The following is a 279,814-nucleotide window of genomic DNA, read 5'->3' as shown; positions in this document are numbered from 1 at the left end:
CACGCATGTCTTCTTTCCTCTGAGATAGAGGACACCCCTGGAGTGGATAGCCTTAAACAAGCGTAGTCCTACCAGTACTGATTTCCCAGAACCTACGGGAGCAGGCCATCTTAGGGTGCATTCATGCACACGTGTATACAACCTGTGAGCAGGGGAGATAAGGGGTAGGCAGAGTCAGGGACATGGTGACAGAGCTGGGCAGGCAGGATGAGCAAGGGTGTCTGGGATGCTGGAGTCCTTTACAATGTAGCAGATCCTGTCTCCTGACTAAGAGACAGGTGAGAAGGGCAGTGGAGGGGGATGGGCTGTTCAAATAGCTCATCTGCTGACTCGGAGGAGTCACAGCCACAGTGTAGATGAGACACCGGCATTTCTAGACCCTGGGACACAAAGGGGGACAAAAAATGGGAACACTGGTGAGATTCCAGTAGGTGGTGGCTTCCTAGATGGGATTATTTGGTTCTAGCTGTGATGCTAAGGTTCCACAGTGATGAAAAGACTATGTTTGAATATGGTTATTCCCACTGGGGGCACGAGGTCAAGGGTAACTGAAAGCTGTATGTGCTAACATTTGTTTTGTTTTTGTTTGTTTTTTAGAGACAGGCTCTCACTATGTAACCGTCTGGCCTTGGCCTCTACCTCTGAGGCTAAGATTAAAGGTATGTGCCCAGCACACCACGGTCTGTGCTATATTTGTAACTTGAATGTAAATCTACAATTATTTTAAGAGAAAAATGTAGGAGAGTTTTATAAGGAAAAGGAAAAAAAAAAAAAAAAAGCAGCCAACGCAGGAAGATACACCCCAGAGCTCACTTCCAGCTCTGTAGCTGGTGACATGGTGAGTCAGAGAGAAGAGAGGGAGCCACTGACTCTCCAGGGCCTCTGCAGGGAAAGGTGCCAGCCAAGGGCCCTGGCCCGAGCCACAGGGTCAGACACTGCTTGGACTGGCTCTATTCTTGGTCCAATCCTAGAACAAGTGAACACTGGTCCGGCTGCTGTTTTTAGGGGCCAGACAAATCTACCCCCGAGGGAGCTGTGACGGTAGAAAAGGGGGGGGTGTCCAGGGAACACCGAGGCCCTGAGCACCCCTGCCATCTGCCCCAAATAAACAAAAATGTTCAGTGTCCCATCTTTCCTGGGAAGCATTCTATATTGGTTCAGGGTGACGTGAGGACAAGGCTATAGAAGGCCAAGTGTTAAGAACATGTCATTCGGTGCTGGAGTCATCTCCCAGAAGAGGACGGAGATGTAGACAAGCCTGTCTTTAAACACCACAAAGCAGGAAAGTGAGAATGTCAATGCGGTGTCTTGAGTCAGGAAACTTGGTTCAAATCCCATTCTGTCATTAAAATGGCCGCGTAACCTCGGGTGACTTACTCAGCACCAAACGGCCCGTTTCTTCTATAAAAATGGAAATAGATCATCTGTCTGTGCTCCAAAATTTTGTCAGGGATTAAATGTGACAGTTTAAGTGACAAGAAAAACGCACAGTAAGGCATGGCTCTTCTCTAGAGCCCCCCCCAATCCTAAATAAATAAATACATAAATAAAAGTGAAAATGACTAAACTCTTCAATAAAAAGCCTAGCCCTTTCTTTTTCTTTTCTTTTCTTTTCTTTCTTTCTTTTTTTTTTTTTTTTAATGATTTTTGGTTTTTTGAGACAGGGTTTCTCTGTATAGCCCTGGCTGTCCTGGAACTCACTCTGTAGACCAGGCTGGCCTCGAATTCAGAAATCCACCTGCCTCTGCCTCCCAAGTGCTGGGATTAAAGGCGTGCACCACCACTGCCAGGCTAACCCTTTCTTTTAAGATGGGATTTCTTGAAGCCCAAGCTGATGTCAAAAAAAAAAAAAAAAAAAAAAAAAAAAAAAAAAAAAACAAACCAAAAAACAAAAATCACAATGTAGCCAAGGCTGGCCTTGAACTTGTCACCCTCTTGCTTCTTCATCTCCCTTGGTACTGGGGTTACAGGTGTGTTCCATCACACCCAGCTATAACACACCCTTGAAAGAAAGCAATCATGATCCCCAGAAGAGACTGCTAGAAGGGAAAACAACCTGACCTAGCCATGCTCGCGTTGGGCGAGAGACGATCTCAGGAGTCTTTGTTGTTGTTTTTAAATGCTCGGAACAGATGTTCTATTTATAATAAAAACTTTTATTTAATTAAAAAAAATCCCCAAACCACAGCAGGAACTGTTAAGTATAACAAGAGCTGGCGCACGTGTGCAGTTGAGATACACAGAGGAAGAGGTAGGAAGGCAAAAGCAGTACCAGAAGGGCCATGGGGGGAGGGGTCAGCTGTTGGCACCAGAAGGACCATGAGGGGAGGGGTCAGCTGTTGGCACCAGAAGGGCCATGGGGGAGGGGTCAGCTGTCGGAGGCAGTGAGGCTCTGTCCTGGGGGCTTGGACACTAAGAGGAGTTGGGATGAGCCAGGGCTATCCTGGACGTCTCTCCAGGTCAGAGCACACAGGATAGGTGGGACAGAGGCAGGGGGTTCCGTAATCTCCACAGGTTGATGCCACCCAGGGAGGCCATCTGAGTGCTGCACCTTAGAACTCCACTTTCCGCTGTCAGTCAAGAATATCTTCAGTCCCAGGAAGCTCCAGGGGTCCAGGCCTCCCAAAGATCTGGCAGTGGTATTTGAGGTCTCTGCCACTAGGTCCCCAGTCCCTGCTCACCCTGTCCACTGGCTTCTGCTCCAGATCAGATTTCTGCATTCGCCTTCTTTCCCTAGCCCACGTGGCTGGCAGAGTAAGGCCAACTACTGCTGGCAGCAGTCACCAGACAACCGATTTTAATAGAGACCGGGAAGGAGAGAGAGGAGAGAGGCAGAAGCAGGGCCCAGTGGTTCTGCCCATGTTCTTCCCTCCAGCCAGTCTGGCCCATTAACTGAGGCCCTCCCTTCCCCAACTCCACAGCTCTTCTATAAGGGAAGAATTCTGTGGCTCCCGGTCCAGTAGACCTACAGAGTCAGAAGGGCTTTGTGTGGATGTTGGTGTGAGCTGGGGTGAGGGTGGGGTGCCAGGGGCAACACAGGATAAAGCAGCAAGGGGAAGTGTTGCTTAAACCAAAACAATCCCAAGCTTCCCCAAGGAAGGATGTTCATCCCCTGGGGTGGAGTGCAGGGGTTAGAAGGGATCATATACCCCTAGCATGAACCTGATACCATGGAGAGGGGGGCAGCTGTAAGCATTACAGTTGTTCCCTTTAGAGCCAGGGCCAGGACGAGGAACAAGGTTCCCTGCTTGTGCCCAAAGAGATATTTGTAGAACGGACCACACCGTCTAAGTTCCCCAGTACCATTCATTCCCTGTTGATATTATGCAGACTGGACACTCGGTTACCTACCCACCACCCCTCCAGGCACCAGGATCCCCTATTTAGCTTCCTGTAACGCCCCCACAGCCGCCTTTACTGCTTGGAACACAGCCCGGTCCATCTGGGAAAAAGAAAAATGACACAGAATTTTCAATCGCGTTCCAGCACCAACCCTCACTCCCTACCCTTCTCAAGAACACCTTTATCTAGCACTGACAGGCTAGCAGCCCATTCCACTCAGACAGATCTGTCCTGCCTACTGCGGCTGTGCCCCAAGGAGACTAGGGCAGCAGCACACTCTGCCTTCAAGCCAGTACCACACTCACCTGGGCATAAAGCATACGGTGGTCAGGGGGTAGGCTGGCTCCCTGGTGGTAGAGCTGAGCAGAGAGGGCAGAGGTCTCAGGAGACAGAAAGTGCTGAGTGACACTGATTGTGCTCACCAGGCCCTGCACCTGTGCCGTGGGGTGGGCAGGGAGGGGGGCGGAACAAGGGCAAGAGAGGGTGAGTTGAGGCTCAAACCACATTCCCCCTCCATGCCTCTGATCACTAAGTCTACTTCCTTATCCAACTTTCAGAAAACAGTAACCAACCCTAGTTACAGAACCAGACATTCAAAAGGCCATGGCCAGAACAAGACCTGAGGGATGCTGGAGAGAGTCCCACATAGCTTTGAAGACTTCAAGACCCTTGGCTTTCTATCTCCATGGCTTCCTGCCCTGCCTAGCTTTCTATCAGGTAGAGAATGCTGTATGATCAGGACTCCTTGCTACTTCTGATACTCTGATCTTTTGTTAACCCCCACCCACCAGGTAAGCACCTGATGGGGCGCCCCAGCCGGGACCAGCACCGCTTCCCCAGGAGCCTGCAGCAGGGTCCAGCAGCTCACACCCCACTCTTCTCTTAGCCGTCGGCGCAACCCTGCATCCAAGTAGCAGCTGCCTGGGGCACCAGGCTCCAAGGTTCCTGCTCCAGCTGGGCACACCTTCAAGAAGAGAAAGGAAGATGAATGTCAGTGGGGATGAAGGCAAGCATTCAGAGAGGAAGGGGAGTGGACTCTTTGGAAGATCAGGTTCAATAGGGTGCTGAAGCTGTCTTGAAGGGCAGGCAAAAGAAGGAAGAGGTAGGAGAGAGGAGGGTTGGTGGTAAGGGATAGGACAGGATGGGGGTAGGTCCAGGTTGGATTGGAAGGAGCTTAGAGTAAGGGACACTCAAGCTGGGGGTGGGAGGAGGGATCTAAATCCCTGCCTTCCCTGGGATGTGCTTTTCATAGCTTCTGTGACCCTGGCCTGACCCCTTGTTCTCTCCGTGTCCCTTTCTCCAAAACCCAGGAAGATGTCCTGCACAAGCCCCATTCAGAACTGTCTTCACAAGGCGTTCTTAAGTTTTTGTAAACAGCCTGCATTGTAAGCCAAACTGGGGAGAAAACAGGAGCTTCTCCTTTGGAGGGTTAAAGGGGGGCAAGAGGGGGAGACGATCCTGGATCCAGGAAAAGCAGGGCCACACAGAAGTTCTGACTTGCAGTGGGTGGACAGGCTGAAGCCCCTGCAGCAGGCTCAGCTATGGTGACGGTCAACCAGCCCAGGCAGAGTCAGAGCTCTGTGACAGGCAGGGACAAGTGAAGTCCAGAAGAGCTGCCCAGGGAACACCTGCAGAAGTGAGTGCCAGCTCCATGTTCCAACTGGCCACCAGCTAAACCCACTCCCTTCAGCTAGGACCTCAGCCATTGTCCCTGGATTGAGAGGGTGCTGGCAGGGTTTGGGTGGGTTGAGAGGCGTGTGAACCACATCCCCGAGAGGAGTCCCAGGACGATGCCAAGGTTCCTTGGTTCCAAAGATTCAAATCTATCCTGGGACTACAGCAGTAACAGGCCACCCAGTGAGAAAGTACCCCTCAGACCTCCCCATGAGTCACCCCACTGGGTCATATGGGACTGCCAACAGCCAACCACACCCAGAGCAGACAAGGCCATCTGTTGATGATGGTGTTCTTGTAGGCTCCTCTCTGCGAGTCACAGCATTTGGGTGTGTATCTGCAGACGTGTGTGTCTGTGAGCAGCACATGGAGGACAGAGTCATATGGACACTTGCATGTCTGTGTCTATCTTAGCAGGGGTGACAGTCTTTTCTCTAGGACAACTGGGACTCAGCTGGACTTTGAAATCACCAGACCCACCTTTCCATTATTATTATTATTATCATTATCATCATCATCATCATCATCATCATCATCATCATTATTATTATTATTATTATTATTATTATTATTATTATTATTATTGTATTTTGAGGGGGAGACAGGGTTTCTCTGTATAGCCCTGGCTGTCCTGGAACTCACTTTGTAGACCAGGCTGGCCTCGAACTCAGAAATCCACCTGCCTCTGCCTCCTAAGTGCTGGGATTCAAGGCGCGTGCTACCATCACCTGGCTTAGTTTGTTGTTGTTGTTGTTGTTGTTTTGTTTTGTTTTGTTTTTGGTGGTGGTGGTAGTCAGGGGAAGTTTCAGACAGGGGTCTTATGTAGCCCAGGCTTGCCTCAAACTAACCTTGTAGGCTGAGGATGGCCTGAACTTCTGATCTTCCTGTTTCTACATCTCAAGTGCTGGAATTATAGGTATAAACCACCATGCCTGGCTCATTTATTTCTGAGACAGGATCTCATTATATAGCTTCGGCTGACTTTAAGCTCCTGATCCTTCAGTCTCAGTACTACTATACCCTGTCTGCTATAATCCTTATTAGCCTAGGCCTTCCATCTCCCCTGTCCTTCCGGAGTTTTCTGCCTTTTTCTCTCCCTATCTCTACCACTAGGTACCTACCCTGGTAGGTATATGCCCCCACCTTCCTCCATCAGCCCTCTTCATGGCTAGTGCCTCCCTTAGAGGTCTCTCCTCACAGTATGAACTATTAAAAAAGGGAGCAGCTATTTCTTTTAGCCCTGGAGCCCAGGAAGGGGAAACTTCCTGTTCCCAGGAGGAACCTAGAGTTGACATAATTGTAAGCTCAGATCCCAGGGTTAACATTAAGCCCCAGTTTTCTCATCTGTAACATGGGAAAGTAACTGCCCCTAGCCCTTGCCAGCTCAGAAGTGAGGAAGAGAAGGGTACTCACTCATTAACTGAGACAATGCACCAAGACCCTTAACACTATGCCCATCCTACAGATATTGCCTCACCTCATCACTGGACTCTGACTCCCCTGCTAGACTCTCCTTCTCTGAGCCCCACCAGAGAATCAGACTTCTAATCTGCTCCCTCTGCACCTGGATCTAGCTAATTTACTTCAGGATTAGGGTAAGCAGCGGGACCACAGGAGATGGGAGCACACACAGGGACATCACAGGAGGTGGGAGCACACACTGCAACATCACAGGAGGTGGGAGCACACACAGGGACATCACAGGAGGTGGGAGCACACACAGGGACATCACAGGAGGTGGAAGCACACACAGGGACATCACAGGAAGTGGGAGCACACAGGGACATCACAGGAGGTGGGAGCACACACTGCAACATCACAGGAGGTGGGAGCACACACAGGGACATCACAGGAAGTGGGAGCACACAGGGACATCACAGGAGGTGGGAGCACACACTGCAACATCACAGGAGGTGGGAGCACACACAGGGACATCACAGGAGGTGGGAGCACACACAGGGACATCACAGGAGGTGGGAGCACACACAGGGACATCACAGGAGGTGGGAGCACACACAGGGACATCACAGGAGGTGGGAGCACACACAGGGACATCACAGGAGGTGGGAGCACACACAGGGACATCACAGGAGGTGGGAGCACACACAGGGACATCACAGGAGGTGGGAGCACACACTGCAACATCACAGGAGGTGGGAGCACACACAGGGACATCACAGGAGGTGGGAGCACACACAGGGACATCACAGGAGGTGGGAGCACACACAGGGACATCACAGGAGGTGGGAGCACACACAGGGACATCACAGGAGGTGGGAGCACACACAGGGACATCACAGGAGGTGGGAGCACACACAGGGACATCACAGGAGGTGGGAGCACACACTGCAACATCACAGGAGGTGGGAGCACACACTGCAACATCACAGGAGGTGGGAGCACACACTTCAACATCACAGGAGGTGGGAGCACGCACAGGGACATCACAGGAGGTGGGAGCATGCACAGCGACATCACAGGAGGTGGGAGCACATACAGGGACATCACAGGAGGCGGGAGCACACACAGCAATGGGCAGGGACAAGAATAGGCTCTGGGTTCCCTCCCTCCTCACCATCTGGAGAAAGCGACGGATGCGCTGGGCATCCTGGGCCCGGAACACATGCCACACAGTGCTGGTCTGGCTCCCTGGAGACCAGAGTCCTTCCCCATCCAGGCCTGAGAGGAAATCTGCAGGAGAAAAATGGCTCAGGTGAGCCCAGGGTAGGCAGAGGCAGACATCAGCGACTGCTTGACTGGCCAAGGACCCACCTTTCTGTGCTCGATACCAGGGAGGCAGCTGGGCCTCGGCGTGCACCAGGATACTGATTAGGTCAGACACCTCCACGCATAGATTCTTGGTCCCCAGGTGTCCACGGTGTGAGTTCACACCTATGTGTAGGTAAAGGAAGAACATTTGGAAGTTAAATAAGAAATGTATTCTCGGCTCCCAAACCTAGGCACAGAGGCGCATGTGTCCTAAGATGGTAGGTGAGGCAGAGGTGTGGGGTGGACAGGAGTGGAAAGGCACTCACCATAGGCCGCCCAGAGCTGGGGCTCCAGTGGATGCAGTGTGAGGCCCAGGGGGAGGTAGGACGCTAGGTTGAGTTTCCCTTGGTGGGCACAGTATTCTGGGAGTGGAAGGCTGGAGGCAAGGTTCTGCACCCTGGGGACAGGGGTTGGCAGGGGGGGATCATGCATGACAAGTCCAACTCGGGCCCCTGAGACCCATCAGAGCTTCCCACGGCTGGGGTACCGTCCAGAGGGCCAAATCCACTCCCTAGGAATTTCTACCACTCACTCTAAGACAGACAGACCCTCCATCCCCTGATCTAGCTAGACTTCCATTCCTAGTTCCTTTAGAGGGCCTGGACATCAAGGGTGAGGGCTGGGGAGGAGAGGACTGTTGGTGACTGAGAGATAGGGCTGGTCTTTGGTACTGTACATACCTGCTAGCGTCCTTATCCCCCAGGGTTCGGTGTAGCAGGAGGACAGAGCCCTCATCTAACTTTGGACGTGCTAAGGGGAAAAGACAGATGTCATTGACCCAAGGTAGAGCCTCTTGGCCCAGAGCCTCTTTCTTGTCCCTGTGGCACCCCATCCCTAAGTTTAGTTTCTCCCCTGAACCCATCTGCCTCCAGGGCTATTCTAGGGGCCCCTTGATACATGAAGCCTCGGGGTTAGGCTCCCAGCTCCCTCTATCCTATGTCAGGAATACTTACTCTCAGGATGAGAGAATCCCTCCCAGAATGCTGTGCTGTCCAGGTTTGTGGGCTGGGGAGGCCCAAGGGCAGTCAGTGTCTGCACCTGGCCACCAAGTGTCCCAAGGGCTTCCATTCCCCACAGGCTAAGTCTCAATGTCTTCTGGATGCCTGACACTAACACGGGCTGCAGAGAAGGAAGAAAAAGAAAAGAAGAGAAAAGAATTGTTGGGGAGCCCATAGTGGCCAGGCTGGGGCATGTTGTAACATCTCCAGAACATGTGGGGGGAAGGGATTGAGGAAAGACCAGCCTTTGCTTGCTCCCTCTGAACACCAGGAGGACCCTCTAAGCTTGGGGACTAGGACCCTGTGAAGCAGGGGAAGCCATAGTGTTGGGAAGGGAGAGGTAGGCCAGCTTACCTGGCCCTGCCGCCAGTGTTCCTGGAAGAGATGGAAGCCATGCTTAGGCCTGGGCTCCTGCAGCCACAGCAAAGCTCCAGGAGGAGACAGCCGGGTTCGCACTGGTGACAATGGAAGGCTCAGGCCCTTGCGTAAGCCTGACCCTGCTCGCAGGCCTGGCCCCAGGGCTTTCTCTTGGATCTTCCGTTCTACTACCTGCGCAATAATGCTGTCCAGGATGTTGGTAATGCGGTCATCCTGTGGGGAGGCAGGGATGGAGGAGCAAGAAAGGTCAGGACCAATTCAGCCAATTAAGGATGGCCACCCAGCCTCTGGTCCTCAGGTTCTTGGCCCTCCCTCTGAGCCCTTGCTCACACTGGGCAGAGCTGGGGTGACCGGAGCAAAGGCCATGTGAATCCGGTCATGCCCCAGGCAGAGTTTGACAGCAGTAGAGGCTAGCAGCTCACAGAGAGAGGGACAAGGAAGGGGTGACCGGCCAGCACCATCCTCTGCTGGGCTCTCAGTGGAGTCTGGGGTCTCTGTTGAAGAAGAAAATAGTGAGTGAGTGGCTTTCTGCTTGGCCTTTAGTCTTTACTTCAATAGCACCTCAACTTTACTGTACTATGTCTGGGTGTCGCCCCATCTCTGCTTTCCTAAAGGAAGTTGCAGCGTCTCTGAGAAGAGTGGCTCCAAATGGGAGTCTTGAACTGTGAGACAGCTCAGCAGGCAAGCACACAGAATTTCTGTGTAAGTAAGAAATGTCAGGATCTAAGTTCAAATCCCCAACACTCACAAAAAAAACAAAAACAAAAAAAACCCAAACAACAAACAAATAAAATGTTATTGTTTTGCTTGCCACCTCAGCTCTTGGGTTGGGGAAGAGGTGGCGTGGAGCTAGGGACACTGCTGGCTGAGGTTTGCTGGCCACTAATACAGCTTCAGGTTCAGAGAGACCCTGTCTCAAGGGAGTAAGGCAGGAATGAATGAATGCATCGTAAACAGGAGAATCTCGATGGAGGAGTTGGGACACCTGTCTTGAGGAGAGGGATGGCCATTCTTGTTCTGTGCGTTGCAGGGAAGGGGAGTTGATCGCCAAAGCAATACCAAGTTTCTCCTGGAGACCTTTATTCCCCACCTACTCCCTGCGTTCCCAGGCCTAGGGGCATGGGGAGTCAGCCACTCACCTTCTTTGATGTCCTTGGTCCGATTGGAATCTCCATTGCAGGAAGGTTGTGGAGTTGGGGGAGTTTTCTCTGTTGGTTCCTTCTGTTAAACCCAGGCACCACCACCCCCCAAATCCAAGCAGAGGTTTGTAAAAATGGCAGACAGGACTGAAGTCAATGTTCAAGAGTTAACAATGTGTTCCTTTTTAAAATTTTTTTCATTTTATGTGCATTGGTGTTTTGCCTGCATGTATGTCTGTGTGAGGGGGTCAGATCTCCTGGGACTGGAGCTATAGACAGTTGTGAGTCACCATCTGGGTGCTGGGAATTGAACCCAAGTTCTCTGGAAGAGCAGTCAGTGATCTTAACCACTGAGCCATCTCTCTAGCTCTAACAGTGTGTTCTTATAAGTCCTGAAGTTGTTTGCCAGAGAGTGAAATGTTTGGAAAAACAGAGGGAGCAGGGAAGGAGAGGGAGAGAGGGAAAAAAAAAAACTTCTCATAGACTTTTCCACAGGGCCTGGTCTAACCAGTATGTTAAAACAGGCACAGACACAATAAGTAATAAGATATGTAGAGAAATAATTGGGGAAAGTCAAAATGCCAATGGTAACATAGGAGCTCACTAGTATTTTAATTATACTTCAGAAAATGTCTACATTTTCTGAATTTTATACATGGATGTGTGGCAGTGTTTGGTATATAACTATGTAAATATATTTATAAATATAAAAGTATATAAAATGTACTTTTCAGCCAGGTCTAGTGGCCTACATCTATGGCCCTTGTATTCTGGAGACCAAAGCAGACAGACTACAATTTTCAGTTGACCTGGGCTATCTAGCAAGACCTTATCTTTAAACAAACTCCTACAGGTCAATAAAATGTACCTTTTGTGTTTCCTTGCTGAGGACGGACCTCAGAGCCTTCCGCATGCCTGGGAAACATTTCTGGCACTGAACTGCATCCAGACTCTTGGTTTTTATGAGATAATTTCCCTGTGTTGACTAGGCTGATCTCAAGCTCCCATATCTCCTGCCTCTACCTCTCAAGACATGTGCCATCCTGCCCCGCCCACGAGACACTCTTAAAAGAGTCAGCAAGATGGTTTGGTAGACGAGAGCAGCTGCCAGGCCTGAGAACTCAAGTTCAATCCCTGGAACCCACACGCTGGGGAGGTAAGAACCAACTCTCACAATTTGTCATGTGACCTCCAAATGTCGGCAGTGGCATGTGCTATGCTCCTCCCCCATAAATACAGAATTAATAAATAAACGTTAAACATTTAAATAAACATAATCAACTCTTAAGTGTACTTTTGTCATAGAATCACAAAGTTCATTTAAAAAAATTTTCACAGTGCATGTTAAGTGCCTGCCAGGTGCCTGAGATACGGAGAAAGCTGACATTGAACAGAAAGGACCAGTGGTTGGGTTGGCAACAGAAAAGTAAAGTGACAAGAGCTAACCTAAAAGGCTAAGTGAGGCAGGGAGAGAGGACTTGTGGTAGGGAATGGAGGGAAAGGCCCAGGCTGGAGTCAGTGTCAGGAGGCTGCGTCCTGGGAGGGTGGGAATGGCTTTTTCTGTCAACTTCTGTGTGCCTCTTCATCCCCACCCACAGAGAAAGGTTCCTCCCCACAAAGGTCAGTTATCTGCATGCACACTGTTCAATACAGGGGCCCACTGACTGGTGCTTGTCCCTCAGACAGCGCCCTGATGCTTACCTGCTGACCCCCATCCCCGGGGGCCCACACACGGGCATCAACCTGGCAGAAACAGTGCCCCCGAATGTCAAACTTGGCCCAGACTTGGTGCATCACAGTGCTCAGTTCTGCCAGCGCTGGGTGTGTAGAAGAGAGATGGAGATGGAGCAGTCTGGCCTCACCAACCAGACAGCCATGTCACCAGGGTCAGGAACAACAAGAATGTTCGACTGTCTCCCTCCGGGATCCACCCACTGCATGCCCCACCCCTTCACAATGGCTCACCCTGGCTGGAGACAAACTGGGTCAGGATCAGGGAACAGGCAGCATGCCCAGCCTCCTGGGCGCAGTCATCTGTGTGCTGTTCCTGAGAACCTGTGGGGAAGGAAGAGAGAGGAGCTGCAGGCCCAGAAAGCAAGGTAACCACAGGTTAAGGTCAAGGAAGAAGGCCAAGTACATGGTATTTAAATCCAGAGCTCAGCAAGCCACAAAACAAGCACTTTGCTGGGAAACTTGTGCGCATGTAACAACCGTAGAATTCTTGTTTTTGGAACGCAGAGGTTCTCCTATGCTGAACTGCTTTGCAAGATCCTAAAGTGGGGGGGTGGGGGTGGGTGGGCAATGAGACGGCTTAGCAGGTAGAGGAGCTTGCCACCAAGCCTAAGGTCCTGAGTTTGAGTCCCAGCATTCATATGGTGGGAGGAGAAAACTGATTTCCAAATCTGACCGTCATACATGCTTGCTGTGGAGAGTGCGTGCATATATGTGTGCACGCTACACACACACACACACACACACACACACACACACACACACACACACACACACATAACTAGATAGAGCAATCAATCAGTCAATAAATAATCAATCAATTTTTTTTTTCACGGAAGATTCCAGGGTGGTGATATTAAAAAAAAAATGTACCTGATTCTAGAACTCTTTTTAGCAATGTTTAAGTCGAGCCAGGGAAGTGGAAGCTGAAAACCTTGAGAAGGATCGGACTGAATTAGAGGACCTGAGACTAGTACCTCAGCTATAACATTGACTTGTTTTGGGACCTTGAACAGATCATTGATCAACTCTGAGTTATCCTTATCTTGATAATGGAGACAATCACACCCATTTCACGATGTTAATGTAGAAGCTTATCAAAGTGAGAAGTGTGAAGAAGGCACCTGACTTCTGTGTGTGTTTGCATCCGAGGGCATGCGTGCACGTGCATGTGTGGACATGTCTGCCTTATCTTTTGAGGCTAGATCTCTTACTGAACCTGGAGTTCATTAATTCAGCCGGGCTGGCTGATCATTGAGTTCCAGGAACCTGCAGGTCTCTGATCCCCAAGTGGGCCACCATGGCCAGATTTAACACAGGTGCTAGGGACCGGAACGTAGGTCCTCCTGTTTGCTTGGTCATCACTTTACTAACCAAATTCATATCCCCAGTTCCCAGGTGACTTCTTTAAAGAATGGGTACGAAGGGAAATGAAGAGTTGGCTCAGTGGTTAAGAGCACTTGCTGTTGAGGGTCCAGGTTTAGTTCCTAGCATACACATGGCAGTTTATAGCTGTCTGTCACTCTGGTTCCAGAGGCTCTGACCCCCCTCTTCTACTTTCCACATATGTGGCAGCAGGCACATATGTGGTGCCCACACACACACACACGCAGACAAAACTCACTCGTATATACAAAATTATAGGAATCTAACAAGGCAGATCTGTTTTTCCTCACCTGTTTTCTCCCTGTTCTTTCCAGCACCGGCTATGCGACCACAGGCTACACACAGCCGGTGGCTACAGTGGGAACATCTCCAGTGGGTGTTGAAGAGTCCGTGGTGGCATCGACTGCAGCAATGTGGAATGCCTGGGCTGTCCTCTGTCATGGCTGGCCCCTGGCCTGTTGACCACAGAACAGAACAGGGTCAGAGGGCTCAAGCACACAGCCCCCTTGGGGAGATCGCACATAGCAGGGTTCTCAACCTGTGGGTTACAACCCCTTTGAGGGTCAAACGACCCTTTCACAAGAGTTACGTATTAGCTATCCTGGATGTCAGATATTTACATTACAATGTATAACAGCAGCAAAATTACAGTTATGAAGTAGCAACAAAAATAATGTTTTGATTGGGGGTCACCCCAACATGAGATGTTGTATTAAGGGGCATTAGGAAGGGTGAGAACCTCTGAGCATAGGGGAGGCAGGGAGCAATGTCTACCCAGAACCACTGGGAGAAAGGAGCTGGGCTCCTTGGCCATTCCTCATACTTCACTCAAGTCTTGTCTGGCAGTAGCCACCCTCTTAGGGACATGCACTCCTAGGGCAGCAGTGGCCTCAGTGGCCTCGGCCAGCCCCACCCCCTAGCCTTGCCCAGCGGATTTCCCCAGTGTGCCTGTATGTGAAGTTCCTGGCCACGTCACCTTCATCTTCCCATGGTCTTTTCAGCCAGGAGCACCATAGTCATCCTGTGTCTGTGGGTTGTTTTCCTGAGTGGGAATGAGCTCTGGGAGGGCCATACCTATTCCTGAGAAACTGAGTCCCTACCACTTCCAGCACATTTTCCCATTCACCTCCCCAGCCTCAAGCCCCACTGCTACCAAAAATGGAAAGGCTAAGCAGCTACTCAGATGGCCTTTCCTTTAAGTCCAGGGGACTTAGTAGATTAGAAAAGGAAACCCTAAGAGGCCACCCCTACCCTTACCCAAAGGAGTGGGGTTTTGTTGTTGTTGTTGTTTTTAAGAGCCAAAGTTCATGGTTGACCATGGTTGCACACACCCAGGACACCCAATCATGTCCCAAGTAGGCACAAACGACTCAGTTTCTCAGGAATAGGTATGGCCCTCCCAGAGCTCATTCCCACTCAGGAAAACAACTCACAGACACAAGGATGACTGTGGTGCTCCTGGCTGAAAAGACCATGGGAAGATGAAGGTGACGTGGCCAGGAACTTTACAAGTGGCCCCAAAGGATGAGTAAGCTCTTATCCATCAGATGGGAAGGGATGGCCAGGGTATTCCAGACTGAAGAAATAGCTAGTGCCAAGGCCCCAGGGGGCAGTCAAGCTTGATGATCCGGGAAGGGAAGGATGGTGATGTGTGTCAGGAATCCAGGCTGGGAGTGGCTGGCTCATGGCTCAACAAACTAGGGGCTTCCCTCTCTGGAGTGGGATGGTGACACTGGTTATCTCCATGAAAGGAGTGACATGTGGGACCAGGGCTGTGTTTCACGAAGTTCACACCATTGCTAGAAAGGGCTGCAGAGGGGTGGCCAGGATCTGAGGACCCAGCGGAAGGTCCTTGACCCTCAGCCTGAATCCCATCAACTTCTGAGGCCCATGAGCCTCACCACTCTAGAGACCTTCCTTGCCCTTAACCTCTCTGGAGTCGCCTCACCTCCCAGGCTCTTGAGACACTTGCACTGGCTGTTTCCTCCATAAGCCCAGTTGTTCTTAGAGAACTAGACTGGACCAAGTCTTTAGACTCCCCAGGAGGCCAGAAACCTCAGGATTGACCAAGAGTCCGTGCTAGGGATAGCTAGGAACAAAGAAGGACGGAGCTCTCCTGAGTAGGCCTGGGAACCCCAAAGCACTGGTAAACGTGGGTTGGGAGGGACATGCAGGAGCAGGCCCACAAGGGAAATTGGCTCACCTTCTCGCTGTGCCCAGGCAAGGGCCTCCCGCTCCTTCCGCAGCAGGCGGCAGAGTCGGTCCCCCAAACCACTCAGCAGGTGCTTGGCCAGGCCCTTGTTGAGTGAAGCTTCTGGGCCAGGCCCTCCTCCTCCTTCTTCGGAAGTGGCAGAGGAATCCTCCTCCTCCAACTGCTTCTCCTCCAGGGGTGACCTGGAAATGGATGAAGCTTGAGGAGGGAGCCCCTGGGTGGGGATGGAGTGCTGCTGGCTCTGACTGTCAGACACAACACTCACCTACGTGATTTCTGGGAGTGGCCGGTCAGTACCCCTACCTCTCCAGCTGCCTGGACACAGCTTTGGCACTGGGTGACACCTGCTAAGTGATGCTGGCAGGATGTATCCACAAGTCTGGACTCCTGGAGCCTAATCCTGCCATCTCGGGGCCCTGGGGAGACAATACAGTTGCTTAGGGAGTCTGGTTTCTGGGGCTTATGCTAGTCAAAGCCCTGAATTAACACCCACCCTTGTCCACATGCAGCCAATTCAGCCCCTGGACCCCAGGCTTGTGAGGACCAATTCAGAACCCGAAAGAGGATCAGTCCAGTATATTTCACACACAAAGCTGAGCAGTAGCTGGAGATGTCCCTGGTAGGAATGGAGGCTCAGGGGTTGTTTAGCATGTTCAGCCCAAGTCTCTAGGAAGCCTGAGCAATGGTCCTTGTACACGTGCAGAATCCAGCCAGTATAGACTTTGGGTAGGTCAGCTAAAGGCTAAGTGGCTATGTGACACTGTGAGATGATTCCAACGTGGACGGATGGGCAGTCGGAGGGCTCCAGAAAGGGAGAAGGTCAGTTTCGACACAGAACACAGGTGCTGTAACCCAAGACAGCAGAGGGGCCAACAACTTCCCAGTCCAGACTGAGGCACAAAAGGGTACAGACAGACCCACACCAGGTGCAGGGGCTTTAGGGGCCAGGTCACAGAGACCTGGGTCCAGCAGCCCAAGAGGCTGAGAATAAGGTGATCCTGCAGAAACCAGTCTGGCTCCAGGATTGCTGGAACCCTCCGTGACAGACACAGTGTAGCAGAAGAGTCCACGATGTACCCAAAAGGCTGTCCTGCTGCAAAGTCCAAATTGAGTCTCTATGATTCAGCTGGCCAAAAGATGCTGCCAGTGGTCCTTCAGGAGAGGTAATGCCTAAACTAGGATCTGTGGCACAAATCACCGTGGCATTGGACACTTATTGTTTGCTAAGTGCCATGAGTTCTTCAGCGTCCCCATGAGCCATTTGGTCCTTCCTGTTGTCTTCATAAGGTAGGAAGCACCTTTGTTCCCACTGTATAGATGAGGGAGCTGAGGTTCTCAGAGGTGAAGTCATGTTCTCCAGGTCACAAGTACTGATTAGCATGCCAGGAAGCAGCTATGTCTCCAGAACCCCTGCTCTGGACCGTGGCGTCGCCTTGCCTATAACTCACCAAGAGGCAGGCAGAGATGGAAGCCCCTGGCTAGAAGGCTGTGGTAGCCAACACTAAGAGCCAGAAAACTGTGTTGCTTCAGGAATAAAACCTTCCACCATCTTAGTATGACCCATTGCAGAGGCCTACGGACTCCCTTATAAAGACCCAGCCCTGCTGCATTTCAACAGGGCCCCTGCAGCCCATCACCCCCTTACCTCTCTGTTCCTCTTGTTGCTCTGCCTCCGCCTTGCTTCCTATGATTGTCTCCGGTGTCTCCTGCCAAGCCCTGGCCCCCTGCCTCCCAGTGCCTGGGAAAGGGTGGGATGGGCGTTTGGGAGCTGGGCCCCTTGATGCTCCTTGGACCTCTGGACTGCCTGCCCTCTTGAGTGCCCGGAGCCCAGTGGCTGGGCTCTCTTCCTTCCCTGAACAGCCACCTGGGCACTCAAACTGTTCCGAGTGGCGTGTGAGCCAGGTCTTTTTCAGCTTGGTGTGATGGCTTGGGGGACAGGCCCTGGAATCAGCTTTGTTCCTTTCTTCACTGGATTCCCCTGGCCCACTGCTACCTCCCTCTGGGCTATCCTGGCATTTCCTACAAGGGCCAAGATCCCCCTCTCTGGCAGGTAGATGGGATGAGCAACAGCCCCCTGGAGGGGTAGGAGGCCCAGGAGATGGGCACCTTGGTGTGGCTGGTGGTCCTAGTTGGTACCCAAGGCTATTACTTCCTGGCCCAGCCCAAATGTTGCCAAGACTGTGAACCAGGCCTGGGGGACAAGAAGGCCAGGGGGCCCGAGGAACAGTGTCTGGGTACCCCAAGAAAACTGGGCAAAGATTCTGCTGCCTGCCAGCTCCTGTCTCCCCATCCCTCTGGTGAAGTGAGGGGCCTTCTGATTCACAGGCTTGCTGGAGATGCCCACCAGGGGCTAAGCCCAACATCCCAGACTCTGCCAAGGGCTCCTTTGCTGGCCTGAGGATGTTCGGATCCTTGTGGTAAAAGCCCTAAAAGAGGAGAAAGGATTAAGCTAGTGTAGGTTCTCTACACTTAAAAGAGCAAACAGGACTGACAATAGTCACTAGTGAATTAGACTGTAAGTGGTACCACCCACTATCCCCTCCCCCAAATCTTCTCCCAAGCTTTCCAGAGGCTGAATGGCTAACACTTGGCATGACCAAAGGACCTCAGGACCTCCTAGAGAATTCTGTGCTTTGACCCTCGTGTCCTTTTGCCTGTTTTGCTTTTGGAGAGAGACTAGCACGGACCTCACAATCCTGCCTCAGTCTCCTGGGTACTGAGGTTACAGGCATGCACTCTCATGCCCATCTTTGACTTCCAACCATTTAAAAACCTGGTTCTAGGCATGTGAGGTGGCCTGTCAGGAAGGAGCCCCAGAAACAGACCACGAGGACGACACATCTCACTCATGCCTGGCCCCTCATGATAAGGCCACACATTTCACGGGCAGAGTTTCTAAGGCCTGATCCTGGGTGAACTATGGGTGAGTCAGTGGTTGCAGAGGCCCAAGGGCAGGGCAGGGAAGAGGCACGGAGACAGAGCTGCCCAGTGTTTGGTTGTCTTCAGGGCTAGGGACAATTGAACCCCATGCACCCACTGTATTTCGTCACTCACCTTGCTGCCTAAGCCAAAGGCAGAGGGCACTTTTGGCTGGCTCCCAGAGTATACCCATGGGTTTGGGGCCAAAGGCCAGTCATATGGACGCTCTGGGGGCAGGCTGGACATCAGGTAGGGAGGCAAGCAGGTAGGAACCCAGAAGGGAGCTCGCTCTAGAATCTTGGTCTCCAGCAGGAAAGGGCAGTGCAAGGGCCGGAAGGCCACAGGGTCACTCTTGGGATGGCCACCACTATGCTCAGGTATCAGGGGCCCATAGCGAGGTGGGCATGCCGGCCCACAAAAGGCCAGTGGATGGGCCAGCATCGCTTCCTTCCAGCGCAGTCCTTCCTTGCCGCCTAGCCAGCTGCCCTTCCTCTCCCCGTTCCGAGGACCCTCACCCTCCACCAGTGAGAGTGTGTCCTTGGGGCCTTGGAGGAAGCCAGGAGGGAGCCAGGAGTCTGGGGTGCTCAGAACACCCCTCCAAAAGGGAGCAGGTTCTCCTAGGCACAGTGCCCCATGGCGCAAGCCATCCTGTGGTGAGGTACCAGGCTCCTGTCCCACAATGCCGTTCACAGGGGCTGTCTTCTCCCAGGCTGGGGTGTCCTTCAGGAAGCTGGGCATACTCTCCATCACTCTCCTGCCCTCATGGGCCTCTCCCGGGGAGGGGGGTCCTGGAGGGTAAGGACAAAGCATGAGCCCCTTAGGCAAATGGCCCATGTATCTCAACCATGGGCACCACCCTGGGAATACCAAAGTGGCTCAAACCAGTAAAGCAAGTGTCAGGCCACAGCAGGGCACAAAGCAGCCTTCCACAGGTGGCCAAAAGGATTCTGCTTCATGGCCGGAAGTTGATACCTTTTCCTAAATTCTGGCCCCTATCTGAATGTGTGTGTGTGTGTGGGGGGGGGGTGTCCAAATTCAATAGAAGGGTGTCACTTCCAGGGTGAAAGGCTCTGCCCATGTGGAGCTAGGAATCTAGTTACAAGTCTTGGAAACTGATAGAAAGCAAGACTGCAAAAGGTTAGCTCAGTAGAAGACACTCAGCTGCGAGGACAGGGAGACTGACTGGATCCTGGCCCTGACTGTGTCACCTGCTATTCGGATGTCCAGCAGGTCATTTTCTCCTCTGGGTTTCAGTGTACCCGGATGTAAAAGAGGAACTCAGAGGATTCTTTCTAAACGCCAGTCTGTGGTTTTTGGGGTGCTGCTTGCCCGCTCCCATCTTCAGCCCCCACTAGGCTTGCAAGACTGGGATGTTCAGACCCGACAGGCTCGAGTCACTGGGCAGGGCAGCTAGCCAGGGCTGCTGGCTGGTGTCTCCCTACCCCTGGGCTGTCTGAATCTGCCCTTCATGGGCTCTAGTTTCTTGGCATCTTCAAAGAGTACCGGGACAACTACTGGGGGCTAGGATCTCTGCTCCCAATGGGAGTCAGCATGTGAGAAGGGATTAAGAGGTTTCAGACTAGGGTGGGTCGAGCTGCCCAAGCCCGACGGCAGTGCCAGGGCACCGCTGCTAACTGAAGCCCGGAGGGGGGAGGGAAGGAGGCGGGGAAAGCAGGCTGGGCCCCAGAGAGACGCAAGCGAGGGAAAATTGAACACGCTTGCTAGGGACCAGGATGACAGGTGGCACCAGATCAGCTGTAGTCTCCTGAAGTAGTCCCCATGGCCGGACAGAGGAAACTCCAAGAGGGATGGATGTACGTGAGCCTTGGCGGAGGCGCCAAGAATTTTTGGAGCTGCAGCTTGCATTCAGTCCAGCCCCCTTAGTTGGGCATCCTAACTTTTCCATGTTAAGATGTAAGGTTCAGTTCAGAGTGACACCGGCACTTCACTCCCTGCCTGCACCTTGGGATCAGCTCATAAACTCCCCCATTACAATTAGCCCAGAACGCGCTCCCTCTTGGCGCTTACCTGGGCTTCACAGGCCGGGCGCGGTGTGGGCGGCGGTCGTGCTAGCCGGTGCTGGGTACTCGCTCCCCATGGGCCGGCTTCGGGGCGTTCTCCCGCTTTCTGCTCAGCGCTCTCGCGCTCTCTTTCCCCCCGGGCGTCGGGGGCGCTCTAGGGCCGCAGGTTGGAGGGGTCGGACTCCGGAATTTGCAGGATGCGGCACACGGCGCGGATGGGCCGCACCAGCTTCTGGGCCAAGGCTGTGGGTTGCGCCATGGGACGCCGAGACTCCGTGCTGCGCTTTGGGGAGGGTCGAGCCGGGGCTAGGGAGCGGGTGTCCCCGGAGGGAGAGAAGGATCCGGGCCGGGGGGAACGCGCGCCCCGGGTCGGAGATGGCTGAGTGGGGGGAAAGGCCGAGGGGCCGGGGAAGGGGGTCGTGCCTGGAAGTGGGGGGCCGATCCTGTGAGCCAGGAGCGAGGCACCAGCGAGGGCGCAGCACCGCGTAGCGCGGCTAATGGAGGGAGAGCGCAGCGGAGAGCGCAGCAGGACCTCTGATCGCCATCGCCAGACGCGCAACTGAGAGTGGGGAAGCTGCTCCGCCGGTTTCCTCCTCCAGCACCCTGCGGGAAACAGGAGCCCGTGATTCGGCGGCCCCGCCTGGGCCTGCCCCCTTCTGAGCCCCGGGGGCTTCCGCCAACGCCCCGGCGATGCCACCGGCTGCGCACGGGGAGAATGAGCCCTTTGTTCCCCCCTCCCCCCCGCGGCACCCGGGCGCCTGCCGAGAGAGGCTCCCCTGGGGCAGTGTGCCAGCTTCCCAGCCGCCCCACCCTCCCGTGGGCCCGGCCCGGAGCCTGGCAGGCGGGCAGCACCCCCACTATAGGTGCCAAGCCCGGGAACTGGAGCAAAGGGCGGGAGGGGCCGGACCAGGCCAGGATGAGGCGGGGTGCCCCCCGGGGTGCTAGGGCGGGGCGGCAGGGAGGGGTCAGTGCCAGAGCTGGCAGGGGCAGTCGGGTTCTCACGGGTCAGTGATGGGTGCTGCGACCCACGCCAGCAGGCCCGTGCCTGCTGGACCACTCTCTCCCTGTCCTTTTCAGCTCTGGGCACACCCCAATGGCTGGTGTCTTCCCTACCTCATTCTTCATCATCACCTGGCTAAGCCACTCTTCATAGTGTCGGGGCCCAAGACCCTACCCAGCATCCCTCTCTGGGCACAATGTTACAAAGCACTATGCTTTGGAATCTGGGAGGGCCTGACCTGATATCTGGTCTGTTCCCTGGTCTAAGCGCCTTGATTTCTACCAAGTGTCCAGAGAGGTGAAGGGACCAGAAGCACACAAGCATTGCAAGCTCCACTTGGGGTTGCCTGCTGGGCTGCCCCATCTTCAATGTTCTTGGTGCTCTCAGGCCCAGCCTGGAGAGGAGCCCATGGGAGTGGCTCCTGGGAGGGAACATTGAGTAGGAGAGGAAATGGGCAAACAGGGCACCCTCCACCCGAGGAAGCATCCCTGCTCTTCTGCGGGGGTGGTTCCAGAGCACACACACAAACAGACAGACAGATTCAGACACACACAGAAACCCACACGCCCAACGGGTGCTTCCCTTCTCTAAAAGCACCCACCTTCTGCCCCTCTACTCCCCTGCCTCCGAGCCCAGGCTGAAACAGAAGCAACACCACTTACTCTCACTCCCACCCCCCACTGCTGTGGAAGGAATGGATTTGGGTGGCCACAGCCTGGTCCCAAGTCCCTCCACCATCTCTGAAGTTGAGGGGTATCATGAAGAGCCCAATGTCTTTCACTTAAGGGACAGGAGTGAAGGCAAGGAGCTTTTCACCAATTGTTAAGACCAGGATAGGTACTTGGGGGAGGAGGTCTGTCCTTCCATCCTAGCTGCCTGCTCCGACTTGGGCCTTGTTGATACAGATCCTCCTTGCTCCTCTCCTTCACAGAGACCAAGTCTGTGGTGGGCAGGCTGGCAGGGGTTGTTTACATGGCTGGGGTTTTCATACTCCTTTTCTTATCCACTCCTTTGGAGGTGACCTGACCTTAGTTTGCTGAGGGAGCGGAATGAGGAGGGTCTAACAGGGACTGGAGCAGCAGGGGGTCTAGCCTGACCTCTGGCTCCTGGCTCCAGGGCAGGGTGGTGGGGTGGCACGTGCCTGTGGTCCCCATCTAAGTTCCCTGGCCTACCTTAGCAGAGGCTTGTGGGAGAGTCTTGTGGCTTGAGGCCTGGTAGTGGCCAGAGTGGAACCCGGGGCTGTCCTGAGTCCTGGGGGCTTGTGGCTGTCTTCCCCTAAGGTGATAGGGACTGTGTCAGGGGAGCTGAACAGATACCCACCCCCGCACCTCCAGTCGCCATATCTGCCTGTCAGATTATATTGCCTGGGCTAGACCAGAGCTCTCAGGACAGTCTTCTGGAATGCTTAGGGGTTAGTGGAGATGAAGGTGAGGAGAAGTACTGCCCTCACTCCACCACGTTCCCCATCCTTGCCTTAGAGCCTATGCCACAGGCCAGAGTCCTTGCAGCTGGCTGTGCTGTGCCTGAGGATGGAGCAGAGCTGAGGACATACACAAAAGACACAAACACGGGGGAGGGCGCTCGTGGGGGGGGGGAAGCCACCCAGTGTGTGGTCACAAGACCAGATCATGGACCTGGCAAACTTACTAGCACCCCCAGACTCACATGGGCCCAGCCCTCACCCACCCCGACCCCTCACAAACTGACACACATGCTGACACACACTCGTTGCTGACAGGCACAGACTCTCTGACAGCCGGCTGCCCTTTCTCCACCCCAGAGACCCTTACCTGGGCAAGCACAGTACCCCTCAGGCAGAGTAGCCCCCTGCCCAGGGGTGGGCAGCAGGCAGGGCGGGGGAAGGAGCCCCGGAGAGTCAGGCCAAGCTGCCACTAATCCGGGCGGGGAGAGGGGGGGCACCCACGTCAGAGCGGGGACTGCCGGGTGGAGGGCATCTGAGGACATCCCCTCCCACACACGCGGCCGTCTGGGCACCTAGCCCTGCTTCCCCAGCCCCTCCATCCTTCAGACAGCTGAAGCTGGCCTCCCCCTACCCCACCCCCACCCCTGTGGCCATGCTTGGGGTGGGGGGGCATGGGGAAGGGGGATACAGGGCGAAGAAATCTCCCAGGACCAGGGGGAGGGGACAGGGAAGGGAAGTGTGGAGATGCTGCGGGAGCCAGGAGGAAGCTTGGGGTAGATGCTGTCCTTTCTGCTCGCTCGCCCACCCACCCACATCCTTGACCTAATTCCTCTTCTGGAGCCCTTCCTCTCTCTAGCCCTCCCCCACTGCCATCTAGCCTGCGTTGTGTTCCAGGCTGAACTTGGGACCTGTGTGTGCAACGATGCCAGCTCTGCCCCCAGGATCCCCCAACCCTAGGAACCAGCGGTGAAGGTCGCTTGTTAGTGGGCACCAATCTCAGATGCTGGGTGAGAAATGGGGATGTGAACCTGAACAGTTACCCCCTGGAGCTCCTCCAGTGCCTGCCAGGACCCCTAACTCAGCCTGGGCTAGGGCTGCATGTGTGGGACCCAGAGGCTTAGGATGCTGCTGGGAGTGGCAGCTAAAAATAAAGCCACAGGATCCTGTGTGCTGTGACAGAATCCAGAGAAGGGGAAAGTGACCAGGCTAATGAAGGGCCACAGGTCAGAGGGACAGTGATGGAGTCAGAGGCAGAGGGTTAAAAAAGGATGGCAAGAGGTGAAGTGGAGAGAGAAAGGACTGTGAGAGGAAGTCCCGGCTGTCATGGTAACAGGCCAGGAAGAGTAGGAAAAGCTGAGGAGTGGGGGTGGGACCAGAACTCACAGAAGGTATGTGCTAGGGACTGGTCTCTGGTGTCAGGTCCTTTTCCAACCTTGATCCTATCTGGGGAGGAGACCAGGCACACTGGTCTCAAGTAGAAAGTTGGTGGTCCTTGGAAAGTAGGAACAAGACCAGATGCCCTCCCTTTAAGAGGCCAGGCCAGAGCATCAGTGGTGGTCCAGGGCTCTTTTCCAGGGGAGGATAGTGTTGGGTGAAGGTGTGTTTGGGTAGTTCTCAGAGCTGTTCTGAGGGATGTCCAGGTTGCTACCCAGTGCCCCAAGTCTTGGCTCACATTTATGCTTGCCCAGAAATGCCTACCACCTGGACCTTCTACACATTTGTTTTTCTGTGGCCTCAGGATGCTTAGTAACCATGTGATTTTACCCAGCCATTCACCAAGCCATACCAGAGACACTGGTGTTTTGAAAGCTGTGTGGTGGAACTAAGGTGACACGGCACAGCCACCAAAGCAAAAGTTCACTCCCACCCTGAAGAGGTTTAAGATGTTTGATGTATGTGTTGGTTTAGTCACAATCCTCTTTCAGGCTTCGGATGGGTGTCAGGCCTTGAGCTGAGGCTGGGAGCCACAGTTAGAGATATGACCGTGGTGACAAGTGACTCCACGACTTCTAATCCTATGCTGGGGAGTGAGAGAGGCTTCTCAGAGGAAGGGGTGACGTTTCAGTGCAGAAGTTAGACACTAAGCAGGATTTCACCAACAAATCACACAGTTATAAAAATATCACACCTTGGTTCAACCATGTAGTCTGGGATACAACAGTAAAAATAAGGCTGAAGTCTCTCCGTGAGTGGCTAGGCAAGGCAGAGGCATGCGCGCAGAGGGTTCTGAGACAGGTGTATGAGTTGGAGTAGGAGAACAAAGCAGGCCGGGGGAGGGCAGAGGTGGGCTCTGCAGAGCCAGGGCACAGTGGCTTCAGCAGTCCTCCCAGGAGGACCAAGTGACTTTGCCCACCTCTCGGGCAGCACCTCTATAGAGGAGAAAGCCGTTTCACCTGTAAGATGGACAACAGGCCCTTTGCGAAGATTCAAAGAAACCAGCTCTGAAATGCTCAGCACAAGGTCAGGCGAGCAACAAATATCCCACACATGCCAGACTCCTTCTCCCTGCCCCTGCCCCCAGGCAAGGAACAGCCCATTTACTGAATAGTGATTAAGAACATCAACTCTGGAGCCAGACTGCCTGGTCCAAAGCCCAATCCTGCCACTTACTAGCTAGTCCACCTTGGGCAAATCATTTGCCCTTTGTGTGCCTGTTTGGGAAATGGGGATCATAGTAATAGCGGCTACTTCCTTGTCTCCTCACCCCTACAGTTCCTAGCAACACATCTTTTGGGTGAAGTAATGAGGCAGTAAGAGTCAGCATCACATACAGAGGGGATGCCATAGAGAAAAGCCACTGAACCCCAGTCCATGCCAGGCTAAATCAGCCACACAGATTAAGTGCCTTCCCCTCCAATAAAACCCAGATAATCCCTACACCAAGAGTTAATCCTCACAGGACACTCCAATTTAGCAGCTCATAGTTTTCCTCCAACCAGCACTCTTGACTCCGAAGTGGGAAGGAAGGACAGATGGGGTGGGAGGAGGGAGGACCCTGGGTACAACGTGCCTCCTACTTTAGGGGCAGATGACCCAGGGATCAAAGGAGATGGATTAAAGTCAACCCAGGGCAAGCGCCTGGGTCTCTATGGATGGAGAAGGCAAGCATCAGACAAGGGCTATCATTGGCTATCATCATTCCTTTGGCCTGCCCCATCAGCATCCAGGCCCCAGCAGGGTGAGGCGTTGGCTCGTCTCTGAGCCCCGCCCACTTTGACCTGGAAGGTGGGGGCAGCCTGGCCCTAGGCAGCTGCTGCCCTCTTGTGGCTTAGAGTGCAAATTCACCCTAATCGTATCTGAATGTCTACAGGAAGAGTTCACTGAACTGTGGCTCCTCTAGGTTCATGGAAGACCTAGCCTGCCTCCTCAGGTTTGCTCTGTACAGTTTCTATAGGCTCCCCATCTCTTTGCCTCTTCCTGTAAGTACTGATTCCCGACTGACCCTTCAAGATCAGTCTGACTCTTTGTTTTTTGTTTTTTGAGACAGGGTCTCTCTAGTCCTAGCTGATCTGGAACTGGCTATGTAAACCATGCTGGACTCACAGAAATCCTCCTGCCCTCTCCCCCTCAACCATGTTGGAATCAAAGGCTTGTGCCAATACACCAGGCTCTACCCTAACTCCACAAGGATCCCTAGGAGCAACTGTAAGAATACTGCTGCTGGGATGGGGCACAGAGATCTTCCAGCAGTCTCTACACCCTTTGCCAGAGCCTGCAGTGAGTTGTTAGCTACAATATGAGATGTGAAGAGACAAATTAGGAGAGGCCAAACACTGTTTGGTATTTATTTATATAAAAATATTCATAAGCCTGACCTCACTCACCAACACGAAACATGCAGCTAGTGTACGTAAACACACACACACACACACACACACACACACACCAGGCCTTGGAAAAGGCTGTCAAGTATTTTGAAGGACAAGAAGGAATGAACACAGCTGGTTGGACTTTTGGTTTCGTCGGTAGGGACTGGTGGGGCTCTGGTCCCGTGTCTGAGAAAGTAAAAGGCAGAGGAAGGCAATAAATAGGCCCCAGGCCTGGGCTGCTTTGGTATAGTGAATGTCTCCCTGTGCAGGGTACCACGCCATGTGCCATTTAGGCACAAGCCAGACGGAGCAGAACCCCGGTAGCTGGTGTAGCAGCGAAAGGTCCCCTGCTGGCTCCAGAGGTAAGGTGGCCTCAATCTGCAGACTCTAGCTGTCCATGTCTGAGGGCATGGCCTTTTTCCGGGTTCGGACCTTCAGGGAGCGTGAGGTGCCCTTGGGAAGAGAAAGCCAGTATACCTTGAGTGGTGTGGGCACTGCAGCTCCATCCACACCCCCCTCATGCCGTCCTTCCAACACACTTACCTCTCGAGTCAATGGCTTCCTCTTGACCACCCGAAGGCTCTGGCTGCGGCCTAGAGGCTTCTCTCGGGGCCGAACAGGTGGCTGGGGGACGATCTCATTGTCTGACCAACACTCATCCTCTGTGTCACTGCCCTGCAGGCCGCCTGGCCGGTATCCTGCCAAAGAGAGGCCCGCAGGGCAAAGCTGAGCACTTATACAAGCCTAGGGTCACGCCCAGCTTGCCTCTAGTCCTCAGAGAGGTCAGCTCCCCCTCTTTCCACTTACCAATAGGGGGTCTACGTCGGGGTACCTGGTCTTCCAGGTAGAGGGGATCTTGGTAGGTGGGGACAGGGGTGTCAGGGATAGAGCGCAGGTCTTGCATAGAGAAACTCCGCAGCCTTCCAGCTAGAGCGCCTTGACTCTAGGAGGTGAGGGATGGGAGCCGCTGTTAACTCCAGAGGAGGGCTGCGAGGGGAAGGGCTGTAACGGGGAAGCTGCCCTTCAGCTAATCTCTGGGGCACAAGATTCAGAACTGATCTGGGAGCGGGGGAGGCGCTGTGATCACCGGGGCCCACGGCACCTTGGTAGCAGCCTGCACAGCAGCTGAGGCAGCGATGTTGAGGCTCCGCTTCCCAAAACTGAGCATGGTTTCATAGCTGCGCTCCTTTGCCTGCACGATACACGCGTCGATCTCCTGCAGACCCAGGGCGGAGAGCTCAGATCAACGAAAGAACCACCGTCTTTGCAGACCCCAAGAAGCCACTGGTTGTCATAATCCCATGAGCCCTACCCAGGACCCAGGAGCCACAGATTTAGGTTCAGAACAACTGAAAGCAGGACTCCCCAACTACACACCCTCTCCACAACTTAGTGGGTGTCCCTTCCATTCTTCCATGCCCACGTCAACTTCCTGCTGGCTTGTCATAACCCTAAAGGTCGTCCATATGTATCATCCAGGTGGATGGGGAAAGCCAACCCCTTTCACAGTCCCACAGCAAAACTATAGAGGGACAGGGAATAAGACCCAGGCACCTCTGGCTGCCTGAACCTGAGATACAGGGCTTTCGCTCTGACACACTGCCCTGACACACCCTCCTGTTTCTGCTCTATCTCCCTCAGAGGTACCTTCTCATGGCGGGATAGGGATGGGTGGACAAACTTTCGGTAAAGCAGGCTGGCCCCCTTGGTGTAAGGTGAGAGCAGCCACAGCACAAAAGCCATCTTGAACTCGTAATAAAACGGGAACCTGTGTGTAAGCAAGGGGAGGGGTTTGTGTGAGCCAGAGGCCAGGTGGTGGTGGTGGTGGTGGTGAGGCCCTTCCCAACCCCATGGCCTGCCAATCCTTGGGCCGGACCAGGAAATGAAGATGTCTGTGAAGGTTTCTGCTGCCATGAAGATCGCAAAGACAATCCAATACATCATCCACCGTACCTGTGGGTCAGAGTGCAGAGCTCAGCTCACGAGCCTAAGCCGCCAGGACCCGCCCCCAGCCTGCCCAACCCAGAGATTCCTCAAAGCCAGTCCCACTGCATTGCTGGCTACAGTTTCCCACATCTGCTTAGACAGGAGCCCCTGAGAAACTGCCTTCCGTTCCAGTGCCCCCCCCCCCAGCATGCTTCGCCCACGAGATCCTCCATGGCTATTGTTAATAATGGCTGGCCTTCCTTCCACTAGACCACTCTACTTGAGATCTGTTCCACCATCGATCGAGCCCCTGGAGTCTGACAGGCCAGGCCCTCCAGCATCACCAAGTCCTACCACCTCCCTGACCATTCCTCAATGTTGTCGTCTACCCCACTCTTTGCACTCACATATTCTCGAATGTTCTTGCTCTTCACGGCCTTGTAGGAAGCATACGCAGGATACAGCATGCCAAATATGAGCCTGGAACAGCAGTCACAGGAAGTGTGAGGGGACCATGCCCCACCCTCTCCCTGCCAGGTGGCTGCTCCCCCTGACCTGGGTGCGAGATGGCAGTGCCTGCCCTGTTTTTCCCGCTTGGCTTGCACAACCCTGGGTGCCTGAGTCAGTGCCCCGGAGGCTGCCTCCCCACCCGGCTGTTTACAAACATACCAAGCCTGCCTAGGCCTGCGCTGGTGGCCCATGGGTACAGGACAGACTGAGAACACACAAGGTGGGTGAGAACACTAGGCTGTCCGCTCCCACTACACGTAATCAGGCCCAGGACCACCAGCATGCAGTGAGGGACATTTGAGCCAGGTATTGGGATATCCAAAAGTGAGGTGCAGGCTGCAGAAGCTGAAGCTAGGGTGGTGGGTCATGTGGCTGCTCAGATGGGAAGGAGGCACCTAGATTCTCCGCCCACAGCAGTACCTAATCACCTTCTCACAGGACTGTAGGTGGTAAAAGCCCTGAGCCCTAGCAGCACCTGTCTGCAGGAAGGGTCTCTGTCAGACCAGAAGGCTGCAGGGTGGAAACAAGGTATGCAGTGACCAGGTCCCACTTCAGACCCCCAGGACCGTTAAGTGTGTGCTGGGAAACGGGGTCATGAAGTCTTTAAATTTTCCCTTCTTTACAAACGTCCCCAGTTTCCACCCAAAGGCAGGTTGGCATCCTGGGACAAAAGGGAGGGGGGAGGTGTCTCACAGTGACCATACTCACACTACCAGGCGACAGATCATCCAGGACACCATCCTGACAGCCTAGGGGGATGACCCCAAGAGACAAGCGGAGGGACGCTCACTCAGGAGCTGGGACAAGGGGGTGAGTGGTGCTGCAGTACACCTCTCCCTCGGTGTAGGCGGAGATCACCACCCCTGACTTCGACCCCGCAGTGCGGGGAGCCAGGAGAACCCGGAACCAGGGGACCGAGGGCCTAGCAGAGGAAGCCGCCTTGTGATCGAGGCGGGAGGGCGCGTCCCTCCGCCTCGCCGAATCCTGGCGGCTCAGTCCCACAATTCCTGCCGCGGAGAACCGTTCGTCCCCCGTCGAGGGCGGCGCTGCTGGTCTCGGGTCCGGGTGGCAGGCCGGACCTCAGCTCTCACCTGCCGCCCGGGTGGCAGAGCGCCCGACCACCTGCACCGGTCTCGGGGCGGAGTTTGTAACTCACTTAAAAGTTGCACGGAACCAGATCCTGCCCAACCCCAGCGCTCAAGCTCCAGGCGCAGGCGCAATGGAGCCCTCAGAGGGGCGGGACGAGGTCAGGGAGACAAAAGGACCGTCTCTTAAAGCGGCGATGCTCGGCGCACTTCGGAGGTGGGGCCGCCGGTCGAATAGTCTTCTGAAAGGTTGGCAGGTGGACAGATAGGGAGGAAAAAAACAAAACAAAAAACAAAACAAAACAAAACAAAACAAAAAAACCCCGAACTGCTAGCTAGGTGTGGGTGGCGCACAGGAGTCTCTGAGGTGGAGACAGGAGAATTATCAGTGAGGCTGGATTACAGGTGTATCATCAATACACTGTTGCAAACAAACAAAAGGAAAGGAGAGGAAATAAAAGACAACTCGAGAGTGTTCCTCGGATGCCTTTTTATCATTTCTCCATCTCTGTAAAATGGGATAGAGAATGAAATGAGTGGTTGGCCCACAGGAAGCACGTTCTGATCTGATCTTACCTTCGCAGAAGTCCAGCTGACTGACCATGCTAGAAAGGAGGGAAGAGTGGGATTGGAGAATCACCCTTCTGACAGCTTCAGGACTCCACTTGTTTCTAAAGCATCTTTCCACGATCCATATACCTGGGCATTCTGACCCCAGTGTCTTAGAGACTGAGTGATGATCCGGGTTCACCCCGGATCTTCTTTCCTAGAATTTTGAAAACCCACCTGTTTCTGAGACAGGAATAGAGATATCCCAGAAAATTCTAAAATCAACACTTGCTGTTTTGTGCTTCTTGTTGTTGTTGTGCGAAATGATGGAATTGTTGAAGCGTCTTCTTATTAGATTGGCCACACTGGCTATCTATAACATTTGACAAACTTAGATATATCATTACTGTCATCGTCATCATCGTTAGTACCTTAGTTTCTTCATCATCATCATCATCGTAGGGTTTTTGTTTTTGGTTTTTTTTGAGACATTGTTTCTCTTTGTACCCCTGGCTGTCCTGGAACTCTATCTGTAGATCAGGCTGGCCTTGAATTCAGAGATCTACCTGCCTATGCCTTTCAAGTGCGCGCACATACACACACACCCCAAAAACCAAACAGAACCATGGAGTCTGATTTGTGATGGCCAACTACTCCTGAGCATGGGACCTACCCTGGAGTATAGTTAATATACCCAGTGCAGCTCCATTGGAGAAGACTAACTTTCCCTTTTCCAGCAGATATCAGTTTCGAATAGCTTCATGGCTAGGGATGAGAGAGACTTTGTGCCCACTTCCCCTCCTCTGTGCTGGTCTTTGTGTCTGGCTTGAGCTTATGCAGGGCGAGTGTACGCTGCCACAGTCTCTGAATTCATGTGTGCATCTGCCCATTTGGTCTGGAAAAGATTGTTTCTGTGGAGGCATCCACCACCCCTGCTTTTTACAGTCTGTCTGTCCCTACTTTTGCAGAGATCCCGGAGCCTCGAAGGGAGGGCTGGGAGACATCCCGTTGAGGTCTGACTGCTCCGAAGTGGCTCAGTCTCTTTATGTTGTCCAACTGTGGGTCTCTGTCAGCGATTACTGCAAAGAGAAGCATTTCCGATTTACCCACGGCCTTAATCTTTGCAAAGATCTTTAAAAAAAAATTTAAGAAATGTCCTCAGGGGGCTGGAGAGATGACTCAGCTGTTAGGAGCACTGGCTGCTCTTCCAGAGGACCAGGATTCAATTCCCAGAACCCACATGGTGGCTCACAACTGTCTGTAGCTCCAATTCCAGGGGATCAGGCACCTTCAGACACAAATGAAAGCAAAACACCAGTGTACATGAAATAAAAGTAAATAAGTCCTTTAAAAGAAAAAAAGAAATGTGCTTTTGAAGTAAATGGCCCAATGTTACCGAGCAGTATATATTGCTGGCCAGTGGCTAAATGTGTGTGTGTGGCATGGTCAAATCTCTTGGGAATCAGCAACAGCCAGCTACAAGTGGCCCTGGTGGGGGGGGGGGTCACAAAGAAGTTAACTCTGGTAAGATGAATACTCCTCCAAGAGGGGAGGAGGCTACAAAGGAGAAAGACTGTTTTTTTTTTGCATGTGGGTTTGTTTTTCTTTGTGACCTTTACCCTCTGTCTCAGTTGCTCCATCTGAAAATAGAGAGCTCACTACCCTGCCTCAACACACACACACACACACACACACACACACACACACACACACACCTTGAGGTAAGGATGCAAGCCAAGCTACCCCAGGGCTGTGGGGGTGGAAACAGGGGCAGTTACTGCCTTTTATTAGAGCGCAGTTAACACCCACCATCTATGAGGATGGAATTGGTAATGATGGGAGCCAGGGAAAGGAGGCTTCTTGGGAATAAACAAACACATGGTGATTAGACAGTCTTAATTATTATCATCAATTTTATTGGTATTGCTGGATGTGGGAGCCAGCAATGAAACCTGCCCACAGGAGAAACTCCCCCATGCCTTACGGCTCCCTTGCTCCTACTGCCCCTCCCCCATACTTTTTTTTTTTTTTTTTTGGAGAACAAGAAACATCTAAGGCCTTGAGGATCCCATTAAGAAGGTCCCAGACACACCTTTTTTTTTTTTAAATATAGACAGGGTCCTATGTAGTCTAGGTATGGCCTTGATCTTCCTGCTTCTTCTTCCTAAATGCTGGCATTACTGGCACGTGTTACCATGTTTGGTTCATGCAATGCTAGAGCTCAAACCCAGGGCTTCATCTAGGAAAGCACTGATTGAATATGGATATATATGTATATATGTGTATATGTAGTATATGTATATATATATATATATATATATATATATATATATATATATATATATATATGGTGTATAAGTGTTTTGCCTGCATGTATGTTTGCATACATGTGCTTGTGGAAGCCAGAAGAGGATGTCACATCCCTCTGGAACTGGAGATACAGGAGCTGTTAGCCTCTATGTGGGCGCTGGAAGGACAGTCAGTGCTCTTAAGTGCTGAGCCATTTCCCTGGCATCCCGGATCTGATTCTTTAGGCAGGTATGATGGCATACCTCTTTAACTCCAGTGCTTAGGAGGCAGATGCAGGCAGATCTCTATGAGTTTGAAGCCAACCTAGTCTACCTATTGAGTTCTATGACCTCCAGGATTACATAGGGTGACCCTGTCTCAAAAACATCAAGCAAACAAAAACTATTGTGTTTATTGTGTTAGGACATGTAGAGAACTGTAAAGGACGGAAGAGATAACCCGTCATCTGAGAACCCGATGTGAATCCAGGACCCTTGGCATGTCCACCCACTGGTTGACTCTAAAACCTCTTCCCTGACTCCAGCATCACAGCCTCTGAGCATGTGTGGTACATGCATGGTTGTGCATGTGTGATGCATGCATGGCTGTGCATGTGTGTGTACAGGCAAGGGACTTGTGAAGGGCAGCAGTTAACATCAGGATATCTTTTTCAATTGTTTCTCTATATTTTTTCTTGTTTGCTTGTTTGAGGCAGGGTCTGACTACGTAGGTCAGCCTGGCCTAAAACTTACAGAGATCTACCTGTAAGTCTCTGCCTACTGAATGCTGGGATTAAAGGCGTGGGCCACTTTTTGGGGGGTGGTGGTGGTGGTGGTAGTGGTGGTAAGGTCTCTCGTTGTTCCTGGAGCTCACTGTTTATGGGAGATTGGTTGGACGTTAACCCCCCAGGATCTGTCTCCACTCCTCAGGTGCTGGGATTACCCAGATGTGCCTCCATGCTTGGTTTTTACCCAGATGTTAGGGATCAAAGCTCAGATCCTTGAGTTTCTGCAACAGGCACTTTACCCACTAGGCCATCTCCCCAAGCCAACTGAAGCCTTGTTTTAAGCTGGGTGTGGTGGCCCCCACCTGTAATCCAAGCATTTAGGAGGCTGAGGCAGGAAGATTTGATTGCAAGGGTGACCTGGGGGAAGGGAGGGGAAAGGATCTTCCTGTTTTCATTCACTGGAAAGAGCTCTGTGCCCACTCTGAACTCTCTCGCAGCTGCTGGGACTGTCTCACCCACACAAGGCTCCTTCCTGGTCCCGATGATTGTGCTTGGGAAAGTTAAAGGACAAAAAGTCAGAGGTCTGATGCTGGGAGCTGGGTTCCTCACGGGGGAGCAGGACGCTGGCAGCCAAGTGTCACCCTCCTAGGCTCTGGCAGAGGAAGTAGACTCTGGCTCTTGTAGCCTTTGGCCCTGAACTGTTGACACAGTCATCCAGTGACCCAGAGTTGCTAAGCAGCTCCCTGGACTCATGGCTGACACCCTCAGGCAGGTGACCAGGCAGCCACGGCACAGAAAGCTTGGCATTCAAGGTCTGATGGAGGGAATGTCTCTCCACTGAAGGGAGTGACTTGTTAGGATCAATGTTTATCTTGCAACTGGGCAACAGAAGGCCAAGGTGTCTGGGAGACTAAAGCCAGCTCCCTTGGCAACCTCAGTGGGGTATGGCTGGGGATGTAGCTGTGTTGGTATAACACTTGCCTGATATATAAAGTCCGGAGCTCAGTACCCAGCAGCACAGAAAAGCGGCGTGGTTGTATACAGTTGTAATCTCAGCATTTGGAAACTTGGAGGCAAGAGTCAGAAGTTCAAAGTTCCTTGTCTACACAGTGAGCTTAAGGCCAGCCTGGGCTACATGAGATCATCTCAGAAGGAAGGAATGAAGGAAGAAAGGCAACCGTGGATAGAGGTAGAGAGGATTCAAGGGGCTCTTCTCTGCCACATGCACTTGAATGTGATTTGAGCAGAAACCTAGACCTGTCCCTTACTACAAGCTGTAGCCAGGGACAGTGGGGGAGGACTGGGTGCCTGAAGCCACAGATGGGAGTTGGGGGGGGGGGAACTCTGAGACTGCAGGTGGTGGAGGAACCCTCACTGCCAGAGAGCAACTGTCACTGAGGAGTGCCTGTCTCTCGCTCTCATGAACTCCCAGCTTGGAGTCACTCCATCTCAAATACAATCCTGCAGACCAGCATAGCTCATATGTGCCAGGCACAGTCTTCAAGAGGACCGACATACATCTGTGTTCAATGCACTTAGATCTCACGAAGGACGATAAGGCGGGCCCGATATGCACCAGCCTATCCCATGATAGATGAGCCTGCTGCTTGGGCATCATTAGACCCACTTTGCAGATAAGGAGACTGAGACACATACAGGCGAAGTAAGTATCTGAAAGCCATCCACTGCTTTTCCTCAGCAAGTGAAGTGAATCCCCATACTCTACAAAATGCGTTAGCTAATCTGCTTTGTAGGATTTGAGGTTCAGAAAAACTAGTTGGCATCAAGCAAAGTAATCCAGCTGACATCTGGACATGTGCGGTCCAGACTGGAGCTCAGAGCATGGGGTTAAGACATGTTCTGGGGTTCTCAGACCTGTTCTTCTTCTCTTGTGGTAGATCAGTGATATGGGATGCACACGGACATTGTTTGAATGGGAATTAAAACAGTGGTGCTAGCGATTAGGAATGGCCTCCACAGGCTCCTCTCATATGCTAGGGCCCTCAAAGAATGGCACTACTTGAGAAGGACTAAGAGGTGTGGCCTTATTGGAGTAGGTGTGTCCTTAGTAGAGAAAGTGTGTCCACTGGGGAGTGGGCTTTGAGGTTTCAAAAGCCCAAACCAGGCCCAGGTCACTCTCTCTTCCTGCTGCCTGCAGATCAGTACCCCGTCTTTCTGTGTGCCACCATCCTTCCCACCATACTGACAATGGACTAAGCCTCTGACACCATAAACAAGCCCCAACTAGATATTTCCTTTTATAAGACTCACCACGGCCATGGTGTTTCTTTACAGCAATAGAAACCCTAAGACAGACATATATATGACCAGCGAGAAATGAAAGGGACCCTGGGGAACAGGTGAGGAACAGTAGAAGGGAAGAGACCTGTGTGTGTATGTGCAGGGGGTACACATGCCAGCACCCCCTCCTGGGGTTGTCACATCTACCATTTCTGTCCCTTTCCCCGTTTCTTCTCATGTAAGATGGCAATGGGTTCCCAATTTTTTCAAGTCTGGGGGTGGAAAGAATGACAAGGAAAGAGACCACACAGCTGAGCGTGGCAGTTTTGCAACATGGTGCTATCACCAGGGTTCCCTAGTGACCCTGGTCACTGCTTCAGCCCGAGCCCTGTCTGATGATCTTCCCCTCCCCTTCCTTTTGTCCCAGGCTCTTCCTGGAGTCTCAGGGATGGACAGAATGGAAACAAGCAGGAGAGGGACCAGTGCCGCTGTGTCTGTTGGCACCTGGTCCTGAAGAGCTTTATGTCAGGCACAAAGCCATGGATTTGTTTTGAGAAGAGCTCGGAGCCAAAGCGGGCTCCTGGGTAGCAGATGACATAATGGAGAGATGTTTCAGGAAGGGCAGACCAGAAGGATCTGAGAAGTAGGCCGGCGGGAGGGATCTAGAAACCATAGCAATGAGGACAGGCTTGGATGAAGGTTGTAGTGCGGCAAGGGGGCAGGGGAAGGATGCTCATTTGGAAACCCTCAGAGATAAAGAGTGGGGAATTGGTGGCTGGTTAAAAACGGGGAGAAGAAGGAGCAGCATATTACCTAGCTCTCCCAGGCGCCTCACTTTGGTGGTTGTAGTAACAATGGCAGACATCTGTCCAGTGGGGAGCTCAGGGAGCGACTGGTAGATGGCCAGGGCGGCAAAGGGCTGAGCATGTCTTTGCCATGTTGCTTAGAGACATCCTGACCAAGGGACAGACCTAGGTCTTAGCAGGTCCGTGCCTATAATCTCCAGGAAGGAACAGTGGCCTGTGATTCAGTCCCAGGTGGCAGAGACTCATCACTTAGCCCAGCACCTGTGTGGCATCACCAGGAACTCCTGACCTTAGTGCCAGGTGACCTTGACAGCATCTGAGGGAAAGGAGCCAAGAGGAAGCTGGTACGGTCTCTGTGTACTGCAAGGACAGGTGACACAACCCTGTCTCTGCTCCTAGCAAAACATCTGAGGACACCTGAGAGCTAGCAGTGGGGTGGAACTTTATTCGAAGCAAAGGAATCTTAGCATTATCCCCAGGTGCATCAGGCCGCAAGAAATCCTCTCAGCCTGATCATTTCCTACTTCAGGGCTGCTGCTCCCAGAGGACAGCAGAGGGCAGCAGAGGCCTGGTTCCCAGGTGTCCCTCCCTGCCATCCTCATCCAGCCTCCACCGAGCTGTGCCTCCGGGGGGCATCTCCATGGCATGGAGGGGTGCCAGGGCGACCAACATGTTCCTGGCGCCCACACAAGTAGCTCAGGCTGTCTCAGGATTCTTGCCTTGGCTGATTTTTTTTTATATATCCAGTCAAGGAGCAATCACACTTTGGGATCCGCATCTCAAAGATAGGGTGAGAGAGGAGATGGCCCGAGCTTGAAAAAGCAATAGCTATCCAGAGAAAGCCTTCCCACCCGTGTCCCTTTGAGCTGGGACTGAGTCGTGGAAGAAAACTCTAGTGAGGAGAGCTATACTGCACTGTGAAGAACCCAGTTGCTGCTGCCTCTTGTTATTATTGCTTCTGGATGAAGTGGCTTTGTCCCCACGAGGCCATGGTCACGTTTTCTGTTGCTATCCTTATGAGCCACACAGGGGGCACACTGGGGAGAGCAGAGAAAGTGTGGGTGCTGTAGGCACCCTCCAAGAAGAGCAGCTACGGGGTATCAAGGACGCCGGTTTGCCCAGCACCTAGTCCGCTCACGTACACACCCCCAGACGTGTGCAGATACAGAATCAGAAGTGTGGTGGGGTATGCACAAGTATGCAGCTGAGTTTGTCCATCAGTGTCCACAGGTGCATGCAGAAGGAGCATGGCGTGGGCAGGCACACTTGGAAGTGTGGGCACACCTGCAGGGGGGCTGCAACTGTGGATGCCAAACAGGTACACAAGCACCTCGGGCATCCAGAGGCCAGAGAGCAGAAAGCTAAGCTGAGAAGAGAAGGCTGTGGCTCACCCCTTCCTGCACTCGCTTTGTTACTCAGACACGCTAGCAACGGAGCAGAGCAGGGAACACTGAAGATCAGGGGCTGTTGGTGCGCACATAGAGAGCCTGGACACTGGGTGCCTGGTGCATACGTAGGTGCTTATTACAGTAATGGGAATGGCTCCCCTGGGCTAGTCCCTGGTGTGTGCCCAGGCCCACTTCTTTGTGTATGTGTGTGTAGCTACATAGACAGGCTGGCCACCTGTGACTTCACTTGGGGCCACAAGTTGCTCACAGAGGTCCCCACCCATCGTACAGTGCCACCCTGAGGAACCCAAAGGACTTAGCCCCCCTCTAGGCACTAAGGTCCACCACAACATGTCGGTACACCAGTGTTTGTCCCTTGAAACTGGGGGCCAGGAGCAGCTGGGCATCTCCAGCAGGCATGTAGCAGAAGGCCCGGGGTGCCTGTACTGCCAGCTCTTGGAACCGTACAAATTTCTGTCGCCCCTCATCCCACTGGTAGATCTGGGTGAAGGAGAAGTCACTGCCCAGGGCCAGGTAGCGGTGACCACCCACCAGGAAGGGCTGTAGGGCCAGCGAGCCTCGGGAGGGAAGGGCTTGCACCTCAGAGAAACGGGTACCTTCCCAGCGCAGGATCTTGGAGTCGCCAATGTAGCGGCTAAGGCACAGGTAGCTGTCTCGGCCAGCACGAAAGTGTTTCACGGCCTGGGCATCAGGTACCTGAGTCACCTCTCCCTGAGCCACAAACTGTTTCTGAGAACGACTCCATTGATAGATGACAGGTGCTTGCGAGCTGCTAGACACAATTAACCGTGGTTTGCCCTCACCGTCCACAAACTCCAGGTCGGTGTCGCGGTGCCAGGCGTGCAGGGCCTGGTGGGAATAGAAGCCATTCTGGTGCCAACGGTAGAGGCTGGTGGCACCTGCCTTGGAGCTGTCAGCCACTGCGAAAAACCAGTCACCGTCGATGCGGAAGGCTTCCAGGTCATTGGGTTTGCGCACGCGCTGTGGGTCGATGTCCTGCAACTTGGTGAAACGTGTGGTGTTGGGGTCCCAGTGGTAAATGTATGAGCCACCAAACAGCTGGGCCACAACGACATAGAGCTGGCCATCCACCACCATCGGCTTGCAGTGCACAGCTGAAGGGGCTGCCAGGACAGAAGCACTCGGGGTTAGGCAGTGTTGGGTAACCCCACCCACCCACCCACGTGAAAGGCCAGCTTCCGAACATGCTCCGCAACTGAGATCTGCTATAGAGTTCTGCTCCCAGTGCAGTCCCACCCAGGACTCAGGGTCCATAATTAGCTTAGTTTAGTTTGTTGAGACAAGAAAGCCCGGCTGGCCTGGACCTTACAATATAGACCAGGCTGGTCTTGAACTTGCAGCGATCATCTTTCGCTGCATCCCAAGTGCTCTGGATCCCAAGTGTGAGCCACCATACCCTGGTAAGCTTTGCTTTGTTTTATTCTTTTCTTTGAGACGGTTATCACTATATAGTCAAGTCTGGTCTTGAACTCTCCAGATTCCTGCCTTCATCTCTGAAATACTGGGATTATAGGTTTGAACAATCATGAACCGAGGGGCTTTGTGCACGCTAGGCAAGCATTCTACCAACTGGGCTTTATCCCTAGCTCTCAGTATTCAATTACTTACTTAATTAAATAATTCGTTTGTTGGTTAGTTTATTTATTTATTTATTTAGAGGTGGAGTCTTTCTATTATGCAGATCTGGCTGACCTTAAACTCACAGAAACCTGCCTGTCTTGCCTCCCAAATGCTGGGGTTAAGGCATGTACATTATAGATATTATTTTGTATATACTGGCCTTCTTCAAAGAATAGGATAATCCTGGTAGGATAGTTTCTTTCTCCAATATTTTTTCAGTTAAATGTTTCATTTATTTATAAATTAATTCACTTTATGTGTATTTTTTTTAAGATTTATTTATTGTTATATGTAAGTACACTGTAGCTGTATTCAGACACACCAGGAGAGGGCATCAGGTCTCATTACAGATGGTTGTGAGCCACCATGTGGTTGCTGGGATTTGAACTCAGGACCTTCAGAAGAGCAGTCAGTGCTCCTAACTGCTGAGCCATCTCACCAGCCCATTTATTTATTTATTTATTTATTTATTTATTTATTTATTATTTTATTATTTTGGTTTTTCGAGACAGGGTTTCTCTGTGTAGCCCTGGCTGTCCCGGAACTCACTCTGTAGACCAGGCTGGCCTCAAACTCAGAAATCCACCTGCCTCTGCCTCCCAAGTGCTGGGATTAAAGGTGTGCACCACCACTGCCCAGCTAAAATGTTTTAATTTATGTTATAAAATAGGTGTATTGATGTGTGTCAGGGCTAGAATTGGTTCAAAGTGTTCATTTGTTATGAATTCCTTATAGGCAGAAACCACTTTTCATCCCTTCCTCTTCCTTTAGGAATTGACTGGAGTTAGACAAAAGAGCCTCCTATCGCCTTCCCTGCAGGATAGGACCAGCAGAGGCAGGCCACACCTAGGTACCTGGAATTCTGTCATAGTCTCGAAGCTGTCGTTCCACATAGTCCCACTTGAGGATGGTGCAGGCGCTGGCACCTGGCTGGGCCAGAGCCAAGTAGAGGTCACTAGAGTAAAGGAAAGGTTCCGCAGACACTGCTGGGAAGGACAGGGTCTGGTAGAGGACAAAATCTGCAGGGACGAGAGATGTAGGTTGGTGGAATCAACCTCAAGGAATAAGGCACCAACCCACTGGGTGGTAGTAGGAACCTGGCTATAGTAGCTGGGTGTGCCCAGCTGGGTGGCCTTCAGCCGGAGGGGAGGCACATCCTACCAGTGGTGATGCAGTCGAATTCTCGAAGAGGCAAGTCCTGCACCTTGTGTTCCTGGAAGCGGGGCGGGCTGGCGCAGTAGATGGGAGCCACCGTGGTGTTGGTGTGTGCCAGCCACTCCACCAGCCACTTTACCTTGCAGTCACAGTTAAGTGCGTTGCCCCGGAGGTCTCTGGATTGTGAGGGCGGGACACAGAGCGGGGCAGACCCTTAGCTGCTCTGCCCACCAGCCTACCTGGCCTTCAGAAGCTGCCATGGAAGGCTCACACATAGCTAGGTTGGACCAGGCCCCCACAGCATCTGCCTAAGTCTCTGCATGCCCTGCTTAACTTAGAATTTTAATTTTTGTAACGCTGGGGATTGGAACCCAGGACTGTGCACATTCTAGGCTCTACATCACCAGCCCTGTTTTTACTTCTTAATCAGGAGGCAACTTTTTTTTGGTTTGTTTGTTTGTTTGTTTGTTTGTTTTTTTCAAGACAGGGTTTCTCTGTATGGCCCTGGCTGTCCTGGAACTCACTTTGTAGACCAGGCTGGCCTCGAACTCAGAAATCCGCCTGCCTCTGCTTCCCGAGTGCTGGGATTAAAGGCGTGCGCCACCACCGCCCGGCAGGAGGCAACTTTTTACTGTTTCTGACCCTTATGCTTCATCCTCCTGAGTAGCTGAGATTCCAGGCCTGTACACTTGCAGGCACTTTTTGCAATGGGCAACCTATCCCACTCTATGTCACATCCCTCTTCCTCAGGATTCAGGAGCTTCCATTTTATCTTAACTTATTTTGATGTAAATAATAGCAAATGGCTGCAGATATGCTTGCGTTCTTTAATGTTAATTCAAATCAACCAAACATTCAAACAAACACACAGGTTTACCCTACACATCTAATGTGCATTTGAGAAAGGCTGTGTGGTCCTTGAAGAATCCCAGTTTGGAAGGCTCTCAGTTAGTTACATCTAACTTGACTTCACCTTCACGAAGCCCTCAAACCCAAGTCCTCCCCGTCTCTGAGCACCCTAACCCTGACCCCACACCTCTCCCTCCAGGGGTATGCTCTCTGCGGGACTGGATTCAGAAGGGTGTGCCCTCTGTGGCATTGTGGGAAGAGGCAGGGTTCAGGCCTTACAAGTCACTCAGGATGTCCAGGGGACGGAAGATGTCTCTGGGCAGTGTCTGCAGGTTATTGTTGGCCAGAGAACTGCAAGAAAGAGCCTGGGATCACTTAAAGATCGTGACCAAATCCAGAGGTCACAGGGTCTCCAGTCCCATGTGGGTACAGGTGTCAGGTACTCACAGGTGTGTCAAGGACTTCAGTCCTCTGAAGGTAAACTTGGAGAGAGCCCAGATGTCATTGTTCTCTATGAAGCTGGAGAAAATAACAGCTTGACTTAGTTGCCACTCAGAGTCCCAAAACCATCCCCCCAGTGGTGATTTCCTTACATCTCAGGCCAGATGCACAGGAGCCAGTGACAGGCTTCCACATGTGCAATAATGTCACACCGTAGTAGTGATGGGGTATTAGGCAAGATGACAGGGGCATGAGAGAAATGACCCCCTTGCCCATCCTACAGTCAGGGCACTCAGGGCTTGTCCCTCCCACCCCACTCCCAGCCTTCCCCCTGCACTTTCCCTCCCATCCCACTAGGGACTGGGCCCCCTCCTTCCACCCTGCCCTTGACCCTTCCCTCCCACACACAGGTACTGCAGGTGCGACAGTCCTATGAAGGCATTGTCTCCAATCAGTGTGAACTTGTTAGAGTTGAGTAACCTGGGAAGACAAAGCAGGAATTAGACTTTGTGAGGGTGTGCCTGCTGCCCATGCCTACTGCCTCACCCGTGAGCTTCCTCAAGACCTGGCTGCCCTTCCCTCATCCCTCAGGACCCCTGGTCAGCAAGGCCGGGTGTGAACTTGTTTCCATGCCCCAAGATCCCTGTTAGCTCCTGAATATGGTGGGAGGCAACGTTATCCTGCCGAGCTGGCTCCTGGCCCACTTCCATGGCATCTCCTTGTCCAGTCTTCTCATCCTCACCTTAACTCACCCTAGCCCTGCACCGACAGCTGTCCACCATGCCTCCCGAACTCTGACCCCTGGGCTCACCTGTGTTTAGCACAACCCTCTCCTCTGAAGTGTCCAGGTTCTGGCACTGGGCCAGGCCATTTCAACCCAACTCCCTAGACCCCCTAGAGAAGTGGAGTCTAATGCTCTGTATATCCCCCTCTCTTGGCTTCTGTGTGCAGTTTCCCTGCTACCCGGACTCCTGACCTCATGTCACTCCACCTTCTGCTTCTATCGGGACATCTGCATTTTCAAACCCTCCCTCCACCTACTCTCACCCAGGTTCAGCATCTGTCAGGTTCTACCACGTTCCCCCCAACCCCCTCTTCCACAAAGCTATCCATACAAGAACTGCAACAACGGCAGATGGGAGAAGGCTCCATCCTGGATCTCTGAGAAGGCAGCATTCACCAGCGTCCTGCAGGGAACACAGGAGCCAAGACTGTGTAAGTGTCTGAAGGACCTGTACTGTGGACAGAGGTGGACAGGGCAGTGGCTTCTGTGTTCAGCAGCCCTAGCCCCCACCTGCAGCTACCCTTTCTTCCCCAAAACTCAATGTCCTCCATTCTTCTCCCCCTGCTGCCTCCAGAAGCGACAGTGGCCCGAGGCTCACCTTCCCTCTCAGCCAAGAGCAGGTTCCATTACCAGCATCAGCACCATTACCCAACACCCACAATGTCTTGGTGCTGCTGAGAGATGGGGCAGCAAGAAGGGGGACCTCACAGTCTCTCTAGCCCCACAGGCAAAGGGGTGGGAGTCATGGGCCAGTTGCTGCAAGTGAGGCTGGCCCAGCTGTGTGCACAATAGCAGACCCAGTGGCAGGAGTCTGGTCCATGCCAAGGTACCACGAGGGCAAGCATACTTGTCACCCCTCCCCCTGCTGCTATTAGTCCTGCTTTCTGTCCTTGGTGTGACCTCACAGGGTGGGGCCAGCATGCTCTTGTAGACACTCCCTCCAACCCACACACAGTAGGTCTCATTGCGCTGCTGATGGTGATGATTCATCCTTGGCCATGAATTCTGGTTTACCCAAGCTATGGCTGCTGTACAGATTGCAGCGCTCCCTGCAGACTGGGGCCTGGAGTCTCCAGTTCTGAGGATACCTGGGAGTGCTCCTGGTCCATATCCTCTCAAAAGAGGAGCAGGGTTTCTCTCTTCCAGAGCTTTCTGTGCCTTCTTTCCTTTCCCCACCCCCAAGGCTAGGTAGACACTCACAGGGAGATGACCTCTGAAGGCAGGTTCTTGGGCACCGACTTAGAGTCCACGCAGAAGGCGGTGTCCCTGGTGCAGGAGCAGCTGGGTGGGCAGGGGGGCGTCTTAGGAGGTCTCTTGGCACTGACTTGCAGCATTAGGCAAAAACCCAGCGTGGACAACACCAGTAGCCTGCGCCCAGGGCCCCGCCTGGCTCGTAGCCCGGCCATGACTCCTGCAGGGTCTCCCCCCACACCAGCCTGCCGGCGCCCCGCTGCTCCCTGCAGGCTGTTCTGCCCCTCTCGAGAGCTTCCACCTCCGGGCTGCCGCAACTCTGGTGCCACCCGCTCTCTAGGCGCCACCTATTCCTCCTGACCTCGGGCGCTGATTGCAGTCCTTTCAGCTCCGGAGCGCTGCGCGGAACTGGGACCGCAACTACTGGCTGCCGGGGCTGGTGGACGCGGACTGCGGCGCAGGCGGCGGGGGCGCGCGTGGGGGCGGAGCGGGGAGGCCCAGGCCCGGCGCCCGCGGGAGAGCAGCCAAAGGATGGAGTGGTTGCACCCGTCCGCAGCGTGCCCTACCAGGCCACCAGGCTCTGTGTCTGATCTCCAGAGTTGTGTGTGCAGAGAATGCATTTGTATAAGAATTGTGTCTATGCAGGGTGCACATGGATCTGTGGACCTACGGTGCACCTGTGTGTGTGTCTTGGTTGTGAGGGGGCGTAGAACTAAGGGGTATGTCGCAAGTGACTCATGTACATCCAGGTTGGCATGAGAGATTGGGAGCTTGGGGGTGCGAGCTTGTTTGCATCAGCTGAGGAACACAGCGTGCTTTTGTGCCTGTGAGCTGAAAAGGGAAAGGGTAACCGCCGGAGTGGGAAGTGTGGACCGTTTCACACTGCACGGCCACAGTTGGAGTTGGAAGAGCCTTGGGGGTGCTCCAGCTCAGGTCTTTGTTTCATCAATAAGGAAACTGAGGCTACAAGAAAGCAAAAAGCTGCCAAACTCCCTATCTCTACTGTGTACTTGGCACGGTTAATTGGCTGGCCCTTTGGAGGGAAGGGACATTAATTTCCATCTACAGATAAGGAAAGTGTAGCCCTAGGCCCAGAAGCTCAACTTCAAGTTCACAGCAATCTTTCTACACCAGTGCTCTTCAAAGGGTAACTCTAGAGTCCAAAGCTCCTTGAGAGCCTTCCACGGAGTCCCCGAGGTCAACATACTTTACCTAAGAAGGACATTATTTGTCTATTGCACTTCCATGTTGCCACAAAAAGTACTCTGGAATTTTCCAGAGCTACATGGAGAGTGTTTGATGAAATCTCAGACTAAAGAGATTTGAAAAAAAAAAAGAATTATAACAGCAACATTTCTTCCTACAGCTATTTTTGTTTAAAAAGGCAAAGGCGTGTGGGTTGGCAAGATGGCACAGCAGGTTGCCCCCCCTCCCCCCCGAGCCTGAGGACCTGAGTTCAGCCCCTAGGACCCAAATAGCGGAAGGAGAGAACTAAGTGGCAGAAGTTATTCTCTGATCTCCACATGCATGCTGAGGCACCACCATACCTAAGCAAACAAACAAAAAACAAACAAACAAATCAATAATTAAATAAATAAATGGATGCAGTGGTTTTTGTTAAAGATATAGAAGTCTGGGAATATAGTTTAGGGGTAGTGCACACAAGGACCTGGGTTTGAGTTACAAAGTAGCAACGAATGTCATTTTACGGTTGGGGGTCAGCACCTCACAGGGAACTGTATTAAAGGCTCACAGCATTAGGAAGGGTGAGAACCACTGTTCTAGAGTGCCTGAATACAGGCACACACCACCATCACTGGCTGACTCACATGCCTTCTTTTGTGTTTGAGACAAGGTCTCAAGTATTCCAGGCTAGCCCTAAACTTACATAGCTGAGGATAACCTTGAACTTCCATCCCTTGGACCTGCCACGTGCTGGGATTACAACCATTTATCTACCTTAAAAAGAAAAATGTGAGCCGGGCGGGGGTGGCACATGCCTTTAATCCCAGCACTTCTGAGGCAGAGGCAGGTGGATTTCTGAGTTCGAGGCCAGCCTGGTCTACAGAAGAAGTTCCAGAACAGCCAGGGCTATACAGAGAAACCCTGTCTCGAAAAACTCAAACCAACACAAAAAAAATGTGATGCTGGGCAATGGTGGCGCATGCCTTTAATTCCAGCACTTGGGAGGCAGAGGCAGGTGGACTTCTGAGTTCGAGGCCAGCCTGGTCTACAGAGTGAGTTCCAGGACAGCCAGGACTACACAGAGAAAACCTGTCTCGAAAACCAAAACCAACCAAACAAAATGTGATGCTGGAGCTCAAACCACATTAAGGGCAAACACTCTAACAACTGAACTACAGCCCCATTTGCTTCTGTTACAAATCATAATGTAGATATCTGACATACGACCCCTGTGAAAGGGTCATTTGACCCCCAAGGGGGTCTGGACTCACAGGATGAGAACTGATGCTCTAGAGGGAAGCTAAAGCAAGATGATCAAGAGTCAAGAGCATCCTGGCCGTATAGTGAGACCTCAGCTAAGAAAAAAACCAACCCCCCCAAAAAAACCCAAACAAAGAACAACAACAATAAAACATCTTCTTTAGTGGCCCCACCTTCAGCCAGCAGGGGAAACCTCTGCTCTGAGTTAAAGTCCCAGCCCTGCAGCCTGGGATACTCCTGCCTTTTGACACCCACTAACCTCTGCTAGTCCAGTTGCCCGTGCTGCCTTGTGTGAGCCAGCTTGAGGGGAAGGAGCAAGGAGGGGTAAGGAGGATGACTGGGGCAGCTGGACAGCCATCCCCACTCGTCCCTGGCACGGCTTTGCCCAGCACACAAAGGGCAGAGTGAATCTTGTCCTGGATTGTGCAGCTGAGGGGCTGGGAGAAGGCAAAGGATAGTGGCCACTGTGAGGTTTTCCACTGCCAGGGTTGTCACAGAGGGCAACCCAGAGACAAGGGGGAGGAGTTTGGAGCCTAGGCTTAGCTATCGAGAGGTGCCCTGAGGATGAAGTAGATGACAGTGATGACGATTGGTCTTTGATGCCCATGAAGTCATCTGAGTGTCAGGGCAGCTTTGTGAGGCGGGGAAGTCGGGGGGTGGGGCAGTAGGCCCATTTCAGAGATGAACACAGTAAAGTTTAGAAAAGTAGGGCTTTTTTCCTGTGGGTTCCAGAGCTTCCAGGGGGAACACAGATCTCATGTATCAAAGGAAGGCACTAGGGACTTGCGGAGGGAGACTCCTTGTGTTTGGTAACAACAGTCTTATGGTTGTGTATGATCACATATAGGCTGTGTGCATGCTCCTTGCTGTGACAAGTTCACAGAACTGTAAAGAAAACGTGTTCAACATATTCCTTTCCTTCTGACTGGGAAGACAGGCTGACAACCCTCTCCCCATCTTTCATAGCAGATTCCAGTTAACATTGTGTGTGCTAAATGGCAGGTGAACAATGAGGGACCATGAAAGGATTGCAGAGTCTGGGCCTGAGGGACAGGTCACAGAGTATGTGCCCTTGACTCATGACCTTTCAGGGTGAGTGCATTCACAGTCAGGACTAGCTTCAGTGAGAGCAAGTAAAGAAGGTTGTACCATAGGGCTAGGCTGGGGGCAAGGTTGAGGTCTGTGTCCAGCTGAAGAGGTAGCTTCCCTCCTTCCCCACTCCCTCTCCTCCCTTCTTCCTTCTCCAAGGAACCCAAGACCCCTACCAGATGTTGAGAAACATCTGAAATTCACTCAGGGAAGCTTGACAGCAGCTCCCCCCATACCCCATAAAAACAAGTTGTTGCTGTTCTTTTAAAGTCCCAATGCTGTGAGAACCCAGCTTGATGGCAGCCCGAGGATCCGAGAGAGAACAGAAGTGTTCTCCTCACACTTAGCAATGATGGCAAGCCCCCGCTGTAGCTCCTGTTTGGAATAAGTACTACAACTGGACACTGCGGCCCCCCGAGATGCCCACAGGGACCCCGAGATGCCTCCAGTTCTTCTTGGCTCTCCTGCTGGCCTGCTGCCCACCTGGCTCAGACCCAATGTGTGTGAGTCAGCCATCAATCTCAAGGTTTCCAGGACAACCCAGGGTAGGAGTGGGAGCCTGGGGGATGGGCAGAGGGGTGGGCAGTGCAAGCAGGCTGTCTTTTACATCTGTCACCTGCACACAACCAAGGGGAGAGGACATTGGCTCCCTTCTCCTTTCCTTCCCTCAGACCTCCCCTTCTTCCTTTGACACTAAGACACTTTGCTGAGCTGTGGGAGGCTTGGGCAAATATTTAAGGGGGCAGTTAGAGAGCCAAGGAAGACAGTGGGAGCAAACATTTCCTTCCTTCTCCCCTCCACTAAGTTTCTCAGGAGCTCTCATCTCAGATGCCAGACTGCTGTACAGCTTTGATACGGAGGCCCTCCAGCTGGAGAGAGGATTCTTGGGGGACAGGGAGGCTGCCAGAGCTGGAGAGAAGGGGGCCAGCTTGTGATCAAAGGGGAAGGACAAGGTGCTAGGGAGCTGGGTGACATTTCAGAGTTCAAGTAGAGTTGGCGCTGTGTCTGCATTTGGCATTCACCCATGCAACAATACATGGAACAGAACACGGTGACACATGTGTACAATCTTGCACTCAGGAGGCTAAGCCAAGAGGATTGCCACCAGTTCAAGGCCAACCTGGGATGGGGGGAGATGAGGTCGTCTCAAAGTAAAATCAAGGGACTGGAGAAATGGCTCGGAGGTCACCAGCACGTATTGCTCTTGCAGAAGGCCAGAATTAATTTCCCCAGTTCAACAGTTGAACTCCACCTCCGGGGGATCTGGCTCAGTCTATGGTCTCCACGGCACAGTACACACATGCTGCACAGATACACATGCAGGCAAAAGGTAAACCTCAAAAAACAATCCTTTTGGAAAGTTTTAAACATTGTTTTCTTTTTAAAATATTTTGATATTGTATGTGTGTTTTCAAGGCCGACCATTTGGTACTGGAAAATCAATGGGTATTTTCTTCCCTGGGGAGGGCCACCTTTCCCACCCTCACCACGGCTTCCCCCAGTTGCCCATGGTTCTTTGTGTAGGATTTAGGCCTTGTGGGCTTTTCCTCATCCAGTTTGGCCCATTCATTGGTGTCGTTCTTGTCTCTCATCTGGGCAGTCAGGTTGTTGGGAGTTTGTATGCAGCTTCTGATAGCACTAGGAGACACAGTCTCAAGCAAAGTCCCTGATCCCAATCCTCTGGCTCTCACAATCCTTCTGTCTCCTGTTCTGCAATGTCCTCGGAGCCTTAGATGTGAAGGGTTTTGTAGGTGTATTCATTGGGACTGGACTCCACAACTCTTCATTTTGATTGGCTGTGGTTTTCTGTAGTAGTCTCTGTCTGTTGTAAAAACAAGTTTCCTTGACGAGGGGTGAGGACTATACTTCTCCGTGGGTGTAAGGACAAATGTTTATAAACTATTCTTAGGGATTATGCTGGTGTAGTGGTTGTAGGCTCTCCTCCAATAACCATCATTAGTACTGAGTAGCTAGCTAGGTTTCCAGTACTAGGTATGGATTCTCTCTTTTTGAGGGAGTCTTAAGTCAAATTAGAGAGTTGTTGGTTATGCACAAGCAAATTTTTTTTAAAGCATGGGTGAGAATATGCATCTATATGTAACTTCTTTAGGTGATTTTTGTATAAGGGACTTGCACACCTGTGGATTTGGTATGTCCATGAGGAGTCTTTGAAACAACTTGGGAGACAACCTGGCACCTGTGTGGGAGAACAGGGTGTCAGGTCAATACAGGGAAGTACTGTGCTCTGGCTTACACAGTCATAAAAGTTCAGAGGCACAAAGATTTTTCGAGATCATCTGGCCAACAACTAAAAAAGAATTGGAGGACTGGAAAGATGAGCACTGGTTAGGAGCACTGGCTGCTCTTCCAGAGGACCCATGCTTGACACTCAGCACCCGTATGGAAGTTGGAAACGCTCTGTAACTCCAGTTCCAGAGGATCTGATGTCCTTTTCTGACCTCCAAGGGCACCAGACATTCAGGTGGTACAGAGACAAACACGCAGGCAAAACACTCATCCACATCAAATAAACATAAATAAGTCTTTAAAAGGGAATTGGAGGCATGTATCCAACCCCAAGTTGAAAGGGTACAGGCAATCCCAGATCGCTGATAGATGTGACTTAGTACCCCGAAGCACAGGAGAGGATTTGGGGAAAGAGAGAAGGCAGCAATGAGGAGAAGGAGGAAGAGGAGGAGGTCATGAAAGTGAATGGAATTTGGTGAAATCACATTGGGTTCCTTTAGAAGTTATTATAAAAAGGAGCACAGAAGGGTAGATAGGGCAGTAGAGGGGCAGAGATGGCTGGGACCACACTCAATCCTGGGCAAGGTCATCTTGGCTTAAGAAAATGTCAGGGGCTGGGGATGTGGCTCAGCAGTAGAGGGCTTCCCAAGCATGCTCATGATCCTAAGCGTGATCCTCAGCACCAGGAGGCAAAGGGTGATAAGGGTATATAGAGTAAGCCATCAGAGCATCCAACATACAGACAACGCCAAAGCAAAGAGTGAAACGGTACTCAACACCCATGAGCAATAATTTCCCATCAGTAGGGACAGTTTCCAGAGTTAGGAAGACAGGAGCAAATCTGAGGATAGGAATGGCACGTGTGGGAGAAGGTGGGGTAAAGGGCAGTCTGACCCTAAGGAACCATGCTAATGGACCCCAGGTGCTGTCCCAAGCTCTGTTCCTCCACCACCCTCCTCTCCAGCCCCATCAACAAGCGCCACTTTCTCAGTCCCTGAGTGGAACTCGTGTCTGAGCCTGGGGAGGTTATCTTGAGGCGAGGGACGGCCAGATTTCTTGGCTGCCACCTGAACAGTTTGGGCTGTGAGAAGAAGAGAAGCCACAGGGCTGCAGGGGCAGGTGCCAGCAAGAGAGGCAGACATGCCAGAAAGACACCCACGGTGAGAGGAGCAGGTGGCCCGAGGGTGAGTTTGCTTACCTCACCCAGGTTTGCTCTTGTTGGGGCCAAGAGGATTCATGTGCCTAGGCCAAGGGCCCTTGGGGGCTCTTGCAGCTGCCTTATCGGGGCCTGGGCTCTGAAAAGCCAGGAACAAACAAGCTACAAAGCCAAGGACTTGGCTGGCAGACAGGAGGCCCAGTCCTTCACCCCTGTCCTCTCTGTCTCTGATGATATATATAAGACACTGGTCACACCAGAGAGATGAGGAGAGGAGAGAGAGAGAGAAACCTTACAAAATGGACATGAGTAGCAAAGAGGTCCTGATGGAGAGTCCACCGGTGAGTGTGATTGTGTGTGTGTGTGTGTGTGTGCGCGCGCGCATACATAGTATACTGGACTTGACTGTCCATCCTCCAGTAGGCTTTTTTTCTTTTTCTAGACCCATATACTCAATTAGCTTAGGATTGGGCTTTTAGGATAGAGATACCGTGATCATTAAGAGTCCCTGGTAGAGGCAGGCACGACGACCACGAATTCCTGTATAAAGGGATTGAGAGCCACAGAGGGGTCAATAGAAAGTCCTGTGAAGAACACTGATAGCACCACCATGTAGTTGGGAGGCTACAGGAAGTACCACAGAGCAAATGACAGTGAGGCTGGGATGTAGATCAGTAGCTAGAGCACTTTGCAAACGTGGAGACCTGGGTTCAGTCCCCAGTACCACATAATCCAGGCATAGAGGTGCACACTGTTTGGAAATATAAGCAAGATAATCATTCAGGGTCATCCTTAGATATATAAGGAGTTGAAAGGCAGCCTGGGTCATAGATATGGTTTTTTTCTTTAAAAAAAAAAAAAGGATGGCTCAGTAGGTAGTGGTGCTTGCCACCAAATGTGGCGGCTCGAGTTTAATCTCTGGAATTCACATGATGAAAGGAGATGAAAGTTGTCCCTGACTTACACACACACATGTACATACACACTCACACATACTACACACATGTACACAAACATTCACACTCACACCACATACACACACTCTCACACACACCACACACATGTGCACACACACACACACACATGTACCTTCACACACATCACACACATGCACACTCAAACATACCACACACATGTATACACGCTCACACACTAAATAAGTGTAAAAAACCATGAAGCTGGCACATGGACTGGATTGAGAAGGAACAAAGGAGACCCGTGTAAAGGTATAGAGACAGGGCTACCTGGATCCTTTGAGGGAGCAAAAACTCAGGATATGTCTGGGGTGTTAGGCGTCGTGGGAAAACAGAAGAAGAGATCGGTAGCTGGCTCTCTTGGATTATTTCAAACCTAGACTTTGCTTCTAACTTTCTAAGTAGCTATGGTTTTGTTAGGGTCCAACCACCTTCCCCAAAGCCTTCCTTCCCAAAAGCCTCTGATCTCCCCAGCTCTTCCTTGCACACTCGTAGCCTAAAGAGGTACGGGATGTGTGTGTCCCCCTTGCACAGGGAGAGTAGGAGCCACCCTCTCCACTACCCACTTGTCTCTCTGCTTCCCTTGCTCTCTCAGGATTACTCGGCAGGTCCCAGGAGCCAGTTCCGCATCCCCTGCTGTCCCGTGCACCTCAAACGCCTTCTCATCGTGGTTGTGGTGGTGGTCCTCGTTGTCGTGGTGATTGTAGGGGCTCTGCTCATGGGCCTCCACATGAGTCAAAAACATACTGAGATGGTGAGTGGGCCTGGGTTGGGCAAAGAGGCACAGCAGACAGGGGGTTGGGGGAGATTATGGGGGGATGGGCAGCTGTTCGGGAGGAAGAGAAGGGAGTGGACAGGTATGAGCACATCTTGGGTGACACAAACAGAGACGAGGTAGCCATCCTGCCTAGATCCTCTCCCCCAGGCCCCGGCCTAGTGTGATAACCATCGATTGCTCTGACACCTCTTACGTTTAGCCTTCCTGAGATCTCAGGAAAGCGTTTGAATAGAGGATTCTGAGTAGATATGGGTACCGAAAGGCTGAGGGAAGAAAGAGAAATACCAGGCAGCATTCCAACACCCTTCCCCTAGGTCCTTGAGATGAGCATCGGAGCACCGGAAACTCAGAAACGCCTAGCCCCGAGTGAGCGAGCAGACACCATCGCTACCTTTTCCATCGGCTCCACTGGCATCGTTGTGTATGACTACCAGCGGGTGAGGATGCCGGAGGGACCACCGGGACTTTATTGGAACTAGCCAGTTGTAGCATTTCTAGAGGTCTCTCCCCATTCTGTGCCTGGCTACCTCACCTCAGATGCTCGAACCACTGACGCAAGTGCGCCCCTCCACCCTCTGAAGACAATCTAAAGGAAGTTGGTTGGCTGAGAACTAGGGTTGGGGAGGAAGCAAGGCAAGGGGACCTTGTGAATGACCTCCAGGGTTTTATACCTAGCTCCTGACGGCCTATAAGCCAGCTCCAGGAACCTACTGCTACATCATGAAGATGGCTCCAGAGAGCATCCCTAGTCTTGAGGCTTTCGCTAGAAAACTCCAGAACTTCCAGGTGGGTATGTTAGGGAGGGAGGGAGCAGTCTCCCTCTGAGGGTTGAGTAGAGGGACATGTGAAAGGATGACTAGCGTACCCTGTGTAGTATTGATGTTTCTGGATCAGACATGTTCTCCTCTCTCCATGGACCTGTGTCCTGCCATCCCTACCAGCTCTCAGGTGGCCCTGCTAAGTTGTTGGCCTTGGCTGAGCTTAGACATGACCTATGGGCTTCTACATCCAACCCAGTCCCTCTCTGAATTTGTGAGGAAACTGATCCTCGAGAATTACCAACTTAGTGTCCCACACTAAATAAAGCAGGTGACATTGAAAGTAGGTGTTCTTTCCAGGCCAAGCCCTCCACACCCACCTCTAAGCTGGGCCAGGAGGAAGGGCATGATACTGGTTCCGAGTCCGATTCTTCCGGGAGAGACCTGGCTTTCCTAGGCCTTGCTGTGAGCACCCTGTGTGGAGAGCTACCACTCTACTATATCTAGCATCCACAGGTGAGCAACAGTACCTTTCAGGGTGCCTGGGCAACACTGGCAGGGCTTGGGCTGCCTGCTTTGTCAGGGGACCTACTAGGTATCTCTTAAAGTCAGTGGTCTCGGGAGCTCGGAGGATGGAGGGTTCCCAGACACATCCCACACTGGACCCAAGCGGGTGGCTTCTTCAGTCCCCATAAGCATTAGTTCTTTGCTTCACAGGGTCGGTAGAAACCGCAGCGGGACAGGAAAGACCCTCCGCAAAGGGTCTTTGTCAGACAAGCAGGAAGCTGCTCCTGCCCAGAAACCGGTGGAAGTCTGTAAAGGAAAGGTGTCTCTCCTACGGGCCAGGGGGATCCTATCACAAAAGAATAAAGCAGCCTGATTGGAAAACAAAGAGTGGCGCTTCTTTTCTTTCACATTTTCTCAGCTCGGCTTCTAGCAGAAGCCGTCCTAGGAAGGAGAGGGTTTGGAGAGTTGGGGCGCTTTGCCACGTCCTTTCTAAGAGTGATGGAGGTTTGGTCCTACCCCAGGTAATGGGGAACAGAGCAAAAGGCAGGGACAGAGGACGGGACCTGGGTGCCATACACGGGTGTTAGGCGCCCTCCAGCGGTGTGTCCACAAGGAAGGACAGCGACAGAGACAGGCAGGGAGACAGCTAGACAGAGAGACAGTGAGAAGCGAGAGAGCCGAGATCTAAGACAGACAGACTCTGGAGTCTCTGGGAGAGAACGATCGATCGCTGATCCAGTGTCTAAGAGGAAGGAACGGACCTGACAGCGTGTCCCGTGCCCGGAGGCACTCCGCCTGGTACAGGACAGCGGCCTGTAGGGGGCCCCTCGCGGAGCGGTGCCTCCGGGCATCCCTGGCCCGCGCCCCCTCCCCGGCCCCTGCCCCAGTCCCAGGCAGCGGATTCCCCTCCGGGGCGGGCGGTGCTACTCTCGTCCTCCCCGCCCGGCTGGCGTGCTTCCCGGCCCGGCCGAGCACGGTCCCGGCCCCGAGGGGGGCTGAGCTGGGCGAAAACCCGCCCTCCAGCGAGCTCATTTCCCTAAAAGGGGGGGTGGGGTGGGGAGTGGGAGGGCGGCGAGAAAAGAAAGGGAGCGACCGAGAGGAGGGCGAGGGGACGCCGGAGCCCAGGGCCGGAGAGAGCCGGGCCGAGCGGGGGGCGGGAGACAGGAAACGGGACGGGAAGAGGTGGCCTCGGGGGGAGAGCGCCTCCCCTTCGCCTTCAGCGCTCCCTTCCCCGTCGCCCCGCTCCCGCGTCCGGGCGCGACCGCCACCGCCACCGCCGCCCGCCAGCATGCCCGGCGTGGCCCGCCCGCCGCTGCCGCTGCTGTCGCTGCCGCTGCTACTGCTGCTGCTGCTGCTCCCGCGCGCCGGCCGGCCGCTGGACTTGGCCGACTACACCTACGACCTGGGCGAGGAGGACGCCCCGGAGCTCCTCAACTACAAAGACCCTTGCAAGGCGGGTGAGCGACCCCCGGCTCCCCCAGGGCGCACGGAAGCCGGGCGTGGGCAGGCTGGGATCGAGGCTCCCGGCCGGGCAGGGGTTGGGGTTGGGGTTGTAGTTGGGGTTGGGGGAGGACAGTCCAGTGTGGGAAGCTGGGAGCTGCTTGGTTGGCAATGCAGTGGGGGAACAAAAGACCGAGGGAGAAAGGGAGGGGGAAGTTTGGGGGACTTTTAGGACTGAAGTTTTGCTGCTGTTTGTGGAAACTGCTGCGGCTGCCGTTCGCCTTCACAGAGGAATCCTGGGGAAACCTCCCTCGGTCCCAGCGAATCCCGCTGGCAAGGAGGCTTTTTCTCCACCGGGAAACTTTACTGGCCAAACTGTGTGTGTGTGTGTGTGTGTGTGTGTGTGTGTGTGTGTGTCCGTCCGTCCGTCCGTCCGTGTCCCTTCTCCCCTATCCCTCCTGCTTTGTGGAATACTGGTGTTTGCCTGCTTGTCTGTTTGCCATAGTGCCGCACAGCACATCTGTCTGGTTTGATGCCCAGAAAGAAGGCCTGCAGCTCCAAAGGGATAGATTTTCCCGGCTTCTCAGCCCAGTGGAAGGAGAAAGTTTTTCAGGAGGTTCTATGGAATACTTCTTCATAGGCAATCCTATGAATCTAGCCAGCAGCAGGAGCTCTCTGAACACTCAAGAGACAGCTGTCAAAGTCAGAGAAATTGGCGGCAGGGGTGGGGGCTTGGGGGGCACAGGGGGACTTACCTGTGCCTTTGTGTGCCAGGAGAGCTTTGCCAGAGCTCAGTTAGGTTAGCAAATGAGTCTCACAAAGAGGTCTCAGATATTCTACATCAGCTCTCTCGCCCTACAGACACCTGAGGCTAATTAGTCAAGTCAGGGCTTCTAGTGTGTGTGTGTGTGTGTGTGTGTGTGTGTGTGTGTGTGTGTGTGTGTGTGATCTTTGTTCATGAGGACTCTCCTGCTGTGATTCCCTTGGAGTGACCAGATGACCAGACACACTCAGGCCATTGGCCTAATTGATGTTCCCAAGCAGGCTGTCTGGAATACACTGGGGACAAGTTATCACAACTTTTCCTCGACTTCCCGCTTCTGACTTCAGCCTGTCTGCGAAGAGCTAGAGCCAGGGATTGGGACACAAGAAATGGACACAAAGTTTTGGGACAGGCAGCTACAATCTTGAGCACAGAGGACCTAATCAGGGACTCTCCTTGCTCCATCCACCCTTAGGTAGGATAGGGACCATTTTACAGGACAGGACAAACCAAACCCTTCAGTCTTTCCTCTTCCATGCCTGGTATGCTGTAGGCAAACCAGGACAGTAAAAGTCTCCATCACATCGTGCGTGGTAGGAGGGCAGGAGGAAGAATGAGCAAGGCATGAAATCTGAAGGACTCATTAGCCACCAGGAAGGCTGAGCACAGTCTCTGAACTTAAGTTCCTCATTAGAGAACTAGCTGGTGGGTAAGGGCTAAATCTGAGAACATATATAATTCACTTATTATTAACACACAGCAGACACTATATAAATGTTCATTTCCTGTGCTCTGTGCCTCCAGCTCTTGATCAATGTCTTTGAGAGGGTGTGGATTTGGATTTTAGAAAAAGCTAACATCTCTCTGACCCTGTACGGTGTCTCATATCCATTCAGTGATGTTCGTTTCTTGATATGTCTCAGGGCTGGGTTTGATGTTGTGGGAGGTGCAGAGAGTTGCCAGACAGATCTCGGTCCTTAAAGAGATCACGTTCTAAGCAAGTGTCCAAGAGCACACTAATGTTACACAGCATAATTCAGGAAGATTAGGGTCCCTCATCATCTCTTCGTTCCTGGTGATGGGGAGGGCAGAGCAAAGTGGTTTGAAGGTGTGTGGGAAGGTTTGTAGAGTGGAGATTTTTTGTGGAGGCACCAGGACAGGAGCACAGCCTCAAAGAATGGATAGGAAGCTATGCTCATGTTGAGAATGGGAGTGATTTTTGGGAATAGCAATAGGCTCAGGGCTCCATCCCTAGTCTCAGATTTCATGCTAGGGTGGGGCTGGCTGAGTTGGAACTTCAAGCAAGGGCTCTGGAGAAAGTTCTCTACCAGGGTGATGTGAGGCTGGTGGGGAGCTCGGCCAGGCCTGAGGTGGCTGAGAGGTCCTAGAGCCTGCCAGGGCCTAGCTTCAGGGTCAGATCAGGCCTTCTTCTTGGGTGTGACTGATGCTAGGCCCTGTGGATCATCCCTGCAGGAAACTGGACTGGTATACATATACATCTGCCGAGCCCTGTCTCCTGCCCCCCTCCAGCTACAGGCCCACCAAATCTTTCTTTGTGCTGCTGCTTCCTGCTAGGTTTGCTTCTTGGACCCATCCATAGCCTTGACCCCAGATGCTAGGGGTGCTTGTGGCGGGTGTCTGCCTTAGCCTCCTTTGGAAGGGACTGATACACCGTCTTCTTTCTCTTCCTCCTCCTCCCTCCTCCTCCTTCCTTCTCCTCCCTCCTCCCTCCTCCTCTGCCTCTTCTACATCCTCCTGCTTCCTCTTCCCACACAGAGAACTAGCACTGAAAACTCTTTGATTCTCCCAGCTCAAACGGGACCTTGCAGTTTATTCTAAACATAGCTGGGCATCAACGTAGTCTGAAATGATTGCTTTAGTTACTGTCTGCATTAGACTTATTTATTTACTTTTGTAGATGGGGTCTCACCAAATTGTCCTTGAACCCATCATCCTCTGCCCATAGCCTCCCACATGCGAAGATTATTATAGGGGTGAGCCACCACATCCACTTATGGCTGCTGTTAAAGTAAGGACAAAATTTAAGACCCTTGATGTTCTGGGGAAAGTCCTGAACTTCTGGGCTAGAAGCCAACCTGGGGAATGGGTGTGCTTAAGGCTGATTCTTCCAAGTCTGCGCTCAGGTTATTTACTGGAAACTCTGGTTTCTTACGTTGAAGGCCAAGCCATGGAAGAGGATTTTGGAGATTCCCAGCCTAGTGTCTTGCCACTGACACATCTGGCTTTTACTTAGACCTCAGGCAACAGCCAGTTTGTTGTCTGCAGGAGAGGTGGACTGTATTTACAGGTCCCTCTTGCCTCCCTCACTCCTGGGACTTTGTGGCCCAGGTATGGAATCCAGAGGAAGCACATGATCTTATCTCTCACCAGACCACATTCCCTCTTCCAGACATCCTGAGTGAGTCACTCCGCTCAACTAAGACCCTGCTCCCTGCCTGAGTCACCCTCACTTTTAGATGCCCTAAGGGTCGAGGAAAACATCTCTATGGGCCCTAATGGAGAGGGACGGGTGAGATGCCTCAGGATGAGAGGACTCTTCTTTTGTTTTGAGACTTGACCTCACTGTGTAGCTGTGGCTGGCCTGGAACTCACAGAGATCTTCCTGTCTCTGCCTCTCTTGAGTGCTGGGATTAAAGCGTGCCCCACCACTGCTGGCAGAAGAAGGGACTCATGAATTCTGTTTCTCCAGTGATTTGGGGAAAAACTCTAGTGTTGGTGGCGGGGAGCAGGCCACCTCCTGAAGAGGTATATGGGGTTTAGTGGCTCTTTCTTCCTCCTGACACATGTGCACGCCTCTGTCCATTCCAAGCAGCCCCTTTCCTTTGAGGAAATGCTTTTGCTTTCTTTTTCTTATTGGTAAGAACACACTGGAACTCGCACAGGGAATTGGTTGTATATATTGGTGTGTGAGTCTTTGCTTCATAGCAGGTCTGTTCACCTGTGTGTGTTGGGCCCTTGTGCGAGCACAGGCACAGATGTGCGCTGGTGTGTAAGTGGATGAGGGAATGAGTCTATTTGTATAGTCTGGGCCTGTAAGTACTTCCTCCCTTGGCTACAAGTCTGCATTCATTGAGGGAAATGCATGCCTGTCCTGCATACAAGCCCTTGGAGCTCCATCACACCAACCAGGCTTCACTCAGGAGGTGAGACCTGGCCATGCCAAGGGGAGGGGACTTTGGAGTCCAGAAGCTGACCTGGGGTACAAAGATTGCTTGCTTTCTAGGTCCACATGCATATTGATATGTGTGTCTCTCTGATCTTTCCCCTCCAGCACTGGGCCTGGCTACAGAGCCTCAAGTGCTTCCTGCCTGGTTTATAGCCAGACAACAAAACAAAAACTTGTGATACTGTGTTGAAAACAGTTGCTTCTTTGACCCTGACCTTGACCCCGGGGCTTCCTTTGGGCCAGGAAAGCATCCTGAACTCTCTTGCATCTGGATTGTCCGGCTTCCTAAGGTTAGGATCCCAGATTGGACTAGCTGTCAGCCCAACTCCTGGCCATAAACTCCCCTCCCACCCCACCCTGCCCCCATTCTGTTCCCATGCATTCTTCAGCCGTGACATCTCTACCACAGGGCATCCAGCTGAGCTCTGTAGCCAACCCTGCTCCTTCTACTTGCCCTGCCCTGGTCCCACACTGCCTGGACTCATAGGCCAACATGGTTCTGTAGTGTGTCCATAGATTCGTTCAGATGGGGAGTGAGTGCAAGAGACCCAGCATGTCTAGGGAAGGTTTGGAGCTGACTTTGAGTCTCCAGGATTGGTGTGGCAAGCACAGTGAACTGGATGTTTCGCTGTTGCTTTCTGTGCTCTAGGCTTGGGTGCTAGACGCTTCATAGACATGTCCTTATTCCGTAAAGTAATCTCAGGAGATGCATTATATCATGTGTTTTCTTTGGATGGGATAAAACAGAGGTTTCAGAAAGTTTACATGAATGTCAGCTAGTGGGAGCCAAACTAGATTCAAAGACTAGTTTCACCTTCTAAAGACTCCGCTCTTTGCTTATCTTCCAGCATGGGCTCGACTGCCTTCTGTAAGGTGCAAAGTTGGTCTGGACAGAATCTCTACAGACTTTGTCATTATTGCCTAAGAAATGCAGTGTAATAGCTACTTGGCATTTACATTGTATTAAGCATTATACGTCATCTAGAAATGATCTAAAGTATAGAGGAGGGGTGAAGATATTTGGTAGCATGCTTACCTAGCATGCACAAACTTTGAGTTCGAACAAGTATGGTGTGGTTCATATCTGTAGATCTAGCATTTGGGAAATAGAGGCAGGAGGATCAGAATTTCCAGATCATCTTTGGCTATATTGGGAGTTTGAAGTCAGAATGGGCCACATAAGACCCTGTCTCAAAAAAGAAAAAGAAGAAAAAGGGAGAGAATATAGGAGGGACATGGGTAGGGTCTATGCAAACACAATGCTACTTTATATATGGACCCGAGTATGTCAAGATTCTATGCAGTCTGTAGGGGTCCTGGAATCGACATTTAGGGAGACTGAGGAACAGCTGTGCCTGGTGATGCCCATGGGTGTGTGAGCAAAAGCCTGGACGTACCACGTACAAGCAAAAGTACAAAGTATACAGCTGTGTGAGGTGGTCCTGGGATACTGTCACATAGGAGTCCTCCAGACCCCTTTGTGCACGCCACTGAGAATCTTCTTGTGTCTCTGTGACATCAGTTACAAAGCCTGGGTCATGGAGGGTGTCATCTTAAGAGAAGCCTTCCCAAACACAACTAGTTACCAGCTGGTGACCTTGGACTTACACCTCCCTCTCTGGCCCCAGGGTCCTGATCTCTGAAGTCAAGGAAGGGGGCTGGCATCGAGCTTCAATGTTATCTCTCCAGATGTCTGAAGTAGGACACTCCTAGGGGTGCCTTGTGGCTTACTGAGCAGTTGTGGGCGGGCCAGGATTAAATGGACTCATTAATGAGTGAACACTTTGTGAACTGGAAGACGCTGGGTAAATTTCAACAGACATTTACACAAGGTGTCATTATTGCTACTATTACTGGCTTAATGAGTTCAGAGCTTGCCACTGGCTTGTGTGTGTTGGAGCTTGTATGTTTTTTAAGAACTCTGTGTGTATTGTGTATGTGTGTGTGTCTATTTTTGTATATACATATTTACAATGTGGGTTCCGGAGAGGTAATGGACTTGGGTAAATCCACCGGGCTAGGAATGATGAAGCCCGAATATAAATCAATCCTTCCAGAGACTTAGTATAGTTTAACTTAAGCCAGTTTCCTTTTGGGCCTCAGTTTCCTAGATTGTTAAATGAGAGATTAGCTTGATGCTGCTGAGGTCACTGCTACATCCAGTTGGTCTGTGTCTAAGTGAGTGTGTGTCTCTGCACATGTATTTGCAGACCAGAGGAAAGCTGGCATGATATTCCATTCATTCATTCATTCATTCATTCATTCCGATATGTTCTTTCTATCCCGAATCCAATGCTGAATGCTGCTCACATATGCAGAGGCGGAGTCTCTGACCTCAGTGGCTCTGCACAGACAGCATAAGATTGGATGTCACCATATGCCCATCGGGACATTACCCATCTGTGTCTGACTAAGTGTGTGATAAAGTAAATGTATACGTATCCACCCAGTGGGGCCAACCGGGGAGGAGGAACCCGTGTGTAAGGCCTCAAGGTTAAAACAATTTGTGTAATGCTGACTCTGCGGGGATGAGAAGCAGATGTCACCACGGCTGCAGGGAAGCCGCCGCTGTGTTTCCACCTCCAGCTTGGCCTCCTGCCTCCCTGGGCCCAGCCCAGCCCAGTGTGAAGCTTACATCTGGGCTCCTTCCAAAGCAGGCAGTGCTGTGTCTCTGCTTCCTCTTACCCTAGATGTCTCAGAAAGAGGAGAGGCTGTTCAACCCATCTCTCCTGAAGCTTCTCTTCCCAGGCTCAGAAGTGGAAATGACCTCCTGGGGATGGGGGTAGTGGTGGAGTTGTCCTACCCCTAGGCCTTTCCTCTCTAGAGGGAGGACCCAGAAGTGTAGGGTTTGGCTGGCAACTGTTGCACCTTTCCCTGTTAGCTAGGAACTTCTTGGTGTTAAGTCTTGGCCTCCTAGATTTACCTAACCCATGCCAAATCTTATTGGGTCAGGCAAGCATATTAGACAAATTACAATAGTCTATATCCTCCCTGATATGGTTAAAATGGCATCTACTATGTAATGCTACATGCTTAGCACAGGCTCAAAACAGACGGCTGGTCAGTCAACTTTCTGACACTGTAACAAAACACCGGAGAGGACCGACTGACACTGGAGAGAACTGACTGACACCGGAGAGGACAGACTGACTTAGAGAATAGGTTTATTTTGGCTCACAGTTCCCAAGTTTCCAGTCCAAGATAGTGGAGAATATGGTTCTGGAGCCTCTTATAGGCAGCAGGTCATGGTGGGAGCCTTTGGCAGAGCAAAATGGGATGAGGAAAGGATAAGGTCTCACAATCCCCTTTAAGGGCAGGCATACACACACACACACACACACACACACACGCACACGCACACGCACACGCACACGCACGCGCACGCGCACGCGCACGCGCACGCACACACACACGCACTTACACGTACACACATATACACAGAGTGACATAAGTACCTATAAGGGTGCACAGATTCTCCCAGTAGCACCACCTTCAGGACCAAACCTTTTAACACATGTGCTTTCAGACAGTACAGTCTCTTTGCTTCAAAGTGTCTCACAGTCAGAGCACTTGTCTCTCTGTAGAATTCTCTGAGTCATTACTTGTATGAACTTTGTATTGTAAAGATTAGCACCAACAGGGCTAGGGGCCTCTTCTGCGTTGCTAGTCTTTGACTTAATGACCAGCCCATAATAGGTACTAATTAGCATTTGTTGAAGCTGGGAAAGGTGACACAATTGTGTCTTCTTGGAACTATTTATTAACATTTTTATTTACTCCTTTCTCTCCTCCCACCATGAGTTTGTGTGTGTGTGTGTGTGTGTGTGTGTGTGTGTGTGTGTGTGTAGATCAGAGGACAGCTTGCAGGAGTTGGTTCTCTCCTTCCTTAGGTCATCAGGTTTGGGGGTAAGCACTTTTGCTCACTGAGCCATCCCACTGTTTAAGCGATAGGGTAGGTTTTGTTCTATTACTCAGGCTAGCCTCCAAACTCTGGACCCAAGTGGTCCCTCTGCTTCAGTTGCCTGAATAGCTCTGGCTATCAGCGAGTGTCATAACCCTTCACTATTGTTGGGATTTGAAGTAAAAGGCAAGTGTAATCTATAAAGAGATTCTAGAAGCTGTTCTGTCTTTCTCATGTGATATTGGAGAATCAGAATGGCTATAGGGTCAGGGCTATAAGTACAATGAGTGCAGCCCAGGGTAAGAGGATTAACTCAGCCTCCGGCTTCTTTTTTCTCCAGCTGCCTTCCTTGGGGACATTGCCCTGGATGAGGAGGACTTGAGGGCCTTCCAGGTGCAGCAGGCTGCAGTTCTCAGACAGCAAACAGCCCGAAGGCCATCCATCAAAGCTGCAGGTATGCTCGGCTAGGCTGGCGCTCTGTGTCCCAGAAATGTTTTAGATTTGGGAAACAAGAACTGCCCCCCCTTTCCAGTCAGGTCCTCCCAGAACAGAGGCTATGAACTTGAACCCAACACAGGGGCTTGCCTTCCTTTGGGATATATTTATCCTCCTCCCAGAAGAGAAATAAATATTGACACCCATGGGAGCCCAAAAGCAGTATTTTTCTGACATATAGCTCACAAAGTACTTTTAAAAGTATTATCCAACTTGATTATCTCCACGCACCTCTAAGAGTGTCATAGTTAGTGTTTCCATTGCTGTGATAAAACACTGTGAGGAAAAGCAACTTAGGGAGGAAAGGGCTTACATCATCGTACACCTCTCAGGTTATACTCTATCACTGAGAGAAGGTAGAGCAGGAACTCAAGGCAGAAATCTGAGACAAGAGTAGAAGCAGAGGCCATGGAGGAGTGCTGCTTACTGTCTTGCTCCTCCTGACTTGCTCAGTTTGCTTTCTTACACACCCAAGACCACTTGCCCAGGGGTGGCACCCCCCACAGTAAGTGGGCCCTCCCACAAAAGTCATTAATCAAGACAATACCTGATAGACTTACCTCTAAGGCCAATCTTATTGGGACATTTTCTCAAGAGGTCCTCTTCCCAGATAGATGACCCTAGCTTGTATCAAATTGACAAAAACTCCAACCAGGACAAGTGATAAATGTCAGGACTCCCCATGTTTTTCAGAAGCTGAGACAAAGCCTCACAAAGCTAAAGTGATTTGCCCCGTATCACACACAGTGTGTAGGTGACAGGGCTGAAACTAACACCCAAACCTTTGTTTCCCGATCCATGATGCTATAGCCAATGGTCTCCTGGTCTCAGCGTGCAAGCTTCTATGTGTTCTCTGGAGCCGTTCTCCTGAGCTTCTTCAGGATCCCAAACTGTCTCCAAGACTTAACGCTTCACCTTTAACTGCGGTGTTCTTTTGTCCTATGTGTACAGTTGGTATCTTTCCATGCCACATAGAAAGGACTTATGTACATGTCCCAAAGCTGGGCTCAAAGCTCTTTGTTCCCTGGTGGCTCAAGCACCAACCACCCTGTGTGGCACTGGTGATGGGGAAAGAGGTCGACTGAATTGGCTTCTCCCAACCTTCATACTGCTGTGCTGAGGGGCAGTCTATCATCAGGATAGCACTAGATCATGGTTCAGAAAGCCCATATGGGGCTCTCCCATTGCTCAAGCAAGGGTTTCCTATTGAGGTTCAGTTCTGGGCAGAGGTAGGTGTGCCAGGCCACCTTCCTTGTCCAGCAGGAGGGATGGTCCTGGTGTAAACAATTTAGGGATTTTAAGCTAACTACCCAGGAGGGCAGGTGGCATCAAAGGGTACTCTGGTATCTTATTGACTAAAGAAGTTTGGTGGAGATTAATGAAGATAGCACAGGGGGAAGTTTTACCAGGGCCTAGGGCCAGACCACCAGGTGATCTGGGGGAAACCTTTGTCCTAAGTCTCCTCTACATCCAGGAACAGACAGTGGCACTTGCCCAATTCCATGGAGCTTCAGTGTCATGTGGGAATTCAGGCTCAGAATCCCTGAGAAAGCACATAGCTTTTATCCAAACTTCAGCTCCCTTGGGTCCCCACAGTTCCTGGGAAATGAGTGCCTCATTGTCTTAGTTTGGAGTCCTCGCCCATTCCTGCTCCCTGGGGCATCTCCAGACACTTAGAACACAGCCTCACAGCTCTTACAGAACTTTATAGTTATTTTACACAGATACCACGAAGAGTGAATTAGCAGATACCGAGTCATTGCTCCTAGGAGAAACGTAAGCTTCCACCAGACTTTGGTCACATTTTTTTTTTTTTTTTTTTTGGTAAACTGATCATTATATGACCACATTTATGTGTGTTTCACTTAAAGACACCTTATTTAATATAAAGTTAGTTCATTAATACTGAACTCACAGCTAGCAGCATTGACTTCAGCCCAAGCAAATATATTGAATGTGTGTGTTTCTTGGGAAGGTTTATCCCAGCTTTTGTGTTATGTTTTTGTATGTGTGTGTGTTAATGGAGATTGAACCTGGGGCCTCATGCATTCCAGGCAAGCATTTACCACTGAGGTGCATACCCAGCTCCATTTTTACGTTCTTGTTTTGAGATAGGGGCTCTCTAAGTTGCCCAGGATGGCTTTAAACTCAGTGTGAACATAGGCTGGCCTTGAACTCATAACCCTCCTGTCTCACCGTTTCAGGAGCTGGATGACAGGTTTGCATCACCATGAGCCCAGCTTTGGGAACACAAGACAGCGCATGAGCACTTTGCTTAGGAACCATTTTAAATAACCAAAATTTTTAAAAAATTTTTTTACAAAGTGGTTCTCAGTTCACCTAAAAGAAACAGGCAGACAGAACACCTTGTTCGACCTTGGCTGGGCTGTGTACACATTGATTGGATCATCCAACTTTTTTTTTTTTTTTTTTCTGCCCTGTACTTGTCGATGGATGTTCACGAAAGCCTGACCGTATCGATTTGAGACTAGCAAGTAAATTTTTAGCAAAGTAGGCAGATTTGCGAATCCAGAATCTACAAATAATGGGTCGCATTATCCTGTGTCTCCTCCTCCCCCTGGCTACTCACTAGCTGCCGCTGACTCTGTCCTCATTCCATTCCAGGAAACTCTTCTGCCCTGGGTGGTCAGGGCACTAGTGGACAGCCGCAGAGGGAAAGCAGGGGCAGATGGAGAGGCAGGCCTCGGAGCAGGCGGGCAGCGACGTCCAGACCGGAGCGGGTGTGGCCCGATGGGGTCATCCCGTTTGTGATTGGAGGGAATTTCACCGGTGAGTGTGCTGCTGTGAGCCTATACCTGGCCTTGGCCTTGTTGCCTTTGGCTGGTGCGCAGCCTCCTGGCCAGGCAGTGTGCCTGCGGACTGGCTGTAACACTGTATCAGTGGGTGAAAGTGCCCCCAACTCCCACTCACTTGACAGTGCGACAGCCCAGCTTATCCTTCCACAGGCAGCCAGAGGGCAGTCTTCCGGCAGGCCATGAGACACTGGGAGAAGCATACCTGTGTCACCTTCTTGGAGCGCACAGATGAGGACAGCTATATTGTATTCACCTACCGACCCTGCGGGTGAGCAGGGACCCCTGGGCTCTGATCCCCTTGGTGGTGATCCCCAGCCAGGTTCTGCCCTAGGCATTCTTGCTGCCCCTAAGCTGGGCCTGCCTCTCCCCTCTCCCTGCTATGGGCATCTGCCATTGATATGGCTCAGACCCTGGCAAAAAGCCTGCGCATTGGGTGCCCAGGGCCATCCGCACCCCTGCGCAACCCCCCAGCAGCCTGGCCCAGCCCCTGAGTGGATGCACTCCCCCAGCTCGGGACCACCCCCCTGAGCTGGCCCCGCCCTCCAGGTGCTGCTCCTACGTGGGTCGCCGAGGTGGGGGCCCCCAGGCCATCTCCATCGGCAAGAACTGTGACAAGTTTGGCATCGTGGTCCATGAGCTGGGCCATGTCATTGGCTTCTGGCACGAGCACACGCGGCCCGACCGGGACCGCCATGTCTCTATTGTACGCGAGAACATACAGCCAGGTACACACATCCCAGGGACTGGATCCCATCCTAGGGCTTCTAGAGCTGCTTAGGGGTCTAACACTGGTCATGGACATGGGGGTCAGGTTGAGTAGCCAGAAACCAGCTCTTCTGGTGTGAAGGCTGGACTACAGTCAGCTTGTCCCTGGATATCCCCACAGGCTTACCTGTTCCCCATCTCCCACCCTTTGCTAGTTCTGTTTTTCTTCATGGCCCTGTGAGTCTCTGTCCTTCCTCCTTATTTGTGGTCTCCTGATCCTCCCTTCAGCAAGTTCTCCAGGCTTTTCTGCTGGGAAGGACTCCTCTATAGACGTCCCTGTCCCCTTCCCCCCTCTACTCCCCTTTCACCTTCAGAGAGGCAGCCCCCTTCCAGGTACAGGTACTGAAGGACACAGGCTACTCCCTCGACCCCACCCCCACTTTTCTCACGGTCTTTGTAGGGCAGGAGTATAACTTCTTGAAGATGGAGGTTCAAGAAGTGGAGTCCTTGGGAGAGACCTATGACTTTGACAGTATCATGCACTATGCCCGGAACACATTCTCCAGGTGAGAAATGGTCCAGTCCTTCTGGAAGCCATTTTCCTGCAGACTTCCTCTTTTTGGTGTCCTGCCCTGCTCCAGCAGACGACAAAGACAAGGATAGTCTTCTGGATGCCTGCAGCTCCTAGACAAAGGGCTAGTGGCTGTGTCTGCCTTAGTAGTCTCTGCCATTAGTGAGGGGCTGGCAGGCTAGCCCATTGCTGTGTTGAAGCAAAGATTTGTGGCCTAGAAGACTAAACACCTGAGTTCTCCGGTCCTGCTGTGTGGGGTCTCCAAAGTGTGCCAACCCAAAGGAGCCAGGCTTGTCCCACATCTGCCACCACGGCAGTTTATTTTTCTGGTGGTGCCCAGAGGGGATCACCTCCTTCTAGTTATCTGCCCTCTCTGCCTTGTTTTGTTTTACAGTACTAAGAATTGAACCTAAGGCCTTATGATACCAGGCAAATGCTGTTCCTCTGTCTTATGTGCCCAGTTCTATTAATTTTAATTTTTTAAATTTTATTTTATGTGCATTAGTGTTTTACCTGCATGTGTGTCTGTCAGATTTCCTGGAACTAGAATTACAGACAGTTGTGAGCTGCTACGTGGGTGCTGGGAATTGAACCTGGGTCCCCTGGAAGAGCAGTCAGTGCTCTTAACTGCTGAGCCATCTCTCCAGCCCCCTAATTTTTATTTTTTAAAGAGGGTTGCACCAAGTTACCCAGACTGACCTTGAGTTCACTATGTAACCCTGGCAGGATTTGAACATAAAATTATTTCTTTCTCTCTTACACATATATATATTTTTATATGTATGTGCACATTACATGCCACGTGGCACCTGTGGCAGTCAGAGGACAAATGCAGGAGCCGTTTCGCTCCTTCCACAATGTGGGTTCTGGAGATCAAACTCCATTTATTGGCCTTGGTGGCAAGTGTCTTGGCCACTGAGCTGCCCCGCCAACCTGCAGACCTTGAACGCTTGATTGTCTTGCTTCAGCAGAGGTCATAGAGCAGGACCGGCTTGGTCTATTTTGTGACTGGCTACTTTGCACAAAGCTTGACTTTTGCCCTGGACTGGTCCCCATAGCCAGTTCACAGGATATCTTCTTAACCAGGGCTTGATAGGAGAAGACCCCTCCTGCAGGACTAGGAGGAATGTTCCCACCTCTCCTCACACCCCTTCCTGGACTGGCTTTCCTGCACCCATGTCCCCATCTGGGTGGTGGCTTTCCTCCCTTCCTTCTATGCTCCTCCTGACCCTTTCTTCCAGCTCAGGACCTGGGAATGGAGAGGGAGACAGGGGAGGGGAGAGGGGGTTGGTGCTGGTGGTGATGAGCTCATTCAGCCCCCCACCCCCACAGACCCTCCTTCTATTTCCCATCATGCTCACACCCCCCTGCTGGGTCCTTCCCAGCTGGATATGAGTCAGGGACCCTGGGGAGGGGAGAACTGCTGTCTCTCTTTGTTCTGCTCCTCCCAAATGGAAAGACAGAGATTAGCAGGAAGGAGTTGAGAAAGAGGGACACTGTGCCCTGTGAGCTGGCTAGCCACTGTGGAAGCTGCCGCTAGTTACCCTTTGGCCTTACTCCAATCGCAGCCATGTCGAGAGGGTAATGAGTTGACCCTGGGAAGTCAAGAGAGGAGTCTATTGGGACTGAATTTGAGGTCTGGAGGTGGAAGCTGGCTGGTATTGCAGAGATGACAAATGAGGGCCCAAAGCTTTCCCAGGGCTGCGGTTTGAAGCCAGTCTGAGCATAAGGCCCTGGGTCCCTGATCTTTCAAAGCATTTCTGCCCCCTCCCCCCCAGCCCCTGTGGTATAGCTGCCACGGAACAGGGTGGCTGCTGGTCAGTGGGCAGCTTAATGACAGGGTGAGACATCTCCGCCCTTCCCTGACCCTGTTGAGGAATGTCTGGGTCCTGGCAGAGCAATGCCCTGTGGCTGTAGATGAACACGCCACCCTCCTTCTTCACCCACCTCCCGGCAGACTCACGTCCTCAGTCTCCTCATGTCCTTCTTAGGGGCATCTTCTTGGACACCATTGTTCCCAAGTATGAGGTGAATGGGGTGAAGCCTTCCATTGGCCAAAGGACCCGACTCAGCAAGGGGGACATCGCTCAGGCCCGGAAGCTCTACAAATGCCCAGGTTGGCGCAGGGAAGGGACAGACCAGAAGGGATGGAAGGTAGGGTCCAAGGAAGACAGAGGTCAGGGCCCAGGAACCCCTAGAACGTGACTGCTATAAGTCTCCGGGATGGGTGTTGGGAAGGAGGGATAATAGAGAAACACAGTATTCTGGTTAAGGATCAACCTGAGCTAGGCTGGTAGATGCTAGGAAGAGCCTAGAAAAATGAGGAGGCAGAAAGGAGGCAGAAAGAGGAGCAACTAGCCTCTCCCCTGGACAGTGAGGAGGAGGTGAGGCCCACCAAACGAGTTTGACCTCAACTCTGGAATCCATGTTTCCTTGACAACAGGGCATCTGGTTACCCTGGTAGCACTAGACCAGGGAAGTAGGATGGTTTATGCTTATGTGTAAGGAGGAGGGGTACATCTTAAAGGGACAGAACACCTTTCTTCAGCCACTCTTGTCTCCCTTAAGGGTTCCGACAAGGCTCAGGGGTGAGCTGGGGATCTGGCACCTGCAGTCAGCAGCTTAGTTACTATTTTTTTCCCCTTGACAGCCTGTGGCGAGACCCTCCAAGACAGCACTGGCAACTTCTCCTCCCCTGAGTATCCCAATGGCTACTCTGCCCACATGCACTGTGTATGGCGCATCTCTGTCACACCTGGGGAGAAGGTAACTGTGATTGATCACCTGTCTGAGTCTATTAAGACCCCAGCAATGGGGTAGCATCACCCTCCAGGGGGCCCAGCCCTGGGACTTCTGGCAGAAGGGTGACCTACCTCATCACCTGCATTAAGTATGTAATGAGGAGGGTTGCTCTGCCTCCCTCCTCCTCACTGAGCTGTACATTAGTGCTAATCCAAAGATAGAGTTGCTATGTACGGTTACCATGTAGTTCTGTTGTGATTGTCTAGCTCTTCTTGGGTGCTTTTTAAAGTGCTTGTCACATGGCTCCTCTTTTTATTTTTATGGCCACCCTGGGTCTTCGTTTCACAGAGGAAGAAACTGAGTTACAGGAAGATTAATTAGGTAATTTGTCCAGGTCATACAGTTAACCAGGGCAGAGTAGGATGTAAAGCCTTCCTCGGGCTGGGTTCAAGCCCAGCCTATTCTGGGATGCCTTGGGTAGACTTGGGTGAACCAGTCAGCCCTAGTCCTTGGCTCTCTCTTCTGTATAGTCAGAGCTTGAGTCAGGGATTCCCAAAGGGCCCTTCTCAATTCTCAAAAGCTGTGGTCCTGAGAACAGCTGAGAACAAAGCAAATGCTTCCAGCAAGATGCTTTCTGGTCATGGCTAGCCTTCCTCCCCCTCTTTTTCCTTGCTGTTCTGGGACCTTCAGGTCCTTGCTTGTCTGCTACCCATTCAGGTGAGCAGAGTACACACCAAATGCATGAAGGGCCCATAACTCATGGAGTTCAACCTCCCACTGCATGATTGACTAGCCTTGTTTGAATACCTGAGCTTATGAGGTCTTGGGACCCCTCTTACTTTTCTATTCTGTTCTCTCTCCAACTCTCAATGCTACAGAGTTTCAGAGAAAGGGGGGAGTGTCTATCCCTGAAAACCCTCAGAGCTTCTCAAGAGTAGTTCCTTGTAACTCACCTCCTGGTTAGTCACCTTCTCAAAGTAGGAAGGCCCTTCTCCTTCTTTCTTTTTTAATTTTTATTATTTGTATGGGGAGGAGCAGAAGGTATATGCATGTGACTGTAGATGCCCAAGGAGGGTGGAGACATCAGCTCCTCCTGGAGCTGAAGTTACAGGCAGTTGTGAACTGTCTGATAAGGGCACTCGGAACCAAACTTCCATCCTCTGTAAGAGCAGAAACAGCTCTCCAGCCCTTCCCATGACTTCTTAGGTCCAGGCATGGCCTTTGTCACATGAAGTCTAGATTTCTCAGCCCACCTTGGATCTTCTGTGTCCTTCACTTTTTTATTGTTCCCAAGAGCGAGCTGCTACATTCTTTCCCATAATTGGAATGTGACGTTTAATTTGGTGTTACATTGTTTTCATGGAGCCTTGCAACACCTCCTGCAAAGAGGGTTTAGAACCAGAGAGTTCCACTGTCCAGCAAGTCCTACTAGCCTCTCACCTCCTCCATTGCCTGTTGGATAAGTGTGTCACCTGTGATGCTGTCCTGAGCTTTAATCAGAATCTTGAGCAGGACACAAGCCAAAGTAAGTTTCAAACTCCCATTGACCCACTAAGTTGCAGGTTTTCGAGACTTAGCAATGGTCTTTGATGACATTATCCCTAGTCACAGGCTGCCACCTGTTGCACTCCTCTGACGCCTCTGATGTCTTCTTCCCCTAGCATAGGAACCTCTCCAGCAGTGATGAATACAGAGCTGGAATGCATTACCAAATCACACTCACTGTCCCAACAGTCCAGAAAAAGTCCCTATCAAAAGGAGAGGAAATGTACTCGCCAATGAGCCTTGTTTCAGTAGACCACACTCCACCCCTCGAACACACATCCCCCAGTGGTTCTTTCCTAAGTAGCCAAAGGCTATCTTTTTAGTTGGGGATTGATGTTCAACTCCATGGTTAGCAGTTCCCAGAATCTCGTAGCTGCCTTTCCACATGCACACGCACGCGAGCACACACATTCATGCTTCAAAGCTGAGAAAGCGTTTGCTGTGAGCTGTTGAGATTACACGTGCTGATCACATCTGCAAGTTATTTGACTGTCCTCTGACGTCATCTGTGAGGCCCAGAGACGAACGTCAACTTAGAGAGGAGCTCCTTGCTCTCCCTCTGTCTGGGCGGTGGCTTTCCAGACGGTGCATGCATGGCTTTTGTTTTCGTAGCTTAAGGATCATGCTTTCTGTGACGGACTCTTTACTAAGAATTTGGTAATTCTGCTATCCCTCCTTTAGCTGGCATCCTGCTGTCTTCCCTCAAAAGCCATCTCATCCCTTGTTCTTCTTATTCCCAAACTGCAAGTCTTTCTGCTATTTTTTTTCCTGGTCTTTCGAGACAGGGTTTCTCTGTATAGCCCTGGCTGTCCTGGAACTCTGTAGACCAGGCTGGCCTCGAACTCAGAAATCCGCCTGCCTCTGCCTCCCGAGTGCTGGGATTAAAGGCATGCACCACCATGCCCGGTCTTTCTGCTATTTTGAATGGGCTGAGCCCTCACTGCCTTCCCAAGGGTCTCCACTACTCCAGGCTTTGGAAATCTCATTCATAAGTATAAATAATAATAGTGATGATGATGATGATAATAATAATAGCTTATAGTTATTGAGCTTATGAGTCAAACATGAGTTCAGGGATCTCTGTGTGTTATGTTCTTGTTCTTGATTCTTGGGAATCAAGCCCAGGGTTAGTTAGGCAAAGGCTTTACTGAGCTGTAATTCGCAGCCCACGCCGCGCCTTTGAATTAGCACGGCTACATCATAGTCTTGGTACTGACATGGTCCCTGTTCTGCTTATGAGAAAATGAACTTACAAAAGTCAGTCCCCAGCCCAAGGTCACGTGGAAGCTGCATCTGGACACACTGGTCTGTGATTATAAAACTGTGGTGTTCTGAGGCCCTGATGCAGCATTTCAATAGTTGTTCTGGTGCTCTTCAGCAAACCTACGAAGTGTAATCCTAGTGCTTAGTACAGGGCCAAGGACCAGAGATGTGCAGATTCACAGAAAAGCCCGGTCCTTGAGGAACATCGAAGGTTGCACATGGCTTCCTTTCCTGGTCAGGAACATGCATGACCCAGCCATCACATGAGGCCACGTAGCCTAGATCAGCTTTCTTTTCAGTAGTTTCTGACTGCATGGGCCAGTGAGCTCTCATGTCTCTAAATGGTCACAGGGCCCTGGTTCAGGAGCCTCCCTGGCCTGTAAGCCCTCCATGATTCCCAGAAGACCTTCATCCCCTTTCGGGACCCTGCTCAGAGCTCCAGGGAAAGAAGAGGATTCAAGATAAAAATTATAAACACACCAGTGCATGGTTGTAGAAATGTATCAATAAAAAAAAAAAAAGAAATCTATCATTTTTTTAAAAAAGTGAATCCAGGTATCACCCTGACACAGGCTTTTAGTCTCAGCACTGGTAAGCAGAACCAGATGGATCTTTACATAGTAAGTTTCAGAACTGTCATTGTAAAACCTTGTCTGAAAAAAAAAATCCAAGATGGCACCCCGGGGCCATGAGCCTTGAAAGGACCCCTAGAGGCTGGCACTTTCAGAATGAGGTCTACTTTCTATTATTCTTGTTCTGTCTCTCACTTGAAAATTGGAACCTTGGGCCCTGGATTTGTTGTTAGAACGACTATGTGCCAAGCAATGAATCAGGCCCATGACACACACAGTCTCTTCAAGCTTATAGTCATCTTTAAGCTTGTCATTGCAGTGTAGACCAGGGAAGGGAGGCTCACAGAGCTTACATATAAATCTGACCAGGCTTGCCCAGGGAAATGCCTGATTTGTCTGCAGTAAAGCCACCTCCCCAAGCGATTGGACTTTGACATCAAATCTGGCAGAGAGAAAGTTGTTTTCCACTCACTCTCTAGTGCTTACCTTAGGGCCAGAAGTGCGGATGATAGGCCCATCTTGGCATGTCACCTTCGAGAAAGAGGCCCTTATGGTGAACCATGAGTTTGTCAACACTCATGTAATTAGCAGTTGACCTTGGGACTTGCCAGTACTTCCCAGACCATGAAACACCCTGTGCCTTTGTTTTCCTACCTGGAAAACGGGCTCAGTAATTTGTGGATTTATATGAGGATGGAAGAGACTCATATCCAGAAAGAGCTTGTGCAGTACATAATATGCAAAGGTTGGCTACAGTTGTCCTCTCTGTATCCCCAGTGGGTAGATGGGTAAGCGCCAGTCAGTTTCCAGATGTCCTACTGTCTCTCCCTACTTCCAGGATTCTGATCTGAACCACTGCGTGTCCAGGTGTCCTAAAGCTTAGAGTGGTGGCAGAGGACTGGGCTCCCATGGAGGGCTAGCAATATGCAACTCAGTGACAGGGTGTTTGCCCAGCATGCACAAGGCACAGGATTCCCTGTCCAGTGCCACAAAGACTTAAGTAAATTTCTAAAAGAGAAATTCATGCTTACTGTCTGCCTGCCTTGCACCAGATGACACAGTAAGCTTTATTCATCTTATTCCCCTTAAGCCCTGTGAGACAGGTCCTATTATCCAGTCACAGCTAGGAAAAACAGCACCAAGGAATCCAGTGATGAGTCTAAGATTGTGGGTGAGACCACCTTGAAGCCGGTGAGTTGTCTAAGGGGTGATGTGGTTAATGGCCTCAGGAACTCCTTCCCAAGTGAGAAGGGTATAGTACTCTGTTGGTTCATCCTTGAGAGCACCATCATGTGTGAGGGAACCTTTTCACAGACAGATACACCTTACATAATCCCCATGTCTCTAGTGCAACCCTTGAGACTCCCTCCAATCTGTAGATGAATATAGGCTCAAGGAAGTGGAACTAAACTCCCCAAGTCCTCAGCTAGGAAATGGTAGAGCTGGCCAGATTTTCTTTGGCAAAGGGCAGTGCCCTTGCCACCAGGGCACAGCTGCGTCCACATGACAGAAGTCAGTACAACTCTTAATTAGACATGTCTGGTCTCAATATAGCCCATGCTGTGTCTCCCTGGAGGATGCTACTGACCACCAACACAGGTCTCTTCCTCCCAAGTCAGGTGACCACCGCTGTCTGTCTAACCCCTTGGGAGGTCTTGGGTGGGCCTTCTGGGGTTCTGGCCATCTGGGCGTGGTGACTTTGGAGCTCATCCTTCATGTTCATCTGTGTGAGGGAAAGTAGGTGTTTGTTCTCATTCCAGCTGCTGGGCGGCCCAGGGGGCGGCCTGCGTGAGGGGCAGAGGGTGTGAGTGTGGGAGTCAGGGTGCTGCGCCTCAGCTTCCCGCATCCCTTCCTCCATCTGGCATTCCGTGACGGATATTTTTGTCATTTGTTAGATATATAAAAATAACATGTGCCTGATATAAAATGCCTGAACAGTCCATAAACACAATGTAAAAAAGAGAGAGAGAGAATATTCTCCTCCTTAATCTTTTATATCCCACTTCTCAACAGGGACCAAGCATGAGGAATGCTTTGATGTGTCTGTGTGACACACATAAAGCCAAAAGGGACTTCACAGTCACATAGTGGATTTCTGCAGCTTGCCTTGCCCTTAGCAGTAGATCCTGTCCTTGCTTTGGGTCAGCTCGAATAGATTTGCCTCATCTGTTTTCATGGCTGCTCATCCATCAGTCCTTGTCATTTCTCTCTGTGTCTGTGTCTGTGTCTGTGTCTGTGTCTGTGTCTGTGTCTGTGTCTGTGTCTGTGTCTGTGTCTGTGTCTGTCTCTGTCTCTGTCTCTGTCTCTGTCTCTGTGTCTCTCCATCCGTCCCTCACTCACTCCTTCCTTCCTTCTCTGGTTTTTCAGGACAGGGTTGTTCTGTATAGCCTTGGCTGTCTTGAAACTCTGTAGATCAGGCTGGCCTCAAACTCACAGAGTTCACAGAAGCTCACCTCTGACTCCTGCCTGCTGGGATCAAAGGTGTGGGCTACCAGCACCTAGCTCTTCTTCTTCTTCTTCTTCTTCTTCTTCTTCTTCTTCTTCTTCTTCTTCTTCTTCTTCTTCTTCTTCTTCTTCTTTGTTTTGTTTTTTGTTTTTTGAGACAGGGTTTCTCTGTATAGCCCTGGCTGTCCTGGAACTCACTCTGTAGACCAGGCTAGCCTTGAACTCAGAGATCCACCTGCCTCTGCCTCGCAGGTGCTGGGATTAAAGGCGTGTGCTGCTACCACTGCCTGGTGCCTAGCTTTCTTCTAGTGAAGGATAGTTGATTTTAAGTTTTTTCAAGTTTTCACTATTACCCAAAATGCTTCAGTAGACATACACTTCCATGTTTATAGATTTAGGCAAGCCTGACTGAAGATTCCTAAAAGCAAAATCATACTTGAGACATAGTTATTAAGTTCCTACTAAGTGCTACATGTGGAGGGGGGACAAGTGAGATTTCTGCCTGTCTGGGTTTGCATTTCTGTGTTGGAGGAGAAGCAGATAAAGAATGCATCAGCAAGTCCCTGAGAACAGGGGGATGGTGGTGCACTCTGGGGAGGAATCCACAGAGGAGACAGTGACTCATGTGGGGTTTTCAGAGAAGTCCCCATTCATGGCAGGCATGTCGAAACTGGGGCAGCATCTGCAGGCACCAGGGGAGAGCTTCCAACAGTGAGTACAAAGTTCCTGAGACAGGCTTGGTGTCAGGACCAAGATGAAGATGGGTATGGTCCATGTGCCTTGAGCCTAGTAAGGAGGAATGGCAGGAGAAGAGGTCAGAGGTAACAGAGATGAGATGGGGAAAGATCCTTCAAAGTGAGGACTTGGGAGTTTATTCTGAGTTACTATGCATATGTTATGTGTATTAAAGGACTTTGAGCCAAGGGTGGATCTGGCCAGGCAGACATAATAAAACCTTGACTCTGATTGCTGTGGCTCAGGTAGGGCAGAGCCAAGAACAAGGAATAAGCTTAGTGTGGATCTAGGATGGGAGGATGGTCAGAAGGTGTGGCTGGAAGAGAGAAGAATGGTGGGAGGTTGTGGGTAGAAGGTGATGAGACTTAGCTCATCAGTGCCAAGGGCTCAGTGGTACTGTCATGCACAGGTACGGGCAGGTGTGGCCGTCCATACCGACAGAAGTCAATGATCTGGGTGTGACCAGCTTGTAGTTTTTAGGTGAGAACAGTTAAGTGGGAAGAGGAGTGTGAGTCTGGGGTTCATACCACAGAGGTTGAGTGTGAGGAGGTGCCGGTGCAGACTGGCAATCGCCTCACTTTGAAGGCTGCCATGCCAGCCCTTGGCTGCTTCCCTCTGTGGAAGCATTTGGTCATTTTCTTCAAAGGGATAATGAGTTGGATGGAGGGGTTTATACTTTCAAAACAGAGCCAGATGGATGGATCGCCATAAGCCTTGTCTACATAGGGAGTTCCAGGCCAACTGGAGGCGGGTACCGAGGAGCTGAGGGAATGGGATATGTGACATGTGACACTGTGGCTCCATGCAAAGAGCTAGAATGGATTGGCAGCTTCACTTTTTTTTTTTTTTTTGGTTTTTGTTTTTTTGAGACAGGGTTTCTCTGTATAGCCCTGGCTGTCCTGGAACTCACTTTGTAGACCAGGCTGGCCTCGAACTCAAAAATCCGCCTGTCTCTGCCTCCCGAGTGCTGGGATTAAAGGCTTGCACCACCATGCCCGGCGGCAGCTTCACTTCTCAAAAATGCCGATGTTAGTAGTGATAGCAATAACTTTCCATAATAATGAAAGATAATTTTGCACATATACAATTCACTTCAAAAATAAAGTTCATTCCGATACATCCGAAGTTACTACAATTGACAAAACTTACACGAATACAGTAAGAAACAATAGTGAGTAGAGACTGTGGACCAAGGAGTGGGCAAGGAGGGGTGATAGAAACATCTTAGTCTTGTTTGGTCACGGTGGGAACTTCTGGCAGGGTGAGCTAGGAAAGATAGAGTGCTGAGATGGGAGCAGGGTCCTAGGAGTGGAGACTATGGAAGGGGTGTGTGCTCATGAATGAGCCTAGGGCATGGTGTGCTGGGGTATGGCCCAGAGGGACACAGAGACTAGGACAGATGCCATGGAACGAGAGGCCTGGCAAAAGGGCTGAGTAGGTGATGATTAAAAGCACTCAGTAGGGCTAGCAAAATGACTTTACACCAAGCTTGTCAACTTGAGTTTGATACTCGGAAACCATATGATGGAACAAGAGAACTGACTCCTGAGAGCTGTCCTCTGACCTCCACACGCCTGTGCGTATGCGCACCAAAGAAATAAAAAAACCAACATACATCCAGACCCAGCACTGACAAAGCTGGCTCGGGAGAGCATCCAGGAACCAGTGCTGTTGACGGTGATGCAGACCTTTGTTCCTAATGCTTGCCTTGGGATCTGTCTTATTCTATCCCCTGTGCTCAGCATTTAGCTTTCCACTGAAGCCCGGGGGGTGGGGGAAGGCAGTGGAGTGTGTGTGGCTTTGTCCCTTCTTTTTCAGGAAAGCCCACTAGCTGAGTATCCAACCACACATACCCCACAGGTCACAACAAGCCTGACCCTGGAACCTTTCAGGGACTCTGACAGCACAGGGGCCTTAGGGATCAATCTGGATATTTCCAAGCAAGCTCATTCCCTTATAGGGAAAGCCTCTGCCTTTTAAAAATCCATTGTCCTGGGGCTGGAGAGATAGCTCAGCACTTAGGAGACCCATGTTTGATTCGCAGTACCCGCATGGGTTGGCTCACAACCACCTGTAATTCTAGTTTGAGGGACTCATGCCTTCTTCTGGCCACTGCAGGCAATTTACAAACACGTGATACATACGCATATACTCAGGTACACACAGGTACACATAAACTATACTTGATTTTTATATATTATCTCTCTGTGTAGTCCCACCTGCCCTAGAACTCAATATGTAGACCAGGCTGGCCTCATACTCATGGATATCCTCCTGCCTCTGTCTCTCCAGTTCTGAGACTAAAGGCATGCACTACCATGCTCAGTTCTAAAGTAAAATCTTTTCTAAAAAGTTCTTGGCAGCCGGGCGTGATGGCGCACACCTTTAATTCCAGCACTTGGGAGGCAGAGACAGATGAATTTCTGAGTTCAAGGTCAGCTTGGTCTATAGAGAGAGTTCCAGGACAGTCAGGGCTATACAGAGAAACCCTGTCTCGAGGAAAAAAACAAAAAAACAAAAAACACCAAAAGAACAAAACAAAAACAAAAACAAAACAAAACAAAACAGTTCTTGGTTATGGCTATGGAGCCTTGAGACTTACCAAAGGGCTATGGCCATTGTCAGGATGATAGTAGGATTCTTTCTGTCTCCAGGGAATACTGTGGTGTCAAAGGCTATCATGGGAGCTGGCTGACCCTAGGGCTTAAAAGGAAATATAGGGCTGATTCAAAGCAAGGCCCTTGGGCTGGAGTTTACATTTTTTTCTGTACAGTCATCATACTTATGTACTCCTGTTCATACACTCCATAAGGACAGAGATATATATTAAACCCATTCCCCAGAGGGACTGTGATCTGACATTAGTCCCTGCAGATACCATGCTCCTTCTAGGAATCAGGGCCCAGGGAATTTGTATGACTGGTGTCTCAACTTTTGTTCTGGCCCCTTCTTTCCCATCTCAGAACCCCCAGTACCCTCACACTCTTCTGAGCCCTTCCTGGCCCTGCTCTCTTCCCTACGGACATTATTATTAATATTGACTGTGAGGAAACCTGACTGGCTATTTAAGCCAGCATAGTAGCTCTATACTGGGGAGGGGAATGCAAGGCAGTGGAAGCCCTGAGCCCCCATGGTGTTTGGTAATGGGAACGGCAGACAGGTGTTTTCAGTTAGTCTGATGAGGGCCATATGTGTACAATGCTGGCCGTGGCTGGTGATGGCCAACTTTCCTTCCTGCTAGGCAGTGGACATGAACCTGACTGACCCCAGGGGCAGGCACAGAGTGGGAGCCATGTAACCTTCTCTCCTCACCCTTTATTCTTCCCCTAGATTATTCTAAACTTCACATCCATGGACCTGTACCGTAGCCGCCTGTGCTGGTATGACTATGTGGAGGTGCGGGATGGCTTCTGGAGAAAGGCGCCCCTCCGAGGTAAAGGGCCCCTCAGCCTCTTCAGCCGCCTGGTTCTTTGTTGGAACCCGTTGGGGCCCAATACCCTAAGCAGGGTGACATCCCCATATGAGATCTACAAACTCTGATGTAGTTGGTCCCAGCTAGTCCCAACACTAATTAGTGCCGTGACAGTGGGCGAATTCTGTTTGGGATGCCACAGGCTTTCAGTTCTTGGTGCTGGCTTTAGGTCTACCCTCTGGAAATGTTCTTTCACTGTGAGGGTTGGGGAGTCAAAGGAATATACAAAGATGTCTGACAGGCTGCTCTTCACATCCTGTAGCTCTAGGCTCACACCCTCACTGGGATTTCCTTGATAACTGCAGGCCTGGAGCAATGGCCTGGCTCTGTTTGTTCAAGATACTTTGTCACTAATTGTATATGTGTTTGCACACACACACACACACACACACACACACACACACACACGTATGAAGTAAGTGGGATAAAGACTGCGCAAAGCCACAGGGCAAAGCAAGGCATAGTAGTGTTGTACTTCTAACTCTGGGGAAGCCAGAGGCAGAGTGATCCTGAGTTTGAGGATAGCCTGGGCTACATAGCAAGATCCTATCTTAACAAGAACGAAATCTAAAGCACCATTGGACACAAAGGCAGCTCAGTGGACACAAAATTCGAGCAAAGGGAACATCTGCATCAAGCCTGAAGTGTTGTGTGACGCTGTTCATTGTTCTGTCTGTAGTCGGAAGTGATTGGGGGCTACCTACCCACCTCAGCATCTTTGTCCCATTGTCTGGGAGAAGCAGCCACATGCTTTCGGATGATTATCCCTCACGTCTGCTTCTGATATTCTAGTAGACCTATTTGTCACCCAAAGCAACTGATGTGACATCTCCTCTGCTGTGTGTTAGGTCTCTGAGATTACAATTTTTTTTCATAACTGACACCCCTAGGCCAGCACCCACTTTCTGTCCCTTGCTTGAAACGTGAGAAAACACTGTCTTTCAGGAACACACAAATCATCTCCAATTAGTTCTTGACTGCAAAGAATTTTACAGATAACGAGCCTCACCCCATGTGTTGATTCTTATTGAGTTTGATTTGAACAGGATTGCCTTCTGGCCCTGTCCAAAGATTCTGGAGTTTGGGCTCCAAAGGCATTCCCTGGATTTGGTCCAGTGGTGTCATGCCTGGAAGAGCATGCTATGACATTACCTGCAGAGAAAGCTGCCTCTATTTCCCTCTCATTTCTTCTTTGCATGGAGGTCGCATAAAGATCAGTAACAATGGTAAATTTACTTTAAAAATGTCAATAATGCCGGGCAGTGGTGGCACACGCCTTTAATCCCAGCACTCAGGAGGGAGGCGAATCTCTGTGAATTTGAGGCCAGCCAGGAGAAACTCTGTCTTGAAAAACCAAAATAAATAAACAAACAAAAAATAGGTCAATAAAACTTTAACCCAGGACTTTGGAGGCTGAGACCAGAAGTTCAAGGCCAGGGTCTGGAGTGTTGCTCATCTGATAGAGTATTTGCACAAACCCATGCTTCAGTTAAGTTGCTGAGGTCTATAATCTCAGCACTGGGGAGGCTGAAGCCTTGAGCTTTTGACTTGGCCAGCTAGCCTGGCCAAAATAGTGAGATCTTTTCTAAAACAAATAACAAAAACATCCCCCAAACACGTGTCCCCCCCCCCCCAATACCAAAGCAAACCAGTAAAACACACATGTCCTTCAGCTCCTGCCCTGTCTCTTAAAGGGTTTCTGAGTCTTTCTCCTAGAAAGTTGGGGCTTATCTGAGGACACTCGGAACTCGAGCATCATTTGTCTTTACTGTCTGCAGGCCGGTTCTGTGGGGGCAAACTCCCCGAGCCCATCGTCTCCACCGACAGCCGCCTCTGGGTGGAATTCCGAAGCAGCAGCAACTGGGTTGGAAAGGGCTTCTTTGCTGTCTATGAAGGTACTGAGGGAGAGGAAGGGGGTCCTTGGACATTCCAGAGCCACTCCCTCCTGTTGCCTCCAGAGCCCCTTATGGGGGTTCTCCATCAGGGACAGCAGGGGTGGGAAATGGGGAGCAAGCGGGGTTATGTTGGGAGAGTGGGGAAGGGGCCCTTACTCATGGGCAAGCCTGCTGACCGCCATTATCCTGTGCTCCATCTCATTGCCACACTATCCTGTGTTCCCATAGCCATTTGCGGTGGCGATGTGAAAAAGGATAATGGCCATATCCAGTCTCCCAATTACCCAGACGATTATCGGCCCAGCAAAGTCTGCATCTGGCGGATCCAGGTGTCTGAGGGTTTCCACGTGGGCCTCACGTTCCAGTCCTTTGAGGTAGCCACGGACCCTTTAATCTACTCTACCATGCCTTTGTTGGTTTCCAGGACAGTCTACCTTCCTGAAGGCTCTAGGGATGGGGGTCCTGGAAACCAGAGCCCCTTTCCCTGACAGAGCCCCTGACTCCTAGATTGAGCGTCACGACAGTTGTGCCTACGACTACCTGGAAGTCCGTGATGGGCACAGCGAGAGCAGCAACCTCATTGGGCGCTACTGTGGCTATGAGAAGCCTGATGACATCAAAAGCACATCCAGTCGGCTCTGGCTCAAGTTCGTCTCTGACGGGTCCATTAACAAAGCTGGCTTCGCAGTCAACTTTTTCAAAGGTACTTCCTCCCCTGTCCCACGTTCTCCTTCTGTGGATGCTCAGTCCCTTATCTCTTTATTCTTCATTCATTCAGTGTGAAGACTCCATGAGAGAGATAGAGGTGCAGGGATACTGTTAAAACACTGTGGGTAAACACTAGCAAAGGTCACAGGTCATCCCCGTGAGGCACAGCACTGTGGAGGGAACGAGCAGGACAGGAGTATGTTTTTAAACCGATGTGGCCTAGGACATTCTATTTCTTCAGGCCTCAACTCTTCACCTATACAGTGGATACAGTAGCTACCCTCATACTAGGTGTCATGAAGTTAATGAAGGAGAAACGAGAGGGCTTTGGTGGGACTGGTACATAAGGGGTGATATGGCTGCCAGCTAGCCTGAATGATCAGAAGAGGGTTCTGTAGGATTTCCTTGTGGGTTCTCAGCTGCCACTGAAATATTGGGGTAGCTAAGGGCTAAACAGACAAGTGAGGCTTTTGGTTCACTCCTCTCTGCAACATGGGGAGAGGGGCCATAGGAACTTGAACCTCAAGCTCAGAGCAGGAGGAAGGCGTGAAGTCCAGCCTGTGGTTGGTGACACCCGTTCTTTCTTCCCCATAGAGGTGGATGAGTGTTCAAGGCCCAACCGCGGGGGCTGTGAGCAGCGGTGCCTGAACACCCTGGGCAGCTACAAGTGCAGCTGTGACCCTGGCTATGAGCTGGCCCCAGACAAGCGTCGGTGTGAGGGTGAGTGCCCCACTATCCAGAGCTATTGGCTTCTTTCCTGTATCCTTGGTCAAGCAAAGTTCGGGACAAGCTAGAGAGGTTCTCTAGTGCCATTCTCAGCCATGAATGAGAAAGATGTCCTACAAGTCAGCCCCCAGAACACTGGCAGGGTGTGATACACACTGGCGTTAGGGGCTTTCATTCTGACTGCTTTGTTAATATTGATCTTGACCTGGTAATTGATGTCACCACCTTTCAAAAGGGTCGTGATCCACAGTTTAATGCCACTGTTTGCGGAGTCTCAGACTGTATGCTAGTGGCAACACTTCAGGATAGCAGTTCCAGATCAGGCTGGTCTTACTGCCTTGGGCCAGCTCCTCTGGATGCCTCCCAGGACTGCCCATTTATACACATTTTCCAGGCCCTTCTGTGTCCCCTCCCATCAGATTCCTGGACCATCTTCCAGAAGAGGAAGTAGAAATGATTATATACACACACCCTTCTGCTCTTAAAATTTGGGCTCACCTTCCAAGGCCCCTACTATCTGCCCCATGCCTCCAAATTGTGGTCCCACAGACTCACATCTCCCTTTGACTGCTGCCCAACCTTGAGCCCCTAGAGTGGGGACTCCTGGTGGGTGATGCCACCTCCCTTGTCCCTCCAGCTGCCTGTGGTGGATTCCTCACCAAGCTCAATGGCTCCATCACCAGCCCCGGTTGGCCCAAAGAGTACCCTCCCAACAAAAACTGCATCTGGCAGTTGGTGGCCCCCACCCAGTACCGTATCTCCCTGCAATTTGACTTCTTCGAGACTGAGGGCAATGATGTAAGTGCCTCTGGAGCCAAGGTGGGTAGGAAGGTGGGGTGTAGGGGCTTGGCTCAGTGCCTGCCTCCTACCACTGGGAGAATTAGATAATAGGGCTCTGAGAACAGAAACTTCCCAGTACACAGAAGCTCAGAGGGCTTGCGGGGTCGCAAAGGAGGCTCTGCAGATGAGGGTGGACATTAGTTGGAAGCCTGTGGAATGAGGAAGGGCTTGGGGCCAGCTGCCCTGGGGCTCTGCGGTACACACAGCAGCGTTTTGTTGGGGAGCGCAGATGCTTAGCCTGACACTTTCCCAGGGAGTGAGTAGTCCGGAGAGAGGCAGCCTCCAGAGCTAGGCTCTCCTGCAGGTGTGCAAGTACGACTTTGTGGAGGTGCGCAGCGGACTCACGGCGGACTCTAAGCTGCATGGCAAGTTCTGCGGCTCCGAGAAGCCAGAGGTCATCACTTCCCAGTACAACAATATGCGTGTGGAGTTCAAGTCTGACAATACTGTGTCCAAAAAGGGCTTCAAGGCCCACTTCTTCTCAGGTAACTCTGGAGTCCTTGCTCTCTAGCCCCACCTCCCCAAAACTGGAGCTCCCCCGCCTTCCCTGGTCTCCTAAGCCCCCTGTCTCCCCAACTTATTATCCTCCATCAGTACAGCCCCTGGGGCATCTGAATATCTTTATTGGGTAGCCTTTAAAATCTTAGTTATGCCAGGCCTAGGGAGGGGCAGAGCATTTAAGTGCAGAAATGAGGAGGCTGGCAAGCCAAGGCCTGAAAGGGGAGGTCCTAGGACAGGGAGTTCAATTGCCTGAGAACACGGGGATAGAGAAGAGGGAGGTGTCTGCCTTGGACTGTGTCGGGCAGTTCATCTTGCTGCAGCTGCACTTCTAATCAGGCACCGCCCACCCAAGCCCACTGGGTTCATGCCAGGCCTTCCCAAAAGAGGAGTCGCCTCTGCCCTTTCATAACAAAACTGCCCATTCCCCTGCCCGTGGAAGGCCTGGCTTCATCCATCCCTTAGCTTTATCTGGCCATTTTGCAGTCCCTCTCTGGGTGGTCCAAACCCAGCCTTCCCAAGCTGGACCTCTAGGGTCTTGGGAGACCTCTCCCCTGCTCTAGGAATCCCTAAGTCTTTGGCCCCTCAGGCCAGTAGGAGGTCAGGAGCAAAAGGGCCCAGACTCAGCAGTGAATGGTGGAAATGCTCTCCAGTGGGGTGTGGAGAGAGCAGGAAGCCAGTGGGCAGGCTGGAGCAGGTGGCTCATGGAAGGGTGGGTTAGGGACCTTCAGCCTGACTTCTCCTGGCGGGGTGGACGTAGGGTGGGCAGAACCAGGAAGCCCATGACTTCGTCCATGCTGCCTCCCTTCTCCCCTCCTTACCCAGGGTCCTGCATCCTTCAGCCCCCTATGTGGCTGCCCTGCACCCTTGCCTGTCCCACCCGGATGCCATGCACCTGTCCCCGTGCACTGGTTCCCTGCTTGGCACTGCCAGCTGCCCTGCTCTGCTTAACATGTTCTGTTGAGCCATTGACCCCAGTCCCCTGTCCCATCGCTTGCTGAGACCCTCTCCGTGTAACACCAAGCCCATCCTTCCCTAGGCCCACTTAGACCAAAAAAAAAAAAAAATAGTCCTTTCCAGAGGGCTGAGGGGATAGAATACCTACCACAGTGTCCTTCTTAGAGAAACCATTACCTGCTTACTCTTGTCTGTCTCTGCCCTTCTGCTGCTCCAGTCTTGGAGAGGATATGGGGGATACCGGTGTTTGTTTGGAGCCTCTGCCTTGTCTCCCTACTACATAGTACTCAACACCATGCAAGGGATGTACATGCATGTACATGTGCTCACAACATATGCATACACACATGCGTGCACACAATATGCATTGCCCCTTGCACAAGAAACCTGCAGAGGACTCTCATCGATGGGCATCAGAGTTCAGCCTCGGGGCCTGGGGCATGTGACTCTGGCCCTCAGGAGGGGGCTGTATGGACTATTGGGACACCCATCGAGGAGACCCTAAGACAAGAAGGAGAAGCAAGACCCTGAAGACCTTCAGTCTGACCCCAGCACCTCCGGGGCATTTGGGCACTGTAGGGTGAGTGCCATCTCCTTGTTGGGGTCTGTGCCACCTCCCTTGCCCCGGTCCCCTGCAATGTCTTCTCCAGTCACAGAATGGGCCGTTCACTCTTCAGGGTGGGCCAGAGCCCCCTCCCAGATGTTCAGGCAGCCATCCACAGAACTGACATCCACACATTACTTTAGTCTTTCACTTACCCATCCACTCATTGGATTAACAGTTTTCTTTTGCCCCACCTGTGTCCCAAGCACTGGACTAGATATTTGGGAGAGCATACATGAAGAAGGCACGAGGGTCCAAACATACTAGGGAAGCCATGGCTTACTTCGTGAGCTGAGCTCCCTGGAGCTCCTACCAGAGTCTCAGGAGAGGCACACCATAGGGCCTGTCTCACAGACGGGTACAATGGCAGCTCTCTCGGTCAGGCTCTGCTCTCCTGAGGAGGAGCCTCTGGCAAGGGGCTTGACAACTCTACCTCAAGTCTAGCCCACCTGAGCATGAAATAGGGCCTTCTGGGAGTCAGGGCTACAGCCCTCAGGGTCCTGCCCTCAGCTTAGGAACTGTCCACTTACCACAAAGCTGCCTTGTCAGTGGAATGCCAACAGCCATCTTCCCACTTCGTGGCTCATCTCTGGAATTCTGGGTGTAATTGGGATCCACACACTTGTCCTGAGTGCCTGCTCCTATGCTAGGCACGTGGGCTTAGAACAATGGTGTGGCACACAGAAGTCTGTAACTGTGTGCCTGTGTGTGCCTGTCAGCATGCGAGCAGCTCTACGTGAAATGCCCACATGATGGGCTTGAACACACTCTGCATATATGTGTGTCTGAATTCACTTTGGGTCCTTGTGTCACCGTGTATGCAGGTTTCTCCGTCTTCCTATATGTGTCTGCTCCTGCCCGTGCGTTTCTCTCTCTGTATGCTTCCACACACATATAGAGTAGGTCACATGGGTCTTGTGTGTACACCCACACACAGATGGTTGTGTGTGCATGACTATGGCTTTGTGTCTGAGCCTTCGTGGTATACTATAGGTGTCTGCCTCTGTGTGTGTGTGTGTGTGTGTGTGTGTGTGTGTGTGTGTGTGTGTGTGATACCTAACATGTATACATGTTTACCTGTGTTTCCATGTTTGTACAGCAGACCTTTCATGTACAGGGCTGTGTTTACGGTTGTGTTCTTGGGTGTGCATGTCTGTTTCTCACACACTCTGTAGGCAGCTGTCACAAGGAGGGTGAGCAGTGAGCCCTTTCCACCGCTCCCCTCTACTCTGAGTTTCTCTTCCCCCGTGTGCACGCCTCAGAGTGTGCCATCCCTCCAGCCCTACCTCTTGCCACAGCCTCAGTCTTGTCCCCTGTTGCTGTGCCTCCTGCTAACCCAGCCGTAGTGACATGGCCATTCTGCATGTGGATCTGCCTGCCCTCCTGCCCTCTTCCCTGTCCGCCTGTCTGGAGACCCTGGGTCTAGTTTTTATTGATTTCCTTCCCTGGTTCCTGCCCTCCACCCTCTTCACCCCCACTCCTTTGTCCCTTTTCTCCTTCTCTCTCTCATTTCAGAAAAGAGGCCAGCTCTGCAGCCCCCTCGGGGACGCCCCCACCAGCTCAAATTCCGAGTGCAGAAAAGAAACCGGACCCCCCAATGAGGCCTGCCAGGCCCCCAGACCCTTCATTACTCAGGAAGCTCACCTCGGACGGAGTGGGCTGGGGGCTTTGGAGCCCACCCGTTCCCTGCCTCCACTCTGCCATTCCGGCCGCCTCCTTTGGCTGGACAGAACTGGTGCTCTCCTCTCCCCCCCGCCCCCTCCCATTTTGATGGTGTCTGTGACATTTCCTGTTGTGAAGTAAAAGAGGGACCCCTGCGTCCTGCTCCTTTCTCTTGCAGTCTGCTTGTCCCTGTGTCTGTTTTTCCACTTGTCCGTCTGTCCAGTAAGCAGGTAATGGTAGAGGTTCCCATGCTGGTCAGCTCCAGACCCCAGCCCTCCCTCCACCCTTCTGCCCACCTCTACCTTCTCTGCCCAGAGCGGAGGCCCACCCAGCTGGCCCCACTGAAGCAGTGACCAGAGCTCCATCGTCACCCTCACCTCCCACTCTGCACCCAGCCCCCCTGTGCGAGCACGCCCTCCCACAGGAGGAAGCCCCACCAGGCCTCCCACTTCCCCTGGGGTGAGCAGACCTCAGCCCACACAGACCCACTGCTCTCGTTTGCACCCTACAGATAAGGATGAATGTTCCAAGGACAATGGTGGATGCCAGCAAGACTGTGTGAACACGTTCGGCAGCTACGAGTGTCAGTGCCGCAGTGGCTTCGTCCTTCACGACAACAAACATGACTGTAAAGAAGGTAAGACCTGCGTAGAGGGCGAGGAGGATGGAGAGGGGGACCAGGGCTTGCTGAGCACCTCACACTGCCCAGAGACTTCCCCATGCAGACATCTCCATCCTGAGCAAGGGAAAGCTAGAACCTCCCGTGTGGTGCACGGACCACCCTCCCTCGCTGTGGTACCCTGGTCACATGCACAGGTCCTCTCCCCTGGTCCACATCAGGAGAAGAGTCTTACGGATGCTGAAGGTCCATTTCTAGGAGTCTTAAAACCTGAATCTAGCCTGGGTGTGGTGGCACGTGTCTTTAATCCCAGCACTTGGTAGGCAGAGATTGATGGATCTCTGTGAGTTCGAGGCCAACCTGGTCTACATAGTTCCAGGATAGCCAGGGCTACAGAGAGAAACCCTATCTTGAACCCTGCCCCCCTCAAAAAGGTAAAAAACAAAACAGAAAAACCCTGAATCCAAGACTTCCTGTTTGTTACGGCCTTCTCTGACACACAGCACAGATAAGATAGCAGCTAAGAACACAGACTCTGAGGCTAGGCGGCCTGGCCTGGATCTGTCACTTGGGTAACTGTGTGCTCTTGAGTGGCCTGCTTAGTCACTCTGTTTCTGTGCAAAATGATGATCACGCTCATTCCTAAAAGAGAGCGGCGAGTGGGGCTGGGAAGTTTTGGAGTTGTCCCAGCCACACAGTTAAGTGTATTGCCATCACCCGCCGGCCACACTTTTCACCCTGGGGACTCTGAGCTGGGCTGCCACTTTCTGATGAGCACTGATCCTGAATATACATGATAAGCACCCCAACCTGAATATTCAAAATCCAGAATGTTCTAAAAATCTGACTTTTTTTTAACATTCTCATGATACTACAAATAGGAGATTCTACCCCTAACCTCATGCGATTGGTTGTAATCAAATCACAGGCACACAAAAATATGATGGAAAATACCTTCATTCAGAGATTGGCAAGATGGCTCAGCCTAAGTTCATCCCTAGAAACCTGCATAAGGTGGAAGCAGAGAACCAACTCCACAGAATTGCCCTCGATGATGATGATGATGATATTATTATTTTAAATTTTTATTTTTAATTGGGGGGGGGGCATGTATGTGCACATGACTGCAGTTACCAGTGGAGGCCAGAAGAGGGCATTGGATTCTCCTGAAGCTGGAAACTTGATGTGGATGCTGGGAGCTGAACTTTGACCCTCTGGAAGAGCAGTATGTGTTCTTAGCCAATAAGCCATCTCTTTAGCCCCAAATTTTACAAAGTTAAGAAGAAGCTTCAGGCTGTGTTCATAGGGTAGATATGAAATGTGAATGAATTTAGCTGAGACTTGAGTGCCGTCTTATCGCCCATTACCTACTCTCCTCCACTGCCAACCCTTCTAGTCACAAGCATTTTGCATAAGGGATGTTCAGACTATTTAAAGCACCTCCCCTTTACACACAAGGCACCCGATGCCTCTTTGGACACGATACAATGCTACTGTTCTGACTCCTAAGTTCTGTGCCCTGTACTGGTAGGCTTGAGCAATTGCAATCCCAACAGCCTAACACCCTGTCTCCACCACCGAATGTGTGACTCCGAGGGGTGAATCATTTAACCCCTCAGAGGCTGTTTCTTCATTCATTGCATGATAAACAAAATCCCTGCTCTTCCGAGCGCTGAGCCGTAATAGCTATTATTATTCTGCTCACTGAGGTGGTCGCTAACAAAGGACTCTTCGCTATCATTAAGTGAACAGCCCAAGAATAAATAAAGACACATCTGAGCAGAATTAAGAGAACTGAAGCACCCGGTGGTGAAGCTGCGTGAAGCCCAGAGCTTCCACCAAGCACTGAGGGTGCCGGGGTATAGAACTTCTGACTCACAGAGCACCCGCTGCTCTCAGCTAGCTGAACCCAGTCCTCTGCATTTCTAAGCCACGTTCTCCTCCTACAGTTTAGATAGAAAGGGATGGTGGCTTGCTTCTCACTGCACCTTCTGGCGCACTCAGAAACACTCACGCTTCCTCCCTTGGAGGTAGGCTAATGCAGATCAGGTCTCATGCCTGGCCCCCATGGAAGAGCTAATTCTACTAAAGGTTCTTTTGGGGCTTGTGCACAGAGATGGCACCCAGCCTGAGAAGAGATGTGGGCACCCATGGGAGGTAGAACAGGAAAGCCCGTGTGGAGGTGGGGTGGGCAGAGAGGCCACCAGAAGCTGCAGGTGAGTGGTGGGGACAGCCCCCCTCCCCAACAACAGCAAAGAGTCAGGCTCTACACACACACACACACACACACACACACACACACACACACACACTCACATACACACACACTCTCATATACAGAGAGAGAGAGAGAGAAAGAATGATTCGAGGACTTAAGAGTTAGATGAACCTCGACTCTGGTCTCCATGTGTAGCCTGTGTCTACCTGTCTCTTTTCCCTTGACAACCCCACCACACATTGATGGATTGCTTTCTGCATCCAGCCTTGTATCACCTAAAAACTATCTGAAGAAAAGAACTTAAAGAGGGCAAGTTTTATCTTGGCTCAGGAAAGGTTTGGTCCATAGTCCCTTGGCTCCATCACTTTGAACTTCAGGCAAGGCCAAAACCATGGCAAGAAGTTCATGATGGAGCAAGGAGCAAAGCTGCTCAACTTATGGTGACCCAGAAGGGTATGGGGGAGCAGAAAGGCAGAAAGAGGCAGCAGTGGCCAGGAACGAGATATGAGCCCTTCAAGGACACATCCTTACAAGGATGCTCTTTCTCCAGGCTCCAACCCCAAGAGTTTTCAACCCCCTTCCCACCCAACAGTCTGTCTGGTTATAAACACATCAGTGGGTCAATCCATTGAGTAGATCAGATTCCCTCACCATCCAGTGACAGTACAAAAGTCATATTGCTGCCCTGGGGACAAAACCTTTATCTCTCGAGTGTATAGGGGACATTTAGATCTGAATCATACACTTGTCTCTAAGGGTTCCGCCACTCTATGCTCATGGATAGATCTGATCATTGGCTTTTGCTTTGTTTTGGGATGGGGCCTCACACCATGGTCTAGGCCAGCCTTTACCTGACCTTGCGGCAGTGAGCATTGGCTTTTAAATGTGTGTTTGGGAGGCTGCCTTGCTTTGTGTGGATGTAGATAGAGGAGGTATAGGTGAGGAGCTTGTGATGGTGGGGAGATAATGGGGAGACCAGCCGGAAAGAAACAAGCAAGAGACATGGGAGAGTGTCTTCAGGAGTTCACGGGCTCCAGAACTGGGAGGAGGTGATCCTCTTTGTGTAAGGTTTCCCTGGCTACTGACAGCAGTGAACCCCAGCTTCCAAAAGGACAGTCCATTTCCATTGAGAGGTGGACTCTCAGAGGCCCCAGGATAGGAGGAAAGAAAAGTCAAGGAGGGCTCTCATCTGAGGGCCTCGTTTCTTCATGCCTCAGGAGGGAGACTGATTGGCTGCCAGGAGGGAAGGTACTGGAGACCGTAGATTGACCAGGCTGGAGGTTTGGGACAGTTGCTGATAGATGGACTTAGTGAGGAACGGGTGTAATAAGGGTCTAATGATCTGGGGGCCCTGGTGAGGCAGGACACCACAAACGGCCTTTCTATTTCTTTATTTTGTCTGTGTATGTGTTCAAGTGTGTGTGTGTGTGTGTGTGTGTGTGTGTGTGTGTGTGTGTTTGCATGTGGATGCCACAGGTTGACATCAGGAGCCTCCCTCAATCACTCTCCACCATATTTCTTGAGATAGGGTCTTTTTTTTTTTTAAAAGATTTATTTATTTTATTATATGTAAGTACACTGTAGCTGTCTTCAGCCACACCAGAAGAGGGCATCAGATCCCATTACAGATGGTTGTGAGCCACCATGTGGTTGCTGGAATTTAACTCAGGACCTCAGTAGTCAGTGCTCTTAACCACTGAGCCATCTCTCCAGCCCCCGAGACAGGGTCTTTTACTGAGCCTGGGGTCCAATGATTTGGCTAGACTAGATGGCCAGCAAGTTCCAGGGACCCTCCTGTCCGTGCCACAGCGGTGTTGAGATTTTAGGTGCGTGGTATCACACCTGGCTTTTATGTGGGTGCTGGGGATTGTATTTATATGGCAAACATGTATTTGTTTGTTTTGGGCTTTTTCCCCCCTTCAAGATAGGGTTTCTCTGTATAGCCTTGGCTGTCCTGGAACTCACTCTGTAGAGCAGGCTGGCCTCGAACTCAGAAATCCACCTGCCTCTGCCTCCTGAGTGCTGGGATTAAAGGCGTGCACCACCACTGCCTGGCTGGTGAGCACTTTATTAACTGAGCTACCCCTCTAGAATCCTCTTGCTTATTTGTGCGTTTGCTTTGTATTGAAGATTGAACTTAGGGCCTTACACATCCCAGGCAAGTGTTCTACCACTGAGCTCCATTCCCGGGTCTCTTTTTGTTTTTTATTTTGAGGGAAACGTCTTGCTGAACTGCCTGATCTGGCTTTTAACTTACTCTGTAACTAGCTGGACTTGCGATCCTTCTGTCTTGACCTCCCTTGTAGCTGGATACACCATATGCTGCTACCAGGCCAGCTGAATGGGCTCTCTAGCATGTCAGCTTTTTGGTGATCAGCCATGTAGTTCAGCTGCAGAGGGCAACCAACTCGTCTATACTACAGTGGAAGACAGACTTCTAGGTGATGGGTCTGTGCCCTGAATTCAAGCAACCTCTATCTGAAAATATAGTTAGTCCCATGATGGGTCCATCTGTATTAATGTGGCTCAGATTTTTTTTTTCTTGTCATTGTTCCTCAAACAGTGCAGTAAATTGCTGAATGTGGTGGTCCACAGCTGTAACCTCAGTGCTCAGGAGCCCAAAGGATGATGAGTGCGAGCCTTGTATGAGCTATGTAGAAAGACCCCCAGCTAAACAAACAAATGAACAACCCATTTACATTATGTTAAATATGATATAAGGACCCCCCCCCCAAGATTTAAAGTGCACAGAATGTGCTGAGAATATAGTTCAAAGTTTTTTGCCCAGCATGCACAATACCCTGGGTTTGATTCTCAGGACCATATAAACTGGTCATGATGCCAATAATCCCAGCACTTAGGAGATGGAGGCAGGGACATTAGAAGTTCAAGAACATCCTGAGCTATGTGAGACTGATAGGGTTGGAGGAGGGAGGAAAGGAAGAAGGGAGGGAGAGAGGGAGAGAGAGGACAATGATGGGAAGGTATGTGTGGGGGCCTCTATTTTATAATAGAGACTTGAGAATTGTGGGTTTTGGTAGTTGTGAGGGGTTCTAGATCAAATCCCGTGTGGATACTTAGGGACCTCTAAGCTGGAGAAAAGAAAAACGCAAGAGGGTGATACATACTGGAAAAACCTAGAGTGAGGTTGTAAGGAGAGATATGAACCAGAAAAACTGAGAAAAATCAGCAGTCAGAGAGGCCATGATGGGTGGCATCACTTGTCCGTTGCTGTCACCTGTGATGGAAGTGGGAGTGGAGTTTGGGGATGACTGAGTCGGGTGCCAAAGTCGCTGGTGACTGTGGAGGTCGCTGGGGCCCAAAAGATGACAGCGCCTCACAGTGCACCTAGGTTCCCAGGTTGCTGAGCGGAGAAAGAGTGTGACAGTTGGGCAGAAGTGGTGTGGCCAGGAGGTCACAAAAAGGGTAGTGGACCTCTCTGCTGACCTTAGGGGTCTCAACCAAGGCTTCATTAGAAACCAAATCATTAAATTCCTCCAAGGGGTAACTGAATGAAGAAGAAATGGTGTGCATCTTCAGTCCATTTTATGAATGGAGGAGAAGAGGCAAAGCCACAGAGTGGACAGGAGGGGTGCCCCTTCTTCATAGGAGGCACTGGGGTGGGAGGTCCCTTGTCATCCCCTTGTGTCACTCACATCTTTCAGCTGGCTGTGAACACAAGGTGACATCCACCAGTGGCACCATCACCAGCCCCAACTGGCCTGACAAGTACCCCAGCAAGAAGGAGTGTACGTGGGCTATCTCCAGCACCCCTGGGCACCGGGTAAAGCTGGTAAGATACCACTTGACACCCTGTATGGACACCTTGACCCCATGCCATGTGGCCATTTGCTTCTGCCATCTACAAAGACTTGTGTGAGTCCAAGGTATTGGCTGTACAGGGGGGCCTGGCAAAGCCTAGGGACATTCCCATCTATGTGGAAACAAGTCTTCTGGAACAGGAGCCCTCTTTCTTCTGAATAATATATTGGGGTGTCTCTGACACTGCCCATTCCTGAGTCCTCCCTCTCTGACATTCCTGTGTCCTCCCTCACCATCATCCCACAGCCCTTATTTCAACCATGGTTGTGTATGAGCTGGAGGCCAGAGGTGCAGAGATCTGAGGACTCCTCCCCACTAGCTGCCCTGGCCATACCACTCTCTAATCTGAACTCTTGTATCCTCCAGACTTTCGTGGAGATGGATATTGAGTCTCAGCCCGAGTGTGCTTATGACCACCTGGAGGTGTTCGATGGACGTGATGCCAAGGCACCAGTCCTTGGACGATTCTGTGGCAGTAAGAAGCCTGAGCCAGTCCTGGCTACAGGCAACCGCATGTTCTTGCGCTTCTACTCAGACAACTCGGTACAGAGGAAAGGTTTCCAGGCATCCCACTCCACAGGTGAGGCCAGCCTTGGGCTAGGCGACACCTACCCCTACACTGCTGTTTGCTCTGGATACACTGCTGACTCTGGTTGCCAACCCTGGTCTTGAGTTTACAAAAAGGGCCTTTGTGGGTCCATAGAGCAGAGCCCTGTAGCCCCAGGACCAGTATTGTGTTCTGAGGACGAGATCATCGGAGTGAACACTCAGGGACTGAGAAGAAGTTGTAGGGATTACAAAAGTCATTAAATAGAGTTCTGCGACAGCAATCAGAGGAACCTAGGAGCAAGGAGAGCATCATTCTAAGTACAGGTCAGAAAATGAGCCTAGCAGGAGCCGATCCCGGCCCGGGAGGAGCTTGTCCTGCTTTTGTCTATTTGACCAAGTGGCAGTCAATGAACCGCCGCCCACCCCAGGAACTCCCAGTCTAGCAGAGAGATAAGCCAGGCACTGATGATTATAGTCAAAGCATGACGAGGGTAAAAGAAACAGGAAAAAAAAAAACCGACCTCAGGGGGCTGGTTAGAGTCATTCCACATGGTGGGGGAGAGGGTGCAGAGTTCCAGCGGGGCTCAGGGTACACACAGGTAGACAGCAAGTCACCTGGTCTGACTAGAGCAGAGAGGGTGTGGGGTGGCGGTGAGGATGCAGAGAGAAGCTAGGGACCAGTCCTGGGGTGGGGGCCAGAAGGCAGGCCAAGGATATCCGTATTGGATTTCCTTGTCTACTGGTGGGTCTTGGGCATCCCAGAACTGATAGGTCCACAGACACCACCACCCCCCCCCCCATTCTCTGTGCCTCTTTCAAGGCTCCCTTCCCACCTCTCCCACAGAAACGGAGCCTAGGGTGTAAGAGGAAGTCCAGGGACACACAGGGGAGAGTGGCTGCTGTGTCCAGGCCTTGCTTACAATTTGCCTTGCCCAGCACAAGTTCACAAACCAGAGGCTGGAACTCCATCTGGCTTGCAAACTTCAGCGTTTGAGCCGCCGTGGAGGAGTTGGGTTTATTTGTTTGTTGTTGTTTGGTTGATGTGTGTTTTGTTTGTTTGTTTAAACTTGAGCCAACCCTTAAAGACCAGTTCACACACCAAACCCAAAGGCATAGCTTTTCTCTTCCACGCTAGCTCTCAGCTAGAACACAGAAGCAGTTTCTTCTCAAGTAAAGCTAGCCTCTCCCGACACCACTGCTTGACGCTACCTCTTACTTAGGGTCTCACTCTAGAGTGTCCCCTAGCCTCCTCCTTGGGTTTCCATCCAGAGGTGGCATAGCAAGGGCATTTGCTTGAGGCTAAGCCAGATCCCACCCAGCACTGGCCACATGGCCTCCCGTAGTGGGAATCTGTCTCCGTGGTTCGGGGTGGTACTGCACAGGACTGGGAATGTGGTGGTCAGCCTTGTGACCAATCATCACACACTGATCGGTCATCAGTGGTGATCAATCTTGTCATCCACTCCCTGCAGAGTGTGGGGGCCAAGTGCGGGCAGATGTGAAGACCAAAGACCTTTATTCCCATGCCCAGTTCGGCGATAACAACTACCCTGGAGGGGTGGACTGCGAGTGGGTCATCGTGGCCGAGGAAGGCTATGGCGTGGAGCTGGTGTTCCAGACCTTCGAGGTGGAGGAGGAGACTGACTGTGGCTATGACTACATAGAGCTCTTTGATGGCTACGACAGCACAGCTCCCAGACTGGGGCGCTACTGTGGTTCTGGGGTGAGCACCCTTCTCACCCCATATTGCCTTTGAACCCTCACCCAAACCCCCAGCACTGATGCAGCTAGCATCCCTGGAGACCTAGGGTACTAGGCTGAGTGGAAGGGCTTGCCCGGCCCTCTGAGAAGCTAATATGCAAAACCTGGGGCCACTCACAGAGACCATCACACCCGGGCATCCTTACCCAGGAAACCAGGGTCCTTTCCGGGTAGTGTAAAGGTTTCCACCAACTCCTGGCCTGGGCCCCACCCAGACCTAGGCTCCCATGGGACCAGTTTGGTCTGACTTGCAGAACTGCATGAATCTGGAAATGGGGGTGATAGGGTTCTTCCTGAACCACTCAACCCTTGACCCCATCGCCACCACTTCCCTGGGCTGAACTGGTTGGGGGATGAGGGACAGAGGTTAGGGCCGGAACCAGAAGCAGGGGCCCTGAGCTAGGCTCTCACTAGACTGGTTGGACCACGCCATTGTCTCTTTCCCATGGTGAGAGCCTATTGTGTCCTAAAGCCTTTGCTGCTGCTATTCTAGCAGGCCCCTAGGGGTTGCTTCTGAGTCTGTCTAGAGAGGGTCTGCTGAAGCTGTGTGCACAATCACTTTGGCAGGTTTGTAAGAAAGACCAGGCCCAGCCCATGGATACATTTATCTTCCTCCCAGTAACAGATTAGGGTCTCTGTCTCTGTCTCTCTGTCTCTCTCTGTTTCCTTCCCTCCCTCCCCTTCCCTTCCCTCCTTTCTCCCGCCATCCTTCACCACTTCCCTCACATGTATCCATGCTCCCTGGCCCCTGCCCCTCTCTCCTCTCATTTGCTGCCCCAAGAAAGGCTAAACTTCCCTGGAGCAGTCTCAGCTGCCAGCCCTGGCTGGACCTCCCCTTAGGGGCTGAGCTGCAGCCTAGCATGAGCAGCAGAGACTGGGCCAAAGAAGAACAGGCTGGGGGGGGGGTGAGGGGGAAGAGAGGCTATCCATGTACAGCTGTCAGCCCACCTATGTCTCTGGCATCTCTGGCTGCCAAATTAGTGCTTCCTACCTGCATAGACACACAACAAATGAGATGTCTCCAGGGGAAGTCTTCCAGGGATATCCCCAGGCTGGGGCCAGCAGAGGGGATGTGGGAGAGGAACTCAGGCAGGGCTTCTTCTTGGCACAGTTACTGGAAATCTCTTCAAGGCTGTGGAGAATGGCTCCTTCTATGATTGGAGGGCCAAGGCATAAAGTCACTTCAGAAGGACATTGCCTGTCTCCCTCAGTCCCTGGCCCTTGGCTTTAGGCAACACTTCAGGATCTGGAGTCAGAGCAAACATTGGGTCTAGAGCCATAACTGGGGCAGGAGAGGAATGAAGTCAAGGACAGCAGAGCCCATACTTGGGTTCCCTGCCTAGCCTGATAGACAGAGAAGGGGTGGCCCATCCTCTCTGAGTGGCATGTGCTTGGAAGCCCAGAACCAGAGAGACAGAGACAGGCAGACCCCTGGGGCTCACTGGCCAACCACTACGTGGCAAGTTCCAGGCCAGTGGGATCCTATCTCACTAATTAATTAATTGTGATTGGCACCTGAGGATAGAGGTTACCCTCTAACCCTCTACACACACACACACACACACACACACACACACACACACACAGAGTGAGAGAGAGACAGAGAGAATACGTAAATAAATTAATAAATAAATAAAAGCAATGGCTGGCTCTGCTCTGAGCTTAGCTTGGTGAGTTGGTTTTGTTTTGAGGTAGGGTGTCACTATGTAAAACTGGTTGGACTTGAACGTACAGAGATCTGCCTACCTCTGCCTCCTAAGTGTCCCAAATGCAGAGATAAAGGCCACTGCACCTGTCCAGCTCTGATTCTGATCTTCAAACAAGCTACCATCTTCCAGATTTCACCTTAAAATCCTGGTAGCATGAAACTGTTTCATTTAAAAAGAATGTTTTTAATTGTGTGGGTGGGGCTGGGGAGGGGCGCTTGTGCAGTACCTGAAAAGGCTAGACAGAGGCACCGGATCTTCGAGAACTAGAGTTATAGGTGGTTGTGAGCCACCCATTGTGGGAACTGAACTCAGGGTCTCTAGAGATAAGGAAGTACTCTTAACTACTGAGCCATCCCTTCAGCCCTACATCCATCAATCTTGATCTCTTCTCTTCTCTTCTCTTCTCTTCTCTTCTCTTCTCTTCTCTTCTCTTCTCTTCTCTTCTCTTCTCTTCTCTTCTCCTCTCCTCTCCTCTCCTCTCCTCTCCTCTCCTCTCCTCTCCTCTCCTCTCCTCTCCTCTCCTATCTTCTCTTTTCCCTTCCCTTCCCTTCCCTTCCCTTCCCTTCCCTTCCCTTCCCTTCTCCTTCTCCTTCCTTCCTTCCTTCCTTCCTTCCTTCCTTCCTTCTCTCTCCCATCCTAACACACACACACACACACACACACACACACACACACCCCAAGTGGTCTCATTCTCACTGGAGAGCCCAGACTGTTCTCCAGCATGTCTTGAGTGGTGGGATTGCAGGCAAGCACCACCTGCTTCATGGGGAATCTTGAGACACCCAGGACCTCAGGGAGGGAAGCCAGCAAGCACAGTCCTATCCCAACTCCTCATGTCCATCCTTCTCCCTGGCAGCCTCCCGAGGAAGTGTACTCGGCTGGAGATTCTGTCCTGGTGAAGTTCCACTCTGACGACACCATCTCCAAGAAAGGCTTCCACCTGCGGTACACAAGCACCAAGTTCCAGGACACACTCCACAGCAGGAAGTGACCTCTGCCCCTGCTTGGTAGCGGGAACTGGAGTCCTGCTTCCCTCAATCACCCAGACTGGACAGCAGGGGTGACAGGCAGATGGTGACACATTGTCCCTCACCCCCAGGCACCAGGGCCAGTGGGCCAGGTGTCAACAGGAGGCAAGGGACTTGGACTCCCTGTAAGCCAGTTCCCCATGCCCTCCTGTCAGTGGGGCCGGGGAACCGGAGCTTTCACTGAGACACTTGAAGTGACCATTCCTCCTTGGGGCCCTGCCTGGGGTAAGACAGTCTCTGTGCAGGACCCTGCGGGCTTCTCTGCCGTCTTTACACACTGTATTGTGTATAGCCGGTGTCCCTAATCTTTATTGTAACGTACATTTCCTGCCCCTTCTCCAGCCTTGATTTGGTTTTATATTGACCCACCACTTCTATGCTTCCTGGGTATCCCCTGGGAGCCGTGACGGGGAGCTAGAGAAGAGAGAGTGGATGAATAAGACAGGGCTTCTCTTAGGCCCACTGGCTCATCAGCCACACCAGGGCACCCCAGCCAATAAACAGAAAGTGTTACAGCCAATATCCTGTGCCAGATGCTGTCTATGATGCGGGGGCATGGTGGTTTCTTCCAGATGTTCTAGCTTTCTGGGTGTCTGAAGCCAGTATGGAGCCAAAACACCTGGTTTTGCTGGCTGCCCTTCCCTCTCAACATTCCAGAACTCCTAAGGGTGTGATTTCGCACTGGGGTGGACACACACACACACACACACACACACACACACACACACGCTGCTTATAGTTCTCCCACACAACAGGAGTAGAACATTCTATAAAGAGGCTGTCTGGAGGAGGGAGGAGGCATATAAAAGAGGCTTAGGGTATGTTTGTCCATCTGGCTCTTCTGGCTCTTGGTCTGGGGAGGGAGGGAAGAGGGGGTGAGAATGTCTAGCTGGCAAGCCCACTAGAAGTGGAAGGTCTACATCAGCTAAGACAGGTCCGTTCCTGACCCGCAGATGCTGAGTGCCAGCTGGGGAGAGAGTAGCCAGGACGGTTCAGCAGTCACTGAGTAAACATTCCAGCTTGGGCCCCTCTCCCCAGGCGACAAAGGGTGCTGTCCTGTCCAGTCTCCTCCTCCCTGCTGTTGCCAACAGTGAGGCCCAGACTGGAGCCTGGAGAAGCCAGAAAAGAACCCTGCCCCCTCCTTTCCCAGGAGGCTCCCCCTAGGATTTTCACAGGGAAAGAAAGTGGGACAAGGCTTGACTCCCCCCATTCTCGCTATACCCTGATGCTGGAGGAAGCCAGTGGATGACCCCGAGGCAGGACTCCCTGAGAGGCTAGGATTCTTCCATCAGTCCCAAGCTCCTCCCTGTGGCAGATGTAGGCACTCTACCAGGCCATCTGGACCATCCCTAGGGAGCAGCACAGCACAGTGGACCTCATATAGGCCTTTAATGCAGAAAGCAGTGGTGGAAAGTAGACAGTGCACCCAGATCCTTCCAAAACACGAAAAGCTTCCTGCCAGCCTGCAGCCATCCCCCCTAGACACCTATAGATGAAGAGACTCTGGAGACCTGCATGTATACAGGAGATGCCCAGAGGCGCAGTTGCTTATCCTTAATCCCCGTCCTGTGGCAGGAATGCTCAACACAGCCTGTAGGGCCACAAGCAGAAGTCAAGGATTCCCGAATGATAGGAGTCAAGTCACCTGGCATCTCCCATACCCTCTGATCACCTACTGACTCCTTCAGGAAAGAATATGTCGTTAGTGGTCACAGTCCTCCCTACCAGCCTTCCAGGTTATATAAAATTTATTATAAAATTCCAGTTCTCAAGGCCTATGCCCAGAGGAGCCAAGAAGTCACAACCTTGTCTAAACCCAGAGGCTGCCAGCCACAGAGATGCACGTGTTCTTCTACTCTGGGGGTGGGGGAAGGGATGGGCGCGGGTTCTCATGAATAACAACAATAGCATGGCTAGAGGCAGATGACTTCCCAGGCACGTGTCCTAAGACTCCAGCACCCAAGAAGACTAGTGTTCCTCTGAGGACTCCAGCGTGAGCCTCCAGACCTTTTCTGGACCCATCAGAGACTGCCAGTGGGGCTATCATATCTCAGTTCCGGGAAATGACCAACAGGGGATGTTGTACCAATAGTAGAAGGTGCAGAGCATCATGGAGACCTACCTAGCTTCTGTGTAGGACCAGAGCCACACAGTATGGGTTCCCAATCAAGTGTGTGGAGTAGATATGAAATAAAGAGCACAGAGTAGGTCCTTGGAGCTGGTTCAAGGGTCTCTGTCACTGTTGCCGTCTGGCAATGGTAGCCCAAAGCATGGGTGAGGAGCATACAGTGATGGTGAGGGAGGAGAAGGAGGAAGAGGAGAGGGAAGAGGGGGAGCAGAAGGAGGAGCAGGAGGAGGAGTGGGGAGAGGAGGAAGAGGAGGACTTTAAGGACACTATACCAGAGTAAGAAGATGGTAGAGAAGGATGCAGGGCAGTGTTTTCCTCCTTAGGGAACTATTCCAAGCTGACTGCAGGATGTGGAAACTTTTGTTTAAAAAAATAAGTTAGGGTTTTTTTTTTTAAAGATTTATTTATTTTATGCATATGAGTACACTGCAGCTATCTTCAGACACACCAGAAGATAGCATCAGTTCCCATTACAGATGGTTGGGAGCTACCATGTGATTGGTGGGAATTGAACTCAGGACCTCTGCAAGAGCAGTCAGTGCTCTTAACTGAAGCCATTTCTCCAGCCCCATAGAAATGTTTTTTTAGGAGTTGAGTAAATCATGGTGCTCCCCAGGACCAGCCCACCATCACCCATAAATACCTAAAATCCCAACTAGGTCAACTCCAGTGCAATACCTGTGATGCCACGGCCGAGGAAGGCCCAGTGGCTCCTTTACTGTCTCCACGAGTGTCCCAACGACCTACATACCCAGCTATGGAAAAGCCAGGAAGGAGCTCCACCACACCTTCAGTCCCAGAGTCAGGAGGAGAGAAGTCAGCCACAGAGCCTCCCAACTGTGCTGTCTGGGAGCCCCAGCAATCCTTGGCAGTGAGGCCAACACACCCTAAAGAAGATTACCTCTGTGACACTGACCCACTTCTGGAAGTAGAAAGGTCCCAAGCTTCAACACCACCAGCACATTGTTGGACCCTAGTTCTATTTCTGGGTGCTGTGTAATGTTGGGTGATGACTCGTTTAGCCTCTCTGAGACTGGGTCGTGTCATGCCATCATGCTAATGGCAGGAACACCTGAAGTGGTAATGGAGAAGGAAGGAAGAGCTCTCTGAAGACAGCCTGTCACCCTGTCTGGCCAATAGCAGGCTCTTAATGATCAGGCTTTATCTGGCAAGTAGCTCCTCATTCGCCCTGCTCTCTATTCTTGCTCTGAATACACACCTCTGGGTGCACTGGTTTCTGCCAGGGTGGGAGGATACCTACCACTTGCTACCCTGTAGCAAGGAGGTGCCTGTGGGGCAGCAAGGACATATTTCTAGCCAGCTGGTAGCCTTTCTGGGTACCTCCCAAGTTCCACCCTGTGCCTGATTGTCCCTACGCGCAAAGCAGATTCTGGAATCTGTGAAAAGTTTGGCTGCTCCAGTTTGCAAAAACAGTGGCGCCTGCCTTGGAGAAATGGGGGGAAGAGGGCAGCCAGGTGTTCTCCCCAGAGTGACACGCGCTACCCCACTGCTCCCCCCACACACACACAACCCATCCTCCTCCTGACCAGAACACTGTTCCTGCCTGCCGCTCTCCCTGCCCCCAATCCTGGAACATCTGGTTCCAATCTTCTCCAGATGCTGTGGCCACACTTATATGGGCAATCACCTCAGCTCAGCTTCCTAAATCAGGCCTTCCTGCATTTCAGGGTATAGTCCCTCTTTGTCCCTTTCCTTGGGACCTCCAGCTACCTCTTTACCTAACATCAGAGAAGCTACAAACAGAAGGCAGAGGAAATCCTGAAGCCCTTGAAACCGGCCTTCTGTCCCTCTGCTTTAACAGACAGAACTCTTTTCCACCGAGAACTGAAAGTATAGATACTGGCCAGGCAGGAAAGAGGAGGTAGGGAAGTTGGGCGCACAGCAGTGCAGAGAATGTGGGGATCATATTGCTTTGGAGGGAAAGGAGTATGGCCACGTGTGTGTGCCTGCACAATGGGAACAGCTACCTACATCCCTGAGATTAGCCTTTAGTTCCCTTTATAATCAGCGCTGGAGACAAACTCAGGTCCCTCAGCTGCAGTCCACCTTGGGCCTTACCTTGAGTTTCCTATGCTTCTTCCAAGGACATCCCAAGGAAGGTGTGTATGTTCCTAGATGGTGTGTATGTAGTATGCATCCCCTTCTCCTGGGTCTGTTTAGACCCTAAGCTAGAAAGAAAGCCAGTGCAGACTGTAGTGGGTCCTCTGACACTTTCTTCTCTGCTGGTACTGAGTGGCCAGCCATCCAGATGGAGAAAGAAGCAGGCTTACTTCTGTTCTCCACCCTTGTCCCCTGGAATAAGGACTGAAAGCCAGTCCCTTTTTCCAAGAGACCCAGAAGGGCGTTCAAACGGAAGACAGAAGCCCACCCTTCTTAAGGACTCTGAGAATCCACACTGTCCAGAGGCAAAAGAATCCATTCCCCATCCTTCAATCCTGAGCTCACGCTACCCACGCCTTTAAAATAAGCCTCTGTGACATTTGTGACTCTATAGCGCCCCCTGGCGTCATTCTGGGTTAGCTGAAAGAGCAGGCGAAAGGGCCACTACGTGGGAGATTAGGACCTGCCTGGTTCTAACTGTCTCATAAACTGACACACTCTAAAGGAGGCAGCCAACAGGGGTTGATGAATGTAAGATCCCAGTTTCTGAATTGGCACAGTCACGTACAAGCCTCTAAGTTTTGTGCCTCAGTTTCTTATTTGTGAGGTCGGCATAATACCGGGTCATGTAGACAAGCCCAGTTGCTGTGTGGAAGGAGCAACACGTTTGCCAGCCCAGGCTCTCAGCTGAGGTGAACTGCCCTTCAGTTTTTCTTTATCTCAAGGTGGCCATGCCCCATGACACATGTAAACCTGGCCCTGACTCAGGCGGTGTTGGTAAGGTGCCTCTGACAGTTCTGGAACATTTCCACTGCAGCCGAGAACCATTTTAATAAGCCTATAATAATAGGCACAGAGGTGACTCAGATCTGCAACCGAGGAGTCCTGCCAGGGAGGAGGGGACACAGAGCTCTTGGGAGAGGGAAATTCAGTGGCACCTGGGTCTGAGTGGTGGCAGGCTGGGACTGCAGAGAGGACTCCATCAGGGGCCCAGGGGTTTTAGGCACACTCCCCTAAGAGGCCTCCCTAGATATCTCCCCGCACTATCTGGGAAGTACAAGGTGAGACCACATGATCTCCAGTCTCTTCCACGGGTAAAGCTGTGCCCCTGTATTCTCAGCTCTGCCACCCACTGTAAGGATGCTATCGGGTTTGCTATTGGGGCATGCCCATGTGGCTTCAGGTGGCATCCCCATGTGAGCTCTCTGGTGAACAGAGCAACTCAGCCACTCCATCCACTTCTCAGGCTCAGAGACACTGCTGCGATTGCCCTGCGTATGCCCCGAACCCAAAGCTCAGGTCAAAACTCAACGTCCATGGTGATGGGTTCAGGAGGCTTTGCCTTCCTTAAGGGTGGGGCCTTGTGAATGAGACTAGTGCCCTTACGAAAGAAGCTGGGTGCTTGGGGGTGGGGGTGGAGGTGGGGGGAGGGTAGGCTGAGATGTGGCTCAGCAGAGTGCTTGTCTAGTATGCAAAAATCCCTGGGTTCAGTCTCAGCTTCTTATAAACCAGATGTGGCGGCACATGCCTGGAACCCCAGCACTGTGGGGGCAGAAAAAGTACAAGTGCATCTCACATAGGGAGTTGGACACTAACTTGGTTAGAAACCCTATCTTTTAAAAAGAGGGCCTGCTGGAGAGATGGCTCAGCATTTAAGGTCACTGGGTCCTAAGGACCCAGGTTCAAATCCCAGCACTTACATGGTGGTTTACAGTCCTCAGGCCCTTCTTTTGGCCAGGTACCAGGCATGGACACAGTATACTGACGTGTCCATAAAATGAAAAACGAAATTTAAGGCTAGGGAAACCCCTTCCATCCTAGTGGGGGTGTAGGGCACACAGAAATGAGGCAAAGATGGCTGTCTATGATCAGAAAGCAGGATCTTCCAGGACATCACATCTGAAGACACCTAGGTTTTAGAATTCTCAGTTTCTAGAATGGTGAGAGTTTGCAGGTCTGTGACATTTCATTGTAGCCGCCTAAATGGACCAAGACAGACGGAGCCCTTGGGCCATTGTGGTTTATTGATGCTCATGGCAAGCACAGCACAGAAGGGTGTGCCCCACCCAGGGACAGAAGACAAGGCAGCAGGCCACGACCACAACAATGCTGTCAGCAGAGGGGAAGGGCCTTGGGTGGGTGGGTGGGGGGTGTCAAATCCTCTTCTCTACATAGTTCCCAGGATCCCAGATCTCTTGGCCCATCCCATGAGGTACCTGACTGTCTACCAGCACTGTCTCTGGTAGCCAGCCATTCACCGGTCCCTCAGAGGTGTGGCCCTGTGGGTCTGCCAGCTCCTCTGTCCTTCACAGAAGTCCAGCTGCCTGTGTATCATCTCTGTCACCTCGGAAAATGTTACTATGACAATCCCTCCCTCTAATCTGTCTCTACCTGCTTGTCTTGTCTCAGGGAGTCCACCCTCCCCGCCCTCCTGATCCAGACAACAGCAAGAACAAGATGAAAACACAGGGAGCTGGGGGGGAGGCGGGGAATTCATCAGGAACTCCCCAGGGGATTAGCCCAGAGAGCAAGGGATGGTGTGATAGAGAGCCAAAGATCTGGCTCACATGGCACAGAACAGTCATGACTCTCAGGCAGAGCGGGTGGGTGAGCGGGTGAGCGAGCAAAGTGCACAGCTGGGCAGGGTGCCAGGGCCCTGTGGGTCACACTCAGTTCTCTCGCTCTGTCAGACCCATCAAGACATGAGGTTACCCGCTTCAGGCTGAGGAACAGGTCTCAGGGGTCTCCTTCCCCCTCCTCGACCCCAGCAGCTGTTTTGTGCCTACCTGGGTGCTCTCTGAGCGAGAGAGATTTGCTGAGGAATGTATAGAAGAAAGGAAAATCTCAAGAAACCAGAGCGAGCCCTCCAAACTAGAAAACGAGAGAGGGTACTTTTCCAGAGAGTGGGAGGGCATCTCAAGTGGGTCAACGACAGTGACAGGAGGGATGGACGGTTCTCCCATGCGGGAATTGGGCTCTGGGGGGATCAGGGGCAGCCAGGGCAAGACAGCAGTGCAGGAGGTTATTTATAGAGAGAGGAGCCTGGCACTGGCACGGAGGAGGCAAAGCCCTCAGGCCCAGCTGAGTGAGAAGGGGGCTGTCTGGGGTAGCCCTGAGTGGGGTGGGTGGGGCTAGGAAGGAGGTACCCCACAGCTTTCTGCATCTATATGGAGGCCAGGCTATACATGGGCATTGGCCCGAGAGGCAGGGAGGACTCTGGGAGATGCCCGAGGACTCAGGGAGGCCTGCTTGAGGTCAAAAACCAGAAGAGGGAAACAGGAAAGGAGGTTATCACCTGCTGAGAAGCCCCCCCATCTCCAGGTCCACCAGGCCCGGACTGTGCCATGCTAAGACCTTCCGTTGTCTCCAACGTAGGGAGGAGGGGGTAGTGGACAAAGTGGAGGGAGCAGGGAGAGGGGAGAGAAAGCCAGGTCCCCAAACCTAAGCCACACATCACGTCCCACCCTCCTGCCCTCCGGCTCCCCAGGAGTCCCTAGCGGCCCACGCTGATGTTGCAGGTCTTGCAGCTGGGATCTTTCTTGGCGTCAGCAGTGGACAGGCTCATGAGCTGGTGCCCGCTGATCTCTCCCAGGGTGCCCAGGGACAGGTCGACAGGCTCGGTGTAGATGATCTCCAAGATGAGGTCCTGAGCGTGGCGGAAGATCAGCTCTCCATCCTCCACACTGCAGGTCAGGAACTTGTTGCAGGCAATGTCCAGGAGGGGCAGCCGGTCACGACAGAAGCGGTCCCCCAGGGAGCCTTTGGGTGCCAGCACCAAGATGGCATAGTGGTAGGCTGTGTACATACAGTAGAAGTCCGCAAAGTAGAGGTTGGTGCTGGGGTTGAAGAGGCGCTGGGCAGGGATCTGGAAGCGCCAGCGGCCGTAAGGGGAGTCCTGCGGGGGCTGGCCTGTGTTGAACTCCGTGTTGCAGCTGAAGAAGACCCCGTGCAGCATGCCGCTGGTGGGGGAGCCGTGGCTACCGCTGTTGTCCTTCAGGTAAGGCTGCAGTACGTTCCCACAGTGGGTCCTGCCCAGCAGGGAGGAATGCCAAAGAGAGGGGGAAATGCCACGGGTTAGCACTCTGAAGTTAAGAAGAGAGTGAGCCAGCCCAACTCCCAGCATTCCTGCTAGCTTGCAGCCTCCACTACTTGCAGACATTGAGTCCTTCCGTGCTGTCTCCCTGACTAGAATCTGAGGATGAAAGTAGTCTCTGCCTTAGTCTGTGTGCAGCCACCTAATAGGGAGCCTGACACGGGGGTGGGGTGGGTGCACCTTGTCTCTCATTCTGAAAAAAAAAAAAAAAAAAAAAAAAAAAAAACGCCCAAAAGGAGCCTAAACAGGACCCTTGCCTCGTTAATACAAATACCAAAGATTCCAGCTCTTTGCCGCTTTCTTAGGGCAAGTGGGGAACGCCCCACCCCAGCTGCCAGTAATGATAAAGACAGTAACGGTGGCAGATTGCCCTGACCTAGCTTAGAAGGACGTGGATGTGAAGCAGCCATGGGGGAGGGTGGACAAGCCCTGGCCCAGTCTCATGCTGGCATGGTCCTGGCCGTCCTGAGACAAGTGACTTGCTGGCCTTTGGTGCCTTGAGCTCAACATCAGAAGGCTGAAGTATTAGACCTGCTCTGTCTGTCTTTCTGTCTGTCTGTCTCTCTCCCCTGCTCCCTTTCTCTCCTCCCAAGGAAACCATATACGTGTGGGCAAATAAGACTGAGGCTACTCTGGTTGGGCCATGTGTGTGGGACCCTCCAAGCCCTGTCCTTTGGCTTCCTCATACCTGATTCTCATCCGTATCCTAAAAGATTTGTCCCAGATGGGTTTTTGGAACATTGGACTCCTCTGTACTCAACTTGGAAGCTAAAAAACTGAGATTCCCTCAGAGCCTTCCATGCTCAAGAGTTTTTCATTTTGCTCCCTGCCCCACTCCTCTGTGCTCCTGGGTCCTGTAATGGAGAGATAACTAACAGTGTGTGACAGACCCCGGCAAAGGAACTGTCCCAGAAGGCAGGGTCACACCCAGAACATATTATGTGATCCTGCCTTGCCAGCAGGGTCCTCTGCCAGGAAGCCCTACTTCAATGTCCTTGACCTTTCTTTAGTCTCAACCCCAAAGTAGCAGTCACTTAAAAAATTATTTTTTTAATAAAAAATTATTAAGTAGCCCAGGCTAGCCCCACACTTGCTAGCTATACTTTTGCCTCAGCACTTTGGGGTGGAGGAGGATCTGGAAGGATCTAGCAGTTCTGACTTGCCCTACCTGGCATGCTGGAAGTACTCCTTGTGATGGTTGCGGTAGAACACAGAGAAGCGGAGCATGCGGCCAGCGATCTGCTCAGCCTTCTCCTGCAGCTGGGCAAGGTGTTCCTTGGCATAGTCTGTAAGAGTCCAGGCAGAGTGAGGTAAGCGAACGATCAGCTGGCTACAGGATCACAACCTCTTTCTCCTTACACCACCCACCGAGCCTGCAGGCAGCCTCACCCTCTGGACCAAGATGGGGAGCTTCTGAGACAGCCTGGACTCAGGGGGCGACAGGCCAACTGGCCTTCACTGTGAACATGAAGAACTGCTTGCTGGTCTCCTCACTACAGTGACAGCGTTGCCAGAGGCCCTCTGAGTCCAGAAAAGGACTGAGGACTGCCTGTTATCATGCTAGGGGCTCTAAGACTGTCATCCCAGGACACCCTTATGTGAAAAGAGGGCCAATAGGAAACATAAAGACTCAAGAAGGAGAATACAAGGTCCTTTGGGGGGGGAGGAAAAGGCCCTTAAATACAGGAGGTGAGAGCCTGTCCCACAACTAATATGGTGGCTAAGCGTAACTATGAGTGGGAGTTAATGATGAATCAAAGAACAAAGTATAGATTTGGTGTTTACGTAGAAGGGCTGAGGCACTAGTTGTCTACTTGAGCTCTCTATTTGGGAGAAATAAAGAAGGTTGATACCAGGACAGGAAATATGCCTGACCCCCTCAACCCCCATACCATGGAAGCTGAGCCTAGGGCCTTGGGATCAGATGTAGACAGTGCCTTGAAACAAAGCCCTCTGCTTGTTGCAGCCACTACATTTCCATCTGCTTGGTCTCTGGAAAAAGGAGGGTGGACCCAGCTATAGCATTTTCAGATCCCCAATCTAAATAAAACACTTACTATATATTCAGTTCTGTGGGGCGGGGTGGGGCAAACCAAGATACCTCTCCTTCAAAGCACACAAGACACCTCTCTAGTAGAGAAAGGTATATCTTCAACTCAAGGAGACTGGGGGCACAGCTTTTGGCAGAGGATGGAGCCAGCAGCCTTGGAGGCCCCAGGGCAAAGAATGTTCTCTGCCCCTTCCCTGTGACAGAGAGCAATCTGGAGCAGATCTCACATGGACACCGAAGGGATAGAACATTTTGGGGCAGCTCCTTGGCTATCGGCAACAAGCATATGCAAAGTGGCTTTTGTCCAAGCTAGAATTTGCAAGTTATGCTCCACCTAAGAGACCTTACAAGGCCATCAGATGGGACCATTTTTCCAGGTTAAGGGGAGACTTAGGACAAACAACATGTCATCGCCCTACCAAATGATCACCGGTAGACTACTGAAAAACAACAAAAAAAGTGATCTATCCAATGCAACAAAATACTGCTTACCCTTAAGTGGGAGGGAAACTCTGACAAATAATACCTGTGGCTATTACTGATCATCTAGTAAAGGAAATGAGCTGAAGCTGGTCACCAGAGGACAAATTGATTTCACTCATGGGTCATCTTACATAGTCAAAGACCAGAAAGACAGAAAGAATAGAGGTAGAGATGGACCAGAGGACAGAAAACGGGAAGCGACGGCTCTGAGAGCGTACTGTTCCAGCTTTGCAAGATGGAGAAGTTCAGACAATCGGTTGTACAATAACAGTATAAACTGCTTACGAGCTCCATATTTAGAAATGGTTCAGATGGTCAGCTTGATGTTACATCTATTTCCCACGATTACAAATATATATTCTCGGAGCTAAAGAGGACTTAGCAGTTAGAGGACCAGAGTCCAATTCCTAGCACCAATGTGGGGTGGCTCACAACCACCTGTTACCCTAGCTCCAAGGGATCCAACACCCTCATCTGGTCTCTGTGGGGACTCAGATGTACAATGTGTGCGTACCTACACAGATACATGTAAATAAAAACAAAGTGACTTTTAAAATGTACGGATATGTGATTGTTCCCCTGTGGCCCAGGCCAGAAAAGTAGGTGGTATTGCCAATGTGCAGAGTGTCTATCTGTCTAGGCAGGCTCTGTATCTTCCCTCTGGCCTAAACATAGCACCCAGAGTACAGCAGGGATCTCTGAGTATGCTGGGCTGTGATAAAGAGCTCCCTCATACTTGCCCTCAATAACCCAACCAAGTATGGAGATGGGTATTAACATCATCTTACCCCCAGTGCAGAACTCCACAGTCTCACTCCAGCCAGACACCAGGTACTCTCCATCACTCTGCTTCACCGCAGTCTGCACTGCCACACTGTACTCTGTCCGGGGACTCAGGAACCAGTGGCCTCTCACCGTCATGGGCAGAGGCACGGCCTTGGCCACAAGCTTGGTGGGGACATCCTAAGAAGTGAGGTACAGACGGAGAACCAAGCATCAGTCTTGAAGTCACACCTGATCTTGGCCTCATTCCAGGTCTCCCCTCTTCCTCCCAAGGAGGCTCAGAGTTTCAGAGACTCCACAGCTCTATATCCCAGGTACCATTTCACTACAGAAGCAAGCAGTGGCTTGGGGGGAAATCTCCTTCAAGCCCCCTGATGCCCCATTTTCTTGAGAACTAGTGGGAAAGGCCAATTGGGAGAAGAACCCCAAAGTTGAAGGTGGCAAGACCTTCATTTTTGAGGGAGACTTCGAGAAATCTGCACACTGCAGTGCTGTCTCCACAGCAACGGCAAATGCTGGGAAGCCAGGGAGGAAGAGAAAAATATGCCTTATTCTCTGGGGGGAGGGCCAAGGGGGTGGTGCTGAACATTCACGTCACCGTGGCAACTGGCCTGCCAAAAGACTCCCAGATCTAGGGAGCCAGATCCAGAGAGAGAGAGGGAGAGGGAGAGGGAGGAGAGGGAGGGAGGGAGGGAGAGAGAGGAAGAGAGAGAGAAGGAGGGAGGGAGAGACGGAGAGGGAGGGAGGGAGAGAGGGAGAGAAAGAAAAAGGGAGAGAGAAAGAGGGAGGGAGGGAAGGAGAGAGAGAGAGAGAGAGAACCCACACCAAGGCTGTCACCCTGGGAGCCAGCTTCTTTGCACTGAACTCTTCCCAGCTTCTGCATGCAGCTGGAGAAGATGAGAGGTTTCCTCCCACCTGCTCCTATGGTGGCTTTTAACCTGGGGAAAGGACACATTGAGGAGAGACTTCCTCCATGCCTTTTCTATACCCAGGAAACAGACCAGTGGGCAGAGAAGGAGCAGAGAATCCCTAGGACTGTGTACAGCATCCTATGCCCGGCTAAAGGGGGCTATGTTGCCTGCCTGCTCAACCACAACTCCTGGGCTTTATCGAGGTTTGGAACTCTATCTGTGAGGTCGTGCGTTCTGCCCACACATCCATGTGCTCTGCTCCTGTCTGAAGTTCTAGCCACGGAGAGAAGAACAGCATTGGAGCTGTGCGATCGGAGCTGTGCCAGGCATTGGACCAATGAGCATGAAAACATCTCTCGTGGAATCTTTTCCACAGCTCTACAAGGGGTGGTGTGATCATTCCATTTTTACCAAGGAAGACGGGAAGGCTCTGAATGGTTCGATCACTTTGGCAGGATGACCCTGTGAGAAGGATCTGAACTCTGGCCAGGCCTCTGCCTCTTCCTGATCTGTGTAGGGAGACCATCAATTCGCTCCCTTGTAGAACAGGGGCTGGGGAGAGGGGCCGGGTCGTCCCTTACTCACTCGGTGCTTGAACTTGTTGGAATTCTTATTCTCCTTCTTGTTCAGGTCAATAAAATAATGGGTGACCCTCTCCAGGTCACTGTCCTCCATGGCCCAGGAGATACGGAAAGAGTCACAGGTGATATTGTTGATCTCGATGCTGTGGGGGGTAGACAGAAGCTCCATGTTCCCCTCTGGTTTGGCTCCTGTGGGGATCGAGGGCCAGAGGACAGATCAGCACCTCCAGCCCATCACAGAGCTTTCTAGAATGTGGTGTCCCCCCCCCCCACACACACACACACCATGCTTTGGTGAGGTGGAAACCCATCAAATACCGCAGCCTCATAAATGCTATAGAAAAGCTTGAAGTGGGGCTAGACTGGATAGGAGGGACCCAAGGTGAGATGGGGTATCCTCTGGAGGGGCCTCTTGGCTCTCCGTACAGGGTCCTCAGAGCAGCCGGCCCCTGACAGGTGGCCGAGGCAGTGGGAATGTTGCAAACACTGGGCAGAGGGACAGATTTGCAGCAGATGGAGCTGAGGAGGGAGGGGCCCTCAGCCAGCAGGCGTGAAAAGAGAAAGGGTGGGAGGGGAGAGGATGGGGAGGAGGAGGCACAGAGGAAGCACCTGCTGAGGGGCTGAAACCTGAGGACTGGGGCAGGTGGCAGGTCAGGGACAGCCAAGAGTCCACAGGTGCCAAGACCCTGGGCCCACTCAGGCCTCTCTCCTCCCTGGGAGTGACTGGAGGGAGCAGTGAGGGGCTCTGCAGTGCAGGGACAAATGCTGTGCATATATCTTTGGTGGGTCGGGGTGGTATGGGTCACAGCCTGCTTTAAGCTCTTCTTTGCCCATTACTTTGACATACAGTTTCTGTTTTCACAGATTTCAGCTGAATTTTCTTTCTCCTGTCTTTTAATCTTATTTCTTTCTTTCCCGAGATGCGTGCAGCCCCTGGCTCCAAACTCATTATCCTCCTGCCTCAGCCACCCAAGTGCTAAGATGACAGACGTGTGCTCACTTTGCTCTTTTAAAGAACTACTTTTGGTCTTTTTTGGGGGGAGGAGAAGGGGGGGTTGAAACAGGTGTAGCCCTGGCTGTCCTGGAACTTGATCTTTAGACCAGGCTGGCCTCAAACTCACAGAGATTCTCCTGTCTCTGAGTCTGGAGTGCTGGGATTAAAGGTTTACATCACCACAGTCCGAGTCACTTTTGGTCTCTATTAGGCAGGGTTTCTCTGCGTAGCTTTAGCTGTCCTGGAACCCTGTAGATCAGGCTGGTCTCCAACTCAGAGATCTGCCTCTCCCTCCTGAGTACTGGGATTGATGGTGTGTACCACCACGCTCAGCTTAAAGAATTACTTTAACACTGACACCTATCGAGGGCCGACATAAACTAATGTCATCTCACACAAGACTGGTAATATACAGGTGCTATTATTCTCCTTATTTTATTTTACAGACAGGTAACCAAAGTTGGGGATGCTGACATATCCAAGGGCGCACAGCCAGCAAATTACTTACACTCTGAGGCTAAGTTCTTTATTATGGACTAAGATTGTGTGTGTGTGTGTGTGTGTGTGTGTGTGTGTGTGTGTGCACGCGCGCGAGCGCTCGTGCACGCGCGCATGTGTAGTGTCCACATGATATATGGCTGTTCCTGTTGTTTACTTAACTCTTCTTCCTGTCAGTGTTTTTCAAGCGACTGAATTTTCCCTAGCCTTCTACTGCCATTCCCTCAGCTCTGGTCTGACTTGGTGCCATCTAGTCATGAAAGGACTATGCCATTATTTCTCTTGACTGTGCTTAGCTGCACTAGAGTTAGTTGGTCTTGTCTATGGCCTGGTTCTCCCAGGAATGGGGGGCAGGGAAGGGGGGTTGACACACAGCTATGGATGGACTCACTCAGGGCCCTTTCTGGCTTCTCTCTTACAGCTCATCTCTTACCAACTTCTTCCCTGCTTTCTCTCTCCCTCTCCCTCTCCCTCTCCCTCTCCCTCTCCCTCTCCCTCTCCCTCTCCCTCTCCCTCTCCCTCTCCCTCTCCCTCTTTCTCTCTTCCCCTTTTTCTTCTCCTTCTCTTGCCCAGGAGCTAGGGTGAGGGCACCTTGTGCCTACAAAATCAGGTACTTTTATTTATAGCTCCCAGAAAATCCAACCCACATTTTCCTGTCAATTAAGCATGCTTCAGTGCCTGGCACCACTACATTAACCTGTGGCCTGCCTGGGTGGTAGAACAGAGAGAAGCGAGGGGACCGTTGATGGCCTTACCTGCCCAGGTGGTCCTCAAAGTTCACTATTAACTCAGCTCCCCACCCTGTAGCCCAATGTCTCTGGTTTCATGCACAGGAAATCTATAGTCAGAGAATCATGGGAGTCTTACCAGGTCTTCACCAAACTGAGACAAATGGGATTGGCTATGTGGAAACAACCCCACAACAAGCAATCCTACCGTATAAAATTTGGGGAAGAGGTGTGGAGCAGCAAAGAGTTAACAAAGCCCTGGATACCGACAAGCTACCGACAAGTCGCTTCGGAGAGAGCTTTTTTGCACCCACGAACATGAATGCATACTCCCACCTCAGGACTTGAGAGTGGTTCCCACCCACATGGGATCCAGCCTACACCTGCCCCGAGCAGACACCTGTCCTGCCTTGATCCCTCCTCACTTCTGAGTCTTCCTAGAGACCAGGGTAGCTCTGGTGGTGGGTGGGTGGGTGGGTGGAGACTCCAGGCCAGGCCCTCACTCATCTCTTCTTCTCTCCCTTTTTGGGAGAGCTGCTCTCCACACCCTAGCCTAAGGTCTGTGAGAGTGGGGGCAGCTGGCACTACAAGGGCAGCCAGCCAGCATGGACGAAGGGTGGGTGTCAACCCAGCTTCTCTACACCCAGATGCCTAGGGAAGGGCAGCCGGTGAGGGACAGGTTGAGGCAGCACCCTAGGAACACCCACATTGCCATGTGAATCCACCCTAAGCAAGCATGTACATACCCCCACGCAGGCAGGCATGCACACATACACATGCGCAAGGGGTGCCCACATACCTCAGCATATGCCTTCGTAGACATCCTCATTCCTCCACACTCACCTACGCATAGATGTGCCCCCCCTCCACCTTGCACATTCTAAGAATGCCCCAGTATTTCCCCTTCGAGAGCTGTCGCCTTCATGCCAACCTGCCCGTGCTCACATCTATACATACCCACATGCATGTGTCCCTCATTGTCACAAGCCATATTTGAGGAAACGAGGAAGCCACGGGCACCAACACATATGCATGCCACTTCCCACAAGAGGACAGGCAACCCACATGGCTGCCTGTGCACACATGTATATCTGAGCGCCCGTCAATCCTTGCCTGGATTCTGGCATTGCCTTTTGTAGGTTCCAAGACACAGACTTTGAAAACATGTTTGCTCCTTGGCCACACTGGGTCAGCCTGATTCTTCACAGGCCAACAGGTTTGCACACCTACTCAAGTCTACCCACAGCCAGAGGTCTGTGCCACACTTCCCACCTACCCACCTCCTACTGCTTCAAAGTTGCCCCTCCCCACATAGAAACAGCCTGGTTGCTACAGTACTCCCTCAACATGTACTCCCACCCACATGACAAGTGACATGTCCACCCCCTAAAAATACTGGCTCTTGGGGCCCCTGCCACATATACCCACAGGCTACTCGGATAAATGCTGCCCCCGCACACATGTACCTCACGCGGAAAAATGTTCTGAAACATGCTACAAGCCGGTCAGAAACCCTAAAGGAATCTAACTGCGTAGAGACAGACCTATCTACGCAAGCTAGCCTCCAGCCTCCTCCCAACCATGCAGACACGTTGTACACACCGGGCCCCCTTCCCCAAGCCCATTTCAAAAAGCTACTGGCATGCCAGAGGGAAGGCTCCCCCACCCGGCTGAACCTTTTGGCTTTGCCGACTGCGCAGAATGGTCACGGGGTAACTAACTGTGTCGCCCCGGAGACCAGATCCAGCTGTTAAGCTCTTTGCCAAGGACTTAGGGGAAAGGGGACAAGGTCGCCAGGCCTGGCAACCCAGGTGGACAGCCAGGACAGTGGCGAGACCCTGGTGGCCGCAGCTCTTAACCTCCCAGAATAGGCAGGATGGTTTGGGGGGGAGAAGCGCACTTACCTGGCTTCAGCCGGCCCTGCAGAGGGATACTTGGAAGAGAAGGAAGGGAGAGACTCTGTGTAGATAGATGATGATCTCTCCAGGCAGGGGACAGCAGCCTGACGCCTGGGGTCACAGGCAGCGGGGCTCGCTCGCTCCTCTCTGGGCTACTGGGAAGTCGGCTTCCATGCCCCACAGGCAGCGCCTGTCTGGCTCTGCAGCTATAGCTACTGCTCCCGGCAAGAAAACGGCGGCGTTGCTGGGAACCCAGCGAGTAAGCGCGCAAGAAGAGAGGCAAGAGCGAAATCAAAGCAGCGTGGAGGAGAGAGAGGCAGAGAAATCGAGAAGGAACAGGAGAGCCAGACCGAATCTGGCTCCACCAATGGGATCAGTGGCTGCTCAGCGTCAGGTGATAACAAGCAAGCTTGGTCCCTGCTCGCCCAGGCTTGTGGGAGGGGGAAAGGGCAGAGGGTCCCCTGGGAGCTATACAGATGTCCTTGGAGGCAGCAGCTGTAGCTTCTGCCACCTTTCCCCCATTCTTCCAGGGCAAGATGCCTCCTGAAGTCCGTTCAACACACCTCCTACTTGGAATTCAGCCCCCAAACTTTAAGGTGCTCAGAGAGGGGTGGAGCTTAACCCACGGGCTCAGGAGGCTGGGTAAGGGAAGGGTCTCAAAAGAAGTGTCAGAGCTGGGGTTGGTGGGACCTTATCCTCAGTCTAGGTGTCTCCTGGGAGACCTTCACTGATGCACCGCACAATTTTCTTACCAACTCTTATCAAGAGAAACCAGCCCAGCAGCTTTAGAGACTCTGGAGTGTCCAAGGAGAATCTTCTAGCAGCTTAAGAGTCCCTAAGTAAAGGAGTGGGAGAGAGGCGTTGTAAAATAGGGAGGGATGCACAGAGGCAAGAATGTGGAGGGTGGAAGGATACACAGAGCTTTGAGTGTTCTCATCCCAACCACCCTCCAGGCTCAGGCCAGCAAAGCCCTGAGATTGCAGTCAGAAAGGACCATCAGCCGGAGGCTTGTCTACAACCTAGAACTGAGGGCGGTTGGAGTCCCCTCCCCCCCCCCCCCAAAAAAAAAAAAAACTCAAGGGAATTTGATGGAAGCAACAGTGACCAAGAGACAATACAATGATAAAAAGGACAGTTTTTGTAATCTGATGGAGATAGGAACAATTTCATCTCTATAGTTTTCCAGCTAGGTGACCTCGGTCAGCGACTGTCTCATTTGTGAAGTGGGCTGATAATACAAGTTTATTGTTATCGTGGAATGAGATCATTATGTAAATCACTTAGCTCTGGGCTTGGCACCTGAGAAATGTCAGGCAAGTAGTAAGAGTTGCTATCTTTCTCATGGTGACAGTCTCTGCCCCTGCAAAGAGTCTGCAGACTTCTAAGGAGTAGGAGAGACATTTGGAGGATACACGGAAGAAAATAAGGAGCCTCTGGTTGACCCCTCTGTACCTACTGATACAACCAAGGACCACAAATATGTTTTAGGGGCTGGGGAGATGGCTCAGAAGAACACTTGCAAAGAACTCAAGTTCTAGTCCCAGCTCAGAACCATCTTTAACTCCAGCTCAAGGGCATCCCATTGTCCCTTTCTGGTCCCTGCTGACACTGTACCCATGTGGTGCTGTTGTATAACAGTTTCCTCCAGGATTGAAACATTCCATCCTGCAGGGAAGCTCCTTAAGCAGGAAGGTAACCAACTCAAAATAGATTCAGGAAGTCCCTGAAACTGACCAGAATCACTGCGCCCCCTTGACCAGAATCACTCTCTCTACCAGAGTAAGCAATAATAGCCTGAGACTCCCTCTCAGAGGAGCAAGGCTGAGCTGCAAAGAAGACTCTCTGACAAACCAAGAAGACTCTGAAACCAAATCAGTTCCCTGGGAAAAACAAAAAATAGAAACTAGCTGGACAGCTGGGAAGAGGTTTAGACCATCTGAGAAACGTGGAAAAGATACCCTCTAACCTGCTGGGCAGCCTGCAGGCTGTGCAGTGTGCTCCAGGTTCCTGGCTTTGAGAGCTGTCACCCATGTTGGGGGTGGGCTTTCTGTTGGGGTGGGCTTTGGAGATGCAGCAGTCTTTGAGTCTTTTCTGCTCCATTAAGTAAGCCCTCACCCATAATCCTGTAAGTAACCCCAATAAAACCCATTGCTTTACCAAGTTGGGCTTTGGAGGTTTCTGTACCTTGGTCTATCATGGGCTCCCTATCTAGGGTAAGAAAATGTGTGTGTTCTCTCTCTCTCCAGGAAAAGTTTTGTCACACAACATGTGCATTGACATACATGCAGGCAAAACACCCATACACACACACAATAAAATAAAATTTAGAACTTTTTCGTCTGATGGACAGTGGTAGCACACATTTGTGATCCCAGCACTTGGGAGGTAGAGGCAGCCAAGTCACTGAGTTTGAGTCTAGCCTGGTATATAGAGCAAGTTCTAGGACAGCCAGGGATACCCAGAGCAACCCTATCTTGAAACAAACAAACAACAAAACCTTTTTTTTTTCCCATATTGAATTTGTAGTGCTAGGGATTTTGCTCAGTTGGTAGAGTACTTGAATACTGCACAGAATGTACCAAGTTCACACCAGGAGTGGCACTGCGTGCATGTAATCTAGTGCTAGGGAGGTAGAGACAGAAGAAAATCAAGAAATTCAAGATTATCCTTAGCTACATAGGGAGTTTGAAGCTAGCCTGAGCTATGTAAAATTTAATTGTGTTTGTGTTAAACATGTACAGACTTTTCGTTTTATTTCTTAAACCTCATGTAGTTTTTAGATTGTATTAGGTATTAGTAAATTATGGAAGATACACATAAGCTGCATACAGATTCCATACCAGTTGTTGTATAAAATACTTGAATATCCTCTGGGTTGGTATCTGTGGAGATGTTGAATCCAAGTCCATTGGTGCTTAGAGATGGTGTCCGGCAAAGTTCTGGGTACAGAGCAGGAAGAAAGGTCAACACCCACAGAGGAGATGGCAAAGGAGAAGGGGTAAGGGATGGAGAGGGGGTGATGGGGACAGTGGATGACAGGACTGAGGACCTCAATGCAGAAAGCACGAGCTGAGCATCAAGGAACTTGTATGGAGAGCAATGTGGGGTCTGTGAATCCTGGCAGTGTCTATGACAAGCAGAAGCCAGCCTGCCTTAAATGGGCGTGAGAACCTGAGCGAGTCTGGTCAGATCATGAACCACAGAATGTGGAGTGGTGTGTCACACAGGCAGGATTAAGCACCCCTTCGGCCAAACGCAAGGGCCCGGCCCCTCACACACCCACACTGAGATGTTGAAACTCAGAAGAGATTTGAGACATCACCACCCAGTCAGGAACAGTTTCAGTTGTCTAGCCTAAAACCCTAAGACCAATCTGAAGGGCAGCACAGGGGAAAGGAAAGATTCTCTGTGACTCAGTTTCTCTTCCTGAAACAGGAAGAGTCCTGAACTATCTATGCTTCTCACCCTTTCAAGGTGGCACATGAAGTCCGCCAGGGATCGTGAGCTACGGTGGGGGATGGGGTGGGTTAGCAGCCGCATGAATGACCCTTTGTGCAGCTGTGTGCCCGTGAGCCAGACGAGCAGGTGAGGACACAACCCTCTGTGTCATGCCTCTTCTTGCCTCAAAGGACTCCTCTCAGAACAGGAGGGAAACTCATGGTCAGAACAAAGCAAAGCCAAGTATAACTAGCTACACATAGAAAAACTATCAGCCAACCAAGCGTATGCAGTGCTACGTTGGTTCTGTTTGGTCTTCTTGTTGTTTTTAGACAAGGTTTCACTATGAAGTCTATGCCTGGCTTGGAACTCATTATATAGGCCTTGACCTCACAGAGATCTGTCTGTCTCTGCTTCCAGACTGCTGGGATTAAAGATGTGTGCCACCCTGCCTAGCCAACTATGTTGGGTTAGTAATCTTTCCTTACACAAGTCACACATGGACACTGTAGAAAGATGTAGGCACTTCACTGAAAAAATTAAGAGAGAATTAAAGTCACTAGTTTCCCCGCCTTTCAGAGATAGGTATATGATATGTTCGTGTGATTTGTTACCAAAAGTGGAAGGGTTCTAACCTGCTTTTCTGATTTAACAATACCATTTGACTTATGATACGGTCTAAATTGCTGTCTTGGGTTCCACTGTCAGGTCCTTTTGGGAAGCAACCCTCTACTCATCTGACTCTCTCTCTCTCTGTTTCTAAACAATACTAAACTGAACGTGTTTATAACAAAATTTCTTCTCATGCCTCAATCACACTTTTAATAAATATGAAAATTTAAGTATGATATCAAAATGCAGATTTAATAAAGTATTTTTTTTTAAATATCAGACAGTTGTGATGGCCCACACCTCCAGCACTGTGAGACTTCAACAGAAGAATTGCCTTGAGTTCTATCCAGGTCAGCCTGGGCTACAAAGTGAGATTATGTCCATTAAAGAAAAAAAAAAAAAGTCAGAATCAAGCCAAAGCAAACAGAACAAAATCACTACGCATACTAAACAACCCATTTATGTGACAATTGAAGGGACTGACAGTTTTTGTTTGCTGTTTGTTTGTTTGTTTGTTTGTTTGAGACAGAGTTTCTCTGTGTAGCCCCGGCTGTCTTGGAACTCCCTGGGTAGCTCAGGCTGGCTTTGAACTCAGAGATCTCTCTGCCTTTGCCTCCCGAATGTTGAGATTAAAGGGGTTCGTCACCTCCACCGGACTAAAGTCCTTATTCTTTAGAAACACATGTTGTAATACTTATAAATTAATAACACAATACATATGATTTGTTTCAAAATGATCTTTGTGGGTGGTGACTGAGATGAAACAAGAGTGGATAATTACTATGAAAACTGGGTTCTTGGAGATCTAATGAGCTATTTTCCTCTACTTCTGTGCATTGCTGGATGTTTCCACATTAAACATTATACCTAAGCCAAGACTGCAACAACAACAAAGGCTCTTATTAAGCACCAAGACACCGTGCCATGCATGATATTCGGAAGGCAGACTTGAGAGGCTGATTTGTCAAGCTCATAATCGAAAGGCTAATGGAAAGCAGGCCCAGCCCCAAAGTTATAAAACCAGCATGCAATTTCAGACCTGAATGCAAAGACTCTATTCTACATAGTAGAGAGGTGGCTAGCAAATGCAGTTTGATACACTATAGAAAGAGCCTTTAAAAAAAAAACCAACATAGATTTTATTAATTTTATGAGTGTTTTGCCAGCATGTATGGATGTGCATCCTACATGTGGTTGGTAACTAAACCTGGGTTTTCTCCAAGAACAGCAAGCAGTCTTAACTGCTAAGCCGTATAACGAGCTCCAGCCTTAATACTGCTTATGCATTTTGTAAAATCAAAACGTAGATCTTCTTTCTAGGTAAGCTGAGTATGGAGATCCCAAGAGCCAACAAAGCACACGCAACCCCTTGTCCCTTCACTTGGGCTCACAGTGAAAGGCAGGAGGAACGGCTGGCTAGGAGCAGTGCAGGAGTCCACACTGCTGACTTCCATTTACCCTCTGAGGCTGCATTTGGATATCCTGCAGCTTTCAGTGGCTGTGCTTTTCATGATCTAGAGAGAAAATCAAGGAGCTGAGCCTAGTGTGGCACAGCTAATTTAGAGGATGAAGCTAGAAGATCACCAGTTTGATGCTAACCTGGGCAGTTAAAAAAAAAAAGTCCTGCCGCTGTGTGGTGGTTTCACTTTTAATGTGGTCTAATCTGCCCTACATCTGCATCACCAAAGTAGAGAAAAAGCCTACCATTAATGACACCATGCACTTAGGACATGGGACCCAGAGGACCCGAGCTGGATCTGACCTGAAAGCTTCCTCCCTGAGGACTAGCCTCCATGGTACCCGAAGGCAATGAGAGGGGAGCAGCCAGCACTATTGCTCTGCTATGACATCTGTCAAGTACAAGATCAGCATGGCACAAGAGGAATGCTAAGGGTGGGGTAGTTGATGCTCACACTTGGGTGGTAACTAACAGCTCTCTAGTTGGATCTAAGGCTCACTCAACAAGAGAGAACCCATGCCTGGTACTGGAAATCTGCCAACTATTTGAAGCTAGTGAAGTCATAGATCTTGGAGAAGAGTCTACAACCACCAAACTACTAAACCAGCATAACCCCTAACTACATTCTATTTATTTATCCTAATGCCTATGGATTAAGTATAGTTCTAACCCCTCATCAATGTAACTTCTCTTTACAATAGATGGGGACCATTCAGAAACCCACAGCCGATTAAAATACAGTCGTGGAGTCTAACATCAGTTGATACATCCACAGCACAGCTCCTGCACCTAACACTGGGGGTCATTGCAGAAGAAAGACTGTAAGAGCCAGAGGACCAGGGAGTTTACTGTGAGGTTGTACCTCCTAGGAAAGTCCATGAAGTCTCACCAACACTGCTGCCTAAGCTTACCTGGACAAGAACGACACCACTAGGCTTGTTAACACAGAAGGGAGCAAGTCCATTGTGTCTCACAACAGACTCAGAACTACAGCCAACCAAGGAACATCAAGAGAAGGAGACATTGTCTGTCCCAGAGGAACACACCAATCTCTTATTTAATTCCAAATGGTCAAGATCAGGCCTGGTGGTGCATACCTTTAATCCCAGCACTTGGGAAGCAGAGGCAGATAGAGCTCTGAGTTCAAGGCCAGCCTGGTCTTCATAGAGAATTCCAGAACAGCCAGAGTTATATAGAAAGACCCTGCCTCAAAACAATCAAACAACTACAATAACAAAACAAATGGCCGACCTTGAAGACATATACACACGAGTAACATTATATAGATGAGCAAGACAAGAACGACACCAATAGGCTTGTATTTATATATTTTGGAACACACACTTAATTAATTAAACAAAGCACTTGCCTACTATTATACATGATGTCCCAGGTATGATCCTAAGATTGCAAGTCAAAGAGAGAAAATACAATAATATAACTCTGCTGCTCACCTGCACCCACCCCAAGCCTGAAATGGCGTTTAAATGAATGGTGTCAGAGTTAAATTTACCTCCTAAAAATAACCAATCTTTATATTTCCATTTTTCTTGTTTGTTTTGATTTTTTTTAAAAGAGAAGTTCTTTTGTCATTTTTTATTTCTCCAGAGCTGAGGACCAAACCCAGGGCCTTGTGCTTGCTAGGCAAGTGCTCTACCACTGAGCTAAATCCCCAACCCCTTGTTTTGATTTTTGAGACAGGGTTTCTCTGTGTACCCCTGGCTGTCCTGGACTTACTCTGTAGATTAGGCTGGCCTTGAACTCACAGAGATCAGCCTGCCTCTGTTTCCTGAGTACTAAAGGACTGAGGACTAAAGGTGTGTGCCACCATGCCCAGCTTTCACGTTATATTTCTATCTATAGCCAGACTTGTTCCTTGGTCTCAGCACCAACTGGAATCCATCCATTCCAGTTTAAAAGGTCTGTTGGGAGCTCATTATGTAGCAGACACTGTTTCAGGTAGGATCGAATAGATGATGAACATCTATCCCACAACCAAGAAACTCTTCTTCTCATTGAGCTTATGTCCCAGTAGGAAGTGGACAGAGAAACAAGCAGATGCTATAGCCTGTTTGGTGGGATAGAGAAAAATAAGTCAGGAAATAGAAGGAGTCAGGGGAGAGTTGTTTTGGTTTGGATTTTACAATTTTAAATAAGAGCCAGGGAATGGTGGCACATGCAGGCAGATCTCTTGAGTTTGAGGTCAACCTGGTCTACAGAGTGAGTTCCAGGACAGCCAGAGCTACACAGAGAAACCCTATCTCGAAAAATAAAAATAAAAAGTAAAAAAGCCAGCAGAGAAGGCTTCTGTGCGATGGTAACTGGGGGATCAAGGAAGGAAGAGGCCATGTAGCATTCTAAGAGAAAAGAGAGTTCCAAGCAGCAGGTGTGGGTGTCCTGAAGCAGCAGTGGGCCTGGAGTAACAGGGACAGTCTGTGAGGCCAAAGAGAACATGTGGCTGCATGGCCAGATGATGTGGAGCCAGGGAGGCCACCCTAGGTCTGTTCTTCTGAAACAGACATCCATTGGGAGGTGTAAGCACAGATGTGACCTGATGGGGACTATCTCACTTGTGCTGTTGAGACCACAGAGGCCCACCTGGAAGGGAGTCCTGGCAGGAGCTTATTTATTATAAGAGGAGTCACCAAAAGTGAGGGTGGCCTGCAAGGTGGTGGCTGTGTGGTAAGATTATGGAAAATCTAGAAAAGCTGGCATGGTGTGGGAGTCTGCAAGAGAAGGGGTTTTCCATTGAGCTGGAAATACAGCTAGCCTAGTGTGGCCAGCATGCCTCAGGCCCTGGCTTTAATCCCCACTGTGGGCTTGGAGGGCAGATTTTTGTTAAAACAACTAGAGGAACATAGTTGCTGTTCAGTAAAATGGGGCCACTTTGTTGTAGTTTCAGGAATATCTAAAATCCTGTATGTGGACCTCGGTTTTAGATGGCTGCAGACATCCAAGTGGCAGTGTGGACAGACCAGGATACATATGTGAGGCAAGGAGACGTCTCTACTAGAGCCCCGAGGAGTGCATCCAGTATCTGTTTTGAAACCGACCAATGGAGGAAAGTGAGCCACCTGAGTTCTCAGAACTGATTGTAAAGAGAACAAGTTGTCCTCTGACCTTCACACTCAGGCTGTGACACTCATGTGCCCAGACTTACACAGTGATGATCAATTTTAAAAATTAAAGTAATACAAATATGAAACAGATTAACTAGACAATGGTAATAAAGGACATACAGGGTAAAGGGGGGGGGGGCAGGGAGATCCTGAGAACTAACTGTCTAGAAGTCCAGGCACATGAGGAGGGACCAGATCACTAATCACCTGCAAGGGAAAGCAAATGAATTAGGATAAATAACACATGGGAAACGAGAGACAGCCTGAACTCAGGCAGCATTCCCTACCACACATTCCTTTTATTTTAAGGCGAAGTATTTAAAGATTTCTTACTTGGTATTTCTGATGCCCGTTAAGAATTCACAGACATGTGGTTTTTACAGAATCTGGTTATAACATCCTAAGCCAACCTACAGTCAGACTCCTCAAATGATGGCTGAGTTTGTTAGTTACATATCAGTAAGAATGACTGTATTGACTATGACATTCATGAGCATAACATGCAATAAGAGGTTATTAATAACAAAATTAGGTCTCCTAGGATCACATCCATGATGCAGGATTCAGCTAAAAATACTTTACAAGGTTCCGTTGAGGCTAGATGAAAGAATCCAAGCCCTCAATCTTTGGGAGAAAATAGAGAAAGGGATAGGAACAAAGTGTTCAAAGTCTATCGTTTAATTAAAGGAAAACTGGAGAATGTCCCTAGACAGATTATAATAACCACTGCTAGGAAGTTAATTTCTAAAATGTCAAAAAATATGGCTGGGGATGTTGTTCAGTTAGTAAGGATACTTGCCAAGTACACCCAACGTCCTGGGTCCCATTTCTATAAACGAAGCATGGTGGCTGCCATGGCTAGTTTTATGTTAACATGAAACAAGCTAAAGTCATCCGAGGAGAGAACCTCTACTGAAAAAAATGCCTCCATAAGATCAGGCTGTAGGCAAGCCATAGGGCATTTTCTTAATTAGTGATAGACAAGAGAGGGTCCAGCCTATTGCGGATAGGGATACCCCTGAGCTGGTGGTCTTGGGTTCTATATGAAAACAGGCTGAGCAAGCCAAGAGAAGCAAGCACTGCCCCTCTGTGGCCTCTGCATGAGCTCCTGCCTACAGGATCCTGCCCTATTTAAGTTACTGTATTGGCTTCCCTCAATGGACTGTAATTTAGGGTATGTAAGCCAAACAAACCATTTCCTCTCCAAGTTGCTTTTGATCATAATGTTTCATCACAGCGGTAAAAAAAAATAACTAAAGTACATACCTATAATCCCAGGTATTCAGGAGGTAGACAAGATCAGAAGTTCAAGGTCATAAATGGCTACTTAACAAGTTAGAGATCAGCTTGGAAACAAAAGACCCTATCTAAACAAATAAACAGTACATGAAATATCTGATTTAAGTTTTCTTTCTAGAAATTCCATAAGTATTGCCAGAGATTTGATCATACATTTTGATCACAGTCGTTTCCCCCATCCCACTTGTCCTACTCTCTGTCTGTCTTAGATTACTAGTGCTGTGACGGAACACCATGACCAAAGTAACTTGAGGAGAGAAGGGTTTATTCAGCTTATGCTTCCACCTCACAGTTCTGTATCAAAGGAAGTCAGGACAGGAGCTCAAGCAGGGCAGGAACCGGGAGGGAGGCAGGAACTGATGCAGAAGCCATAGAGGGGTGCTGCTTACTGGCTTGCTCCTCATGGTTTGCTCAACATTTCTTATAGAGCCCAGGACCTCCATCCTAGGGATGGCACCACCCACAACAGGCTGTTTCCCACCCCCATCACTAATTAAGGAAATGCCCCAGAGGCTGGCCTACAGCCTGATCTTATAGAGGCATTCTTCTCATCTGAGGTGCCCTCTTCTTCAATGCCTCTATCTTGTGTCACGTTGACATTAAAACTAGCCAGGATGGGCTTGAGAGATGGCTCAGCAGTTAAGAGCACCCACTGGTCTTCCAGAGGTCCTGAGTTCAATTCCCAGCAACCACACGGTGGCTCACAACCATCTGTAAAGGGAGCCAATGCCCTCTTCTGGTGTGTCTGAAGATAGCTACATTGTACTCCTATACATAAAATAAATAAATCTTAAACAAACAAACAAAAAACCAACAACAAACAACTAGCCAGGACTCTGGCCCACTATTCCTTTTCCCAGCCAGCTGCCATTCTTCTATTTGTGTGTGTGTGGTTCAACGAGCTTCACTGGGGCTGTGCAAAGGAACATGAACATCTTACCAATGGCTACACCACTGAAAGAACATGTCTTACCTTTCCTCCCTTCAACTTTTAACCACATGGAAATTCCTCAGAGAGGAGTGGGGATCTATCAGGCCCTTCCTCTATTTCTATTCCCCCCCCCCCGACCCCATCCCTGTTTGCTCCAGCCCTGCTCCAGGTATATTTATTTCATATATGTGGGTACACTGTCACTGTCTTCAGACACAGCAGAAGATGGCTTCAGGTGCCCATTACAGATGGCTATGAGCCACCATGTGGTTGTTGGGAATTGAACTCAGGACCTCTGGAAGAGCAGTCAATGGTCTTAACTGCTGAGCCATCTCTCCAGCCCCCTCTATTTTTATTCTTACATTTTTAGTAGTCATACATCTTAGCACAGTATTTTTTATTTATTTATTGTTTTTCTGAGACAGGGTTTCTTTGTGTAGCCCTGGCTGTCCTGAACTCTTTCTGTAGACCAGGCTGGGAGATTCACCTGCCTCTGCCTCCCAAGTGGTGGCATTAAAGGAGTGCACCACTACCACCCTGAGGGCTGGGATAAAAGGCATGTGTCACCACGGACTGACTAACTCAGTACTTTTTTTTTTTTTTTTAGACAGGGTTTCTCTGTATAGCCCTGGCTGTCCTGAAACTCACTTTGTAGACCAGGCTGGCCTCAAACTCAGTAATCCGCCTGCTTCTGCCTCCCAAGTGCTGGGATTAAAGGTGTGCACCACCACACCTGGCTTAACTCAGTACTTTTTAAAAGGGGGATTTATTTGTTCTGAATTCTACATGCACAAATGGTTTTTGCCTGCATGTGTGCCTGTGCATTGTGAGCTTGCCTGGTGCCCTTGGGGGCTGAAAGAGGGCACCAAATCCCCTGACACTGGAATTATAGACAGCTGAGAGCCACAACATGCGAGCTGGGAATAAGGGCAGCAAGTCTCTTACCCACTTGGGCATCTTCAGTCCTCTAGCATAAGCACTTCTTGAAAACAATTTAGTAGCGTTGATAATGAACCACAAAATACTCTTCGAAAATAGTCTAGCCACTGCGGAAGCCGGTTTGTTGTTCTTGTTTCCAAGATTAATCATACAGTCATACCTACCAACAGGTGCACTCATTCCAGAGACGTGGACATTTGTATTGACACAAAGAGCTGCACATTTATCCACAGCAACTTTATTCACAATAGACACAAACTAAGCAACCCAGATGTCTTTCAAAGGATGACTAAATAAATCATAGAAATGCAGTAGGAAAAGGAATAAACTAATGATATGTACCACTTGGATAATAGCCACAAAATTATAGGGATAAAAGAGTAGCCACAAGGGCTGGAGAGATAAGAGCACTGACTGCTCTTCCAAAGGTCCTGGGTTCAAATCCCATCAACCACATGGTGACTTACAACCATCTGTAATGGGATCTGATGCCCTCTTCTGGTGTGTCTGAAGAAAGCTATAGTGTATTCGTCATATACATGAAATAAATAAAATCTAAAATAAATAAACAAATAAAAAGTAGCCACAGAAGCTGGGCACGAGGGCACATTCCCTCAATCCTAGCACTGCCAAGGCAGATACTTTCCTGAGTGTTTGAAGTCAAGTCTTGTCTCTACAGTGAGTTTCAGGTCAACTAGAGGTTTATAACAAGATGACTCCGTCTCTTCAAAAACAATCCAAGTCATATACCGTATGACTCCATCTTTAGAATACTTTTGAAATAACAACATTTTAGAAATGGAGAACAGATTAGTGTGGGGAGGAGTGGGAGGAAGAGAAGGCTCAGCAGTAAGGGAGGCTGGCTGTATCTGAAAGGGCGGCTTCAGGGATTCCTGTCATGCTGAAATGTCTTGTACCATGACTGCAAAAATGTCAATATTCTGGTTTTGATATAAGTGCTAGATCTTACTATTGTGGAAAACAAAGTAAACAGAATTTGGGCTCTGCTGAATCATTATCATCATCATCACCATCAGTGTCTCACTTTGTAGTCCAAGCTGGTGTAAACTCAGAGACCTGCCTGCTTTTTCCTCCCAAGTACTGGGTTTACAGGCATGCACCAACATGCCTGGCTTGTCACATAATTTCCCCCCCCCCCTTTTTTTTTTTTAAATAACTGCATATGTATGACATCAAAATGAAGTTTACTTATTTACTATTTTCATTTTATTTATTTATTTTGGTTTTTCGAGACAGGGTTTCTCTGTGTAGCCCTGGCTGTCCTGGAACTCATTCTGTAGACCAGGCTGGCCTCAAACTCAGAAATCCACCTGCCTCTGCCTCCCAAGTGCTGGGATTAAAGGCGTGTGCCACCACTGCCCAGCAAAGTATACTTTTAATATGTACATTTTCTGAAACTCTTTCCTAGGGATATAATCTACAAGAAAGCAAAAAAGTTGGATGTATCAAATGTACACTAGCTATTTCTAACAACATACCTATTTAAAGTAAGTGCCCCATTAAGGAAACAAGTTACGATATATACATATAAATATGCACATATATATCCTCCCATTGGTCATTTGTCTCCGACAAAGAATACACTATTGTGTGGCACAATATTACAGTACATCAAAAATATTTTAATGCTAGCAGCCTATGGAATTCCAGCAGAAATAGGTTCCTTCCCTAGAATTACATAACCTTTTTATTTGTATTGGGGTCGCTGTAGTGTAACATTAAATGACTCCCCCCCCCCCAGATTAGATTGCAACCACACATTACAATAAAAAAATTTTTCAGCTGGGATTGGTGGTGTACATCTGTAATCCCTACAACTGAGGGATGAGTGAAGAGACTGGACTGCTGCAAATTCGAGGCCAGCCTGGTCTACTTAAGTTCCAGACTAGATAGGGTTACAGAGCAGGGTTGTCTTAAAAATACCCACACCTCCCAACCAAAAATCAAAAAACAAAAACCCTTCCAGTTGAAGAGCAAACTTCAGTTCCAAAGGCTTCCCAGATTTGACTAAGCAGTCATGGGCCCAGGTAGATGAGAAGAGCTATTGGCTGCTCTGTCCAAACTGCGTTAAGGGTGACACCCCAAGACCCCAGGGACCGGCAAGGGAAGGCGCACGCGAGCAAAGGGTCGAGCCCGAAGGTGCAATGACCACGCCAAGGTCAACGCAGGGAGGCTGCAGCCAGCCACGGCCTGAGGGCTCTAAGCTCCCTATGTCCGGAGCCCCATCCCGAGCGGCGACCCCACTGCTCCCAGAGGCTGCGCAGTGTGGACTCCACATACAGCAGGTAGGCGACCTTGGAGCCCCTCCACCTCCGACCCCGAGGACCGCACCTCTACTCCCTGCCAGGGGCCGAGACACGCCCCCACGAGTCACACCCCGGCACAGCTTACAGTCCACCTCCCACATCCTTTTTCGCCCTCTCAACCCAGCTTTTCCCGACTCCGGGAAGAACCGGGAAGAGAAGGCGGAGGGCGGCGAGGCACCGTCGGATAAATACTATGGTCAGGTCACGCCCCCTTGATGTCACTTCCGCCCCAGGGTAAGATGGCAGCGCCCGGTCCTTGCCACGCAGACTTCCGCCTTGCCCGGAGACCCGCGGCCCGTGGTTGCTCTAGTCGGAGGTGAGGTTGTGATACTCGGCGCAGAGCCTCCACGCAGGTGCGTCACGAAGTCCCCAGGGAAAGGGCAGGTGACGGAGTCCAAAGCTAGGGGTGGGGCGCTCCGGGAAGCCTCGCCACGTGGGACGGGGAGGAGCTGAGCTGCAGCGAGAGCGACGCACGGGCGGGGGGCGGGAGGCCACGTGGGTGCGGTTCCGCCCAGGGTCCTCGCGTCCAGCCCTTGGAGTCACTTTGTTGCCTACTTTCTTCTAGGAACCATGTCGGAAGGAAACGCGGCGGGCGAGCCCAGCAATCCTGGAGGGCCGCGACCCCTTCTCTCTGGGGGCCGGGGGCTGATCGGCCGGCGGCCCGCACCCCCGCTTACGCCCGGTCGCCTTCCCTCCATCCGCTCCCGGGACCTCACCCTTGGCGGAGTCAAGAAGGTACCTGCGAGCGCGTTTGTATAGAAACCCACCCAGGCCGTAGGGAGGCGACTCGTGATGTTCATTCATGTGCTGCCTTGGGCCCCTGGTGGGATGTCAGCCTTTAGAGAGACCTGCAAACCTAGGTGCTGGTACAGGACACTGACAGGGTCTCCTAGGCAATTAAAAGACAGTGAATCTAGTTGATTCAAGACATCCGGAAGTGCTTATTATGTTCTGGGCTCCTTACAAAATCCCTTGAAAGCCAGACAAAATTGCTTTACTTGCAATTTCGAGTGTTCATAACTCTGTGGATGTCAGTATTGAAAACTAATAATCTAGTAAGTGATGAATCTTAGGCATGCCGGTAACTGCTCTTTGTCCCCTCCTGTTATGTGTGTAACAGTAGATGTAACTGTACCGAGTAGCTCTGAAAAGGAATAGCAAACACAGGATAAAGCATTTTAGCTTTGCCTTGGGGGCTACTGGTGATAGTCTACCTGTCTCTCTAAGCCATCCCAGGACTGTTGGTCAGTTGAGCACATCGAAAATACAGTACTGTGTTTTACTTTTCAGAAAACCTTCACCCCAAATATCATCAGTCGGAAGATCAAAGAAGAGTAAGTAATGAATGAACAGTACTCACCCCGGTTAGCTCTGAATTTGGGGACGTAATTAGGTTGTGTGGCCTAGAGATTTTAACTTACGCTATTAGCTTATTCACCAGTGGTTCTCATCCTTCAATCCTGGGTTATATAGGGGCATGTTTCTTTTTGAGACAGTGCCTCGCTACATGGCCTTGCATGTCCTGGAACTCACTTATGTAGGTTGCTGGCCTAGAACTCCCAGAGATGTGCTTGCCTCTCAGACCTGTGTCCTGAGTGCTGGGATTAAGATGTACACCTCCACGCTTAGCTCCAGGGCACTTTGCATTAGAGGGTCTTTTTGGTTTTTGTTTTGTTTTGTTTTTTTTCTGTAATAAATAGCTGAGATAATTGGCTTACAGAGAGGGACATTTTGTTTTGGAGATTTTAGTCCACGATCAATCAGGTGGTTCTTGCTTTTGGGTTCATGGTATGGCAATGAATGCAGTCGGAATACCCAAGGGAAGAAAGAAATTAAGGAGAGGAAAGGGCTGAGTTTCTATTCTCCTTTAGGAGCTGGGTAACCACCCAGTAGGCTCCATCTCTTATAGTTTCAGCTACCTTCTGTTTCTGCCGAGGTGGGGCTGAACTCTCCAACTTTGCCTTAAGGTCCTCTGCTCTCCAGCCTTTCTACTTTTAGAGGGTTAAAAAACCAACAAACAAAACAAAAGGCCCACATTTTGACAAGACGGTAAAGTAGAAGGAAATTAAAGGCCGTGCTTTATGGGAGATGTCAAAGGTATAGCGAAGGGTTGGGTGCCGATTCTCGTAGTGTACTTACTGGCTCACAAGCTCTGCTCAGCGGGCTGAAAGGGGCAAGCGAGGAGGCTCCATTTCCTGAGGCAGACCCTTTTGTCTGTCCTCATTCCCAGGCCAAAAGAAGAAGTGACTATGAAGAAGGAAAAGCGTGAACGGGACAGGGACCGCCAGCGTGAGGGTCACGGACGGGGACGTGGCCGCCCGGAAGTGATCCAGTCCCATTCTATCTTCGAGCAGGGTCCGGCAGAAATGATGAAAAAAAAAGGTACCAGGAAGGGACCTGGTCTGGGTTGCAGTTCAGACTGCCTGAGAAGGCAGAGCGTGGGAGTCTCCATTCCAAGTTGGGCTCTCCTCGCTGTGGGCAGTCTTCCTTATTGAACCCTAGTGGACAGCATGATTTCCCGCAGGGAACTGGGATAAGACCGTGGACATGTCCGACATGGGACCTTCTCATATCATCAACATCAAAAAAGAGAAGAGAGAAACAGACGAAGAGACCAAGCAGATCCTGCGCATGCTGGAGAAGGATGACGTAGGTGCCAGGAGCCTGGGGGACAGGTTCTTTTGTAGCTGCTAAAGAGGGTTTTGAGGGAGCCAGGCCAGGGACATGTTCAAGCTTTTGGTTACAGGAGCACTAAAGAGGGGCTGGGGGTGCAGCTCAGTGGAGAGCGAGCTTGCCTCTGTGTGAGACGTACACATATGCAAAGAAAAGAGAGAGACACAAGTCCCGAAACGGGCTGTGATGTAAGCACACGTGCTGACATTTCATGTGACCCCCCCCCCCCTCCAACTCTTTGGCAGTTCATCGATGACCCGGGGCTAAAGAATGACACACGGAACATGCCAGTGCAGCTGCCTCTGGCTCATTCAGGGTGGCTTTTTAAGGAGGAGAGTGAAGAGCCAGAGGCTAAGCCTTTTTCGGCTGGCCCCAAGGAAGAAGATATGGAGGTGGACGTGCCTGCCGTCAAAGGTAACGTGCATGCGTGCGTCAGCTGACTTCCCTTCTTCCCTAGCTCTCCCAGAAGCCCTCAGCAGTGTCTCCTTCCCCTTCCCACTCAAAAGTACAGGCACGGAATCAAGACATAAGTTTCTGCCTCAGACCGCACGTCTGTGTGCCAGTATGCCCGGCCTCAGAGAAGGCACTCTTGAATTTCTTTGCTGTTCCTCTACGTAACTTCTGGCTCAGCAACAGCGGAGCCCACGGATATGAAGGCTTGGGAATAGAGAATTGGCTTAGTGGGTAGGGCTACTTATATTTGCTGTTGTTTGCTCTTTCTCACTTTGGGCAGTGAAAGAGGAGCCACGAGATGAGGAAGAGGAAGCCAAGGTGAAAGCCCCTCCAAGAGCAGCCCGGAAGACTCCTGGCCTCCCAAAGGACGTGTCGGTGGCCGAGCTGCTCAGAGAGCTGAGCCTCATGAAGGATGAGGAGCTCCTGTTCCTTCAGCTGCCTGACACCCTCCCCGGGCAGCCACCCACTCAGGACATCAAGCCTGTCAAGACAGAGGTGCAGGGCGAGGATGGACAGATGGTAGTCATAAAGCAGGAAAAAGACCGGGTATGCTCAAGAGCGAGGTCTGGGGAAATTCTAGGCCGATAGCTCCAGGATTTCTGCCGCTGCTGCAGTTCTTCCTGGGAAACAGAAATGGATTCATTCATGAAAGCTGTTGCCTAGTAACCACCTGTGGCTTCTCTCCACAGGAAGCCAGGCTAGCAGAGAATGCTTGTACCTTGGCTGACCTGACAGAGGGTCAAGTGGGCAAACTGCTCATCCGTAAGTCAGGGAAGGTGCAACTCCTCCTGGGCAAGGTGACTCTAGATGTGACCATGGGAACGACCTGTTCTTTCCTGCAGGTACGACCCCGATGGGCCAGGGAGAGGCTTGGGGAAATATTAAACAGCCTGTGCTGAGGTGGCGAGGAGCTTCTGGGTCACTGCACTGAGGGCTGGGTGTGGGTGTGTGCTTCTCACTGATGTCTCTGTTGAATGGCAGGAACTGGTGTCTGTGGGCCTTGGAGACAGCAGAACAGGGGAGATGACAGTCCTGGGACATGTGAAGCACAAACTTGTATGTTCTCCTGATTTTGAATCTCTCTTGGATCACAAACACCGGTGAGATGGACAGATGGAGGAGCACGGTGACTGTGCCCACGACCGCACATGCTCTCAAATACACGCAGCCCAGAAGGGCCTCTTTAGCCCACCCGTTGTAGCCTTTGGCTGTAGTCCCAGTTTCCCCCGACTAGGGCCATGCTGCCCCTCGCCCCAGCTGTGAATGGGACCTCACACAGCCTGGGTATGGAAGGCGCATCCTCATCTCTGGGAACGTGACCCTGCTATTTATTTTTTATTTATGTCTTAATCCTCAACTGACTGCATTCTCCCAGAGTAGAATGGGGCAGGCTTCTTTTTGGGGAGCCGTGGGCTACGGGGATAGGAAGGGAAGGGGCTCAGGCAGGTAAGAAAGAACAGGGATGCGATGGAACTGAAGACTTAAAACTCAGTCCCAGCTCCCTGGTTTCTAGCTCTGTGTCCTTAAACTACATAATCTTTCTGAGCCTCATATTCCTCACCCGACAGACATGAGGACAATACCTACCTCGCAGGGTTGGTGTGAGCAGCACAGGGAATGTTGTAGATGGGAACTCCTTGCACAAGACTGGATATACATTATATAAGGGGTATGTGTGTGTTTGTATACACATAACATACATATGTATGTATATATACACATGTACATAACCATAGGCGCTCAATAAATGTTAGTTTTCCTTTCCTTTGAGTCTATTTCCAAATAAATTAACTTTATACTTGGAAGAAGTAAGTGGTTCTGCTCACATCCCTACTTTTGTGACTCCATTGCTTTTTAATTTTTAACTCTTTTCAGTGCTGAGCCTGAGACCTGGAGCATGCGAGGCAAGTGCCCTACCACTGAGCCATAAGCCCCAGCTCTCATTTATCCTTACTCTGCACCCTATTCCCACCCTGGGCTGATGGAATGAATGAATGTTCATGTCAGCTCTTGTGTAGCTTCTATCCCATGCTGTCTTAGCCGCCTGCTTCCTGTTGGAGTTTCTGTTAGAAGAAGCTGGAGGAGCCTTAAGGCGCCCTGCAGGGGCCTTTAGGTGATGTGGTAGGAGGGCTGCTTACTCTTTGCACCCTCTCCTGCAGCAAGTGTCTAGTAGACTAACTCCCATAAAGGTATTGGTCAAGAGAAACATCTGGCCAGAATTCCCGCTACACCTCATCCAATGGTTCTTAAAAGAGCAAAGCCGCCTTGGTGAGATTGGGGTTGACACTTGGTGAGGTGAGGCTTGGTGTTTGAGCTGTTCTCTTCTGCCTTAGGACGCTAGGGCGTCACCAGGTCGGCCTGTCATGCCTGCTTCCCACTGCCATGCCTATGCTGCCTGCCCTGCTTCCTTCGCTGGGGTCATTGTGGTGCCTGGGAGAACATCTGCTTGCTTGTCAGCAGGGCTGAGACATTTTTATGTTGGAGCAAAGACACTCCCGGCATTAGCATCTACAGGGATGAAGCCCAGACTCAGTACTGACTGCCAGCTGGCTCTGGAACAGTCAGGTACTTCTTGTAGCCTCTCTTCCCTTTCTCCTCTGGCCTGTGGTTTATTGAGCACCACGGGGGCCTTTCCTGCAGAGCCTCTCGGGCTACCTAACCAGGTATCGGGAAGAGATGGAATAGTAACTCCATTGTCTTGGAACCAAAAGCTCACACTCGCTCTGTCAGGTGGTGGTATTCATCTAGTTCAAGAACAGGAGAGGCAGAGGCTCTGGGAGTGTGTGCCCTGTAGACCATGCAAACCCTGCCTGGTCTCAGGCAGCTTTGGTGAGCTCTGGGCTCCTGCCCTTTGTGCTTTTAAATAGCTGATGACTGCTCTTGGGTGTCAGTGGAATCTTCTCTCTTCTGATCGAGAACCTCCTGCTTTTCTTTTTTTTTTTTTTCCCCCCCTTTCTTTTTGGAGTAACCTAATGGTCTTGTGTCTGAAGTAACCTAATGGTCTTGTATCTGAAGATGTTTGGTATTTTGCAATCCATAGTTCTTTGGAATTTTTAAGTGTTTTTTGCTGTTTTTGTTTTTTGTTTTTGTTGTTGTATTTAAGTGAGACAATATCTCTACGTAGCTCATTATGGCCTCAAAGTTTCAACCCTGCCTTGGCCCCCTGAGTGCTTTAATTATAGGCATGCACCAACCATGGACAGAAACCCTTGGGTTTTTTTTTTTTTTTTCTTTCTTTCTTTTTTTGGTTTTTCGGTTTTTCGAGACAGGGTTTCTCTGTGTAGCCCTGGCTGTCCTGGAACTCACTCTGTAGACCAGGCTGGCCTGGAACTCAGTAATCCGCCTGCCTCTGCCTCCCAAGTGCTGGGATCAAAGGCGTGCGCCACCACCGCCCGGCAACCCTTGGGTTCTTTGAGTCTTCCAAGAAGATGGTGTATCACCTTCTCCCTTCCCCGTCTGAAGTGCTGTACAGCAAAGCTTCCCACTGTGTGTGTTCTCACCACCTGTCTCTGGGTCCCAGATGCACAAGTTAGAGAGCTCGTCAGTAGGAGGCTGGGAAAGTGAGACCAGTCTGCTTTCCTGGCTGAGCCTCTCAAGGGAAGCATCCATTTCTACCAACAAATATGTGCAAATAACGGGGGGGGGGGGGGGGGATAGGGAAGCAGTTGATACAAGGGTGCAAATGAATGCAAATGTATTACTACCTGCATCTGTGTGTATGTATTTTGTGTTAGAAACAGAAAGAACTAAAGACTTGTTCATTTCTTTGTGTAAAGTGGCTCTGTAGGCTTCAGTCAGCCTTGGGATTGGCTTCAATTCCACAAGTAACCTTGGAGAGGAAAAAAAGTCACTTGTCTTCCCTCAGTTTATTTTTTTTAAATTGTTTTTAAACAGAAGAATGTTATCACCATATCTCTATTTGCACAGTGGTTTTTTTTTTAATTTATTAAAATGGTTACTTTGCATGAGTTGGGGGTACGTAGATGTGGAGGTCAGAAGACAATTTTTAGGAGTCAGCTCTCAACTTTATGCCCTGTTGATACAGGATCTCTTGTTTCTGCTGCTGCTTTGAATGTGGGGTTCAAGTTATCAAGTGCAGCCAAGGACTTTTACCCACTGAACCAGTTTCCTAGTTTGCTTTTATTTTTTTATAAAAAGATTTGAGTGTTCTGAGTAATTTTCCTGTATGTATGTGTGTGTACTAAGTGCATGCCTAGTGTCTGGAGGTCAAAAAAGGGCATCAGATTTTCTGGAACTTCAGTTATGGATGGTTGGGAGCTACCACATGGATACTGGGAACCCAAACCAGGTCTGCTGCAAGAATATGTGCTCTTAATCTGAGCCATCTCTCTAGTCCCTTTCCCTTCCCCTTTTGCTTTTAAATTAGAGTGATTGTAAAGACTTTATTGAGTATCAGATAAGTCCAGTAAGAGACATGTGTGATCAGCAAGCTTTTATTAAGCCAATATGTGTTGTTTATGCTCTATAAAGCATAGGACCCTTCTGTGATTTCTGCAACTTTTCCCAGCCACACAGACCTTGCTGCCCTGTCACAGTGGGCAAGCTGCACCCTTCCCCCACCCCATGTCCTTTCCCTCAGGTCTAGACTCAACTTTATCCAGATGTTTCTAGGTCTTACTTCTGAAATCCTTCAGTTCTCTGAGATTCCCTGGCCACTCTACATAAATTAGCTAACTCGGGTGCAATGTGCTCCGCTTGTTGCCAGCACTTAGGATACTATAGCCAGCGGGTATGAGTTTGAGGCTAGCCTGTGCTACAGAGTCAGGTCCAGGTAAATCTAAAACTCACCCCTCTGGTGCTTTTTGCTCCTCTTCACTGTTTCCCTTCTCTCCACAGCATTTGTCATCCTTTCATTTCTTATCTGAGATCCCACTGATAGTCTATGACCACAGAGTACAGGTGAGTCTTAGGCATGAACTATATTTTAGCACATAAAATAGTTCCTTGAACATGATGGATGCAGTAAGTTGTGGTTGAAAGAATAAAGAAATGTGCAAATCGTATGTGTTTTGGTCAACACCTACAATACTAAACAAATGTGAGAAAATTGGTCCAACGGAAATGTCCCTCCCTCTTCTGGGAAGAAGAAAGGATCAGGCCAACCTTGTGGGTTGGGCTTTGAGCCCTTGTGACTTTGCCTTGTAGGTTCAGCCCTTGTGACTTTGCCTTGTAGGTGTACAATGGTATTGTGTTTTACTTTAATGTGCCTCATGAGCTCATAGATTGCAAAGTGATTGTGGCAGGTGGGAATTGTTTTGTATAGACATGTATTTGCATCCTTGGGCCCTCATAACCATAATAGGTTCCTGAACTAAGTCTTTGGTTGGCCCTTTGCTGCCTATAGCACGGTTAAAGGCAGGTAGCCTCCATAGGGTGGTGGCTCTATGATGGTGTTGGGATTTGCTGCCCCTCTGATGAGAATAAGAAGTACTTCTTTTTTTTTTTCTTCTTTGTCTTTTGAAACAGAATTTCATGTAGCTCAGACTTGCTTTGAACTTGTTATGTAGAAGAAACTGGCCTTGAACTCCTGATCATCCTCACTTTGCCTCAAAGTGCTGGCATTAGAGGCATGTACCACCACACCCAGCTGACATAATACTTTTGGAAACAACTCTTTAAGATTGCTTCTAGGTTCTCATTAAAATTTAACACTTAGGGTCAGGGCAGTGCTGTGCTTCAGTGGGTAAAGGACCTGTTGCCTAGTCTCAAGCCTAAATTTAATTCCTGGGACTTCTCTACATGGTAGAAAGAGAGAGAACCAATTCTGTGGTTCTGTCTCAAACCTCCACACATGTGCCATGACATATGCACACACAAATACAAAAAAATAATAATTATTAAAAGAGCACTTGACAAGGTGTCCCAACTTGTACCTGCCAAGGCTTCATGACAGATATTCTTCTTCTGGGGTGGCCTAACTGATTCAACATCTAGTAATATGTGAAGGGCCCAACCAACCTATCATATCACAGTATTGCAGTACACTGGCCTGGCATTCAGCTCTGTAGGTGTGGGGACTGGGAGGAGGGATGGCAGTTGTCCCTTTGGTAAAATTTATCCTCTGCTCCACAGCCCCAAACAAAGCCACTGTCTCATGAAACTCCCAGTTCACAGAGGTTCCCGTGTATGCCAGACCCTGGTTCACTGACGTTTGCTAAGCTGAAACCAGCTCTGCTCCCGAGGGCTGCTGTGGTAGCATCCACACTAGAGGTGTGGATTGGAAAATGGATGTGTTTTCTCCACTCAGTGGACAGAACTCAAAGTCGTTCTCATAGCACTGTCTCGCACTGTTGATACTAGCCTACCCACTTGATCTGCCATTTGGAAAACTACAGACTGGCAGGTTAAAGATTTCCCTTTTTGGACACATGAATCATGGAAACAAAGCTGAGAGGCCCATCTGGGTTGATCGTAGATTGACCATAGTAAGGGTTCTTTCTCTAGTGAAACCAACTAGCATCTGAGCATGGGCTGAAGCTGTACCAACCAGGTTGTCACCTTTGCTACTTGGGTTCATTGTGTCCTAGACATGGTAGCACACCCATCACCATAGATTGAGCATCAAGTGAAGGATCCATGTTTCTTTTTTCTTTTTTAAGATTTCTTTATTTCATATATGTGAGTACATCATCTCTGTCTTCAGACACACCAGAAGAGGGTGTCAGGTCCCATTACAGATGGTTGTAAACCACCATGTGGTTGCTGGGAATTGAACTCATGACATCTGGAAGAGCAGTCAGTGACCTTAACTGCTGAGCCATCCTTCCAGACCCAGGACCAATGTTTCATATGTGCAAGTTGCTACTGCACAGACCCAACTGCCACCTCTAAAAAAACCTGTCAACCAGGCAGGGTAGCACACAACCTGTAATCCGAGCACTCAGGAGACTGAGGCAGGAGAGTTGCTGTAAATTGAAGGTCAGCCTGGATACATAGTGAGTTCCAGGCTAGTTTTGGATACAATGCAACTTTATCTTAAATGATCACTACCACCACACATACACACAAAATTGGGGGTTGGGGGGAGTTGGGCTGTGCACATAACTCACCTGGTAGCACTTACCTTGCATTCACAAAGCCCAGGTTTGACCCAGCACTTCGTAAACAGTGTGATAGTACATGCTTATAACCCTAGCACTCTGGAGGTGGAAGTAGAAGGTTCAGAAGTTCAAGGTTAGCCTCAAACTCAAGGCCAGTCTGGGATACACGAGATCTATGTGTCACACAAATACATAAAGTGTGTCTTGGTAAGGGAGACACAGCAGAACATAAGGTTCTTGAGTTTTTCTGTGTTAGCTTTCATTGCTGAAGAAGCCAGGTGGTGGTGACACACTTCTTTAATCCCAGCATTTAAGAGGCTGAGGCAGGTGGACCTTTGAGTTCCAGGCCAACCTGGTCTATAGAATAAGTTCCAGGACAGTCAGGGCTAACTGTCTCAACAAACAAACAAAACAACAACAAAACAAAACATATTCAGTAGAAACAATCGAAAGGAACTTAAAGATCACAGTCCAGGACAGCTGGCTCCATTGTCTCTGGATGCATAGTGTGAAAGATGAAGTAGAACAGAGGTGCCCACTTATGAAGCAGAGACAGGAAGGAACTAGGTGGATTCTTTCTTCTTCTTCTTCTTCTTCTTCTTCTTCTTCTTCTTCTTCTTCTTCTTCTTCTTCTTCTTCTTCTTCTTCTTCTTCTTCTTCTTCTTCTTCTTCCTCTTCTTCCTCTTCTTCCTCTTCTTCCTCTTCCTCTTCTTCCTCTTCTTCCTCTTTCTTCTTCCTCTCCTCCTCCTCCTCCTCCTCCTCCTCCTCCTCCTCCTCTTCTTCTTCTTCATATTTACTTTTGGTGTATGAGCATTTTGCCTGCATGCATTTAAGTGCACCATATATATGCCTAATACTTGGGAGTCCAGAAGAGGATTACTGACTTCCTGAAACTGACATTACAGACAGTTGTGACACACCATGTGGGAATCCAACTTGAGTCCCCTGCAAGAGCAACAAGTTCTTAACTGTAATTGCTGAGACTTCTTTCCACTTCCAACACACCCTCAATGGCCAACTTCCTCCCACTAGGTTCTACTTCCTGAGCCTCAGGCGCTTCCTAGTAGGGCTATTGGGTTAAGAACTCATCAACATATGTTACTGTTGCTAATGAAATCAGAGCCTTTATGATCCAATTCCAAAGGACTATCAGCTGACAACCTTGAAACAAATGAACCTTTTAAGGGTTCATTTCATATTAAGACCATAATATCACCCAGCCTTTAACAGCCTTGAGGCTGCTAACTCACTTTTGTGGGCACTTTTTCAGGCTCTGTTCTTGCTGTCCCAGTCCAGTGAGGTGACTTTGACCACTCACTGTAGTTTCTGAAAATAATCTTACCACATTTTTCAACTTTGTAAACATTTCCAGCCAAACAAAGGCAAGTTCTGATTATAATAATCTCTCCAGTCTTTCAGAGTTGCCAGCGAACATTGCTCACTCTACACAGATATCTGATTTTGTGGATCAAGGAAATGGCCTCTCCAGAATTCAACTCCAAACAGTTTCTAACTGTACCTTTGATTTGGTTCACTATCCCTTTGAAAATTCACGAAGAGCATTTGACTACCATTAGGGCAGTATTGGGAAACAGGGACCAATAAGGGGTGATACAGTCACCATGACTCCACTCTCTAAAACAGATGCATGCTGTTATCAAAAACAGAACCTGAGAAAGTGCCCATAGTAATGAGCTAGTAGCCTCAAGAGGGTGTCAAAGTTCAGTGATACAGTTTTAATATGAAATGAGGCCCATATACACACTGACACAAACTAGAGTTATCACAGAGAAAGGAGCCTCCCTTGAGGAAATGCCTCCATGAGATACAGCTGTATTTTCTCAATTGGTGATCATTTGGGTGGTGCTATCCCTGGGCTGGTACTCCTGGGTTCTATAAGAAAGTAAGCTGAGCAAGCCAGGAGAAGCAAGCTAGTAAGCAGCACCCCTTCTTGGCCTCTGCATCAGCTCCTGCCTCCTAGTTTATGCCCTGTGTGAGTTCTTGTCCTGATTTCCTTTGGTGATGAACAGCAATGTGGAAGTATAAGCTAAATAAATCCTTTCCTCCCTAACTTGCTTCTTGGTCATGATGTTTTGTGCGGGAATATAAACCCTAAGTAAGACAAACTGGTACTGGGAGTGGGGTATTCCTGTGACAGCCTGACCATGGTTTTGAGAGGACTGTAGAAGGACTTTGGAACTTTGGGGTAGAAGAACCATCCGGATGTTAAGAGATCTGTGGGATGTCCTGTAGGAGTTTGGAAGACAATATTCAGAACAGTGCAGAGGGAAGATTAAAGACTTATCAGGGCTGTTGCTGTTTTGACTGTGTGGTTTTGGTTAGCTGGGGCTGAAGAATTAGCTGTGATTAGCAAGATATCAGAACTAATAAAGTGAAACTTTTGAATTACTGGGATGATTGATGCTAGTTAGTTGGAGCTAAGAAATTAGTAGTGGTTAAGAAGATACCAGCATCACTATGGTGAATCTTCTGAGAAGTGTTTCCTGGGAGCACAGAGAAGCTGTGTTCTAGAGACACCCATGGTTGTACCTTGAGTTGGAAACCAGACTTGGTAAAGTGTAAGAGTCACCCAGGTGGTATTGGTTTTGAAACATGAAGATGCTTGGCACTGTGAGAGGCCAGGAGAGGCCATTGGTGAAGGTGCAGCCTCAGTGGCAGTTGAAGGCCCCGGTCTGAAGGGTTCATGTAGAGAAGTTGAGGCTTGGCACCATGAAAAGAGTCTATAAGAGGTTATTTGTGAAAGTGCAGTCCAGTTGTAGCAGAAGACAGCATTGTTTTGGTGATGCCAGTACCATGGGATGGTCACCAAGAACAGCAGCAACAGTGGAGTACAGACAGCTGGAGCCTAGAAGACAACGTGTGTGCTACAAAGGGCAGGGGTGGAGAAGTGACCCAAGTCCTTGGAGGAGCCTAGAAGATCACGAGTCAACCCCAGACCTTGGATGGTCAGAGTTTGATTTTGCTTTTGATTGTGACTGTGCTCTGATATTTTTCCCTCTTGAAGTAAGAAAGTATTTTAGTGGAGCCCACAGTTAAGAGACTTTGAATTATAAACTTGGAATCTCAAAAGAGATTAGATATTTTAAAGGGACTGAAATTTAACATGTAAGAACTTGTAAAGATTGTGGGACTTTTAAGGTTATTTAGATCTTGGCGATGAATAAAGTAAGGGTTGAGGCTTAAAGTGATGTGTTTGTGTGTCAAGTTGACCGGGAGTCAATTGTACTGGCTGGTTTTGTGTGTCAACTTGACACAAGCTAGAGTTATCTCAGAGAAAGGTGCCTCCCTTGAGGAAATGCCTCCATGAGATCCAGCTGTAAGGAATTTTCTCAATTAGTGATCAAGCAGGGAGGGCCCAGCCCATCTTGGGTGGTGCCATCCCTGGAATGGTAGTCCTGGGTTCTATAAGAAAGCAAGCTGAGTAACCAGCTATAAGAAAGTAAACCAGTAAGTAATATCTCTCCATGGTCTCTGCATCAGCTCCTGCTTCCTGACCTGCTTGAGTTCTGTCCTGACTTCCTTTGGTGATGAAAAGCAATGTGGAAAGTGTAAGCTAAATAAATCCTTTCCTCCCCAACTTCCTTCTTGGTCATGATGTTATTTACCAATTGCACCTTAGGGCCTTTAACCTGGGAGGGCAGAGCAGCTCACTATCAGCATGAACATATTAGCTAAACTGTTTACAGGAGCAGCCCATTGAAAGGGATCCAGGGCAACCCCTACGCCTCGAAACTCACTTTAAAATGACTCACATAACTTCTTTTTTTGTTGTTGGTGGGGTTTTTTTGTTTTGTTTTGTTTTGGGCGGGGTGGGGGCAGTTTCGAGACAGGGTTTCTCTGTGTAGCCCTGGCTGCCCTGGAACTCACTTTGTAGACCAGGCTGGTCTCTAACTCAGAAATCTGCCTGCCTCTGCCTCCCGGGATTAAAGGCGTGCCACCTGTTTGAGAGCAACCTCCACATAGCTAGACTGCGTGAAAGGGTGAGCCAATGAGGTGAGGGACTCTTTTGAGTGGTAGGTTGTTTGGCCAATGAGCTGAGCCCTTGGGCTAGGGATCCGGAAATCAGGACCTCGGGCACGAGGCTCATTCCAAGAGGCAGATGAGGCTGTGTTCTGCCTAGACAGGGGGCTTCAGGACCCTGACGACCCTAGGCCAGGTGAGAGGGCGAGACTCAGATGTGGACGGCTAGGAGGGTGAAAGGAGCTGTGGTGCAGGCTTGCCGGGCTGTTTTTTAAAAAGTTCGGGCTCCTGGTGTCGAGCGGGGCGCTCTCAGCCAGGGCCCGCCCACCCTTTTGGGTTGGCATCTGCCCCACGCCCCTCCCCCACGGGCACGAGGTGGCCTGGGCGGGGTCAGGGTGGACTGGAATTCGTTATTCCAGGCCGAGTGTGTGGGAGGAACGCAGGGGCTGGAATAGGAGGGAAAGGAGGTGGCTCCAGGAGAGAGCGAGAGAGGGAGCGCTCGCATCGGGGCTCAGTGGCACCAGACCTAAAAAGAAATCTAGGCAAGGCTCCGGCACAGTCCACGTGGTGGAAAGGTACTTTGCTGTCGCCGACCTTGGGTGGGATTTGCTTTGACGGACTTGGTCTCAGGTTAGGCCTGAGGCCTAGTGCCTCTGCCCAGAGGGCACACGTGGAGACCTGGAGAAGCTAGGCCTGGCCTGGGACCCTTCACTGCTCGGTGGGTGAGATCTAACCCAGGAGAAAACCCGCTTGAAGGAAAGACCTTCTGGAGGAGGCGTCCAGTCTGTGAACGGGATAATAGGAGGGTAAAAAGGATTCCAGAGATCTGTGCTGTCACATCCCTTCCTATGTGCCAGTTAGGCAACTGACTTCCAGATTCTTGGGTAAGGCTAGGGTGGTGTGGCAAAAACTGAGGGGGAAAAAAAGGCTTATGTTGTGAGTGGCACACACGGGGCAACTCGATTGCTCTGCGTGCGGAATCGACATCAAGAGATTTCGGAAGCATAATTTTTTTGGTATTTGGGAAGCTGGTAAAAAAAAAAAAAAAAAAGATTGAGGAGGACTTTTAGCAATTGAGGGGTTGAGTATCTGTCGTCTTTCTATGCGAGGCTGGATTTCTCTAGCTAATAATGCTGGCGGGTTTTCAAAAGCTCAGAAGAGATTCCTGGGATTGGAGTGTAGCTCAGAGGTCTAATGCATGCTTAACATACATAAGGCCTTGGATCTGCTCCCCAGGATAAGAGGGAAAAAGGAAGAAAGAAAAAAAGATTCTTGAGGAACCAGGAACAGGGTCAGGGCAATAAAAGAACTCTTTTACAGAGTTGAGACTTGAAGGCCATGAGTTATTAAACGATTTTGAAGAGGCCTTGATGGTTCTTAGACTTGAGGTAGGCTCAGCAACTCCTCCCTAAGTTAGCAGAGGAGGGAAGGAATTCAATGGACCCCATGAAAGCCAGCAAGTAGTATAGACTCAAATCAACAACTTTGAACCCTGGAGACCTCAGGCCTGTTGGTGTTTTAAAATAAAACAAAAACTCCACCCCCCCCCCAATAAAAAACTGGAAAAGATTCAGAAAAGCAACTAAATCCAATAAGTTGAATGCAGTTATAGATGACAGAGAAAAAAAACTGATATAGAAGAAAAACTAAAACCCAAACGTATTTGTTGACAGAATAATTTTGTGGTATGGAGGTATTAACTACAACAGAAGTCATCCCTATATGTAAAAAATTGTTCCTTTTGACACTAGGTGGTTAGTTGATGGACAGTTCCCTGAGAGGTCATTTAGGTAGAGCAGCTAAAGGTGCTTTGGCTAGTGGGAGGTTCTTAGCTCAAATTGGAGCCTTCATGGCACACAGGAGCTTATTTCTGTAATTCCAGCACACAGGAAGATGGCAAGTTCAAGGCCTGCCTGTGCTATGCAGCAAGATGCTTTCTCAAAAATAAGACAGGTATGGTGGTACATGCCTGTTTTCCCAGAACTTGGGAGCCTGAGGCAGGAGGATTGTCAAGCATTCAGGGCCAGGTAGGGCTCCATAGCGAGATTCTGGCCTGCTTCTAAAGAAAAAAACTGGAGAGATGGATCAGCACCTAAGAGCACTGACTGCTCTTTCGAATGTCTGAAATTCAAATCCCAGCAACCACATGGTGGCTCACAACCATCTGTAATGAGATCTGACACCCTCTTCTGGGGTGTCTGAAGACAGCTACAGTGTATTTACATATAATAAATAAATATATCTTAAAAAAAAAGAATTCTCTCTGTAGACCAGGCTTTCCTTGAATTCAGAGATTATTGTGTGGTGTTGCCACCCAGTAACACCTATCAACAAGTATGTGCTTCCCATACACTCCTGGACACATGGCCTTTCCCTGGAGCATGGTCAGTTGGTAAAGAGAAATGACTCCCCTTCTTCTGCTATCAGTTGCCAATAGCTCCTTGGCAGAGGGTGGGACTTCATGCCCACCTACCCTGTCCATGCTGGGAGGTGGTGTGGTGTGAGCAGTAATCAGTAGTCACTTTTTGATTGTGTGTAAGTCCCATTGCACAAGATGAAAGAAGCTGTGACTAGACAGGCCAGGAACATGTGACAAGACAGGTCCTAGGCCCTAGGGTAGACTTTATGACTGTTATTCTGCTTAATGGACGTAGTTTTAAACTGACTCCTGATGAAGTGTTATAGCCAAAGATTAATGCATCTCTCAACTCCCATCAGAAAAGATTCTATTTACAGTAGATGGTGAATTTTTAATCCTTTGAAAATTCTGGCAGATAAGGAATTGGAACAGAACCAACAGTCGTTTCTACAGCCTCTCAATGGATCCTGTCAGGCCGTTGTTCAGGGGGCCCACCCCAGTCCACCCATCTCAGTGTGTGCGGATGCCAGGCTGTTGGCCTCAAGCTCCTAGACCTTTGGAACCAGCTTGGGGTAGGGCAGGACCTGCAGGCAGAGGCCTTGTGTTTAGAAAACCAGAAGACTCCAGCCCACCACTCCAGCCAGTACAAAAGGTAAGGCCACTCAGAGGGCTTAGGAGCTAGAAGGCTAGCTGTATAATCAAGGGCTGTTATTTTTAATCTTTGGTTTGTGTTGACAAGTAATTGCATTTTGTGGTCGCGCAACTCAAGACCTAGAGAAAGTGCCTCAAAGTAAACACTAGATGGACTTGGGGCGGTTTTAAGGTTGGCTTCGAGCTTCAGTCCTCCACCCCATCATTTCTTCAGTTTGCCATCCTTGAATGCATAGTTAAAGTGTTTAAACACAAGCAGAAGTTGTCGAGTTTGCCATCCTTGCATGTATAGTTGAAGGGTTTAAACACAAGCAGAAGTTGTCGAGTTTGCCATCCTTGCATGTATAGTTGAAGGGTTTAAACACAAGCAGAAGTTGTCAAGTTTGCCATCCTTGCATGTATAGTTGAAGGGTTTAAACACAAGCAGAAGTTGTCGAGTTTGCCATCCTTGCATGTATAGTTGAAGGGTTTAAACACAAGCAGAAGTTGTCGAGTTTGCCATCCTTGCATGTATAGTTGAAGGGTTTAAATACAAGCACAAGTCGCTGCTTCTGAGTGTTCAGCTTCTTCTCGGGTTGGCTCTGTAGTACTGACAACAACAGAGAGCACTGTTGTATGTTTAGTCAGATGAAATGCTTTTTGTCTGTATGTAGCTTTTATTTGCCTAGCAGTTCTAACTGGCACAACAGCCAGCTTTCAGGACTACCACAGCAGTACAGCGATAGGGCTCATGGGATCGTGTTTAAGAATAAAAAACAAACAAAAAAAACAACAAAAAACCCCACAAGATGGGACCAAGGATGTAACTCAGTTGGTGGAGCACCTCCCTGACATGCACAGAACCTGGGATTTGATTCGCAGCACCAGTTAAACCAGATGTGGATGCACAGATATGAAATCCTAGAGCTATGGAAGTAGAGACAGGAGAATCAAGTTCACTATTCACCTTTGACTATAGCAAGTTTGAGACCAGCCTGTTAAAAAAAAAAAAGTAAAAAGACAAAACCCTAAACTTCTTATATCCTTAAATGATCTTTTTTTTTTTTTCCTGTAAAATCTGTTAGCCAGTGTTCCCGTTCCCTTTTACCTTGGCTATATGGGTAGCTGAGTAAACTTTGAAAAGTGCTGGGGAGAAGGCTCAGCTGGGAAAGTGCTTGCTGTGTGAACATAAGGACCTGAGCTTGAATGTCCAGCAGCCGTGTAAAAGCTGGGCGCAGTGGTCCGCATCTGCAACCCATGTCTGTAATCCCATCATTCCTGTTGGGATCTAGGAAGTGGAGGTGGGTGAATCCACAGATGCTCGCAGGCGAGCTAACCTGGTGTATGCACCAGCTAACAAGCAACCAGAAACTAGTCTTGAAGGTGTCTCAAGGTTGTCCTCCAAGCATTCCGTGACACATATGCTCCCAGTCACACGAATGCACAAACAAAGATAGAAAATAGTTTTTAAAATAGTTTTTAAAATTAAATTTAAAATTAATAATAAAATCAACCAACAAAACAAACAAAAACTGGAAACTGATAGATGGCTTATCAATTAAAAGCACATGTTAGTTTTATAGCAGTCTACACCTTCAGTGCCAGGGGATCTGATGCCTTCTTCTGATCTTTATAGGGACCAACCAGCACACACTACACCCCCCTCCACACGTACACACACACACACACACACACACACACACATATGCAGGCAAACAAAGTCATACATATAAGATAAAAATAAATCTTTTGGAAAATATAACTTGGGGCTGGAGAGATGGCTCAGCAGTTAAGAGTACTGACTGCTCTTCCAAAGGTCCTGAGTTCAAATCCCAACAACCACATGGTGGCTGTCTTAGTCAGGGTTTCTATTCCTGCACAAACATCATGACCAAGAAGCAAGTTGGGGAGGAAAGGGTTTATTCAGCTTACACTTCCATACTGCTGTTCATCACCAAGGAAGTCAGGACTGGAACTCAAGCAGGTCAGAAAGCAGGAGCCTGATGCAGAGGCCATGGAGGGATGTTCTTTACTGGCTTGCCTCCCCTGGCTTGCTCAGCCTGCTCTCTTATAGAACCCAAGACTACCAGCCCAGAGATGGTCCCACCCACAAGGGGCCTTTCCCCCTTGATCACTAATTGAGAAAATGCCTTATAGTTGGATCTCATGGAGGCATTTCCTCAACTGAAGCTCCTTTCTCTGTGATAACTCCAGCTGTGTCAAGTTGACACAAAACTAGCCAGTACAGTGGCTCACAACCATCCATAATGAGATCTGATACCCTTTTCTGGAGTGTCTTAAGACAGCTACAGTGTACTTACATGTAATACATAAATAAATCTTTTTTTAAAAAGTAAATATAATTTACTGGGTAAGATGGAGCACACCTTTAATTCCAGCACTAATGAGGCAGAGGCAAGTGGATTTCTGTGAGTCTGAGGCCAGCCTGGTCTACATAGTAAGTTCCAGGTAAGCCAGAGCTGCATAGTGAGACCTTATTTTAAATAAAAATTAAAACCTGGAAAAACACAACTATTTTTTGGTATTATGCTATGTATCAATTGATAAATTTTTTTGTTTATTATTATTTGTTGTTGTTGAGACAGGCTTTCTCTATATAGCCTTGGCTGTCCTATGAACTCACTGTGCAGTCCAGACTGGCTTGAAACACACAGAAATCCACCTGCCTCTGCCTCCTGAGTGCCATGGTTGTATGCCGCCAAGCCTAGCCAAATTTATAGACCTTTTTAATGTTTTTTTTTCAGACTATATTAATATCAAGTTTATTGGGAAGCTGTTCTTGGGTGGGCAAGTTCACTGGCCCCAAGGACATAGGCCAAGGACGTTGCCATGGGGAAAGGGAGGAGGAGAAGGAGAGTGAAGAGAAAAGGCAAGCACACAGAGAAGCGGGAAAGAACGAGAGTGTATTTATTATCTTATGTGTGTGAGTGCTTTGTCTGTGTGTAATTCTGTGCACCACACACATGATTGGGGTCAGAGCGGGCAGAAGAGGGCATTGGATCCCCTGCTGCCGTGTGGGCACTGGGAATTGAACCTGGATCTTCTGAAAGAGCAGCCAGTACACGTAACTGCAGAGCCATCTCTCCATCCATGTAAATTTTAGCTCAACTACATTTACTTTAAAGAATAATAAGATGTGGTATTATGTATTGAAAAAAAATTATGAAATATTTTATCCATTTTGAAAAATACTACCTTTGCATTTGTTTTGTATATACGTGTGTGTGTGTGTGTGTGTGTGTGTACACATGCTACAGCGTGTATGTGGAGATCAGGAGACAACTTGTAGAAATGGTTCTTTCCTTCCACTCTGTGGGTCCCGGGGATCAAACTCGGGTTCTCAGGTTTGGCAACAGGCCTTAGCAGTTTCTCCCATCAGTGCAGAATGGTCTCACCAGCTGATAGCTCTTATTCTTATAACATGGGTAGGATTTGGAGAAGGTGAGTTTTCATTTACAAAGCCATTATCTCTAGATTCTAATCCGTTTCCTAGGATAACCTTAGTAATTAATTACCTTTCCCTAGGATTCTGTAGGTTTGGTGTCCATGTTCCGTGGCATGGGTCTTGACACAGCATTCCGGCCTCCTTCAAAACGAGAAGTGCCTCCTTTAGGTATGTAGACTTCAACTGGAAATATGGAGGAATGTGTGGTTGCTTGGTTCCTGTGTCCAATGGTCTTCAGAAACCTAACTGTGCAATATGGTCAGCTCACAGTAACTGCTGAGGTTTGACTCTTGCAGGCAGAGGAGTTCTAGGTCGAGGCTTGTCTGCTAACATGGTCCGCAAGGACAGAGAAGAACCCCGTTCCTCTTTGCCTGATCCTTCGGTGCTGGCAGCTGGGGACAGCAAACTGGCAGAGGCTTCTGTTGGTTGGAGTAGGTGGGTAAAGTCACTTTGTCCTGTAACCTCAAGTGTCAGATGCAAAGAGAGGCTCTGAGACAGGTGTTTTCCCAATGAGTGTTCCTTAGACAGGCATCCACGGCGGTGGTTACCGGGAATGGTTACAGGGTGCTGCTCATCCAGGCTGTCATTGGGAAGGGAGAGTAGTTCCCACTGTACACCTCAGAGCTCCACTGACCTCGTTACGAGGTCCCCTGATAGTAGATAGGAGTCACATTCCCCTCAGTTCTGACTAGGAAGGCAGCTCTGAGAGGACATATTGAGAGGGCTAGTGAATGGGTCATTATTTTAAGAGAATCCTAAGGCTGAGCTTGGGCTCCTTTGGGCATCCCCTTCAAGAAAAGAATGGTGGGACATAGCTGCACACAGGAGCCTCCTTGGAAGTGCATGTACCCTGTTGCCAACATGGTTGTCCTAGGAGACCTTGGAAACGATATTGCAGAAGCTTTCATGTCTCTGAGCTTAGTGCTATCTCCAGTCTAGGCTCCAGATAGGTATGTGTGGTTCCCTTGGGAAGCCCCAGGGCTATAGCCAGGGTTCACACTGGCCAGGTCATCATGTTCATCTTCATCAAACTGCAGAATGAGGAACATTTCATTGAGGTCCTGTGTAGAGCCAAGTTCAAGATTTCTGGTGCCAGCAGATCCATACCTCAAAGAAGACCCATGCTTCACTAAGTTTGATGCAGATGAATTTGAAGACATGGTAGCTGAGAAAGGGCCCATCATGGCTAGCTGTGGGGTCACATATACTCCAGTAATGATCCCCTGAACAAGAGGTGGGCCCTGCACTCCTGGGGGCTTCTCTGCGTTGTCCTGCACCCCACCTAATCATATTCATTAATAAATTTCACATTTAATTTTTAAAAATAAAAGGAATGATGCACTTGAGGGGATAGTCTAGATGTGGTACAGACTAGAAAAGCTTGGATTTCCCTCTTTCTCATTTCAGAATGCTGGGAAGAGGTAGTTCTGAGGTCTCTCTGTTACCACTGGGACGAGCAGCCAGTAGTATAGGCAGAGGAATGGACAAACCTCCCAGTGCCTTTGGCCTCACAGCTCGGGATCCCCCACGGCTGCCACAGCCTCCAGCTCTGTCTCCAACTTCACTGCACTCTGCCGATCCCCCTCCGGTCCTGACTATGGAACGAAAGGAAAAGTGAGTTAAGATCACCTGGTCTGAAGGAGGGATGGCAAGGAAGGGGTTCCCTGCAGCCTGCTCTTGGGCTGCTGGATAGAAATGTGGATATTGTTCTGAGTCCATATTGTTCTGGGGTGTTAGGGGCCGGAGTGTTTTGCCTTTTGATAGAGGGGAGATAGATGAAGAGATTCCTGAAGAAGTGCAGTAGGCTTAACAGTGACTATAAACAGTTGGGTGTCCCCAGTAAGCAGACTCGCACCTTGTCACTTCCTTCCATGTGAGAGTGACAGATCTCTGTCATGTTGAAGATAAGGAAGTCACCTAGAAGGAGTATCAATGACACCTCATCTCACTCTATGGACAAATCCTTTGTTCTTAAGTAGCTGGCCTTGTTTATTATAGTGCCACTGTAGGGCAGCCCGGATGACTTTGCTGTGTGATTAGATGTGGCTGTGTTGGTATATCTTGACTCCTAGATATCTTGTGTATCTGTAACAAAAATTTTCCAGTTGATGGAGCTGCTTAGCTGGTTTTTGGGATATATGATATGTTTTGTTTTGTTTTTATGTAGTCCCAGGTGGCCTTGAACTCCTGGGCTCAAGGGATCTTCTACCTTAGCATCTAGAGTAGGTAGAACTAAGTTGTATATTATCATGCCTGGCTTGTTCTCCCCCCCACTTTTTCTTTCTCTTTTTCTTTCCTTTTTTTTCCCCCAGAGAGCTTTTGGTCAAGCAAGGATCAAAAGGAACTCCTCAGTCTTTGGGACTGAACCTCATCAAAATCCAGTGTCATAACGAAGCAGTTTATCAGTACCATGTGACTTTCAGGTGTGTACAGCTGTTTTGTTCCCTTGTGCACTTGCCAGAGGATAGGGATGGTCTAGATAACTCAGTACTACTGTGAGCTACTCCTGACTGTTCTCCTGTAGGCTGGACTCCGGTTCTGGGGGGAAGTCCACAGTATTCATGTGTGCTTTGGCTCTTTCCTAATTCAGGTTTGGATTTGATAGATTCAGGCTTGTGGTATGAAGCTAGAAACGGGTTTAATGTGGAGGTAATGGGCTGTAATCTCAGGGCCTATGGCTTGCATGGCTCTCCCCATGGCCTTTCTGTTGTTGTGGCTGTGCCGATGCCTGAGCCCAGGGTTGCACACATGCTGGGCAAGTGCCACTACCAAGCAGCACCCAGCACCCTTCCATCACTGCTTGGCTCATCCTTGTAATTTTTTTATTCCTTTTATTAAATAAACTACCACTTGTATAAGATCCATAACTCAGAATCCTGGGCCTTCCTGTACATATATTATCATAATGGACATTAGTGTCTCTCCAGCAACAGTCCAGGATTAAACTCAATGGTGTGGGGATAGAGTCATGGCTCAGTGCTTAAAAGCATATGCTGCTCTTGCAGAGGACCTGAGCCTGGTTCCCAGCACCCTTCTGGGATAGCTCACAGCCACCTGTAAGTTCAGCTCCAGGTGGACCTAACATCACACCTGAACATAGACACATACACATACAAATGATTAAAAGTAAAAACAATAAACCTTACAAATTAAACTCAGCTTGAAATCAAAGGAAAGAACTTTAATTTTATACCAACATTTTAGGATTTTTCCTACTTTTGAAGTGTTAAGGTTCATAGGAGTTTATGGGTTTTTTTTGGTTTTTGGTTTTTGTTTGTTTGCTTTTGTAAGATCATAGGAAAGCCTGGACTAGAGGTTATTGGCTAGAAGCATGAAAAACAAATGTTTTGAAATGCAACGATAGAAACCTGCATCTTGCCTGGCGTGGTGGTGCATGCCTTTAATCCCAGCACTCAGGAGGCAGAGGCAGGTGGATTTCTGAGTTCGAGGCCAGCCTGGTCTACAAAGTGAGTTCCAGGACAGCCAGGGCTACAAAGAGAAACCTTGTCTCGAAAAAAAAAAAAAAAGAAAAAAAAAGAAAAGAAAAGAAACCTGCATTTTTCTTACAGTTATTATAACCTTGGAAGAGAACATGTTTTCCTTTGTGTACACACTGTGACATTAACTGACATATCTAACACATCACCTACTTGTGAGAACATGTAAGAGTCCCTTTAGCAACACATCCTAACTTACAGTCATATGCTCTGATGTGCTGTGGTATACTCACTGAGGCTCACTCTCCCAACAGAGCACTGCTGTCTTGACAGGCAGCCCCCATTCCTCATCTCTTACCAGCATTACCCTACTCTGTATGCTTGTTTTTGTATTCCACCTGTAAGTGAGAGCTTTAACAAAGATTTTAAATTATGTGTATTTATGTGTCTCTGTGTGGGTATGTGCACAGAGGTATACAAAGAGGTCAGAGATGTCAGATCCACTTGGAACTGGAGTTAGAGGCAGCTGTAGACATAGGTTCTGGGAACAGAGCTCAAGTCCTCTACAAGAACAGTACATGTTCTTTGTTGTTTGTTTGTTTGTTTTGTTTTTTCAAGTCAGGGTAGTCCTGGCTATAGACCAGACTGGCCTTGAACTCAGAGATCTGTTTGCCTCTGCCTTATGAGTGCTGGTTTTAAAGCCTTGTACCACCTAAGAACATGTTCTTGACCACTGGCTTATTTCACATAGGATAATGTCCTGTAGGCTCACCCATTTAGCAAATGACAGAGTCATTTTTACAACTGCAAAAATGAGATATTGACACATCCTGTAATCCAAGAACTTGAGGCTGTGTTAGTATTCCTATTGCTGAGATGAAACACCATGACCAAAAGCATGTTGGAGAGAAAAGGATGATTTACACATCCATATTGTTGTTCATTATTGAAGGAGGTCAGGACAGGAACTCAAACTTAGCAGGAACATGGAGGCAGGACTGATGCAGAGGTCACACAGGGGTGCTGCTTACTGGCTCACTTCCATGGCTTGCTCAGCCTGCTTTCTTATAGAACCCAGGACCACCAGTCCAGGGATGGGCCCCATCCACTGTGGGCTAGGCTCTCCCCCATTGATCACTAATTGAGAAAATGCCTTACCGCTGGATCTCATGGAAGCATTTCCTTAACTGAGGCTCCTTCCTCTGTGATGAATCTAACTTGTGTCAAGGTGACATAAAACTAACCAGTACAGAAGCCAAAGCAGAATTATTACTCATTCAAGGCCAGTCTGGCTACATAGTAAATTCCTGGCTAGAGTGAGATCTTGTCTCATATACGTGTGTTTGTATGTATGTATGCATGTATAGATGTGTGTGTGTATATGTATATTTGATATACTCCGATAACTGGTCAGAGTGTTAAGAATTAAATGATAGTGAAATGCTCAGTTCTAACAAGATAATTTTATCACTCCTACCATGCATCAAGTAACAACATGGAAGAGGGGATGGAGAGAATGTAAGAGCCCATGGATAGAGAAGTGTGTTGCTTAAAGAACTTCTAAACATGGCATGGCCATTGTGTTCATGAATTCATTGCAGGGTGGTCATCTTGCATAACAACACAAAGTTGGCCTGGTAACACTTTATCATGGAGGAGGAAGGGCTGATAAGAGGCCCTATGAGACACTGGTAGTTGATGGTCATTGGAAAAAGTGGTATAATTTTCTTCACTGGTGTAGTCATTGAAAAGTTGCCCATATTCCAGTAAATAACATCATGCAAACAATCCCATGAAACTCAGTGGGCCATACACAAGGACATGACAGTTGGGGCCTAGAGCTGTGCTCCAAAGTTACAAGCACTGGCTGCTCTTCCAGAGGACCAGGGTTCAATTCTCAGCATATGTCAGGTGGCTCACAACTATCTGTAGCTCTAGTCAAGGGATCTCATACTCTTCTGGCTTCTATGGGCACCAGATACATACATGGTACATAGATATATATGGACAGAACACATAATAAAAAATTTTAAAGTTTAAAAATTTTCCATGAAAGTAGACAGGGGAACTTCTTTTTAAAATAAGAAGGAAACCCTTACTGGCTTTTGTTTGGTTTTTTTTATTGTGATGCTTTTTAAGCATTTATACAATTTTTAAAAATATATTCTTCTCTGATACAATACATCCCAACCACGACTTTTCCTCTCCCCCAGATGCACTGCCCTCTCTGCCTTTCCCAGGAAAAGAGCAGGCCTCCCAAGGACATGAACATGACCCAATAAAATACAGCAAGACTAGGCACAAAACCCTCGCATCAATGCTAGGCAAAGCAACCCAGTAGAAAGAGAAGGGTCCAGAGAGCAGGCAAAGGAGTCAGAGACACCTTCACTCACATTGTTAGTCCACAAAACCTCCAAAGCCAACAAGGACAACAGATATGCAGAGAACCTAGCACAGACCCATACAGGCTCTACTATTGCTGTTCCAGCCTCTCTGAATTCCCAGCTGTCCTGCTTAGTCGATTCTGAGGACTCTGCTCTCTGGTGTCCTAGATACCTTTGGTTCCCACAACTCGTCACCCTCTTCTGCAGGGTACCCAGAGCTCTCAGGGAAGGGCCCAATGGAGACCTCCGATTTAGATTGTCTCTCTGCCTAATGTTTGGTTGTGGGTCTATGTATTTGCTTCCGTCAGCTGCTGGAGGCAGCCTCTCTGATGATGACTGGATTATGCACTGATCTATGAGTATAGCCTACTATTATTAGAAATAATTTAATTAATTAATTAGGTTATTTATTGGCCAGCCATGTTTGATTCTATCCTAAGTCTTTGGGCTCTCTAGCCTCTGGTTCCTGCTAATCCAGACAGTGTCAGGCATGGGCTCCGTCTTTTGTGTGGGACTCAAGTTAGACCAGTCATTGGTTGGACACTCCTACAAGTTCTGTGCCACCAGTGCCACCAGCTGCCCCAGTACATCTTGCAGGCAGAATAGATTGTAGGTTGAAGGTTTTGTGGCTGGGTTGGTATCTGAGTTCCACTACCTGTAGCCTTTCCAGGTGACAGAAGGTGGATGGTTCAGGCTCTATATTCTCCATAAGTAGGAATCCTTGCTAGGGTTACTCTTCAAGATTTAGAGTGTTTCCTCTGCACTAGGTTTCCCATTCCTTTCCCCGCAATGCCCTGGTGGAGCAGGGGGTCTCCACCCGAGTGCAGGAGGGAGTGTCTTAGAGGAAGAACCACTGTGCTGGAGAGGGGCAGGCCATGAGGGATGGTCCTGCCGTGAGAACTACTAAATTCATTATATACATGCATAGAACTTTCAGAGGAATAATAAAGGATACAGCATGGAATTCATTCTGTTGTGTTTCACACTTTCTGTATCCACCTGCTGATAAATGTGTCTTAGCTGTCGTTAGTTTGTAAAGCAAATCTAGGTATGTGTGTATATGTTTCTTAGAAATAATCAATTGTAGATCTTTTAGGTCTATATCCATAAGTAGAATTACTGGGTTATACATATTTTTAAATATATATATATAAATACACATATACATACATGTATATATATATATATATTTATATATATATCTCCATATGTGCACACATATAAAGTCCAGAAAACAACCTCAGGTGTCATCTTCAGGAAGGCCATTTACTTCTCTTAAAAAAGGTCTTTCATTGGCCTGAACTTCACCAATTAGGCCAGAGTTTATGGCTAGCAGACCCCAGAGATCCTGCTGACCATGAGACTACAAGCACATGCCATGCAGGCCTGAGAGATGGGTGAGTGGTTAAGCACACTGGCTGCTCTTCTAGAGGATGTGGGTTCAATTTCTAACACCTACACAGTGGCTCACAACCATCTAGAACTCCAGTCCCAGTGTACCAGACACCCTGTCTGGCCTCCACAGGACCTGTACACACACATGGTGTGCACCCATCATGCCCTGTGTATTTACATGGGTTATGGGGTTGAACGCTTGTGCTTACAAGGAAAGAAGTTACCAACTAAGACACTGCCTCAGATTTGTTTTCAGTTTGCTCAAGAGCCACCAGATTCTTCTCTAAAATGGCTCTACTAAGAAATGTGCATTTTGGAAGAACAGATACTAAATGTGGAAAAAATGGAATGGAAAAAGAGAAGAAATGATGGTTGGGAGGAAAGGACCCAGAAGCATTGTAACAACCCAAGAAAGGATCCATCTGGATGTGGCCAACATGATTGATTTAGACAAACAAGAAAAACGAGAAAAAATGAATTTGATTTGCTTTCAGTGTACTCTTGATAGTTTTCTGTGGACTCTTGGAGTTACAGAGAAAATGCCTAAGATTAAAGGAACCAGGAAGAACATAGGCCATAAGAAACAGCCAGTGAACCTACCACTCATTTCAAAATCTGCAAAGAAGGATGATAAAGAAGGCAGCAAGATTTCCTACTAGGGAGCCAGGCAGTGCTGGTGCAGGCCTTTAATCCCAGCACGCAGGAGGCAGAGGCAGGTGGATCTCTGTGGTTCCAGTTTAGTCTACAAAGCAAATACAGGACAGTCAGGGCTGTAACACAGAGAATTCCTTTCTCCAAAACAGCAGCAGCAGCAGCAACCACCACCTCCAGTTTCCTACAAGGGAGAAGGAAACAGCACAACTCACATTTGATGGAAAGGGAAGGAGGCAGTGAAGACAACCAATGGAATTCCAGGAAACAGGCCTAGCAGGGACTGTGAGAGGAGGGCTGTGTGTCAGAGGGAAGAATGCTTTTGTTATGGACAGTCTGTAGTCTGATGAAGCAGGAAGGATTTCTTGCATTGACTAGGCCATAAAGAAGCTGTGGGTTTGTAGGGCTAGAGATTTATAAGATCTAAGTGGTGTTTGTGTGTGAGCATGCACAGGCACAGAGGTCAGCCTTGGGCAGTGTTCTCAGCTGCTATCAACCTTGTTTCTTAAACAGGCTCTCTTGAGTTCGAGGCCAGCCTGGTCTACAGAGTGAGTTCCAGGACAGCCAAGACTACACAGAGAAACCCTGTTTCAAAACAAACAAACAAACAAACAAAAAAACACACACACAAACCAGGCCCTCGCTAGGACCCGTGGCTCTGCTTAGGTGAGGCTGACAGGTCAGCAAGTGCCAAGGATCCACCTGCCTATATAGCTCCTAGTTACTGGAATTACAAGTAAGCCACTGTGAGGGTTGATACAGTGTTATCCTGGTTAATTTTATGTCGACTTGACAAGGAACCCCAGCTGAGGAAGTGCCCTCATTAGACTGCCTGTAGGCAAGTCTGGAGGGCATTTCTGATGGACTGACATGGGAGGTCACAGCCCACTGCGGGTAGTGGCATCTCTGGGTAGGTAGTTCCTGACAAACGCTGGGCGGAATTCAGGGAATCCTGCTGAAGAGGGGGAGGGAGGATTGCAGGGGCCTGAGGGGTCAAGGACACCACAAGACAACTCAGAGACTCAACACATCTGGGTTCAGGCTCACTGAGGCTCAAACATCAGAGTCTGCATGGGGCTCACCCAGGCCCTCCGTGTATGTGTTACAGTTGTGTAGCTTGTTGTTTTTGTGGGACTCCTGTTTGTGGCACTTGTATCTGCTTTTGGGACCCTTGCTATCCTACTGGGTTGTTGCTTTGTCCAGCCTTAATATGCAGGAAAATGCCTAATCTTATTGCAGCTTGATATGCTGTTTAGGTTGACTACTCTGCAAGCCTGCTCTTTTTCTGAATGGAAATGGAAGAGTGAATGGGGGGGAAGGGGGGGAGGGATGGAGGAGAAACTGCTGTCCAGATGTAATATATGAGAGAAGAAATGAAGAAAAAAGGAAGCAAACTAAGCAAGCCAGTAATCAGTACTCTTGCATGGGTTCTGCTTCAGTTTCTGCCTCTAATTTCCTGGCTTTAAGTCCTGCCCTAAATTTCCTTAGTGATGGGACGTGACCTGAGAGTTGTACATGGGAATAAAACACCTCCTCCCTCAATTTGATTTTGGTCGTGGTGTGTTATCATAGCTATAAAAAAAAAAAAAAAGCAAACTAGGGCAGGTTCAAGCATTTTACTGACTGAGCCTAGCCCAGTTGGACTTTTGAAGCCATGGTGTGAAGGTGATGTAATAGAGAAGATACTGATAATATGGAAAACCCTGATGTGGTACAGGAGTTGCCTGTAGCTCTGTTGCTTCCTCATGGAATAGGAACAGGGAGGGGAATGCCAGAATGTTGCTCTAAATGTGCATAGGTGGGGTTTGTCCCAGTCTGAAAACCCCAAATCTGAAATGCCCCAGAATCTAAACATTTTTGAATGTGGACATGAAGCTCTAAGTAGAAAATTACACACCATGAAACTTTTCATATACAGACTTGTTAAAAGTATTATGTAAGGGGCTGGAGAAATGGCTCAGTGGCTAAGAGCATTTGCTGTTCTTGCAGAAGGTCAAGGTGTTCCAAGCACCCACATGGTGATTCACAAACATTGGTAACACCAGTCCACAGGGGTCCAGTACCCTCTTCTGACTTCCATGGTCATCAGGCACATATGTGTTACATATACATATAGTTATTCTGACCTCCATGATCATCTGGCACATATGAGCTACATATACATGCAGTTAGGCAAAATATTCATACACACAAAACAAATCTAAGCCAGGTGTAGTGGTGCAGGAATTTAATCCTAGCATGCGGGAAGCAGAGGCAGGCTGATAGCCACAAGGCCAAGGCTAACCTGGTCACACAGTGAGTTCGAAGCCAGCCAGGGCTACTAAATAAAGACCCTCTTTCAAAAGACAATGACAACAAAACACCCCTAAGCCTAAAAAAAATTTTTAAATATATATAAAATTACTTTTAGACTGGGCATACACAAAACGTGAGTGCATTTCATGTTTATACTTAGGTCTCATGCACAGGATATTTTATTATGTATATGCAAATACTCCAGGATCAGAATGCTTTGGATTTAAGCATTGGCATGAAATGTACTCAATCTGCATATGAGGGAAATGCTACCATGTGAATATTTAATATTAGGGATGCCAGTTGAATTTTGTTACGTCTTCCTATACTTGAACACACTTGGATCTTGTTTTTAATCTTGGATTTATTCACACTTTACAGTTGCAGAACAAGATTGTGCCCTAGTGTATATGGTAGAACAATCATTGATAATTAGGTAGCTGTTACAATTTGTTAAGCTGCCAATTTGCTGCAGTGAATAATATAAAGTTTAAATCACCATGAATGAAAATGATTACAATCTCATTTTTAAAGTACCTTATGGCAGGATATTGTGGTTCGTGACTTTAATCCCAGTACTTGAAAGTCAGAGGCAGGTGGATCTCTTTGAGTTCAAGGCCAGCTTGGTCTACAAGAGACTTTTGTCTCAACAACAAAACAAAAGCAGTTTAGTGGCTGGAGAGATGGTTTAGAGGTTAAAAAAACAACAAAAGCTTGCTATTCTTGCAGAGGACTGAGTTCAGTCCAGCATCCATATCAGGTGGTTCACAACCCATATAATTCCTGCTCCAGGGAATCTGCTACCCTCTGCAGATGCACATAGTCACATGCATATAGACATAAAAATAAATCTCAAAAAGAATTCTTTAAACAAGTGGGGGGAACACTTTAAAAGTGTGTGCCGCTGAAGATTGAGAGCAGGGGTTGGCAGACCACAGTCAGCCCAAGGTCAGGCCTGGCTCACAGCTTGTTTAACCGTGAAATTGTATTGAACTTTGCCATACTTGTGCCATTCTATGCTATGATTTTGTGTTTTTATAGCAAGAGTGTATGGCCATGTAAAGTTTTAGATACAATATGGCCCCTTACGGTGTTCTGATCCTCTGCTTAGAAGTCTAGAAGGATATAAATGATGTGTAAAAGCAAGCTGTCTAGAATTATGGATTTTTGTTTGTTTTATTTTGTTTTGCCTTCCCTCCAGATCTTTATCAGTTGCTTATAGAGGTTTTAAACTGATGATCCCCGTGCCTCAGCCTCTCATGTAGCTGAACTGCACGCATAAACTCTAAGCCTGGTAGATTAGTTACATTTTCTAATGTTTCTACTCCAGCAGGTATCCTTGAGACATTCTTTAGTTAGCTGTGTAATTATAAATATGACCACTAGGTGGAGTGCAGGTACAAAAAATGCTTCTTTTTTTTTTATTAGATATTTTCTTTATTTACATTTCAAATACTATCCCCTTTCCTAGTTTCCTCTCCGAAAGTCCCCTATACCCTCTCCAACCCACCCACTCCTGCTTCCTGGCCCTGGCATTCCCCTGTACTGGGCAAAAAATGCTTCTTGAAGTCACATAACTTACTGCGCAGCTTTGGTAAAGATTGCTGTTTGAGTCAAACTGAACTAAAATCCCCTTTGTTATTTTGCAGCCCCAGTGTGGAATGCAAAAGCATGAGGTTTGGCATGTTGAAGGACCACCAGTCTGTCACTGGAAACGTCACTGCTTTTGATGGCTCTATTCTTTATCTTCCTGTTAAGCTTCAACAAGTGAGACCCAGTGGAGAGTGTGGTGTGGGTGAAACTCCGGTGTGCTCTGAGGGGTTGAGTAGTGGCAAAGTACACATTTTCTGGACAGTTTGCTTGACAGAAGGCAGATTTCTGCAGAACACAGCAGGGATCAACCCCCAGCCCCACTCCAGCTTGCGTTTATGAAGTAACGTTTCTGATACGTAAATGGACTGGTAGGAAGTGGACTGGTAGGAAGCATTGGGTCTCTGACAAATCACTCAGATTTTCAACGTCAGGGCTCAGCAGTAAAGAACACCCGATTCTCCTGCAGAGAGCCCAGTTCATCTCCTACCACCCATACTGGGTGATCCGGTCATCCTCTCCAGGTCCAGGGAGCCAAAGCCCTCTCTGGCCTCCTTGGGTATATATATACCTGTATATACATGATACATATACATAACGTCAATTAAAAACAAAACTAAAGATTTCAGTGTTCAACTTTGAATCTTATTTATTTTGTTTGTTTGTTTATTATCACACTGATTTTGCCAGCACAGGCTGTGAAGTGAGGGGAAGTAGAAGCTACCTTTTGGGCTCTAGAACTGAGTTAGGGTTAAGGCTGTGTAGCGTTGTCATTTCTCGTTACTGTACATGTTTATTTCTTAGGTTGTTGAGTTAAAAAGTCAGAGGAAAACTGACGATGCCGAGATCAGTATCAAGATTCAGCTGACAAAGATCCTGGAGCCGTGTTCTGACCTGTGCATCCCCTTCTACAATGTTGTCTTCCGGCGGTAAGGAAGCTGCTGCAGGCTGTGTCTGTAACTCGCCATGGTGGGAATAAGGCTCCCCAGGAGGTGTGCGTGGTGCCACACACAGTGTGTGCCTGTGGGTGGGCTTGGAAGCACATAATGAGTGATCTTAGTATCAGCTCATTCAAAAATTACCTCTCACTCGACAGGTCAGGTGTGGGTTCCTGAAGTTAGGTGTGTGGGTAGCTGAGTAGGCAGATGGAGTCTTTTGGATTCGATTAAGAATTTTTCAGACCGGAGTTTGTTTTTGAGACAGGATTTTGTATAACTCAGGCTAGTCTCAAACTTGATGTGTAGCTGAGGATCGCCCATCCTGACCCTCTTGCTTCAGCTTCCCTAATGCTGGGATTATGATGACCACACTCAGCCAAAACAGACATTAACATGTGAAGCACTCCTCAGAGTACAGAGATATTTGGTGAGAGATAGCTTCTACACTTTAAAAAATTATACATAGTTTATAGTTGTTTATCTCCTTTTGAGGGGCTCTCAATTTTATACAAGAGTTAATTCCAAACTATCTCATTTGATGAACTAGAACCTACAGTGAGCTGCTGGAACAAACGCAGTTCCCTTGCTGGGCTGTTCACAAGTTGGAAACTAGTTCATCTGCATTCTCTTTAGTTCATGGTGGTCAGTAATATAATTAAGCTGGGAGATAGCCCTGGGTCCAGTGAGCTGGGTCCTGAGGGGGCCTTGAGTCACGTGTACACACTGCAGATGCATGCCTTTCTAGCTCAACTCTCCTATAGCAAGACTGTCGTAAACACAGGCTACATTATGCAGAGATCAGAAGCTCTTCTGCACTTCAGGCTTGCAGAGGAAACCGTAGCTAAGACTGAAGGAGCTTTCTGACAGCTTTTCTGTTAGGCTTAGGATGCGGCTTGAGGGTGAGTGCTTGCCTGGTGACTGTGTAGCTCTGTGGCCCACCCAGCACTTGGAAGGAGAAAGAGAGCTCACCTCCGCCATTCATTTCAGGGTAATGAAACTTCTGGATATGAAGCTTGTGGGGAGAAACTTCTATGACCCTACAAGTGCCATGGTACTGCAGCAACACAGGTTGGTGGGTTTTTCTTCTCCTTCACTTCTGAATGTTCTGGAAGAAACTTTTATTATGCCCACTAAACATAGGACAATAACTTCAACAATATTTTATTGTCATAAGTACAGTTTATCAACTAAACCTTTTTGTTTATTTATATTTCTAGTAAGTTTGTACTGACACCGATTTGGTTCCGTTCCCCCCCACCCCAGCCTTCCTCATGATTATCAAGGAAGGGCAGTGTCAGCATTGTATAAAATAGGGGCCCTGATGCTCTTGGAACATCTCTCTCTTCAGATTGCAGATCTGGCCTGGCTATGCGGCTAGTATCCGGAGGACAGACGGGGGTCTCTTCCTGCTCGCTGATGTCTCTCATAAGGTCATTCGGAACGACTCTGTGCTGGATGTCATGTAAGGGACTAGAGGGTCAGCCACCTCTGACATCATGATGGCCTTCCAAAGTCAGAAGTGGGTAGTTGGAGGCCAGGCTAGACCCTGTTCTCTGTGTGTCTATGTGGGTGGGTTAATTATAAAATGTATTAAAAGAACTGGATCCAGGTATGATGACTCCCCCAGGGCTGAGGCAAGACGGCTACCTCAAGTTCAATCCTGGCCTAGGCTATATAGAGTTCCAGGCCGGCCTGAGCTACAGTGCAAGACCCTGTCTCAGAAAACAAAACCAAGCAGAGAGCTGAGAGACTCTCCTCTGCTGGAGTCTGCTGAGGCGAGCATCTGACTGGGCATGCACTGTTCTCCTGAGCTCATAGGTCATGGGTGAGTGAAATCAAATTAGCTCTTCTGAGCCTTGTCTTTGAGTCTTGTCAGGCATCATCCCATCATGCCACACAGAGACTGAGGCGACTGGTGGTGGTGGGTGTTTGTTTGTTTGTTTTTATACTTTTGAGACAGTATTATTAATCTGTCTGTATTGCAGGCTAGCCTGGAACTCATGTTAGGATCTTCACTAGCCCTTAATATGACCGCAGTACAAAGCCACCCAGCTCTAGAGCAGGAAAACCTCTACTGTCATGGCCGCTTTCATCCTCTGGACCTTTTGTGTACTTACAGACTCCAGGAAACTGCCAAAGAGAAGTTATTTTCCTAGAGGTCAGAGCTGCTCAGGCTTTAGAAATAGTAGATTTCCTCTGATTACAGGAATAACTTCTATGCTTCTAAATGATGGCAAGCAAATAGGTTTTTCTGGTGGGCTCAGTGTTACATGTTGCTGTTACATTCACAGTAACCGGTGTCCTGATTATCCCAGTGGGGTTCAGGACCATCTTCAATGTCTGCTAAATGCTGGTGGGGTTGGCTTGGCTTGGGGGGATACGCCTGCCTCCTTCCCTATGCTGCCACCTGTTAAGTCTCAGAGCTAACACCGCCTGTGCTGTCCCCTGCTCTGGTGCAGGGCATGCCCTCCATTATCACCTTGAAGAAAGGTACATAGGAAGAAACACTGTGAGCCTCAGGGTTACCGTAAATTGAGTGGTGCTCTAGGCAGGAAGGTCTTTCCCCTCCGAATCAGGGCAGTGCTGCTTTCCAGTGGCCCCCCTTTTCTGTGAGCAGAGCCATACTAAGTTCTGTTTCCCGAGTAGTCAGGTGTTCTCTTACTGTGCTTCCTGTCTCTTTAGAAGGTCTACAAACTTCCCTTTTTGTTGTTTTTGTTTTTTTGAAGTTTTCTCTGTGTAGCCCTCCCTCTGTAGACCAGGCTGGCCTTGAACTCACAGAGATCTGCCTGCCTCTGCCTGGCAAGTGCTGGGAAAAGGTCTGCACAACTATACCTGGCGCTTTCTTGTTGTCTTATTAGCATAGATTGAGAACAGATAATGGGGTTTTGTGATATTTCATATGTGTATATGATGTATTTGGTTAGTTTGCCCTACCACCCGTTCTTCTTTCTACTCCTGTTTATTCCTTGCCTCTTTCTGACCACACTCTTCTCCCCTCTTATGTGAGATTTTGTTGAGCATATTTTTTGTGACCCAGCAGGTTCAGGGTTATGTGAGCATGGATGAAGGCTGATTTACCAGGAGCCATGTACCACTAAAGAAAATCCTTTCTAATCCCCCAGAGTCATTGGGTCCTCACAGAGGGGTAGGACCTCGAGAGCCCCTCCCCATCAACAGCTTTAACTTGTGTAACCTCTGGTCAGCGTGGCCCCTCACTCCCTAGGATGGAATGTTGACTGCTCAATCTCCTGCAGGTTTCTCTGTCGTCTCTTCAAATACTAGTTCTCTGTTCCTTTCTGTACATTTTAGGATTCTCATTGGGATACTTTTCTTCTTGCCTGACGTATAGTATTCCATTTGGTTTAGAATTTACTGATGGCAGTTTAGATGTTTATCTAAAACTATCATTCTGCTTTTTAAACTAAAGTTTGTAATTGGTAGATATATTCTTCTAATGGTTTGTCTATATTTCATTGTCTTCTAGCTTATATTGTTAGTATTCACAAATCAGCTGCCCATGTTACAATTATCATTTTTTTAAAAATTGTCCTTAAATTTTGTCTTTTTCAAAGTTTTATATAGTTTATCTAGTTATAGTCTATGTTAAAGAATAAATTGGGACACCTGTTTAGAATAGTAAAGTAGACTTTGTGAGGACCATTGGTGGGGACCACTGTGATGGTGGGAGGGATGGACTTAAAGACTGGTCACTGTGTTAGGTGGCCGTTCACTATGTTGCCTAGGCTGGTCCAAACTCCTAGCTGGGCTGAAGCAATCCTGCATACAGGCTTACACTTAACATGTCCACTTGGGCAGTGTAAATCTATAAAACATTAGCAGTGTTGGGAGACTAGAAGGGAGCTCCTAACAGGGACACAGCATGTGGAGGGATTGTAGCCAAGGAGACTGAAGAGGATCACCTGGGGGGATGACGGGAATGAAGGCTGATCAGATCTGGAAGGCAATCAAATATCAAGTGTGGAATTCTGGCTAGACTGACTCAGTAGGATTCTTGCTGAAATGGGTGAGTGTGGTGGGTGGTGAGAGAAGCCTGGTTAAGAAGAACCCAGCTAAGAGTTGGCCAAGGAGAGGCTCTTCCTTACATCTGATAATGGTACTCTGCAGTCCTCTCTGCTTGAGTGTGGGCTGGACTCCCACACATCTCAAAGAATAAAATATGTGGGAGGTAGAGTATGAGAAGACTGCTTTCTGTCTAGGGTGTGCTCTCTTACTGTCCCTTGGGTCACCCACCTAAGGGAAGCCAGAGGCCATGTTATGGGGCAGCCTTTAGAGTGGCTCACTTAAGTGATCTTAGTAACACATCTTGTTTAGGTTCAACCTTGAGGTGGCTGCAGCGGGGCTGAAAACCTTGCCTGCAGCCTTGTCAGAGTTGCCTTAATTCCTGACCCACAAAAACCTGAAATAAGCTGCACAGTGGTGGTGCACGCCTTTAATCCCAGCACTTGGGAGGCGGAGACAGGCAGATTTCTGAGTTCCAGGCCAGCCTGGTCTACAGAGTTAAGTTCCAGGATAGCCAGGGCTACACAGAGAAACCCTGTCTCGAAAAACCAAAAGCCAACAAACAAAAAACCCAACCTGAGATAATAAGCATATGTCTAGTCTATTATTGTTATTATTATTATGACTGTGGAGACAGAACTTAAGGCCTCATGCATGTTAGGCTATCATCCCCACACTAAGCTACATTCCTGCTTGTATATGATTTTTCACACATCTCTTTATTTGTGTGTATGTATATGTGTATGTGTGAAGGTTAGCGGACAGTTTGAAGGAGTAGATTTTCTCCCTCCACCTTCCAGATCCAGGAATCAAACTCAAGTCTTTGGATTTGGCAGCAAGTGCCTTAACCCACTGAGCCATCTAGCTAACCCCAGTGTGACCTTATTAAACAGCTTTATTGAGATACAAACTAAAATATACTCATTTGGAGGGTGCTGTTCTGTGGCTGTTAGCTTATCCATGGTGTATGCTGTACATTATCACTGCAGTCAGTTGTAGGACATTTTCATCCCTGCAGAGAGAAGCGAAGCCCATACCCTTGGACATTAGTTTCCTTCTTTGCCCTCAGACCTAGAGAAACCATCAGTCTGGTTGTGTGTGTGTGTGTGTGTGTGTGTGTGTGTGTGTGTTGTTCCACCCCTTCCTCTCTTCCTATTTTTTTTCATTGTTTAAGATAAGATCTTGCTGGCTTATTCATGTTGGCCTCAAATTTGTAATCCTTTTACCTAACCAATCTGTTTTCTAACTATTTCAAACATTCCATATGAAAAACAACCTTTGTATAATATTCTGTGTCTTGGTATGCTTTCAAGATATATCCAGGTTATATGCATGATACAGAGTTCCTTTTTGCATTGGAACAATACTCCAGCATATTGATATACTATATTTTTCTTTTAAAAGATATTTATTTTTATTTTACTATGTTTGTATAAGTATATGCTGTGTATGTGTGCCAATGGAAGTCAGAAGAAGATGCCAGGTCCCCTGAACCTGGAGGTACAGGAGATTGTCAACCATGTCACTGTCAACCATGGATGCTAATCTCTGGTACTCTGGAAAAGCAGCAAGTGATCTTAACCACTGAACTCTCTCTTTCTTTTTAAAAGTGATATTAAAATGTTTTATTTGTGTGTGTGTGTGTGTGTGTGTGTGTGTGTGTGTGTGTGTGTGGATGTGTTTGCTGCTTGGGTCAGAGGACAACTTTGTGAAGTTTGCTCTCTCTCCCACCTTTTCGTGAGTCCCAGGGATCAAGCTCATGTTGATAGGCTGGGTAGCAAGAGCCCTTCTCTTCTAAGCCACTTTGCTGACCTTGCCATATTTATTACTCAGCTGTTTGAGGGATACTTTGTAGTGTTCACTGTTTGCCTGTGCACTTCATGTCCAGATAGATTTTGGTGTGTGTATTGCCATTTCTGTGAGCTCTATTTTTATCCTTTACTTAACCCAAGGACAGCTTGGCACTTCTCGTGTTCCCAACAGAGGTGTGTGAAGGCTCCAGTTCACCTGCAGCCTCACTTGCTGGCATCTGTTTCTATTATAACCACCTTTGCATGTAAAATGAGTAACTGTGGCTTCGATTGCATTTCTCTCATGACTCATGATACTGAGCAGTTTTCTCTGCACCTTTTAGCCATTTGAATATCTTTGTGAAATATTTAGATCTTTGATCCACTTTTAAAATGCATTTTTAAAAGTATTTATTTTATTTCACATGCATTGTTGCTTTTCCTGCATGTCTGTCTGTCTGTATGAGGGTGTCAGATCCTAGAACTGGACTTACAGACAACTGTGATCTTCCATGTGGATGGTGGGGATTGAACCTGAATCCTCTGCAAGAGCAGCCAGTGTACTTAACTGCTGAGCAATCTCTCCAGCCTCTAAAATATATTATTTAATTGTAAAATTTTTGTATTTTAGATACAGATATCTTGTCAAGTACATAATTTGAGATACTTTCATATGAATTGTCTTCCCTGTCTTAGTTAGGGTTTCTATTTCTGTGATGAAACATAAAAGCAACTTAAGGAGGAAAGGGTTTATTCAGTTTATTCTTCAGTCAGCATCTCTATTTACCATCAAAGAAAGACTGGACAGAAACTCACACAGGGCAGGAGTCTGGAGGCAGAGCTGATGCAGAGGCCGTGGAGGGTGCTGTTTACTGTCTTGCTACCCATGGCTTGCTCAGCCTGCTTTCTCATAGAACCCAGGACCACTAACCCAAGAATGGCCCCACTCATAGTGGGTTGGGCTCTTTCCTATAAATCATTAATTAAGAAATTGCCTTGTAGATAACTCTAGTTGTGTCTCGAGTTGACGTGAGACTAGCCAGCACATTTCCTCCCTCCCTTTCTTCCTTCTTTCCTTTTCTCTCTCTCTCTCTTTTTTCTTTCTTGCTGAGACAGGGTCTTGTTATGTAGTTCAGGCTGGTCAGGAATTTACTGTGTAGACAATGCTGGCCTCAAACTCACAGAGTCACTCACCCTACTTTAGTTTGATGTAAGAAACTTATTACAACAATAATTCAAAGTTCACCAGAGGTACCCACAAATCCCTTTGCCCCATATGCACATCCTCAAAGAAGGGCTTCTGTGTGAGCCAGAGCAGCCTTACAGAATCATAAGATACAGATGGCCTTTCTCGGAACTATTCAGTAATGTTGCTTTAGGCCTCCCACGTGTGGTTTGATTTGTGATTTAAAAGAGAAGTTATGGACATGTTACAAAACTTTTCCCTGTTGTATTTGGAGGTCATGAAAATTTAATTAAAATCTCTAAAATTTTATTTTATGTGTATGGGTGTTTTGCCTGTGTATATATCTGTGCACCATGTTGAATGCCTTGAGGCCAGATGATGGTGTCAGGTCCCCTGGAATTTGAGTGACAGATGGTTTTGAACCCCTACCCCTAGATGGGGCTGGGACTTTAACCTAGGTCCTCTGTAAGGCCAATCTGTGCCCTACACCACTGTAAGGCCAATCTGTGCCCTACACCACTGAGCTTTCTTGCTAGCCTGGATCTTTTTTTTAAAACAATGCAAGTGACTTTCCTTTGGGAGACCTCAGTTAAAAACAAACAACAGTTGAGTTGAGTGTGGTGGCACAGGCCTTTGATCACAGGACTCCTGAGGTAGATAGAGGTAGACAGATCTCTGTGAGTTCAAGTCCATCCTGGTCTCATAGTAAGCTCCAAACCAGTCAAGGCTACGTCACTGAGACCATGTTTCAAAAAGAGGAAGTGAGTTGGGGTTGACTGGAGAGATGATACAGCAGTTAAGAACACTTCCTGTTCTTTTAAATGAACTGAGTGCGAGTGCCGTGCGTTCCAGCACCCACATCAGATAGCTCACAAGCTCCTGTAGCTCCAGCTCCGGGGGACCCGATGCCTCTGGCCTCCTTGGGCACTTGCACTCACGTGTGCATACAGGCATACACACCGCATTGAACATAATTAAAGTAATAAAAATAAATCCTAAAAAACGATCATTGGTTCATGAGATGAGTATAGCTAATGAGGGGTAAAAGATGAGATCCAACCCTTGGGTCCTTACTTCAGTTTCTGGAGCCCCGTCCCTCTCTTAGGAGCCTGAGGGTATGGATGCCAACCAGAGTCTCTTACCTCTTCCCAAAGGCATGCTATCTACCAGCAGAACAAGGAGCACTTCCAGGACGAGTGCAGCAAGCTTCTGGTTGGCAGCATTGTCATCACGCGCTACAACAATCGTACCTACCGAATCGATGATGTGGACTGGAACAAGACCCCTAAAGACAGCTTTGTCATGTCGGACGGGAAGGAAATCACATTCCTGGAATACTACAGGTACAGATGAGAGACTGCACTTGGTCTGAGGGTAGGGGTGGGACGTGCTCTCCAGGCTCTGGGTAGTGAGTACAGTTAAGGATGAGGTACCTGACACTGTACAGCTCTGTAAACTGGTAATAAAAACATCTGAGACCACATGAGCTTATTTGTGAGTCTGGCCTGTATGTGTTGGTACTTTTGGCAATTATTACATAAGTGATTTTGGGGGTATCCGTTGTATTTTTCTTGTTGGTTTTGTCTGGGGAGAGAATTGAAGTTCTCATCTTTAATCATTAGACTTTTATTTCTAAATCCTTTAGCTTGATGCACTTTCCACAAGCTTCTCTCCTGGGCTGTACATATAGCCTTTGTTCTCTGTCCATCAGCAAGAAAGCTGTAGCCTGCATTTCCCACTTACATATACTGTGATTAGTGTCTGATGGATTCTCAGTGAGGGGACTGTGCAAATTGTAAGCTGCAGTAGCACTGAAGAGGGCTGGAGGGGTTGTTGTAGGAGTGGTGACACTCTCTTGCTCTGTCCTGCTTTAGCAAAAACTATGGGATCACAGTCAAGGAAGATGACCAGCCGCTGCTGATCCACCGGCCCAGTGAGAGACAGAATAACCATGGCATGGTGAGTGGCTACCCTCCCAGCGGTCCTCCTCCGTACTGCTGCCCTGGCTATGTGTGCGCTCATCCGCTTATACAGTGTGCTGTGTTGGAACACATTGGGCATGGTTGTATTTTCCCTGTACTCAGAGTTGCCAGGAGGAGATAAATACCTCCACGAACAATTTGGGTTAAAGACATAAAGAGAGTTCCTTGTATCTAAAGATTAAAAACTCTGGAGCCTGGGGAGATGGTAGAGTGGTTAAGAACACTGGCTACTCTTCCAAAGGACCTGGGTTCCATTCTCATCACCCACATGGCAGCTCACAACTGTCCCTCCAGTTCCAAGGGAGCTTGGGCCTTTTCTGGCCCTCTGTGGACAACAGATACATATATACATGCAGGTAAAACACTCTTACATATACAAAAAAAGTAAAACTCTGACATGAATGTGAAAGCACACGCCTACAATCCTAGTACTTTAGGAGGCAGAGGCGTGTTGATCTCAGAGGTCGAGCTTAGCCTAATCTATGTAGCAAGTTCCAGGCCAGTCAGCGCTAAGTAGTGAGACATCACCTCAAAAAAAAAAAAAAAAAAAAAAAAGTTTGTGGGGGCTGGGAAGATTGCGCAGTGGCTAAGAGCACTGACTGCTCTTCCTGAGGATCTGAGCTTGATTTCCAGCATCCACATTAGGAGACTTGCAACTGCATATAACCCGGGCTCTAGAGACTGACACTTTTGGCCTCTGGGCACTGCATTCATGTGCATATACCATCCTCCCTGCCCCCTAACACACACACAATTAAAATAATAAAAATAAATCTTAAAAAACAAAAATCTATAGATTCAAAAGAGAGGTGTAGACATTTAGCAGGAGAAGGGCCCAGAGAATTGCCTTGATACCACACTTGGTCTCTCTTTTTTTAGTAAAAAACTTTAGATTTCTTATTTTATGTATATGAATGCTTTGCTTGCATGTATATCTATCTACAATATGCGTTCCTGGTGCCCACGAAGGTCAGAAAAAAGTGTCTGAGCTCCTGAAACTGGGTTTTGAGCCATTATGTGGGCTCTGTGAGCCAAACCCCATTTCTCTTAAAGAGCGACCATGTTTCTAACTGCTGAGCCATGTCTCTAGCCAGCACCTCTTCTTGGCCTTTCCCTCAGTCTCTGCTCCATCCCCTGTCCCTGCATTTCTCGTAAACAGGATACATTTTGGGTGGAAGTTTTGTGGGTAGGTTGGTATGGCTCCACTAGGGTTCCTGCCTGGCTACTTGAGGTGGTCTCTTCAGGTTTCCTATCCCCAATTCTGTGAGTCACAGCTAAGGTCACCCCATTGATCCTTGGGTGCCTCCCTTATCCCAGGTCTCAGGTATATCCTCGAGATGCCCCCCACCCCTCTGTCTCATTAGTTGCAGGTCTTTCTCTCTTCTTGTGAGAGCCTCCCTCCTTGTGACAGAGAACATGGAGGGCAGAATACACACAGTGTTTCCTGTCCTATTGTCCTCTCTCTTGGGGTTTCATAAAAGTTTCTCAGTGGCAGGTTTATTACTACAGACCTCACCCATCTTGACTGGGCCCTGGGATCACTCACTTTCTCTCTGTTTTCTTGACTAAGTTGCTGAAGGGCGAGATCCTGCTGCTGCCCGAGCTCTCCTTCATGACGGGGATCCCTGAGAAGATGAAGAAGGACTTCAGGGCCATGAAGGTTAGAGTCTTGCTGTTTGGGGGGGGGCTGCTGTTTTGGGGAGATGCCTGCTTCAAGTGACCACCTTTGGGATAGCAGCCTAAGCTAGAAGTATGTTGCAGCTCTGACTTGCTGGGTGAGCCTTTTCTTCTGGGCTCCAGTTTTCCTTTCTGTAGACTGTCATCACATACTTTACCATAGAAAGGATGCTACATGTCACAGCGTTGGACAGCCTTAGGACAGTGTAGGCTCTGGATTCCAAGTGAAAAAGAACAGCCCTGTCCTCATCCTTCCCAGTAGATAGATGCACAGTGGTTAACTAGCTACAGAGCCATAAGTGAGACTCCTTGAGAACACCAACTTACTGCAGTGCTTCTCTGCACCATGAGTCTGTATGAGAGGTGAAGCTCTGGGGTCCTGAAGCACCATCAGCTCAGTTCTGGGAGCTCTGAGAGGCCCCTGGCCGCATACAGCCAGACCTTCACTGCTGCCTTCCCCCATGGTCTGTGCTTTAGCTGTCCTCTGCCCCCTTATTTTTCTGGTTTGCCTCAGACCCACATGCCATGTAAGGTTTTGTTTTGAGTAGCGTTATAGAGAACTAAGGAAGCAGAAAGGCTCTGCGAGATATTTCTTTCATGTTTTCCTTCCCAACAACTGCCAAAAACCTGATGCCCTTATGATCTTTTTGATGTCTGTACATCTATACCAATACACCTATCGTTGTATGGTTCATGAGTCTCAGAAGCACAAAGAACTCTTACATGATTTAGATTCCTTACACACACATCTGTTAAGTATCCCTCAAAGTGCCTATAATGTGACAATACTGTGGCTAGTTAAGTAGCCTTAAGGTGGCATTGACTTTCTAATGTGGAAAGAAAAAGTGTGAGCCTGAATGTGGTTTACTGTCCTAGGGTAAACGTGTGACTTGTCCTCCAGCCCACCCCCCCTCCATCCTCCCCCCGCCCCCCCTCCAGTATTTCCCCAGAGTTTAAATATGTATAATCAAGCCCACTTTGTTCCCGTGTTCCTGTTCTTAGACTCTCTTAGGAATTTTTAATTCAAAATATGTTTTGAAAAAAGAATCAGATGTCATGGAGCAGAACCAGTAGCTTTAAAAAAAAATCAATTATTTTGAGACAGGATCTCATTATACAGCCCTGGTTGACCTTGAACTCTTAGAAATCTACCTCCCTTTCATAGGCCCTGGTATTAAAGGTGTGTACCGCCACACCCAGAAAGGAGGTTCAGTAACTGCTGAAAGTTATTAATTTTATTATTAATTTTTCTCCATGTACCTCATTCACATTTCTGAGAAATATTTAGAAAAGTCCTTGGCTGTTTTTGACGTTTTCCATGGATTTCACTGAGTATGAGATTGCTCACAGACACATTGGAAAGCGCTGGTTTCATTAGTCTCCTGCTAGGGGGAATAATGCTTAGAAGTTGCTATCTTGTTTTATGTGTCTAGGACTTGACTCAGCAGATTAACCTGAGCCCCAAGCAGCACCACGGTGCTTTGGAATGCCTGCTGCAGAGAATTTCACAAAACGAGACAGCCAGCAATGAGCTGACCCGCTGGGGGCTCAGTCTGCATAAAGATGTCCACAAGGTAAACCAGAGGCCCATGGGGGGCAGAGCACTGGAACCTGCGGTGGGTGGGGTGGGGTAAGGCCTGGCATTGTGTGAAACATGAGGACATCCTCTTGTTTTACTGTGGAGTTTGGCTCTGCTCTCCATTTTGTTTTTGTTTATTTCATGTGCTGTGCACGTTTTGTGTGCATTTACGAATGGGCATTACATTCCTGCCTGGTGCTTGCAGAGGCTAGAAGAGTGCTGGGGTTGCAGATGGATATGAGCCATCATATGAGTGCTGCAAACTGAACCCAGAGCTCTGACAGAGCAGCCACTGAGCTGTCTCTCCAGTCCTTTGACTCTTCTTCTTTTTCCTATCATAGTTATATTCCGAATAAATCACTGTTAAAAGGTGCAGAGGACAAACATGAGCATGTGAGGAAACAGCCTGGGCGCCCGAGCCCTTGACTTCATTCTTAATCTTTTTTTACATGTTAGTCATGGTATCCGAATCTCCCTTGACTTAATCTGCTAGCATCATATGCAGACTTTTCTTCTGTATTTCCAAAAGATCAGAGTTACTAATTTCTGCTCAGATAGGAAGCAAGCAAAGCATTGACTTACAACTGTGCTCAATTTAATTTTCCAACACAAAGGTGTTTGCATATTTTGAAACAGGGTCTCACTGTGTAGCCATAGTTGGACTGGAAGTCGATATGTAGACTAGGCTGGTCCCCAGCTCAGTGAGATCCACCTGCCTATGCCTCCTGAGTGCTGGGATTAAAATGATGTACCACCCCCACCCTCGACCAGCCTCCAGATTCCTTTTTATATGATTTTAATGTTTTTGTCTTTCTTTTATCTATTTTATATGTCTTGTTTATTTACTTATATTTATATTTATTTGTTTGTTTATATATTTACTGTGTGTGTATAGCACACGCTGCGGTGCATGTGTGGTGGTCAGAAGGCATATGCAGGATCAGTTCTCTCCTTCCATCTTGTGGCCAGACAGTGATGGCTCATGCCTTTAATCCCAGCACTTGGGAGGCAGAGGCAGGTGGAGTTCTGAGTTCGAGGCCAGCCTGGTCTACAAAGTGATTTCCAGGACAGCCAGAGGGAAGGGGAGAGGGAAGGAGAGAGAAAGGGAAAGGAGAGGAGAGGGGAGGGAGAGAGGGGGAGAGGGAGAGGGAAAGAGGGAAAGAAAGAGGGAAAGGGAAAAGGGAAAGGGAAAGGAAAGGGAAAGGAAAGGGAAAGGAAAGGAAGCACCTTGTGGTATTTGGGGATCAGACTCAGTCAGACAAGTGCCTTTTCCTGCTGAGCATTTATTTTTGCCAGCCCTGTTTTAATTTTTTTAGCCTATTTTTCTGTGGTGCTAGAGATTGAGCCTAACCTATATTTTTCTTAGAGTTCTGGGTCTTTCCTTTTTTATTGTTTTAAAAAAAATTTGTGCTAGGCAGTGGTGACAAACTCCTTCGGTTGTAGCACTCAGGAGGCAGAGAATGAAGGTATGGGTCAATCCTCCAGGAAAAGAGCCAAGACCTGCTGAGGTGCTGGCTGAAGGTGAAGGAAATACAGAATGGGTAGTAGAGGAAGGTAGTTATAAATACCAATTAAGGCCACGTAACCAGTTGCAGAAACGAGGATTATAAAGTAATATGAATGCCCATTGTAAATTTACTAATGCGTTTGCGATTGTACGAGGGATAGTTATATCATGTTAGGCGTATTTACAACCTTGTTATTGTTTCATGTGAACATGAGATATTATTTGTGTCAAGTTGACAAGGGGTGGATTGTAGTGGCTATTCCTGGTTGTCAACTTGACAATATTTGGAATGAACTACAATCCGGAATTGGAAGGCTCACCAGTGACCCTTATCTGGAGGCTTGGAGATCCTTATCTGGATCTTGGTTTGAAGATCTTGAGCCATAGTGGCTATGGATTCCAGAAGATTGAATGGAGGATTTCTGAGTTTGAGGCCTGGTCTCCAGAGTTAAGTTCCAGGACAGCCAGGGCTACACAGAGAAACCCTGTCTTGAAAACAGTGTATTATATTCTATTTATTGTGAGTGTGTGGGGGTGGAAGGACAATGCACAGGAGTGGGCTCTCCTTCTATACATGGGTCCTGGGGGCAAAACCTTAGACCATCATGTCCTGAAGTACAAGAAACCTGAATTTAATTCTGAATCCTGCCTGGTGGTGTGTATAGACAGGCAGATTCCCACTGCTCACTGACCACCAGCCAGCAAGATAACCTGCCTCAAGAATAAGGTGGACAGCTATAGAGAAACCATCTGATATGAACCACTGACCTACACACACATACACACAAGCACATACATATGCAGCATGTATACACAAACATACTTGCATACATATTAACATACACAGATTTTTTTTTAATATTAGAAAATGATGCCAGTGATGCTAGCAGATAAATACACTTGCTGGCAAATCTGACAACTACGTTTTGGTCAGTCTTGAGCCACAGTGCAGAGACCATGTGGTGTGGCGGTGTGATGGCTGTTTTTGCATTGACCCTCCATTCACCAAGCAGCAAATCAGAGGCCAGCAAGAAAAGAAAAACAGAGAAAAGGAAATAAAAGAGAGAAAGAAAAAGGTGTGGGGATGTAATAGGTGCAGTGTGTGGCTGAGAAGTTGGAGTCAGCGGGACCATTGTTTCCTTGATGACTGTAGCAGGCCCCACGTCAGCAGCACTTTATTTCCTGTGTAGATTGAAGGTCGGCTTCTGCCAATGGAGAGGATCAACTTAAGGAACACTTCATTTGTCACATCGGAGGACCTGAACTGGGTTAAGGAAGTGACCAGAGATGCTTCCATTCTAACTGTGAGTGAACTCTGAAGTGCTCGAGAATGAGTGTTCCAGAGTGTGGAAATGGGTGATCTGGTGTCTCCTCTGAGAGGAAGAGTCATCCAGACTCCACCCTGAGTGACTTGCTCAGCCAGGCCTTGTAGCAGAGCAGTGCTAGAGGGAAGCCTTTTGACCACAGGCTGAAGGGAAAGAACTATGCTACCATGGTGATCCCTCTGCATCAGCCTATTTTTTTCTTCCCTCTTCCTCTTTTTTTTTTTTTTTTTTTTTTTTTTTTGGGTTTTCGAGACAGGGTTTCTCTGTGTAGCCCTGGCTGTCCTGGAACTCACTCTGTAAACCAGGCTGGCCTGGAACTCAAAAATCCACCTGCCTCTGCCTCCCAAGTGCTGGGATCAAAGGCGTGCGCCACCGCTGCCTGGTCTCTCTTCCTCTTTGCCCTTGGGAATTCCCAGGGTTATTTTTACCCATAGAAGACAGTCAAAACAGTGCTCCTCTAAAACAACTAGGTGTTAGTTATTTGCATCAAAGTATAAAATAGTAGACAGTTATTTCTGATTATTTCAACAACATTCTGAATGTTGGTTGTTGTGGCCATATGTAAAAAACATCAACTCTTAAAGATTTATTGAAATACAGCATAAACAAAAAAACATACTTGATTTTTACAAACTAAATAGACCTATATAACCAACACCAAGGGTTAAAAAGCAGAAATGTATAGATGCGCTCAACCCCTCACCATTTTTCCTGATTATTGCCACCCCCATTCTCTGGGAACAACTGTTCTGACAAGCATAGATTCTTTTTGACTGTTTTTGTACTGTGTGTGTATGAGCAAGTATGTTTATGTGTATATGTATATGTGTGTGTGTGTGTGTGTGTGTGTCAAAATTAGAGTGAATAGTCTTTTATGTCTGACTTCTTTCTTTAACCTTGTGTTCATGAATTTCCTTCATATTATTGGGTGTGTTGTAGATGAGTTTTCAATGTTGAATTCCATTATAAGACTGTCAGTATTTATAAGTCTATGAGAATTATAGAAATTATATAAGACAGAAGGACTCAAGCAGAAGAAGTATAAAAGTTATTTCTCCTTTATAGTAAAATCTCCCAAGTCTAAATATACCATGTTCTTGTTCCTAGATTCCCATGCATTTCTGGGCACTCTTTTATCCAAAGAGAGCAATGGACCAAGCCAGAGAACTGGTTAACATGTTGGAAAAGATTGCCGGGCCCATTGGCATGCGCATAAGCCCCCCAGCCTGGGTTGAGCTGAAGGATGACCGAATAGAGACCTATATCAGGACCATTCAGTCCTTACTGGGAGTTGAGGTAATAAAGTAACTTAATTGGAGTGAACTTACAAGATCTCTGAAAGTACTTCGATGCTCAATCTCAAATTATCTGGATTATCAGTCTATTAATGATGCCCAGGAGCCCGCGTCCTTCTCATCTTCCCATGAAACTGTATTCTTCACGCCCTTTGGCTATTTGCATTTCTCATTCTGTATTGGTTTATCCGTGTGTGCTCTTTAGCCTTTTCCTTATGAAATTGGCTGAAAGAACAGCTTACTTAGTTAATTATCTGTAGAACATGTTGTGCTCAGGAACCAACTACTTGAGCCAAGTGCTGTCTTTCTGGATGCAGTTCTGAGTTGTAGTAGAATGGTCTGGCCCACGATATACATTGCCACGGTGATGAACTTGGCCATAGACACATTAGCTAATCCTGATAACTGATCAGAACACTGGATGTGAGTACTCCCATTTGAGCTTCCAGACTTTGCCTTCTTACTTCTTTGTAAATAAAAATATTTACAAAACTTACAAAAAAAGTTTACATTTACAAGTAATGTGTGTGAGTGTCTTGCCTGCATGCATGTCAGTCCAGTGTGTGTGCTTGGCACCTGAGGATGCCAAAGCAGGGTTCAGAATACCTGGTACAGGAGTTACAGACTTCTGTGAGCTCCTGTGTGGGCTTTAGGACTTGTACCCAGGTCCTCTGCAAGAGTGGCAAGAACAGCATGTGCTCCTAACCACTGAGCATCTATCTCTCCAGCCCTTGTAACAGAGGAGGAAGTCAAAGAGGGGATGGAGGCAGAAGAAAAGTCTTTGGAAATAAATTAGCTTTGAGCCCAAGAGTCTGGTGAATGGAATTGTCCTGGGAGAAGATCAGTCCTGGAGTTGGAGTCTCTTAGCATTGTGGTATTCTCTGTTTGACATCCCCCTCTTGGAAGGTCCTCTTTTGACATTGGCTAAGAGTATTGGGAGATAGAGACGCCTGGGAGATAAAGATGTTGCTGGCAGTGTCTGTTCTCCCTAAACAGAAAGTGAGGAATAGCTACTGTGGACCTGGCCCTGTTCCTTCTCTGTTTGACTCTGCACACTTCCATGTAGACACACTTCTTCAGCTGACGTTCTGTGGTCTGACACATTGCTTACTTCACTGAAGAGCACAGGAAAGCCACTGGGGGAAGTTAGAGAGGCAGCCATAGGACCCTTGCATACTTCTAAGTCTGGCCCTTTTCTAGAATCTTGAGACTCCTTGTAAACAAACATTAGTAGTCATGTCAGCTCTAGGTGTGAGTAATGTATCACTTGTTTGTGAACAGCAGCCCCAAGCCAAATAATAGTTCAGATTCAAAGAATGATTCTGGTTGGAATGTCCACCATTTGTCTTTCAGTTCCTGTCTACCTTATCTGTGTCCTAAGAAAGTCCCCAGAGTGATCAGATCCTGGAAGTATATTCTTGTCTCCTCTAGGGGAAGATACAAATGGTCGTTTGCATCATCATGGGCACACGTGATGATCTCTATGGAGCCATCAAGAAGCTGTGCTGCGTGCAGTCCCCAGTGCCCTCACAGGTGCGTGGAAATGGAGCCCATGGCCTTGAGCCCCAGGTAGAGTCTCAGTGAGTCTCCAGCTCAGTGTCTCTGAAGCTCTGGAAGCTGAAATAGCCATTTTAGGCTGGCGTTGGTGGAGCTTTACACCGAAGGTTCTGATTAAAAGGAGCCAGCCGCAGCAGGTAGCTCTTGTTCTTCTGCTCCTCCCAATCCCTGCTGCTTCCTCGTGACTGAGGCTGGACTTGGAGGCTTTACTCTGAGAAGGGAAAATATTTTTCATAGGGAACTTTAAAAATGTCAGTTTGAATAATATAATTTTGAAAGTTCTTGTATGTACATGTACCTATTATGTGCATATATACCTAGTGATGCTAGAGTTAGAATTATTAATAACAGACATGCTATATTGTATGTTCATGTGCCTATTATGTGCATATATGCCTGATGATGCTAGAATTATTAATAAAAGACATGCTAATTTCAAGCTTCTTAATATAGTACACTCAGTCCTCACTATTAGTGCTAGCCTCAAACTCACTATGTACACAAAGATGACCTTAAATTCCTATTCCTCCTGCCTTTACCCACCTCCTCCACATACAAAAGTCCTGGCGTTACAAGTCTGCCACCATGGCTGGCCTATCTGTGGATTCTTCATCAGCTGATTCACCAAACATAGTTTAAAACCCTTCTGAAAGAAAATTATACCTCTACTGAGCTCATCAAACTCAGAAGGGAAATGCTTGTGCTTATTCCCTAAACAATGCAGGATAGCAACTGTTTACATACATAGTGATTACATTCCGTCCTACAAATAATGGGGATCTGGGTATTACAGGACGGTATGGGCAGCTGTCCACAGATACTGCGCCACTGAGTGGGAAGGAGTTGAGCATCCTCTGATTTTGGTTTCCTTGTTGGAAGGGACAGAGGAAAGGCATGGAGCCAAGAGATGTTGATACTTTAGAAGTATTAACATTTCCTAAAAGGGTGATGATGTTCTGGTCCTGTCACGACAGGTCATCAATGTCCGAACCATTGGTCAGCCCACCAGGCTTCGGAGCGTGGCTCAGAAAATTTTACTTCAGATGAACTGTAAACTGGGTGGTGAGCTCTGGGGAGTGGATATTCCGCTGGTGAGTGATAGAGAGATGTGTCTGTTCAGTGCCAGGCTCTTCCCAGCCTGCTCTGCTGTCACTGTGTTGCTCTCAGAGTTGCATGCTGTTGCATGCTACATGCTGCATGCTGCTAGACAGACCATGAGCTAAGCATGCACTTTACATTTGAGATGGTGAAAAAAGTAAGGTCAAGGGCTGGAGAGATGGCTCAGTGGTTAAGAGCACCGACTGCTCTTCCGAAGGCCCTGAGTTCAAATCCCAGCAACCACATGGTGGCTCACAACCATCTGTAATGATAGTGAATCTCTTCTGGGGTGTCTGAAGACAGCTATGGTGTACTTACATATAACAATAAATAAATCTTTAAAAAAAAAAAAAAAAAAGTAAGGTCAACATCTCCTGACCTATGACGACTATCTGAAATTCAGTTTTCAGTAGTTACGTATACTTTCTTTGGAACGCACAGCATTGGATGCATCTGCCTTCCATTGTAGTCAAAAGGCAGAGTTACACAGGGTTCCTAGGGAGACTCAGCTCTCAAAACCTGCAAATTTACTTATTTATCCTTTTATAGGAAATATTTGCTGATTCCTGATCTAGATTTGGCTTTGTTCTTTGTTTAGAAAGTTGATTGCAGTCTTCTTTGCAAAGCTTGTTTTCTTATGTAAATAAGACAAGGCCTGCTTTACCTTGAGATAACAAAGATGGAGCTGTAGAGTGCTTGGGTTTGAGTTCTGCTTTTTGTGTGTTTGTTTTTTACCCTAGAAACAACTAATGGTGATTGGAATGGATGTGTACCATGACCCCAGCAGAGGCATGCGCTCTGTGGTCGGCTTCGTGGCCAGCATAAATCTGTAAGCAACTATAGCAGTATTATTGTTGCCTACCTCATTTTGATGCCTGATCTTACTAAAAAATCCATCAGATGAGTCTTGGGTACTCTTTGCTAGTATATGAAGCACTAAGTTCCTTCCTCTGTCCTCTCATATCTGTATTTGCAGTGTGATTGACACTCATCACAGGCACCAATCTGCTCCCTGTACTCTGCACCTTTGGCAGGACAGAGGCTGCCAGTGCCTTGTGTTACTAGTCTTTTTAGAAATGTAGTTGTCATCGGGGAAGGTGTAGGGGAGGCACATGTTTGGAGGGCAGAGGACGACTTGTGGAGTCAGTTATCCCTTCCCTCCTTGGGTTTGGGGATTGAACTCATGTTGTTAGGCTTGTACGGATCCCAGAGTGCATTTGGTAGATAGATGATATGTGATATGATGATATGTGTTCGAAAGGGACCCTGTGTGTGGATAGCAGAGCACGGGCCTTTGTGTGGGAGTGGCTGCTCACTGTGCTCTCACTGTGTCTCTCCTTCTCCTCCCCACCTGCCCAGCACACTCACCAAATGGTACTCGAGGGTGGTGTTCCAGATGCCACATCAGGAGATTGTGGACAGCCTGAAGCTCTGCCTGGTGGGTTCCTTGAAAAAGTATTATGAGGTGAGGAGACCAGAAATCCTAACATTACTACATTTTAAGGGACACCTATTTAAATTTTAAGCAGAGATCAGACATGGGGGAGGAGGGGAGGACGTCATAGTGTCGGAAAGCCATAGCCTAGTAGGGAGCTCAGAATCCCTTTCAGGCTTCTGCTCTGGACAGCAGCTTGCAGAGCCCAGCACTGCACCTTGCTTTGATAAGTAATAAAGGTTTGCCCGTTTGACCAGCTGGTGCCTGCAGACCTAATTCCCATGCCCTTACTGGCTGGGTTGGAAGTAAATTTCAGCAATTAAAACTTATTAATTTACTCAACTGTTTATGACTGCCATTAGCTGCTGACTCTTCATTTTGGTTTAGGACAAAAGCTTCACTGTAATTCACTGCTCATAATGTCAAAGACTGCTCCCCAGGGGGAATTGCTGTCATTGAGCTGAGACAAGGTCTAGAAGAGTAAGCAAACAAGGTTCTGAGTTTTGTGCAAGCCAAGACATCAAAGCAGTGATAAGTGGCTTCCATTCTTAGGGCCACTGTGGCCTTTGCATAGCAGGTAGGCCATTGGAAATTTATGATTCCATGTGACTGAAGTTAGTCTCTTATGGAATTAAGATTTTCATAGTATCCGTCGTGTATTGGACAATATGGATTTGTATGTCTCAGAAGATCCAAATGATAGGTAATTTATCACCAAGCTCTGTTATTTCTTTTCTTACTACTGTTTCCTTGCAAGCTGTCTTCTAGGGCCTAACTTGACAATGACTTATGTGACATTTTCCTTTTTCCCCTCACTGTTCCCTCCCTTGGTTAAAAGGATCAAGTTGTGTTTGTCTTTAAGGTTCTGTGTTGTGTACTGTTTACTGGTTGTCACACTCTGCTAATTTAGCTGTGTTATTTATATCATTGCCCATCCTTCTCTGTCTGGGTGGTATTTGGGATCAGACTCAGGGCTTTATCAGTACAAGCTAGCTAAATACCTTATGCTGAGCTACACTCCAGACCTCTCACAGGGGCTTTGTGTTTTTTTGTTGTGTTTGGATTTTGGGTTTTTTTTTTTGTTTGTTTGTTTTGTTTTTTGAGACAGGGTTTCTCTGTGTGGCCCTGGCTGTCCTGGAACTCACTCTGTAGACCAGGCTGGCCTCGGACTCAGAGATCAGCCTGCCTCTTCTTCCCAAGTGCTGGGATTAAAGGCGTGCACCACCACTGCCCAGCTGAATTTTGGTTTTTGAGACAAGGTCTCTCTCTCTCTGTGTACCCCTGGCTGTAGTGGAACTCCATATGTAGACCAGGCTACTGTTGAACTCATAGAATCTTACCTGCCTTAGCCTCACAAGTGCTTGAATAAAAGGCGTATACCGCCACATCTGGCTTCAAGGGCATTTTGCTGTTCTTTTTTTTTTTTTTTTTTTTTTGATGAGTTCCTCTTATTTGTTTCTTTTACTTTTTCTTATTTTCTAGATGGAAGTCTCCTAATTTTTTTTGTCTCCTGTTATTCATATCTAATGTTTTTTCCTAGCAAATATTAATTTCAGAAATATCATTGTTGAAACAAGAATTTAGGGCTGAACAATGAAGTTTACTTTACCCAAGCTTGTCCCACTTGGAAGTCCTAGCAGCCGGAAGTTTGGCATGGTTTCCCAAATCTTGCTCAGTTTTGATAAAGAACCCACTAAAAGCTGTTCTAGCCATGCTTGGGGCTCATTTTAAGAAAGGATACAAGCCGGGCGTGGTGGCGCGCGCCTTTAACCCCAGCACTTGGGAGGCAGAGGCAGGTGGATTTCTGAGTTCAAGGCCAGCCTGGTCTACAAAGTGAATTCCAGGACAGCCAGGGATATAGAGAAACCCTGTCTCGAAAAACCAAAAAAAAAAAAAAAAAAAAAAAAAAAAAGAAAGGATACAGATTATAGTCAGCTTGGAGAAGGAATGCACTGGCTGAATCAGGAAGTACTACACAAGGAACTTCAGTAGCTCTCTCCTCCTGAAGGCAGAACACTGTGTTTCCTGGCACCAAGATATGATAAGGCGTGTGGAGGACTGCCAGCCCTGACTACTCACCTGAGCCTTGGCATTCAGAGGCTCACCGCTTACATGGGTGTGGTGGTTGATTGCACTCTATAATCTTTGTAGTGTTGCTTACACGCAGTCTGTGATGCCTCTATTCTGATAGCTTAATAGCTAATGAATGGCGGAGTTGCTTCAAGGCTCCCACTGGCCTCGCAGTCACTGTGTGGCCCAGGCTATGGGATTGTTCTGCTTAGCTGTCCGAGTGCTGGAGTACAAGTGTGTGCCTCTGAACCCAACCTCAGGGATTTTTCCTCTTCTCCCTGTCCCATGGCGCTGGTTGATTTTCGGTTACCATGGGGACAAGGCTGCAGTGGGGAAGGGGAAGCAGTAGACTAGGTTAAACACGCCAGAGCAATCCCTTCACTCACAAGTTGGGCATGGCAACCATAGCAAGTTCAAGGCCAGCCAGGACTATACAGCTACATAGTGAGACTCTCAAAACTGATTCTGCTGACCTTATCCACTGTTCTTGTTGTTTTATTGGAGGTCCTTCTATAATTGAAATACTTTGTAGGAGTGCTCTTGACAGTCCATCAGTATTTGGGGGAGGGGGTAGTCAAAACACATATGAAGGCCAACAAACGGCCTAGTGGCTAAAGTCACTTGCCAACAACCTGACCATCTGAATTTGATCCCTGGAGCCTCCATGGTAGACGAGAACCTGTTCCTATAGCATACCCCACACCAACACATGCACATAGATATCATAGCAGCACATTGTAACACACATAGCCACCCACCCCCAAATAAATAAATGTTAAAAAAGAATAAAGTTAATGAATAAATAAAAACAACTTAAGATCTTCAAAGAGATAAAAGGCCTTGGACAGTGAACTGAAAGCTTTGAAATCTACAATTTTTCCGATGTGAAAACTATAATAACTGAGATTGCACATTCCACAGATGTGTGTGTTATATGTTAAGGAGGCTAGAACAAGGTATCATGGGTGGAGGGCTCAAAGAGCAGACGTTTATTTCCTGAGGCAAGAACTTTCAGGTGAAGCTGACAGTGGGGCTGATTTTGCTTGTCTTCTTTATCCTGTAAAAAGATTTTCACACATTCTTACCTCTGTGTTTGTGTCATTATCTAAAATAAGAGTCATATTCTGCGAGGCTGAAGGGTAGGATGTCGGAAATTTCCTGGGGGTGGACAGAGATGCTGCCATCCCAACAGTATATAACAGTGGTTTAAAATACAGGTAAAGAGAGGCAAGAAGAAAGTAATCAGATTGAAGTACAGAGATGCAAAAGCTAAAACCAAGCAAACAAAACAAAACAAAACAGAAAAGCCAGTAGATATGGGGAGCATGGGGTTGGAATACAGAATAGGCATAGAAATGACTCAAAGGCAGCAAAAAACAACAACAGCAAAAATTCACAAGAGTCAAAGCAGTATCTGAGAAGGCAGCATGAAGAATCAGTGGTCTATGCACTGAGGATGCCAAATCATCAGTTGAGAAAGTCCAGCAAGTAGGCAGGCGCATGGTGCACCTGCAGTCCCAACACTCAGGTGGTCTATGCAGGAGTATCCTGAGCGCAAGCTTAGCTAGCCTATACTAGGGTTCCTAGTGAGACCTGGTTGGTCAGTTAGTTCTCTCTGAGCTCTCTGCTTGCATTCTCTCTTTGTCTCTGTCTCTGTCTGTCTCTGTCTCTGTCTCTCTCTCTCTCTCTCTCTCACACACACACAAAGCCCAACAAATCTCAGGAGATAAAATATGTGTGTGTAAATATTTGTGTATATAGATGCAAAGATACAGTTAGACACATTATAAAAATTTGCTGGGAATAAGCATAAAAATACACATAAATTGGGAGAGCAAAGAAGAGGTTATATCTTTAATGGATTAATAGGTAACTTGTAAACAGAAACAGTGAAGCCATAAGATATAAAGGAATGGCTTCAAAGTGATGAAAGACAGTGACCACCAACCTGGATCCAGAGTCCACTGAAAATGACTTCCATTAATGAAGGTGAAAGATGTGCAGAAAAATGAGAAATAGAGATGCCATCCTTTCAGATTGACACTGAAGTAAACTAAAATACGACATTGTTCATGGGAAAAGGACACTCTAGGTAGACGATAGAAATGGTTAAAGGAATAAGATTTCAAAAACATCCAGGGCTACACAGAAAAATTCTGTCTTAAAACAGCAACAACAGAGGCTGCAGACATGACTCAGTGATTTAATCTCCTACATGGCAGTTCACAACTGTCTGTAACTCCCATTCCAGGGCTTCTGACACCCTCACAAGGACATACATGCAGGCAAAACTCCAACGGACACAAAAACTAAACTTAAAAAAAATACAGCAACAACAAAATGGGTTTCATGTATTCCAGGCTGGCCACAAACTGACTGTGTAAGCCAAGGACGCTGTTGAGTTTCTAATCATTTTGCCTCTTCCTCCCAAGCACAGGGGTTCGAGGAGCGCACCACCACGCATTCATTATGCAGTACTGGGATCAGACATGGGCTTGTGCATGCTAGGTCAGCACTCTACTAACTGAGCTATAGCCTCGGCCCACTACATCTTGCTTTCTTTCATCTTGCAACTTTCAAACCATGAGATAACAAATGTCTGTTATTTGGAGCCACCTAGTTTGTGGTTCTTGGGTAAGAATAGACATGGGGAAACTACTATTTTATTCTTCATCTTAGAGGAGAAGCAGCTAGCATTAAGTTTCTCATGATGTAGAGGTTTTTTCATGAAGGACCTGAGTAGGTGGTGTTGTTGCTTTTATCACATAGATTGAAGTCCCCTTCTGAATTAGACTTGCATAGCTTTATTTAGTAAAGCCACAGTGTGGTTATACAACAGCAATGACCATGCTCACTGCAGACAGAGGTAGCTTCCTGTCCCTCTAGGTTTTGTTCATTGCAGCTTCATTTTAGAAGTCCTAACTAATGCAGTAAAGAAAAAAAGAAACTGAAGTTTATTTCTCCTAAGTGTTGTCACTTCTAGTCTTGATTGGCAGTGATTTGGATGTGATTTTGTCTGAGGTTCAGTTCTAAATGTAGGGGAACAGTTGGGGATAGAGAGATGTCTCAGTGGTCAAGAGCACTTACTGCTCCTGCAGAGGACCCATGTTCAGTTCCCAGCGCCCACATGGGAATTTACAACCATCCCTTTCCAGTTTCAGAGGATCTGGCATCCTCTTCTGAACTCTGAAAGCACCAGGCAGCACACCCATGCTGAACATACATACATGCAGGCAGAATTCATACATATAAAATAAAATTTAAGATATGTTTAGAAAGATAGAAAATCATGGCTTGGATGTGGTTTGGGTGCCTCCTGCTTCAGATATTAAAATCAGAGTTCTACTGTGAGCCTCTGATTGGCTGGAACTCTAACCTGACTATGGTGAATGAAAGTGTGGCCTTGAATCCCAGCAGCTGGGAGCAGAGGAAGGCAGAGCTCTATGACTTCAAGGCTAACCTGGCCTATTCAGTGCATTCTGGGCCAGCCAGAGCAACAGAGTAATACCCTGTCTCTGTCTCTGTATCTCTCCCTCTCTTCATATATATATGGAGTGTGTGTGTGTGTGTCCCTACATATACATATACATGTCTCACAAGGTTCACATGTGGAAAGTTATTAAACTGATAAAGAAAAAGAACTCTATGTTCACTGATAGACTGGAGATCATCAAGGTATCAGTTCTTCTCACTTACAGTCTCAGATTCAGTGGAATCTCAGAAAGTTCATTTTGGACATCAACAAAGTGATTCTAAGATTTATGCGGAGAGTCAAGACACAGACTAGCCAACACAATACCAAAGGACGGTCTGAAGACTGATGCTACAGAGTGTAAAACCTAACCATAAAGCTGTGGTAATTAGGACTGTGTGATACTGACAGGAAGATAAGCAGAGAGTTCAAGAGAAAAGAACAGCCCAGAAATATATTAGACACATGTAGGTGTATAACCTTTGATAAACAAATGGAGGCAAGTCAGTGGGAAACTGAAGTCCTCCAACAAATGCTGCTAGAACATATGGCCTTAAACATGCAGAAAAGGAGTAATATTTGCACAGCCTTTATTTCACAGAAGTTAACTTACAGTGCCTCATATACCTATGCTTAAAGTGCAAGACCCAGGGGCCAGAGAGACAGCTCAATAGTTAAGAGTTCACATTGCTCTTATAGAAGACTCAGTTCCTAACTTTGATTCCCAGCACCTTAATCAGGTGGTTCACAATCACCTGTAACTCCAGTTCTAGGGCAACTGGAGCAGCCCTCTGTAGGCACCTAAGATCATGCACACACCCTGAGACATAGACTCAGACATGTAACTGAAAAGAAAAATGGTGATTCTTTCTAAAGACGCAAAACCCAGCCAGCTGCTTTTGCATTTTATACAAATCGCTGGATGTCTCATGGCTACAAATCTATGTAATCCTGAACTTGGAGGACTGTGTTGAATGTTGGAGTCCAATCTGGCCTATGTGCAAGCTCCAGGGACTGGGGAAGTGGTGGAACGTAGCAGTTGGGCATGGTGGCTCACACTGGTAATCCTAGCACGTGGGTTAAGGGAGAAGAATTTTTCCCTTGGCTTTGAGCCTCCCCCCACCCCAGTCCCCACCCACCCTTTGCACCCTTTGTAAATACCAGGCCAGCCAAGGTTTGGCTACACACATAGGAAAGCCCAGTCTCACTACATTTCTCTTTCCTCCCAAATGGACAAAAGACCATAATTGATGTGAAAGGTTGTCAACAGATGGCAAATAAGCATAGAGAAAGAAACCATGCCCTTAGAGTAACAGTGGTCTACTGTACTGTGGAAATGGCACAGTCCAGGACTTGGAACACCAGAAGCTGGTTTAATCTAGAGCCATCAGAATACTTAGTTTGCCATTACACAACTAATCATAATCTTACCCCATGATCTAGGAAACTTGCTCAAACAAGTCAAAAATTTAGGAGCCCACAATAAACTATGTAGAGACCTGGAAGCAGCCAGGGTGCCCTTCAGTGGGTGAATGGATAAATGATTGGCACAGCCAGACAATAAAAGCTTCCTCAGTGCTAAAAAGAAATGAGAGGCCAAGCATAGTGGTGCATGTCTATAATCCCAGCACTCAGGAGGCATAGTGGTGCATGTCTATAATCCCAGCACTCAGGAGGGTGAGGCTGGAGGATTACCAAGAGGGCCAGGCCTGCCTGCGTTACCAAGTACATTCAAGGCCATCGGGGTGAGTTAGTGGATTGTGATTCAGAAAGTCAAAAGAAGGCCAGGGACCTAACTCAGAAGTAGAACACTTGCCCAGCATGCGGCCTGGGTTCAGTCCCTGCTAGTGAAGAAGAGGGAGGGAGGAAGGAAGGAAGGAAAGAAAGAAAATGTTTTAACTCTATGCTGAGAGTAGGAAGCAGGCAGATCAGAAGTCAGTTATGCTCAGGTACGTACAAAATTTGAAACCAGCCTGAGCTACATGAGACTGTGTCACAAAAACAAAAATACCAAGTTGGATGCATATTAGCGTAAATGACATTTCAAAGGAAAGGTAATTACTAAAGTTTGAGTGAGAAAACTCGGTTTTTTTTCTTTTAATGTTTGCAAATGGCTATATTTGACTTATGAGTTAGAAATATATCCAGTAGTAGTGAGTCCCAGGACAGCTAGGACAACCCAGAGAAACCCTGTCTCAAAAAACCAAAACCACAAAAACAAAGAGTTAGAAAACTACTACAGCCTACTGCAATACCACACATCATTTACTCTGCAAAGTGCCATTGTAATTTATGTCAAAATTTCTCATGAAAACGTCTCAGGATACTCTTAGGACGATGTTTAGTGACTGGTTTAATCTCCAGCAGGAGAGGAGGGTTTCCACAGAGCCCATCTGAGACCCCTTGTCTAGCCAGTTCATTGAGCTCCTAAAACTCGTGTCCAAGTAGCTACCTGATCTCCATGTGTGCTTCCTGGCCACTCCTAATGTCTGAGCACCAGTGTCACCTCCCACTCAGACAGAGTGGACACCTGCCTCTGCAGTTATATCTCTAATGACTCAACCCCCGGTCCTGACTTGACCTGTTATTTAACAGCTCTGGCCTGAGCTCTGACAATGCCAACTGAAATTGCTACAGAGGTGCCTCAGCCTCTGGCTGGCTCAGTCTGGGGACTGGAGTACTTTTTCTGCTTTACACTTATTTTGCTTTGTGTAGAGTCACAGTGTCTATGTGGGTCTCACTATGTTGCCCACTCTGTCTTTGAGCCTTTTCTCTTTCTCTCTCTTTCTCTCTCTCTCTCTCTCTCCCTCTCTCTCTCTCTTTCTCTCTCTCTTTCTTTCTTTCTTTCTCTCTCTCTCTTCTTTCTTTCTTTCTTTTATTACTATTATTATTACTATTAATATTTTTTTTTGGTTTTTTGAGACAGGGTTTCTCTGTATAGACCTGGCTGTCCTGGAACTCACTCTGTAGACCAGACTGGCCTTGAACTCAGAAATCCGCCTGCCTCTGCCTCCCGAGTGCTGGGATTAAAGGCGTGCGCCACCACGCAGGGCCTTAATTTTTTACTTATTCACTCTACATCCTGCTCACTGTCCCCCTCCTGGTCAGCCCCTCCCACAATACTTCTCCCATTCCCCTTCCCCTTCTCCTCTGAGTGGGAGGGAGCCTCCCTGGGTATCTCCCTACCCTGGCACTTCAAGTCTCTGTGAAGCTAGATGCTACCTCTCCCATTGAGGCCAGACAAGGCAGCCCAGCTAGAAGAATATATCCTACATTCAGTCAACAGCTTTTGGGATAACCCCTGCTCCAGTTGCTCAGGACCCACAGAGAGGCCTAGGTTTAGCCTGTGTATGCTCTTTGGTTGGTGGTTCAGACTCTGCGAGCCCCAGGGTCCAGGTTAGTTGATTGTGTTTGTCTTCCTGTGGGGTTCCTATCCCCTCTTGCATCAGCCTCCCAACTGTTGGGATTAAAGTGATCTGTTGCAGTGTCTGGCTTCTGGGCGTTTCTGATGAACATCTGATCCTGGAGAGCAAAGCAGGCAAGTTCCTGTGGCCTGTGAGACAGTGTTGTCTCTGCATTTTAATCTCACCTGCCCTTTCCTCACATAACTGGGAGGGGCTTGTGGTTCAGTGTAACCTTAAGCAAATGATTGTTACCTGGGGTGGGGGTGGGGGATCCACATGACTCCTGTGTGCTCCTCTTGTGCCCAGCATTGTCAGCAGCTGGTCTAGCCTTTCCTGCTGCTGGAAATGGAGCCCATGCTAGGTGAGCGAGCACGAGCTCCTTCCAAGCCTGCTCTGTCTGGCTCTTCTTGACCTAGTAAATGTCCCCAGAGCTCATCTTCCTTCCTCTCCTCTTGAATTTGTCTGGACACCTTCCAAGTTCTCTGTGTACTGTGACAGCTCCTCCCTCTAGAAGTCAATGAGACTAAAATTTAATGATTTTTTAATAGTCCCAATAAATAGGTCTGACTTAAAATTTTCTAATAGTACTATGGGAATGAAGATTTACTGTGTCTTTTTTCTTTTTCTCCTACATGTTGTCTTACTGTTTAGCCCTGGATAGCCTCCTGTCTCAGCCTCTCCTATGCTGGGAGTATAAGTGTGCGCTGCCATCCTTAGCTCTTCTGTGCCTTTGGGACTCTTAAGTTGAAGGGGTCGCTTGGCAGCCTCTCTTCCTCCTCTTCAGCTTGTTCTTACAGTCTGTCAATGGAGGAGCCTTACAAGTAGAGTGGCCATTTTGGTCTCTCTTCAGCATCATACCTCTTACAGCCACAGCCTAGCCTTAGTGCTGCTCACCTTATACTCTCCACTCTGGCTGCCTGAATTGTCTGTCACCCATATTCTGTATGTCCTGACATGCTCTTCCCCCTTATACACTTCCATTCCCTTAACAGTTTATTTTTTCTTTTATTATTTTTGAAATAGGTTCTCAGGTAATGTTGGCTGGCCCCTAAAATCACTGTGTAGCTGAGGCTGGCCTTGAACGTTTGACCCTTCTTCCTCCATTCCCTGAGTTCTGGGATTACAGGCATGCACCACCACACGTGGTTTTTATTTTATCTGGTGCCTGAGATGGAACCCAGGGCTCCGTGCATGCTAGATAAACGCTGAGCAGCTGAGCTTGTGCCCATGTTGTTTTACTTCTCTATGACAGTGTTTTCAGCGTGTTGGGACGTTTGCTTTATGGTTCTGGCTCCCAGCTCTCATCTGAGCTCCATGAGTATTTGGATGGTATTAAAATAATTTTGCAGAGCCAAGAGAGTTAGGGGTAGAGACAGGATGATTAAGAGTTCTAAGCAGCAAAAGCAGGCAGATTTCTGAGTTCAAGGCCAACCTGGTCTACAGAGTGAGTTCCAGGACAGCCAGGGCTACACAGAGAAACCCTGTCTCGAAAAACCAACAACAACAACAAAAAGGGTTCTAGGCAAGCTTCAGTTACATAACTAAGTTTGAGGCCAGCCTGCACTGACTGGATGAGACCCTGTCTCCAAATGGACAAACAAAATAAATTTTGCAATTTTCTGAGACAGTGCAATGACACATATTTAGTGGCCATTGCATGTTCATTTTGTGAGTGAGTATAGCTTCATGTAAAATAGCATTCAGCTCAGCAGCTGTACTGCCCACTGAGCCTTCCCCACTGTGCCCAGTGCCAGGAGCATCAGGATAGATAAGCACAGGCCTACACCGCCATTTAGTGTGCTGTGTGTCCAGAGCATCACAGGCTCTACAGTATACATTTAAGTTACCTTCTAGGCTTGTGATTGGCCTTACATAGTAACCCTTCTTCCCTGACTATCAGTTTATAGCTTAGGAAGTTAAGGACAGACTAGGTGACCCAGAGAATTTTAACATTGTTGACGAGGGTTACATTTTTCTGTATGTCCATAGCTAGAAGCTGGTCTTTCAGTTTGGCTGGAAGCTGACATAGTCTGATGCCAAACACTCACTGATAAGTTTGCACAGGCTAAACACTAAGGTAGTGGCAGAAAACACAACAGGTAAATTGAATTCCATTTTTTCACTCTACTCCCTACTGGGGCAGTTATCTAGAAACACTTCCACTTATGACAGGCAGAGACTTGGGACAGCAGTAAACACTGATCCACAGAGCACAGGGTAGCTCTAACAGTGAACACTCACCTATTTCTAAATGCTGGCCCTCTGGGGCTGAGAAACCCTGGTTTAGGGGCTGGAGACTTTGAGGTCACTCTGTATACAAGACTGTCTGTTACTGGGATTGAAGTCCTGCCACAAAAGAGGAGGGGAATGTGAGGCAGAAAAAAAAAAGTACCATGAAAAGGGATAATAGCTCCAATGAAAATAAAGATGTTGTAAATGTTGAAATATTTGCGGTATCTCAGAAAAGAGGACATTTATTGTTTTGTTGTTGTTTTGTTTTGTTTTGGAAATAGGGTCTCACTCTATAGCCCTGACTGACCTGGAACTCATTCTGTAGACAATTTGGTCTTGAACTCAGAGGTACACTTGCTTCTGTATTTCGGTACTCTGCCTTTAGAGTGCTGGGGCTAACGGCATGTACCACAAAACACCCAGCTTGAATTAACACTTTTAAAAGATAGCTGGAGGGGAGGATGTTTGAGGCCAGATTTTGCCCCATAGCCTAGGCTAACCACAAATTTATTGTGCAGCCTATGCTGGCCTCAAATTCACAGCAATCTTCTTGCGTTGAACTTTAAAGAGCTGGGATTACAAGCATGCACCACCATGCTCAGCAAGATAATTTTTGGAAAAGAGTTTTTTGATATAAAATTTTCGTGTAGAGTCGCCTTTAAAGAATATAGTAAGCAAGCTTTACTCATGGTGTATATATACTAAGGGACAAGGACCTAGAACTTGATTAACCTGTAATCAGAACTGAAACCAAGCAAATCAGTTTTGAGAGGATTTCTAACTTAAAATGGAACCAAATGCATTCTTAGCTAAGGTAGTGAGAACCCGCTTACTTTCTTATCATAAATGGATTTAATCTTATCATTCTGCTGGATCATAAGATAACTTTGGATGTTACTTATATGTCAAAATCTGAGCATATATTCATGTGTTAAACAAGTGGTTCTCAACTGTCCTAATGCTGCAACCCTTTAATAAGTTCCTCATATTGTGATAACCAACCATAAAATTATTTCTGGCCGGGCATGGTGGCGCACACCTTTGATCCCAGCACTCGGGAGGCAGAGGCAGGAGGATTTCTGAGTTGGAGGCCAGCCTGGTCTACAGAGTAAGTTCCAGGACAGCCAGGACTACACAGAGAAACCCTGTCTCGAAAAACAAAAACAAAACAAAACAAAACAAAATATTTTCGTTGTGACTTTATAACTTTATTTTGCCACTGTTATGAATCATAATGTAAATATCTGATATGGAGAATATCTGATATGGGACTTCTGTGAAAGGGTCATTTGACACCCAGAGTGGTCATAACCCACAAGTTGAAAACTGCAGTGTTAGAGTTTCTGTAACATTTCCAGGTTCTTTTCCTGGACAGTTGAAACAATTGAGTCCTTGATTCCTCTATTCCTTCCTCTTTCCTTCCTTTTTTCTGGGACAAGATTTTACTGTGTGGCCTGTACCCTAGAAATTATGGTGATCCTCCTGTCTCAGACTTTTCAGTGCTGGCATTGCAGGTGTGTGCAACCACGTCTGGCTCCTGCTATTACCTTTAAATGTTGTACACTCTGTTTGAAGGTAGGTAGTGAGCATGTGAGTTATATCTGCCATGACTTGCTTTTGTGTTTTATGGCAGCACTGTGGCTGCTTTAGGCCTGTTTGCTCCTCTGAGCAAATCTAGAGATGGTTGTTACAAGCCGTGGCGTGCTTGGCAGTTGTGTGTTCTGGAGCTTGTGCCAGAGTTCCAACCGCCAAGTCTCCATCCTGCAGGATGAGTGCGAGCTTGGTCCACTGTAGCCCTGGAGTCACCTCCTCCATGTGTCATTTCAGGTGAACCATTGTCTCCCAGAGAAAATTGTGGTGTACCGAGATGGAGTGTCTGATGGCCAGCTAAAGACAGTTGCCAACTACGAGATCCCTCAGCTGCAGAAGTGTTTTGAAGCCTTTGATAACTACCACCCCAAGATGGTGGTGTTTGTAGTTCAGAAGAAAATCAGCACCAATCTGTACCTTGCTGCTCCTGATCACTTCGTAACCCCCTCCCCCGGGACTGTGGTTGATCATACCATAACCAGCTGTGAGTGGTAAGTAGGCAAAACAGGGATCCTCAGTTGCAGAAGAGTAAGCTGGAGAAGTTGTCTGTTGCCTGGAGATCCCTGGACAGGTGTGGAATGGAACCCTCATATTTGTCTCAAAAAAAAGCAAGCTTTGGCTAAGCCCAGTGGTGGAGGATAGTGTGACTATGGGCTCACCTTCATCAACCACAGATATACATACACATAAGTTCACAACTACATGCGCACATATTTTATCACTGGGGATTGAACCTTGTGCCTCGTAAATGCCAGACAAGCAGTCTACCATTAAACTGTGTCCAGAGCCCTCTCTCTCTCTCTCTTTTTTTTAATAACAAAGTTTTTACTTTTTAGGTATATTCCGTCTCCTTTCTTCCTTTTGAGGGTCTCATGTAACCTATACCATACCTCCCAAACTCTGTGTAGCGCAGGCTGCCCTCAACAGATACATAACCTCCTCCTCAGCCTCCCCAGTGCTGAGATTATATCCATGAGACACACACACACACACACCCGTGTATATGTATTGACTTTGTCATTTTCCTTTCTGAGCCTTGCATGATGGGGCTACAGCGATCTCAGAATGCCTTCCAGTCATCTCAGAGTTGGTGCTCTTTCTTGCTAGGGTGGATTTCTACCTTCTTGCCCATCATGTGCGACAGGGCTGTGGCATACCTACACACTACATCTGTGTTCTGAACACTGCAAATCTGAGCCCTGATCACATGCAGAGGTGAGTCCGTCAGAAACATACTTGTTCTTGCTGTTTACCCTGACTAATAGCTAAGTCACTAGTCAATATCCTTCAACATATTTTTCTCCTTCCATGTATGTGTGCACATGTGCATTTGTGCATTGGTATCAAGTGTCTTAGCATCTGCTTACCTTGGTTTATTGAGATCATATTTCTTACTGGGATCTATCTAGAACTCAAATTAGACAAGGTCTCCATTTCCTGTGTATGATTACAAGACCACCCCAAGTTGTTGCTGGGAATGAATTCAGGTCCCCATGCTTGAGCACTTTACCAACTGAGCCAGCTCCCTAGACCAATATTTTACCCCTTGACACTCCCAGATCTTGATAATGGTGGTATGTTTTGAGGAATAATCTGTAATCCTCCTTTTACATTAAAATCATTCGAAGAGCTTTGAGAAGATATGGATGACCAGCAGTCTTCATTCCTGTTCATCATAAAGTATTAGTGCTAATTTAGTTTAGAAAAATAGTTTTATATGGGTGGAGAGACGGCTCACTGGTTAAGAGCACTGGCTGCTCTTGCAGAGGACCTAGGTTCAATTTTCAGTACCCACATGGCAATTTACAACTGTCTGTAATTTCGGTCAGACAGTGGTGGTGCATGCATTTAATCCCAGCACTTAGGAGGCAGAGGCAGGTGGATTTCTGAGTTTGAGGCCAGCCTGGTCTACAGAGTGAGTTCCAGGACAGCCAGGGCTACACAGAGAAACCCTGTCTGGAAAAACTAAAACCAACCAACCAAACAAACAAACAAAAACCTAGCTGGGTAGCTAGCCAGATGGAAAGAAGGATGGATAACCCCTGCAAATGACTATGGCATACTACCACAATTATGATGTACAGACCCAATAGACTGGTGAATGCCCTTTTATAGCCTTTTCCTTTGTGGCTTTTTCTGATTTTATTGTATTATACACACACGTATGGTGTTTTGCCTGCATGCATATATGTATACCACATGTGTGTTTGGTACTTGTGGAAGTCAGAAAAGGGTGTCAGATCCCCTGGAACTGGAGTTACAAATGCTTGTGAGCTGCCTTATGGTTGCTGGGAACCAAACTCGGTCCTCTGGATACCATCACACTTGTGCTGACTTACTTTACCCATCCTTTGGCTTATGTGAAAATATAAACAACTCCAGATGAAAAATAATGGTTTCTCTCTTGGACAGACCTAGTGGCTCACACCTACAGTTCCAGCACTTGAGAGGCTGAGGCAGGAAGATCACTGGCAACTCAAAGCCCACCTGGGCTAGTGGAGTTACTAGCCAGCATAAGCCAGATAGTTGAGAACCTGTACCCCAAACCAAACTAAAGAAAGAATTATAAAACTAACAATTCCTGAAAAACAACAGTAGGTTTCCCAGACTCCCCCAGTCTGTTGGTAGGAGTGCTGTGTTGTATCCCCAAGAGAGTGAAATCCTTCCCACCCCTAGGTGGAGGTAGAAGTGATAACACATTTTCTTCTTAACTTTAGGTTGACTTTCAAACTATGCCACATGTACTGGAATTGGCCTGGTACCATCCGAGTTCCAGCTCCTTGCAAGTATGCCCACAAGCTAGCTTTCCTGTCCGGACAGATTTTGCATCATGAGCCAGCCATCCAGCTGTGTGGGAACCTGTTCTTCCTGTAACTGGGAACTTGGACACCGGCTGCAAGGAGCAACTGGACTCAGCTCAGCTCCTCCTTACAGAATCAACAGAAATGGCAGTGGAATTTTATGTTTGCATTTTCTCTTTCTCCATCCTTGTAGAATTAGATTTCTGTTCTTCTTTTAACCCTGATATCATAGTAGGGTGTTGTGGTGCATGCCTTTTATCCCAGCACTTGGGAGACTGAAGCAGGAGTATCTTTAGTTCAAGGCCAGCCTAGACTACATGGTGAGTTCTAGGCTAGCCAAGATTACAGAGTGAGACCCTGTCTCAAAAAACAAAAACAAACCACTGTCCCCTCAAAGCCCACAACAAAACCAAAGCCTGGGGTCAAGGAAGCAAGTTTGTAGGTAGCCGCTGGCTGCCCGCTGCCTTCATGGAGTGTGTGCCGTCAGCGCTGCTTCTCCTCAGCCGAGCGTGGAGCTTCGGACAGGGCAGTGATGACATGTTCTTAGCATGTCAAATCCCCCTACCAAATAAGTCAAGCAAGGAAAAAATAGCCCCCAAGGCAGCCTGAGCATCAGTTCCTAGAGGTTATGCCTACAGAACCATCCTATTTCTGGTGGCAGAAGTGACATGAAGTCATTGCAGACATCTTAAAGGAGAGTTACTGTGCAGCTGTCTACATGTGTGAAAGACATGTAGAAAAACCAGCGTAGGGTACAGTCGGGCGTATGTGCCCACCTGACCCAGGGCTGTGAGTCTGACTTCCCGAGAGTCTGGCTAGAGCTGCTTTTCTGGTCCTTTTGGTTATTTGCAACCATCATCAGATTGCTTTCCTGCAGCCCGACTGATACACGCATGTGCGCACGCACACACTTTTGTTCTTTGTGACTAATCTTGAATAAATTCAATTAGAACACATGGAAAGGATTCAGCAGACCTAGGAACATTTGGGGTGGAGTGTAGTTTTTCTGCAAAAGTCTGTAAATGAGATTACGCAAGAGTCTCTTCCAGCTGTGGGCTGGTGTTGCTTGGAAAATTTCAAAATCCCAAAGTTTCAGGCTTCCCAAAGTTGGCTTGGAAAAATGTGATAGTCTCACCTGAGTCTAGACATGTAGGAAATTTTCCTAGGGCCTCTGGGCTTCAGTATTTGGGGGAAGCACTGGTTTTCTGTGTTATTTTTTTCCTTCTGTTTCAGAATCTTCAAGTTTCTTCAGGCTTCAGTGGGCCATCCCTTTACTGGGCTCTAAAAGCTAATTTTACTTAACCTTTTCAAATGTGTATGTATCTATTTATGTTTTGGTGTGGTGGATGGATGGTAGGGGACTGAGCAGAAATAGTCATTTTAAATAACAGTGTGCTAGGAGAGCCTCAGTGTGAAGTCCTGAGGAGCAGCGGGGGCTGTGGGAGTCAGTGTCAGCCCTCACTCAGACAGGCCAAGCCTGGGCTCGAAGACAACATTGTCCAGGGAAGCCTTTAGTTTGCTATAGCACCCAGAGGTTGGCGAGGAATAAGGGTTAGGGTCCTCAAATACACCCATGGCTTTTGGAGTCTATGACCAAGGCCAGGCTGAGACCTGAAATGTAAAAGCCATAGAATTAAACAGAACAGACTGAAAAACGAGTCTTAAGTTCCACTTTCTGGATTTCTCTGGAAGTCTTTTGAATTTGTCTGTAGAAGTTGCTGTTCCTAGCACTCCTTTTCTCTTTAGGTAGAACAGATACTTGACCATAATGCCAGAATGTACTTTCTCTGCCTTGGTTTTTCTATGCCTTGTTTTTCAGTTTCAGGGCCAAACAATTGGGCCCTGTGGTGTAAAATAAAAACAATGTATGTGTATAGTTGTGTCTGAGAGAATATTGTTTATTAAGTGGCTTTTCCTTCAAAGAGAAGCAAAAGTTAGAGTTATTCCTTTATTATTGTGCGTGTCAGGGGCAGCACCATTGGGAACAAAGTGATTTCACCCTGAGCAAACTGGGAGACCTACATAGCAATGCATTAAGTTTGTGAATGTGTTTGAATCATTTGGGGCTTTGGGTAAATAAGAACCCTCACCAGCTTACTAAGAGAATACTCTCCACTAGTATATTTTCATCAGGGTGCTAAAAAAATAAATATAATTACTTACTTATTTTATTGATTGATTGATTTTTCAAGGCAGGGTTTCTTTGTGTAGCCCTAGTTGTCCTGGAACTCACTATGTAGAATGTAGACCAGGCTGGCCTCAAACTCAGAGGTCCACCTACTTCTGCCTCCCAAGTGCTGGAATCAAAGCTGTATGCCAACACCACCTGGCTTGTTAGTTTTTCTTTCTATTTTTAAAATCAATTTATTTATTTTTATTTCATGTGCACTGGTGTTTTGCCTGCATGTATGCTTGAATGAAGGTGTCAGATTCTCTGAAACTGGAGTTACAGGCAGCTAGAAGCTGCCATGTGAGTACTAGAAATTGATCCTGGGTCCTCTGGAAGAGCAGCCAGTGTTCTTGACTGCTGAGACATCTCTCCCTTTGTCAGTCTTTCTTAACAGTTACTGTTAGCTCAAGAAAGAACCAGTAAGCTTTCGCCAGAAGTGACCTCTCTACCATTAAGAATTTTTTTTAAGTTACATTTATAATATGTAGGGAGGCAGGGAGATAGAGGTCAGGCCTCAAGGTCCAACACTTGGGAGGCAGAGTCAGGAGGATAAGAAGTTCTCGGTCACCTTTGACTATATATTGAGTTTGAGGCCAGGCTTCAGACATGAGACCCTATCTCAAAAAAAAAAAAAGCACACCAGTAAGATGGCTTGCTGGATGAAGGAACTATGCCCCTAGCCTGATGATATGAGTTCCAGGAACACACACACACACACAAACCCCCAAATAAATGTCCCTGTTAAGTACACTTTCTGGTGTGTCTGTAACCATTGGCCCAGTGACAGTAACCTGCCTCATTGTTTTTATCACTTCCAACCACATGCCTTTACAACCCTGCATTTCTTTACATTTGTTAAAGAAACTCTATGTTTTAGAGGTCTTGTTTTGTCCCCTTCCCCTTGGTTTTTTGAGACAAGGTTTTTGTGGTGGTTTGAATAGGAATGACCCCCGTAGACTCATGTGTCTGTATGCTTGGCCACAGGGAGTAGCACTATTAGGAGGTGTCCTTACTGAAGGAGGTGTGGCCTTGTGGGAAGAAGTGTGTCACTGTGGAGGTGGGCTTGGGTTCAGTTATGAGCACACACATGGTGACTCACTACAATCTGTAACTCTGGTTTCAAAAGATCTGCTGCCTGCTGATCAAGCTGTAGAACTCCCAGTTCTAACAGCACCATGTCTGCCTAGAGGCTGCCATGCTTCCCACCATGATGGCTAAAGCTCTGAAACTGTAAGCCAGCCCCAGTTAAATGTTTTCCTTTATAAGAGTGCCTTGGTCTTGGTGTCTCTTCATAACAATAAAATCCAAAGTAAAACAGTTTCTCTGTGTAGCTCTGGCTGTCCTGAAACTCACTCTGTAGAGTAGGCTGGCCTCAAAAGTCAGTCAGAGACCTGCCTGCCTCTGCTGCTTGAATGTTAGGATTAAAGGTCTAGGCCACCGCGCCCGCCCGGTTTTTCCTCCCTTCTTAAATGAGGAAGTTCTTGATCTCAATCCAGGAAGTACCTTACACTTGCTGTGTTGGCTTTACTCCAGCAGCATTTTGTTGAATGAAGTGAAAAAGAACAGTCTAGGGATGACTTGCTCTTTTATCAAAAAACATTTTTGAAATCCCAGGGTTGAAGCCTGGGATTCACAGAGACCTGGGCTTGAAAAGACCCTGTTTATCATTTTTGAAAATAAGCTTAGTTTTATCTGAGCTCTTTAGTAACTTTTTCTGCCATGGATTTGTTTTTTGGTTTTTGTTTTTGTTCTTTCTAAAATCAAGAGAGTATAAGAAAAGCCAAAGAACAGCCAGGCAGTGGTGGCATATGCCTTTAATCCCAGCACTTGGGAGGCAGAGGCAGGCAGATTTCTGAATTCGAGGCCAGCCTGGTCTACAGAGTGGGTTCCAGGACAGCCAGGGCTACATAGAGGGGGAAAAAAAGAGAGAAAGAAGAAGGAAGGAAGGAAGAAAAGAAAAGAAAGAAGAAAAGAAGGAAAGAGAAACAAAAGCCACAGAATTGAAGAAAATACTATTACCCAAAATACACATAGAATTGTCAAAAAGGAATAGTAGCCATTAATCTGAGCACTCTGGAAATAGAGGTAGACAGGCCTTGTGAATTTGAGGCTAACCTGGTCTACAAAGCTCAGTGGTTAAGAGTACCAATGGTCTCCTAGAAGACTTGGGTTCAATTCCTGCACACACATGGTAACTCACTACAATCTGTAACTCTAGTTTCAGAGGATCTGATGCCTTCTTCTGGCCTCCGTGGGTACTAAGCAAGCACATGGTATGCAGACATGGGCAAAACATCCATATACACACGAGACACACACACACACACACACACACACACACACACACTACAGTAACAATAAGAGGCTGGAAGCATAGTTCAATGATAAAGCCCTGTAGCATCTGTGGAGCTCTGAGTTCAATTCCCCAGTTTCTTTATGCTCCCAAATCTTTAAAAACTCACATGTTTATAATCCCAGTGCTCAGAGGTAGAGGCAGAAGGATCAGTCAAAGGTTATGACCTTAGTTACACAAGGGGTTTCCGGGCCTGAGCTATAAGAGACCTTACTTCAAAATAACCAAAAAGTAATGATGCATCATAAGCAGCCGATGTGAACAGGTTATGTCATATAGGTGGCTCCCACATAGAACATTCTGGAAAAGAAAAACATTTTGGAAACAGAATCCAAAGCAGGGAAAAGAAGTTTTATTTCTGACTGAGATTTAGCCTTCCAAATATGGTTTTGTTTCTAAGAGCTTTGAGGCTGGATAGTATGGCTATATGCCTTTAGGAGGAAAAGGCAGGTAGAACCTAGGAGTTTAAACCTAGCCTGGCCTACATGTCCAGTTCTAGGCCAGCCAGAGCTATTCAGTGAGACCCTGCCTAAGGGGGTAGGGGAAGGAGAGATGGAAGGGAGGGAGGGAGGGAGGAAGAATAAGATGCTCTGAAGGACTGGAGATCTGGCTCAGCAGTTGAGAATGCTTGCTGTGTAATTATTAATTATTAGAATTTGTATCCCAGCACCAGAGAATAAGCTGAGTATCCTATACACACTTTAACTCCAGCTAGTGGGGGTAATGGCAGAAGGGCCTGTGGGGCTTGTGGAATCCAGCCTAGCCAAGAAAGTACAAGTCCCTAGTTCAGAGGAAAGGGATGGATGGACAGTGGCATTGGCCACCTGCGCCCCCTCCTGGTCTCCTCATCCACACACAGGTGTGTGCATCTGCACACACATAAGCACACACAATTCCTAAAGATCTGAGCACACAGGAGACAGAAGCAAGTGGATCAAGTTTATTGCTAGTCTGATCTAGAGAGTTCCAAATAAATAGGGCTAAGAAACAAAGCTCTGATTTAAACTGAGGGATCTAGGGGATCTAGAGGGATGGCTCAATGGTTAAGAGCACTTGTTGCTCTTGGAAAGGACCTGGGTTTAATTCCCAGCACCTACACAGTGACTTACAACTACCTATTACTCCAGTCCCAAAGGATTCAACATCCTCTCTGGCCTCCTTGGGCACCAGGCACGTACTTAGTGTGTGTGATGGTTTGTATATGCTAGGCAAAGGGAGTGGCACTATTAGAAAGTGTGGCCCACTGTGGGCATGGGCTTTAAGACCCTCATCCTAGCTTCCTGGAAGTCAGTCTTCCACTAACAGCCTTCAGATGAAGATGTAGAACTCTAAGCTCTTCCTGCACCATCCCTGCCTGGACGCTATCATGCTCCTGCCTTGATGATAGTGGACTTAACTTCTGAACATGTAAGCCAGCTCCACTTAAATGTTGTCCTTTATAAGACTTGCCTTGGTCATGGTGTCTGTTCACAGCAGTAAAACCCTAACTAAGACAGAAGTTGGTACCAGACACTGGGGTTTTGCTGTGATAGGCCTGACCATGCTTTTGTTTGGAAGAATGTGGATTTTGGGACCTTAGATTTGGAAAGCAGTGGAATGCTTTCAATATGTGGTCTAGAGACTGTTTTTGTGGTATTTTGGTAAAGAATGTGGCTACTTTTTGCCCTTATCTGAAGAGTCTGCCTGAGGTGAAGGTGAAGAGACTCAGATTAATTGCATTGACAAAGGAAGTCTCAGAAACACTCATCATAGATTTGGTTCTCTGGCTAAGTCTCATGAAGAGTATTTTATTTTATTTTTTTCCTTATTTTTTTATTAGACATTTCCTTTATTTACCTTCCAAATATTATCCCCTTTTCTGGTTTCCCCTCCAAAATCCCCCTATTCCCTCCCTCTTCCCCCTGCTCACCAACTCACCCACTCCCACTTCCTGGCCCTGGGATTCCCCAGTATTGAGGCATAGAACCTTCACAGGACCAAGGGCCTCTCCTCCCATTGATGACTAGGCCATTCTCTGCTACATATGCAGCTGGAGCCATGAGTCTCACCATGTGTTTTCTTTGGTTGGTGGTTTAGTCCCAGGGAGCTCTGGGGGTACTGGTTAGTTCATATTGTTGTTCCTCCTATGGGACTGCAAACCCCTTCAGCTCCTTGGGTACTTTCTCTAGCTCCTTCACTGGGGACCCTGTGCTCAGTCCAATGGATGTCTGTGAGAATCCGCTTCTGTATTTGTCAGGCACTGGCAGAGCCTCTCAGGAGACAGCTATATCATGCTCCTGTCAGCAGGCTCTTGTTAGCCTCCACAATAGTGTCTGGGTTTGGTGGCTGTATATGGGATGGTTCCTCAGGTGTGACAGTCTCTGGATGGTTATTCCTTCAGTCTCTGCTCCACACTTTGTCTCTATATCTCCTTCCGTGGGTATTTTGGTCCCCCTTCTAAGAAAGATTGAAGCATCCACACTTTGGTCTTCTTTCTTCTTAAGTTTCATGTGGTCTGTGAATTGTATCTTGGGTATTCCAAGATTCTGGGCTAATATCTACTTATCAGTGAGTGCATATCATGTGTGTTCTTTGGAATTGGGTTACCTCACTCAGGATAATATCCTCCAGATCCATCCATTTGCCTAAGAATTTCGTAAATTCATTGTTTTTAATAGCTGAGTAGTACTCCATTGTGTAAATGTACCACATTTTCTGTATCCATTCCTCTGTTGAGGGACATCTGGGTTCTTTCCAGCTTCTGGCTATTATAAATAAGGCTGCTATGAACATAGTGGAACATGTGTCCTTAATACATGTTGGAGCATCTTCTGGGTATATGCCCAGGAGTGGTATTGCTGGATCCTCTGGTAGTACTATGTCCGATTTTCTGAGGAACTGCCAAACTGATTTCCAGAGTGGTTGTACCAACTTGCAATCCCACCAGCAATAGAGGAGTGTTCCTCTTTCTCCACATCCTCGCCAGCATCTGCTGTCACCTGAATTTTTGATCTTAGCCATTCTGACCGGTGTGAAGTGGAATCTCAGGGTTGTTTTGATTTGCATTTCCCTGATAACTAAGAATGTTGAACATTTTTTTAGGTGCTTCTCAGCTTCTCGGTATTCCTCAGTTGAGAATTCTTTGTTTAGCTCTGTACACCATTTTTTAATAGGGTTATTTGGTTCTCTGGAGTCTAACTTTTTGAGTTCTTTGTATATATTGGATATGAGCCCTCTATCAGATTTAGGATTGGTAAAGATCTTTTCCCAATCTGTTGGTGGCCTTTTTGTCTTATTGACAGTGTCCTTTGTCTTACAGAAGCTTTGCAACTTTATGAGGTCCCATTTGTCAATTCTTGATTTTACAGCACAAGCCATTGGTGTTCTATTCAGGATTTTTTTTCCTATGCCCACATGTTCGAAACTCTTCCCCACTTTCTTCTCTATAAGTTTCAGTGTTGCTGGGCAGAGGTGGCACAGGCCTTTAATCCCAGCACTTGGGAGGCAGAGGGAGGTGGACTTTTGAGTTCAAGGCCAGCCTAGTCTACAGGTTAATATCCACTTATCAGATAAGTCTACAGTGTGAGTTCCAGAACAGCCAGGAATACACAGAGAAACCCTGTCTCTAAAAACCAAAAAAAAAAAAAAAAAAAAAAAAAAAGAAAAGAAAAAAAAAGTTTCAGTGTCTCTGGTTTTATGTGGAGGTCCTTGATCTACTTGGACTTAAGGTTTGATAAGAATGAGTCAATTTGCATTTTTCTACATGCTGACCTCCAGTTGAACCAACACCATTTGTTGAAATGCTGTCTTTTTTCTCCTGGATGGTCTTAGCTCCTTTGTCAAAGATCAACTGACCATAGAGCTATGTGGGTTCATTTCTGGGTCTTCAATTCTATTCCATTGATCTACCAGTCTGTCGCTATACCAGTACAATGCAGTTTTTATCACAATTGCTCTGTAGTACAGCTTGAGGTCAGGCACGGTGATTCCACCAGAAGTTCTTTTATTGTTGAGAATAGTTTATGCTATCCTAGGTTTTTTGTTATTCCAGATGAATTTGCAAATTGCCCTTTCTAACTCTGTGAAGAATTGAGTTGGAATTTTGATGGGGATTGCATTGAATCTATAGATTGCTTTCGGTAAGATGGCCATTTTTACTATATTAATCTTGCCAATCCATGAGCATGGGAGATCTTTCCATCTTCTTCAAATTCTTTCTTCAGAGACTTGAAGTTCTTATCAGACAGATCTTTCACTTCCTTAGTTAGAGTCACATCAAGGTATCTTACATTATTTGTGACTATTGTGAGGGTGTTGTTTCCCTAATTTCTTTCTCAGTCTGTTTTTCCTTTGTGTAGAAGAGGGCCACTGATTTGTTTGAGTTAATTTTATATCCAGCTACTTTGCTGAAATTATTTATCATGTTTAGGAGTTCTCTGGTGGAATTTTTGGGGTCACTTAAGTATAATATCATCTGCAAATAGTGATATTTGACTTCTTCCTTTCCAATTTGTATCCCTTTGATCTCCTTTTGTTGTCTAATTGCTCTGGCTAGGACTTCAAGTACTATATTGAATATGTAGGGAGAGAGTAGGCAGCCTTGTCTAGTTCCTGATTTTAGTGGGATTGCTTCAAGTTTCTCTCCATTTAGTTTGATGTTGGCTACTGGTTTGCTGTATATTGCTTTTACTATGTTTAGGTATGGGCCTTGAATTCCTGATCTTTCCAAGGCTTTTATCATGAAGAGGTGTTGGATTTTTGTCAAATGCTTTCTCAGCATCTAATGAGATGATCATGTGGTGTTTTTTCTTTGAGTTTGTTTATATAGAAGATTATGTTAATGGATTTCCATATGTTGAACCATCCCTGCATCCCTGGGATGAAGCCTACTTGATCATGATAGATGATCGTTTTGATGTGTTCTTGGATTCAGTTTGCAAGAATTTTATTGGATATTTTTGCATTGATATTCATTACGGGAATTTGTCTAAAGTTCTCTTTCTTTGTTGGGTCTTTGTATGGTTTAGGTGTCAGAGTAATTGTGGCTTCATAGAACGAATTGGGTAGTGTTCCTTCAGTTTCTTTTTTGTAGAATAATTTGAAGAATGTTGGTATTATGTCTTCTTTGAAGGTCTGGTAAAACGCTGTACTAAACCCATCTGGTCCTGGGATATTTTTGGTTGGGAGACTATTAATGACTGTTTCTATTTCTTTAGGGGATATGGGACTCTTTAGATCATTAATCTGATCTTGATTTGGTACCTTGTATCTGTCTAGACAATTGTTCATTTCATCCAGGTTTTCTAGTTTCGTTGAGTATAGGCTGTTGTAGTAGGAGTTGATGATTTTTTTGAATTTCCTCAGATTCTATTGTTATGTCTCCCTTTTCATTTCTGATTTTGTTAATTTGGATACTGTCCCTGTGCCCTCTAGTTAGTCTGGCTAAGGGTTTATCTATTTTATTGATTTTCTCAAAGAACCAGCTCCTGGTTTGGTTGATTCTTTGTAGAGTTCTTTTTGTTTCCACTTGATTGATTTCAGCCCTGAGTTTGATTATTTCCTGCCATCTACTCCTCTTGGGCGAATTTACTTCTTTTTGTTCTAGAGCTTTCAGGTGTGCTGTCAAGCTGCTAGTGTATGCTCTCCGGTTTCTTTTTGGAGGCACTCAGAGCTATGAGTTTTCCTCTTAGGGCTGCTTTTGTTGTGTCCCATAATTTTTGGGTATGTTGTGACTTAATTTTCTTTTTCTTTTCTTCTCTCTCTCTCTCTCTTTTTTTTTTTTTTTTTTTTTGGTTTTGCGAGACAGGGTTTCTCTGTATAGCCCTGACTATCCTGGAACTCACTTTGTAGACCAGGCTGGCCTCGAATTCAGAAATCCGCCTGCCTCTGCCTCCCTAGTGCTGGGATTAAAGGTGTGTGCCACCACCACTGGCTAATTTTCATTAAACTCTAAAAAGTGTTTAATTTCTTTATTTCTTCCTTGACCAATTTATCATTGAGTAGTGTTGTTCAGCTTTCATGTGTATGTGGGCTTTCTATTATTTATGTTGGTATTGAAGATCAGCTTTAGTTTATGGTGATCTGATAGGATGCATGGGACAATTTCAATATTTTTTGTATCTGTTAAGTGATCAGTTATATGGTCAGTTTTGGAGAAGGTACCATGAGGTGCTGAGAAGAAGGTATATCCTTTTGTTTTAGGATAAAATGTTCTATAGATATCTGTTAAATCCATTTGTTTCATAACTTCTGGTAATTTCACTGTTTAGTTTAGTTTCTGTTTCCATGATCTGTCCCTTGATGAGAGTGGGGTGTTGAAGTCTCCCACTATTATTGTGTGCTGTGCAGTGTGTGCTTTGAGCTTTAGTAAAGTTTCTTTAATGAATGTAGATGCCTTTGCATTCAGAGCATAGATATTCAGAATTAAGAGTTCCTCTTGGTAGATTTTAACTTTGATGAGTATGAAGTGTCCCTCCTTGTCTTTTTTGATAACTTTAGGTTGAAAATTGATTTTATTCAATATTAAAATGGCTACTCCAGCTTGTTTCTTGGGACCATTTGCTTGGAAAATTGTTTTCCAGCCTTTCACTCTGAGGTAGTGTCTGTCTTTTTCCCTGAGATGGGTTTCCTGTAAGCAGCAAAATGTTGGGCCCTGTTTGTGTAGCCAGATCATGTTAGTCTATATCTTTTTATTGGGGAATTGAGTCCATTGATATTAAGAGATATTAAGGAAACATTAAAGCAACAATGGTTGCTTCCTGTTATTTTTGTTGTTAGAGTTGAGATTCTGTTCATGTGGCTACCTTCTTTTAGGTTTGTTGAAAGATTACTTTCTTGCTTTTTCTAGGGCGTAGTTTCTCCCCTTGTGTTGGAGTTTTCCCTTTATTATCCTTTGTAGTGCTGGATTCATGGAAAGATATTGTGTAAATTTGGTTTTGTCCTAGAATACTTTGGTTTCTCCATCTATGGTAATTGAGAGTGTTGCTGTGTATAGTAGCCTGGGCTGGCATTTGTGTTTTGCATGACATCTGTCCAGGATCTTCTGGCTTTCATAGTCTCTGGGGAGAAGTCTGGTGTAATTCTAATAGGTCTGCCTTTATGCTACTTGACCTTTTTCCCTCACTGCTTTTAGTACTCTTTCTTTGTTTTGTGCATTTGGTGTTTTGATTATTATGTGACAAGGGGAATTTCTTTTCTGGTCTAAACTATTTAGTTATGTAGGCTTTTTGTATATTCATGGGCATCTCTTTCTTTAGGTTAGGGAAGTTTTCTTCTATAATTTTGTTGAAGATATTTACTGGACCTTTAATTTGGAAATCTTCCTTCTCATCTATACATATTATCCTTAGTTTTAGTCTTCTCATTGTATCCTGGATTTCCTGGATGTCTTGGGTTAGGATCTTTTTGCATTTTGCATTTTCTTTGATTGTTGTGTCAATGTTTTCTATGGTATCTGCTGCCCCTGAGATTCTCTCTTCTATCTCTTGTATTCTGTTGGTGATGCTCGAATCTATGTCTCCTGATTTCTTTTTTAGGTTTCTATCTTCAGAGTTGTCTCCCTTTGTGATTTCTTTATTGTTTCTACTTCCATTTTTAGATTCTGGATGGTTTTGTTCAATTCCTTCACCTCTTCAGTTTTCCTGTAATTCTTTAAGTGATTTTTGTGTTTCCTCTTTAAGGGCTTCTACCTGTTTAGCTGTGTTCTCCTGTATTTCCTTAAGGAAGTTATTAATGTCCTTCTTAAAAATCCTCTACCAAGCCGGGCATGGTGGCGCATGCCTTTAATCCCAGCCCTCTGGAGGCAGAGGCAGGTGGATTTCTGAGTTCAAGGCCAGCCTGGTCTACAAAGTGAGTTCCAGGACAGCCAGGGCTATACAGAGAAACCCTGCCTTGAAAAAAACAAACAAACAAACAAACTAACTAACTAACTAAACAAAAAAAATCCTCTACCAGCATCATGAGATATTATTTTAAATCTGAATCTTGCTTTTCCGGTGTGTTGGGGTATCCAGGATTCCCTGTGATGGGAGTACTGGGTTCTGATGATACCAAGTAGTCTTGGTTTCTGTTGGTAAGATTCTTGCATTTGTCTTTTGACATCTGGTAATCTCTGGTGTTAGATGTTCTTGCTGTCTCTGTCTGGAGCTTGTTCCTCCTGTGAGTTTTTAAGGCTGTGTCAGCACTCCTGGGAGACCAGCTCTTTCCTGGCAAGACCAGTGCACAGAGGGTGGAGGAACAGCCCCACCTCCCGGGTGCAGATATAGGCCGGAAGGACCCTGTCCCAGCTGCTCAGCCACTTTTGCGGCCTGTGCCATGAAGAACATTTTAAACAATTGTAGCAAGCTGAGAAATGAAATTTTTTTTTTTTTTACAGCCTGTGTCTTGGGGGTTTTATTGTGTTCTAAGACAGGAAGATAACAGGACTTAGAAGTCATCAATAAAACTAGAATAAAGGTTTTGTAGAAAAGCTTGGAGCAGAAGAGGGAACTATACATCTCCCTCTGTCTCTACCTTCCCATTCACATCACTCTTGAACTATCCAAAATCCTGGGTAAATCCCAGCTAAGGAGTTTCTTTGAAACTTGATTCCAGATGTTCTGGCTTCCACAGCTGGTGGTTCTGTCCCTGGGTTTTATGGTAAAAATAGGGCATGGTATGAAAGTATCCAGAGCAGCTCTCAGATGGGTGCTGCGCAAGTGAAGTCCCAAGTGAAGAACAGAATGTCTCTCACTGTACAGCTGCTTGTGCTTCCCCCCGTGTAAAGCTTCCTGGAAGTGGGTTTGATTCTGACAATCTGATCATTTGAATCCAGTCTCCAGTTTGTTTGTTTGTTTGTTTGTTTGTTTTTGATATTTTGAGACAGGGTTTTGCTCTGTAGCCCAGACTAGCCTTTGACTCTTTGAGATTCCTACTTCAGCCTCCCAAGTGCTGGATTGCAGCCTGAGCACACTCATCTGGGATCTCTGTTGCTTGAAGGATGGTCAGCAGACAGTGAATAAACAAGTTAAGTCAGCCCAGGGGATCAACTGCAAGTGTTTGGGGTCTGGGGTCTTTTTGTAAAGACAAGGAGAATGATGTCACTTGTAGTAGTTACCTGTCAGAGCTGGCGATTAGCAGTGCTACTACCTTTAAGGACGTCTCACATTTTTTCCAAAAATAAATTTATTTTTAAAAACAAAAATCAGTTAAGCCTTCTGCGGTCCAACTTTCCAGGAAGAAGCCAGAATTTGGCTTCCAGCCAATCAGAAAGGTTGGACAGCAGTAATTTCACACAGAAGTCACCTCTCCCTGCAGGAGACAGAAAAGCTTCTGCTTGGTTGCACACACTTAATTCTCTAAATCTGGTTGGTACTCCTGTCATCATTGTATTCTGTCCCAGGGGTCTGGCATACAAGAGAATCCATCTCTAAAATTCAAAGTTTCCAAACTGAGATGTGCGGTTGTTGCTCTTGAGTTGGGGTTTATAACCAATTCGATCATTAATCATTTGTTCCCGGCTTTTGGGGTCACTGCTGAGCCCAGCAGCTCCTTCTCCATCGCTGGTTCCTACACCTTCCACATCTTCCTTCTGCTTCTTACGGGCCTCCAGGTCCTTCCGAATGCTCTCAAACTCCTCAATGTCGTCGAGCTTGAGCTCCAAGCGGGTCGGTTTCCGTCGAAGCATAGTGAAGTCACCCAGGGCTTCAGGGGAGCCAGAGCCCGTGAGCTGGGGGCTGGTGAAATGTCAGGAGAGGAAAGTTGCGGGTGCCAAGCCTCAGCTACAAACAGGCCTCTGCAGTTCCCCAGAACCTCAACTCCCACCATGACTCCATTGCTGCGCAGCCCAAACTACCTTGCTGCGCAGCCCAAACTACCGAAAAATTTTAAATATATGGTTCGAGTATTAAGAGGGACCAGAAAGTAAAATGGAGCTGAATCCTGTGTTCAAGGATATTACATTGAATTAAGGGAGTAGCGACAAGATCCCACCCATCCAAGTTTAGGTCCAGGCAGTATAAGCTTTTAATCCCAGGAGGTAAAGACCAGCAGACCTCTGAGTTTAAGGCCAGCCTAGAACAGAGCAAGTTCTAGGTGAAGGAAAAATTAAATCTAGTAGACCATACCTTTAATCCCAGTGCTTAGGAGACAGGCATGTAGATCTCTGAGTTCAAAGTCAGTCTACAGAGCAAGTCCCAGGACAGCCAAATTTAGGCAGTGAAGGAGTTGGAAAACAGAAAGCTGGTGATAATGTAGTACAACAAAGGGGGCACATTCCAGCTCCTGCAAGCAACAGATCTTGGCATCTTTGGCCATGTGGCTTTGGCTTTTGGCTTTAGAGTACAGAATAGAAGAGCCTACTTGGATAATTAATGCTGGTTAGCTGGAACTAAGAAATTAGTGGTGATTAAGAAGAGACCAGCATCACTGAGGTGAAATATTCTGGGATATGTTCCCTAAGAGCACAAAGAAGCTGTGTTCCAGAGAGAGCTAAGGTTGTACCTTGTGCTGCAGCTGTACTTGGTAGTGTGTAAGAGTCACCCAGTGGTACTGGTTGTAAAGCCATGAAGGTGTCATGAAGAGCATCTGACGTGTGGCACTGTGTGAGAGGTCAGGGAAGGCCATTGGTGAAGATGTAGCCTCAGTTGCAGTTGATGGCCCGGGACTGAAGGGGTCAGACAAAGGAGATGAGGCTTGGCACCGGGAAGAGAGCCTATGAGAGCTTCTAGCTGCAGCAGAAGACCCCAGTATAGTGGCAGTGGAGTGGATCAACCTGACCGTAGAGTGCTACAGAGGGCAGAGCTTGGAGAAGTGACACCAGCCCTTTGGAGCAGCCCAGAAGATCATGTGTGGATCCCAGACATTGAAACAAGAACCTGTAACATTGAAGTAGCCTTGGAGACCACAAGATGTTCCAGATGCCAGAACCGTGGGCTATCTGCTGAGGAAAGGTATTAATAGGAAGTGGACCCAGCCCAAGAGAAAGAAGTTTGTTCGAGTCAACAAAGATGAAAGGGAGTTGGAGATCTGAAGACTGCTTTGATTCCCAAGAGTGGTATAGCTGAGGCAAGTCTTATGCAGCCATGGAGATGCAGAGTTTGGAATTTTCCCAGCTGGTTTTCTGACTTGCTTTGGGAATTACAGTTAAGTGAATGAATGAATCTCAGCAGAGACTTTGAACTTTGGACTTTTAACATTGTTGAGACTACCATAGACTATGGGGACCTTTGAAGTTGGACTAAACCTATTTTGCATTATACTATGTTTAGGTACGGCCCCCATAGACTCATGTTTGAACAAGCCTGTGGGGGCCAGGGAGTGGAATGTAAGGTTTGTATATGCTTGGCCAAGGGAGTGACACTTTTAGAAGGTGTGGTCCTGTTGAAGTGCGTGTGGCCTTGTTGGAGTGTCACTGTGGGCGTGGGCTTAAGATCCTCATCCTAGCTTCCTGGAAGTCAGTATTCTGCTAGCAGCCTTCACATGAAGACATAGAACTCTCAGCTTCTCCTGCACTATGTCTGCCTGGATGCTGCCATGCTCCCGCCTTAGTGATAATGGACTGAACCTCTGAACCTGTAAACCAGCCTCAATTAAGTGTCCTGGGAATATACCCAAAAGATGCCCCACCATACCACAGGGGCACGTGTTCCACTATGTTCATAGTGGCCTTATTTGTGATAGCCAGAAGCTGAAAACAACCCAGATGTCCCATTTCAGAAGTATGGATACAGGAAATGTGGTTCATTTACACAAGGGAAGGACCTGGGAGGGAAAGTGGATGGGGGGGAGAGGGATGGAGGGGGAGGGGAACCTGATCTGGTATTGGGTGAGGGAAAAGGTCTGAAGCCCTGAGGACCAGCAGAAAGAATGGAAACGGGCAACCTCGGGAGATAGGAGGTTGGGGGGATCCTCCAGAATGTACCAGAGACCTGGGAGGTGAGAGGCTCTCAGGACTCAAAGGGAGGGACCTTAGATGAAATGCCCAACAGTAGGGAGAGGGAACTTATAGAACCTATCTCCAGCAGGAAGATAGGACATCAAATGAGGGATGGGGTTGCCATCCTACAGTCACAACTCTGACCATAATTGTTCCTGTCTGAAAGAATTACAGGGATGGAAATGGAGAGGAGCCTGAGGGGAAGAAGGTCCAGCGACAGGCCCTAAGTAGGATCCAGCTCAAGGGGAGGTCCCAAGGCCTGACACTATTACTGAGGCTATGGAACGCTCACAAAAAGGGACCTATCATGACTGCCCTCCAAAAGACCTAACAGCAGCTGAAAGAGTCAGATGCAGATATTTGCACCCAACCAGTGGACAGAAGCACCTGACCCCTGTTGTTGAATTAGGGAAAGGCTGAAAGAAGCTGAGGAGAAGGGTGATTACGTTGGAGGACCAGCAGTCTTAATTAACTTGGACCCCCGAGATCTCTCAAACATTGGATCACCAAACAGGCAGCCTACACCAACTGATAGGAGGTCCCCAACACACATACAGTAGAGGACTTCGGGTTTGTGTTCATTTAGAGATGATGCACCTAACTCTCAAGAGAGGCCCCAGGGAGTTCAGAGATCAGGTAGGGTGGGGGGTGGGGACATCCATGTGGAGACAAGTGGGTGGGGAGGAGGTATGGGATGTGGAACAGTCAGAGGGTGGATTGGAGGGGGGAATAAGGAATAATATATGGAATATAAAAATAGATTAATTAATAAAAAATTAACTAATTCTGCATAGCATATTATAAGCAGAAAAGAAAAAAAAAAGACTTGCCTTGATCATGGTGTCTGTTCACAGCAGTAAAACCCTAACCAAAACACTGCAGAAATACACCCGGTAAACCACCCATACCTATAAATCTTAAAAGCCCTTTGGAAAATCAGAGAAAACTGACAGTTGGTTTCAGGTGTGTAGTTTGGGGTGTATGGGGAAAACAGCTTGAGTATAGAGGATTTCTGGAATGAGAGAGGTTGTTCTCTATGAAACTGTAATGGTGAATACATGCCAGGATTTGTCAAAACTAATAGCCTGCCCACCAGCAAGAGTGAACCCGTACAAAAACCAATGGTATGTGGGGATTGGCTCACCTATTTGGCAAATGCAGCATGGAAGGGATGTTGGTAGTAGGTGTGTGGGTATGTACAGAGAGCCAGGGACATGTGGGATGGGGTACTACATTCTGCAAAATGTTGCTGTGAATTGAACTAAAAAAAATAAAGCCTTAAAAAAGTTATTTACTTGGGGGTAGAAAAAAGAAGAGTATTAGGCAAAATGGTAGCGTGAGACATGTGCTGGCCGAAACAGTTTTGTGGGTATGTGTCAGGAATGGTCGCTTTGTTTGATTTGGGACAAGGTCTTGCTGTGCAATTCAGGCTGGCTTCAAATACACTGTTGGTCCTGTTCAGCTTCTTTTCTTCCTCCCTCTCCTCCTTTAATCTCCTTCTCCTTTTCTTTCCAGACAGCGTTTCTCTGTAGCCTTGACAGTCCTGAAATTTGCTCTGTAGACCAGACTGGCCTTGAACACTGAGCTTTACCTACCTCTGCCTCCTGAGTGATGGGATTAAAGGCTTTGGCTACCACTCTTCAAATCAACCTCTCTCTCTTTCTCTCCCTCTCTCTACCCCTCCCTCCCTCCTCTCTCTCTCTTTCCCCCTTCCCCAGCTATCTCTCTCCAACCCTCCCTCCCTCCCTCCCTCTGTCTCTGTCTCTGTCTCTGTCTCTGTCTCTGTCTTTCTGTCCGTGTTGACCAAGCTGGTCTTAAACTCTTAGGTTTAAGTGGTCCTTTCTTAGCATCCCAGGCTGCTCAGCTGCAGCTGGGTGTGAGCCACATGCCCAGCTAATCTTTTAAAAATAAAGTTCAGAGCAGAAATTAATAGAGGACAGAAAATTAAGAGAGGAAAGGCAACAAAACCCTAAGTTGTCTTTTTGAGATGAATAACACAATGGGCAGACCGGTGTAGGAGCAAACGATGGCTGGCAGGATGCCGTGAGCATGGAGGCCCGTGCCACCAAGCCTGACAGGCTGACTCTAGGTGGAAGGAGAAAGCATGTCCCCTAGGTTGTTCTCTGGCCTCCACACACTCACTCTAGCACACACACACACACACACACACACCCAGACACACAAAGAATACATGCTAAAAATAATGTTAAAGAAGGTTAGAGGGATAGCTCAGAGGCCGAGAGCACCCATGTGTCCACAACCTTCTGTGACTTGTGACTCCTGTTCCACGGAATCCCATACCCTCTTTGTCCTCTGCAGGCACTATATATATATATATATATATATATACATATATATATATATATATATATAGTACCATTATATATGTGTGTATATTACATACATGCAAGCAAAAATACTCATACACATAAATAAATCTAAAAATACCAAACATAAAACAGAGAAAGAAGAAACAAATTACCAAAAGCAGGGAGAAAGCAAAGATTATAGATTTTTGGAACATTGGTAAGATTTGTTGGCCGAGTTAGCATTCCCACTGCTAATTATTCCAGGGTCAAGCATTCTCTCAGTTGCCTGATTCACAGTTGAGGGCGCTGGCCATCATCTGAGCTTTGCCTAGCAGCCTAGGATGCTAACACATGGGTCCTTGGGTCAGATTTTGGGATCTGGGACACCATGTTTCCTCTGATCCTCTTAAATTTGTTAAGTCCTACCAGAACATAAGAAAAAAAAAAACATAGAAAATGCACCCTACCCGCCCCACCCCCCCAAAAAAAAGAAACAGAGAAACTGATAATTAATTTAAAAGTCTGGAAAAAAAAGCTGTGGACTCTTGGCCAAACCCAACACTGTTCAAAACTGACAGGAAGGATGAGGAGTCTTGGCTGTCCTGCTCATCCCCTGCCTGTCCTGTCGACTTAGTTGACTCTGGTCTGTGGCTTTCTGAGTCTTCAGCCCCACCCTCCACACTACAGGATGGATGTCTCATTTCTTTGGCTTACTCTGCAGGGCTCTTCCCCTCATCTCTCTTTCGGGAAATCTGTCTATATATGTTGGCAGGGGCTGTGACCGTGTCAGCTTCTTGTGTTCAGTTCCCTTAAATGTTGCCCAACACTGAAAATCGAGGGAGCTGCTAGCCAGTCCAACAAATATTTATAGAGAATCTGTTATGTGCAAACTGCTATGTTAGGGAGCTCAGATACAGAGTGAAATCTAGTAATCAAGGCAGGTGGTGGTCTAAGGTTAAGGATAGAAATGAAAGGCTTTGGGTCTCAGCAAGCTGGCTCAGAAGGGAAAGACACTGATGCCAAGCCTGACGACCAGGGTTTAGTCCCTGAGACCTACATGATGGAAAGAGAGAGCCAACTCCCTGCAAGTTGTCCTCTGACCTCCACACATCATGGTGCCCACGTGCATACAAACACATCCGCACACAAAATCAATCAATAGGCAGATAAGTGTAATTTTAAAAGCTAGTATTAGAAATGAAATGCTTTGAAGGCAAAAAAAAAAAATCCAAGTCCCATAAATCATATTAGTTCTGTAGATTACAAGTCAATCATGGTCACAAAATCAAGTTTAGTGGATTTGTCACAGGCCTTGAAGTCACAGAGATGTGACTGTTTTTGCTTCCTGAGTGCTGGGATGAAAGGCATGAGTCACCATGTCCAGCTCTTAGAAACTGAACCCAAAGCCTCAAGCGTGCTAGGTAAATGTTCTATACGCTCAGAACCTATTTTATGGAAAAATTGCTTGCTACATTATTTATACTGGAATTGTGGCACTATATTATTTTATTCTTCCCTTTCTTTTAATTTTACATCTATGAATGAGTTGCCTGCGTGCCTGGAAGTGCACCGTGTGCGCACAATGCCGGTGGAGACCAGGAGGAGGTCAGTACCCCCAGGAACTGGAGTTACAGAGGGTTCAAGTATTTTAAAAAAATAAATATCAAGTATTTTTAATAAATAAATAAATAAATAAATAAATAAATAAATAAATAAGGGTTTCCAAAGTCTGAAAGAGTAGATCAAATGTACTTCAGAACAATCAAGAAGCTTGCTGAGCGGAAGGGAATGGAAAGGGGAGGAGGAGGGAAAGCAAGTGATGGTGGGAAATCCAGGCTCCAGATGTCACTATGTATGGTGACCATCACTGTTGTGTCCTAGCAGGACCTAGTCGGCATGTGTCCTCTCATCAGGATGTGCCTCCTGAAGAAATGCCCGTGGGGGCGGATGCAGAGACTTAGGACCTTTTGATTTTGAGCTATGTTAATGATTAATTGAATTCCTCTTGTGTATAGCTTATCAGCTGGAGATAGCTTATCAACTCTGGGTGCCCCTGTGGACTTTGACAGTTCCACAAACAGGTGACAGTGCCACACAGATGGGTCCTGTGGTGGGGTGGCCCATCACTCCTCTTTCCCACTAGTGCTTTTGTTTGTTTGCTTATGTGCCTTGAGACAAGGTCTCTCCTAACCCAGGTTGGGCTCATACTCACTATGGAGCTGAGCTGGCCCTGAATCCTTGCTTCTCCTATTCACCACCCAAGTGGTAGCATTGGAGAACATGGGCCATCATGCCCAGCTCCCCACTCTGCCCCCTGAGCCGTCCTCAACAACTGCTTAATGCAAGCTTTAGTAGCCCTGACATCCTGTCTGGAATCCGGGGGATGAGGGTTTAAGCTCCCCGTCCTATTCAGAGCTTTGGGATGGCAGATCCTTGTCTCTAGGTGGGCTTCTTATTCTGCTTATTCCTTCTAGGGGGGGCCTGATGGGGAACCGACCTTTCCTGACAGTCCATTCCGCTTTGGAGTCTTAAGTGGGTGACATAATGTCTGAAAAACACTGTAACTTTAACCAAGGCAAATATTCAGCATTATTATAGAGTTGCAGGGGCCCGGGAGGCAATTCTGCAAGAGCTATCATTACCTCAAAATTACTCAGAAAGTAAATGAGAGGACCATCACAGGGTCTCCCTCTTACTCATTGGAGTACTGTAATTACAGAGTAAAGATAATTGAATTTCAGAAAAACAGAGTGGCCAGAAGAGTCTGAGTGGCCTCAGTAGTTTTATATCTTTTAAACTTAAGACCTTGCATACACTAGGCAAAGCATTCACTATTAATTTACAGAAAGGGTCTCAGGTAGTTCAGGCATGGTCTCAAATTCATTAAGGGGCCCAAGGCTGACTTTGAACTTGTGATACTTGTCCCCACTTCTCCAGTGCTGAATTACAGGTGAGCATTACCAGAACCGGTTGCTGGCCTCGAACTCATGGCTTTGGTGCGGTCTAAGCATACACTGAACCAAAAATCCCCCTTTTACCTTTTGAGAAAGGAGCTCACTAAATTGCCCCAGCTGGCCTTGAACTTGAGATCCTTCTGGCTCTAGAGTAGCTGAGATTATAGGTGTGCACCACCAGGATTGGCTATTACCTCACCAACCCCCAGCCCCACACTCTGGTGCTCTAGCCAGCCCGCAAGAGCAAGCTGCCATTGAGCTGAGTTCTTCCTGCCACCTGTTCTAGGGACATGGAGTTCTACTCCTATCACTTCCTTTTTGAGGGAACTTTCCCCAGCACTTAGATGCCATCTCTCTATTGAACAAATCTAGAGATACCACAGCCAGCTGGACACACTCCCTGTGCTAGAACAGAAACCCCCGCCATTCACTGGTTCCAGTGCCACTTGAGGTTCTTCCATGGGGCCCTCCCTGCCCCAGGTGACAGTTGGTTAAGCGATAGAGGAAATAATCCTAATATCCAGCTGAATAGAACAATAAGAGTTTAGTGGGTGGTTTATTTTTCTCAAGAAATTTGCATATACAAGGCTCAGTATCCAACACAATAGGCCCTTCCTACAGCGGAAGAGACTCCCTCCCAGGACAAACAAAACCTAAGGCTTGACCTCGCTCCTTAGGAATCTGATTAACTGTGAGAAAGAGGTGCGAAACTCTGAAAAAAAATGAATATGATCTTTTATTTGGATCGTTACAAGTTATTTTAATTCTTTTGGTTGGCTGGGGTAGGCAAAAAAAAAAAAAAAAAAAGCAGTTTATGAAGCGCTCCATCCTGCTTACAGAATATTTTAGAATTGGAGAAAACAGAAAAGTCTCTTAGATTCATCAACAGTGTTAAAACCACAAATGTCTACCAAGAGAGGGGCACTCTCCCTCAGGAGCGACAGGATGGAAGGTCACGCTGTGAGTTTCCCACAAAAGGGGCTAGGAAGGACAGATGGGAGGTTTCCAGAGAATAGCGGAGCCTGCAGGGCCTCCGTGAGTCAAGGATGGAATTCATCAAGGAAGGGTGGATGAAGCTAGAGAGAGCTAGGATGCGAGCCGGGGATGCACAACGCTGGAGGACCAGGTTGGCCAGGGTAACGACGCTGTTAGCTGGCGGTCCCACGTGGCAGGCCCGGGGGAGCGGGGCGGGGCAGCAGGCGGGGGCGGGCCCAGCGGTGACGCGCAGGGTATATGGCCGGGCATGCGCATGCGGCGGGGGCCGGACGTAGAGAGGGGGCGCGTGGCTGTTGGCGGGGACGCACCCACTCAGTAGCTGTGTCGCCCGCTGCCTTGGGGGGGGGGCCCTGGATAGTGAGGCTGCGTGGGCCCGACTGCCGGCTGGAGGACTTCAGGTGAGGACGGACCGGGCGCAGGCAGGATGGGAAGTCGGGCGCCTCCGGGTTAGGGGGGACACCGGGTGGGGGTTGGAGACACCGGCACGCCGAGGACCCAGAGTCTTTTCGGGAGGCCGCGCACTCCCTGAGCCCAGTCCTGGTAGCACCTGATTGCCGTGCCACGGTGGCGAGGAGAAGGAGGTCACTGCGCTGTCCCTTCAGCTGCAGGGCCCGGGATGTGTGAACCAGAGAAGGACGCCGGGGAGGTCGATAGCTGCTCAGAAAGGCTGAGATGAGCTTTCTAGAGCCCCAGGACACAGAGCGCAGAGGAAGCGGAGTAGATGGGTAGATCAGATGCTCTGCGGTGGCGGCTGCTCGGGGGCTCTGGTGTCTGGATCTTGCATCCCAGGAACCTATGTGTCCTTCTCCCTGCCCCACGCCAGACCACCCTCCGGCTGGAGAGTGATGCCCGATTCTTCTGGTTGGCTTGGGCAGGAGTGGATAACCGCAAGGGTGGCACCGCGCTGAATTCTCCCCTGACTAACGGCAGCGATGCCTCTTGGGCTCACTTAGGTTGGGACTGACCAAATTAGGTGGTCTGGTTACCGGCTGCTCCCTCTTAGAGTTTTAAAGCTATAGCTAAAGTAGCCATCAGACTCACCTTGTGATCCTGAGGTAGATTCTAAGCCGGAAAATTGCCTCTCTGGGTTGTGGGTTCAGCTTTAAGAATCTTCTGTCACCCCGGGGCCTAGATTCTAAGCTGATCTGTAGTCTAAATAGTTACATGGCTTGTGCGTTCAAGAGAACTCTCAGTTTGGTTTGGTGAGGGGTGGAGTGCTTTCCTGTGGCCTAAATGGAAGGATAGAGGCAGGAGCACTTTGGCAGGCCCCTCTTCGTGAAGTAACCTGGCTTTGGAATTGTAGCATTAGCTCTTTTTAGCCCCTGGTCATTGGGATAGATATATTTGCTGGAGGTGCTGATTTTAGGGGACGATAGAAACTGGCTCCGGAGTGACTATCTGGTCACTATTCTGGTTCAGGTTAGTACTGAGACCAGCCTGAATTGTCTATCCAAAAGATGTACAATTCCGTACTCCTTACCTATTAAAACAAATCTTCAACACTGAGGGGTTCCAACGTGCCTCCTTGGCCAAACAGCCAGAAACATGTCCAGAATCACAACTTCTGACAACTAGAATTAAAAGCCATCTAGTCCCCTTTCTATTGGTGACTTAGTTGAGCTCTTTGCTAGTGGTTCAAAGTCAGGAGGCCGTGTATGGGTCCTCTTTGTGTGACTGTTTTATCATTGTGACTAGAGACACTGAACTGACCCAGGATATGGGTTCTTCCAGAAGGACCCTGGCAGAACACTTCTTGCTGCTACACCTGGCATTCTGTGGTTCACCTGGACAGTGCAGAGGCAGAAACAGGGATTAAAGAACCCAGAAGCTGGCTAAGCAACCAACCGACTTGAGAAGTGGCAGAGCCTATGTAACTGGCCTTGCATGTAGACAAGAGGAGAGTTAGAGGCTCCTGGAGATCTATCCCGAGCTCTTTTCCAAACCCAGGGTTGATGCAAAAGGCCCAGGTCCCACGTACAGTGTTTGGTTTGTGCCCCTCAATGGCCACTGTGGTGGGTGCAGGCAGAAGGCTTACTCTGCCTTTCAGGCAGACAGTGGCAAGTGGGGAATTAAGTAGCAACACAAGAGTCTCCTTGCTGGTTGGAGTAGTTTAGAGAAGGGAGCTTGTTTGAGGTAAGGCACAGTGGCAGAGTACTCAGGGCTTTGGAGCTAGATGTCCAAACCCCAGCCCCATCACACTCCAATAGCCAGTCTGTTCTCACTGACTGGTGGAACGTTGTGGTCATGTCTGGAATGTGGCTGACGCCTCAGTAGTGCCACCATTTTTGTGGGTTAGACTGAGAGGTTTTGAGTCCCGGCTGCTCAAGTAGGCTGGATTGTAAGGACGGTGGAAACCTAGACATAAGGTAGATTGTCTCCTCCTTAGCAGGGTATAAAGTGTCCCTTGTCCTCCTGGGAGACTCCTTTTCTGTGGCTGACCAGGGGAAAAGCGCACAGACTCATTGGGCAATCTTAGAGAAGATGGGCGTTTTCCTACGGGAGTTCTACTGGAGGTTCTTCTTTCTTCTGAGACTGCTCCTCCTCAAGGCTTAGTGATGGCCAGGAAGGACCCCATGTCCTCTCCATCCCCCACCCCCACCCCTGTTTGTGTAGGATACACAATCACAGGATGGGTCCTGGTTTCAAAGACTTCTTACCTCCTTCCTCTTTTCTTCCCTGCACCCCACATGTGCTCTTCCCCGACGCCTCACAACCCTACCAGATGTATTCTCTCTATTCCATTTAATGCCAAAAGAAAGTAACACCTGCCATTTGACAGAACCACAGGCTGCCTTGTTGTCTGGAGTGGCTTTTACAATGAAAGATCCTGGACTCAGAGAGGTTAATTGATGTCCTCGAGTCACATTGCTTACTAATGACAGATTTTTTGGGGGGGAATACCAGAGAATTGCCCCCCTCCCCACACCCCTTTGGTGAATTTACTGAGAGTCCTGTCTTTTTCTTGGCACACTGGGAAAGGGGGCCAGTCACTGCTCAGCACCGCTGGAGTAGTTTGGGGAAAGCTCTTTCATTTTCCTGCAGGCTCTGGAGGAAAGAGAGGTTCAGAAAGAGCAGGGAAGGAGAAAAGGTTCATGCTACCCCCACCCCCCCCCTACACACACACCTTGGAGTTTAGGGCCTTCTCTGACTTCCAGGCTGGCGGCTGTCAGAATGCCAGGAGATAAGAAGTCCAGAGTCTGCTAACTCAGGACTGATGCCAGCCAGGGCCTCATGCTTGCCCATCACAAGGACTCCAAACCCCAACTGCCGTGGAGCCTCCAGAGAGGGCCCTTGGTTCATCCAGACCAGCTGGGAAAGCAGAGCCCCCTACTGGACCTCCCAGAAGGCCTGGCAGGTATGGCATTCACCTGTCAGAAAAGCCCCTTGCGCCTAACCATGGCAACCAGAGCTCTGCGTTCCTCAGGCCCTCTAACTTTCTACCAGAGCATGTCCAGGAGAGCCTAGAGTTTGGAGGAATGAAGTGATGCACCTAAATTTATTATGGTCGACTGCTAAGACATCCCATATTAATATGCAAAGACCCATTAAAGGTTGTCAATTAGCCAGGCGGTGGTAGCCCATGCCTTTAATCCCAGCACTTGGGAGGCAGAGGCAGGTGGATTTCTGAGTTCGAGGCCATCCTGGTCTACAAAGTGAGTTCCAGGACAGCCAGGGCTACACAGAGAAACCCTATCTGGAAAAAAAACAAAAACAAAACAAACAAACAAACAAAAAACTTGTCAATTTCAATTAAGGGGTGAAGGGTATTAATCAGAATAGTGGGTGTGAAGTACTTTTGTTATTATCTAATTATTTCATAAGATGAGGGAGGGGGAGTGTGCTCAGTGGTAGAACACTTGCCTAGTCTGTACAAGGTCTAAGTTTCATCCCTTGGTACCGCAGGGTTTGTTTGTTTGTTTGTTTGTTTTTATTGTTCTGTCTTTAAATTACATGGTTTATTTGCTCCTGCACATGTCCGTGGGCACATGCGCTTTGTGCACAAGTGAAGGCCACAGGACAACCTACTGAGTCGTCTCTCTGGTCCGATACAGAGTTTTAGGACTTTTTTTTCTCCTAAAGGCTCGAATGTGTAACTTTCAAAGGTGTGTGTGTGTGATTGGGGTGCTGAGGGGTGGCTCAGTGGATAAATGTGATGTCGGGTTCAGCATTGGAATTGGAGACCCAGGACCCACAGAGTGAAAGGAGAGGACCAACTCCCCCAAATTGTCCTTGGACTTGCGCTTGTGTGTACACAGGCACACAAATACCTGTGAAAAGATAATTTTGAAGAAGTCCTCTGTGTGTTTGTAACCATTTGGGTTCACCTTCTCCCATTACAAAGGCTAACACTTTGCCTTTGACCACATCATGGCCACTTTGGGTTAGTCCTCTGACTAGACTTGGGACTTGTCAATGAAAATCACAGCTCCTTATCACCTGTGATCCTTTGTTTGTGGGGCTGGGGTCTGAGCCCAGGGCCTTGTGTACACCGGACAGTGTTCTGCCTGTGTGTTGCGTTTCCAGCCCTCTTCATTTTCTTTGTGAAATAAATAATTTTCAGTAGGCTCTATGTATAGACGTGTGGCTCAAAGATCAGAACAGTCAAAAGCGCATTTGTTGTCCTGTTCCCCCACCATCCCTTTTTCAAATAAATGTTCTTGGGCAGTGTTCCAGATATTGCCTCCCAAGGTCCTGGCAGCTGTAGTAGTACCTGGCTATTCAGGCACCTGTGTTACAGCTGTTACTCTGTTGCAGCTATGTAGTGTTCCATTGTAAAAGTGCTGTCCGTCATCTTTTACATCTGTGTTAACCCTGGGCTTTCTGGGCTGCAATAAATGACTTTGCACACAAGCTGCACTCCCAAAGCATGTAGAATAAGTTTTATGAAGTGGAATCCCTATGCAAATAGTTAAATACAGCCTTAGCAAAAGGTTAGATGCAACCGTCTAGTTAGCGTTCATTAAAAAAAAAAAAAGGCATTTCCAAACTGTATTTAGAATCCTATTTCTTTTAGGTAACCCCTAATTTGAACTAGTAATTCTCTGGTTTACTTTTGTTACTCCGGTAGGTTATTCATTTTCATGCTTTAAATTTTTTAATTTTATGTGTATGAATGGTTTTCTTTTCCTGCACCACTCTCATGCAGTGCTCATAGAGGCCAGGAGAGGGTGTAGGGCTCCCCTGGAGCTGGACTTACTGATGGTTGAGAGCCACAAGTATAGGCTTGTTGGCGATAATATCATTCCCTATTAGGCTTCACTTTATTTACTTATTTTGACGTCTTGTTTTTTTGTTTGTTTTTAACCTTATGAGTGTGCTTGGGCAGAAGTAGTTGGAGGCCAGAGGAAGTCATTAGTTTCCCTGGAGCTGGAGGCCTTCTAAGGGCAGGGCCTCATCTCATGCCTAGAATTTATATGGAGCCTGGACTGACTTTGAACTTACAGTGATCCTCCTAAATGCTGGGATTACAGGTGCGCCACCACACCCAGCTGTTATTTTCAACTTAGGATACTGACTTTAGATGTACACAGGAGTTGTAGAAATAGATTTCCTTACTCCGGGGTCCATTTACCAAGAGCACGAAGTCAAATATTGGCACAGCATCATAAGCTTTAAGTCTTTTTAATATGTCACAGTCCCTGCACTGATACTGTTTCTCTGTGTCCAGGGTCTGATGTGTTGCCCACCTCACACTGAGTTTCTCCTTAGTGTCTCCTCCCAGCCCTGGTCTTTTTTTTTTTTTTTTTTCCCTAGGGTGTGGTCTTACATTTTGAGCAAGAGTGTTGTCTAAGAGTGGTGATTTGCTTTTTAGAGAATCATAATAAGCATTCATTGTGTGTGTGTGTGCACTCACATGGAGGGGGAGGGGTAGGGGGAGGGGGAGGGAAAGAGAGAGAGAGAGGGAGAGAGAGAACACCACAGCTTGTGGCAGTCAGAGGACAACTTCAGGGTTGTCCTGTCTTTCCACCCGTGCTTCTTTGTTTGTTTATTTGTATGTTTGTTTGTTTCTACCTCTCCCCTCGCTGCATACTCCAAGCTTGCTGTTCTGCAAGCTTCTGGAAGATTCCTCTGTCTGTGCCTCCCATCCTATCGAAGGAGTGCTAGGATTACAGATGAATGTCTTCACACATGGTATCCGAATCTTATGATAGGAGCTCTGGACTTGAACTTAGGATGTTAGGCTTGTGGGCTAGTGTTTTTACTTGCCGAGTGATCTTGTTTTGCCCCACCCCCCACTCCCCCAGTGAGTTACTCAGGGTCCCTGGGGAGGGACCATCTTGCATTTAGGCTCTTCTTTACCACAGGGAGGAGAGAGGAGGGGTAGAGCCAGGTTAGTTCTTCCTAGGAACAGGGCCTCCTGCTCTGTGGTCATCCCAGGCTGAGGCCCAGGACACTTCTACACAGAGCCATCAGTCCTTGTTCTGAGATTTAGACCCATCAGGAAACTGGACGAAGTTCCTACCTATGGTGTTTGCTGATTCCTTGATTAAACTGGTGTGTGCCACAGCTCCTCACTAGTTCCTGCCTTCCGGTTTGTCACTGCAGCCAGTGCTTTGAGACTATACAGTCCTGTTTCTCCGGGTACCATGGCCCGCCAACTGTGGCATCCATCTGCGGACCTTGTTTGCACAGTAGTTACTGTGTGTTTGCCTAATGATTCCGTTTCTGTCTTTCCTGCTGCATTTGTTAGTTGGGATTCTGCTGAAAGGGAGAACTGCCCCTCGTGTTAGATTTGATTCTGTGGGGTAGGATCTCGCGGTCATTATTCATGACTCGCCCCTCTCATTTCCTTCTATCCTCAATTGAACCAAGAGCTCCCTTGTTGGAAGCAAATGCTCTCCCGAAGAGCTGCACCTATCCCTGCCCCTTTGAAGAGTTTCCTTGTCATCCCTTGTGCTCTTTAGATAAGCCCCTGTCTTCTGCTTCCCTAGCAGTTACTTTTTTAATGTCACAAGATAATCCTTCATCTTACCACTGCCCTCCTCCACCCCTTCTTGAACTAGCCTGGTGGAGAGTCTAAAGTCTAATGTGCTAGATGTGCCATTACCCTTTTAGTAGACAAAGCAGGGAATGCATAATGATATTAACCGATATGTATGTACTTGTACCTCTGTGTATGCGGATGATTTAGAAAAATCTTGGGCAGGGTCTTATGTGGCCAAGGCTGGCCTTAACTTGCTATGTAATTGAGAATGGCCTTGAATTTCTAATTCTGCTAGGATTACAGATGTGTGGTTTACTCAGCCCTGGACTTTTTTGTTTTGTTTTGTTTTGTTTTGTTTTGTTTTTGAGACAGTTTCTCTGTGTAGCCCTGGCTGTCCTGGAACTCAAGGTATAGACCAGGCTGGCCTCGAACTCACAGAGATCTGCCTGCCTCTGCTTTGCTACTGTTGGGATTAAAGGTGTGCGCCACCACCAAAGCTAGGCCAGTTATGCTGCAAACTGAGTTATGTCCCAGCCCCTCTGTTTATATTTTAATTCATGTCTATATTAATATTGAAAGGACTGGGATCGGCACAGGACACACCACAACCAAGTTCTCAGCACAATGGAGATTTGCCCCAGAGGGACAAAGGACAGGGAATAAGAGACAAAGGACGTGGGAGAAGGGAAAAGGAACTAGGGAGAGGAAGTGATATTGTCCCTGAGGGACAAAGGACTATCTCTGCATAGGGGACAGTCTTGGCTCATAGGCAAATGGCAGTTTATATAGGTAAAGGGGGAAACCCTGTGTTGGGATGAGTTGGTTAATTTTAATTGGGCATGTTAATTAGGGTAACCAAAGGGGGCTTTTGATTTCTGGGCTTCAATACTTTGAGAGCTGGACCTTGGTAGTCAGCCTCAGTAGAAGGAAGAGGCCAAATAAGGGAATAGACCGAGGTGACTAGCTTTAGGAATGTAATCTAACAGTTTGACAAGGGGGAGAGGGGTAAAGGGCAAAACCTACTGGTGCCATGTTTGCCATGCCCGGGCCTGCTAGAGCCCTTCAAATACCTCTTATTTCAACCAAACACCATAAAGTCATCTTGTTTTTAAGCCTTTCCCCTGTTATTTATAGCTTCCTTCTTCAACAGTGAGAAACTCTGACCGTTTGTCATTATACCAACCTAAACACACACTGTGTGTGGACTGGAGATGTGACTTTATTGAGCTTCGTTTTAATTTTTTTTTTTTTTTGGTTTGGTTTTTTGAAATAGGGTTTCCTCCGTGTGGCCCTTGGCTATCCTGTAACTCTTCCTATAGACCAGGTTGGCCTCAAATACACTGAGCTCCTCCTACCTCTATCTCCCCAGTGTTAGGATTAAAGGCACATGCCACTACCGCCCGGCCCTCACTGAACTTCTTGATGATAGATTCCAGAGGTAGAAGCTGGTATCCCTGGCTAACAGGGACATTTGTACCTACAGTGTCATCGGGATATCATCCCTTCTGATTGCCCCTCTCAGCCCTCTGCTGTCTGCGCCTCATCTATCTATCTGTCTGTCTGTCTGTCTGTCTATGTATCTATCAGTTTTAAAGCTCAAAGACTGTTTTATTAGAGTTTGAGAGAAAAGCAGGCCAAGTGATGTAAAGCTGACACTTGCTGGAAGGAAGAGAATGAAGAAAGGAAGAAACTCAGGACATGTCAGCTATAGAGATTCACAGGCAGCTGCGGAAAGAGTGTGGGGAGGGTCTTCAGGAAAAGAGAACAAAACCAGCCAGAGTGTCTGGGACAAGTCTGCTTAGAGTTTTGGCTGGTATCCACAGAGGAGATAGAAATGGGAAAAGGGAGGCATACACATACTCAGACATGTATGTATGCATGTATGTATGCGTGTATGTATGCATGCATGCATGTATGTATGTGTGTATGCATGTATGTATATATGTATGTGTGTATATCCTTTTAAATTAGAACTTAGGAGAAAAATGGAAGGCTTAGCAGTGAAGACACTAAGTAACTGCTACATTTATCTTTGAAGTTTTTCTTTTTACATTGATCAACTGCTTGTATGCGCTCACACGCACACCCGTGCAGAGGTCAGAGCATAATTGGCTAGAACCAGTTCTTGCCTTCTCTTGTGGGTTCTGAGGATGCAGCTCAGGTGGTCAGGCTTGAGGCCAGTGCTCTTACCTGCTGAGCCATCTCCCCAGTCCACGTCTCTCTTCTGAGATGGGATCTCTGTTTAAAACCCAGGCTGGATTCAGTCTTACCCATCTTCCTGCCTCAGTGTCCCCTCAGTGCTGGCTTTGTAGGCAGGTGACACTGCCTGGCTTGGCATATGTCCTAAGCAATAGTCTTATTAACTTCATAGCTTCAGTAGTATTGTAACTCATAGAACATACTGTAACCTGATGTTAAAAGGCCAGAGGGGCCGCCTGCGTGAAAGCTAATCAACACCAGCCATAGTCAGAAACCACTATCCTGAGTGTCCTCTGCCCTCACTACTCTAGTAGTCATGTGCGTGATGTTGTCAGTAGGACGGGCTAATGGAGGTTCATCCAGAGTAGGGGGGAGCTCAGAGACCTGCTCAGCTTGGGGCCACCACCACCTGTGACCAGAACTTGCCATTCATACTTTTAGGAAATGGAAGTGTGTGGCAGGCACGTTAGTGCAACACTATAGGTTTGTGATCACCCATTTTGTGATTTCCCATTCCTCTTGGCCAGTCTAGCTTGCTAAGAGCCCTACAAAGCTAAAGTCGAAGTGCCAACCAAAGTTCTTTTCTGGGAGGGTGGCTTGCAAGGTTGGAAAGAAGTCGGCTCCTTGTTGATGTAGGATGGATTTTCCCTTCCTCTGGTTGCTAGCCAGGGACCACATTCAGTTCCTAGAAAACCCTCTCTCCCTATTTCCTAATATCTCTTGTTTTTGTTTCTGGGACAGGGTCTCATGTATCATAGGCAGGCCTTAAACCTTGAACTTCAGATTCTTCTTCCTTCACCACCATTGTTGGAATCACAGGCAGGTGCCACCACACAGATTGTGTTTAGGATGGAAGCCAGGGCTTTGTTTATCTTAGGCAAGCACTCTACCAGTGTAGGCACAAGGCCAGCTCCCTCTCTCCCTTTTAACTTTTGAAGCAGGGTCTCCTGTAACCCGAGCTGGCCTTGCACTCACTGTGAGGCTGTGGATGCCCTTGAACTCTTGATTCTCTTACCTCCACCTGCTACGTGCTGGCCAGGGCCTCCACCAGTCTCAGTTCCTATCTGTCAGCCACCAGCTGCAGCCTCCCTGCAGGTATGACGCAGGAGTGCCATCTCAATTACAGGTGCTGCCCACAAAGAAGGCAAGGGTCACAGGAGTCATCTTAGAACTATAAACCTGACTAAAGTGATCCCGCCTTGATGCCAACACCAAAGTATTTACCTAGAGCTCGCTTTCCTGACAGGTTGCCGGAGGTTGGTGGTTTCCAACCACCACGGTGTTCTCTGTAGTTCCTGGAGTCAGAAGGCTGAGATCAAGTGTGGGTGGGGCTCTGCTCCAACAGCTCTTCCTGTTAAAGAATCCTTCCTGATGTCTTCAGCTTCAGGTCTAGGTAGGGGTTTGGGGGTGGGAGGAGTAGTCACAGTAGGTGGGGAAGGGACCTTTGGTACTTCCTGGCTTGTGGCTACATAACACTAGCCTCTGTTTTGGTCCTTCTACCACCTTCCTTAATTCTGTGTGTGTGTATGTCCCCATCTCCTCCCCTTTTTCTGATAATGACGAGAGCCATTGGATTTAGGGCCCATCCAGATTCCAGGATGCTTTTACTCTTTTTTTTTTTTTTTTTTTTTTTTTTTTCCATTTTTTATTAGGTATTTCGCTCATTTACATCTGCAATGCTATACCAAAAGTCCCCCATAGCCACCCACCCCCTGATGCTTTTACTCTTAACATCCTTGCCTGACTTCATCAGCAGAGGCCCCACTTCTTACTCAGATCACATTCCTGAGGTTTCCCATGGAGGTGATTTGTGGGTACCATTCAGCTTATGCAGGGAGACAACCTTTGTAGAATCTGGCTCATGAACCTATGAACAAGAGGAGGGAGGAGAAAAATACTGCTCTTCAGCCCTGTGACAGAAAGCAGGCCTGGATGCTCTGGTTCAGAGCCCAACCCTAGGCTTCCTGCTACCCACCTGCCCGTTTGATGTTGCAGATCTGAGAGCCGCCCCCCCCCCCCGCCCCCATCTGACATCCCTGATCAGACGTCCCAGGTGCAGGGTGTCCCTGTAGGAAGTGCAGGGTTGGGGCTGAGGGACCACTAGAGTGTTGCAGCTCTGAGCTGTATCTCTAGACCTTCTTTATTTCTCTTGTCTATGTTACTCTGTCTCTAGACAACTAACATTTATTGAGTGGCATAGCAAGTACTATGTTTCTATTCTGTATCTCACCTTTTTGGCTACTCCGAGGGAGGGGCCATTCCAGCCTTTGCTTCTCGCTGTAAGGTAACCAAGTCCCATCGGCTTGTGTCTTGACTTAGATCCTCGAAGTTGATAATGTGGGATCCAGGGTCAGGCTGAGGTCTGTGTGACTGGGAGCACTCTTAGCTCTTATGTTTATTTAGCAATAGTTTATATGTGTATGTACGATGGGGAGTGCATTTGCCATGGCACATGTGTGGAAATCAGAGAACATTTTTCTTTTTCTGGAGGGTGATCTCTCCATTTACCCATGTAAGTGAGTTTCAGGGGTTAGACTCAGATCACCTGGCTTGTGTCCCAGGCACTTTTACCCACTGGGCCATCTTGCTGGCCCAGAGTCTTTTCTAACTCCTCACCTTTGGATGCATGTCGTTACGCGGGTTCATAGTAGCAGTCCTTTCTGCTGCACACTTAGATTGCTTTTCTTTGGTAGGTTGTGATTTGTTGTCTGTCTGGGGGTGGTACCATGGGATCGAATCTAAGGCCTTAGTAAGCAAGATCCTATCTCAAGATAAAACTTTAGAAAAGAGTGAGGTGGTCCATGCCTCTAGTCCAGGAGGCAGGTGGATCTCGGTGCGTTTGAGGTCAGCCTGGCTTACACAGTGACTTGGGGCAGGGAAGACGCTAAGGGCTGATGAGATGGCTCAGTAGGTAAACGACACCAAGCTTGATGACTTGACTTTGGCTTCCAGGTCCCTGAGCCTCAGGATGCCTGAACTCCACAAGGAGCTTTAGAAAGGAGTATATGTGCTTTAGGATAAAGAAATAATAGACACTATGCTTTAGCAATATTGGGATAACCAGCTAATTATTTAGAAAAACGAAATTAGATTTTTCTTAAGCCAAAGTAAACTCTAGGTGGATTAGAGATTAAAGTTTTTAAATGCAAGAAATTCAAATGTCTGTAACTACAGAGTACAAAGTCTTTGTTGTTGTTTCTCCCTTTTGTCAGTCTCTCCATCGACCTCTTAGCCTGAAACTTGCTGTGTAGATTGGGCTAGCCTTGACTCCATGAAGAGCTTCATGCCATCTGCTCCAAGTGCTGAGGTTGCAGATGTGTACCCCCATGCCTGGCTTAGGAAAAGTGAACCCCATGCTAGCCTTGGGCAAGGTTTTTCTAATCACGCTAGTAAAAGCAGGAACTTTAAGGGAAATTGCTTTGGCTTCTGTTTGCAAATTGTGTCTCCAGGAGCTGGAAAGATGGCCCAGGCTCAGTGATTAAAAGCACTGGCTGCTCATGCAGAGAACCCAGGTTCAATTCCCAGCACCCACGTGGCAGCTCAGAACTGCTTGCAGCTCCATTTCCCACAGATACAGTACCCTCCGTGGGTTGCTGCATAAATGTGATGCACAGGAACTCATACAAGCACACACTAATACACATGAAAAGAAATACAGGGGCTGGTGAGATAGCTCAGTGGGTAAGAGCACCCGACTGCTCTTCCGAAGGTCCAGAATTCAAATCCCAGCAACCACATGGTGGCTCACAACCACCTGTAACGAGATCTGGCACCCTCTTCTGGTGTGTCTGAAGACAGCTACAGTGTACTTACATGTAATAAATAAATAAAAAAAAAAAAAGAAAAGAAATACAGAAAAAAGAAAGACTATTATGTCACCAGTTGAGTAAAATTAAAAAGGAAGTAATTAGGAAAACATTTGACCATGTGACCAAAGGTTAATATACAATGAAGTCTTTTCTCCCCCTGGAATAGGCATTCTTTAAACATCAAGGTGATGTGTGTATGCACATGCGCATGTGTACATCCATGGGAGTGTGTGTGGGTGGTATGTGCATTCCAGTGCCTGTAGAGGCTAGCAGAGGGTGTTAGATCCCCTGGGATGGAGTTGCCAATGGTTGTGAGCCACTCAGTACAGGTGCTGGCAACCAAACACAAGTCCTGGAAAAGAGGCAAAAAAAAAAAAAAAAAAAAAAAAAAAAGCTCAGCCTCAGCAATGGACTCCTAAATAAACCACTGAGAAAAAGATGTGTGTTTCAGTACAAATGCGGAGAGGCACATAGCCGGCAACTGGGAAAATAAAAATACAACTGCTTATAAACTTGAAAAATGTTTAATCATACTGATAACCAAATAATCAAATAAAATGCAAGGCCAATGAGTGAGTGGGTGGGTGGTGGTGTAATAAACCAAGCTGGATCCCTGGAAAACACAGGGTGGGGGAGAGGACCGGCTCCCATGAACCCCGTGGCACCCAGATGCTCACACAATTATATATAAAAGTAAACGAACGTGCAAAACGGCAAAAGGCTGCAGATACACATACACGGCAGTGTGCTTGCCTAGCGTTTGTGAAGCCACATGCCTGCCCTGCTAGGAGATGGGATCAGGAGACTCCAGCCTGGGACTGAGAGACGTCTGCACAGGCGTGGAATCCCATGCATTTTGCAGCAGAGGCTGGGTGAGCTTACATTTGAGGTCAGTCTGGGCAATTTAATGAAACACACTGCCTTTTTGTTTTTGTTTTTAATTATTTTTTTCTTTTTTAAATTAAAAAGAGGGGCTGGAGAGATGGCTCAGCAGTTTAGAGTATTGGCTGTTCTTCCAGACAACCCAGTTTCCATTTCCAGAACTCACATAGCAGCTCACAACTCTTTGTAGCTCCAATTCCAGGGACCTGGCACCCTCCCACGGACATACATGCAGGCAAAACACCAATGCACATAAAAAAAAATAAATCAATTAATTTTTTTTTTTTTTTAGTGGTGATGGTACAAGCCTTTAATCCCAGAAACAGAGGCAAGCAGATCTCTTGAGTTCAAGGCCAGCCTGGTCTATAGAGTAAGTTCCAGGACAGCTAGGGCCATATGGTGCAACCCAGCCTTGAAAAACCAAAAATTAATTAGTAAATAAATAAAAAAAGAGGCCTAAGAACATAATATAGTGGTTAGTGTTTACCTGGCATGAACAAACCATAGGTTCAATCCTTGTTACCAAACTAAAGTCAAATAATTAAAAATAAAAATAAATTATTGGTTAAGTGCAGCCTCTGCTAACTTGTTCCTGGACCCATTCCAGAAGTCGATTTTTTTTTTTTTCTCTTACGGCTGTGTCCACGTGTATTGGTGGAGGTGGGGGGGTTGGGAGAGCTTGTTCTTCTACCATAGATGAGGACTTATTAGGGATGGTGGCTGACCTAGCAATCGGTGTTTTTTTTGTTTTGTTTTTTTTTTTTTTAATTTTAGCTGGAAGCCCAAACGGTCTGCCAGTCGAGAAGAACTATGGGTGCTTTCTCTGCTCTTTCCTGGAAGTCACAGGGTTGGTTCCCTTGCCAGCCCATAGAGACTCTTTTGTTTTCCTAGATCACAAGCCTAGGGGCTAGTTACAGCCCTGGTGGTCTGCAGGGAGGCTGGCTGTGTTCCCTAAGATGGGTCCCATGCTCTGCCATCCCTGGCCTGTGGGACATCTCTAGCCTTTGGGTATCCCAATGCTACTTCTCCAGAGTTGGGACACTTTGCATGTGACAGGCTGGGCAAGTTCTCTGGATACCAGGTCTCTGGAAGGCTTCCAGGGCAGCAAGCCATGACTATTCCAATCCTTTCCCAGAAAGGTGCAAAAAGTACAGTCACCCCACTCCCCCAGACCTGGGCAGCTGACCAAAAGGCCTCACAGGACAGCCTGTCCATCCCTGGGAACAAAGTTCCCGTGTTTCTGTTTCTGCACCCCCATCCCCCCTCTGCCACTCTCTGACATCCAGCAGACCCAGGACAGAGACCTTGACCATGGGTGAGCCACCTTCTCTGTGTGCTTGGCTATGACCTTGATTGTCATCCACTCCCTCTTCCGGGCAGCCACCCTAACCCCCTCCCCCAGCAGTGCTGTGTGCACTTGGCACACTGATGGAGGTTGTGTGCGTAATGGGAACAAAACTCAGAGTTTCCATGAACAGCTGGGAAATTGTAGAAACAGCCTGGGCTTGTGGGGCTCCCCATTACCCCCCTACCACAGAGGGGAAAGTAGGTGAATTGTTCTTTTTGATGAGATTGCCAAATAGCTGCCATTCGGGCTCTTTCTTCTCAGGGATGTGGGGAAGAAAGGGACCTATCTCTGTCCTCCTCTTCTGTTTTGTGTTTTGGAGGCAGAGTCTCACTATGTAGCCCCAGCTGTGGAACTCAACTATGTAGACCAGGCTGACCTCGAACTCACAGAGACCTGCCCGCCTCTGCCTCCCAAGTGCATAAAGGCATATGTCGTTACACCCAGCAAACAAAGTGTCTGTTAAAAATGTTAAAGCCCAACAAAAGGTTAGAATTTCATTTTAGTTTGGGGGAGAGAACATTAACTGGGTTAAATCTAAAAACACTCTATCAGTCTAGTGAAGTAACACTTGGATTAAATGTAGAATTAATGTTTGTAGGCATCTGTTACACTATTACACTAAGCAAGGGACTCGTGCTAGAGAGAAGGCTCAGCGGTTAAGAGCCCTGGCTGCTCTTCCAGAGGATCCGGGTTCAATTCCCAGCACCCACATGGCAGCTCACATCTGTCTGTAATTCCAGTTTCAGGTGTTCCAACTTTCTCATACAGACAGACATGTAGACCAAATACCAAATGTACATAAGAATAAATAAATCTGAGAGAGAGACAGATAGACAGACAGACAGAACTCTTGAAGGCCAGGTCAGAGATTTTTCAGTAACTACCATGTCAGATTCCTCCTGCTCCTTTGGCATTACTAGGAAACGTAGCTGGGTTCTTGGCCCCCGAAGTTTCCTGTGCAGTGGTCCAGATTCAGACAAGCTCTCCAGACCTTCCTAGAAGGGGTGGGTGGGGTCTCTTACAAATAGTGTCACATGTTGTTAAAAAAAAACTCCCTGTGTGCACTCTGTCCCACCCAGTTCCATCCTGAGAATCCCCTGAAGGTTTTCTACCGACCTTCTGGCTCAGGGGCCTTTGGGTTGTCCACAGGCTTTTTGATGAAGGATGCTTCTATAAGTAATTGTGTGTTGTATATATGTGCACTGGTGTATGCATTTGCACGTACCTGTGTATGGAGGCCAGAAGGCAGCCTGGGGTGTTATTCAGGTGTTGCCCACTCTTTTTGGAAACAATTTTATTTACTTTTAATTATGTGTACATGTGTGTATGTAAGTGTGAGTGTGGCAGCCAGAAGAAGGTGCTAGACACCCCGGAGCTTGAGTGATGAGCAGTTTCATCCTGTCAGTGTGGATCCTGGGGTCAGAATTCTGTTCCTCTGCAAAGCAAAATACACCCCTAACCATTAGGTCATTCCTCCAGACTTCACTTTTTCTTTTTGAAAAGGCGTCTCTCAAGTAGTCTAGGCTTGGTGGCCAGTGAGCCTCGAACCCACCTGTCTCCTCCTCTGTAGCACATACCTCTATATCCGACTGTTTTTTACTCTTGTTCTGGGTGTAGAATTCAGGTTTTTATGCTTTCAAGGCAAACATTTACCACCTAGGCTGTCTCTCCAGCACCTAGAACTATCTTCATGTCTGTTTCTTTCATCTCTGTATCTGAAAGTTTCCCAGATTGGAGCTAGGGTTCGTGTTAGCTGGAAAGAGTAAGCCTTTAAGTCTGGCTAGAATGTTGATCCTTTTTTAATAGGCAGGCAGTTTGTGAGAGGCTGGGGAGGGAGTGCTGGGGAACTCAGTTTTGCACATATTGCCTGGAGATGGCAGTGTGTCAGCAGGTTTGCTCATGTGGCCTCGATCTATACGGCATGTGCCGATCTGTGGCTCTGTGTGGGATGAACCAGAAGCCTGCTTGGCTTCGAGGTAGGAATCCATCTGTGCTTGAACTTCTCAACTTCTCTGCAGTGGTCAGGCCAGGACGGAGATGGGCAAATCAGGAAGATGCTGGGGCCTTCACCATCTCCCCTTGCCCCTTTCAACACAGGGAGCTTCTAGAAGATGCTCCTGTGCTGCTTCTCTTGTCCCTGATAGCCTTACCCAATGCGCTTCCATGATGAAGTCCCTAGGCCTTATAGAAATGCCTGGGGAGGGAAGGGTTATAACAGAAGGCTGTGCCAAACACCCCCCCTGTTAAGAAACAATCAAGGCAGTTAACCTGATTAAAATGTAAGCCTGTCTGTCATTCTAAGTGCCTGGACCCTGAGACAAAGAGGAAGGAAAGAATGGGCCTGGGTTGGGTGAGGCAGTGCTGGGGAGGACCAAAATGGAGTGGAGACCTATTTCTGAAGGACCTCCTCGTTCCTCTCCTGGACCCTCCTCACCTTAGAGCTGGGTGAGCATGTACATGCTAGCTCTCTGCCAGCTCCGGCACGATTTTGAGTCCAGAGTGATGGGGATAAGAAGGTGCAGGGGTGACATGGGTGGCGGGCGGCGGTGGCGGAGTGTGTGTGTGTGTGTGTGTGTGTGTGTGTGTGTGTGTGTGTGTGTGAGTGAGAGAGGAAGTCAGGCAAGGAAACGAGGAGGAAGAGTCCTAGTGGCTAAAGCTGAGTTAGGGTCAGTAGGCTGGGTTGGGACCTCAGGAAGCAAGATGCTCCGGTTTGTGGTCACACAGTGAGAAGGCAGAGGATGTGGGAAAGCCTTGCAGCTTAGTAATCAGTGACTCACTGACTGGCTGTATGTACCCTTGGCCAAAGAGCATGCTATGTAAGAGGAGAAGGTTTAGGATTGGTGTCATTTCTGTCTGTCCCTTCTGCTGCCTGCTTCCCCAACTTGGAAATAGGTGTTTATTTTTCTTTACTTTTTGTTTGTTTGTTTGTTTTTTAGTAATCCTCTTTTTTCATGAGTGCAGGGTGTCCAGGTGCCCTGCAGGAAGTAGTGATCAGTCAGGAAGGTTAGATACTGGTAGAAAGAGCCACGTGGTCCCTTTTATTGCCCCTTTGGTTTTCATGGAAGTGGAGTGGCAAGCCTCAGGCTTTAGTGTGCAGGAACATTGCCAGAGCTCCCAAGTAAAACCCACAGTCCTGGGCCAACCTGGTTTCTGGTTTGCCTGGAGGTACAGAGAATTTGCCCTTCCAGCAGGTTCTCAGGTGAACCTGAAGATTGTACACATAAAGAATGACTTCCTTCAAATAGTGGCCTATGCCAGGGTGTCTCATGGAGACTGGCCAGCTAGAGCCTTTGAGGAGGTCTTGGGCTTGAACTGGCTTGCAAGAGGACTGGAAGGGCTGGGGGAGAAGGGGCGCTGGGGCGGATAGTCTCGGCCATTCACCAAGCAGTGTAGCCAAAGGCCCTTGGGGTATGTTTTACTGCAAAGCTAAAGTACACATTTCTTAAATTACCTGCCCACTGAAGCAGGAATGTTGAGCAGATGTGTCTTAGCCTGAATGTTGGGGTGGTCTCTTTTCTAATTCTGCTTGCAGAATTCTGAGGTCTGCATAATCCAGCCTGGGTTGCGGTTGAGCCTGAGTCCAACACAAAGAACTCTTGCCCTTAAGACCCAACTGGTTCTCTGTTTTCACTTGGATGTCTGTCTGTGAGAGCCTGCTGCTGTTTAATCTCCTGCTCCTCATCTGCCTGCCTCCCTGCCCGTTCATTCTCCAGGATGCAGCCAAGAATGCAAATGCCAGGCCTAGTAGCTCATGCCTGTACTCCCAGCTCTTTGGTTAGTTGTGGCAGGAGGATTGCCAGGAGTTTTAGGTTGGCCTAGGCTACCTAGTGAGTTCCAAGCCAACCTGAACTGTAGTGTTCGACTACAAATAAACAAATCAATCAATCAATCAATCAATCAAACAAACAAACAAACAAACAAACAAACAAACAGAAGTAGGTACCAGGGGGTTACCTCAATGGCGGCACACTTGCCTCCAGTGTTTGAGGCTGGGTTTGATTTGCACCACAATTGAACCATATGTTTTCTTGAACCTTTCAAGGCCTGTTGTCTGTAGCCTCTAATGCTATCCCCTGTGTGATTTCTTGTGTGTCTTAGTCACTGTGGACTTCAAGTAGATGTTCCCTCTCTACTAGTTTCTATGGATAGAGTGTTCCATCCCCCCACCCCCTCCACTAGCTTGTTTTTACATGTTCTAGGGGTCTGAACTTTCCTTTAGGGGAGCTCTCTTGGCCACCTCTGACACCAGGTTGATTGTTCTGTTTTCCAACATTTGTCTGTGGTGGTGGGAGGGCACACACTCACTTGTTCCCTGATGTCTGTTAATGGAATTGGTAGCTTACTCTTAGTGGTCCTGTCCTGTGTATTATGCACTTCATTTGGAAAATAAATTATGGTTCAGCCTACTAAGGGTAGAGAAACAAAAATACACATTCCTGGGGCTGGAGAGATGCCTCAGTGTTAACGGCACCAACTGCTCCTTCAGAGGACCTGAGTCTCATTCACAGCACTTACATGGTAGCCTACAACCCATCTGTATCTCCAGTCCCATGGCAACAGATGCCTTCTTTTGGCCTCTGCAGGCACTGTGTACACACACACACACATTTTTGGCCTAGAAGTGTAGCTTACTGGTAGCCTCCCACTTCCCAGCAGCTCCTCAGTGCTAACGCCCCAGGGTGCATCACTCTTCCCAGGCCCTTTGATTCACTGTTCCCCAGCTCTGTGTCCCTCTGGTACTCTCCATGGTCCCACACAAATACGGTGAGTACATGGTACCACAGTGTCTCTCTGTGGCCCTCATGCAAGAGCACCAACATGCATGACTCTCTAGGTTAGGGCTTAGGTGTACTGCACAAGAAAACAAAAACAGACTGTACTCTGACATCCTGTGCTGCTCAAATTCCCAGTGTGACTCAGATTGTGCCAGTTAGATGGGTTCATTGCTTGTGCAACTGTTTCGTGGGAAGAGGCTGGGCCTTCTCTTCTTCAGGATACACTGAGGACATCTGTTTTGCTGGAATGGTTCGCTGGCAGGGATGTCTTTATGCCACAACCGCCTGAGTAGCAACCCCTTGCAGCATAGTTCAGCAACAGGATCTCTGGAGTAGGCCCTGGGATCTCAGCCTGTTTCTTCATCTCTTCCAGTGTGTCTCCAGGCTACTTAATATCCAGAGTGGAAACTGTTGGCTCAGTTTGACCAGGTAAACCTTGAGCTGCACATTAGCCTTGGCCTCACCATCCTGGTAAGTTTCTTGTGTGGGCTTTACTCTCCCAGTCCTGGGAGGGAAGGTACCCAGTGTCATTAGCATCTCAGGGACTCACCTTATTCTTGGTGACTGGCAGGAAGTGACATTTCTTGAGTGAATGAACTCTTGGACTAAGGTAGATTTTAGTTGCCATTGCTTTTATTTCTTTCTTATTTACGGAGACAATGTCATGTAGCCCTGACTTGCTATATAGCTAAGCTTGAACATGGACTCATTTTCCTTCTCTTCTGGGAGCTGGCATGTGCTGGGCAGGGACTGGCTTTTAGTTTTGGTAGGTATAAGCTGGCTTTTAGTTTATTCAACATACGTGAAGTACCCAGGGTGATGATGCCTACCCATAATCCTAGTCCTTAGTAGGATTGTCATGAGTTCAAGGCCAGCCTGGGCTACATGTTCAGGCCTTCGAGAGTTAGATGATAGCAAAATCCATTCTGGAAATAATAGACAAGACAAAAATGTGTTTGTACATTTGTGCGCTCTCTCTCTCTCTCTCTCTCTCTGTATGCACAATAAGAGAATAGTTTAGAGAAAGGAACAATAGATGGTCCTAACATTTACTGACATAGATTGTCTGTAGAAGATGTTGTTGGTCTGTAGGGGCCTTGTAGACTTTAGTTAGATGGGAAGTTAAACCTCTCATCTTTGATCAGAAATTCTTTACACATGGCCCCTTGTGTGCTCAGCCCTGTACTAGGCTTGCGTTGACAAAGGGATACTAGAGGACCCTCTTCGCCTTTTAGAAACAAAAATCTAGTTAAGCAGGCTTGTTGGAAGACCAAGAAGTTTAGTATTCAAAATGGTTGAGGAGCTCAGAGTGACCCGAGGCTCCCAGGAAGAGAATGCAATGGAAATGCCCGTGAGAAAAAGCATGTGAGGTGGAGGGAGTTGCCAGGCCTTGCTTTTCTATTTGACTCTGATGACAAGCTGGAAGTGTCTCCTTAAGCAGTGATGTAAGTGATGGGTGTGAGTGAGCACCACATTGCTCAGGCCACACGTGGGACACTGGTCTGGCAAACAGTAGTGAACTCAGAGGGACAACAGGCCACACTTTTGCAATCTGGGAAATGTTGAGGGATGAGAACCGGGGCAACTCTCACCAGGCTCTGGTGGGAAGAGCTGGCTTCCTGCCTTGGACCACTTCCTTGTCTTTCCCAGCCTGAGGACATTTTAGAAGTTCTGGCCCAGATTCCTGGTGGGCCCTGAGCCCTGAAGTCTGCTTTTCTCCCCTCTTGTCTGGTTCCAACCCTGGGCTTGGCTGTCATTAGACTCATTCCAGGCCCAGCTTGGGGCTAAGTAAGCCTTCCTGGTCAGTTTATGCTGGCTGCCCCAGGCCCTTCTCACCAGTCTCTGGCCTGATGACCCCCTCTCCACGGTGCTGACGCACAGTGAGGGAGATCAGCAGATATTTGTGTGGTGAGCTCAAGGCTGCTGGTTCTGATTCTGGTCCCTGCTCCTGGGTTACCATTGACCTTTTTTTCCTTTTTAATGGTCTTCCATTCTTCCTGTTTTAGCAGCCTGAGATTTCTTGGGGTGAATGAGTGGGCCCCTGTCACTCCTGTGCTGTCTGGATGTTGCCTACCCTGGGTAGCCTTTGGGATGCCATAGCTTGAGGCTCAGGTTCTGGAACAGGAAGTAGGAAAACTGTAAAGTGGTTTGATGGGGGGGGGGGGGAATGGAATAATACAATCCTTGAATGCCTGGAGCCGAGAATGAGAATGAGGCTGTATTCCATCTGTACTCAGTTCAACTCCAGTTGTTCATTGGCTCTTGCCTTGAGTGAAGAAAGGCCAAAGATAGCTTGCCTTGGGTGGGTAAGGCCTCTGGACCATGCTCATTCAATGAATGGGTAGGGACTGAGATGAGATAGTTATTCTCTTTTTGCTAGTTTCAAACAGGATCTTCCTTTGCTGCCTAGGCTGCCCTTGAACTTGAAGTAATCCTCCTGCTTCAGCTTTCTGAGGGCTGAGATTGTGGGTGTACAGCACCCCAGGAACCACCACCCCTATGTGATTCGGGTTCAGTCCTACAGCCTACATTCTTAGCCTTTTGTGGGGTGGGGTGGGGAGGCAGGGCCTGTTTGGGGGAAGTGGAGGTGAGACAGGATCTCTTGAGAGGCTAGCCTCTATATATGAAATGACTAAGGCTGGCCTAAACTCCTGACTACCTAAACTACCTCTGCCTCCCAGATGCTTGGAATTACAGGCATGTGCCACTTTACTTGTGTCCTACTATAGGGTCCTACTACAGTACCTAGGCTGTCTATGAACTTACTCTCTAGCCCAAGCAGGGCCTGAACTGAAGATCCTCTTGCCTCTGGCCACTTGAATAGCTGGGACCGATCACAGATCTGCACCACCATAGTTCTCCTTGAAGCTCTCTGGACTCTGGAGGCAGTCTTTACTTGAATAGTGTGCCTTCAGGGTGCTGCTCGGGCTGGGGTTGTAGCCTGTTGGTAGGTAGAACATTTGCTTAGCATATATGAGGCCCTCAGCTCCACAAAGGGAAATGGAGAAAAGAATAATTACTAGCTTTCTAATTTTGGATACAGAGACTTGCACAGGTGACCGTGTCATTGTTAGTTTGACCATAAACAAGGAAGATGTTATAGTGAAATGTTTGTAGAAGAACTCATGTGTTCAGATGTGTCAGCAGTTGTTTCTGTAGGGTTCTGGGTGTTTCATTTTGGTTTGGTTTGGTTTTTAGTTTTTTGAGACAAGGTTTCTTTTTATAGAGCTGACTGTCCTGGAACTCACTCTGTAGACTAGGTTGGCCTCAAAATGATAGACACCCACCCACCTCTGCCTCCTAAGTGTGCCACCACTGCCCAGTGGGTTTTAGGTTTTGTGCTATACTTAAGAAAGTTTGGGCTGAGATGTAGCTCAGTTGGCAGAGTGCTTGCCTCATATGCCCAAGGATCTATCTAGGTTTGGTCCCCAGCATTGCATAAACTGGTGTGGCTCTGAGAATCTCAGCACTCAGGAGGCAGAGGCAGGAACATCAGGAGTGCAAAGTCTGCCTCAGCTACATATAAAATGGAGGGCAGCTGAGGCTACGTGAGTCTGTGTTTCAAAGGAAGGGAGGAAGGGATGAAGTCAGTGATGCTGAGTGCCTGTCTTTTCTAACCTTGCTGCATTCCCACATCACACGCTGGGGTCGATCAATAGGCTGAAGCAGAACAAAGCAAAAACCACATCGACTCCAGGCCTCAGAATATCTAGCCTTTTGCTGGGCTGTGGTGGTGCATGCTTTTAGTCCCAGCACTTGGGAGGAAGAAGCCGCCATATCTCTGTGAGCTGAATCCCAGCCTGGTCTACAGAGTGAGTTCCAGGACAGCCAAGGGCTAAGTAGAGAGACCCTGATTCAAAAAACAAACCACAAACAAAATATACATCGACAGTATTCCAAAGATTCTTCCAAGCATAATCAGACAGAAATGGACATTGAAAAATAGGTATAAATACTCCTCTGGAGTAGCTTTGCAATTCCTTGACTGTAACAGAAGAGAAAGAAACTGCAATAAACTAAAGGGGATTGTTAAGCGTTGAAGAAATATGTTCTTTGCAAGAGATAATTTTCCACCCAGCAACGTTACGTGCTTGTGTTGTCTGTAATTACTCCTTTTAATTTTAGACAGTGCCTGTTGACTCTTACTCTATTTCAGAGAACTTTTGCCTTCTCGCACCATCCTGGTCTCCCCTCCCTAACACAATTATGCTAATTACATTATTGGAATGTCTCCATTTTTTTTAAAAAAGGATTTCTTCTAACCACGATTTCTGCCTTTGTAAGCGTTTGCAAAATTTAATTTTATTATTTCTGTGTGTAGGTGGATGTGTACCACAGATCACGTGCGGAAGTCAGAGGGCAGAGTTTTCCTTTTACCTTGTTTTGAGACAGGGTCCCTTAGCTCTGCGCATTGGGTGCTCTGGCCCCCGAGCTGCTAGATGCTCCATGCTAGCCTTCTCAGCCTCTGTCTTGTTGTGCAAAAGCTGGGATTGCAGATGGGTTCCCCTACAATCAGCTTCTTTCCAAAAAAAAAAATTTTTTTTAAGATTTATTTCTATTTTATGTTTCTGAGTGTGTTTTGCCTGTATGGATGTGTGCCGGATGAGTGCTAGGTGCCCGTGGAGGCCAGAGGAGACCCAAGGATGGCACAGATACCCAGGAACTGGAGTTACAGATAGTTGTGAGCCACTGTGTGGGTACTGGGAATGGAACCCCAGGTCCTCTGTAAGAGTAACAAGTGCTCTTAACTAAAGCGTGCTCTCTCTCTCCAGTCCCAGCAAACAACTTTTTCTATATGCCGTGGGGTCTCAGGTCAACACACCAGGTTTGTGGGGCCAGCACCTAGGCTGTCTTGCCTTACTTGCTCCTCAAACTCTTCATGTCCTTCTTTGCACCACTCTCAAACTCTCTTTATGAGAGAGAGAGAGAGAGAGAGAGAGAGAGAGAGAGAGAAAGAGAAAGGGCAGGGGCAGGGGCAGGGGCAGGGGAGGGAGAGAGGGAAAGAGGAAGAGCAAGCTACATTTCATTGTGAAGTCATTTTCTTCCCTGGCAAGGGAATTTCTTTTATGCTTGGGAATCTCTACTTGTTAACTTAATGAGATCTTGCCAAGGGATAAATCTCTTATTTGTTTGTTTGTTTGTTTTCTAGGAATTGAACCCAGGACCTTACACTTTTGCTAGGCAAGCACTTAACTGCCAACTTCTAGCCCCACTGGTTGGTTGGTTGGTTGGTTTGTTTGTTTGTTTGTTTGTTTTTTAAATTTTTTGAAATAGGTTCTCACTAAATTGACCAAACCAACCTTGAATGTACTTTGCTGGCCTGGACTCAACTTTGTGGCCCATTGGCTTTGCCTTGAATTCATAATCCTCCTGCCTCAGTCTCCTGAGTAGTTGGGATTACAAGCCTGGGCTTTAAGACTCAACAAGGAATAATGCTTTTGGGTTTTTTTCCTGATGCCCATACTGGCCTATATAACTAAGACTAGCCTTGAACTCCTAACCTTCTTGGTTGTATAAAGCTTCCTGAGTGCTGGGATTAAAGCACTACCAGGCCTTTCCATCGGAGTAGTGTGTGCATTCCTGCTTATTTCCTGATGCTGAATGTTACTATAAGGAGATGAGAGTAGTGTAATGAACTCCCATGTAAAAAGGGTTTTAGTCAGGCATGGTGGTGTGTGTATGTCTGTACACCACTCTTGGGAGGCTGAGGCAAGACAGGACCATGAATTTCAAGCCTGCCTGAGCCACCTCCCAAGGCTATGCCTTCCCCCACCTTAAAGATTTATTTATGTTTCTGTGTGTTTGCCTGTGTGAATTTATGTACATCCTATGTGTGTAAGAGCCTGTGGAGGTTGGAAGAGGGTGTTGGATTTTCTGGCATTGGAGTTGCAGATGATTGTGGGTACTGGAAACCCTGTTTTTCCTCCCTCTTACAATAGTTTTCTCAAGCTTCCTTTGTTGGTATGTCTGGTCTAAGTTCCTGGCAGAATTCGGTTCTCTGACAACTATAATCTATCTTCTAGTACCTCTGTGGTGCCGTTTGGTTCCTCTCTTCCTCTTTTCCTTTTGTTGTACGCTAGCTCCACTCTGCACGTGTGTGTCATGTATTTTTGTACACACGCCTGTGTGTGCACGTGAGTGAATCTGCATGTGTAGGAGTATGTATGGAACCCAGGGGCCAATGTTAGGCATCTTCCTTCAAGTTCCTTGCCTGACTGTTTGAGGCAGTGTTCCCCCTGTACCTGGACCTTACCTAGCTGGCCAGCAAGCCCCGGGAATGAATCCTCTTGGCTCTTCTTTCCAGTGCTGACATTACAAGCCCTGGCTCCCATAGCTGTCTCTCACATGGGCGCTGGGGACTGAGCTATCTCCCCTCAGCCCTCGTTTATGATTTGTGTCTTTTTGGTTTTGTTTGTTTTATACATAGAATTTAACTATTGAGACTAGGCCTGCCTAGAATTCCTGTCTCCCACCCTTATCTCAGCCTCCCAAGTGCTGTCGTCTGGTGGGCCCACTGTTCTGGCCATGGGCAGAACTATTTTCCTTGAATCTTGTGATGCTAGTATGCATGGCTTTGCCTGTGTTTGCCTAATGATCTATTGTTCCCCAAAATAGAAGAACCGCCCCCTTCCTTCCCACCAGGTGGGTTGACTTGTTCCCCACTTCCCACAGGCGTACAGAGGGTGTTCAGCGATGTTCTCTGGGTCTGGAGAATGGGGGTGTGGCAGGGATGTGACTCTGTCCTCTATTCTGGGATTCTTGTGAATGATTCCTGGAATACTGCCATGGTTCAGTCTACTGTTTTGGTAAAGTACCCCCCATTTCCATTGGAAGGAATACTGAGTCTCCTGGGACTGGCAAGTTATCCTTAGGTCAGTGAGTGAGTGTGTGTGTGTGTTGGAGTCCTTCTACTGGAGAGAGGCAGCTTTCCTTCCCATCTCCCACAAAGAGTTTTCCCCATAACCTTTCTATTGGAAAAGACCAAGAATTGGTGGCAGTTTATCTCTCACTGGGCTTGGGGCCTTTGTGAGAAATGGCCTAGTTTTGCTCAGCTCATCATTTGGGTTGTCTCAGTTGGGCCTGAGAGAGAGAGAGCATTTTCTTTTTAGTCATGGTCAAGGCAGTTGGGAAGTGTGTGTCATTTAGCCAACACACTTGGATTGTAGTGAGTCAGAGACTGTCAGGGAAGGTCAACTGGGGCAGCCATCTTAGAACCAGTTCTAGCTAGCCCTCCTGAAATGGAACTTCTGGCCCTTCAGGCATCCTGTCCTCAAAGATAAAGATTAGGTGAGGTTGAAATTCAGTTTGGTCACCTAGGAAGCATTCCATGTGACAAGGGAGGAGAAGGGTCTTAAGTACACATCTCAGTAGCCTCAGAAAAACTTGCCTTGGCCAAGTTTGTCTTGGATCCTGTTCGAGTATGTCTGTCTGTATGTCTGGTTTTTATTTGTTTTTATGGCAGTGCTCAAAGAAACCTGGGTAGAGAGTAGTAGCCTAGGCCAGTCCAAGTTCCTCCAAGTTCCTATTCTATTCTCCTTGGTGATCAACTTCTTGACTGAGCCTCAAGGCAAGCTACCACCTAGTTACCACCACCTCAAAGAAGTGCTTTGCTTCTTTCTCTCCATTAGGTCTGGAAGAAAAACAGAGCTCGATAAATACTGCAGAAAAGTGTGCCAACATAGCTGGCAAAATCACATTTGTGGGTGCTTCTGAACCCAATGAGGGGGTGACAGCCGGCAGGATTCAGCTTAGCTTCTCATGGGCAGGGGGCCAGTCACAGTGCTCCAGGATTCCGAGATGAACGTCATATTGTCCCCTGAGGCTTAGGTCTAGTGCTTAGAGATAGACCTGAGGCTGTGGAATACCTTACTTCTGACCCTGAGCCTAGTGGTCAGCGGGGGGCGGGACTCCAGCCGCTCTTTAATGGGCAGGGCCTGGATTGAGTAGCCACACACCGGAGCCTTGTCTCAGGCTCAGCTCTCTGGGAGGACGACAGTTGCCCCTGTACACCACTGAGGGAGGAACTCTGGTAAGACCTGCGTGTGTTCTCTCTGCCTTTCTTTATTTCCTCCAGGGAATCTGGGTTTTTATTTGCTTGCTTGCTTGCTTGTGGGTTGTGGGTTGTTTTCTGGGTAGTGTCTGCCTGCCCGTGTGCTCTCTTGAGTCTTCCTGTGTAGCCCTGGCTGACCTGGGACTCAGTTTATGTGGATCCATTAGCGATTATCCTGCCTCTGCCTCCCAAGTGCTCAGATTACAAATGTGAGCCACCATGCCTGGCTAACATCAAAGAGTCTTTTATAAACATTTCTCCCCCAAGACTAACTTACAGTTAAGGAAAAACAAAAAAATAAACAAACAAACAAAAAAAAAAAAAAAAAAAAAACCAAAAATCTCTGCTGGAGCAGAGCTCGCCCTGTACTGCTTACAAAAGGCCGGGGTCATTGAGTTTTTAGTGCCCTCAGCAGTTCCAAGACCTCCGGGCAAGGACTCCTAACTGCCCCAGCTTCCTTACTTTTGTGTGAGATAGGCCAGGTGACAGAGCTCTGCCCACTGGGTCTTCCTATCAGCAAGGACTGGCTGTCACTTCAGAGCCACCCCCACCCCCACCACTACCACACACACACACACACCCTATCTTTATAAAGTCCAAAAGCAGTGTTTTCTAGAGGAGGCTGGCAGCCATGTGGCAAGGTGAGAGGAAAGAGGTTTCCTGGAGAAGGCGTTAGCCCCGGGCTTGTGGTGTGGTGTGGTGGAGGGCAGTTCTCTAATGTTCCAGGCTGCCCTCTAAGCCATGCGAGGGATCTCAGGGCTACTAAGCCTCTGAAGAGCCAATCCATCATAAATGCCAACCTCTACCTGAATGCCTAACCAGGTTGAGCTGCCAAAGTCAAGTCAGCCACAGTGCCCACATGAATGGTTGTTGTTTCCTTTTCCATAGTATTTTGAAGTTGCTGAGGGGAAATTTGAGAAAGGTATATGAAGTAGGAACCGTGCTTTGTTCTAAGATTCTACAACAAGAGCCCTGTAAGATAGCTTGGCCTCCACAGTACCCCTAGCTGCCCCTCCTCCCAGATCTTCAGGGTATCCCTAGCCTGGATATAGTGTCCCCACTAGTGCTGACAGAAATCGGCAGATCTCTGTGCAGAGGCCTACAGAGTTAGTTCTGGGGTTCTCCACAGTATCCAGGGCACATGTTCTCTGTCTTCATGCTGAGCCCATGGCGGATGCCAGGACTTAGACGTCATTCAGACCTGACTTCAGTTCATAAAAAATTCAGTTTGCCTTGAGATCTTGTTTCTTGGCCTCCGGATCCCAGCTTCTGTATCTATTAAGTAGGTATCTTTCCCAGGTTCTTTGTAAGGGAATAATGAATGAATGCCAGGGCCATAGCAAGATCTGCCCTTGGAAAAGGCTGACACTTGGCATTTCTCCTTAACTAAATCTACTTAGACCTCTGCCCCTCGCACATACAGCCCTCTCATTGAGGAAAATGTAGACAGCTCGCAACCTGGCTGGCTGGATAGCCAACTTATCTCCCTCCCTCCCTCCCTCCCTCCCTCCCTCCCTCCCTCCCTCCCTCCCTCCCTCCCTCTTTCTCTCCTTCCCTCCCTCCATTCATTTTTCTTTTCCGTTCGTTCTCTTTCTACAGAGTCTCATGTAGCTCGGGCTGGCCTTGAACTCACTGTGTAGCCGAGGCTGACCCTAACTCCTCATCCTGCTTTCCTCTTCCAAGTTCTGGGAATATGAGCATGTGCTACATGCCTGGGAAACCACCTCCATTGAACAGTGGGTTTCAGTGTAATTTTTGCCCAAGATCCATTCCACAAAGCACCAATTAATCTGGGTCTTAGTGATGAATCCAGAGTGTTGCCCTGTCTGGTCCTTCCAGTTGTGTGGCTGAAAGTATATTCAACTGAAGAGCAACCCTAAAATTTATTTATTTATTTATTTATTTATTTATTTCCGAGGGTCTTACTATGTAGCCCCGGCTGGCCTTGCGAGAAGTCCATCTGCTTCTGCCTCCCGAGTGAAGAAAGACATTTTTTTGTCCCCAGCGTTTGTGACCCATATATGGAATCTAAAGCCAGCATACCCTCAGATGTGTTGTGGCGTATGTGACTGACAGAGTGCAGGAGTTGAATGCAGAGGCAGCTACAGGGTCTTATGACAGTCTGTTAACAGCTTTGTGCTTGGGCTGAAAGTCAGACTTTGGAAAGCCATCTTGTCTTGAATGATTATAGCCAGATGGTCAGCTTTTTGTTCTCTGGCTGGTTAGTTTTTGTTTTTCTCTTCTTTCATTCTCAGCCTCCTTTTCTTTTCCGTTTCCTTTTCCTTTTTCTTTTTCTTTTTCTCTGTTTTTCTTTCTTTGTTGTTATTGTTGTTGTCATCATCTGAGACAGGGTCTTACTATTTGCTATGGCTGTCCTGGAACTCACTATATAGATCAGGCTGGCCTCAAACTCACAGAGATCCATCTACCTCTGCCTCCCAAGGGATTAAATGCTTGTGCCCTGTGCCTAGGCCAGTGTTAGGGATCACATCTGGGGCTTCTGTACATGTGAGGCCCATAACCACTCTATGACTGAGCTGTATTCCCTAGCCTTCTTTCAAGGGAGTGTCATTTTTCTTCCTTCCTTCCTTCCTTCCTTCCTTCCTTCCTTCCTTCCTTCCTTCCTTCCTTCCTTCCTTCCTTCCTTCCTTCCCAACCCCCAACACGTCCTTTTTCCCCTTTCCTCACTGTGTAGCACAGAGCAGTCCCAACTGGTAGAAGTCAAATTTCAAGCACCTCAATTCAGGTAATCAGCAGCTAGGACCTTCCCATCACTTTGATTGCTCAATTCTGACAGCCATCCAGTGAGCTGGGTACCACCTTTACAGATGAGAAAGTGGTGATGGTTGAGGCTGTGCAACTTGCCCAGTGCCCTTCCTCTCGTAAGTAGTAGAGCAGGAAGTTAAAGCCATGTGTTTGATGCTAATAGCTATGCTATGGTAGGCTGCCCTGGATCATCCTGTGATGTTTCCCAATAAGTAGCTTACCCAAGATCACATTGTCTGTAAGCAGCAGAGGCAGGCAGTGGTCAGTAGGACCTGTTTCTTGGCCATGGGGATGCTGTGCTGTTCTGGACAGGAGGAGCACTATGCACTAAGGCCTCTGGTGCTGGAGCACCTCCTCATGCCTGCAGATGTCACTAATTAAATTATAACTGTACTAAGAGAAGTGAGTGATTACCAGGAAAATCAAGGACAGCTCTCATTCTTCTTTGTTCCTTCTCAGTCTTAGCTGTGTCATATTATCCTGTTTCCACATTGGACATTATAGCCACTCCTTTCTCTTACAGCCCCACGATGTTCCAGGAAATTGATAGGATTTCATTGACCACAACACATTTCTGTCTATGGCCTTTTTAAAAGTTTTATTTATTTTAATTTAATCTTCTGTGTATAAATGTTTCAGTTCTGAAATCCATGTGCCTAATGTAGGGTTTGTTTGTTTGTTTTTTGTTTTTTTGAGGCAGGGTTTCTCTGTATAGCCCTGGCTGTCCTGGAACTCACTTTGTAGACCAGGCTGGCCTTGAACTCAGAAATCCGCCTGCCTCTGCCTCCCGAGGGCTGTGATTAAAGGCATGCGCCACCACGCCCGGTGCCTAATGTAGTTTTATCTTATCTGGATGTTCTACCTGACTAACCTACCTTGACTAATTTGAGGTGAATCTGAGATATCATTAATCCATGGTTATTTCAGTATTTCTGTAAGGCCTTTCTGTTTAAAGCCATACCCTTAACGCAGGTATTAATTATGTCTCTCTGTCTGCTTTGGATGGGAATGGATTCTGGGCCTCTTAACTGTACAGCCAACCTAGATCAACCTCCTCCGCCCATGGTTTCTTTTGTTTTTCTTCTTTTTAAGACTTCGTATTAGGGGCTGGAGAGAGAGCTCAGTGGTTAAGAACATTGACTGCTTTTGCGGAGCACCTGGGTTTGATCCCCAGTACCCACATAGTGACTTACAAGTGTCCATAACTCCAGTTCCAGAGGATATGATGTCCTGCTCTGGTCTCTGGGAACGCCTGAATGCATGTGGTACATGGATACAGATGCAGCCAAAACAGCCATACACATAAAATGATAATAATACATTTTTATTAGCATAATATTTTTATTAGCACAATGAAACCCATTACGCACAGTGTTAGTTTCAATAAGACACACACACACACACACACACACACACACACACATATATATATTATATATATATTGCATTCTGATCTTATTCAATCTCCAGTACCCTCCTGTCTCATTCCCACTGATTCCCCTCTCTTCCCAGGGGTTGAGGGGGAGTGTGTGAGTGTATGTGTGTGTGTGTGTGTTGTGTGTATTAGAGTTAGCTTTGACTCAGTGAGTTTCTTTAGGGTTTCTTACAGGAACATGGTTACCTGACACAGAGCTTACCAACCCTACTTCTTTTAGGTGGAACAGGTTCCTACATAGCTCAAGCTCACTGTGTGTCTGAAACTGGCCTTGAATCCTCCTGCCTCTTCCTCCTAGGTGTTAGGAGGCATGTACCCCAGTGCCCAGCACGTCCTTTTTCTTGTTGTCTTACCCCTTCAGCAGAAGGATTCCTCCAAAGTCAAGTAGAGCGTGTAGAGACTGAGGCTAAGTCAGATCTTGATGCTTATCCTACTCAGAGTCCGAGGGGAGGAGAGCCCTTGCTCTTGGCTTGGGGCTGTGAGTTGACATTTACTTGAGTGTGGGGGCAGAGATAGAGACCTTGCCTTCACCTGGCTTTGTGTTCTAGGTATCCGTGGTCACCATGAAGCGGCTGCACCCAGCCCTTCCAAGCTGCCTCCTGTTGGTGCTGTTTGGTATATGGAGAACTGCCCCCCAGACTCATGCCTCGTCTGCTGGCCTGCCGCCCCTCAGTGCCACCTCCTTCCTGGAAGATCTCATGGACCGCTATGGAAAGAATGACAGCCTTACCCTGACACAGCTGAAGTCCCTGCTCGACCACCTGCATGTGGGAGTGGGCCGGGATAATGTTTCCCAGCCCAAGGAAGGACCCAGGAACCTCTCCACGGTAAGGCTCCTCTCTGTTGACACCGTTGGACACAGAGGGGCCCAGCAGCTTGGCCAGGGGAGGCAGGTAGACCCTGGTGGCAGTCAGCTCCCATCTTCACTGGGGTCAGCATATTCTTCATCCTCAGGGAGGCTTCCCCACTACCTGCATGGTGTTTTGTGCTCTCACAAAGGGTTAAGAAGAGGGTCGGCAGTCCCCAGACAGTTTTGCAGCTGCACCTGAGTGCGTGCTGGTGAACCATGGCTCTCAGGAGAGTTTCCTGTTCTCACACCATGCCAGACACGCCTCATAATCCCCTCAGATGCAGGAAGAATTGTTTTTCTGGGGAGTGGTTTCACAGGGGTTCCTGGGGTGGGGGCCAAGACTCTAGTCTCAGGGGTTTCACTAGTCCAGTCTCCAGTCTCATCTGAAATGTTCTCCCATCCCATCTTCCACTATTCAAGTCTGAGGCTGTTTGTGGCAGCCCAGTAGTGGTCAGCCTGCGGAGTCCTTCTGTTCTGTTTTGCCCCTCACACTGAGCATTATGGGAAGTGGAGAGGCAGGATTAGGGTCCTCAGTGGCTAAAGAGCATCGGCGGCTCCTGAGGAGGACCCATACACCATGTTGAGTTGAGGGGCTCAGCTAGCTGGGATGAAAATGAAGTACCACATTTTGTGGGGTGCACTGTAATTATGGGGTTCTCCTATGAGAGAGGGAAGTTGAGGGTCATGTGCATGAGGCATGCTGAAGCCACACCCTGAAGGATAAATAGGCTGGGGCTGAAAGGAGAAAAGTGGCCGGGGCACTGTGCATCGCACGCATGCAGAGCTGCTCAACTGTGACAAGTGTCAGCATCACTGGGGAGGCTGAGTGCCAACGTGGGCAGTGCCTGAGTGGCAGGCTGAGTTCAGAGGACTTACACGTGGGCCTTAGGGACTGCAGCAGTGTTCTGGGTCAGTAATCCCAGGGGGGGCCAACTCTCAGAGGTGGACCCTGGTAAAACCACCCTCAGAGAAGGGTTGTGGCTTATGTGACTAAAACACAATGAGAAGAATGTGGGCTGGGGAGATGTCTTAGCGATAAGAGCCCTTGCTTTGAAAGAGTGAGGACCCAAGTTTGAATCCACAGCACCCAGGTAAAGGTTGGGCAGCCATGCATACCTCTAGTCCCAGTGCTGTGTCTTATTGACTGCAGGCCTAGTTCCAGGCACAATGAGAGACACTGTCTCGAGGGAATGAGGCGGGGAGAGCAGTGGAACAGGACACCCTGTGTTCTCTCCTGGTCTCATGAATGTGTGCATACGTCATACACGCACACACGCTCTCAATTTGACTTCCCATAATATGCAAGACTTCCTAAGGTCACGGGTGCCTGTGTCTTTTAATCAGCACAGGTCCATCCATATTCCTGCACAGGTATCTATAATCTACATTTTTAGTAGAATAGCTCCCTGGGCTATTGTGAAGTGCAGCTAAATTTGCTGTCTGGTTTCCAGATAGAATCCTGTCTCTCTGAAATCACACCCTGGTCACGTGATCGGAATCCCGTCCTCCACTGCCACCCCACCCCCAGTAGCATTGGACCTAGGCCAGCCCAAGTCAGGTCCAGCACTCTGTTTACTGTATTCTTTTCTCACTTGGGGATGGGGTGCACGCTGGGGGGTGGAGGGGTTCCGCTGAGCTGTGCAGGCTAGGTTTGAATTTGCGTAGCAGCTCAGACATTCTTTGAGGCTGTGGTCTTCCTGCCTTGGCCACCCAAGTAGCCAAGATTAAGGTTCCCCTTGGAATCTGTTCCCCAAACATCTTTCTATAACCAGATTATAGTTGTGTGCCCTGAGCATTCACCATGGCTGATCTGAGATCCAAACCAGGCTTTCAAGTGTGGGGCTTTCCTGACGCTCATCCCTGGAGACAAGACTCCAGATTCTCTGCAGTGTGGCTGTGTCTGTTTTCTGTTTCTTTCTCAGGGGGTTGAGTTCCCTGCAGGGTCGAGTCGTGTAGGGCAGGGTAGGGCGGGAGTTTTGGATTCTAAGAACCCTTCTGCCCCTCCTGATTTCAGTGCTTTAGCTCTGGAGACCTCTTTGCGGCGCACAACTTGAGCGAGCGATCTCAGATCGGGGCGAGTGAGTTCCAGGAGTTCTGCCCCACCATTCTCCAGCAGCTGGATTCCCAGGCCTGCACCTCAGAAAACCAGAAGTCTGAGGAGAATGAACAGACAGAGGAGGGGAAGCCAAGCGCCATTGAAGGTAAGTACGGACTGGATTGGGGCAATGGTGGATATCGATGATGGATACGCGTACCCAGACTGTTACACACATCACCAGACCCTGGGTGGGCTGACTGGTGAGCACTGGGTGGACTGGACCCTGGCCAGCATGTGAATATGTTTTTCTTTTACTCACCCTTTGTTTTCATTAAACTGTAAGAGTGCCAATCTTTATGACCTCCTTTGGCTACTTCACTCCCGCTCCCATGCCCCCCACCCCCACTGCCTCTTAGTACCTCCCCTCTACCTAGAGGGGACTCACCCTGTCTGAGTAAGTCCTTGATTGCCTTTCTAAAGTCCTATAGCACTAGCAAGGGCTACCAGACCTAACCTGTTTTGCCATCATAAGTACACATACTGTCTAACTCATGGTACTCCACCATGTTGCGTCTCCAGTCTCTTCCTCTAAAGGGTAAGCTGCTCAGATAACAGCCTCAACCTTGTTTTCCCGAGGCTTCCCTAACAAGAGATGGAGTCAGCAGACATTTCCTGAGGGGCTGCTGGATCTCTGTATGCCTACATCACTGTCAGCAGCGTTACTCCCTCAGTAATGGAGGCCCTCGTCTGTTCTTGTTCCTCCACAGTGTGGGGCTTTGGGTTCCTCAGTGTCTCACTGATTAACCTGGCCTCTCTCCTGGGAGTCCTGGTCCTGCCGTGCACGGAGAAAGCGTTTTTCAGCCGTGTGCTCACTTACTTCATCGCCCTGTCCATTGGAACGCTGCTCTCTAACGCCCTTTTCCAGCTCATCCCAGAGGTGCAGTAGAACAGGCGCGCGTTCACTTTTCCTGGGCTGACGCAGCCCAGTCCCCCTCGGGCTGACATTCTCCCTCTGTGTTCTTAAGGCCCCCAACAATTGCCACCCGAAAAATGAATTGACTCTTCATATCAGGGGTCTAATAACTTCTCTCATGTCTCTGTTCACTCAAGTTGGCCTCTGGCCTCTTCGGATGATATCAGATGCAAGGTTCTAAAACATTTGTGCTCCCTTTTGGGGAATCTCTTTTGACTCCATTTCAGAGCCTTGATTTATAGGAGTCCAAAGCAAAGTTGCCGTTTGTGCATTCTATGTGCCAGGCAGGAGCTGACAATTAAGGGAAATCTTGGGGGTGCTCATGTGTGGACTCCAGTTGATCCTCAATGATGTGTGAGGCAGAGGGAGGGAGGTCACCAGGGGAACTGGCCTCAATGGTGTGATCCTGATTTTAATTAAGGCAGCTGTGGCAGCTCATGCCTGCAGTTGCAGCACTTGAAAATCTGAGGCAGGAGGATCACAGCTTGGTCAACCTAAAAAATAGGTTGTTCCCACCAAAAACAAAACAAAACAAAACAAAAAACCAAAAACAAAAAAAACCAATCACAGTATAAGAGAAGCTCATTCGTTTGTGCCTTGCATCCTGATCTTTCCCGGATAGGTCTGACTTCCTGGTCCACTCACCTAACTGTTTTTAAATGTTCAATAATTCTGTTTTTTAATCGCCATCACTGAGGAGCTGCAAAAATAAGATCCAAGTTGAGAGTCTTCCCAGCTGTTCAGCTCAGGCACATGTCACTGTTGGAGAAGTAACTTGTAGCTACCTAGTTGGCCACTTTGGTGCCGTGAGATCTTTTATAAAGGCTCACATCATTGGCTTTTTGGCCCTCCTCAACCAAGAGGTTAACTGAGGAAAGCTTCTCTCTGAGGTGTCACGCCTCACCCGCTCCCCCTTCATCATGAGGGAAGAACTGAATTAAGGCTACCTCCCTTGTTTTTCCTGAGAGGCCTCACCTTGGGCTATTTTTTCAGCTCCAGCCATTGAATTTACTAATTTTTTTTTTAAGGATTTGAAATGAAGTGTTTTATTGCCTGTTTGATTGGGACTACTACCATCGTCCCTGTTCCGCCCTTTGGGACACACAAGGGTCAACAACCTGGTACAGTTCTGTACTGTCTCCTCACAACCCAGAGTGTGTCACTTTGGAAAATGCATTTGAAATTAATTTTTATAACGAGTTGGTCTTGGAACTCTGCTTTCTACCCCAGATCTCTCAAAGCAAATGGGAACACACATAGCTGCTCAGAGACTGAATCTGACAGGCAGCCTGCTCTGTGACCCTCCCGTCCTGTACGCAACTTTGTTGTTTCTTGCACAAACCGAATGATCCTTGGGTAGTGTCACACTCGCCACTGTGATGTGGCTTAAATAGGCACAAGTAGAGCCAACGACACACCAAACCTTCTCTTCCCACTCGCTCTGGTGTCCTGTTAAAAGACCTTGAGTCCTAAGTCTGCACCGGGCCCGAGCACGTGCTGAATGCGTGCATGCGATGAGGCAGTAGCCTGCCCTGTTTGCCAGTCACACCAGCTGGCAGGTATGACTCAGGGCACCTTGGGAGCAGGGGCAGTAGTCACAGGGTTCCGAGACCACCTCAAATTCCTCCTCATACCTCCTGCACTGATTGAAGGAAATTGCATCAGACCCAAATCACTAACAAATCTCCTATTTCTCTCTCTCTCTTTCTCTCTCTCTCTCTCTCCCTCCCTCTCTCTCTCTCTCTCTCCATCTCTGGTCTTTCTTTTTGGGTTCCTTTGTTCATACCCACAATTCTCCTGTCCACCTCCTTCCCGTCCTGGTGGTTGCCTTGCTCCCTGTCCTGGGTGGGCTGGCAGTATGGGGGTACGGTTTCCTCTGCGTTACCGTCATCTCCCTCTGCTCCCTCATGGGGGCCAGCGTGGTGCCCTTCATGAAGAAGACTTTTTACAAGAGGCTCCTGCTCTACTTCATAGCCTTGGCGATTGGAACCCTCTACTCCAACGCCCTCTTCCAGCTCATCCCAGAGGTATGACAAGCTGCAGCGCTCTCACCAGAGCACCCCTGTCAGCGAGGGGCAGTAGGCACAGTGGGGGGAGCCTCTATGTACATGGAAGTTACAGGGACTGGCCCCCAAGACTCCTTTGTTTGGAAAGGAAAGCTAGGACCAAGCTAGGCAAGATTTAAGGGCTAGGTTAAAATCCCATCCTTAACCAGACCCCACACATGGACGAGCCATTCACTTCTGTTCTTTGTATAAGATGAGAAACAATAGGATGACTCTCAAAGGCATATGGGTGCCTCCCAAAGGCTGGGACCGTAGAGTGAAACGCCAATGAAACTTGGCACTGAAAAGATGGCTCAGCTGGTTCGATTCGCAGTACCCACAGGGAGCTTACAAACTCTAACTCCAGTTCCAGATAGTCTCATGCCCTTTTGTGGCCTCTGCAGGTACCAGGTGTGTGTCCGCGACCACACACACACACACACACACACACACACACACACACAGTGCACACATGTACATGCAGGCAAAACACACTTACACATAGGTGGAAGACAAGCAACCTCGAATAGCTCTGACCCTCAGTGTGGGGCTTTAATTTAGAGAAGCAAACCACAGCGAAACCCCCAGTTCTCAGTAAAAACCCAGCTCTTTGGTAGGGAGTTTGAGGGCAAAGGAAATCCAGAGGAAGCAGGACATTTGTGGTACCTTCACGGTGGGTGACCTTCCACGGGAGAGAAGGGAGCCACTGTTTTGAAGCCTGCGTGATTTAGAGAGTATGTTCAGTGGACCTGCTAATTATAATAAGCACAATGCATTTCACTGCGGGTGGTCTGACAAGCCTGAGCAAAGGCAAGGGCCAGTCTCACATGCTTCTGAGAACACTGTTTTCTACAGTATTGTTTTGTGTTCTAGGTGGAGCAATTGTGATGTCTGTTAAATGAATCATGTCTCTCCCTGCTCCCACGCCCCCTACCCCCCAAAAAAGTCTGACCTGCATGAGTGGCCACTACCCTAAGCTTAGGTCTAATGAGTCCTGTGCTCTTGAGTCCCGCCTCACCTACTGGCTCGTCCTTCACTTTTTCCCAGGGTGCACCTCTTCTCCAGAAGAGCTGGCCTGCAAGCAGGGTTTCTTTAACATTTGCCCTCCTGGTCTCTTAGAGGCCGAGGCTAGAGCAGCCCTCTAAGGCGCGTGCTGCCTTAAACTGCAGGAAGAGAAATGTTTGCCCTTGAAGTCACTTGGGGTTCTCCTTCAGGAGGGTTAGCTCTTGTCTCTGTCCTGTTCCCAAGAGACCTGGAGTATATTTTTGGAGATAGCCTCACCTCATGGGTTTAGACTTGCTGTCTTCCTGCCTCCGTCTCCCAAGTACTGGGAATTGAGCCTGTTTTCTGTTAGAAACGACACAAACAGGTCATTGGATACTTGGCACCATAAACCAGGAGCCAGACTTAGGACAGCTCTCTGGCTACTCCCACCTTCTTTTACCCTTCCTTACTTAAGTGAAATTTCCAGAAAGAACTCAGAGCAGCATACCCCCCAGTCCATTCTTTTCAAAAATATTTTTATTTTGTTCTAGAGAAATGGAACCTTTGCTGGGCAGGCTGGCCTTAGAGTCCTGGGGTCCTCCCACCTCCTCCTCCTGAGTTTGGGAAACTGCAGGCTTGTGGAACTAGGCCTGGCTTTTATCCACCCCAAGATGCCTGCAGGGACAGAGCCTGCTTTTTTTGGTTTGTGGTCCTTTCAAGATTCTGTGGTCAGGACGATGCTGCAATTCTTGCTGTGGAACTAGAATGGATTTTCTCCTTTTAGCAATCGTAACTAAGCCACTTCCCGTTGTGTTTACGGGCAGATGAACCGAGGACAGTAGATGAGGCAAAAATAAACGCAGGTGGCCTCCCTTTATACGTGGAATTTGCTGACTAAGTGCTTTTGTGGCTAAGCACTAACAGAGATTAAGACAGCGTCCTCATTAAAAGGAGACAACCACCTTTTAATCCCCAGATCTGGGGAGGTAGAGGCAGGCTGACCTCTGTGAGTCTGAGGACAGCTTGGTCTATGTAGTGAGACCTAGTCAAAAAGAAAAGAAAAAGAAAGCAAGCAAGCCAAGTGGCCATGGTAGTTCCTGCCTATCATGCGACCCAGAATGCTTGCCGCTCTTCCCGCTCTTCCCGAGGCCCAGGGTTTGGCTCCCAGCGTGCACATGGCTCCCGGGTGGGTGCCTACAGCTCCAGGTTCAGGTGAACTGGCACCCTCCTCTGGCCTCCTCAGCCACCTACATGCATATTTGCAAACGCACACATTCACGTACACATAAATAAAAGTTAAGTAAATGTAAAATACATATAATAAAACCCTAAGAGCTGGAGATGTAGCTTAGTGGTAAGGTGATTGCCTAGCAAACCCAAGGTCCTGGATCCAAATGCCCAGGATCAGAAAAGCCTAAAGACAGCCTGCCTTTTGTATCCAAAGAGAATATGCAGGCACCAGGCTAGTGCTGGCGAGTCAGGGGAATGCAGAGGCTAGGTTTCTGCTGGCCGGAGAATGGGCAGCCAGCAGACTGCCCGTCTCCCAGAGTGGAGAGTGGTAAGCAGATGAGAGCCGCTGAAGGCTTATGTTTGTAAACTCATTCTGTTTTCCTGCGCCCACAGGCTTTTGGCTTCAACCCTCAGGACAATTACGTCTCCAAGTCTGCAGTGGTGTTTGGGGGTTTCTACCTTTTCTTTTTCACAGAAAAGATCCTGAAGATGCTCTTGAAGCAGAAAAACGAGGTGAGGCCCAGTTGTTAATGATGACCTATCCAGTGGAAAACCCTAACCTCGAAAACAAAAGTGCTGACGTGGGTCGGTGGGGTGTAGCAGCGCGTGACGGCGCTTGCAGAGCAAGCCTGGCATTCTCTCTATAGAGGACAGTAAAGAGGTTTGGTTACAAGCATCCAGGAACAGCTCTGACTGGTGTAGCTCCTGTATAAGAGGCCTCCTGTCGCTGGCATGGGGTCACTGCCTGTTAGAGTTGAATGAAGTGGCCATCTTAAAAGAGCAACCTAAGAACTTAGAGTAGTGGTCACCTCACTGGATTGGGTGACAGCAGGAGACTTCTTTGCCTACTAGAAAGTCCCTGTCTTTGTATGTGTTGCCACCGGCTATACCAATTTCTCTACGTCCCTGTGTGTGACCTGCTCAGTTTCCTTGGATATAGGAATAAGCTCTTCCCCAGCCTTGGCGTGCTTCCTCCAAGTGGTGGGCGCCGGGCTGGGCTGGGCTGGGCTGGGCTGGGCTGGGCTGGGCTGGGCTGGGCTGGGCTGGGCTGGGCTGGCAGTTTTGATCAGTAACACTGCTCACTCTTCCTACCCTAGCACCATCACGGGCATAACCATTTTACCTCCGAGACACTTCCTTCCAAGAAGGACCAGGAGGAGGGTGTGACCGAGAAGCTACAGAACGGGGACCTGGATCACATGATCCCTCAGCACTGCAACAGCGAGCTGGATGGCAAGGCGCCTGGCACGGACGAGAAGGTCATTGTCAACTCCATGTCTGTGCAGGTCAGCAGCCCTGAGTGCCCCCGGGGAAGCCTCGACACAGAAGCCACGCCTTTGTGAGTCAGGCTCTCCGGAGGTCACTCTGTAACCTGAAGTCCACTGGTGTGTCCTTTCTCATAGGACCTGCAGGCATCCCAGAGTGCTTGCTACTGGCTCAAGGGGGTCCGCTACTCTGATATCGGGACCTTGGCCTGGATGATCACCCTGAGCGATGGGCTCCACAATTTCATCGATGGCCTGGCTATTGGTGCCTCCTTCACTGTGTCTGTCTTCCAAGGCATCAGCACGTCAGTGGCCATTCTCTGTGAGGAATTCCCTCATGAGCTGGGTGAGTGCTTAGTCCCTGTCCCCGTGTTCCAGCTGTCTCAGTTTTTGTCTGAGACACCGAGACACCCTTCTTGCATCACATCCCTGCTGCTCCTCCCACCTCCACCACAGCACTCACTGAATTAACGCCCTGTCTCGCTAACTCTGGAATTATAACAGTGGAGCATAGCTTAGAACTATAGAGGTTCTTACAGGGAGATTTTTATCCCATGAGCCCTGTGTCCTGTGGCTTAATTTTCCCACCTGTATAGCATGATTAATACCTACACCTGCCTTTTAGAATCATCAAGGGGATTATAGGCAAACAAATGTTGAAAAGGACTTGCCAGGTGCCACACAGTATTGTGGCTACTCAGTAAAGATCCCCTCTTTATGTCCTGCATCCTGTAGAAGCTAGAAAGCATGTCATGTGAATGAAGCAGAAAAGCCAGCGCCTAGGGGTGCGTGTAGTTTTATCAAGGGAGTCTAAGAAGCCATGACTCAGGACCCAGTGACAACACGGGCTCCTAACTTTGGCATTTATTGGCTTGAGCACTAATTTCTCCCTCTCTCAAGTCTGGTCCTGACCGTGCCATCCGTTAGGAGACAGGGAGCTATTTTCATTTCACCATCAGTCAAAAAAGAAGTGAGGATGTTGCTGGTTGGTTATAGACATTTAAAGTCCTGTGGATTATTTTCAGCCTCTGTGTGGGGAGCGATGAGGCCGGTGCTGGTTGCTTATGTTCTTCCAGAAGTCTATGAGGGCTTTGCAGCCTCTGTGCTGCGAGGTCATGGCCAGGATTGGAAGATGGGTGTGCCTTTATCCCAATACCACCTGAGAATGAGATTTTCACCCGCACATGCTTCACCCGTAGCTGAAGCAGTCCCATTCATTAGTGTCGTGCGTCCTGACTCAGCCCGCTTCCTGTTCTCATGCCATTGCAGGAGACTTCGTCATCCTGCTCAATGCTGGCATGAGCATCCAGCAGGCTCTCTTCTTCAACTTCCTCTCTGCCTGCTGCTGCTATTTGGGTCTGGCCTTTGGCATCCTGGCTGGCAGCCACTTCTCTGCAAACTGGATTTTTGCACTGGCTGGAGGAATGTTCTTGTATATTGCCCTAGCCGATATGGTAAGTGCTGTGGTTTCTGGTTGCCTCTTGGACAGGAGGGCAGCTAAAGGCCACACGTTCGGGTGTGTTTGGTTTTTAATTCTTTACATTGATATGTGTGTAGATGCGTGATAATTCTCATGGGAAACAACTTGTGGGACTTGGTTCTCTTTATGTCATGGGTTCCTAAGATGGGACTAGGCACCTAATGCTCTGTCACACGGAGCCATCTTGTCAGCCCAAGATTTTGTTTTTTGTATTGGCTTTATTGAAGTCTCTTTCACACTCAACCCAATTCACTGATTTTAAGAAGTAACAATTCAGGGTTAGAGAGATGGCTCAGCTGTTAAGAGCACTGGCTGCTCTTGAAGAGAACCCAGGTTTGATTCCTAGCTACAGTCCCAGGGGATCCTACTTCTTGTGTTCCACAAGGGCCCAAGCATCCATGTGGTACACAGACATACAGGCAGCTAAAGCACCTACATATAGCATACACGCATCGAATAAATTTTTTAAATCTAAAATGATATAATAATCTGACCTTTTCAATGCAGCATTCGGGGTTTTTGTTTGGGTTTGCATGAGACAAGAGTCTCACTCTGTAGCCCAGGCTGGTCTCAAAGTCATTGCAGCCCTGCCCCTACCCACCAGATGTTGGGCAGACAGGTGTAAACTACTATACCCAGAAGTCATTGGGTTTTAAAGGGAGAACTTTGGTCTCTCTATTAGCATTTCACTATAGAAAATTGACCATACTCAGGCTAGGGTCCTTATTTCAGTTTGATGGAAAAGGTGTGCTGTGTAGACAGAAAGAAAAGAGGGAGTGAGAAAGAAAAGGCATCACTTAGACTTTTGTCTACCACAAGTTAATGGTAACCTTATGGATGTCCTTTTAAGTTTTAATTAATAAGTTCATATATAAGTGCTGTATTTATATCATTTACCTCCCCCCAACTCCTGTGGCCCCCACCACCACCTTGCTCCCTCTCAAATGCACAGTCTTTTCTCTCTAATTATTATTGAGAGATATAAGAATACACATATAGGGCTGGCAAGATGGCTCAGCAAGTAAGAGCACTAACTGCTCTTCTGAAGGTCCTGAGTTCAAATCCCAGCAACCACATGGTGGCTCACAACCACCTGTAATGAGACCTGACGCCCTTTTCTGGTGTGTCTGAAGACAGCTACGGTGACTTATGTAATATAATATAATAATATAATATAATAATAATAATAAGTAAACCTTAGGGTCAGAGCAAGCAGGGACTGAGTGAGCGGAGTTGACCAGAATGAGCAGAGGTCCTAAAAAATTCAATTCCCGACAACCACATGAAGGCTCACATCCATCTGTACAGCTACAGTGTACTCATATACATGAAGTAAATAATAATAAAAATCTTTTAAAAAAAAGAATGCACATACACACACACATATATATAATATACAAACTTCCAAGTCCATTTGATGTTGCTCGTCTGTACATATGTACTGGATTCCCAATCAGGGAGCTTATCCCTGAGGAAGACTGGCTTCTCTGCATCTGAGTAGTCACTAACTAATTGTCTATAACTCTTCATTTAGGGGCGGGGCTTTGTGAGGTTTCCCCAGCCCACGCTGACACATCATCTGGTGTCTGCATTGTTTGGGTCTTGTTTAGGCAGCCATATTGTTGAGAGCTACAGAGAATGGTCAAAGATAACACCCTCCCCCCCAGTGACCTCCTTAACTCCAGAAAAGTCCCCAGAACTACCAAAAACATCCTTCCAAAAATACGGTCCACCACTTGAGAACCAGACATCACAGTGATTGGGACAATGTTAACAGAATCTGTAACTCATTTTTTTCTCTTCCTTCTCAGTTCCCTGAGATGAATGAAGTCTGCCAGGAGGATGAGAAGAACGACAGCTTTCTGGTCCCCTTTGTCATCCAGAATCTTGGCCTCCTAACCGGCTTCTCCATTATGCTGGTCCTCACAATGTATTCAGGGCAGATTCAGATCGGGTAGGACCCTGCCATTGGGGAGCCAGTGGCATTGGACATCGGGCTCTGGGCCCCCATCTGGTCCCCGGCCCGAGGACTCAGCATCCACGAAGCATCATGGAAAAGGCAGCTCTTTAAAAACTGGCACAGACTTGTCTGCCTGCATTCAGATGTCATCTGTTTCAAATGCTCTGTCCTAGGAAGAAGCTGCCCTGGGAATCTCTAGGTAGTGCCTCGAACCGTTGTCTCCCGACCCTTTCCACTGATGATTCTGGAGCTGAAACGCCACATGTAGGACACGCCTCCCTTTTCCTTCTGGCCACCCTCCTCCCTTTCTCTTGGAAGAAGCACTGAGAGATGTGGAATCTTTTACAATGTAAAAATGAAGCCAGTGGTCATGGTTTGGTTAGAAGTATCAGTGTGGCTTCCAGCTTTGGGGCCTGTGATTCTAAATGTGTGTACCCAGGATTTCAGGTCGGTCCATTTTGGCATGGGTTCTCATGTTTTTACAGAGAAGAGGGCAGAAGACAAGACTCCTGTGTTTTTCAGTCTGTTAACTGTTCTCTGAAAAGGCTGACTTTCCGATGAGTATGGCAGGCAGAGGGGCAGGGGATTGCCTGAGTGAGGAGGGGGTAGAACTAGTGATGGATGTCCTGTCTCCTTGGTGCTCGGTTTCCACCAGGATGCTGCGTGCAGGTTGCTTGCAGCATCTGGAGTCACATAATCATCCAGGCGAGCCACTGTGGGCATTCTCTGGCGTGGCAAGAGGTCTGCTAAATCAGTTGTTTTTGCCCTGATCCTCACGCCTTCCTATTGCTTTCTTTTTCTAGTTAACTTTGTAGATGCCTCACGGGGAGCACGGTCAGAGCACATTTAAAGGTTTTTGCATAGGAGGGAAACTGCACAAATCAGTCTCCCCTGGTCAAGACCTCTGCCAGTAGAACCTGACTCATAGAATCAGGACACAGTTGTTTATGCCTTTTTGTGACCAAGGTGATTGGGAATGGAGTCATTGCAGGCCAGACTTAGGACTTGCTAATTGCAGAAATAATAGTTGAATACCATGGGACTCTGGACCTTGAGGTCAATTCTTGAGGTCAGGACTGCAGACGTCATTGCTGCCAATGGGTTTTAAAGGACACCATCTAGCTACCACTTCCTCCCCGGTCCCAGACAACAAGATTGAATACTGAATTGAATCGAGTGTAAATTGCTTTCATTTGGTCCAGGAAAACAAAACAAAACAAAACCAGATGCTTGACATTTCACACCACAAGCCAGCCTCAGGCGCTGTGCAGCCCCCTCCTCAGAACTCTGGCTTCCAGGGGAGCTAATCTCCAGGTTCACTAAGTGAATTAATTTATTATTATCATATTGATACATGGATTCCTTAGCCACTTTGGAGAGCCAGTCTCTCCCGAAGCCTTTCTTAGTGGTGCCCACAGTCACAGTCCAGGAGCCATTGTTCGCATGACTTACAGTACTGAATCATTGCCAATCCCTGAGTCTTTCTGTTCTTACCACAGGAAAACTGTCCATTAAAAGCAGTGTGCATATATATATATATATATATATATATATATATATATATATATATACATATATATATATGCACTCACATGTATTCATATATATATATATATATATATATATATATATATATACACACACACACACACACACACATGTATGTGTGTGTGTGTGTGTGTGTGTGTTCATTCTTGTTCTTCTTGGGGAAACATGCTTGAAACCAGGAATCCTGAAATCCTGAGAACACAACTGGGGAAACAGAAATTTGCTCAGTTTCTCTCCCTGCTCTTGCCTCTTGCCTTTGAGACAAGGCAGCAGGAAGAGGAAAGTTCAGCAATCAAGGTACTAGATTGGATGTCAGGACCAGGTCCTGGTAGGCTTAGGGTCCAGTTTTACCAAAGAACCAGTTCCTTCAATGTTAGAAGCTAAGCTTTATGTTACCGTCATGGTTGTTGGTGTTTGAAGGCGAGTCTCATCTCTCCTGTTCTATTTCTCCTACAAATGCTTTAGGAGGTAGCAGAAATTGACACTCAAAGTGTAAGACTGAGCAGGCTGTGTGACTCGTACCTGTAATCTCAGCCCCTAGGGAGGCAGAGTCAGCAGGCTCAAGTTTTATACCAGCCTGGGCTTCATAGTGAATAGCAGGCCAGTCTGGGCTACATAGCAAGCTCCTGTGTCAGCAAGACAAAATGAAGATAAAAAACCGTAAAATTTAAGATTGTAGGTCTGAGGGTGTGGCTCAGTGGTAGCACGTTTTTTGTCCAGTGTGTATGTGACACCCTGAATGTCATTCCCAGCACCACCACAGCCCCCCCCCCAAAGGTTGAAAGATTCCACTTTACCTAGCTCATGCATTATATTTTTAACTTTAGGAGTTCCCCTAGCTCCTGTCCTTTAAATGCCCTTATGCTGGAATCGGATGGTGGCTTGGTTTGTTTAAAAGAGCTTAAAAAGAGTCTTAAACATGAGATAGACTGTCTGCCATGCACCCTTCCTGTGAACTCAAGAACTTTGAGGAAATCCTGGGGCTTCTTCAGGGCGGAGGGCTGGCATCAGTCAGACACAGGTGGGGCGTGGGAGCCAACTGATAATCCATTGCTATTGGCAACAGATTCGCCCCATGAGTTGAAAATGTGGCCGTTGACCTTCTTTTGACTTTTAAATGTTGAACTTGCTGTTTTAAGCATCTGTACATATAAGAGGCTGAAGGGGCTACGGGCTGCTTAGCGGACACTTCTCCCCTGGCCTTACTGCCCATAGCTTCTGTTCCCTGTTAACACTAGCAAGGAAAGTGCTTGTCACACAGAGGAGCCCTCAGCCAGGCCTTGGATTCTGTCATTGGAGGACCTCATTTCTGACCTCACCTTCAGTCCTCCATCCCCGCCCTCCAATACTTAGGGTCACCAGGGGGAGCACTCTCCGGTACCCTTCACCTGGGTTTTAAATGGCTTCTCTCTGTCTGGATCACCTAGGATCCAGTTTTAGTGAACCCTCTTCCAAAGAGATACAGATAAGCTGGATGATTTTTTGCATAAAGAAAGAGGATTTTACTCATAGTTCCCTTTACAGTTCCATCACAGTATTTTTTTTAAATAACTCAGGTGTTATGAGAATTAGAAAATAAAATAATTTATGTCATGTGAACTGTAAATGTTTTATTTGTAAGATTCTATAAATAAAGCTATATTCTGTAATTGGTGAGTCCCAAGTGTCGGCTTGCTTCAGCCTTAAGAGCTGGGGCATACTAGTCAGTCATCGATGGGAGGAGAGGCCCTTGGTCCTGGGCATTCCCCTATGCCCCAGTATAGGGGAATGCCAGGGCCAGAAATTGGGAGTGGGTGAGTTGGTGTGTGTGTGGGGGGGAGGGGCTTTTGGAGGGGAATCCATGAAAGGGGATAACATTTGAAATGTAAATAAAGAAAATACCTAATTTAAAAAAAAAAAAAAAAAAAAACGAGTTGGGGCATAATGAATCTTTGACACAAGGTGGCGCTCGTCTGTTGCTGATTTACAAAGGGTTGTTTGGATTTGGCTATGGGGATTTAGAAGGGACTTCCTATATCATATAACACACTTACTTTAAAATGACTCACTTTGGGCTAAGCTCAGGAACAAAGCACTTAGCCATGGATTGCGCCTTGGAAACTGTAAAGACTGTAGAGTTCTGTATTGAACTTCACCCATGTTGGTTTTTTTCTTTTCTTTTCTTTTTCTTTCTTTTTTTTTTTTTTTAACTTTATCTGCATTTATTTTTTGCTGAATTTATTCCAAGGCCATGAGTTTTTGTTTCTTCTGGGATATCTTTTTCTTCTGTGCAAGCTCCTCTTCTGGCTTTGGAACGATCTGTTCCTTCTCAGTGAGGATCATCTCAGTGTGGCAGGGGGAGCTCACGTATGGGTTAATCTGGCCATGAGCTCTGTAGGTCTGTCGGCACATCTTAGGTGCCTTGTCCACGTGTCCAGTGACTAGAGAATCTATGTCTAAACCCTAAGTTCAGCATTACTTTCTGCATTTTTTAGCATGATTCAGCATTCTTTTTTGGCTACCATCCTTGTGTCCCCAGCCCCACTGTTTTGGCCTGGGCAAATTATACCGCCAGACTTGCACACATTGCTTATTTGGTTTTTGTTGTTGTTGTTTGTTTGTTTGCGACAGGGTTTCTCTGTATAGCCCTGGCTGTCCTGTAACTCACTTTGTAGACCAGGCTGGCCTCGAACTCAGAAATCCACCTGCCTCTACCTCCCGAGGGCTGGGATTAAAGGCGTGCGCCACCACGTCTGGCCCACATTGCTGCTTTAAAGTGAGATCCTTCAGATACTTGGTGGCTTTGCAAATATGCATACCCTTGATGGCCTGGGCAGTTTCCTGGGTGTTCTTAAAGTGAACACGAAGGTTTGAACCTCTTGATTTGATGATTTTGTGGAGTTTTCTAGGTCAAGAAAGTAATGAACTATCTTCACAGGTCACCTCTGGCCACTTACAGGAAGAGAGCTTTCCTTTATTTTCTTACATGTATTGTGTGTGTGTTTGAGTGGGGATGGTCATGCATGCCACGATGTGTGTGCAGGTCAGAGGACAGCTGTCAGGGGTTGGCTCTGGGGACCAAACTCAGATCATCAGGCTCAGTGACAAACAACCTTACCCACTGAGCAATCGTGACCCCTTTTTAAAAAATAAGGAGCTTGGTTTTTGTTGTTGTTGTTGTTTTTAATAATTACTGTTAGTCATAAGATGGTGCTTACATGTGCATTGCTCTGGCTTAGCTCTTATTAGAGGGGATGCCTATAGGGACTCACGTTGATGGTCAAGACATCGTACAGTGTGAGGGGGCTAGAGATGGTCCAATAGTGTAGAGCACTTGCTCTTCCAGAGGATGCAGGTTCAATTCCCAGCACTCACGAGACAGCTCACAACTACCTGTAACTCCAGTTCCAGGGTATCTAACATCCTGCCACAGAGATAACATGTAGACGAAACACCAGTTGTACTGGCTGGTTTTGTGTGTCAACTTGACACAGGCTGGAATTATCACAAAGAAAGGACCCTCCCTTGAGGAAATGCCTCTATCAGATCCCGCTGTAAGGCATTTTCTCAATTAGTGATCAAGTGGGGAGGGCCCCTTGTGGTGGTGCCATCCCTGGGCTGGTAGTCTTGGGTTCTATAAGAAAGCAAGCTGAGCAAGCCAGGGGAAGCAAGCCAGTAAAGAACATCCCTCCATGGCCTCTGTGTTAGCTCCTGCTTCCTGACCTGCTTGAGTTCTAGTCCCGACTCTCTTTGGTGATGAACAGCAATGTGGAAAGTGTAAACTGAATAAACCCTTTCCTCCCCAATTTTTCTTGGTCTGATGTTTGTGCAGGAATAGAAGACACCAGTGTACCCAAAGTAAAAATAAATTAATTAGTTTTAAAACACATTTACATTGTGAATTGTTGAGTTACAAGAAGTATCCTGAATACCAGAGTCTGCTCATTAAAGAGTGGAACCACCTGAAATAGTATCCTGATACCCTAAGATTTCAGACAGAGCTTGTTAAGGTCTATTCTGGTCTTAACTAGGATGCAGTCAAGGACTTCTCCAAGCCCAGCCTAAGGCAAAACAGTTTTCTGATCTTAGAATAGCTCTGCAAAACAACCTATTTTGAGACAGCATCTACAAATCATATTGGTCTTCCATTGTGTGTGTGTGTTTGTGTCTGTTTTGTAGAATTTACAAGTGTATACCACTTATGTGTCCAGTACCAGAGAAAGCCAGAAGATAGCATCAGATCCCCTGGGACCCGGTTAGCAGAAGGTTATTGGCCACCAACAGTTGAGCTGGGGATCAAGCCTGGGTCTTCTGGAAGAACAACTCGTGCTATTAGCCACAGAGCCATATCTCACATTGGTCTTTTAATTTGCACCAGATCGCTCCACGTTTGCTGGTGTTGTCAAAAGGATGTTGGCCGTGGCACTGGCATCCACCTCTTCTCTCCACCCCCTCACTGCTCTCCTAGGCTTTGTGTGGTTTTCTCCTTTGCAGTAACTCATTTCCAGGACTGGCATTGTGAACTGACGTCTTCACACTAAACTTGCGGCTGGAGGCTTCAGTTGCTTTCTGATACATCAGCAGCTGCTCTGCAGAAAGAATGAATGAGGCTTAAGTGACACACCTGCGTGTCTGTGGGCTGCCAGACTTCTCCTTATGACAGACAGCACGTTCCTGAGGGATGGCTCTGCTTTCTGCTTCTCATCTGGCCCGTGTTTGTTTAGAAACACATCCTTGAATGAGGCAAAAGTCTGGCCCACACAGCACAGAAGTAAACAGGCCTTTAAGATGATTAAAACGGTCACTGCAGACATCCCTTGGTAATACTCTTAGCCAGCTAAGCCCTTGGGGTGGGATGGGGTGAAATGCATTGAAACTGGAAATGTCTTCTGAAATAATTAGGTGTCTGCTCCTCTTCTTCTCTAGTCAGTGATACTTGGATCTGATTGGAGGGAAATCTGTTCTGAGAGATTGCAAAGATACTCTATGTGGACTCAGGTCAAAACACTGGAAAAAACTAAATGCCTGCCTGTAGCATGGGATATGCATACATACTCTTGGAGACTGATAGGTAAACCTTTATCAGTCTTTACCCAGGCAACACCCATTGAAAGTGACACACACACACATTAGAATGTGTGGGTCATCGCTTCTCGGCCTTTTGGCTAAGATCAAGTGTAGAATGTGTGGGTCAGCGAGATGGCTCAGAAGGTAAAGGCCATGCCTCTGCACTTGATGACCTGATATGACTGTGGCATATCAGTGGTTCTGAGTTCAATTCCTAGCCACCACATTGGTGACTTACAACCATCTGTAATGGGATAAGATGCCTTCTTCTGGTGTGTCTGAAGAAAGCGACAGTGTACTCACATACATAAATAAGAATTTTAGAAGATTTTTATTTTTAATTATGAGTCTGGGGGTGGGGTGAGTGCAGGTGCTCTCAGAGGCCACAAGAAGGCATCAGATGCCCTGGAGCTGGAGCTAGATGCTTGTGAGCTTTTGGAAACTGAACTCAGATCCTTTCTATGAGCAGTACACCCTCTTACACTGATCTGTTTCTCCAGCCTCTAACCCCCCCCCCCAGAAAACTGAAGTCAAGGATACATATGTATGTGTGTGTGTACATGTATGTATATATGCATATATACTCACATGTGTATGTTTGTGTTTGGAAAGATAGCAGCAGTTAGGCAAGGCCCTTATCAGCCTTCAGCTAAGTATGTCAGACCATACACAGACACACACACATACACACACACACACACACACACACACGCATACCAATTGCTTTCCTAAGACTCATTTGAAAGGAAGTGAGTTAACAGACTCTTCTGGTATAATAGCAGTCTTTGACCTTGGCAGCAGGTAGTGGGTCAGGTTGGTTGTAACATCAATTAAGGAATAACTAGAAATTCTCTGGCCTGGTAATCATAAGACAAGAAGTACTTCTCCCATGAGGCTCTGGGGGTTACTTCTGTGCCTTCTGGTTTACTCATAGTTACTCTAAACACTGAGGTTTTGAACAAATAAATTAGGTCCACCCAGTCCACCTGCATTTTCACAAACTCTAAGGTCCTCTTCTCAATGGAGGCCCCCGATGAATCCTGTGCTGAGGTAATTGCAAATAAGGCATTTTCTCTTAAACTGTATATTTGTCTGTTGGAGTGTGTAGCACAGCATTACAGCACTTGGGAGGTAGAGGCAAGAGGGTCAGGAATTCAAGATGGGTCGGGGGTGGGGGTGATGTGTTTACTTATAGATGCTAATGAAAAAACAAGCCAGGCATGGTGGTGCACGCCTTTAATCCCAGCACTTGGGAGGCAGAGGCAGGCTGATTTCTGAGTTCGAGGTCAGCCTGGTCTACAAAGTGAGTTCCAGGACAGCCAGGGCTATACAGAGAAACCCTGTCTCGAAAAACCAAAAAAAAAAAAAAAAAAAAAAAAAGGAAGAAACAAATATTTTTGTTTCATTTCTTCCCAAAGTGAGAGATTCTTTCAAGTGTCCCACAACTGTCTGCTTTTTTAAAAAATTATCTCTACTCATTGTATGAAGTTGTGTATTTCATGGAGATGCTATGATACATATATATATATATAATCTGCTTTGATCATACCTGTCCTCTCCTGCTCCCTATAACTGCAGGTCCACAAGTGGACTCTTTTAAGCTGTGGTCTGATGGTGTCCTATACACAAGTCCCAAGTCACAGTGTCTAACGGAAGGCCCAGTAATACACGCTCTGGTGTTGGTTCTTGCCCCTTATTTTGAAAATGAATGAACACTGAAAGACTTAAAGTTTTCTTTCCTAGGAATGATGATGGTTTATTTATTTGGGATTTTTTTTTTAGGGTGGGGGCACCCGTGCATGGTGTGTGTTTATAAGAATGCTTACACTAGTACAGAGGCCAGAAGAGAACATCACAGTCAGTCTACCTTATTCTCTTGAGATGGGGTCCAGTCTGGAGTCTGGAGCCTGGAGCTGGACTCCACCCCAATCCCACTGCTGAGATTCCAGGACCCATTGCAACCCTGGCTTTTTATATGGGCGCTGGGTATCAGAGAAGGGTACAAACCAGAAGTCATTTGATTTGAGGTGTGGCTCTGTAAAAGTCTAGGAGAAGAAGAATGTTCCAAGCTAAAGGACCATCAAAGCAAGAGGTAGGACAGTGTAAGCATGGTGTGCTTGAGGCTAGGATGTAGACCAGGCTGCCCCGCCTGTAACAGCCCCAGAGGAAGGCACTGAGCTGAGCTTGGAGAAGCAGATGGGAATCAGAGTGTGTCAGGAAGGGGGAGCTGGCATCTGAGAAGTTTGAAGCCAAAATGGCAAATCTGCTTCATGTTCTTAGAAATACCTGCAATGCATAAAAACGGACTGTTGCAGGAGTCAGTTGGCAGGATACGGGGGTGGGGAGGGACCCTCAATTGAGAAATTGCCTCTATCAGATTGGCCTGTGGACATGCCTCTGGGGCACTGTCTTGATTGGTAAGTGATCCAGCCCCGTGAGCAGTGCCGCTCTGGGCTGTGGATCTGGCCTGTATAAGAAGAGAGGCTGTGAAAGCTGAAGCAAGCCGGTGAGCAGCAGCATCTGTGGCCATCTAAATCACTTTGTTTTGTTTTGTAAAGATAAAAGAGTTTACTATGTAGCCCAGGCTGGCCACAAACTCATTAACACTTGTCTTCAGTCTATCAAGTGCTGGGGTTCCTGGCATGGGCCACGTTCACTGGGAATTGCTACCAGCCAGCCAGCTCCAGGTTCAATAATAGACCGAATCTCAGAAAACTAAGGTAGGTCGTGATGTCCTTTTCTGGTCTCCCCTACCACCACATACACATATGTACATACAACACACACGTGTTTTCCTAATTGCAAGGAATATATATTTTAACACGACCTGGTGACACAGACTTATAATCCCAGATAATCGGGAGGCCAAAACAATCGTAGTTGGAAGTGTAAGGCCCACTTGGGCTACAAGGTAAATTCAAAGCCAGCCTAGGAAGTTTAGGAGATGCTGTCTCAAAATAGAAAGGAAGCTGAAGGCGGGGAATGAATTAGAATGAAGTATAAAGACACATGCATAGGAAGATGGGTTAGTGAAATGTTGCTTTATTTGCTAACTTCAAAACAATAGTATTTGGGGTGGAGAGATGGTCTAGTGGTTAGAGCACTTGCTGCTCTCAAAGAGGACGGGGATTTGACTCCCAGCTAACATTTCTAATTCTACTTTCAAGGGATCTGATGCCATCATCATTGGGCCTTCTTGGGCACCAGACACACAATGTGGTACATATGCATAGATATGGTTAAAACACTCATGCATATAAAATTTATAAATTAAATTAAAAAAAAAAACATTGTTTCTTGGGAATTTTTAAAGAAAACTTAAACAACAGCAAAGAGGACTAGATGGGAAATAGGTCAGTAGGGCATGTGCAGGCGTGAGAACCTGAATTCAAACCCCAGGACTGCTAGGCCTGCTGACTGCCAGCATAGCTCCAGGCTCAGAGACCCTATCTTAAAGGAATAAAGTTGAGACTGAGAAATGACACCCAATGTCCCCTATAGCTTCTGAACACACACCTGCATATGTGCACCTGTGCCTATTCATACATGTACATAGTCCACACAGTATGTAGTACTTTTCACATGAATCAGAGGCTATACACTACAAAACAACTGGGTAGCTGTTTTAGAAATGCTTGTTTGGGGGCTGGAGAGGTGGTTCAGTGGTTAACAGCACTGGCTGCTCTTGCAGAAGACCCAGGTTCAATTCCCAGCACTCACACTTGTCTGTAACTCCAGTTCCAGGAGTCTGACACCCTCACACATACATACATATATACATACATCCTGACAAAACACATTTTAAAAAATCATTAGAAATGCTTGTTTTAGGGCTGGAAACATGGCTCAGCGGTTAAAAGCATTGACTGCTCTTCCAGAGGTCCTGAGTTCAATTCCCAGCAACCACACGGTGGCTCTCAATCATCTGTAATGGGATCTGGTGCCCTATAAATAAAATAAATAATTCTTAAAAAAGAAAGGAAGGAAGGAACAAAGAGAGAGAAAGAAAGAAAGAAAGAAAGAAAGAAAGAAAGAAAGAAAGAAAGAAAGAAAGAGAAAGGAAGGAAGGAAAGAAGGAAGGAAAATCGAGAGAAAGAGAGAAAGGAAGGAAGGAAGAAAGAAAGAAAGAGAGGGAGGGAGGGAGGGAGGGAGGGAGGGAGGGAGGGAGGAAGGAAGGAAGGAAGAGAAAGAAAGGCAGGC

General features: G+C 48.1%; 9 protein-coding genes, 1 long non-coding RNA gene, 2 other non-coding genes and 3 pseudogenes across 47 annotated transcripts; 7 read left to right on the top strand and 8 right to left on the bottom strand.

Annotated features, from left to right (window-relative positions):
- Positions 1-2,135: 2,135 nt before the first annotated feature.
- Hr (lysine demethylase and nuclear receptor corepressor) lies at positions 2,136-21,628 on the bottom strand. Of its 2 annotated transcripts, NM_021877.3 has the most exons (20): positions 21,572-21,628; positions 20,577-21,172; positions 18,684-19,336; positions 17,275-18,055; positions 15,895-16,045; positions 15,621-15,811; positions 13,708-13,872; positions 12,266-12,355; positions 12,002-12,117; positions 10,301-10,382; positions 9,492-9,655; positions 9,138-9,374; positions 8,739-8,904; positions 8,466-8,535; positions 8,052-8,182; positions 7,789-7,908; positions 7,592-7,707; positions 4,142-4,306; positions 3,648-3,776; positions 2,136-3,442 (listed from the first exon to the last, which is right to left on the bottom strand). In NM_021877.3, the coding sequence occupies exons 3-20, from the start codon at positions 19,293-19,295 to the stop codon at positions 3,380-3,382; spliced, it is 3,549 nt and encodes a 1,182-aa protein (NP_068677.2). In that variant the 5' UTR covers positions 19,296-19,336; positions 20,577-21,172; positions 21,572-21,628; the 3' UTR covers positions 2,136-3,379. The 2 variants fall into 2 exon arrangements, with proteins under 2 accessions (NP_068677.2, NP_001366408.1); NM_001379479.1 differs by lacking the exon at positions 21,572-21,628 and having other exon boundaries at positions 20,577-21,450.
- Positions 21,629-26,748: 5,120 nt separating this feature from the next.
- On the bottom strand, positions 26,749-30,461 carry Reep4 (receptor accessory protein 4). 2 transcript variants are annotated; one of them, NM_180588.2, is made up of 8 exons: positions 29,946-30,433; positions 29,135-29,207; positions 28,678-28,754; positions 28,449-28,569; positions 27,904-28,017; positions 27,609-27,744; positions 27,345-27,499; positions 26,749-27,254 (listed from the first exon to the last, which is right to left on the bottom strand). In NM_180588.2, exons 1-8 carry the CDS (start codon positions 29,975-29,977, stop codon positions 27,189-27,191), a joined length of 774 nt encoding a protein of 257 aa, NP_850919.1. In that variant the 5' UTR covers positions 29,978-30,433; the 3' UTR covers positions 26,749-27,188. The 2 variants fall into 2 exon arrangements, with proteins under 2 accessions (NP_850919.1, XP_006519661.1); XM_006519598.4 differs by having other exon boundaries at positions 28,449-28,754; positions 29,946-30,461.
- Positions 30,462-37,359: 6,898 nt separating this feature from the next.
- On the bottom strand, positions 37,360-47,137 carry Lgi3 (leucine-rich repeat LGI family, member 3). Of its 2 annotated transcripts, XM_030247718.1 has the most exons (9): positions 47,109-47,137; positions 44,414-45,951; positions 43,545-43,616; positions 42,838-42,909; positions 42,436-42,507; positions 42,268-42,339; positions 41,146-41,315; positions 40,839-41,003; positions 37,360-39,467 (listed from the first exon to the last, which is right to left on the bottom strand). In XM_030247718.1, exons 2-9 carry the CDS (start codon positions 44,617-44,619, stop codon positions 38,650-38,652), a joined length of 1,647 nt encoding a protein of 548 aa, XP_030103578.1. In that variant the 5' UTR covers positions 44,620-45,951; positions 47,109-47,137; the 3' UTR covers positions 37,360-38,649. The 2 variants fall into 2 exon arrangements, with proteins under 2 accessions (XP_030103578.1, NP_660254.1); NM_145219.4 differs by lacking the exon at positions 47,109-47,137 and having other exon boundaries at positions 44,414-44,863.
- A 4,465-nt stretch (positions 47,138-51,602) lies between these two features.
- On the top strand, positions 51,603-54,743 carry Sftpc (surfactant associated protein C). The gene is made up of 6 exons (NM_011359.2): positions 51,603-51,682; positions 52,911-53,069; positions 53,408-53,530; positions 53,769-53,879; positions 54,212-54,367; positions 54,569-54,743. Exons 1-5 carry the CDS (start codon positions 51,641-51,643, stop codon positions 54,356-54,358), a joined length of 582 nt encoding a protein of 193 aa, NP_035489.2. The 5' UTR covers positions 51,603-51,640; the 3' UTR covers positions 54,359-54,367; positions 54,569-54,743.
- Positions 54,744-54,967: 224 nt separating this feature from the next.
- On the top strand, positions 54,968-101,129 carry Bmp1 (bone morphogenetic protein 1). Of its 14 annotated transcripts, none has more exons than XR_003950817.1 (21): positions 54,968-55,815; positions 63,990-64,103; positions 66,770-66,934; positions 67,111-67,228; positions 67,470-67,685; positions 68,126-68,231; positions 70,228-70,352; positions 70,887-71,002; positions 80,869-80,971; positions 82,789-82,905; positions 83,134-83,279; positions 83,413-83,608; positions 84,208-84,333; positions 84,977-85,137; positions 85,484-85,664; positions 87,094-87,214; positions 88,754-89,537; positions 95,403-95,530; positions 95,926-96,139; positions 97,581-97,831; positions 100,435-101,126. XR_003950817.1 is itself a non-coding variant. In NM_001360021.1 (21 exons), the coding sequence occupies exons 2-21, from the start codon at positions 55,647-55,649 to the stop codon at positions 100,567-100,569; spliced, it is 2,976 nt and encodes a 991-aa protein (NP_001346950.1). In that variant the 5' UTR covers positions 55,012-55,156; position 55,646; the 3' UTR covers positions 100,570-101,129. The 14 variants fall into 14 exon arrangements, 8 of the variants coding, with proteins under 8 accessions (XP_030103474.1, XP_030103473.1, XP_011243234.1 ...); XR_001781090.2 differs by having other exon boundaries at positions 54,969-55,815; positions 67,507-67,685; NM_001360021.1 differs by lacking the exon at positions 87,094-87,214 and having other exon boundaries at positions 55,012-55,156; positions 55,646-55,815; positions 67,507-67,685; positions 89,412-89,537; positions 100,435-101,129.
- Gm52136 lies at positions 69,101-70,673 on the bottom strand. Its single transcript, XR_003951198.1, has 2 exons — positions 70,200-70,673; positions 69,101-69,485 (listed from the first exon to the last, which is right to left on the bottom strand). It is a non-coding gene; the product is annotated as a predicted gene, 52136 (long non-coding RNA).
- Positions 101,130-106,857: 5,728 nt separating the features above from the next.
- On the bottom strand, positions 106,858-118,167 carry Phyhip (phytanoyl-CoA hydroxylase interacting protein). 3 transcript variants are annotated; one of them, XM_006518379.4, is made up of 5 exons: positions 117,090-117,254; positions 113,761-113,945; positions 112,270-112,444; positions 110,117-110,234; positions 106,858-108,883 (listed from the first exon to the last, which is right to left on the bottom strand). In XM_006518379.4, exons 2-5 carry the CDS (start codon positions 113,923-113,925, stop codon positions 108,349-108,351), a joined length of 993 nt encoding a protein of 330 aa, XP_006518442.1. In that variant the 5' UTR covers positions 113,926-113,945; positions 117,090-117,254; the 3' UTR covers positions 106,858-108,348. The 3 variants fall into 3 exon arrangements, with proteins under 3 accessions (XP_006518442.1, XP_006518443.1, NP_666093.1); XM_006518380.4 differs by lacking the exon at positions 117,090-117,254 and adding an exon at positions 116,776-117,021; NM_145981.3 differs by lacking the exon at positions 117,090-117,254 and adding an exon at positions 117,881-118,167 and having other exon boundaries at positions 106,860-108,883.
- A 13,925-nt stretch (positions 118,168-132,092) lies between these two features.
- Mir320 (microRNA 320) lies at positions 132,093-132,174 on the bottom strand. Its single transcript, NR_029802.1, has one exon. It is a non-coding gene; the product is annotated as a microRNA 320 (primary transcript).
- Positions 132,175-132,212: 38 nt separating this feature from the next.
- On the top strand, positions 132,213-136,936 carry Polr3d (polymerase (RNA) III (DNA directed) polypeptide D). 3 transcript variants are annotated; one of them, NM_025945.3, is made up of 9 exons: positions 132,213-132,351; positions 132,564-132,733; positions 133,289-133,332; positions 134,229-134,380; positions 134,523-134,647; positions 134,917-135,085; positions 135,405-135,670; positions 135,814-135,966; positions 136,106-136,936. In NM_025945.3, the coding sequence occupies exons 2-9, from the start codon at positions 132,569-132,571 to the stop codon at positions 136,226-136,228; spliced, it is 1,197 nt and encodes a 398-aa protein (NP_080221.3). In that variant the 5' UTR covers positions 132,213-132,351; positions 132,564-132,568; the 3' UTR covers positions 136,229-136,936. The 3 variants fall into 3 exon arrangements, with proteins under 3 accessions (NP_080221.3, NP_001157554.1, XP_006519501.1); NM_001164082.1 differs by lacking the exon at positions 132,213-132,351 and having other exon boundaries at positions 132,457-132,733; XM_006519438.1 differs by lacking the exons at positions 132,213-132,351; positions 132,564-132,733; positions 133,289-133,332 and having other exon boundaries at positions 134,296-134,379; positions 134,521-134,647; positions 136,106-136,932.
- A 1,849-nt stretch (positions 136,937-138,785) lies between these two features.
- Piwil2 (piwi-like RNA-mediated gene silencing 2) lies at positions 138,786-203,207 on the top strand. 3 transcript variants are annotated; one of them, NM_001364321.1, is made up of 23 exons: positions 138,786-140,044; positions 148,941-149,177; positions 152,702-152,789; positions 152,918-153,056; positions 154,029-154,235; positions 154,934-155,044; positions 164,433-164,550; positions 165,178-165,302; positions 166,299-166,379; positions 166,660-166,773; positions 173,462-173,650; positions 174,182-174,266; positions 175,860-175,949; positions 177,400-177,540; positions 180,243-180,356; positions 181,485-181,673; positions 183,104-183,205; positions 184,204-184,320; positions 185,068-185,156; positions 185,687-185,792; positions 198,768-199,021; positions 199,638-199,745; positions 201,248-203,207. In NM_001364321.1, the coding sequence occupies exons 1-23, from the start codon at positions 139,877-139,879 to the stop codon at positions 201,402-201,404; spliced, it is 3,129 nt and encodes a 1,042-aa protein (NP_001351250.1). In that variant the 5' UTR covers positions 138,786-139,876; the 3' UTR covers positions 201,405-203,207. The 3 variants fall into 3 exon arrangements, with proteins under 3 accessions (NP_001351250.1, XP_006519392.1, NP_067283.1); XM_006519329.3 differs by lacking the exon at positions 138,786-140,044 and adding an exon at positions 146,156-146,362; NM_021308.2 differs by lacking the exon at positions 138,786-140,044 and adding an exon at positions 146,576-146,741.
- Gm24890 lies at positions 147,087-147,269 on the top strand. Its single transcript, XR_003951271.1, has one exon. It is a non-coding gene; the product is annotated as a U11 spliceosomal RNA (small nuclear RNA).
- Positions 153,356-153,513, top strand: Gm22725 (annotated as a pseudogene).
- An 11,576-nt stretch (positions 203,208-214,783) lies between the features above and the next one.
- Gm9174 (predicted pseudogene 9174) lies at positions 214,784-215,665 on the bottom strand (annotated as a pseudogene).
- Slc39a14 (solute carrier family 39 (zinc transporter), member 14) lies at positions 224,232-272,217 on the top strand. 14 transcript variants are annotated; one of them, NM_144808.4, is made up of 10 exons: positions 224,260-224,404; positions 244,318-244,415; positions 256,744-257,022; positions 259,060-259,246; positions 261,914-262,083; positions 264,709-264,828; positions 265,413-265,601; positions 265,719-265,926; positions 266,850-267,034; positions 268,872-272,217. In NM_144808.4, exons 3-10 carry the CDS (start codon positions 256,759-256,761, stop codon positions 269,016-269,018), a joined length of 1,470 nt encoding a protein of 489 aa, NP_659057.2. In that variant the 5' UTR covers positions 224,260-224,404; positions 244,318-244,415; positions 256,744-256,758; the 3' UTR covers positions 269,019-272,217. The 14 variants fall into 14 exon arrangements, with proteins under 14 accessions (XP_030103573.1, NP_659057.2, NP_001128623.1 ...); NM_001135151.1 differs by lacking the exon at positions 261,914-262,083 and adding an exon at positions 259,851-260,020; XM_006518786.4 differs by lacking the exon at positions 244,318-244,415 and adding an exon at positions 227,162-227,361 and having other exon boundaries at positions 224,298-224,404.
- On the bottom strand, positions 272,741-273,515 carry Gm4240 (predicted gene 4240; annotated as a pseudogene).

This window comes from Mus musculus, chromosome 14, assembly GCF_000001635.26.
Source record: "Mus musculus strain C57BL/6J chromosome 14, GRCm38.p6 C57BL/6J".
NCBI lineage: Eukaryota > Metazoa > Chordata > Mammalia > Rodentia > Muridae > Mus > Mus musculus.
The sequence above is the reverse complement of the archived record's forward strand: the minus strand, read 5'-3'. Positions and strand labels throughout refer to the sequence as shown.

What these genes read in the sequence shown, in the direction of transcription:
- Hr (NM_021877.3), bottom strand. Translation starts at nt 19,295, where the DNA reads ATGGAGAGTATGCCCAGCTTCCTGAAGGACACCCCAGCCTGGGAGAAG. An exon ending in CCGGGGATGGGGGTCAGCAG is followed by an intron (nt 10,383 to 12,001) that starts GTAAGCATCAGG and finishes TGGGTTTAACAG; the next exon opens with AAGGAACCAACAGAGAAAAC. An exon ending in GGGATTCTCTCATCCTGAGA is followed by an intron (nt 8,536 to 8,738) that starts GTAAGTATTCCT and finishes TTTTCCCCTTAG; the next exon opens with CACGTCCAAAGTTAGATGAG.
- Phyhip (NM_145981.3), bottom strand. Translation starts at nt 113,925, where the DNA reads ATGGAGCTTCTGTCTACCCCCCACAGCATCGAGATCAACAATATCACC. An exon ending in CCAACAAGTTCAAGCACCGA is followed by an intron (nt 112,445 to 113,760) that starts GTGAGTAAGGGA and finishes CTCACTTCTTAG; the next exon opens with GATGTCCCCACCAAGCTTGT. An exon ending in TGTGGAGTTCTGCACTGGGG is followed by an intron (nt 110,235 to 112,269) that starts GTAAGATGATGT and finishes GGACTCTTACAG; the next exon opens with ACTATGCCAAGGAACACCTT.
- Reep4 (XM_006519598.4), bottom strand. Translation starts at nt 29,977, where the DNA reads ATGGTGTCCTGGATGATCTGTCGCCTGGTAGT. An exon ending in ATGATCTGTCGCCTGGTAGT is followed by an intron (nt 29,208 to 29,945) that starts GTGAGTATGGTC and finishes CTGCTGTTCCAG; the next exon opens with GCTCATATTTGGCATGCTGT. An exon ending in GCAAGAACATTCGAGAATAT is followed by an intron (nt 28,755 to 29,134) that starts GTGAGTGCAAAG and finishes TCTGACCCACAG; the next exon opens with GTACGGTGGATGATGTATTG.
- Bmp1 (NM_001360021.1), top strand. Translation starts at nt 55,647, where the DNA reads ATGCCCGGCGTGGCCCGCCCGCCGCTGCCGCTGCTGTCGCTGCCGCTG. An exon ending in TCACGTTCCAGTCCTTTGAG is followed by an intron (nt 83,280 to 83,412) that starts GTAGCCACGGAC and finishes CCTGACTCCTAG; the next exon opens with ATTGAGCGTCACGACAGTTG. An exon ending in TCGAGACTGAGGGCAATGAT is followed by an intron (nt 85,138 to 85,483) that starts GTAAGTGCCTCT and finishes GCTCTCCTGCAG; the next exon opens with GTGTGCAAGTACGACTTTGT.
- Polr3d (NM_025945.3), top strand. Translation starts at nt 132,569, where the DNA reads ATGTCGGAAGGAAACGCGGCGGGCGAGCCCAGCAATCCTGGAGGGCCG. An exon ending in GCATGCTGGAGAAGGATGAC is followed by an intron (nt 134,648 to 134,916) that starts GTAGGTGCCAGG and finishes ACTCTTTGGCAG; the next exon opens with TTCATCGATGACCCGGGGCT. An exon ending in CGACCTGTTCTTTCCTGCAG is followed by an intron (nt 135,967 to 136,105) that starts GTACGACCCCGA and finishes GTTGAATGGCAG; the next exon opens with GAACTGGTGTCTGTGGGCCT.
- Sftpc (NM_011359.2), top strand. Translation starts at nt 51,641, where the DNA reads ATGGACATGAGTAGCAAAGAGGTCCTGATGGAGAGTCCACCG. An exon ending in GTCAAAAACATACTGAGATG is followed by an intron (nt 53,070 to 53,407) that starts GTGAGTGGGCCT and finishes CCCTTCCCCTAG; the next exon opens with GTCCTTGAGATGAGCATCGG. An exon ending in TTGTGTATGACTACCAGCGG is followed by an intron (nt 53,531 to 53,768) that starts GTGAGGATGCCG and finishes TTTTATACCTAG; the next exon opens with CTCCTGACGGCCTATAAGCC.
- Lgi3 (XM_030247718.1), bottom strand. Translation starts at nt 44,619, where the DNA reads ATGGCCGGGCTACGAGCCAGGCGGGGCCCTGGGCGCAGGCTACTGGTG. An exon ending in CTGTCGCACCTGCAGTACCT is followed by an intron (nt 42,508 to 42,837) that starts GTGTGTGGGAGG and finishes TATTTTCTCCAG; the next exon opens with CTTCATAGAGAACAATGACA. An exon ending in ATTCGACTGCATCACCACTG is followed by an intron (nt 41,004 to 41,145) that starts GTAGGATGTGCC and finishes TCGTCCCTGCAG; the next exon opens with ATTTTGTCCTCTACCAGACC.
- Piwil2 (NM_001364321.1), top strand. Translation starts at nt 139,877, where the DNA reads ATGAGTTTGAGGCTAGCCTGTGCTACAGAGTCAGGTCCAGGTAAATCT. An exon ending in GACTCTGTGCTGGATGTCAT is followed by an intron (nt 166,774 to 173,461) that starts GTAAGGGACTAG and finishes CTCTTCCCAAAG; the next exon opens with GCATGCTATCTACCAGCAGA. An exon ending in TGCATAAAGATGTCCACAAG is followed by an intron (nt 177,541 to 180,242) that starts GTAAACCAGAGG and finishes TTTCCTGTGTAG; the next exon opens with ATTGAAGGTCGGCTTCTGCC.
- Slc39a14 (XM_006518786.4), top strand. Translation starts at nt 227,221, where the DNA reads ATGCCAGCCAGGGCCTCATGCTTGCCCATCACAAGGACTCCAAACCCC. An exon ending in GACCCAGGAACCTCTCCACG is followed by an intron (nt 257,023 to 259,059) that starts GTAAGGCTCCTC and finishes TCCTGATTTCAG; the next exon opens with TGCTTTAGCTCTGGAGACCT. An exon ending in TCTTGAAGCAGAAAAACGAG is followed by an intron (nt 264,829 to 265,412) that starts GTGAGGCCCAGT and finishes TTCCTACCCTAG; the next exon opens with CACCATCACGGGCATAACCA.